The sequence below is a fragment of the Archocentrus centrarchus genome, chromosome 5, assembly GCF_007364275.1.
Source record: "Archocentrus centrarchus isolate MPI-CPG fArcCen1 chromosome 5, fArcCen1, whole genome shotgun sequence".
Taxonomy (NCBI): domain Eukaryota; kingdom Metazoa; phylum Chordata; class Actinopteri; order Cichliformes; family Cichlidae; genus Archocentrus; species Archocentrus centrarchus.
The window spans coordinates 26,835,204-27,037,254 of record NC_044350.1 but is presented as its reverse complement, the minus strand read 5'-3'; the positions used below and the strand labels follow the sequence as shown (position 1 = coordinate 27,037,254).

The 202,051-nt window shown below is 39.3% G+C and overlaps 1 protein-coding gene across 2 annotated transcripts; it reads right to left on the bottom strand.

Annotated features, from left to right (window-relative positions):
- Window positions 1–4,966: 4,966 nt before the first annotated feature.
- On the bottom strand, window positions 4,967–189,537 carry asic1b (acid-sensing (proton-gated) ion channel 1b). 2 transcript variants are annotated; one of them, XM_030730358.1, is made up of 11 exons: window positions 189,118–189,537; window positions 179,049–179,244; window positions 34,989–35,139; window positions 26,885–27,012; window positions 16,832–16,982; window positions 15,893–15,949; window positions 15,180–15,333; window positions 9,245–9,336; window positions 8,859–8,938; window positions 8,146–8,247; window positions 4,967–7,423 (listed from the first exon to the last, which is right to left on the bottom strand). In XM_030730358.1, exons 1-11 carry the CDS (start codon window positions 189,477–189,479, stop codon window positions 7,328–7,330), a joined length of 1,569 nt encoding a protein of 522 aa, XP_030586218.1. In that variant the 5' UTR covers window positions 189,480–189,537; the 3' UTR covers window positions 4,967–7,327. The 2 variants fall into 2 exon arrangements, with proteins under 2 accessions (XP_030586218.1, XP_030586217.1); XM_030730357.1 differs by lacking the exons at window positions 179,049–179,244; window positions 189,118–189,537 and adding an exon at window positions 41,347–42,072.
- Between the last annotated feature and the right edge of the window lie 12,514 nt (window positions 189,538–202,051).

Sequence of the window (202,051 nt, the reverse complement as noted above, 5' to 3'; positions counted from 1 at the left end):
TCTTGAAATGAAAATGAAATGAAGATAATGAAACTATAAATTAACGAAATTAACAGTGGGGTACTGGCACCTTTTATCGTAATCTATTCTGATTTCTTCTTTCAGTCTTTGATTAATTATTGTCAATATGGGCTCAGTGACTATGAAAATTAGTCTTTTTCTTATCTCTGTTTTCAGAACTGTAATTAAAATTCATTGTCCCTCTTAACCAAATGAATAAACTGAATTGTCTGATATCTTTCCAGGCTCACTGGTGACTAAAAACCTGATCTATGGATGCAATGGGCAGCAAACTAAAACAAACAACTCTGTCTGAATTTGTAAAAGTTAAACAAAGGTTAACTCTGTCTTATTTGGTATGCCATCCAGTCCATCTGTCTGCCAGGGACTGCAAAATGGATTAAAATCAAACAAAACAGCATCTGAAGCCCTCATAGAGAGACATTTGGAAGGAATCTAGTGCTATGACTGAGTTGAAGCCATAAAAAGAAATGGAAGATGCTTTCAAAATAATGTCGTAAGTAGTTTTTATTTATCAGTTAATGTCATCAGTCATCATGCAAAGTGCAGTAGACTAAAAAGAAACATATTTAGTGTGGCCATTCTTCTCCTTTAAAAAAAGCATCGGCACAAGTTTTGAAATACTTTGCAGGTAAATTGTTTCTATGATCTTGGAGAATTTGTTGCAGTTCTTTGTTGGTTTAGAGTCATATCAAGCTGATAGTGCTGTGATCAGCGTTCTGTGAGGCGCATGCACCTGCTGCGGGACTCATGGCTCTTCTTGTTGTGGAAGATGGTTCTTTAAGTTTTGGCCCATTGTCCTACTGATGGCATTAAATAACTGACGCAAGAAACTAAACATCTGACCTACCTCACCTTCTAATTCTTTACCTCTCATTGTGCAGAATAATTAATAAAAAAAATTAAAAGTGTTTTGGCACCAACACACATGATTTCTTTGGCATCATAACCAGCCTGGAAGAAAATCAGTGTTTATTATTAAGCTTGAAAGATTCAAGGACAAGCTCGCCACGATGCCCTTCACCACTGGGTCTCATGAGTCCATCTTCAGAGTAGATGACACAAGTGTCATCTACTCTGAAGAAGTGTACTGAGAATGGGCCTTTGGGTGAAGCAGGAAACATCCTGGGTTAGGCAGAGAGGAAAAATATTGCACATCACATTAAAGCTTTAATGTGAGAGGAAAGGGGATATCATTTCAAGATTTTACTTAAAAACATCTGGAGCTGGCCCACAGTGGCTTCCCGTTGCTCCTAATATCCATCCATCCATTTTCTTCCACTTACCCTTTTCAGGGTCGCTGGAGCCTGTCCCAGCTGTCATGGGGCAAGAGGCAGGTCGCCAGCCTGTCGCAGGGCTCTGCTCCTAATATGAGGATCAATAAATATATCCACATAAAGAAAAAATGTTGACAAAAAAATGGTGTAAAGCATTCAAGACTGGGAAATCAAGGTAGGTTTGAAAATGTAATAAAAGGCATTTATTTTAAAGGGCTAAAGATATTAAAAATACACCAATATGTATCGACTTGTGCCTTGTTCAGAGTGTAGAGATACAAAGATAAAAACAGATATCCATATTCTTATAATTACAAGTGGAATCATCGACAGTATGAGTAGGATATGTCTTAAATTAGTCTGGAGGGGGCCTCAACACTTGACCTATAGTCTTAATTATCAGAGTACAAATGACATAAATAAAAAGGGTAAAAAAAAGTCATAGTATGCTGGACGGTAATGCATATGACAGTAATAAGTAGGCCTCAAAAGTCTCTAAGAATAAACAAACATGACTAAAAGCGCTTCAGTATTTGCAGCTTTTATTCTGTTTCCATTTCTTCACCCGGTCATGTGTTTTGTTGAATTTTCACTCTTGCAAGGAGTTCTCTTAAAAATCAGACATCACATTTTCTTTCATCACTGAGGGGATTTATAAATTAATAAGTCAACATTTTCCTTGTTTATTAGGTAAACTATATCGCAACTGCAGAACCCCCACACTGGATGGTTTTTGAACTGAAACATGACATGCTTTGGATGCATTTTTTTAAAAAAAAAAAGCATGTTTCATCAAAAGACAGGGGCAGTATGAGGGTGCTGAACCTCTGAAGTGGTTTCTGTGTTGACAAGTAAACAACCAGTCAGAACCTTTAACGCGCTGGGCGTCAGATGTAGAATCAAACACGTCCTTGTTTCCAAACTTTGATGTTATTGCACTTCTGCCCCAATTAGTATGGAGCTACAACGGTACAAAACATGGCAGCCCATCTGTTTGCATAGTCTGTTTGTGTTTGACTGGAGAGGAGTTGCGTGAGTGCATACCAGGAAGGAGGGGGGGATACAGCGTGATTTTTTTTGGAACAAGGTGAAGCAAAATCCTCATTTATGGGACTCAAAAGTGTCTGATGCACCACATTGTGTTTCAAATAGCCGGGGGGCAGGGGGGGTTACCTTCTGTGTTGGAAAGATAGCAGCTGATTAGGTTTATCCTTCAGAGGAGAGAGCAACTTTGATACTGAACAACAGAATAGGGGGTTAAACCTTTAACAGATGAACAGGCAAATCAGACGGACCCAAGTCTGGAATCTCTGAGTGGCTAGAAACCTGACTGCACGGCAATTATTAATCTTCTTAACGAGCTGAATGTACAGTGAAGCCCAGAGGAGCCGGCCGCGGCCTTATCTATGACAAACGGCTGAGCATCCTAATTGCACTGAGAGATCTGGCAGGATAAATTTATACCAGAAACGTGACTCATCTGACACGCAGGCAGGAGTGAGAGGACGAGACAAGTGGGATTGCCAATTCTGCTTTAAAAATTCATTTACTTCTGTACAGTATAGATCCAGAAATATAAAGCAGTCCACAGCACATGAATCACAGGGTCAAAAGTGGCTATATTTTAGGCCAAGAATGGTTAATATTTTTTTTTTTGTAAAATATAATTCAATGAAATAAAAATAACCATGTCAGGGTCACCTTTTTCACATAATGTTATTCTTTATATTTCTATTTGGCAGAAATATTCAGAACATCTACCTTAACAAAAATAATACAGTATAGTGCAGAAATACTATTCATGCATGATGTTGAGTGAATTTACAGCCTTGGCAGAGGTATGTGGACTGCTTTTGTTGATTGAAATTATAAGTAATTTCGCGAATGCAATAAAACAGTCTAAAGCAGTACACAGTGTGTACGCAGTATGTAACAACAGTAGCACTGTGCCTGGAATCTGCTGGAGCCAGCTCCTATAGCAGCTTTTACCAGTGGGACCACTTTGGACTTTACCTTCCACATCTACTCCAGTTGTTCCTTCAGCCCATCACACTTCATGTTCCTTCTGTCAAATATCATAGCTAGGATTGCCACATGTATCGCAACTGCTGTCTTCTGCTCCTCGTTAACCACTACCATGTCTGGTTGGTTGGCCAGCACCTGCCTGGCTGTCTGGAACTTGAAGTCCCAAAGGACCTTAGCCCTGTTGTTCTCAACCACTTTCAGATGTGTTTCCTACTAGGAATTGGGGACTTCTGGTCCATGTGGCACAGATGTTCCTGTACACTCTGCTTGGCTATGCTTCTCAGTAATATGCTGTCCAGTTTGCATTTACATTCTGCTACTGTGGTCTTGATTGTCTGCCCACAACTTGGGCTCTGTCAGCTGAGGTAGACTCCTACTTTCATGGATCTGTTACTTAGGGCCTGATTGTGTACTGCCCCACTGATATTTTTTTCTCAGTGTCAGCCATGTAGTTTTCCAATATATTTCCTTCTCCTCTTTCTCATCACCTTTTGTCTTCAGCCACCTAATGGTTCAACCTGGGGGTCATCTTCCTGATGTATTTGTGGATGCTCCTTGTTTCATCCTGGGTCTTGGCTCTGATGCTCCCTAATCCTCTCCCTGCCTTGCTTCATCGCTCAGAGCCTCAGGGTGCCAGCCTTGGGTGGAACCCTGCCTTCGGAGGAGATTTTTGTGTCTTGACATTAGTGGCACCGATCTCCTCAGGCGGCCAGCTTATTATTTTGTACGCGGACACAAAGCTGGATCAGTTTAGGACCCAGTGATTTTTTTTTTTTTTTTAGCGTGTGCGTCCATATCAAAAATGACAAAATGCAGCACCCCACATTGTGAAACAGGAGTGCAATCTCCTTGTTGATGCAGATGATAAGATGTGATAACGGGATTAAGCGGAAATTACTTCAGATTTTAAAAGATCTTGTGTGCGAGTACATGTTCTTTGATAGCAGAAGGCAAGATTAAACTGTCAGCTGTGGGTGAAAACATAAGCACAAACAAGTCTCATTAAAATCTAAGAAAAAAACATTAAAGGTTCCCGGCACGAAAGCCTCCTGTGCAGTAAATCACATCCAGCTGGTGATTATATGAGGGAGTTAAGGCCGTTTAAGAAGGACAGACAGTTTGGGATAGATTCCATTACAGGAGCATCTCTTATATACTGTCCGCAGATTGGCTGTATGTCAGCCAACAAGGTGAAAGCAAGGAGGGAGCCATCATCTCAGATATTTTCACTTGGAAGTAAATGAGGGCACAAAGCCTGATGATTTAACCTCATTCAGGGAGGAAAGATGCCAAGATTTCTGACAACACAGGAAACTAAACAATTAAACCACCATATTGGAGGAAACTCTAGCTAATCCAGAATTTTTGGAAAGATTTTCAGTTTGTCTGAACTCCCGCTGGTATTACCACCTCCCACACAGCCCCCACCTGCTTTGCCCTGGAGGCTTATCAGGATGCAGCAAGCATCTTCTGCAGGATTTCTGTCACTGGCAGGCAGCAGTCCTGTATTCTGACCCTCCCTGCAATCTTCTGATTCGCGGGCTGTCGCTCACACAAAGACACAAATGCCAGCAGGAAATGAACAACATATTTTTTTTTTTTATTCTTTGATTAATTTGTCTTGTTGGCAGGTACAACAGAAAACAATAAAATCATCAGGGGGGCAAAATCATGTTTCAGACATTCAAAAGAGGAAAAAAAAAAATCAGATATTGTAGCTGATTCTCAGGAGCTTTAACACTTGTATATTAATGCATGGTTACCAGCTGAGGTTTCTATTCTGAATAATTAAAAAATAAAATGCTCGCTCTCATTTGATGAACAGTGTTGATATGCGGTTTTGCACTAAAAGAAATCATGAAAAAATTATAAAGCAAAAGTAAACTTCTTGTCCTTGAATAACCCCTGAAGTCTGGTAGCAGTGGACTGAGCAGCCAAACGAGCACAGGACATGATTTTTGAGGCAGACCGTGGTTTAGGTGGTACTGGGCTCTAATATTCACAGAGTCATGCATCACCAAGCTGCTTTTCTAATATAACTGTGGCAGTTGGCAGCACCAGATGTACAGTAGAATACTGCTGGCTGACTGACAATCTTGATAAAAGTTGTACTGGCTGTGCAGGATATTTCTCATCCATCCTTTTGTCATACAGCAGCTGAATCTGTAATCACATTTCAAGAGTATGGTGCTCCAAAATACCAATGTTGTGGCTTGAAGCTGCTAAAATGCAGCACAAATGAATGGTTGCCGTAGATAAGGAATATCAGTCTTGCCCCCAAACCCTTTCATAATGCTGATTTAATTCCAAGAAAAACGTTGTATGAAGCAAAACACAAGATAACATGTTGATTGGGGAAATACAGATAGCAAAATGCCTCGGATGGGAGTGCAGAATGCTTAATCAGATTTTCTGAGAGCAGCTCATGATTAAAAAATGAACATTTAAACAGTAACTACAGCTGGAAAACACATAGCTTTGTTTCTGTTTGCTTGTTCAGCCAAAGGGGCAAAAAAAAAAAAAAAAAAGGCTTCAGTAACTAAATTCAGTGAAGAAAACAAACAGTTTTTCAAAATGATATCTGCATTTTATTTATGCTTTGATAACTAAATAGACTAGCCTATTACCTGGAAGATGGAGACAGGATAATCAGGCTCTGCTGAGTGTGTTTTATATGAAAGAAAGAACCAATCGAAAAACAGCTGCAGCAACACGATAATAATATGACGATATATCAAGAAGAATAATACGTTTTCTTTTACATCACCTCTACATACTGGCGGTATTGTGCTTTGATAAGACTTTTGCAACTAGAACACGGATACAGAAAAAAAATGTAGCAGCCCCACATAACTTGAAGGATTTCAGTAATCAACTCCTACAAAAGAAAACTAAAAAAAAAACCAACACAAACAAACTTCTCAACACGCGGCTAAGATAAGAGAAAATGAAGCTGAATGAAGATTTTTTGACTCATCGGCCACATGTAAAAATGAAAAAGAAATAAAGAATGAAAAGGAAAAAAAAACAAAGAGTGAGAAATGAAATTAGGTGCATGTCATCCATTTGTGCAATCAGCAAAACACTCAACATACCTAATGCTGCAACACTCTCCCTCCACACACACACACACATAAACTCACATAGAAATATATGGCATGTATCATTGTTATTTTTCCTGTAAATGAGGCAAACTTGGTAAATATAATGATTAAATTTATATAAGTCTATATATTAAAAAAAAAAATCAATGAAAATTAGAAATGATATGAAAAAAAACATGCACTGGACAAATACAAGCATGCATTTACATGATGAGACCTGAAATCTTCACCAGTACATTAAATGGTAGATGATGCACTTCTACCACCACCTCCACCTCCATTGCAACCCCCCCCCTAAAAAATTGTCCTGCACACGCAGCTACGCTCATTGTGAACAAAGATACATTCTCAAACAAAGTACACAGAGTCCAGCGGTTGTTTTATGAAGTACTGCAACAGTTCTAGATGTTGCTACACGTACAGTGGAGTAAGCAGTATGAATATTAGTCACACTAGCAGGCGAAGTGAAACCATCATGTGTTGCTGTGCTATATAAAGGCATGGGGGCTCTTTTTTTTCTGATCTACTGTCTATGGTGAGATAACTGTACAATTTCCCTTATTTATTCATTTTTTCTTGTCTTTTGAAAGAGAGGTCCATGTTGGCAAGGTTTCTGCATGAGCATCCTTTGTGGCAGTAATCCAGAGGAAAAACACAGAAGAGTGCTGCATGAAATGTCCTCCGGAGAATTACAGATTTTTATTTATTTTTTTAACATTTAGGACTTCCTCTGACAAATTCTTCGTCGTGATTGATTTGTCTGTTTTCATCAGTTTTCATGTAAAAAGTGCCTCTGTTAGATTTAGTATCAGTTCCTCACCCTCCCTGCGTCAGATAGTTCTTGTTGTATGGTGGCTTTGGTTGCATAACGCGCACTTTGATGCTTCACCTGTGGCCTGCTCAGCAAGTGAAGTCTTCAAAGTTACCCTGGCCCGGATGATGAGGTAGCATATTGCCAGGATACGTTGATGGTGTACGCAGGTTCTCACAAGGAGCCTGAGAGAGAAATGTGAAGAGAGAGAGAGTGAGTCAAAAGGCAGGTAAGAGAAATGATAAGCAGAGGATGAAGCACTGAGATCGAGGGAGCATAAATGTGCAAAAGGGAGAAAAAAATGAAAAAAACCTCATAAACACTTCCACAGGAAAACATGACATGAGCAACAAGTTGGACCGAGATGGGCGAGGAAATGGATTCTTAAGGAATACTTTGAAAAATGATGAAAAGAATGGTGGAGAGAAAATGAGAAGCCTACAAAATCAAGATCAGTTGTGGAGAATCTCTCTTTCCCTTTTTCTCTGTCTGAGGTCTGACTTACAATTAAAGTGAACTTGCTTCATTTACACTTGGAAATAAGTGAGCTGTCACACCTTCCAAAGCTTTAATTCCGGCTTGTCCCTGCTGGTGCTGTCCCCCCACAGCTTTGATTAAATTCTAGCCACTTTCTGCTCACCTACTTCTCCCTCTCAATTTTCTCTCCCTCTCATCCCAATCACTTTTTCACTCTCTTTCATGTCTCTCAAGTCTCCCCGGCTTCCTCTATTTCTATCTCTCGTTTGCTGTTCTTCCTACCACCACCACCACCACCACCGTCACCACCACCCCACCACCTCCTTGATCCCGGCTCCAGTTGAGACCAGTGAAGACAAAGCAGAGAATGTGACCCTGTCAAAGCAATGTCGTCTGACAGAGTGAAAGTACTTAGCAGCACACTACTGACATGGTGTTTCACATCATCCAGGCTCAGCACAGCTCCTCGGTCATTGTTTTTGCGGCCTTTGTGTTTCTTCTTCATGCACCGACACAGCTTGTACTTGATCACCTGAAAACAGACAAGGATGCCCATCACTGACCTTTTGAGATAAAAAAAAAGTGTAATTTTTTTTTTGTTGTTGTTGTTTGTTTCTGGAAAAGCATCCAAATATTATTTTTTGGTTCATCATAGTTCAAGCCCACATACTTGACTGGAATACAAATGTGACTGATTTTATGTATGTATGCTTCCACGCTGACCCTGCACATGAGCAGTTGCTGCTTTGCTCTGCCCATCTCTCTCTCACACGCATCTCTAATCAAGGACTTACAGACACTCATAAAAAACACTTAGTACTTCAGTTGGAAGAGAAGGCAGACAGGAAGTGTGGAGCACAGAGTTACTCTAATGAGAGTGGACATAGACATCCTGACTAATCTAAAATATAATACATCCAAAATGTTAATGTATTCAGCGTTGCTACTGCTAAGATGTGAGTGCTGTGCAGAAATAGGCTGCAGGATTTTGAGGGACAGAGCGTTCGTCATGCTCGCTAAAACGTGTCCTTGTGCGCATGGTAACACTGTGTGGAAAATGAAATTCTGCCAGCAAGTCATTCCATTTTACTGGAGTAGCAGAAATTACGATTAAAAACACAATGGACGTTAGTCAGTTTCTACCTCATATAGATAGTCAACGAGTTCAAGAATGGTGAGGATGCTGGCTCCAATGAAGAGACCCATCTGACCCCCAATATCACCTGAAAAGAAAAATAATACATTCTGTGCATTGATATGAAACAGAAGTCAGCTTTCACACATACTTTGTATCTCTGTATCTAAATCCAAAAGGTGAGAAATGTAACAGCAAATTTAGATGTTTGCAAATGTGCAGTTAAAAAGCGACAATAGATTAAAGAGACACTTTTGTGTCTCCTCTGGGACCTGAACACCTATTAAAAAATGCGAGCGCTTGCGCTACTGTCACTTTAGATACAAAGCATCTGTCATGCTGCATACTGCATATTATCTCTTCCTAAGAAAACACTTGACAGCCATTTCCTTACCCAGAAGGCCTGCCAATTCATAGGCTTTCTTTTGTTCAATGGTTTCGTAGTTCAGCGCTTCAAAGTAGATGTCCAAAACCAGAATGTTATCACTGTTAACAGAAAGGCAAGCAGACACTTTATAAGTCACATATTTAAAACCCTCAGTTTACATTTTAAACACGTTTCTATCAGAGCTTCCTCAGGCGGAGAAGGTGATTGGTGAGTCTGCCACTTCCTGCCGATAACAGAGAAGATGCGTCAAGTTGAGCAAATAACCTGCCACCACTTACTAATTTCCCCTAGGTGGGTCTGCCCATTGAGGAATACAAGGGAAATGATGACAGCTGTTTGATTTCATACTGTGTTAAAGTCTAAAACTCAGGAGTTCAGCATAAAGAAAAAGAAAGGGGATTAGTTTAAAGGCTCAGGGCAAGACATACTATTATTTTAATTCTTGAATATCCTCTGTCTGGGCGAAGTTAGACTTCACACCCCACTGGGGTTGAGATCAAAACCACAGCTTGACTTTGTAGTTTTCCTTTTTTTGGTACATGATTCTTTGTTTTCTAGCTCAATAATAGTCAAGGCAAGCGATAACCTGCCAGTCCTAAAGCCAGTTCTGGTGAAGCCAAAGGCTCATTTTAAATGACTAAATGCAAAATGCAGACGACATTTTAAAATTGTGTGAAAACTTATGTTTCAGCTCCTTCACGAATGCACTGACTTTTTATTTTTTTTAAAGGTCCATCAACAGTAAACACAATGAGAAGCAGTCAAACACTTTGAGGTCAGTGAATCCCAGCCTTGTTTCGCTTGCACACACATAATTACAAATCAACAATGGCTCTATTCCATTAAGTGTCCCTGAAAGCCGGCATGCACAATAAAAGAACTCCGGACCTGGCTCACTCAAATTAGAGGCAGCGCTCAAGTCAAAGTATAAATGTCACAAAAATCGTTTTGAATTAAGGTAAAACAAAATTTCATGTTATTAATTATAAATGATGTGTTCTTTTTCACACCATAACATTTGCATCAAGTGACAAACCCAGCAGTGTATCATTAACAATAACAAGAAAACACGTATAATAATATGTTTTGGTAATTTAATAAACTGCAATTATTATTTATAGTTAACAGAATTTAATTCATCTATATTTCCTAGTGAAAACTGCTGCTTATAATGTTGAGCACAGCTTCTACTTCCTTTTTTTTTCCAGCGGTGTCTTTCAGTCCAGCATCTTCTGATTCTGGATGAATTTCAAGAGCATCCATCAGCTTTTGGAAGCTGTGGGAATTCTGTTCTGTCAGCTGTTGCCAACATTTTACAGTACAGTGGATGTAATCTGCTGTTCCCTGTTGGAAACTAGTAAACTACATGGGCCTTTATAAGAAGATGGTCAAGGTGGCTGATGTAACCCATGAGATTTTGATATGTGAATGGGCAAATTGGATATGTCATGCCCATGGCCGTGGGGTTTTTTTAATGCTTGGTTGTGCTTTTAAGTGATCTGATTTATGATTGACATAAAAGCGAGCTGCAGCACTATCAAGTTACTGCGACAAAAAGGCCCGGGTATCATTGAAGCATTGTGACGGTGATGTTACAGCAGCAGAAATCCCACTTAGATACTTCAGCTTTTTACTGTTTTAGCTTTACTAAATAGATGTAACGATTTATTGCAATTTTAACATTAGCATTCAGTTTCAGTTGCGCACCAACCCTTCAATAATTTCTTCCATGTATTTGGATTCCTCTGGTGGTTCATGAGTAATTCTTAATTTTAACACTTGTATAAGTGTAGTGTTTACATGTTAAAGCTCAATCCCACCCAGCATAAACTTATTAAAAAGACATGAAAATAAATTTTCCAGATGTTGGAAAATGAAAGGTGAGGAGTTATCTTTTCAGGTAGTTGAAACGATGTCCAGAAAAGGATGTCACTTTATGCCTAAATTTGGTTGAACAGCGAAAGGACATATCTTTGTCTTCAACTCCTCAGATGACCAACTTGGAACCTTCTTTTTAATGAGGCAGTGTGCTAACCACTGCACCACTGTGCCTCCCCCGTAACATGAAAGAACAATATTGAATTGACTGTCCTGCAATAACTGTACAATGAATATATTAATGTTTTGATTGTCAAGAGTCTGTACAAATAAGCTCATTATGAAACACATTGATATTCAGTCATGTCACTTCATTAAGTAAACCTGTTCAACTGCTCATTAACACTAATCAGACAATCACATGGCAGCAACTAAATGCATTTAGGTACATGGTGAAGACGACCTAGTGATGGCTAAACCAAGCATCAGAATGGGGAAGAAAAATGATTTAAGTGACACTGAATATGGCTGATTGTTCGTGTCAGGCCTGATGGTCTGAATATTTCAGAAACTGTTGATCTAGGAGGATTTTCCCGCACAACCATCTCTAGGGTGTTCAGAGAATAGTTTGAAAAAGAGAAAATATCCAATGAGTGGCAGTTCTCTGGGTGAAAATGCCTTGTTGATGTCAGAAGTCAGAGGAGAATGGTCAGACTGCATCCAGGCAACAGTAACTCTAATAACCACTTGTTACAACCAAAGTATGCAGAGGAGCATCTCTGAATGCACCACATGTCAAACCTTAAAGCAGATGGGCTACGGCAGCAGAAGTCCACACCAGGTGCCACTCCTGTCGACTAAGAACGTGAAACTGAATTTAGAATTTGCACAGGTTCACCAAATTCAGATAATAGTCTAACTAGTCTCAATTTGTGCTGTGACATTTGGATGTTAGAAAAAATGACAGTGAGTTCACTGTACTTAGAAGGCCTCCAGAATCACCAGATATCAATCCATTAGAACCTCTTTGGAATGTGGTGGAACAGCAGATTCGCATCATGGATGTGCAGCCAACAAATCATGCTAGTCTGTGTATCTTGTATGAAGTTGCGGCTGTCTGATCACAATCAAATCAAATGTCAGTCCAAGAGTTATTAAAAAAAATAGGCTAGGTGGAATTTCAGCATCGACTACAGTTCCATATTTGAACCAGATTTATTAATTTTTTTCCCCAACATCTTAAAAAGTCAACTTCTCCCTTTCACTTTGAACCAAATTTAGACATGAACAGCAATGACTAACGGACCAGATTTATTATAAGATTATTTATTATAAAACTTTTTTTATAAAACTTTATATCAGCTACTTTCTCCACTGGTACCTGCTTTTGCTCCTTCTATATTCTCTGGGGTACAAGTGCTGCAGGTTTTTAGTCACTGATCTTGTATCTTGTTATTGTTACTGACATTCCTGCGTACTTTTTCCTGATCTGTAGGCCTTCAGTAGGAGGTGTCATGCTGAAGTTTCAGTGATGCCTCTTGGCTGTCACATGTTCCCACTGATTAGTGGGTTAACCTGAGACACATCTGATCAAAGCTGCTGTCAAACAGCGGATTAAGCTACACGTCTGCCTGCGTTTCTCTGTTTGTGGTTACCAGCGGAAAGATGATAGACAGTCCACTGTCACAGACTTCAGTTTCACACCAGCAAACACAAAGCAGCCTGGATACCAGAACACAGCTAATGTTCATCAGACTGACACCAGTTGGAAATGTGGCCAATCAAAGAAATGAACTGGATGGATTCACTTCCGTCCACAGGGAATTTCTTTCTGAAGGGAGAAGTGAAAGGTTTTTAACAGCAGTCTGGCTGCATATGGTGCAATTATCTTGTCTTCAGCGGCTCTGCCGGGAGTGATAGATAAAAGATCTAACTATTATTGTACCCTCTCCTCATTTCCTTGAACTGCTTTTGATCTTTTCAGTTCATTTGGCCAAGAAACACTCAATACGTGGTCGATTAATCAAGTTAAGTTCCAAATGTGAGCTCCTTGTTCTATTTTCTCACCTCAGAGAAAAAAAGTCCAAGATTTATAAAGTGAAAGGGTTCCGACACTTACTGAGGCGAAGTTAGTTAGAGGGAAAATCAACCCGAAACACATCAGTTCTGTTAGACAGTAGGTAATTTAACTTGTTTAGTGGCAATTTTCTTATCCTAACGGGTAACTGATATAGATGGCATGAGCTTTTATCAAGAGATTTACTTTGCTGCTGTAAGCATGCTTGTTTTCTGAAGTGGTTTAATCTGTTTTAATCCCAAACAATATAGACAGTAAGCCATGTTTGAGACCTGAATTTCTAAATGATGACAGAAAAGAAAATCCACTGCAGAAGTTGAGAAAAACAGAAGCCCCAACAGTTTGCCTTTAGTATATATTTGGTTTCACATGCTTTGGAAAAAAAAAAAAGAAAACTCCTTTTGGCTCATAAATGTTGTCACTAAACTTTTCCATCTTCATCCAATAACAACAAACACCTTGTTTATAATTTACAATCATGTTGTCTGATAAAAACTGAAACAGCACCACAGTGTAATCTTACAGGTCGGTAAGTCAACTGAATATGAAATCAATTTTTCTATTTTGTATATAATGACTCAGTAGCTGCACTTGTAGTAAAATATCAGTCATTTTGGTTGAGTCTGATTTGAGCTGTTGGGGGGAACATTTGTTGCTGATAGCTTTTGTTAAGTTCGGGACAGAAGACAACAATATTTGCAGTGTAAAATTACAGTCAAAGAACACAGCCATTTTATTAGGTACACCTACTCAAATACTCATTATCACATATCTAGTCAGCAAATCACAACTGGCAAATGAAAGCAGCTCAGGGCAGGTGAAGAAGACCTGCTGAAGTTCAAGACGAGGAGAATAGCCAGACTGCATTAAACTGATAGGAACGCAAAACAGAAACTCAAATAATCACTTATTACAACCAAGGCATGCAGAAGAGCATCTCTGAATGCACAACACATCAAACTTTGAAGCAGATGGACTACAGCAGCAGAAGACCACACCAGGTGCAACTCCTGTAAGAACAGGAAACTGAGCCTTCAATTTACACAGCAGTCACCAAAATTGGAAAATAGATTGGAAAAACATTGCCTGGTCTTGATTTCTGGTGCAACATTTGGATGGTAGGGTCAGAATTCAGTGTAAACAACATTAAAGCATAGATCTATCCTGCCTTATAGCAATGGTTGTGGTGTGATTGGGGGAGGGGGGTATATTGTAATCTAATAGAGCACCTGTGGTGGGATGGGAGCACTGCATCATGGATGTGCAGCCAACAAATCTGCAGCAACTGTGTGATGCATATTTGTCAATATGGACCAAAATCTCTGAGGACTGTTTCCAGCATGTTGTTGAATCTATATCATGAAGAATTAAAGCAATTCTGAAGGCAAAAAGGGGTCCAATCCCATACTAGCAAAGTGTACTAATAAAGTGCCCAGTGAGTGTATCTAAAAAACTGTATTAGTGTATTCAAAGTGGAATCAAAGGTTTGGTGACTCCACCCATTGAAAATAAATCAAAAGCCATATTTGATTTAAATTTGCCAACTGTTCCCTTCAAGGTCACCTCATTGCTACATTTTACTGGAAGTCGCTTTCTGAAGTCATTTGCATTTGCAACTTCAAATTTATGCAAGGCAAATATAAACTTCAGTGTCAACCAAAAGACTGTACAGCAGTTTTCAGTCATAGAGTCTAAGTCGACTGTAAGTTAATGTGAAGTTAGCACTTTGCAGAAAATACCTTAATGTATGATGACAATGTAACGCAGCGTGTAATACGATGACACAAAATGATAGTGACACTATAACTTTAGTAAAAGTAAAATATACCAATCTTTAACCTCTAAAGTAGACTTAAAAGACAGATGAATGACACCGACAAGTCTAACTCTCACTTCCTTTATGTGGAGCGTCTTCTCAGTGAGCAGAAAAAGATTGGATACATCAAAAGGCATAAATGTGAAATACTGAATTAAAAGTAAAAATGATCTGTAAATGCAAACCCATAGTTGGATATATAAAGGATAAAAAAAAGAAATGGTACTTACGCTATGTACTGCTCAGTTTTATTGAATTTCTTGGCAAGGTACTTGGCTGATGCTTTGCTGGGTATCTTGACAAAGGACAGCTCTTTACCATAACGTGTCAAGTTGCACGGTGTCTCACAGACACAGTAGTCATTGTCTTTCTCGACAAGAAAGTCTGAAAAATGAAGTAGTCAGACGGAGAGAGAGAGAGAGAGACGGAGAGAGTGAGAAGAAAGCCAGAGATAGAGATTGAAAGAGAGGCGACGAGGGGACAGACAGATTTATCGTCAACCCAGGATGACAAACAAAATATGAGCTGAATGAAAAGCGTCACAGAAAAGTTGTGAAAAGATGCCGTGAGGAGCAACCCCAGAGACCCTTATAAGAAATACAAAAGATATAAGCCACATCAAGACAGAGTCAGAGAGACAGTAACAGCCAGAGGCTGACATGTGAGACATGAGAGATTGCAAGTCAGTAAGAAAACAAGCAACAGACATGAAAGGACTGAAAGGTATCAGTTGATGGAGAGACAGGGGAGTGTGAAAAGGAGAGCCTCAGTGGCAGGCTTGAGGTTTACACTTTGAGAATGGCTACTATCAGGCTGAAGGAACACTATTATCTGTTATCAGCTCGGATCAGCAGCTCTGAACAGTGGGACATATACACTGAACAGTGCACATGCATGCACACACATACACACCATGCAAGCAGCATGCTGGCTTATCTCTTACCCAAGGCAGGATCTGCACACTCCTTGTACTGCTCTGGGGTGCAGTATGGGGCATTTCCTAAGGACAGGCAAAAGAAACACAATGTTCACAGTCTGAGCAAAAAGAAGGAGCAAGGGAAGGAAAAGGGGTTTCAAGGAAGCACAAAAGGCAAGGTGTTCTGGACTTATAATTAATGTTGTCCCAGAATTACTGTCCTTATCACAACTGGATTTTTGCCATAAATTTGATCTCATCTCATAATTGATTTCATTAACTTTTGTTGACTCTCATCACCACTTTCATTCACCCCTGCCTTGATCCTTCTCTCACTGGCAGTTGATCCATTCTTGTCAGTCTGTCAGGATCACACAGGGTAGGAAATGCAATGGCTGTAGACTGCTTTTTGGTCCAGAGATTGGAGAGATGAATAGCAGCAGAAGATGAAGAGGTTCCCTGTAGACTTGCAGTAATCATCTGCACAATCACTATAAGATAGCAACTAATCCTGATTATCACACAGACAGATTGTCAGGCTGTCTATATGCAAACACGGGTCTCTCAGATTGAAGAGAGAGGCATTAACAATAATTGGACAGGTAAGTGAGGGTTAACGGAGGCCAGGAGCAAATGTTTCCTCTGTGCCAAACTCCTTTTCAATTTGCCATCAGAGATGCCACACAGTGATTAAGTGTAGGAGGGAGACAGCAAATGCCAGCTGTAATCACTGTGCAAACAAAGTGAAAACAGTTGAGTTTTCCGATTCACTGGAGTGTGAAAATATCAGATTTTCAGCACTTGCTGGAAAAAATGTTTTGCTCCTCAAAAATAATTTTTGTGACTGCAACTTCAAATGAAAGTATTTCCTGTGAGATTACAATAACAGACTCCAGAGCACTTCACATCTTTATAAATACAAGATATATCTGTATCCAGCAGTGAAGTGCCCCTTCTGGTTCCTACCAGGCATGTGGACCATCCTGCAGTTACAGTTATCCACCAAGTATCGTGTTTCACAGTCGATCCGGCAGGCCGTGATGCTGTAAGTGCTGAAAAAGTCCGAGTCCATCGGTGTGGATTTGCAGTCACCCCATGGTGGTGGCAGGTATGTCAGCTGAAAGAGAGGCACAAACACTTTAATCATGGAGATCGCTATCTACTGAACATCATCCTGTGACACATCAGTAGGACTGACGACATTTTCACCTCATGGTTGTGGCCAAAAATATTCACAATATTAATATCATCTCTTTTTTGGAAAATTTTGAAAACACAGTACATGTGAATGGACGTAGCAAGAGAGCCTACAAAAAGAACAATTACATATTTACAATTTTATCAAACATATATTATTAACACAATATAGATAAACAACAAACAACACATCCCTGGCAGTTGTTTTAGCTGATTTGAAACACTGAAATAACACATAATCCTATTGTCCATGTCCAAGGTTTAAAAAGTTGAACTAAAATAACTTTAAATTTATGAATATAAATGGTGTTTGCTATGCTAAATTCAAGTAATCTGATAATCCAGAATCTGTATTGGATCAGTTTCATTTTTAAACCAAATTTAAGCATGAAAAGATGCTTTCAGTGACTGAACAAAAAAAAAAATAAAAAAATACCATCATCCACCAGTGCTACCCCTCAGCCTCCTGGCAGTAGAATCTATAGGTGGCACAAATCCCCTGGAAGCACAGGTTCTACAACGCATAATTACCACATCTCAGTGGATCTTAATGGGGTACGTATGTGACTTAGTGTCTTGTAAATGGCTAAGTAAGAACAGGAATAAGAAATGCTAAAATCCTAATAAATATGAACCACTGAGAATACTGTGTCATTATCTGTGATTGGCATTATTATGGTGAGAACTAAATCCAAGATGTTTAGTTGATGCACCTATGGTATGAATTTGAACATCCTAGGTGAAATCGTTCTCGAGTTATCGTGTTCACAAGATTTTCAGGAAACTTGACCTCTGACCTAGACCCAATTATGGCAGGTGATTCATGCAAATCTGCTATGAATTGGACGGGTATTTTTACTGTAATATTGTTAACAAACAAACAGGAGACACAGACACTGCAAAAACAATACCCTGTCCTCCCCCCCAATAATCCCTATCTTTGGCCCTCCGGAGTCAACGGACGCGCAGGTGCATCCAAATAACATTGTGAAATTAAATTGACATTCAAGCAGGATGTGGCCTCAGTGACACACTTTTGACAACTTGTGTCAAAAATGTGGACATCAAACTACGTACTGGTTTTTAAATTGTGTTAATAGAACAAGGAAGACTGGAGTTATGATCAATAATTCACGGCAAACCTTCTCCTGTATATTGTCCTCACATGTGATGCGGGAAAAAATGGTAAAATCTGGACTAGCAGAAAGTGCTTGTGAGCAAAAACAAACAACAAAGAAACAAAATCCAGACTTTCCCATTGGTGGAAAAACGCACCACATCAACCAATCAAAAAATGATATGGTAACGTGTGGCATTTGGTTGCTGAGGAACAGGTGAAAATTGTGGAAGTGACGGGGTGAAAGAGAGACAGCGATACTGATAGTGAATTTTGAAATTTGAGAGATTTTTGGAGTGCATAGTTTGTTTGTAGTGTGTTTAGTGGAGTGGTTCTCAAATCCAGGCCCAGTGTCCTGCAGGTTTTAGATGTGTCTCTGCATCAACACACCTGAGTCAAATATAGAAGTCATTAACAGGACTCTGGAGAACTTGACTACATACTGAGAAGGTAATTCAGCCATTTGATTCAGGTGTGTTGATCAGGGACACATCTAAAACCTGCAGGACACTGGGCCACGAGGCCTGGATTTGAGAATCACTGGTTTAGTGTGTTGTGTAGTCATGGACAAGGCAGATGCTGGTCAAAAAGCCACCAAAGGCAGCCACTAATGTAAATGCTGTCTCCAGGTGCACAACAGGAGGAGTGACACACCTGGAAGTGTCAGGTCTGAACTGTGGTGAATAGGAACTGTTTTTTGGAATGACAAAAATAATTTGTGTGGCATCTTAATGCGAAACCTGACCGTTTTGTAAATAGTTGTACAAAAAACACCTGAGGCATTGCCCGCATTTTAATATAAATTGTTGTATATAACTTTGTTCATTGTTAAATTTGCGCATAAGTTTTTGAAAATTAGAACTTATATTTGTATTTTAAGTTATAAAAATAGTTTGTCAAATATGTTTTTGATTTTCACAGTAAAAAAATTTAACTTGTTGCAGTAAGAAGCATATCACTATCATCCATGGATATGTACCATTTGATTGGGATATGATCCAGATACTCTAATATATGACACAACTTTTGACTCTGTCAGTCTAATCACTCTATTCCCTTATTACTGCCCACCTGACAAATCACATATTTTCTCATTACAAGAGATAAAGTTTCTATAAAAAATGAAAATGACCATGGCATGAAAGTTATTTTAGTTCAACTTTTTAAACCTTGGAAAATTATGGGCACTAGGACCAATGTGTTATTTTGGTGATTCAATGTTTGGAGGGTGATATGTTTGTGAGATGGACGAAGTTAAAATCAGTTAAACGTCTCCTGGGGGCGGGGTTTGTTATGCCAGGCACCGCTTGTTTTCAAATATACTATTTTTTCATCTCAGTTTTTCTCAAAATGTGAAACTTATTACTCTGTCTATATGAAAGGTCTTTACACATTTGCAGCATTTGGCAAAGAACACGAATCTGATTCTTACTTCATAGACATGTGAGTTGTGGTTATTGAAGCGTAGGAGCTTCTCTCCTACGCTTCTGCTATTCCTAGTCTCCCTCTGTGCTTTCATTGTGCTGCCCACTCTTTATGCAGGAACTGAATAGTATCAGCTGTTTAGTAGAGCTGAGATGTTGTAAGAATTTCACTCTAAACAGCTTTTCCGTAGGACCAAACATGTGCCCTGTATTCAAATCCACAAATGTTAGTTATGTCACTCCTTGGCAATCTCATACACTAGTAGCTACTCTGTCTTTGACTTCTGTTTATGCTCCGCTTTATCTTGCACACTGCATTCTTGCAATCCTTCACATTTCCCTGAACATCAGCATAGTAGCACTAAACATATGATTCTATAGTAGTATCCTCTTTGAACCACCCTTATCACTTGATGGATGGAAGAGGGAAGAGGAGAAACACCTCATGTCATGTCAGTTAGCCTGCATCTGCTAGCTACAGCTCCCCTTGTCCTGCCTAGCAGAGGAGCTTAAAGTAGTCAAGTGCATGCTTATCACGATCTACTAGGGCTTGAGGAAAGAGCATGTCAAGGAAGTTGACAACCTGGCGTTGACAGAAATGGGCTGCCAACACAACTATACAACAAAAAGAGAGCTTACTCAGGAAATGGGGCATAATTGGAATAGCTTGCAAGGCCTTGTTGCATCAGAGAACAAGAACCGGCAAGAGTAAACTCCAAGGAGAGAAGAACTATAATACTCTCCCTGTCCCAGTGAACAAAGGCACCACTGAACTGCTGGTCTGGTGAAAAAAGAACCGAAGGCATATACAGATGGTACCACAATAACATTTTGCAGATGCTTGCATGCACTGTGGATCAGAAAAGAATAAAATATCACCAAACCAAAACCAATTCTTCCCCCACAGATGTAGCTATTTGGTCAAAGACAGGGAGGAAAATCATTTCAGTGGAGCTGACCACACAATAGGAAAAAGGCTTTGCAGAGGAAGGAGAATGGAAGACCAACAACTGCTCAGCTTTTATAAACTTCAAGGGTGGCAGACTTGCTGTTCCCTGTGGAGGTTGTGGTATTCCCTAACAGTCCCTCGCAGTCTGTGTGGAGCCCAAAGGCTGAAACAGACTCCTGATGTTGGCTCTGGCATAAAAGGGTGGAGAAGATTTAGCAACTAGCAGGATCAGGACTGTGAGTTGGCCCACTGTCTAGAAAATGTGGTATTTAAGACTCAAAACACTCAATGAAAGTTGGGCGCCACCTGAGGAGCTCTTCCTTTTCAGATTTTAAAATGGAAATATATGAAAGTATGTCAAGATGTGAGGTATTTAATGTAATGGGCCTCTAAAAACCCTAAAAACTTTATTTGATTTAAATTAATCTGATACGGGTGCCTGGGTGGCTCAGTGGTGAAGCAGGCGACCACATGCACATGCTGTGGGTTCGAGTCCTGGCCTGTTGCCGATTTGCCCCTGTGTCTTTCCCCCATTCCCTCTCTCTACACTGTCAACAAAAATGCCACTGTGGCCAAAAAATCTAAATAAATTAATCTGATATCTCTTTAAGATCATGCAACTCTGCAGCGATTTGTCAGTGTAGCTTCTTTAGCACATACTTCACACTGTAGAAGTCTCATTATGTCCTGTAGTAGCTGTGCCTCTGCACCGTGTGCTCGATCTACTCCAGAGTGTCAAAATGGCAAATCTTCAACTTCCTTTTCATTTTTGGCAAGTGGATGAAGTCACAGAGAGGCAAATCTGATAAACGGGGTAGATAAGTGTTTGAAAAAATGTTGAACGTGCTTCTGATCTCGCTCCTCACCTGAGTCACTACCTTTGGGTTTGGAAACTGTGATCTTCCATTTAAATTTGATGGTCATAGTTGGAGACCTGTCATGATCCTTCACACAGATTTTGGGTCAGATAAAAGCATAAGTCGATGTTTTGTTATTTCTTCGGCGGTGCTGTTACAGTGTAAACGGTTTGACCTTTTCCCCCCTATGCTTGACTTTTTCTCATTTCTTGTTCCTCTCACCCACCCAGGTTGATATATGTTACTGTCTGATGCTGCAGTTATATAATGACCTCAGAAAACAGACTTTGATAAACAGCTGGAAGCAACAAACTAACTCAAGTCCCAGCTAACATTTTCTCAGAACTTAAATTATATACATTATTGGAGAGTTTTATTAATCTGACCTGTATCTAAGTCTATTTTTACTATGGTAAGGACTTTATCATAAAGTAAAATTTTATAAACATTTGATGTGTAACTAGTATAAAATTATAGAGCAAAGTGAGTGAGGGATGAGTGTTTATAGTGTTATTATATGTTTGTTATGATTTGGCGCTATATAAATAAATGTAATTGAGTTGGTCAGCTTCTTATGCTCTTAAATGGGCCGTATAATTAAACTGAGTAGTGCTGAAATTTTGAAAATGCCTGATGCTGAGCCTTTGTCTTGTTTGCAGACAAAGCCTGTTTGTCATATGTTAAATGGTAACAGACAGACAGCGACTGAAAGCAGGTGTCTCATGCCAAAAGATGTATTTCTCTATGACACTAATGTTTCGGGCATTCTTCAAAAAAATCATCTTGTAGTGAGTTGAGCAACTCATAAAGATGGTAAATGGACTGGACCATATAGTGCTTTTCTACTTAGCTGAGCACTCAAAGCGCTTTATTCAACACTTTTTCCCTGCTCTTCTACATCCAAGTATTTTCCTATCTAACGTTCACACTCTGATGAGTGCATTGGGGTCAGGGTTCAGTATCTCCCCCAAGGACACTTTGCATGCAGACTAGAGCAGCCAGGAACTGAACCACAAACCTTCCGATTAGCAGATGACCCGCTCTACCTCTTGAGCATCCTGGATAGTCAGTCTTATGCGTGCCTATCTATATAGGATCCATTCAGACTTGTGTTGAAAGTAATATGCCAGTCTTGTTAGACTTAGTAAGAGCTTTCTCATTGCTTATATGGAAAAGTGACCAAGGTGTGCATTCCAACATGAAGCTGACGCTTTCAGATGCCTTCAGATTGTTGAAAAGCAGTGAATATCTGAAAGGGGCTATAGGAAGCAAAAGATGAACCACAAATTATCAGCAGAGTGTTGACCAGCATATTCCTAAGACTAATAAATATAAACAAAACATGAATAAAGAAGGTTTAATCACAGCCCCTGCTCTAGGAACAATGGAAATAATTCTATTTAAAAAAAAATAACTGGGATAATAATTAAAATGTTAAATGAAAAGTTACTCAAAACCAAGCCTAAATGAATCCTGTGCACAATTGAGTTAGCTTTATACTGTGTATGTAAGACAAAATAAACTCCTTCCAGAGGAATGCATTTTGCAATTTGCATGTTACATCACAACACTTGCCGTATTCATTTACATTTCATCTGCCTTAACTAACAAAAGAGAAAAATGTGATGTGTTAAATGAAGTAGGAAACTATATTAAAAAAAAAAAGCCAATATGTGCTTCTGTCTCATCAGTTCAATCAGTGCATCACTGAGTGCTCGCATGGCAATAAATTAAAGGCCCCTGTTGTGATTTAGCGACCAGCATTTTACAATCTGTAGTGGAGGGCACGAGGCAGCCACGGGTATCACAAAATGGATTTGGTTACTAATAACCCCAGGGGATGTTCAACATGCAAATACAATAGTCATATGTAGTCACATACAGTGCAGTGCACTCAAGTAAAACAGACAGTGCAAACTAAAATCTCATCACCTAATCAGGAGAATATAATTATAATATATAATTTATAATATAATTCTTCTGATTATTTTAACATCAAGGACACTTCTCAAAGTCAAACTGAAAATAAAAACCATCACAGCATGGTAAAATGTGATAATCGATAATGGGTGCATCTGCATTTATTCACCATGTCATGTGGACTACATCTATTGAAGGAGCTATATAACTTGAAAATAGCTCTTTTATGTGCGTTGGTCTACTATTTAGATTTCCCTGCATTTCCAAAAGCTCTTGCCAGGCTTCCAAAACCACTCTGTGGCAACATTATTTCCCTTTGGTTAAACAACAAAAGCTGCTGCAAGTGTGGACAAAGTAAATCTGGAGTAAGATTTCGGGATATTTTAGTGTGCTGTTGAACAAATCTCAAAGTAGAAAACAAATCGTGAGAGAAAGAAAGAGTAAAAGGTAGAGAGCAGGGATGACTGTGGACAGAAAAGGAGGCAAACAGAGAAATGCTGGGAGAAACATCATTTTATATTTTTTTACTTTGTGTGTAAAGTAGAGGGATATTGCAGATTTTTCTTTTTCCGGATCACGGTGAGTGACAGCTTGGCTGGCTGGAAAGTCCCCAACAGCTTTACACTACAGGACTGCTGAAACAGGGAGATGAATGAATGTGAGCAAACTGCATTAGATTAATGAAGAGTGAGCCTGCCAGACAATGGAATAAATAAATAGAGACAGAACGAGGAGGGAAAGGGGGAAGGGAGAGATTGTAGAATCATATTAAAGAGAGGGGAATTGTATTAGAGGAATTGTAATGACTGTTGGGGAGGAAAAAAGTAATGGAGCTAGTGGGGAAATAGAGAAAAACAAAGAAGGACACTCTCCTGCAGACGCGACGTTAATAGCATGCAAAATCCTGCTGCAGCCTGCCGACACTGGGACACACTCAATGGTAGTGTGGATGTGGAAGGGCTGAGCTCAAATCCACCTCTTTCTCTCTCCATTTATTTTGTATGGTTCTGTAGCATATTAGCGCCCAGACTATGTGATTTGACTGACTGCACCCACAGAATTAGTCACAGTTCAGAGGAATAACCTACATACACTTCATTTCACTCAGCAAGACCGACCGACAAGCTGGGGGAAAGTTATGTTCCTTAATTTGTGTTAAGGCCCCGTGTGGGTAACTATTAGGGCTGCACTGTATTCCAAGGAGCATACACACATGAACAGCCTGTTTGTGGCAGATCTTTCCAGCTAACAAAATAGCCTTTTCAACCTCCATCATATTAATGAAGGAAAAAGCGTTTGTGGGAAACTTTGATGTGAAACACAGCATTCCCAGGAATGTATTTTTAATGTTCTTTTTTGTCAAAGAAGAATAGCATTTTTACTCCAACATGGCATAGTGCTGATAGTGCATTCCTTACCTCGTGGGTCTTGTCATTTCAAATCCCTGTGGTCTGACAAAAGCCTTGAGCAGTACCAATGAAAAATGTTACTCTCCTGGACGGCTCAGTCACTGAGCCACATGTGCAGTGTGACTTGGTGTGTGTTTTAATTTCAGTTCTTCCCAACCAGCTAAATACTAGCAAGTGTTCAGCTCACAGAGGATAAAATTTGTGTAGTCTGACTTACAGTGTGATTTGTTGATTAATATGTGCAGAGGGACAGTTATCAGTGATTTTAGCACTAGCAGCCTTTTAAGATTACCATATGTTAATATTTAAATAAAATATCCCTACTGGAGCTTTAAACTGCAGCGAATGTTTTTGATAAGCTCACAAATTGAACAGCTTGTACTCACGCCTTAAATTTCAAGCGACTGAGATACTGACTGTCAGAGGAAAGTTCAGCAAAGCTATCAGTCTCACGAGTGACGAGGCAGACAAGGGCAGAGGCATCAGGAGTGCCTGAGAGGCTGCAGAAAGATCTTCCAGATGGTTTTGAATCAAGGAGAGTGAGCAGTAAAGTGTGAGTGCTACTGGGACGTGGGCCAGGGCTTGATCAACCCCAGAAGGGTAACCTGAGCAATGCGGGGATGTCTGATGTTGCAAGACATTAAAAAATCTTCAGTGACTAAACACACATTACTGATGATGTGGGCCAGCATGCAAAATCCCATCACACTAGATAAGTTGATTTCATGCTGACTAAGACACTTAAGGCACCTCCTCTTTGAGGGCACCATAAGCCCAAGCAACTGTATAAATACTGATTCCCTCAGTTTTACACATCTAAAGGCGTTTTCAGTGATATGCAACACTTGTGGCCCTCATCAATCTGCTGAAGTGACATGGGTCACTTTTCACGTTTAGTGTTGCTAACAGCTTCATTTGCACATACCCAAGTCAGCGCTGAGACAGGCACACATTACGAGAGTGGTACTTTCAATAACTGCAAAAGATTTGTTGCACTTATGTCAATGAACATTGACTCTAGTGAAGAGTAACTACACTTTGGAACATTTACATCCCTCTGCCACAGCCAGCAGGAGCAGGGTCTCTCTCTCTCTCTCCCTCTTTTCTCTTTGTGCTGCTGAGACCCCTTGCATAAAGGCTCTGAGAAAGATTTGTCATCTGATATATAAGTAGTGAAAACACATTAAAAACATATGTTAATCTTATTAGAAAGCTAAAATGCAGAAAGAGTTATTAAGATAAACTGTTATTATGCACATATTATTGCTCATTAGGGAATTTTTCGGTGAGCTAAGCAACTCAAAAAGACATAGGGAAAAAGCATGGTTATAATATGTCACTGTAATTTTATGCATTTTAAATGTGTGTGTGCTGAAAATGATATTAAAATGTCACTAGGTCCTAGTAATAAGGGAATTGCAACCTTTATGGAATTTGAATTTCTATTTTAATTTAGACATGAAGCTCAAGATCCTGTCGAACGAATAGAAAGGAGTGCATATTTGAAAGGGCATTGTTTTGGGGACTGCTACATCATACGTCAAAAATAAATTAAGTTATGTCACTTAAAGCAGTGTCAGGTAGGACTGAATACTGAAGTTTGAAAATAAAGTATGTCTCAGCTTGTAAAGTTTGAAAAAAGTGACCTCAGTCCTCCGCTACTCATTTCTGCCTCAAGGACACATACCAGTGAATGCACCTGAATCTCATCCTGAGAGCTAAAGCTGCATTGTGGGTAATAAATGCACCAGAGACTGTGTGTTAACCCCCCCCCCCCCCCCCAAACAAAAAAAGCCCCACAGTATTCCTGCATCTGTATGTGCTATAAGAGTGCAATGCTAAATTATAGGAGTACTTTTTGAGGGGCGACTAGCAGTCTTTTCTGTAGGAGTAATTGCTACATTTTGCTGATAGATAAAGAAAATAGACTAAAAATACCAAAATTATCCATAGATTTGAAAGGCGGAATAATGTTTTCATCATTTTGAAAGTGCAACAGATTATATTTTTTTTTTGCAGGCAATGACTTTTTAAAACTGCGAGAAACAGCTATTATCTTCTAGCATCTTGTTTACAAAACATGCTGTGATACCGTATGTTATTGTTGTTTCGGTATTTCATTTGTGTCATCTTTCCAAGGACATACCCGTTGTTCCTGACAGGAGACAAAGGTCTGAAATCCCGGTGCCACTCCGAAGCCCAGCTGGTCTATGAACGGCGGCTCATCTTGGGTGTGGATCTGAACTTTGATCCCTGCTTCAAACGATGTCTCGTCTGTTGACAAGAAGAGGTTAGGACATTTACAACGAGGATGATGAGCTGTATGCACAGATTGGCCCGCATGATCAAACCGGCAGCAATTGCTACGAGTCAGATGGAGGCAAAGCTTTGCAGTACTGGAATTACTCAGCCAGTGGGTAATAAACATACTGAAACTTAAAACTTAAAGAAGGTTAAAAGAAAATGAGAAAAACTGTGGTCTCAACTGAGCGGGAAAGAACTATCCTGGTGGAGTCATTCATTAGTAATCCATACGATTTTCCATGGATGACAAATGCATTGTGGACTTTTAGGAGTTAATAGCTGGAATGAGAAGTGACAGGATAAAGAAGGTGGACTTCCCAAATAGACAGGCTGATAACAATACATGCCCCACAGGAGTCTTATGCACTACAAGGGCATGCGAGAGGGAATGCATAAAATTAATAAATAAATGATGATGAGGATAAAATGAAAATCAATAAGCCTGACAGCTTGCCTTGCTACAGCACTCTGCTGTATAGATTCTAACGGAAGCAGACGGGCCTCTTTGATACTGAGATTAAGGAAACCTCACAATGAGATGGTGACTCAATCCTATACTTGTGCAAACATACTTTTGCAGAACCCTGGACCTGCTTATCATGGCGATGGCAGGTTGGATTCAAGAGGTTGAGCTTCTTTGAGCACTGGCTTGGGGATAAAGTAGGATGTCTGTTTCCTGCCGCCTTTTCTTTCCAGTTGTCACTTGCTATCATCGTCTAAGTGCTAGGCTTTCTCACTATTTTCAATTAAAGTGCTCTGAAATGTGGCTGGAATTCAGCAGGAGAGCTTTTACAAAGAGAGACAGAGTTTAACTGTTGCACACTGCGTTTCTGATATACAAAGCCATTTTCTGCTGCGGCAGCCTAGACGAATGCTTGAAGCTTAAAGCAGAACATATACATATGTCGTGCCCAAGCTCTTGTTTGCATAAGTGCATGCCTTCTCTAAGTAATGGACATCTGTCTTCTGTATACAACTGAAGTAATCATATTTGGGGTAAACCATGTAACAAAATGGAAGACTGACCAAACTATACAAGCATAATAAGTTGCCTCAACATTGTTTCACTGCCTGTGCTTTTTTCCTGAAATAATGCCAGGTATGTAACAATATTTCTCAGCAGAGAAGCCAATAAACAGGAGTGGCTAACAATAAAATTATAGCCCTGTCAGTTTTTAGTATGAAAAAAAAAATATATGTGTTTTCACAGCTGCCACCAGACACATTTTCAAATTAATTTTATCCTGCTGTGGTCCCCTGTGATTACTTTCTTCTTCCTAAAACATGATCTTGTTGCTCCCATTTCCTCCCACTGTCTAAAGAAATGCAGATATGGTGAAGCTTAAACTCCTAATTATCTCCATCGACTGGTTTGATTTGCCTGTTTATCTTCCTGTTTGTTAGCAGAATTACTCAAAACGTTATGGATGGATGCACACGAGGGTTTTAGCAGAAGTGGGGCTAGGGCCGACTTAGGTATCACCAACTTTTGAAGCTGATATGGATCCAGATCTCAATTCAGGAATTTTTTTTTGAAAGAATTATTTATAAATCTGACATTTTACATCATATCTTTACAAATACATATCAAACTGAAAAGGATCTGAGTCCAGAAACAGACAATTTCCAGCCTTGGTCAAGGTTTGCAGTCTCTAACTGCTCTTGTTTACCTAGAGGTGTTAATATGAGTGTCCATATAAATTAAATGGACACTTTCATATAAATATAGTATATGCAGACTGACATCCTGTCCTGGGAGTAACCTTTGTGGATTCTAGCATATGCGTTACCCCCCTGAGACTCTGCGGAGGATAAGTACAGTGGTCCTAAATAAGTACTGGACACTAGCTGAATTTCACTGCATTAAATGTCAAATGTCAAGAAAATTAAAATGAAGATAAAAAAAGAATTTGGACACTTGATAGTGGCTTCAGTAAGATTTCAGTTAGAACGGTTTAGAATTTAGTTTGTCATCGTTGTCTGGACATAAATCTAGTCACCAATTTCTGTAGCAACTGTGGCAATATTTCCCTCCATTTTTCAGTCACAGAAGCTTTCAAGGCTGACAATTTTCTCCGTGACATCCCATAGGTGCTCTATGGGATTTAGGTCAGAGCTCTGAAGGGCTTTTCTCCTCTGATTTTTTTCCTCTAGGTAAAACTGTTAAAATGGGCAGCTGGTCATGCTGAAAGATCCTGTCCCTTTAAAAAACAAGTAAACAAAACAATCAAACAACAAAAACCAAAACATTTTAAAGCAGATTTTTTTAAAGTTTGCATCCAACTTCCCTAGTACACGTTAGGATCTCTGATTACATCAAAACAAGTTCACCTACACCTGTAAAAAAAAAAAATACTCGTACCTCCATTTTATCTTTCTGTGCATGTGTTTAATCCCACCTGTCTCATTATAAAGTCACTCTGCTGCTTTGCTTTTACTCACGAATCCTACAGGCCTGTGAACGGAGTTGTGTCTGGTGATTCTTTTTGATCTCAGAAGCTGCTGTTTCTCTATTACATGGATCGATGTGCTGCTGGTCCTTCTATGTCCTTACACCTTCTCCCCTCCTGGCACATTACCTTTTATTTATTTATTTTTTTCACAATATACCAACTGTGGAGGGAAGATTGAGTTTGTGTTGCTCTGCTGGCGTCTTTTGTGCAGACGACACTTGACCTTTTCCCTGAGCTCACTTTTCTCATCTTTGGAATAGACATGGGCGACTAAGTTCAACAAATCAGAATTAGTCATTTCTACTTTACTTTTTGATGCCACTTTAGGAAGTATGCTCATGGTTTCTGAACTGGTTTATTTATTTTAGTATAAAATATTGGTTTTTGAGTTGTGCTAGGCTAGTTCAAACACCAGTGTAACTGACATTTTATGAAATAACCATCTGGAAGACATGGAGGGTGTTACAGCATCAGTATTTAAACACACTTGATGCTGCTGCACACATTAATGACAGATAGTTTGGATATCTAGGGCACTAGGAAGTTTTTCTCTGGTAACTAGACCTGGGTTTCATTTATCTTATATTTATATATTTATTATATTTTTTTGATTTTCATATATTTGTTAATATTCACCATTTATACCATGAATTTCTGTTTGTATTTAGCAAACAGACAATAAATGAAGCTTAGGCATAAATTCCATAAGGAAGATTTGAATTCACTCCTCTCTCTGCTTTCCTGGGTGGTTGGCTGATAGTTTATTCTTCACATCACTTCCACTTTCCCATGCGTTCAGACTCAAAGCTGACATCATTACTCTGGTCCAATCATCTTTCTGTCCGCCTTCAAGCCAATCAGCCACCGCTCAGCATATTTTAATATCAGTGCTTACCTGTCATTCTCCCTTGTAGACTCATTCGTGCAGCCCACCTCCTCCCCATCTCCTCCTCACCCCAATCACTCAGTGCTCCTTCCAAGCCTCCATCTTTATCTTCACCACCACCTGTTCCTCTAGCGTCTAGTCATCGGGGGATGTCCTGCCCTAATTCCTGTCAGCACTGGAATTTCATTCGGCTTCGATATGCAGAAGTCTAATCACTAATAGCTTAATTTAATTCTGTATATCAGTAAATCATGTTCAATTCCTCCTAATGATCTCTCATTAAAATGTTAAAGAATTGCTGATTCAATCTCTGATTCCTCTTGTCCACAGTCTTGGGAAAGTTGCTTTCATAGATCTCTTTTGCAGGAGACATCTTGACTTGTCGCAGCAGAAAATGCACAGGTTTATTATTACCTCCTCCAATGTTTTTGGTAGTGTTTGCATGTGTGCGTGTCATTCTGTGTGGTCATCCTGTGTGAACATGATAGCTTGAAAAGTTTTGAATGAATTGTGATAAACCTTTGTAGGGGTGTAGAGTGAGGTCATGTTAACAATCCATTAAAATTTGGCTTACATTCACCAAGGTTTTCAAGGTCAACTTAATCATTTATTGGTCGAAATTTGACAAAAAGCCTTATAACTTAGAAACCATGATTCTAACAAGTGTGGTGTGTATTGTCAATATATAGAAAGCAGCGCATAAAGATTTAAAATATGTCACATTTGCTCTCTCAGCTCTTCTTTAAGGTCAATAGATTGATCTGAAGGTCAAAGTGATAATAATGATATATAGAGCTATTTAAAACAATCTTTCTTACTGCCATTGTTTGTATTGACAACACAGAGGCATTTAGTTAGGTTAATTGGTGAGTCTAAATTGCTCATAGGTATGAATGTCTGTCTCTCTGTGCTAGCCCTGTGACAGGCTGGCGGCCTGTCCGGGGTGTACCCTGCCTCTTGCCTCTTGATAGGCTGAAAATGATAAGTGGAAGAAAATGGATGGATGGATACCTATTATCCATTACCTACTCCTACATAATGTTTGTGTAATCAAAGTAAACATCTGTCGTGCTACCCTCACTACAAACGCCTTAAAATATGTTTCAAAAGCACAGAGAAAACAAATTGAATATATACAAAATACAATACTAATGCATTGTGCTGCATTGCACTTAGTTAAGTCTTGCTTTTGTGCATGCTGGCTCCCTATCATGGCTTACTAGGACACTTAATGGAATGCTTGCACTTTCCCTAATTTCACAAGTCAAAATGTCTGGCATGTAAAAGATCTATTGGGCAGCCTAGCACCTGGTTTTTCCTCCATGGATTAATGTGTGTTTGTAAATAAGAGGCCTTTTGTTTGATAAGGTAGATAATCACTTTGTACATGAAGTCCATTTCGTTTCAGAGTTAAATTTGCCCCTTATGCAGCTGTTCTGTTTTATCCTTTCCAGTCCTGCATCACTGAACACTTAAGAAGTGTATTTTTTGTTATGTGGAAATGTTAACGCGCCCAGCAAATCTTCTTCTTTCAGCTGCTCCCTTTAGGGGTCGTCACAGCGGGTCATCTGCTTCCATCTCAGCCTATCCCTAGCATCCTCCTCTGTCACACCAATCCTCTGCCATGTGTTCCTTCACTACATCCATGAACGTTCTCTGTGGTCTTTCTCTTTTCCTGCTGCCTAGCAGCTCTAAATTCAATATCCTTTGTCCAGTATATCCAGTATCCCTCAACCATACCTCTCTAACTTTTGTCTCCAAACCGCTCAGCCTTAGCTGTCCCTCTGATATTCTAATTTTTAATCCTGTCCATGCAGGTCACTCACAATGAAAATCTGAGCATCTTCACCTCCAGCTCTTCCTTCTATCTTTTTGTCAGTGCTACCATCTCCAAACCATATATCATAGCAGGACTCACTACCATCTTGTAAACCTTCCCTTTCACTCTTGCTGCAATCCTTCTGTCACAAATCACTCCTGACACTTGTCTCCACCCACACCACCCTGCCTTCACTCTCTTCTTCACTGCTCTTGTGCACTATCTGTTGCTTTGGATGGCTGACCCCAGGAGCTTCACTGTTACACCTGTCCCCTCTCATTCACACACATGTATTCTGTCTTGCTTTTACAGATAACGATGTCATCTGCAAACATCATAATCCACGAAGACTCCTGCTTGACCTCATCTGTAAACCTGTCCATCACTATTGCAAACAAAAAGCAGCTCAAAGTCAATCCCTCTGAGCTGCCCCCAATTTGAAGCCGTATGTCACTCCTATTGGACAACTCACCACTGTCTTGCTGTCCTTGTCTTGCACCACACTCACATACTTCTTTGCCACCCCTGACTTCCTCAGGCAGTGCTACAGTTCCTCGCTTGGCACCCTATCATATGCTTTCCTAGCCACTCTTCACCCTCTTCACAGCTGCCGTGACTTCCTCCCTAGTAATTGTTTGTACTGATTCACTAACTTCCCTCCATCTGTGCTCCTCTCTCTCTTATTTTCTTACTCATTTCATCTTCTCAGCACACTCTCCTCACTCATTAACACATTTCCATCTCTATCCTTAATCACTCTAACCTGCTGCACAACCTTTCCAGCTCAATCTCACAAGCCAGTGTACTCTTAGTGCCGGTCCCAAGCCCACATAAATGGGGAGGGTTGCGACAGGAAGGGCATCTGGTGTAAAACCTTTGCCAAATCAAACATGCGGATCAAATGCCCAGCAAATATGAAGTGAACTAAGAGCAAATCTGTAAACTATGAACTACACCTACTCACTGCTGTCACATCTTTTGTCCATCAAGTGGAGTGAATCTATTGTCAGTAACCTGCCTCAGCTTATTATCTTCATTTAGTACTTGTGGGAGTATATATTTATATATATATATATATATATATATATATATATATATATATATATAGTTCAATAAGGAGAGATCAATAGGAGGACTCAAACATGATTTGTTGATAAGGAACACAGTTTGGTGATTTGGTGATTATTTGGAGTCTAGACGCTGCTGTGGTGATAAAGACAACGGAGGCTTGGAGGGAGCTCTGAGAGACTTGGGTGGTGGAAATAGGTCTGAAAGGGAGGATGATAGATGAGCAGTGATATTTAAAGTACACTGAGCGGAGACTGATTGGCTCAGAGAAGGTGGGCAGTGATGAAGTGATGAAGTCAGTGTTAAGTTTGACAGCGTGGGAAAGTAGAAGTGATGTAAGAAATAGAAAAGCAGCCAAACACCTGGGAAAGTAGGCAGATGAGTGATTACAGATCTTCCTTATTGAACTTATGCCTAAGATACATTTGGCCTAATATTCTTATTTACACCTGCCAGATATTTCCCTGTGAAAAAGAAAGTTCCTTCATAGTACAGTCTGTAGATTAACTCCAGATGACCCTTTTCAAGCCCAAAATCTGAATGACAGGATGCACATCATATCACCTATCTTCACTTGCACCTGTAAGTGTGAAATAGTGGAAATTTTGAAGAACATAAATCCTTTGCCCTGTGCGTGCTGGGAAGCTTTCCCAAACACCTGCTCCTGTAACTTCATTGCCCGGGGCATTTTATGCCTGTCTCGTTTGCTGTTTTTGTCAGCAACTGTTAACATAAAGGTTTCTGGGGCTTTCACAGCATTGCTTGACTATATTTGGTATTAAATCTAAAAGTGCAAGAAAACAAAGTTTATCACTGATCACTATCTGAAGTTATACTTATATACAATAGGCTTGTCGTTACTGTTGTTGTTACAGATATTTCCTAAAACAAATTTTAAACATGTTCTACAAACTGCTAAATCATATCAATTACTGATCAGTGTCATGTCAGTTTGAATAATGAAAGCATTTGTTTTTTGAAAATGTTGATTTTCATAAGGCCTCTTGGAAAAGTCTTAAGTTATTTCAAAATCTTACATGAAGAGCATCTTATATTAATACAGTTAAATCGGGACAGATGAATGCCTCCTTTGTGTTTCATATTTAATAACCATCCTGAGCATTGTGTTTCTGTGACCATACTGAACTGCTTCTTTACGTTCGTTTTCCAGTGCCTATAAAATATTGATGCAAACACACTGCAGAATATGCGTTCACATTAAAATCTGTTTCAGAGCTCCCTGAAGCAGCACCGAGAAGGCCCGACTCTTCTGATGATGGCTTGATCCAGAATAGGAGCCTTAATTGTTTTTACATATCTGCTCTTGTTTGATGTGTGTGGGCCGAGTGAATGACTGTATGACTACTCATTCAATTCTATCAGAATAATATTTTCTGATCGGTATTTATCTGCCTTTATATTGTGTCCGGGAAACTGTGGGTGGATATATTTCATCACTCATTAGTAATCAAAAGGTGTCAAACATTTCTGTAAGGGACTCTGACTTTTTGGTGTACACATTTTGTTCAGATACACATCTGTTTGCTTTTCGAAATGTGTTTAATATTTCCCAGTTACATAAAAAGGACTCACAGTGAGTGCGATATACCTAGTCAAGTCGCTCCCTTAGGGGTAAGAAGAGAATCTCTGATACATTTTTTCCTGTGGTGTAAGGTGAATCTTCAAAACTAGGGATAAAATGTCCTCAAGGTAAGCTTACCAGTCTCTCCCCATACAGGCAAGTATTCATCCTGCTGGATATCCAACATCAGCTCCAGGCCATTACCCATCCCACCCTTCGTTGTCACCTGCAGTGGTTTTCCATCTTGGCCTGAATTAAATGTGTAGCACTTCCCATAGCGTGTGAATATCTGAAATATACAGAAAAACAGAATTTATTTTTATTATAACTGTCCACAAACCTTTAACCTATCTCTCATTTCTGACCCTGAAATGAAAAACCTGAATTTCCAGCTGTATGAATTTATTCTTGAGAAGTTGAAGTAAAGGTAAGAGCAGACAGGATTGTTTCAAATGCAGCCTAAATGCACCTACTGCAGCCTGTTCTTGTTAGGCTGTCAGCTGCAGACCTCAGCGGTCTTAGTGCTGAGATGCACTACACAATACAGCAAGTGCTCACCTAAATACGACATGACTTATTTCAGAGTGGGATACTCTTGACCTGAAAAAAAATCTTTCGGGCCAATGTATTGAAGTAAATCTTTTATTTTAGATAAAAAAAACATGATGATCTGAAAAAGTTAGCTGACTCAAAGATATGCTGGTCGATGGAAACTTAAACATCTGTCATTTAACCTATAAGCATGCAGCTTATAGGTTAAATGACAGAGCAGTGGTTCTCAGGTCCACTCCTCTCTTGACACCTTCAAAACACCAAGATGGTGAGTATGCTAACTAATGGCTATGTTTATCTTTAATATACAGTCTATAGGTTTTTACTCTTTTAAATAGTTAAAATCAGACAATGTGCAATATTATATTTGAAAAATAACTCACTCTATATTGGAGTTACACCATAATACAGTACTATATATATTTTGACTTGTCAAGGTGTCCAAAATATAAATGGATTTATTTAGCAAATGCTATTTTTTGAGAAGCAGGAATCAGAATATATTATGCATATATTTACCGAGCAACTGAATCAGTGTGCACAACAAAATTATATGCGGCTCCATTCAGAGCAAAGAAAAATCTAAAGTTCTGTTCTCTCGTGAACAGATTCAAAGCATCTTGAACAAAGAAAAAAGACATCCAACTCATCTGGATAACACACAGAGAAAGCCAACACAGAGTTCAATGAAGATGATGCAGCCAAACCAAACTACTTGCCCTCAAACTACATGCGAAGAGTTGATCCACACAGTCGCATCTACTAAAGAGTTACTATAGTGGGCAGCGGGGAACTGTGACCTACTGGCAAAGAAATAATTGCCAGTGAACTAATGGATATGTAATCCAATCATAAACATTAGGAAATGGAAAGCCATGGCTAGGATCCAAAATACAATCATCTCTTACTTTGTTGTCAAGCGACATGATTGTGCGCCTTGTATCAAAGCATGCTGGTGCTCAATTAACTTCCTGTTAACCTTCAACATTTTGACATTCAAATGAGGAAACAGTAAAACCAACTAAGGGAGGCGGTTTGGAGAGAAGAAATAACAGCGAAGCAGAGAAGTAATGAACGAAATAAATCTCTTTTCTTTGCCCTCAACTCTGAGTGCAAATGCAGTTCTCACAGCAAACAGTGAAGATAAGAATTCTTTGTCAGAAAAAGATCGTTTGCACTTTATCCCTTATTTTTATAGCGAGGCTGCCTAAAATTGTTGCAGATTTCTTTATTCTGAATGTATTGCAAGGATCTTGGGAACAAATAAGAAGGCATTCATGATATGGGTGATGTGTGAGTCAGACATTAGTGCTTCATGACAAATTACTCATATGTCACAAACACCAGAGGGAGCAGGGAGCTGAAGAGATTGCAACCATGTCTCAGAGAGGAAAAGTTAGTATAATGTAAATCCTGTTCACTGAAGTGTGTGTGGAAAAGAATGGAGCACAAACCGCAATGGATTACCTCCTATGGGGCCGTTATATAGGAGCTTTTAAAACACAAAGTGATGAAATGTAATAAAAAGCCTTGTGATGGTCGGACACAATATGAGATGTGACCTTTCAAGTGCATAAGTGGAAAAACTGAGTCAAAAGCAGGGCTTGACTTTCTATGAGCAGAGACGCCAAAGCAGGATATCAATACAATCCCGCTGAAATCCATCTTAGTCCCGGAGATTCCGCTCACCAAAATCTGATTATTGTTTATCATCTGGAATTTAAAGGCAGAGAAATCTTACTGAAAATATCAGGCACAAACAATGGGTAAAACCTGCAGAAGAAAGGAAACGTTTGCTTTTATTTTGACACCTTGGAAGCACAGAATTTAACCAACAGACCCGTCTACACCTAAACAAGCTACTGATTTGTTAGCGCAATTTTTTTTTTTTCCCCCAAGTTTTCCCATTGAATCTCGATAAGACTTTTTCTTTTCTCTTCAGGAGACAAGTGTGAACAAAAGAAGAGGCAGTGCTGCTCCCACTGAAAAGCGAAAAGCATTCGGCAGATACACATCGAGAAAAACAGCGATAAGATTGTTGCAATTGCAAGCACATCTATTTCTCACTGTGCATGTGCCCGAGCGCGCGCACACATTTGTACAAGAATATGAATGACTATGCTCATATTAAGCGTGTACAGTATTTTCATGCATGTGTACTGTGCAGCCAGCTCTGCTCACCATCTGCGTGTATGTGTTGGTAATGTGGTGATTGACTGCAGGAGGCCTGTAGTCAGAGTTGCTGTGGTAACCAGGAGATTGTGCTCACTGCTTTGAGTGAAGAGCCGCAGAAGTGGGTGCCGGTGATGACCTTGGGGAGTCAGGATCTTCATTGTGCTCCGAAGCTCTAATGTTTGAGCTTATTTGGAGCTTCTTCGCGTCTGTATATCACACAACATGTCTATCTCGTTTTCAGTGTTAAAATTTCTCAAATGCATCCTCAAATGTTTAGCTCAATCTGCTTATTATTCTGGAAAAGTGTAACCTTTACGCTTGAGGCAGAAACAAGACCTTGTTAATAATATTTAAAAATAAGCTTTAAATTAATGAATTCTAGATGCAGTGCGGGGATAAGGGCTAGTAATGAATGGCTCCACACAGCGATCATTAATGTTTGAAACTTGTTGCTGGTAATCTTTTGTTGCCCAAAGACATTTAGCATTAAGGAAGATAACACATTTGTGATGCCTAAGCAGGTTTTCCCAAGAAGGTAAATCTCACACTGCATTTGGTTTTTGCTCCATTGAACAGTGTGCCCTATATATTGCATTTAAAGTGAGAACTGCTGGATCTTGTTAACTTGTAAACATGGAATATAAATATTTAAATCAAGCCCACCTATGGGAAAAAAACACTGAGAGAGACATCACTCTGTCTTGTTCACACAGGGTGCTGAAATGTCACTGTCTTTCTCTTCGATAAATAATTCACAGAGAGACAGCCCGAGACTGTTGAGATGGCCCTCGGCTATTCTTCACATGACAATGTGAAAAGGATGCACAAGCTGTTCCCTAAAGTTGCCAGGGAACCACTTTCCCCCTCCTCCACTGATATCAAAATCAGAGCTGAGTACACCAAGTGCATTATGTTATGACAGTTACAAACACGTACACACACACACACACACCTGGGAATGATTGTCTTGGCTGAACTTCACCCAGGGCAAGGAATACAAGAATTAGTGACTTCATAATAATGTATGGCAGCTTACTTTTCTAATGCACCCAATTTCTGCTTTATCTGTAAAAGTTATAATACAATTCAATATGACATCACAGATAGTTTCACTTCTAGTGAAAGTTTCACTTCTCAAATCTCTTAAAAACAACCTCATCTCAAGGTTTCTGTTGTGGCTGTTTTTTTTTGTTTTTTTTTTGCTGCATTGATAAACAGACAGTCTTCATCAGCAGATGAAAACCTGAGGAATCTACTTAATGGCCCTTGGGAAATGAGACAACTGTTTCCAAGGTCAAGAATGATCTCAGCTTTGATTCAAGTCAACCTAGAACAGGAGACCCAGGGGTGCTCAAGAGCTAAATGGACCTTGACAGCTTTGGTTCTGTCTTGTTTACAGATGTTAATTTTGCTCAGTGCTTCCGATATGTTCCTGACTAGTTATAAGAACACAGGTGTGGGCTGAAATGGAACAGCACAAAAAGTTTTCTAATTAGGAAGCATCATAGTAACACCTTTTAAATAAACAACCTGGTTGTGTGCCTTTTAGGATAACGATGCTATTGCTGGTGATGTTGTGGTACAGGAATGACTATAAAAGCTGTGTTGATCTAGGTTTTTTTGGTTTACTGTCATTGCTCTCATTAGCATTGTCTCCAGACAGAGCAGGGGTCTGTTTTATCAGAAAAAAAAAGACTTCTAAAAAAAAAACAAACAATAAATTGTGCAGTAGCTGCCCAGCACCAAAAAAGTGCACACAAGTTGTAACTGGCAAACCTTGTTGACCAAAAGTGGAATGAAACATTACTCAGAATGAATGTTAATGTTACTCAGTATTGGCTGGAGATATAAAAAAAAAGGCCACTGTTTGCTAATAACTAACAGCTTGCTAACAAATTCATAGGGTAATAATCTGTGAATATTTTGTTTACTGTTTATATTACTGCCCGAAAATCTTTAATTCATCAGTTAATGTTGACTTAATCTCTCACACACAGCAAATACACCTTTAAATACACAGACTTTCCATTAAGATTTAAGAAAACACTGGGCAGAGTCTTCAGTCAGTGGAGGTGCCCAGGCTACCAGCATGTTCTTAGGTCAACTTCTTAAATAAAAATCAATGTGTGTAACCCACGACTGAGGAGAGACAGGACTGAGAATTAGGCATGTGTGTTGGTGAAGCACGGATAAAGACGAATGGAGAGAAGGATAGATTGTTGAGGCCAGTGGACCATATTTATAAAGCTTCAAGAGAGACCCAGCATCACAGGGGGTTCTTGCACAAAAGTCAATACATCCTGAAATTCTATGTAGACAGACTTGGTCCTCCACACCTCGCTTCTCAAGTGTGACTGATTCTATTGGTCTAACTCATGCTGACAGCTTGTCTTGCCTACCCTGAGGCCAAGGAGATCATCATTGATTATCAATGGAGTTGCACTTGCCCCAAAACACAGACTTTGGTATTATGTTTCTCTCTGAATTAAGTTGCTCTTGCTTAGATGACCCCCCACCCCCCTCACCCACATTAAGGCAACATTAGGCATCCCTAGCAATGACGTTCTGAAGAAATGTGTTTGACTTTGATAACATGTTTTATGTTGCTTTTAATTTGAGATGAAAAAAGAAGAAGCAGTTTTTGATGCATTATTTGTGGATACGGTTTGATGACACAGACCGAGGGCTGCCATCAAGGCAAAGAGTTTCAAATTGTACATTTTCCTAAAACAAAAAATAATCCTTAGTCATCATGCCTGCTGCAAATAACTGAAAAGCCTTCCCAACATCAAACTGTGTTTCTAACGCCACAGAAAAATCTACTTAACTGAAAACAAATTTGGGTAATGAGGTGCGAGAGAGAGAGCAGTACTTGGCTTTTACATTGTTCTCCACATGATGATGGAATGCAATCAATGGGGCTGCAGTTTACCAATGAGGCCAACGCTAACTACACTCTATCACAGTGTCAGTGAGTGTTGTAAAGCGTTGCTAAATTAATCAAAAGTCTTCATTAGAGGCAGATTGGTCTCTTGTGAGTACAGGATTGTATACACATTGATCCAGCAGTGATGGACGACGAAGGAGGGACTCATCCAGACCATGTGGTCTGCATGTGGTCTGAAGGTTGCTGGATTTAGCAATCGCTGCCAATAAAAAAAATTCGACTGTTGCTATTGTTTCTGTGGAATTTACAATGGAAATTTTATAATGTATAAAGTGACAGGAATATGAAAGTGTGTAAACAAGTGAGGCAGGGCAAAGAGCAAAGAAGACTAGCTTATGAAAAGTAAATATCAGACCAGCACTTCAAATCTTGTAAAACCTGTTTAGGCGCGTTAATGTAGATCTATTACAGAAATATATTTACGAATTCAGATACAGTCAGAATAATTGCCTAATAAAAGAGTGGGATGCAGCGTAAGTCCATATAAATATTACAGTGGCATGTATATGGATGGAGCTTAAGACGTGGGGAGAGGGAGAGTTAATTGAACTACTGAGGCGCATCACCAAGCAACAGTGCGGAGGAATGCGCGTTGTGCATCCTGGTAATTGCGTGCGTTCAAGGTGAATTAATTACATAGCCTGATATCCATTCTTGTACCATACATACGATTCTAATAAAGTTTTCATCGTGTGACTCAGTCAAATAATTGAAAAAAAAAAACAAACAAACCCTGCATCCATCTCTAAAAACTACACCAACCTGTTGGGAAGGAGTGCGGTTCACGTATAAATAAATAAATAACTTTGGCAAAACACTCACAGTGCTGAAATTGCGGGGCCCGCAGAGCTCTCCCTGGTACCGACAGTACAACAGCATCTCCTCCAGCTGGTGTCCCAGCCGGTCCAGCAGCTGTCTCATAGACGGCTCGGACTCCCTCGGAGGAGGGAGGAAGTGATTGAAGTCCAAAATCCGAGACAACGGGGACCAGGGCGGCTCGCCCTCTGTGCTCCCACCGGTGTCGCCACGCAGAGGGGTGAGCGCCTCTCTCGCAGCGGGGGAGACCTGCCCGTTCATCCCTAGAAGTCCCAGCCACTTCCCCGCGCTGAATATGTCTGTCTTCTTCATGCGCCGCGGCAGCAGGAGGTTCTGGTTACAAATGGTGATAGCGGGGAAAACGAGTCGCTTGGCGTACACCATGTGCGCCTTGGTGTACACGGGTGACGAGAGCAGGTACCGCACTCTGTTTGAGGACCAGGTGAAGAGCAGAGCCAAAGCAGCCAAGAAAGCCAGCAGCCACGCAACTCTTCGGGGGTAGGAACCGCTGAGGAAGATGTGTCTCAAGCCGTGCAAAGTGGTGTGTTTCAAGAAGAGCTTCCCGGCTTCGGCGAGAGAGCCCGGTCTGGGTTTTGATCCAGATGAGCCGCACTGGCACATTTTGGAGAAAGGCTGGAGCGCGCTTTCAACATCGGTCCCGCTGTGGTCACAGTGAATGCGCCTAAACTCGCCTCTGTGCTCTTCGATGGCTGCTGTTTGTCAGAGACTTTGAAGAAAGAGAGAGAGAGTGAAACGCACGCAGCTCCAGTCGGTCTTCTCTGCCACTGAACAGCAGCTTGTGGCGGTGATGGGGGAGTATTTTGTCAGCCGCACAGCGCTCCCAGAGCTTGTCCGGGGGGAAGTGAAGTTACTCCGAATGATTTAGTGCGCTACTGTGCAGCAACAGGAGTTTAGGGGATTATTTCATCTAAATTACAAGCAGTTAGTCTCTAAGAAAAATCTGTAGAATTTCCCCCGAGACAATGGATTTAGTTAAAATCGCACTTGCATGGTAAAACACATTCGTTCTCTCTGCCTCCCTATTTTAATTCTCACTTTTTTCCAGCCTCTAACCTCACTTGTAACACACACGGTTCTTCGGAATATGCGGTTTGCTGAATGAAATCACTGGCCTCAGAAGCTACAGACCATTTGTCTTCCTTTTCAAACCCGTCACACACACACACACACACACACACACACACACACACACACACACACACACACACACACACACACACACACACACACACACACACACACACACGCCTTAATCCCGCTGCCTCTCAACATGTATTCTCCCACAAAATTGAACACTGAGTATAGAGAGTAAAGCTCCAGAGACTGTATTCTCTTTCATTATTGTCCCACCAGTTGAATTTTAAACAATCCAGATTCATGGTAAACAGTGACTTCTGTTAAAAAAAAAAAAAAAAAAAAATCCTCACTCAGGTGTAAGTAAACAGGCTGACATTCCCGAATGTCATTTCTCTGAAGTGTTTCAGTCAAAGATGATTTTAGAAGGAAAACAAAAAAAGGTCAAGATGCTGCTGGTATATTAATGGAAATCATGTCGCGCGTCTTCAAAGCATCTCTCGAAGTCCCAACAAGCCAAAGTAGCATTTAATGGTTTTTCTGACCCTGCAGTGCCCTGGTTTGACTGTGATGAGGGGAACCCGTTTCAAGCTAGAGAGCGAGGCTTGAATGCACCATTGACAAAGCGTTTTGCGAAAACAATCTCTCTCTCGGGGGTGCTGGTTAAGTGGTGGTTTATGCTTGGTTGATCACCATCACAGAGTGTTCCAACCCCGAGTAAAAGCTGGACACTCTGCAGGTCTGATTCAAACTGTGTTCTTCTTCTTGTAGACAGTGTACATGTGTGTATTGCTTAGGCCAGTGCGTGACTGCAAAGGAAAAAGAGCTGAGAAGAAAACAGTGTGAATGATAGGAGAGAGAAAGCTTAAATGTGGAGTGTCACTCTATATGATCTAAGGAATAAATCAGGGTTGCTTGAAACTTTGGTAATTGCTGTGATCTGGGAACACAATGACCGAAGTCAGGGATGGCAAAAAGCACCAGTGAAGACAATGATATTGGAAAAAAACAGCAGTTATGGGCTATCTATCTATCTATCTATCTATCTATCTATCTATCTATCTATCTATCTATCTATCTATCTATCTATCTATCTATCTATCTATGCACAGCACTGGAAATACAGTATAGCAGGAAGATGGCTGTGTGTAACTCATGTGGGACCATCATTGTTACATTCACTTAGTTTTTGGTTTCACAGACTCCTTACGACAAACTGCAATTGGTTGGTTGATATGCAAGGTGAGCATTGCTCTGCTGTGGTTGGGTGGTTGGCTATTGTGTTGGAAGCTGTTTGACTAAACATGAGGCAGACAAAGGTAGACTGAGCAATAGCTTCAAAAACACAGCTTTCAATTCCTGAAAAGTACAACTGAGCTTGAAAACAATGCGTCACTGTGAGCTTCTCCTCTATATGGAAGTTATACTTTGAAATGTAAACAATTTGGTCCAATTTTCACTGCAATAAGACTTACAGACTTACAGTTTTTGAACAAATAAACTCACATCACAGTGCTTCCACCAAACCTCTGATTATTCCTCAGGTTTTTCTGTACTTTTATGAAAATGTATTAAGAGCCAATGAAATACAGTATTGTGTAATGCCAGTTTAAATTGTATAAAGTATAGTAGTAAAAAATACCAAAATGTCATGGTTTATATTTTTTTTAAATGTACACATTTGCTGTTTCCCATCAACATTTTGACAACTGCACATAAGAGTGTGAGACTATTGGCTGGAAAAAACAAGCATCACATTAATACAGTACTTTGACTACTCTGACTGTTTCCTCCTCCCATGTGCAAAAAACTTAGTCTTCACGCTACAAGGAGAATAAACAGAACAGTGGAGCGGAGTCTCTAAGTACAGATTAATTTCACTGTGTTATTGTCTGGCCATTAATTTTGTTTTGTGTTTTCTGTTGCATATTGCTCAGGTAAATTTAATTAAATTACCACGCAATATACCAGGCAATATTCTGGCACTGAATAACTATGTACAGCATACAGAGTGGGATGAAGAGGGAAATTAAAGGGGCTCATAAGCTCATTTTGGCCCCATTTCTGCCTTGCCACATACTGGGTGCATTACTTCCTTCATAGGTCATAGGGCTAGGGCTAGGAAGAAAGGATGAAACCAGGCAACCACCAACTCTCTCTACATTTTCTGGGTTCATACAGGATCCAGCCTGCTTACTCATAGTTTTTTTACTGTCATTCTCTGCAGCACACCTGACTTCTAATGTCCCCTCAGAGGATAATCAGGCCTTCTGCTGGGGTGATTACTTATGTTTCAATGAGTGAGGGTGTCATAGGGAATGGCTGTTCAACTATGGGTACGTAATGCCTTCTCAGTGAGATTCTACCACCACATGCAGAAGTCAGGAGTTACACTGAGGTAATCAAGATGCGCTCGACTGAATGTAGTTAAGTGTAGAATGCTGCATGCCTGTAAAAAGAAAATAAATAAATAAAAATAAAAGGACAGACGTGTGGGAGATTAAATACATTTTTTCTTGTCTGGTGCAAACAGAAAAGTATCCGGGCTGAGATTAAAAAAATAGAGGATCACTACAGATTATTTATTACTTATATTAATAACATGGTGGGCGGTTCATCAGAACTCACAGGAGAAGGATCCTGACACTTGTGGCATTTAACAACATTTGTTCAACCCTGTTTCCCCCCAGCCAGCTCATCAAGAGAGACATATCGGAGGAGAGGCTCTGAGCAACAAGCTAATCCGTCTGGGTGAAGGGATAATGATGTACTTGTTTGACACAGCAACACAATCCCACAGCAAGTGTAACAACAACAACAGAATAACAAATGCATGCTGCTTCTGAAAATGCTGTTAGAATTTCACTAATGAACCCATTATGAAACCAAACAGGGATATTTATCAGGGAACTTTGGCCACATATTATTGCTATTCATACCAAAGCATCTGTGACATTAACAAATATCCTATTGGACTGTTCAATGTAAAACACACACACACACACACACACACACACACACACACACACACACACACACACACACACACACACACACACACACACACACACACACACACACACACTATGAATTTGTCAATGGACAAAGGGGAGATATTGTTTCACTTCTTTACTGATTCAATCAAGACAGAAAAAGAAGAAATCCCATAAAGAACAGTTTCTTTGATTAATATTGACAAGAAAAGTGCAGACTTTGCTGAAAGACTATTGATTTTTATAGCTGTGAATAACCACACATCAGAATTTTAACTATAAAAATACAGCTTTTTCTTTTTTTTTGAAGTGTTTCAAAAAAAGAGTTCAGGCATCCCAGCAATCTTCCTTTAAAAAGAAACATATGCATGGCATTACAATCATCAGACAGCTCATCCTTTTTTTTGTGAGTGCCTATCTTTGCTGTTGTGAAGTCTTAGAGCTGATAAACATAAAGCTGATGTGGGCTATTCTTAACTGATCGTGAACATTTATGGACGCTCTCTTGAGTTCAGACCTGTCAGCACCATTACACAGAAACAAAAAGGAGTGTAATTACACGACCACTCTCAGTCCACAAACGTCAGTATTCATTGCAAACTGGTGTCATGAGTTTCCATCACAGCCTATTAGGCACCACAGATTATTAGTTGCTTGATCGGAGGGAGCTAATGTGAATAAGAATAATCAGTACATAGCTGTTCTTAGGATGGATTTTTGCTTTGACAGTTCCTCTAAATGAGAAAAAAACCCCCTCAAGTTTCAATCAGTGAGGCCACTGAGGCAGTGAATGCTGAAAAGCTAACCAAAGATGAATGAAAAGGGGACTGACAAGCACAGAAACCTAATAGCTGCTACTTGACGTCACACCTTATCATTCACGTTAGCGGACCAGAGGAGACTGCACCTTCTGACATGCAGTGTGTGCCATGCTCAAGGCTGAAATACATGATGCATTTTATTAGTACAACTAGTGCTCAAATCTGTGGTGCAAATAAAGTTCATTTATATCACAGTACTATTCTGGATATTTTTGACTTTTATTGCATTTATATAAAGCTACACACATAAGCAAGACATTTCAGACTTGTTTATCCACCAAGAGAGTGACAAGGCGGAAATATGTTTTTCAGAGCTGTCTATCGGCAGGAGCAGGATTACACTAAAACTACAAGGCCGATTATCATGAAACCTGGTAGAGAGGTGATGAATGAAAACGCCCTCCACCTTCGAAATTTTTTTGTTCAGCTCTGGATCAAAAAATGGATCCTGGAGGTTCTTTAACATTGCAAAAGGACATTAACCCTGACACTGGAGGTGCCTTTTTTCAAGCCCATGTTCCAAAAATGTTGAGATGCTTTGTAAAATATAAATAAAAACAGAATGCAATGATTTGCAAATCTCATAAACCCATATTTTATTTCAAATGGAACATAGAAAACTAAACTGTATAAAACCTTTAAACTGAGACATTTTACTATTTCATTAAAAATATTAGCTCATTTTGAATTTGATGGAAGCAACATGTCTCATAAAACTTGGGATGGGGCAACAAAAAGCTGGAAAAGTAAGTGGTACTAAAACAAAAGCTCTGGAGGAATATTTTGCAACTAATTAGTTTAATTGGCAACAGGTCATTAATCTTCTTCTTTCAGCTGCTTCCTTTAGGGGTCACCACAGCAGCTCATCTGCCTCCATCTCACTCTATTCCTAGCATCCTCTTCTGTCACACCAACTCTCTGCATGTCCTCCATCAGTGCATCCATGAAACTCCTCTGAGATCTTCCTCTTTTCCTCCTGCTTGCCAGCTCCATCTTCAGCATCCTTTGTCCCATACGTGACCCGATCTGGCAAAAGGTGTCGCAAGTCGCAGGGTCTGATTAGCCAATAACTTTTTGAATCAGAGCGCTGTATTGCGGGTCATTTCCGGGATCACGGGATGTTTTTAGCAACAAAGGAGAGACCGCTTACATATTTTGAGCACTCGTATGCGCTACCAGTGATGTCATTACTAAGACTACGTTGCATATTTAATACGCAAAGTAATTTTATTGATAACACCAATGCAAAGTAATGTGGCGAGCTCAGGTGGAATAAGGAGACAGAGATCTTGGTCTAATTTTGCAGTTCCTGTGCTCCGCACACTGGTCAACTACAGGAATGCAACTTTATTAACATAACGCAAAGATATACCAACAAACAGAAACAGTGGCACGTCAGGTTGGCCCATAGCCACCCTCAGTAGCAGATAAACATGTGCAATTCACATTACAAACTAATACTGACAGTCAGAGACCAACACAACATAACTGGAATAACTGATATAACACTGTAACTCAACACACGAACGTCAGCATGAACAGTCCCACGAGTCTTGGCAAGGTAGCACCCCCGCCTTTGCTGCAACAGTAATTTTAATGATGACATCACGGGTAGCGAGCACGAGCGCTCAAAACATTTTAGCAGTCTCTCCCTTGTTGCTTACGTCCCGTGAACCCGGAAATGACTCGCAACACAGCGGAGTGATTCATATGTTATTGACATGAAACTGAGCCCCAGTGATTTGCGACTCTTTTTGCCAGATCGGGTCACAGCATATCCATACCCCTCCTCTGCACATGTCCAAACCGTCTCAAACCTGCCGCTCTAACTTTGTCTCCAAACCACTCAATCTCAGCTGTCCCGCTGATATACTAATTTCTAATCAACAAGTCACTAATATGAATGGGTATAAAAAAAAACATTTTAGAGATTATGTCATAAGTAAAGACGAGCAGAGATTCACCAAGTTTAGAACAATTTCAGAATTATGTTCAAAATTGTGAAGATTTTGATGATTTCATCATCTGCGGAACATAATATCAAAAGATTCAGAAAGTCTGTAGAAATCTCTGTGCACAGACTGAAAATCAGTTTTGGCTGCCTGTGATCTTCTGGCCCTCGGGTGGCACTGCGTCCACCAGACTAAAGAGGAGCGGGACCATCCAGAGGGAATGTTATCAGCACTCAATTTAAAAGTCTGTATCTCTGGTATGGGGGTCCATTAGTGCCTATGGAATTGATAGGTTACACATCTGAAAAGGCACCATCAATGCTGAAAGGTATATACAGGTTTTAGAGCAAAACATGCTCTAAAACCTAAGCAACATATGCCATTTGCTCCCCATCCAGGGTGCACTTTTTTTTTTTTTTTCCAGGAAGGCCTTGTATTTCTTAGCAAGAGAATGCTAAACTGCATACTGGAGCTATTACATCAGCATGGCTTTATAGTAGAAGAGTCTGGCTGCTTAACTGGCCTGCCTGTTGTCCAGAACTTTCACCAACTGAGTCCCAGTGGTGTTGGAGTTCTCGTCAAAATTGATGGAATTATGAACACAGAAAATATTTTGATCCACCATGCAATCTGGAAAGCATCTGATTGGCACCAGTTTCATTTGGCTCATCATGCAACAGAGAAGACCCAGGCTTGTGGAGCAGCTAGAATCCTATATCAGACAAGAATGGGTCAACATTTATCTCACAAAAGTTCAGCAGTTGGTCTTCTCAGTTCTCAGACATTTAAAGACTGTTGTTAAAAGAACAGGGGATATTACTTACTGGTGAACATGGCCCTGTGCCAAATTCATTGGGACATGTTGCAAAATGGTTTCTTGTTCTGCAGATGCACATGCACATCGGTATTTAGTTAAATCTGTTTGTCGATCTGTAGATCTTGAGCAGATACATTTATCTGTATATCTTTTTGGAGCATAATTCTGTCCATCTGTGTGGGTGATGGGGTATGTCAGAGAGTTCTGGAGATTGGGATGGTATGGGAAATGGGTGGGAGAAACAATCTGCAGCATAATGCAACACAGTCATATGCTGTATAAGTGAACTGTTATGCATCAACCTGTTTATATACATATATACAGTTGCTTTAGAAGAACTATCTGTTGAATGAGTCTGTGCAGTGCAATTCCAGCCCCTGGGATTTTTCATTTATTGTTTCTCTGAAAATGAAATCTGAATGGAGGGACATGAATATTGTATGTCACGTGGACGGTGGGGTAAACAAAGCTTTGGGATCTACTGTGTGTCTGATCACATGCGTCTGTGGCAGAAGGTGTGTTTGTGAGAGCACTGGGCTGTTGAGGCACTCGGCACTTAATCAAACTGTCATCCTGAGTCCAGATCAGGGAGGGGCTGACCAGCTTGGACCCCGACATACGGAGTCAAACTGCTTGCAAAAAGACGAGTAATTTCCCAGCTCCACTCCCAACCTCGCTCCTTTCTGCTATCTCCTAAAGCACTTGGGTGTTTAAACTCTACCTGTATCATTACCTTTCTTATCTCCATTTCCCTCAGTGCTTAACAGCTCAACCTCATGTTTGTTTGCTAGGGCACAGACACACAGATTTCCCTCTGTCCTCTCATTCCCCACCATGTGTCTTTAAATTATAAGTCAACCCTCCTTGAACACACCTTTGTTCTTTCCCCCACCCCCCGCCCTTCCCTCCTCCCCCTCCTTCCTTCCCTCCTCTCCCTCTGTGATCTCCATATTCTCTGTGCTTCTTTTGCTTGCTGCTGTCTCTTCTCTGTCTCCCGCTGGGAATATACAGCACTGAGGCTTCAACAAGGGAGCAGGCAAAAAAATAAAAAAATAAATAGAAAAATAAATAAAAAGACAGAGGAAGAGAGGAGGTGAAGGATAGAGAAAAGAGGCTGGAGGCATGGGGAGCAGCAGCAGTCAGGGTCCTGCAGCTGCGGGGGCTGACAGAGGAGCAGGTGGTGATTTACAGAGACAATTTTGAGGATAATTGTGTACATGATCTGCTGTAAGGAACAAATGTCACAAAGGCCACTGTTCCAATAGCTTCTCAATCTGTTCAGCTATGAGGCTGAATTAAATACTGCATCAGGTAAGTGCTGATTTACGATAAAAACAATGTGGGAAACGAGTGCTGAGAGTCAATGGAAGTAGCTCAAGAGCTCACTGCAAGCTTACAGAGAGCTTCAGGCAGTGACATTGAAACGATGGTGAATATTGTGTGATGGTGTCAACAGCACTTGGAGCATTAAAAAGCATAGAGAACTACATGTGTGTGAGTGCTATGCATTTGTCCTTGGTTATGAAATTATAATAATAAATGAACTGACTGCTCTGAACACAGTAAAGGTAGTGTGACAAAATAATTGAACATGCTTAACTCCTGTAATTGACATAAAGCAGTTGATGTATGGTGATCTACTAGTACAATACAATGCAAAAGTCTTGAGCCACCACACATTTCTTTTCATTTTGCTTCTAAGTAGCCAGATTTGTCATTCTGAAAGTGGTCTTAATCATTTGTTCTCCAGACTTTCTGGAAGTTTTTTCCAAAGTTTTTCTTTGGGCATTGGTGGCTTTTTCACTCATTTTCACACTGGATGGAATGCAGCGTGTCCTTAAAAAAATGAGGAAACTGGACAACTGGAGGATAAAAGAAGAAGTGGTAGGCCTACAAAGGCCTACAGTAGATGAGCAGTATCTGAAAGTCATGTTCTAAAAAAATAGGGAAAAATGCAGCAAAGATCTGACATAGGACCTGAGGGATGCATCCAGCTCTTGATCCGGCCCTCCACCTACTGTTCACCGAAGCCTCATCAGAAATGGTCCCACTGGAAGGGTAGCTGTCAAGAGGCCATTCTTAAGGAAAGAAAACATGGAAAGGACTGAGGTATGCCAAATTAAACAAGAACTGGACTGGAAATCAGTGACAACAGATCTTCAGGCGTGAAGAATTCAAATGCAAAAGTTTTGGTTCAAATTGTCCTCAGTAAGTATGGAGGAGGTCAGGAGAGAGGTACGACAGTGAGTGTCTACAGCTGTCTGTAAAACATGGTTTGGGGCTGCATTTAAGCCAGTGGTGAGGGGGTTCTTGTCAAAATTGATGGAACTAATAAAGTATAGTCAGATTTTGATCCACCATGCAATCTGGAAAGCATCTGATTGGCACCAGTTTCATTTTTTAGCATGACAATGATTCCACAGACACTGCCAATGCAGTGAAAACACACCTGGATAGAAAAAAAACACACAATGGAACTCTATCAGTCATAGATGGGCTTCCCCAGAGCCTGGACATCAACATTATTGAAGCAGTGTGGGATCATCTTGACAGAGAACGCAAGAAAAGGCAGCCAGCATCCAAAGAAGAGCTTTGAATAATTATTCCTGAAACTACTTAAACAAATTACAAGAAAGCTTACCTAAGAGAGTTCAGCCTGTACTGAAGAATGATAATATTGACTTTCTTATGGGTTAAAATATCACAATGTTATGAACATAGTGTCAAGGTGTATATATGTGTATATATGTGTATATATATATATATATATATATATATATATATATATATATATATATATATATATATATATATATATATATATATATATATATATATTCACATTTAAATATGTTTTAATATTTAAATTCTTATTATACAGTCTGGTGTATACCACATTCGTTTTAAAAAGTAATCAATTAGTCACTGCACCCCCCCCCCCCCCCCCCCCCCCAAAAAAAGGGAACTTTCCAAATATAAGTAGCACTCCCCTCCCCTCTTTATTCGGTTTTTTAGCAAGTCCACAAGGGTGGAACTGAGCCTCTTTTTTCATAAGTAGGGCCAGATTTAAAACCACCAGAAAGCACCAAAGTTAGATATGTGTGAGCTCAGAAAACAAAATTAGTTCAGGTCATTAAAAGCCCTGGTAGTCATTTTATATTAATTTATATTGAAAAATGCTGCAATGCTTTGTTTTACTCACAGTGGAAAGCCTTTGAGGTGTTGAGCTGATAAATATTTTGCTGCTTTAAACTAATAAATAAATAAATAAATAAATAAATAAATATTTAAATACTTCATCAAATTTGTTTCCTCCACACAAGCCAGCATTGGAACAGATGTTTAAATACTGTGAATAGCTGGAGTCCGGTTACAATTCACTGGGCAATCACTGCCCTCTGGACAAATTGGCCTTAAAAGCCTCTTTTTTTATGTTGTGAGACAGCACCACCATGTATAGTGGTGATCTGCCATACATCAAAGGCATTAATCTGAGAAATGATCTAAGAGTTTTACTGCATAAGTATTGTGGAGAAGATTTATATTTACAGCAGCACATGAGGCGATAAGAGTATCCCTACCTGTACTGGGAAACACAATGTGACACAGCTAATTTATTTCAGCAGCATCATGACAGCTGGGCTGGGGAGAATTTGGGAAAGGGGAAATGGTTCTGATGAATGACTTTCAGACTAAGGCTGCTAGCTATCCCAGTCCCCACAGGCCTGATGCCTCCTATTTGCTGCTCAGGGAGAAATGAATGAATGGCCCTTTGTGAAATAAATGGTCTCTTTCTGTTTGATATTTACAAATGAATCCTTCTTGGAAAACTTAATCCATCCATTTGTTTTATTAGTTGTAGATATGAATTTCCTGCGCTGCTCAAAATGATGTGCTGTCTGCAATAAACACGCAGAATTAGGGGCTAATTTAAGAAATGTATTATCTGAGTGGCTAAGACTGATTGGGTGGGATCCAAGATTACATGCAGTTATTAAAGAAATTAACCCAAAAGAAGAGATCTTGAGGGAATATTGTTCATCTGCCTTTAGAATTAGGTGAAAAGAATGAAGCCAGTCTTGTAATTTTTAGCCGTATGCGCCTGAGTTATTTCCTGGCAAACAGCAGATGAGCAAAGTGACCGTGTGTAGTTTACTTGCAACAGCTGCTGTTCATACCAATTATCAGCTAACAACCTCCCTTACTTCTTCAAAATATTATCCTGGCTTTTTTTTTTTTTCAGCATAAGTAGGATGAAGAACCAGGGATGTCCTCGGGAGATATCCTGTCACATTCTATTAATCCAATTTCAATCCCTACCCAGTTTAAGAATAGCTTTCAATCACAGGCCTATCGGCTACTATTAACTAGCATATTCTGACACACTGAAAAAACAAACAACACACTTCAATGTCCTGCCTGATGTCCAATATGCGCATTTTTTTTGCAAAAACTTGTTTTGCGCATTAAAACTTTTTAAACTGCTTGCAACTGGAAAGTGCGTGCATGTGCTTGTTTTACACTTTATTATCTGAGAGATGTCAGAGACGCAGCGAAAACAGGACCAACGAAGAAGAGACAATTTTGGTCTAACTGCCTGACAACTCCCAAAGAAAAACAGACACGCATGCCTGCGCACACACGTAGACACACAGAGGAAGATCAGCCAGAAATGATGAAATGGACAGCCCAAAGCTGCACAGTGGGCTGCACCTAAATGGATCTTTCATTTTGATTTCATTTTGGTCTGCAGTATAATGGCCCCTCTGAAGATCCTGAATGTAATATGATGGCGCATGCATGCTGTGTATGTGTGCAAAGAGGGTACCAGACACACTAGCTAAGTGCTGGAGTGATTTATTTGCTCTTTTCCCCTTAATAACTCCTGGTCCATAGCAGAACAATTATGTCCTGATGTAAACCTTTGAATAGAGGGGTGGGGATTTGAATCAACAAGCACGCATCCCCTCCGGCATCAGTAATTCTTTAACTGTATGCTACTTAGACGGACCTTATTGCTGTTAAGATTAGCATCAGTTGTGGTTATTAGGTCTTGGTGCTGAATAATATAATCAACCCCTCCTGCTGCACTGCCCAAATGCTACAGCAATACAGCTGCAGACATTGACTCATCTGATTCAAGGGTGAAACAACAACTGTGCAATCAATAGACCTTCCACTAACATTAGCTCAGGACAGCCTGTGTGCAATTTTGAGCTCATTTACATTGAAGGTAGCACTGGTCTTGTCCAAAGTGTCTCACAGTGACTGAGTAGATATGTGTTTAGATTCTTTAAATAATAAGATCTGCAAAGGATGCTGTTTTTGGGAGGAGGAATGAAACCTGTATAAGCACAGAATAGGGGCTTGAACTCTGAGCCAGTCTCCAGGCTTTAATATTCCACATGCAGGTTTTATGGGGAATATCAAAGCCTGCTCAGTACAACGCTGACATAACATGCATACTCTGACATTGTTATTGCTTACTGTTTCACAGTGGATTACATGGCTAAAGACAGACTTCTTTCCATGCAAAAATGTTAGCTGTCTGAGTCAGAGCAAGTGGGGGCCCAGTTACAAAATTCTAGTAAGATTTGTTTTTCCTGTTCCAGCTGGAAACTGAAGAACAAACTCTATCCACTTGATTCAAACCACCGAAGAGGTTAGATTGGTTGAGGATTTTCATTTTTTAATCCCTATTTCTCACAAAAGTGATAATAATGACCATAACTCGTAAAAATTCATACAGTGAATAGGAATGTAAAAACTATTAATGCACAATTTAAACTCAAATTTGCCCTTCAATCAATATTTTCCATATTTTTCCATAGTGCCTGCTAAAACAAATCAAACAATATTCATCCATCCATCCATTCGCTTATCCTGTTCAGGGTCGCGGGGGGGCTGGAGCCTATCCCAGCTGTCATAGGGCGAGAGGTGGGGTACACCCTGAACAGGTCGCCAGCCTGTTGCAGGGCCAACACAGAGACAAACAACCTTTCACACACACATTCACACGTATGGGCAATTTAGTGTAGCCAATTAACCTAACCCCAGTAAGTGCATGTCTTTGGAATGTGGGAGGAAACCGGAGTACCCGGAGGAAACCCACGCAAGCACGGGGAGAACATGCAAACTCCACACAGAGAGAGGGAGAGGCCTGGGCCAAGGTGGAATCGAACCCAGGCCTTCCAGATGTTATTCTAACTGTGAGGCAGCAGTGCTAACCACTGCTCCACCGTGCTCAAACAATATTATTTGTCAAATAATTATAAAATTATATGATACAGTACTATTATTATAATATATAATTATTTTAAATTGCTCTAGTCTCTTTTTTATAATGCTCAAGTTACTTATTAAACCCTTATGGTTCAGTTTTTTGGAGGAATTTCTGAATTTCTGTTTCAGATCCATGAGGTTCTGAATGGAAGTAGTTGATGTGAATTTCTGCAACAAACCGGACCCCATTCAGTCACAAACTGATTGCAGACTGACTCCGTTTTGTTGCCATTTTATCGCCACCCTGACCCACCAAAGTTGCTTTGAAGATGGCAACTGACTGCGAGTAGTCACAGACCAGGTCCCCATCTTCGAGGCAACCATCTCAAAGGCAGTAGGTTGCAAGTTCATTGCACGTAGTCGCAATAATTTTGGTCATACCCTGATCTCCAATCACTGCTTTCCCCAGTGTGACTGTCACATTAATAGTCAGTCAAGCTGTTTGGGAGTTTATTTTCTCCCTTGTGGCCAAAAATTGATTTTTTTTTCCCCTTTAAGTTCAGCAAGCTGTTCCATATAAGGAAATCACATTGCACAACATCCATGTGACAGAGAAGACATCGGCTGCTAATTGTGTGTTAGAAATGATATTCAATAAGAAATCAAAAGTAATAACTCAAATATACAAATATAAAAAAAGAAAAATCCTTATATTTATTTCTCTTGCATGCACACACACGCACTCACACACACACGCGCACATATATATTGAAAAGCCATGCACACAAATCCATTTGATATCCTGCTGATTCTACACTCTGAAATAAAGGGCCACCCAGTTCCTATAGGAGTCCTGCTGACCACGACAGACGCAGCCATCTATGAAACCCTGAACAAAAGAGACACTGAACCAGTTTGGCCACAGACATGTTCTAGCCTTCAGGCATCCTTCACCACTAGACAGTACACACAGTACACATAAACCTCTCAAAGGTTTATTTTTTTGTACTATTCCCTGTACTTGAATCAAGATGAGAACAGATGACAGTTTGGAACAGATAATTATTCTAAGAAATGCAATGGTACAGCTCTGAAGGTTGGTCTCCACATTCATGCACACATGTGGAGACACACAATAAGAGCAGAAGAAAGACAGTGACAGAGTGAGTGTCAGAGAATGAGAGAAAACACTGCCCTTAAATGAACACTACCTTTCCCCTCACAACTCCTCTGACATTCACTCTGTCATTTGGAGCCGAATGTTTTATTTCAGCTCTGGTATAAATTATAGGGAATAATCCTGTAGGAAGCCATTACGGCCTTCTCATCAGCCTAATTAGCTACTCATAAGTGGGTATTGGCTCTGTATAGGACACTTGTCATATGTCTTATTCATATATAATTGCTCCAACAAGACTGCAGTTTTCCTCATTTTAACATCATTAGGCATCATTTATCTTTGTCAGGGAGTAAAGTGAAAGTTCTCTCCTTTCATTTATTCCACTTTAATGATTAATTAGCTTTATGTTATAAAGTGCTGGCTGATATTGAGGAGAGGTAGAGATGTATCTGTCCAATTTAAAGGACCCAGGCTTTATATTGCATTGGAGCCTTCTTAACAGGGAGTAAATGCGGCTGCACATCTTGTCGCCAACTTCCAAAGAAGACTGATGAGAAATTTAATTAAAATGGGTGCATTTGAAAATACTGATCCATCACTTGGATAGAGAGAGATAGGACCCAATGACAGACTGTCACAGCGTTTTTCCTACTGGACTTTATTCCTTAGTGTACAGAAACAGTGAAGCATCTAGAGAGAGAGAGAGAGAGAGAGAGAGAGAGAGAGAGAGAGAGAGAGAGAGAGAGAGAATGAATGAGGGATGATATCTGCCATGGCTGTTAGTTCTGAACAAATCTCAGCTCATGTTTGATTTGTAACATTTATTTTTTTTAATCCCTGTAATACACAAATACAGTATAATCCCTGAGGAAAATGCTGCTTTCAAAAATTGCAACCAATGTGTTTCCACTGGCAGCAGCTCTGCTTCTACACGAAGCTTAAAACGGATAGTGGTCATTGCAGCCGAGTGACTCTGATGCTGTGCCGTAGTGGGACTCAAAGGGTTTTTAAAAGATGGAATTAAGCATATTTTTCGAGCAATTCCCTGTAAATAAAAGGAAAAAAGGAACAGCATGCCACATCTGAGGGCAAAGAACTACATAAAAAGCCAGTTTAGGCTCAAAATCATTGTATAACACTGCCCCCTTGTGATCACTGTTTGACAAAAAGTACTTGCCAGCAAAAGCGGGATTATACATGCTGGCATGCAACATGAAATAGTGCCTGGAAAGCCTTGAAAACAAAGTAGAGAGAAGATGAGTATCAGAGATAGAGGTTTAACTAATGAGATCATTAGACTGTTTTAAATGAGAAATGAAATGAGATGCCTCTGAGTGGTGCATTAGAAATGAAAAAGTTCTTTAATTTATGTAAATTACTGTTGTGGAGAAAAGAGGGCACCTGAGGTGAAAACAGCTAATAGTGGCCAAAAAGATGAGTGAAAAAAAAAAATCACAGACAGCCATCTGAATTTCAGTGTTTGCATAAATATTTAATAGCCTGGTGCCCTCACCCGATAGAAGGGAGGAAGCATTTCAATGGTACCTGCCTTTTCAAACTCAGGGTGTAATGACCACTTTCAGACTGAGCCTATTCTTGAGATTAATCAAAGTCGTTTTCATAACCTGGAATTTGAAATACATTATTGTGGTCCAATTGGCTCACAAAGGGTCTGGTGGAGCAGGGAGAGAGAAACAACTAAATTAACACTTGGATGCAGTGCAGACACTGATGAGGCAGTGCTTATTGGTCTGCTGTTCAGATACATGTATTTCAGCAGTCCCTACTGCATGTGTTCTGCCTGACGGACCTTAGCTACTAATGAAACAGTCAGTACTAAACATAGCTCACACTCCAAGAACTGCATTTAACTTACTCAGTGGCAAAAAAAAAAAAAAGAAAGAAAAGAAAAAAAAGGCTACAGATTCAAAATAGAACCACAAAAAATAAATTTAAAAATGTGACAGTTTAATTTACTGAACTGCTCAAGTTATGGAGTGACTGTGACAAGTGACACTAGTAAAAGGTTCGGCACATATTCAGTGCTGGCGGCGCTATCTTCAGTAAATCTTTGTGGGTGGAACAAATGTTATAGTCTACTATGCTTGCTTTTTAAACATAATTTGTTACCATCTAATTTATCACAGCATATGCTTGAAGATAATTACATCACACTTACACTGATACAATCTCTTCCCAGTGGCTGCATGAAAGACGTATTGAACCATAACAAGTATTTACAGCTCAGAGCCAGATGGGGAGGCCAACTCTGACATTTTTCCTTTCTCTGAAAAAAATATTTTCCCTACAGTTTGTCTGTCTAGCTGTGTGTCTGTAAGAGATTGAGCTTGGGGTATTCAGACTGATGCTCTTGAGGAGACAAGAGAAGGGCGTAACCTGAGCCACTGGCTGATTCTGTTGACAATGCTGAGCTTGGGAGAAAGTCAAGCTGTATCTAATGGGCTCGAGCTGGAGCAGGAAGCAGGGATTTGGATCACTGCTCTGAGGGGCTCTCACATTCTGCTTTGGGTCAGAAATGCCGCAACCTGAGCCATTTATCTGGCAGGGTAGTAGCCAAGCTTCACTATTGACCCAGCCCATAGTTGGAGCTCATTGCAGCACTGACACATGCAGTCTGTTCACATGCAAAAAATCTTGGAAGAGATGGTGGACAGAAAGACAGAATGAGAGAGAGAGAGAGGGGGGGGGGGGGGGGGGGTGGACAGAAAGCCCCAGAGACTGAGATAGACAGAGAGCAATCAATCATTTCACCTCCTCTCCTCAGTTCTGTCTGCGAGGCCATTAGTGGCTGCTTAGGAGAAATAATAAACAAGCAAAAGCAGAGGTTCAGGGACACTGATGCTGCCAAATGCCACATTACGCAAAAATAAATACACTCTATTGATTTGCTCTTTGGAAGAAAAGAAAAAACAGAAATATATCAATGCTTGTAATTAAGTGAGTTATTTTGCTGTATTGAAATAAACAGCTATCCCTATCTGCCACAAATACATAGCTAATGCGTTAGAGGTTATACCTCTTTCCGGATGTGTGATTTGAGAATGTAGAACTTCTTTTTTCTTTTTTTTGCTCTACCATTTCCCCCAACTCCCACTTAGTGCTTTCATTTGACAAAGGGGATATTGAGGGCATTAATATGCTACGAAGCCTTCATCTTTGATTCCAATATGTAGACCCAAAATGATGCAAATCATGCTAACTTCACTTAAAAGCTTGCTCACACACACACACACACACACACACACACACACACACACACACACACACACACACACACACACACACACACACACACACACACACACACACACTAGTTAAGTGTCTTATGGGAGATGCTTTGCCCAACTGCTAGTTATAAAACATCTTCTTGAACAGTCTCAAAGCAGCAGAGCACATTATACATTTCCAAAGCATCTGCTTTGGAAACTGAGTGACAAAACAATGAGTAAGCATCAGTTTATAATTGCTGCATAGGACAGAAGCTGAAGGAGCAATCAATGATTATATTAGTGGGAGGCTGTAATGCACAAGGGTTGAAGCTAAATTGACAATGGTTATAATTAGTCCTATTAGACCTGACAGAAAAATGATTACTTGTCACTAGTGTTAGCCAAGTCCTTAGCCTTAATGCTGCGACTAAACCTGAAACCTGCAGTAATGCACACAGCAGCATAGCTAAAAACACTGTATAAACAAAGCTTGTGCTTTTTATAAAGTAACTCACACCCCTCAATGCTGCCACTCACAATCTTATACACAACTTTCTGTAAATCAGTCATGTTGCTAAGTATATTTATGCATAAATGTTATTGACCTGAAATAGACGTCACCTCATATGTCTGGCTTGATTTTCTAATTTCATTTAGAATAGAATAGAATAGAATAGAATGCCTTTATTGTCATTATACAGGATGTACAATGATATTATACATTATTAGACATTATACAGGATGTACAACATACACAAGACCAACTGCTAAGCTGCTTTTTTTGGTCTGCATTTCAATCACAACTGAAACAGTGTTTACTGAAGGAGGAGTAAGAAAATGTAAAAACTGCAAAACATCTTTCATTACTCAAAATGGATCCTTTTAAATCATTTTAAAGATTACTAGAAAAGGACAATGGTGCTTTTTATTTGAATATGAGATTCTGTTAATTTCATAATGCTATGATCGATGACATTGATGGAGCAGCCCATTTAATTTAAAGTAAGAACACTCTTGTAGTAAAATCTGACATTGAATAAACCTGCTCATTGACTTGTTCTAATGCTAATAAAATGGCAGACTGCACTGCAGTCACAGTACTTTGTTTTTTAGAAAGCGTATCAGGGGAGGATGACAGCTGGCTCTACTTCACCTGAAGGACGCCTGACATAAAAGCCGTTCTTTTTCCATTTGCTATACTGACTTCCTGACCGGGGCACATCTTCAAGTGTGGGCGGGGTTAAACACTGAATCCTGCATAAATACATGATGAGTAAGATCTCTAATCAGCTGTCAAAACACTTTTTTACTCTCTTTTTTGGTGCAAATATTAAGTTGTGCTGCCTGTTTGCGTCAACATGCTCAGTATATGCCCTCGCAGTGAATTTGTGACAAAAATAGCTTTGTGTGTTTACGAGGGAGGTATTATTTTCCTATTCTTCACCGTGGCAACAATTCTGTCTCGCTGCAGGATCAGTAATTTCCTCTTGATTGCACACACTGCACTTAAGAAACACTAATTTATTATTTGCACCTCCAGTTGAGGATTTGCTGTGGTGTAAAAAAAGAAAAAGAAAAAAAAGCATTATCTTCCTTTTATTTACCCACTTTTACCTCCACGTCTTTACTGTTCAAGACCCCGATTTTTAACTGGAGTGTGAGTTCTGCCTGACAGGTTTCAGCCCTATACAGCTCTCCACATCTAAAAACAGATAACCCCATAATGTCAGAGCTGCTGTCAGGGTTGATGATGTGATACTCATATTGAAAAAAAACAAACAAATGACACCTGTTAAGGCAGCCATTTAATCTTCATTTTCACGTCACTCTGCTTTTCTCTACTTTTCATTGTTCACTGTGACAAATGAATGTGCTTGTTACATTTTATATTATACAGTCATATTTTTGTTGATGAAGTCATATGTCTGAGGGAAGTGCTGCTGCTGATTATTTTTCAGTGTTAAGCAATCTGCAGATTATTATCTTTTCTAATAGTCTATTTCTCTGCCCAACAATTCAAAAACTCACAATTTAATAATTAACATACACTGGTCAATAGGTTCCACTGACTAATTAGTAAAATGAGTACTTTTCAAACATTTTGTGTCCAAGGCAAATCCAAAGGGGAAGCCAAATTTTCAAGGCACACCTGTGGTCACATCTGTGCGACAGAGCGTCTCTGCCATCAGACATATCATCAGTTCTACACGAACAGCGGCCTGTTCCCTCCTTCCCAATGTTTCTAATTCTCCTCACTATCCATCAGGGCCTTTAACGTGTCACGCTATAACAACTGCACGCACAGGCTTGGAATCTATTTGAGGGAAACTTTCTTTTGTAAAACGATAGCTGTTGCCTCTGTATTGGTAAACAAATGCATACAAGGTAAGATATAGTAAATTAGCATCCATTAAGTACTTCCACTGCATTTGTATATTGCAATAAAAATGTATGGTTAGCACAAATTCCCAAGGCACAGCACTGTTAAAGTATTTTCAGTATTAATGATTAAAACAAATGGCACATTAACAAAAGCATCACATTACAATCAGGTTAAATAAAATGGGAAAAACGTGTCACGGACATGCATTTACGCAATAAAGTAATTGCCTGTCATGTAAGTCTAGTACATCCATTAGCAGTCCACACATACCTATCCATAACTGCGCAAAGGTCGAGCAAATCAATAGACCAGTAGCTGGATAACGTCAACACTACTTGGCAATTCAGTATTCGGCTTGTGTGCACACACGAGGGAACACAAAGGGCAGCAGCCACAAAACCAAAAATTCAGGGAATTCATGTCAGGCAAGATGCTGCCCCGACGTTTCCTCTGGGCAAAACAATGATGCCCTAAGTGCCTCTTTAATTCATTAACAACAGCTGCATGCCAAGTATGCCACTCTAAGTAATAGGACTTGTTCATGTCTCCTCTTTTTTTTTTTTTTTTAATTTACAACAGACTTTCATTAAGGCAGACACGCTGACTTGGAAAATCCTTTTTATTTACAGCAATGACTTAGGATTTAAGTAACTGAATTACCTCACTGCAATAAATAGACACGTTCTTCTAATTAAGTTATTTTCTACGACATCCTCCTCAATGAGACCTCTTCTCCTGGCATAACAGTTTACAGTTGCAGGTTTTACTGAATGCTTCTATTTGATCAAAATAAACACTACCAGAAATCTTTGATGAAATCTGCCAGTCTTTTTCGCTCTATATTTCTTGATCCACATTTCAGTTTAACATCCTGTGATACAATATTTCCAATTAACCGACTGTATCAAGTCTGTCAGATGTATATAGATAGAATGACTTGCAAATGTATGAAAAATATGGAGTACAAACTTGCACTGATTATTTCCATTTCAGAACATGCTGGTTCCCAAAAAGATTCAATATTTTGAAACTATTTAAAAAAACATTTCTTGCCTTGGGGTCTTGGTTTAAATTACCTCTCTGAAGCTGTCGGGGTCACATTCTTTACCTCTGAAGTTACAATCCAGCAGCATTTCCTCCATGCGGTGTCGAGTGCGGTTGTAGAACTCATCCATGCTGAAGCGAGAGCCCAGCGGGCGGTCCGGCTCTGGGGCCAGGGGAAATCCCGGTGCCATGCCTTCTTCAAAGCCCAGAAGAGGTCCCATAAATATCAGGTCGCTGTAGCTCATTTGAGACTTTCGTACAAAGTTGTAGTTACATATAGTTACAGCAGGAAAGGTCATATTCTTTGCTTCTCTTTCATCAAGCATTGTAATGTGATCATATTGGAGATAGTATATTACCCTGTCAACTACCTGTAGCAAGAAAGCGGACAGGGCCATGAGGAAGACCACTGCCCACAAACCCTGGCGAATTCCAAACTTCTTGTCCTCAACAAACACGTGATTGGCTCCGTGAAGCGAGCAATTGCCAAAGAAAGTGGCCAGATCATCTACATCGCTAACATCGTCCTCCTCCTCAGTGTGATCATCTACCTGACTACACCCATCCAGGTATTCCTGTGAGTCTCCATCACCATAATGTTTCTTCACCCGTTTATAGTGGTCATCAAAATCATCTCTACCATATCCCCTGCTAGGCTCATCATCAGCAGAAAAGGAGATGGTGCACATAATTCGGAGCGGCATGGTGAAAACAGTGAATCAGTTAATCTGAAGCCAGAAGTCCAGTCCTAAAAATAAAAAAATCCAAAATATTGAAGCAATGAAATAATATGAGAAGAGAAGTACTTGTAATCTGGCTACTGATGTGAAAAATACGGAGTCAAGAGGACATATAGAGTCCCAAACAAAGTCAAACTGTCTTCTGAATCAAAGAGAATGGGCAATCTAGGCACTCTGGTTTCGGAAATCCACACCCGTTCTGAGATGGACTGGGATGCCTTGCTTGGGTTTGTCCTTTTGCCTTGGGGGCAGATCCAACCCTTAGAGCAATTTCCAAAGAGAGAAGAAGAAAGAGAAGAAGAAGAGGATGGAGGAGGAGGAGGAGGAGGAGGAGGCTAAGGAAGGTGAGGCCACGAGAAGTATAGGATACAGAATACTCCCACTGGGCCCAGCTACAGGTCATTGTCCCAGGGAAGAGTTTCACCATTTACAGGAAAAAAAAGGGGAAGTGTTGGTGCAATGGGAGAGAGAAAATGTAAGAGCTAAAAGCACTGAATAGGCTGATAAATTTCTGCTGATTGCACTGTTCGGACTGAGCTCACTCATCCTCTGAAAATAAAATGATCTCAGCACAGTTGTGTAATCAAATGCAAATAATACCTGGGTGTTATTGATACTGTATGACTACAGCTAAGCAAAGAGCCACTCATTAGAACATACAATGCAGAGGTTTCACAGAAAGATCTGCTCTTGTGATGAGTTTTAGACCAAAAAAAGATTAGAAAAAGAGAAAGGAACGATGCCAGTAATGTGTAAATGTCCCTTTAAGGACATTTAGAGAGAGGAGGCAGGGAGTTTATGCCCGATTCCTCCTTAAGAAATTAGCAAACACCAGCGCAAACACCAAGGAGAGAAGTCAAGGAATTTAATCAAGACTTCCATTTGCCCATTGTTATTTCAATCTAATGGCTTATTTTATCAACAGATCTTGCTCAAATTACATACCCCCACATAGCTGCAAGCAGTTCTGTGGAAAGCAGATTAACTGAAAGCAAATATGGAAGTAGCGAAGAGAGAGAAAATAATCTCGAACGGAGGCCCTCGTTATTGAATATGGTGATAAATGCAGGCTCCCAGAGGTGGTGTTGGTTGTGATATGAAAAGGAAGTGTATGAAACTGATCCATCTGTATTGATCCACCTCTATTAGACAACTGAGATTATTTTCAGAAACATGCTGGTGCCAGAAAATGAAATGGTAGATGCATTTAGGAGGATGACAGCACACTTTACAATAAAAACCTGCACCTAATGATGCCACAGGATACATCAAAGGTATAGCTACATTAAACCTGCAAAACCAATGGAAAACACATTACCTCAACTGAGCCGTTGTGAAGTGTTTTACCATAATGTGCCGGTGTTTTTTTTTAAGTGGGGGAAAAGCTAATATTAAATAACAGTGTGAATAAGGAACATTACTTAATGGCCACTGTGCAGGCTAAAAAAAAAAAAACTAAAAAAAAAAAACTGCTGCTGATAAGAGACCAAACAAAAAAAAAAAAAAAAAAGAGTTGCAGTTTTATGCTGGAGGTTGCTTGACATAGCAGAGTCTGATGGGCTGTGGTTCTTGCATATTTATTAGTGATCACAAGATACCCTCCAGCATCCGGCCTGACCTAACAAGAAGGTCACGGAGCTCCCCCAGCTGCAGTCCCTGGGCCTTCAGTGAGGCGCTGCCGCATGAATATTCACAAACACTAACGTCTTGGATTTGGCAGAACGTGGTAAGTTGTGAAACTGCTGTGGAGAAAATTAAACTGTGCAAAAGCAGTGCAGTGACCGCCTGGATGAAATAAGTTGAATGAGCCCATGTCCTGTGTGCCAAAAATATTTTAATTACACTGTCAGTGTGGATATATTGATGTAGACAGAGTTACAATAAATCTGTGCTTGTTTTGGCAGCTATGCTTTCCTCAAAACAGATAAATCTTGATTGTCTGGCTCCATTTTTCATCATTTGTCTCTCCTTTTATTTCCTCTTATTACTTGCCTGCTAGGCTTTGCCGTCTAATTATGTTCATGACGTCCACTAGGGGGCAACATCAGCACATCTTATCCTGTAGGCATTCCTCAGAGTTGAAGATGCAATGACAAAACATCAAGAAACTTGATAGGCCACATTTTGAGAGAGAGAAGATACCAGCTAAGCCCTAAGTTCTTTCTCTTCTCTTTATACGAATGCCGTTCCCTGGATCAGAGAGAATCCTTTGATTTATTTCATTTTGTGGTGTTTTAACTCAGCAGAGTTTCTCCCCAAATTAAACTTGATGGAACTGAGGAAAAAGGGGTGGAAAACTGTAACATTCAGTGAAACAAACATACATTTTCCTAGACATAAAATGCAGCTGTAGGCTTTTAAATCAGCAGGAAATTGCTCACAGCTTTTGAACCAGAAATGTGACAACGTTCCAGTAAAATTACTCTGAATAAACTAAAAAAAACGTATCTAACACCGGGAGCAATGGTGGGCCGATATGTGGGCCCCAATTCAGATCTGATTTCTCCTCATTTCCTCCTTTCTCTTGTGTGTTATATTTCTAAAGAAATACTCCATCTGGAAGGCTTTTGCTTATTTAGATTTTATTTTTCGGGTAAACCATCTGTACATTCCCACAAATGAACCCTTGGGCTCCCAGACAGAAGCGGGAAGACAAAACATAAACATTTCCATACATTTTTGCATCAGGTCAAAAGGTGGCAGTGTTGAGATATGAGTGTTCACTGTCACTGCTACAGTATATACCCCCGGGGTGGGATTTCAACAAGGCCATGCATTTCGCCATTGTCAGAGTGAGAAGAGCGCAGGGCAGATGAGAGGAGAGGTTTTAATGCTCCCTTTCAAGTTCCTCTCACCAGCTCCGCTTACAGCTAGGATCGACCTGCCGTTGCCATGGATACATCCTGGCCGTCAGCAAGAGAGGATGCACAAAGCCCATTACTCAGAACATGCATAGTCACACATGTACACACATGGACACACACGTACAGAGAAACAGACCCACTTAAAAAAAAAACAAAAACAAAACAAAACAAAAAAAAACCTGTTCAAAACAGAAAAACATGAAACAGTGAAACTTTTTTCTCTTTCCTTTACACCACACACACACAGACACACAGACACACACACACACACACACACACACACACACAACACACACACACACACACACACACACACACACACACACACACAAACTGAAGGACTGAATGGATGCCTGATAGGTTCTGATAATTGATGTAAACCTCATTAATCTGACTTGAGTCAGGATTTGAAGAGAGGAGGGGAGAGTCAAGATGACAGAATGAAGATATCACAAAAAAGAGCTGACACACAGAGGCAACAGTATTACTTGCTCAGAGGCAGTGTTCAATCAATATTCAGCATTTATATTCCCGCTTTATTGTCAGATTGGATTTGGCATGCAGAGGAAAAAAACAAAGAGCGAGTAAACAAGAACCAAGCTGGTCCATTCCCATAAGATGCTTTGGTAGAATGAGGCCAAGGCCAAAGGCATTGATGCTCTTCTCCAAAACACAATATTCTGTCTTCACCTTTCAGCTGGGGCTAGTGCTATCTGAAAGAGATAGTGTTATTTGCAGAAGCTCCCTGCTGGGTGGGAGGAAACAATATGGAGAGAACAATGACCTATTTTTTAAGGGAGTTGCTGTTGCCAGACAACACATTTTTCATTTATAAAGTGCAGAGGTGACTAAAAGTAACCTCATGACCTGTCATACTGTATGGCTCATAATGGGAAAATCAGTTCTGTGATAGCTAGATGGAGTTTGACTCATAATAGGAGACAATGCAGTTTAGTCATGCTTATAGACAAATGCTTATTTATTTTTAAAAGTCTCATGAGGCTAACTCATGTCATGCTTTGACTACCTAAGATGGAAACATCCACAGATTGATACAAATGCATTACTGTGCTATATCCACACATAACAGACAACTTAAAGAGCCCACTTTAAATGTTATGGTTTGGTACTTTGTTACCAACAGCCTGTCGCAACAACAAATGTGTTTATAATTCTTTTGTTGAATCTATTAAAGTGCCAAACATAATACAGGGACATAACACAGACAGGTTATCAGGAAGCTATTAGCCAAAAACCAGGCATGTCTCAGCATGGTGTGCAGTGTGTCCTTAAAGATTTTTGAGAGAAAAAAAGTTTGAGAAAACTGGACAAGTGGTAAAATAAGAAGTGGCATGCTTAAAGAACTATTTACTATCTGAAAGTCATGTCCTTGACACAGGACCTGACAGATGCAGCCAGCCCTTGATCTAGCTACTGTTCACCAAAGCCTCATGAGAAATGTCTCAGTGGAAGGTTGCTTGTCAAGAAGCTATTCTTAAGGACGGGAACATGGAGAAAAGGGTGAGGTATAATTACACAAGTACTAGACTGAAACCAGCATCTTATGACATGATGATTCCAAATGAAACTTTTGGTTCAAGTTGTCATCAGTATGCATGCATAAAGTCAGGAGAGAAGCACAACAGTGATAGTGGAGGCTATTTCATGGTTTGGTGCTACATTTCAGCTAGTGGTGTTGGGGATCTTGTCAACATTGAAGTAATTACGAACACAGTAACGTACCCTCAGATTGTGATCCACATGCAACACCATCTGGAAAGCTTCTGATCGGCAACAGTTTTAGTTTTCACCATGACAATGAGCCCAAATGCACTGCCAATGCAGTAAAACATACCTGGATAGAAAAATGCCCAGTGAAGCACTGTGACTCACGGATTGGCTTCCCCAGAGCCCGGCCCTTCACATTACTGAAGCAGTGTGGGATCATCTTGACAGAGGACGGAATAAAAGGCAGCCATCATCCAAGAAGAGCTTTGAATCTCTTTCAAGAAACCTGGAGAACTATTCCTGAAGACGACTAAAACAAATTACAAGAACGCTTGCCTAAGAGATTCAGGCTGTGTTAAAGAATAAAGGCAGTCATACCAAATACTGACTTTCAAATGTTAGAACTGCACAAATTGTTTTTGCTTTACAGACTGCATTTCCATGTATGCTTGCACGCTTCTATAAATCACTGCATCTATTTGGCATTTTCCTAGCAAAATACAAAGAAATGAGGTGTGTCTCAAGAGCTTTGGACAGTACTGTATAACACAGCTCATATTTTGTGAAATGTGTATGTGTGTGTATGACAGCGGGAGTGAGAGCTCACTTGCTATTAAAACCTTCTGTTTTCAGGAGACAGCCAATAAGAAGAATGCTGGCTTAAAGAAAAGTGGAATTAAAGTGGCTTGTTTCAAAAATAATGAATCAGGACATAGTATAGGACATCACTGCAGCCACAGCCCCAATCAGTCTCCTGCTTAGAGGTGCTAATTCTCATACCCACCGCTTCACACTCGGTTGTGAACCGCTCCAGTGTGAGCTGGAGGCCACCAGCTGTTGAAGCCAACAGGACCACATCATCCACAAAAAGCAGAGATGAGATTCTGAGGCCACCGAGGCAGAAGGCCTTCCGCATTTGGCTATGCCTAGGAAATTCTGTCCATAAAAATGATAAATGCTAATTTTAGGTTTGGTGGCTGATGTGATATGGATACCACAAGTGAAATACATCTGTATAAATACACAAGGCACTGAGTGAGAAGATTAAAGTGCTCCTTGTACGCTAAATCATATGAAAGACTGCAGATTCACATTCATGGGTGTTGATTAATAAGCTTTATAAGAGGAAAATGTGGGGAACGGCTGCTTTCCATCTACTTTGTGATGTTTTTTTTTCTTCACTGAACATGCAGAGCCAATCTCCTCTTCACATGATGTCAGTATTTGAAAATTGTTTTAGCATCAGGGAATTTAGTGCACCTGCATACCAGATTTATTTATTTATTTTTTTTTTTTCGGTGCAGCTGATCCACTCCTCTCTATATGAAACTATCAGAATTAGAGGCTGTAGTCAGTGGACATACTGGCTGTTACATAATTACAGGTTATAAATGTAGGCTTTATAAAAAGTGTGTCCTTAGCGGTTGCCACTTCTTTACTCATCCATGTTGATTTAGCAGCCTGACCCTGTGTATTTTTCTAGCCTACAGAAAACCTGTGATATCACCATCCAATCCTCCCACTCTCTTATTCTCTTCTGTGACTCAAAGTTAGAAAACAAGTCTACACAGTAACCTGCGATGTTTGTTCCTCAAACGTTTAGAGCAGGTAGAACACAGAAATATGTCAACAATCTGATGCCTACATTTGTGCATTACTGTGGAGTATAACCTTACCCTGGGTATACAGTAACTATACATACTGAAAAGAGAGTCAATATTAAGATGCATTCACCTAACATGCAAAAGATCCACGGTTTGAGACTGGGTGAAGACACAAATCCCCTTTCTGATGCAACCCACCTAAGCCAAGTCACATATATGGATCCATCCATGAATAAGGGAGCAGCTGAAAGAAGCTTATTGTTTTTTATTAGTATAAATTCACTTGCCAATACATATAGGAAGCTATTTACATGGATAAGTCTATTTAACTCTCTAAAAATGAAAAGAAAAAACCAACTAAACAAAGCAGTGCAGCAGGGGAAAAAAGACTGCAACATGAAAACTGTGGAGATGCACACGCACTGGCTAGAAGTCTTCAATAAACCACGGTGGAGCTCCCACACAGTGCGGCTGAAGTCAGTGTATATCCAGCTGTAACAGCGCACAAGCCAGTCTCACTTTCAACACAGCATCAGTGCCAACTAAAGCTTTCAAAGAGAGGTCCCTTCTGGGGCTGAGTTTTACGTTCTTCTCCCCATTTCTGTTCTGTACTTCACCCACTGTAGCACCTTGGATTAGGCACTGATGATGAAGCTATGGAATCAACTGCAGAGGAAGAAAGAGGTTCTGCTCAGAGGACAATCTGAAGAGGGATTTCATTGTGATGCAGACCAAAGCCAAAGACACTGGCAAATATTTGTTCATATGAGAGTGAGCTCCATGTGGCAGTGACTATCCTGCATCTCAAGTGGTGTTGATATTTATGACATGCTTGAAATTCACACTAGGTAGTGGCGGGTATCTAATAATGATATGCAGCTGTCAGGAGCCAGGCTGCCAAGTACTTAAAATGCAAAAAAAAAGAAAAAGAAAAGAAAAAAAAGACTAGACCGAAATGGACACAGACAAAACTAAATTGTTAAGGTCAAGCAATTAGCACTGCATTGAAGTTCTATGTGGATGCCAGATGGGATTTTAATAGAAGCAGACAGTTGGAATCAATAAAGACATCATATGTTTGCTTTTAAAATCAATAGAATCCATTGAAACAGCAGCCTGTTCACATCAAAGTTGAAGAGCCCCTTCTCTCTGGCTTTGATTGACATATCAAATGTGAACATAGCTGGGTCAGAGGGCAGTAATTGTAGCTCTTTGTGGCTCTCTCTCTCTTTTTTTTTGCTGCATTACAGAGTGGCACAGCTTCCCTCTGAATGTGATTATCACTTAGACTAACCCATTACCTCAGTGGTGAGGTCTCCTCTGTCTCCTGTCTCTTTTCACCCATTTTGAGTCAGCCTTTGCTCGTTCTACCTCTGTTTGATTCATTCTGACTTTATCTCATTGCTCTCCTATTTCTACCTTTCCCTCTCTATGTCCCTGTATTACAAAGATGAGTACCAGAGGGTGAGCGGGCTGCCTTTTAACACAAGAGCCATGAGGCGCACAGCTATCAAGCAGAATGGCTTAAATATGTCACTTGGTGGCATTTCCATGAAGCCAATTCATCGGGGCAGACCCTGAGTCATACAGCTTTGGGATCTCAGGGCTAATATCAGTGATAACTGAGTCTGCTTTCAGGACCTCCATCTGCATCATTTCATACATACCAAAAAATGCTCAGCAAACTCCCTCAATATGCATGTATTTATTCAGTCTCCTCTAAAGCCCTTAAATAGCCAATCAGGCTTATTTTTGAGGTTATCTTGCCTATATATATTATAATACATAAATTTGCTGAGGCTATGTTTTGAAAGTCTGGGGTCTTCTCTGTGGCGCAGACATAATGCGTCTTCGTCTATCTTGTCATTACTGCTGTCTGACACCGATGCAAATAACTCACAGGAATTATGTGACAATCATGACATTTGCTGTCTTGCTCCCTTCTCAGATATGCAGCATTACTCCTTTCAGAATCTTGCAAAATTATGTTTGAAACATTCTGCTAGAAACTCATTATGATTGCTGAACAAATGTCATTAATTTTGCACTGTTCTAAAATAAGACTTTAGCTGCTCAAAACTCAGCATGGATTTCGACTTAAATTTCCTTCAAACCTCACAGCGTGAGCACTCTTGGTTTTGCTCCGATTGAAAGGAGGTGGTAGTGACTGAAACCCTCAGAAACAGCAAGGAGTTAGCTTGGCAATATATATATTTTTTTGTTCTCAAAGTTAGTCTGAAGTTTTCCTTCACAGAGTTTTTGGAAACTAATAAATTATGGAAAACTGAAAATCTAACTTGTTCATGCAGATTTAATAAAATCCTGACAAATGTGATAAAGATTTTTTCATTCTCATTTTTTTTCTTCTTTCTGTGCACATTGCTATAATAGCCATCACCTACACTTAGGTCCGTTTGTTGGACAAAGAGTCAATTTTTATAGTTTTGCTTCTGTACAATACTACAAAAGATTTTAAATCAAACAATCAATATGTGATTGAAGTACAGACTTTCAGCTTTAATTCAAAGGGCTTTACTTAGAGCCAATGAGTCTTAAACTCATGGATACCATGAGATGCCCCTGGGTCTTTACTGCAGCTGCATGTTTGTGAGTCTTTAAACATTCAGTTTTTGTCTATTGGGCTAAGATCAGGTGACTGACTTGGCCATTGAAAAATATCCCAATTCCTTGCCTTGAAAAACTCTTGGGATGCTTTGCAGCATGCTTTGTGTCATATCCATTTGTACTGTGAAGCCCTGTTGGATAATTTTCCTGTATCTGAGCAGAGGATATAGCCCTGTACACTTCATCCTGCTACTTATACGAGCAGACATATCATCAAGAAACACAGTGACCCAGTTCCACTGGGCAGCTACACATAACATTGCCTCCATCATATTTGACAGCTAATGTGCTTCAGATTATGAGCTCTTCATCCTCCATACTTTTCTCTTCTCATCATTCTAGTACAAGGTGATCTTGGTTTCACGCTGTCCAAGTAATTTTTTTCAGAACTGTCCTGATTCTTCTAGACATTTTCTGGCAAAAGCTGATCTGCCTTCTTGTTCTTGAGCATAACCTGTGGTTTGCACCTTGTTTTACATCCATGAAGGCTGTAGACACTAATATGCTGACATCCTCAAGAGTTTTCTTGACTTGGTTAGATTTTGTTTTTCTTAACCATGAAAAAAAAAAAGGATTTCATCATGCACTTCAGTTGTCTTCTGTGGTCTTTCAGGCCTTTTGGTGTTGCTGAGCTGGCCAGTGCATTCATTCTTTTTAACAATGCCCCAGATCGTTGATTTGGGCCACTCATAACATTTTTTGTGTTTCTCTAATAGGCTGAAAAAATTAAATAACCTAAGGAAGGCCTCCCTCACTTGCACTGACATTTTCTTTGGGGTTCATATTTACAGTGAAAAGCTGTATTATATCTGCTCCATTTGTCATGAAATAACAAGGGAACAAGCTTCAAATGGCCAAAATGCTTGTCAGTCCAACTGTCCAATTAATTTTGAGCCCCTGAAAATGGTGTGAAAAAAAATGGCCCTAATCCTAAACAGTTACTGCCAAATTTTTGTAAAACTTCTTGAATTAAAGATGAAAGCCTCCACTTCAATCAGACATTGTTTGATTTAAAATCCCACTGCACAAATTGTGTCTAACGGTCTGTGGACCTCACTGTATGTCACTGTGATTCTACAGTTTTAAACAGTTTGGGATTAGAATCTGTACACATGCTGCATTTTATGGAGCTGTCATGACTTCCTTCATGTGAGGTGGCTTGAAGTGAATTGAAAAACTCGTATCACGTAAGGGAAAGGCTGAAGAAAGACTGCAGTGTTTGCTGGCAAAGAAGGTGAAGAGAGCAAAAGTCATGTGAATCAGATAAACAGTGTGGGGAATCTTCTTTTTTCCAGTTTTTCACTGGACTAGTAGCTAATTGTGCTAGCAGCTATCTGCAGATGAGCTGGAATGTACAATTTTATGCGTTCTGTACCAAAATCAGAGATTAAAGTAATTATTTAAACCTACAGGTTAGATTTAATTGTAAACATTACAATTTATAATAAAAAGTTGTACCATATCTTTTTTTTTTGGCTCTATCACAACTGCCTTTAATATAACATAGTAACACTATTATGTCAGCTGCAAAAATTATCATGATGTGAGTCAGAGTCAGAGCTCAGCAGTTCATCAGCTCACACTGGCACTCAGTTTAATCACTCATGAGCTGGAACACACAATGCGGCTTTAACCGAGGCCAGAGAGCAACGAGGCAGGACACAGACACTGTGCGGCACACCGGCGTTCAACACATCAATGCATCGTTAAAAGCAAGCACATGCATGCTGCAAAAAGCACTTCTTGTTTCCCCTGCTGTCTTCAGCCGCTCGTGCAGACAGATGTTCAAACACACATGTAACTACTCCATCGCTGCCACGGCAAACAACGTTTTCTCTTTTCGGCTGCCATTCCAACCATAGATGAGGGACTGTCAACTGATGCCAGATCAGCTGTTGCAATCACACAACAATATCTCAATGTAAGGACCTGGTGCATCTGTGTTCCCACTTTAGCATTCAGCACCTTAGGAGAGCAGAAGCAAGGTAGGAGAAATTGTTGAGAAAAAAAGAAGGTAAAGGCTGCGTGCGTGCACGTGTGTGTGTGTGTGTGTGTGTGTGTGTGTGTGTGTGTGTGTGTGTGTGTGTTGTGTGTGAGAAGAAGCCTATAGGGAGCAAAACGGTGTGAGGGAGAGGGTGGGAGACTACACGCTTCAGCTTGGATCTATTGTCATGTCAGATAATATGACAAGTGCTCCAAGGAGGAGTTTATAGTAACTAGATTATTGAGGGTACCTCAATTTATTTGCAAGACTTAGAGAGTCAACACTCACAGGAGCCTGACACACTCATCACCATTTAAAACAAGATTGGATTTTGTTCATTTGCTAACTGGATTATATTGTATCTTCTAGTAAAATGGAAAAAAAAACTTGTCAGGACGTGGATGGTTTGGCTAATTGGGGTAGCATAAGCCACAGTTGTTCCTCTCTGGAGTTCCACGAAGAGGCTTTTAAGCAACCTCGGACCTAAGGCTTTTAAATGGATATTTAACTCCCACAGCTATCTATCCATCTACCAGAGTGATCACTAATCAGTATGCTGCATTACAGTATGTACTATCTTTAATACATAATGCCAAGTCCAAAAATTTGCATGTCTTGCTGAAGGCATATCAATTTCCCTAAGCAGGTGGGTGGAAGGTTTGAGTCACATTTCAATCAACAAACCTCTGTGTCCTAATGAAGCTATCCTGCATGACTGTTTGTTCTTCTAAATGTAACTTCTGGGCCTGACTCTGATGGAAACAGCGTCATAAAATCAAAATCGGTTGCAAATTGACCTGGGAATAATTGCTTTACTGCATTTACATTCAGTATGAGAAGGAAAACAGAGATGACAAGGAAATCCAGGGTAACATGAGCAATTAAAAACAATTAGAAAATGTATTTTAAAAGAATCAGGCTCGTTGCCAAAGTTTCTGTTATTAAGGAAGAAATGTTGCCATTATATCCTCACTCTCCAGAATGAAATTATACATTGCTTACAGAGGCCATATCCAACAAAAGTGATCAAATAGGTTCTGGACGATGTGTCCTGAGAATTAATGATATTTAATACTTTACATTTACTCTGCAGCTTCTAATGACTTATATATGGTGAAAAGATTAGAGAGCCATCAACTAGTGAAGATTAGCATCTGGACAAACCCTGACAGGCACTTGCTATATGAGATTTCCTCATCCCAAAAAAGGGCCTGGCAGCTGATTAGAAGGGGGCAAAATCAATACGCCCTTCTCGTTCCCATGCTCAGTTGGAGCACGAAGCACTGAAAGAGGGTCAGTGATTTAGCGCAACTCTTTGCTGAAGGAAATTAATAAACATGAGGGTGCAAGGTTGTGCTGTGGCATAGGTTGTGTATGGCGTTTACATCAGAGAAGTGAGAATGATGGGAAAAGTTAATTCAGGCAGCTGAGACAGCTAACACTGAGAGATGGAAGGTCACTTCTATTTCACTATAGCAGAGTAATGTTTCTCTTCTTCTTTGGTGTTGCCATCTCACTCTCTGCCTTTCCTGGGGATATATTTTAAAAATCATTATTAATTTGGGTTGAAGCAGTTTTCTTTTTGCTGCAAGTATCTGGCCATACTCACTTGCAGTGTGTTGAGGCACATACACAGATAAAAACAAAAAACACATATGTGTGGATTTATATGATATGCAGGCAATAGAATAACCCCACCCTGCCCCACCTTCCACAGTACTTGCAGAGTAATCCAGATGGAAGCTACATCAACAAGAGGCAGTCATTAAACTATGTCCCGAGGAGGAGCAGTGACAGCCTCAAGTAGTTTGGCATTATACCTCCATGCCCAAATTACAAGCCAGATGATGTTTGCACCACAGCGGAGAAATTCTCAGTGAAAAACACAGCTTACGGAAGAAAGCATCTTCTATTATCTGACTGATAAGAACAGCGCTACTTGCATCTTCGTTATTTTTTTTCTTTCTCTTTCCAGTTTATTTTTTTCTGCCCTCACAGTAAGCTCCTTATGCAGCATGTTTTTCTCCCACTGGATAATAGATCTGAGAGCCTAAAATTGGGTCATATGTTTACACTTTATTTCACCAATCTACTGATTCAGAGCTATGTAGATTTGATTCACCCGACCAAACTCTGCATTAACAAAACAGTTTTTCTGTATTTTTTCCTGCACAATATTATTTATGTATGGAAATAAATGATTGTATTCCTCTGAACTTTAAGACACTTAAGGGGAATAAATCCTGCCTTTAAGGGATAGTGCCTCAGTCCTCTTTGATAATGCTGCAGGAAGCTACCTGGGCGGATTGAAATAAATTCAAGAGAAAAAAGGACATACTGTGTGGGGAGTCTCGGTTCATTAGGGCTCTGTGCTGAGAAAGCTGGAAATTATAGAGAAGCTCTCTGCAGCGGGGGCTCAAATATATAGTCACCAAATGAAAACCCAAGCATCTTTTCCATCAAGAGGTGTAAAGCCGGTGGCTAACCACCTACTTTCAAGTGATGACTCCGAGAAGCTACTTTGATGAAGCTGACAGGGAACCAGTAATGAGGTGGTTGACGTTGCTTTCACTGGAGCCCCCACACCTCCCCAAACCTTTTCTCTGTTAATCAAATGATTGCATGTCAGTATGCTGACAATGTGCTACTGTGTATGTGTAAATACTGTTGGGTGGGGGGAGCGTGGTCGCATCAGTCTCCCACAAACGACTGAGTCATTTTCTGGGAAGATCTGAGTGCTGTTATCTATGACAAGATGAAGAAATTGCAACTGCACTATATTTGAGTCAGCTCAGGCATCTGTTGCTGACCTGCTCCAGTTGAATGTCAGGAATTCATTTTTTTTTTTGCATGAATAAATGAATGAATGAATGAATGAATGGATTAGATGTTGAGTAAATTGACTGTGGGTAAATTGTAGTTATCGTTCTGGAGCTCTCTCCTGATCTCAAATTTGGATTCATCTCTCCATTTCTCCCCATTTCACTTCTTTCCATTTCTGATGAGGCTTCAACAAACCGTAGATGGATCAAGTGAAAGGCAGAACATAGGAAATTACAAAATACAGTCTTTAAATAATGATTTCATTTATTAAGGGAAAAAAGCTTTCCAAGCCCAATGTGAAAAAATAATTGACTGATTGTAACACTCCTGGCAGCAAGAAATGCAATCAAGCATTTGCAGTAACTGGCAGTGAGTGTTTCACATTGCTGTGGAGGAATTTTGGCCCACTCGTCTTTACAGAATTGTTCTAATTCAACCACACTGGAGGGTTTTTGAGCATGAAAGGCCTATTTACAGTCATGCCAAAGCATCTCAAGCAGCCTGAACTTTGATTAGGTCACTCCATAATCTTAAATTTGCTTTTTGTTTTATTGAGCTCTTCAGAGGTGGACTTGCTGCTGTGTCTCGAATCATTGTCCTGCTGCATAACCCAAGTGCACTTGAGCTTCAGGCCACGGACTGATGGCTGGACATTCTTCTTCAGGATTATCTGATAGAGAGCAGAATTCATGGGGATCAAGGGTTCTTTTGCAACCTCCTGGACCTTCTGGGTGAGTCATCGATGCACCCTTGGAGTAATTTTTGTAGACTGGCTACTTCTGTTCCAAGTTTTCTCCATAACACAAGTTTTCTCCATAATAGCGCTCGCTGTGGTTTGCTCAAGTCCCAAAGCCTTAGAAATGGCTTTGTATTCTTATCCAGATTGATGTTAGTAACTTTGTTTCTCATCTGTTCTTGAGTTTCTTTAGATTGTACCGTGATGTGTTGCGTTTTGAGATCTTCTACCGGACTTCACTTTGTCAGACAGGTTCTACTTAAGTGATTTCTTGGTTCAACAGATCTGGCAGTAATCAGGCCAGGGTGTTAAGTTGAACTCATCTTTCCAAAAAAAAAAAATGAAGTTAATGACAGATAATTCTTGACTTAACAAGGGGTGGCAATTACTTTTTCAGACAGGGTCAGGTAGGTTTGGATAACTTTACTTCTGAAATAAATGAATTTACCATGAGGTTATCTTCGTAATTAACACACAGATACACACAATAGTAAAATCAGAGAGAGAGAGAGAGAGAGAGAGAGAGAGAGAGATGAGAGAGAGAGAGAGAGAGAGAGAGAGAGAGAGAGAGAGAGGAGAGAGAGAGAGAGAGAGGAGATATGCACATTAAAGATTTTTTTGTTTTGGTGATAAAGCGCCTCTGCAATGGAAGCACCAGCTTCTCTTCCCTTATTGTTGCTTGATTAAAAAAAAAAAAAGGAAACAATTTTCTTCACTACAGATCATGAACTACGAGCAGTGGTGATAGCCAGGATTATTTTTACCTTACTCATTATGATAGCATGGCCTCTTCTTGATTTTGGAACAGCTGAGGTCCAAATGGCTCAGCTGTGCTTAGAAAGGCTGACACTTCCTAACTTCTTCGGAGCACAGTAACTTTAATTAATTGTGTTAATTCCCACTGGCAGCAAATCTGCAATTTTCCAGAGTAATTTAAATATTTGGTTGTTTGGTCCGTAGATGTCATACTTAAATATTACAATTTCCCATTGTGATCATTGTCTGTCCAACTAATATAAAACTAATTAATGTAAAATAGACAAAAAAAGAAAAAAAAAGAGAAAAGAGTATATCCTCACAACTGCAAAGCTGGAATAAGAAACTATTCTGCATTTACTTACACACTCTTGTTGAATGGGCCTGTTTTTTTTTCACTTTATACTTTAAGGTTTCTTAAGCAATCAAACAAACAAACAAACAAAAAGATATAATGTTCCTTGCATCTTTCACTATTTTGGCACCCATGAGAGAATGACTGAATTATAATGAGACACAAAAAATGTGAAGAGGAGCAAAACAGCCCCTTTTTGTTTTTATTTTAGATGCGCAAATTTAAAACCAGAAAGTGCACGCACTGTAACTGAAACGTGCTTGGTAGAAGAACAAAGGGTAATGAAACAGATTGCAGAGTTTTTTATTACAGCTGCTCTCTGCTTATTTTTTTGACTCTACTGTCAGTTTATATAGTATCAGATATGGGTCAGATCCTGGAATAGATACAATCAGTCATCCAAAATAAAGCAAGCAGGAGCAGCCATTCAGAATCAAGCATGAAAGACTACATTATGAGTACAGTTAGTACAAAGATGAATTCGTGCTCTTAGCTTATAGTGCAATTATGATAGTAAATATAGTAGGTCATGTTAAAAAAATAGCCAGTTAGAAATTCCTACCTGCTGAAAAGACAGTTTATTGCTAATGAAAGCAAACTATGTCCCGTGTTTTGAAGAAATGGGCAAGAAGGACATTAGTCTCTTGCTGTTTTATTTCATCCTTGTCAAAATTAACCAGCAGACACCTTAAAGAACAAAGCTTGTTTTTTTCCTGCCTGAAAGTGGTGCCGTGAGAGGAACTGAAAGACTGTGATTAAACAGAAACACAGTAATTGATATTCCTTGCAGGACCCTAGGGCTCTGCCAAAAGAGAGATGGGGGAAGACGGAGAAGAGGCGAAAACGGAAATGTATTACTCAACGTCAGTAATGACCATAAACTATAAATCACAGGGAACTGAGGCTGTTACTGAGAAAATGAATCAGGCACTGCTTTGAGGGGGAAGGTTGGAGTGAACGCATGAGGGATGAATGCAGGGATGAGGGAACGGAAGAAGTGAGGAAATGAAGGGAAACTCGCTGGCTCAAACAACGCTGCTCTGCAGGGTTTCTTCTGGTACTATATCACAACTCATTTACAATTACTCGTGTATGCAGAGGATTTTCTTTTAATAATCAAAGCTTGACACATAAACCTTATTCCTTTTTATAGGCATACTAAAATACAACCCTAAACAGTTTACATGTTTTCAGGTCACTGGAGGACACAGCTAAAGATTTAACAGCAGTCATCCAGATGGACAGTTCACCCCCAGTCAGCTGAAGAGCAGCAAGTCGATCATGATTACCTGGCTTAAAAAAAGATCAATGGTGTTAATGACCAGCGTGACTTTGTCTCAATTCACATGAGAAAACAAGGACACATACATGCAGGGCACCGCTCGTACTCAGCATCCCCAGTGTTCTGTTCACAGCTACAGCAAAGCTCAAAGACAATTATTGTGTGTCTAACTAATGATTATTTTCATTCTTAATTGAATTTCTGAATAGTTTCAAATTAATCAACTGTTGATTGTTTTGTCCAGTAAATGCCAGAAAAGGTCGAACCTGCCCTGTGCAGACAACTTGAACTTGGAAAGTGTAATGGGCATTTTTTTTTTAAGTAGCTGCTAAACTGAGAGTGATTCAAGCGGGTTGAAGTGATTCCACCCACATTTTAATGATAATTAGGTCCACAGCTAAAGATAGTTTCTGCTTTCAGTCTGTCTGTTGATTCTTTGTTTGTCAATTAAAATCACAAATATAAAACGCTACAGAAAATAAAATTGTATATTTTCCGCAGTAATTTCTCTGAGCTAAGTTATTACATTTACCATTAAGGACAAAGAGAAGGAGCAATTTCCCAATTTGTACAAGCTGGAAACTTGTTTTACTTGAAAGAAATATTCAAAGTACTTATGAATTACTGAAATTTTAGTAGTAAACATTGTGTCTGTGTCTGCATGGTACTTGAGCTTCCTCCCACAATCCAAAGATATGCATGCTGGGAAAATCTGTGATTCTAAACCGGCATAGATGTGAGTGTTAATGGTTGTCTGTCTCTCTGTGTCAGCCCTGCAACAGACTGGAGACCTGTCCAGGGTGCACCCTGCCTTTCACCCTATGACAGCTGGGATAAGTTCCAGCCCATCCCAGCTGTCACAGGGTGAAAAGCAGTCATAGGGTGACAGTCCCTTCCCAACCCGCAAACCAGATCATATTTCACATAATAATGTGCATGTGCATTTTAATGGCAACATTTAAATATCAAAGTATTTTTAACTATTATAGCAGTATTAGGCTAATGTTGATTACAACATTATTTAATATTGTTTTAATGCTTTATTTGCCATTAACAGTAATTATTATTCTCTTAGTAATATTAATTAATAGAATTATTTAGTCACTGTTACCCTCTGCACCACATACTGGACAGGCAAGGACAGATACAGGAAATTTTTCATTATCACATGCAATCTTAACTTTCTATATAAAATACTTTTGATATAACTTCTGTAATACTTTTATTATTGCTTCAACTGCTGGAACAAAACAATTTCCCAAATGCTGTGGATTCAAGATCTTTATTGTCATTATGTAAGTATAACAAAATTACAGTTATGCTAACTTCATATAGTGCATACAATTTATATAAGAGATAAATACTGATATGTATAAAAAGTACATAATCTAAGAAGTATATTTTTTTAAATACTGGACTTATATCATTAAAAGGACAACAGGCGTGTGACTTGGATCAGCAGCAGTTTAGATAGAATTAGAAATTAAAATGACTGCACAGTTTTAGAAAATGATAAATATATATAATAAAGCTACTTTTATTATTTATCATTCCCTTATTCACAGGGGATCACTGCAGCAGGTAGTTCCACATGTTTGGCAGCTTTTTACACCAGATGCCCTTCCTGATGCAATCCCAAAGGGATTTGTGTCTCCCAGGGGTCTTTCATTTCTTAGGCAGATGTGTAAACCCCATACAAAATATATATATATAGATATGCAGGCATTTGAAGGACATAAATAAAGATGGGGCATAAGAATATGAGTTATTTACAGACTATGAAATATACACAAAGTAGATCATATAAATACATGTATATATCTGAGGGAATTTAACAGAAGAATATTGCACATTAGGGCTATTCATTACTGACAGACAGAGTTCAACAGCTTTGGGGAATGCGTTATGTTCCACTCCGTGTGTGTGTGGATAGCTCTGACACCTGCTTGATGGGAGGATATTGAACAAACAGTATCTAGGTTGAGTAGAGTCTTAGTGGATTTAATAAATAAATTGTTTATCATTCTTATTACTTATTTTCTGTAGTGTTTTTACACATAAACTGCTGAAAATGTAGGAGGAATCATGTCGGGACCATGTCCTAAGCTGCCCGTTTTTGTATGGAGCACACCGCCTGTGACAGTCTGTTTGAGACATGTTGTTACTACTGGAAACTCTCCATTTGATTTAGGTAAAAGCGCTCCCTGAACTGTCTGCAGGTGGCAAAATACAGGATGCTCAAGCTTGCTGTGAATTCACCAGACTATTACATGTGCTGTTCACACCTTGGCACAAATTGGCAGAATCAGACATCATGCAGACTTTCTACTATAGGGAGTTGGCAGGTTAAAGATTGTTTAATGTCTGTTCCAACTGCGTCAAACATTTTTGGTCTCACATGCACCTCTATTGTATAATGTCTAGAACAGTCCAAGGCTGCAATATATGCTTTAAAACGGCTTAAGTTCCTCCATAGCTTTTCTTCTTTCTCCCTTATATACACACGTAATCACCTGTACAATTAAACTAAAATATAACTCCTAATACACACACACACACACACACACACTGGCACTGCCAAGTGCATGGCACCAACTGAAGAGAGACCAGCTCATAATAATAAGCATGTTACTACAAGTAGCAAATATGTTACTTAGTGATATGACACAGTGATCACTGTCATCTCAGAGCAGCTGCCACGGATGTAAAATGCCAGCAGAACATAAAAACATTTGCTTCCCAATGAAGGCCTTTTTGATGTAGACAGGTGATGTGATGAATAGCAGACATCAGTATTTCATTTTTGCAGCAGTACCACAGGAGAGTTTCCAAATGACTGAAGCAAAGCAGTGATCAACCTAAGCAGACAGTGTGCAACAAATACAGTATGGTGCAGGAACTGTTCATACTTAAGCTGACAGCTTAATTAGTTCATATGGTGCCCTAAAATATATATGAAAGAAAGAGCTTTATTTGTCACATACATTTACATGCAGTGAAATTCATTCTCTGCATTTAACCCATCACACACATGGAGTATGTAGTACACACAGCACAGCATGGAGCAGGGGGCAGCCAAAGGGCGCCCGGGGAGCAACCTGGGGGGTGGGCTTGCTCAGGGACCCACAGTGATGCCAGCCCGAGGATTTGAACCAGGGTCCTCTCAGTGACGAACCCTCTTCTTCTCCCCTAGGCCACCACTCCATGTGAGTGGCTATGCTACCAACCGGAAGTACTACTTTAAGTACAAGTACCACTTATGTTCTCCAGTCGCAACGTTTTCTGAGTATAAAAGCTCAGTTATAGCTACTCTAAAATTGATGCTTTATTAATTTAAGCAACTCAAAAAAAAAAAAGAAGAAGGCCAGACAAACAAAAAGACTTCAACTTTTAACATTAAAGCCGTTTAGTTAACAAAGAGTGTTATAAAGAGTGCTTAACTTTCTTCTTATGATATGTATATAAAGAACTGCATTGTTTTTGTCTCAGACGCTTACTTAGATGGACTTAAATTGACTTTTTCCTCAGTCTCAGATGCTAATAAAAGCGACAAGCTATACAAGTTATATGATATAGTATAATTGTTCCTGAAATTAGACCTCTTCGGTCTCATTTCTTTGCCAGCAGCCAGTTTTACTCCCATTAAATAAATAACAAACAAACAAACAGGCACAAACATTAGATAGATAATCTCCATTAGCTTTTTTTTTTTCATTACGTGAGTGCGCCAGTAGCAATGCAACACTTTCAAAACTTAGCCCACTACATTAAGTCTCAAAGGGGCCTGCTTCTATAAACAATGCTTGCCATTCTTGCTACTGGGTAGAAGGCAAGCTGAAGTAAAACACTGTAGACACGATAGTTAAAAATATGACCATTTTTCACAACACTGACACCATAATTTTATGCGGCCTTGATATATTGGACTTGACAGCAAAACAGAATTGAGCTGCAAGTATATTTTCCCACCAAGCCTTTAACAATTTAATCCAGACTGTAGTTCTTCCTTGAAGCACCCCCCCCCCCCCCCCCCGGGAGGAATTCCTGTTATTCTCCCCCCCCCCCCCCCCCCCCCCCCCCCCCCCCCCCCACACACACACACACACACCACACACACACAACACTTCTCATTGAGCATTTGTTTCAAGTGCCTTTTTTTTCCTCTCCCTTTCTTTCTCTTTCCGCCACACCAGCACCACCAGCCTTCACAGTTGTTTCAATTTCTTCCCCCTTCCCCTGCCTTTTTCTCTGGCGTGCCTCACACTCCTACCTCTAATTTGAACAACACCCCAGGGACGCAGCTCTCAAATGTGATTGAGAACTGGCCATTCACTGCTGTTTTTTTTTTTTTTCCCTGTAGAGATGTGTTTAGATCATTTTTTTCTTCCATCTCTTGCAGTTGTTGTTTTAATAGAATACCCCCTGTGGCTAAACTTCCACATTAGCTGTCCTGTGGAGTACTGCAGCTGAACTACACCTGCACCAATATGTCTCCATTTAGCTGCCTTCAAGTCTTACAGCTAACCCATTGCTCTGTCTCACCTTGCTAACCACAGGTACTGACTCAAATCTATATTTTCTGCACTTGCTTGCAAATTTAAATACAAACATACACACATAAATAAATATACAGAGTTCATAGATAAAGTGGCTGATGCAGTCCATCAACCTCTAAAAAAAGGTAATATATGAACTTTACATTCTAAGCATGACCGAATACCAGCTTTTCACTGAGCACAACCAAACAAATCTATCAATCCTCACTGCACTGCTCCTAGATGGTGACATGTGTGAGATAGTAATCAGAATGTGCAGACACACTTTTTACAAAAACACCTTGTGCTTTAGCTGAGGACAAGATAAGCTTAATCCAAGTTTAAAAAATCATTTTGATTCAAGTAAAGTGCATGAGACAAACTCAGCAAATATTTGACATGCTTGTTAGCCGATATAGAGAGTGGCAACCCTATCTGAATGCTTATTCTAGATTTCTGTCAACATACACAATTAAGTCTTGTCTGGGACTGAAACAATTCAATTAATCAATTAAGTGGGCAAGCAAAAAATGTGCTTTGATAATTAATTTATTGCTTAAATATTTGCTTATGAACATATTATTTGACTTCAACACATATTATGTGGCTTGAAGTTTAAAGTTAAACTTCTCTTTACTTGAACAAAGCAATGTTTTTAAAAATGTCTTTTATCAACATTTTTAAACTATTTTTTGAAAAAAACTTTTAAATGTTTATTAAACACCTGCCAGTTTCTGGCCAAATTTCCCTTTGCCATTCAACTGCCTATGTGAATTTCATAAGAGAAATGCTTTACATAAATATCTATTACATCTTTGTTGATCTGTCGATTATTTTTGGGGAACAGGAAGAACAGACTACTCGTGTGGACTCAAATGTTGACTGCTAGAATAATGTTTACATATATACTCAAGCTTTACTCTTAGTCAGCTTCAGACAATATGACAATACATTATATGGACAAACTTCTGGGCCAGCTGCACATTAAACCTTGGCCATGGAAACGCATGCCATCAACCACCTGGTACACAGTTTTTGTGTTTATGTTAATGCCAGAGGAAGTTTGGAACTCTGCAGCTATTGAGTAAGCAGATTGTTGGAAGCCTATGTGCCTCAGCACTCAGCAACCCCTCTCTGGACCTTTACCTGGCCTGCCACAACGTGGCTGAGTTGTTGCGTATCCTAAACACTTCCCTTTTGCAATAATATGACTTGTATTTGGAATATCTAGGGGGGAAGAAATTTTACAAACTGGCTTGTTGTAACATTGACATTCTACGCTCAAACTTGCTGAGCTCTTTCTTTCACAAAAATGGGCCATTTGTAAAGGCAGACTGCATGGCTAGGTGCTTGATTTTATGCACCTGTGGCAATGATATTAGAATTCAAAGAGGTGTGGCCCAGTACTCCCATGCAGATTATTTCTTTTTTTTTTATTAGAACTTTTTATTTAAGTTTGCACAATTAACATTACCAGGGACAAGTGATTAGACCCACACAAGTCACAGACAAACTGAGAAAAACTCAGAAAAAGAAAAAAAAAAAAAGGAAAATTTGAGATTAATACATACAATAAAGAAAAAACAAAAAACAAAAAACAAAATCAAAACAACAAAGTACAGATTTACTTTTTGCTGAAGCCCGTTTCCCAAACTTTCTGTTACCTATATAGCTTAAGGACAAAGGTATACTTTAACCATGTTCCATCTCTGATTAAAAACATCCATTTTCATTTGTAAAGATGCAGTCATTTTTTTCCATTATATACACCTTTTTCAGTCTCTGTTTCCACTCAATTACAGGTGGTGAATTCACATTCTTCCAGTTCACAGTTACAATTTTCTTGGTAATTAAATAGAATACATCTTTGATCAGCATTGAAACCATCATCTGACATAGCACAAAACAGGTAGAACAGAACATTTGAAGGGATTTCCCTTTTTACAATTTTCTCCATCTCTTCCTTAACATTTTTCCAGTACTCAAAAATGACTGGACAATCCCAAAAAATGTGTGCGTGATCACTGTCTCCAGCATAAAGCTGCTGAGGAACCCTTTACAAATTTTGAATTAGTCAGCTAATTGAAGTGTTCTAAGTTTAATTCTGGGTCTCTTGTGTTGCCATATGAATTGGGAAATTAAAAGGAGACTGGAACTCTTATGGGAAGTGATTGGAATTAAAACAGGAGTCTGGGGAGCACATTCATCCTTACTGTTTCAACTTTTCCGAACAAAGATAGAGGGAGAACTTCCCAGCGAGTTAGATCATTCCTCATTTGTTTAATTAGTTTATTATAGTTTGCATCAAACAGTTTTGTAGTTTCAGTTGTTAGAATAATTCCCAAGTACCTAAATCCATGTTTGGACCAGTGGAATGACACAGTCTCATTGAGTTGATCTGGCCATCTTCCTGATATCATCATGGCATCTGAGTTATTTTGATTTATTTTGTATCCAGAGATATCGCCATACTCTTTAAACACTGCAAAAGGCGAAGTATTGAAGTAAGAGGATGTTTTATAAAGAGCAAGATGTCATCGGCAAAGAGGGAAATTTTATGAATTCTCCCCCCACCGTCTTTAATCCCTTCAATTAGAAAATCTTGCCGTATAGCCTCTGCTAGTGGTTCGATGCTGACAGTGAAGAGGATGGGTGAGAGAGAATCACCTTGTCTCACTATTCGCTCTATGTCAAAAAAATCAGAGCAGTGTCCATTAGCTCTAATTTTTGATTTGGGATTCTTATACAACAACTGAAACCAACTAGTAAATTTTTCTCCAAAGCCCATCTCAGTAAATGTTTGTTTAAGAAATTGCCAGTCTACCCGATTGAATGCTTTCTCAGCATCTAAGCTGAGAAGCACTGATGTATGTGCATCTTTTGCCATAAATGACTGCAGGTTTAATGCTCTCCTTATATTATTTATCCCTTAACGGCCTGAAATGAACCCTGTCTGATCTGGTTTTATTAATTTCTTAATATATTTTTGTATTCTACTTGCTAAAATAGATGTTAATATTTTATAGTCCACACATAAGAGGCTAATGGGACAGTAGCTAGAGCAGATTATTTCAAAGAAGTAACTGGTGCGGTTGCGACAGATGGTGAAAAAGCTCAGTTCATCAAAGCATATAAAAGCTCAAATAAAAACAATAAACTGTGTTTTGCACATTTGAGAATTGTCCCTAAATGCATATGAGCAGTTGTAGTTTCATTGCTGCTGTTATTATGTACTTTTGTGTTTTGTTTCTTTATCAGATTTACCAGTGACCAATCATTGTAGCCAATCACTGTAACCACAGTGCCACTAGATAGAAGAAGAAAAGCGACAGACAAGAGCAACTAGCAGAAAGAAAAAGTTGAGCTGTTGTCATAGCCTTGGTATTGGCAGCGGTAGTGGCGGTGGCAGTCTACTCCAAGAAAAATGTTAATGAGAACAATGGGACTTAGGGGTCATTCACAATTATCAACATTTTCCAAAGTGTACAAAGCATACTCTTTTTCAGACCCCCCCCCACCCCAAAAAAATGTACAAAGAAAATGTTGGTCTTTTTTCATGACATTTAATTTCACCTGGTTCTTTGGTATTTTAATGTAATAGGAAGTATTAAAAAACATATCCTGCTGTTGAAAAATTTGTAAATCTTGGTATCAAATATATTCTTTCCTATCTATTAAAGCATTGTATTGTTGCACTAATAAAAATCCATCCATCCATTCTCTTTCGCTTATCCTTTTCAGGGTCGCGGGAGGGCTGGAGCCTATCCCAGCTGTCATAAGGTGAGAGACAGGGTACACCCTGTAACAAATATATTAGAATTCATAGGGTGCAATAAACTGATTTGATTGTAAATGTGTACTGCACTGCATGTACACAAAATGTACATGCCACCACGCTGTACACAGTGGCAGGAGAATGTTTTTTGTCATCTAAATAGCCAGTCTTGTGCTAAAAAGTGATTTCCAGTATTTGCCAAAAAAAAAAATAAATAAATAAATAATTGCTGATATTTATATTGTTGTAAATGACTTGTGGACCTTTAATCTGTCAAGCATATCTCAAACATGATCTCTTATGAATGATATCAATTCATTTTGAGTCATAAAGAACATTTCTGTCACATGGTAGAAGCTGCCATGTGTTAATAGTTTCTTTTTTTCCAAAAAGCGACTAGCAACAAATTTAGCAGCTTTTTCCAGTGGAGTGGAGATCTTGGCACTGAAAACCTATGTTTTTGCAACTGGTGAACCGGACTGGTGGAAAACTGAATTTGCACTGAAGCCTTCCATTCCTGTTTAATCAACTCACAGAGATAAGGAAACTAATTCATACGTCTGAACTGCGGTAGGAATAAAACATGATCTCTGTTACTGTAACGCAAAGTGGACTTGCCCTAAGAACTGATTACACATTGGATTGCAAATTCAAATGGTTTTTCTTTGATTTCATGTTGTAATTCCATTCATTCTGTTAGTGTGGTACTGGTAACTCATTGAAATGTTACTGAGTATTCCTAACCAGTTTGGCTGTCCCACCAACATTCATGTTTCATGATTTAGCCTCTCTGTCAATAAGCCATATATCAGTATTTTAGTCTATTAATAATTTTTTAATGCATAGCACATTCAATTACACCTTCAATGCCTCCAACTTCTTGCAGGAGCAGCAGCTCCACCAAGGCCAAACTGGATGTGAAGCTCTCTCTCATCTTAATGGCTCAGTCTTTTATGATTTGGAGTCTATTTACAATTCATTTAAGCTAAAAAGGGTAGCTGGTGGAATGTACTCCACACAATAGCTGATTTAGTTAATCTAGAGATAATGGCCATCTTTAGAAAAACAAGCAAAAAAAAAAAAGAAAACCCAAAACAAAACTGTATAATCTAATGGAGATCTAAAAGAACGCAGGACTTTTTTTTAAAACTGCTTTTATATAGTAAACTGTTGTGACAAGCAGCAGCCACTTTGTCCTCTTTGGGTAAAGCATACACTGTCATTATACCGTAATGAAGGTGCTGAAATTTAATTTTCCAATACATAAGACAGACGTGTGACTCACCTTCTCATTATTTTGTACTATAAAACTGAATGTGGCACTCTGAGTCATTCTCAGATGTGACTCAGTCAGTAAGCTGCTTCAACAATGGGCAGCACTTATCCTGTAAGTAAGACACTTTTTCAATCTGAAATACATTTCAGAGTTCCAAATAATGTTTTATTAATTTGGGATTTGCCTATTGTGTTTCTTCTCCACCGTGCATTAACGCTATTATACAGCTAACGAAGTGAACATCTACTTCTAAATAAAGCTCTTGGGCACCTCACTGGAATAAAACACCGTCTCATTTCCACCTTTACATTGCTGTAATGATGGCTGTTACTTTAGCCAGGGACAGATTCTCCAGATTGCTTTAGAAGGGTATGGAAATGAGCCTCCGTGCTACTTTACTCACTCTGTCTTTGATGTGTGATATCACAAACAGGTCTGCTCGTGTTTTATTACAGCTGGCACGTAGATAGAGAACAGAGGGGAGGGGGTGATGAAGAAGTATCTCTGGTGGAGTCTTTTCTGGGTTGCTGAGCACAGTCTAACATATCTGATGAGCATTATGCTTTTATGCTTTCTTTTATGAATTCTCAGGAGGAAGCCTCATAGCATGCTTCATCATGAATGTGCTATGGCAACGCGGCCTAAGGGTGCAAAGATCTAACTTCTCAGAGGAAGATAAGTGACATGCAGCTATGTAGAAAACTAATTGGGCTTAACCACTTTCTTTAAACCAGAATACACTACATGTGTTTGACCAGGGTAATAGCTCCATCTCTTATTCTCATGAACAAAGGATTCCAGCAGGATAGCAGCTTTTTCATCTCATCAGTGATAGGTGTCTGTGGTGAAGCTGAGTGATTCCAAAAAGACAGATTTCCTGTTCGGTGAAGGCCAATTAAACACAAAAGAGTGACGCCCTCCTGCATGGCCAGCGTACCACTTCACTTGTCCTGAAGTGCTTCAAATTACATTTCTTTATTTTCTAAATGCCCAGAGTCACCACTGATTGCTTAGCATGCTACAGATTATTAGATATTTTAGAGAAAGTGAAATAAGTGCTGCTCTGGCAGGTAAATAAGAGAGCCTGGGGAGAAATTATCAGGGTGCACGAAAAAGGGATGCAGGAAGTACATCAGTAAAAGAAAAGAACAACTAGAAATGGGAAGTCAGAAAAAAAAATACATGCTGTCTAAGAAAAGTGCAAAGACCTTTCCTTGCTGATGTTAAAATAAAAGAATGCAACAATTAAAATTTTTTTGTAATTTAAATTGTAATAAAGTGTTACGTTTAACTGGGGAAACACAATTAATTTCTTGTGCATTTGTTAGTCTGCAGACTAAATATACAACCCCAGGAGTATTCCTGAGAGCAGGACGAAGGCTCAAATCCTTTAGCCTGTATAAGCTTCTCTAAGCCCCAAACCTCCTATTTGGGCAGCTGCATTCTGTGCGTGAAAATGGCTTAGAGTGCTGTCAGGCTTGTAGGTTATGCAAACCACAGCACAGAATTATATCTCTAAACACGGTGGGTGGAAATTCATTACCTTGGCTGTTGTGTCTCTTAACAGCAACTTCACAACTCAATTTAAGAGTACAATGCTGAGGAAATGTTGTGATTTAAACCCCATATGGAAACAGGGCAGGACATGTGGACCCACATGGTTACATACTTTGCATAGTAAATTCTCTGGAAAGCCTTAATGTTATATGACTTTACAAAAAAAGAAAGACAAATCTAAAAAAAAAAAAAAAATGTTAACATTAATAATTAGTGAATGTAAGTCATTTAAACAATGAAACTAGCAAAACTGCACAATGCAGCCTGTTTACCTGCGGTGGGATCAGTAGTGCAAGTAATCCAACAAAGACAATACCTGTCTTGTGTGCTTAGTTGTACAGGAACACACATTGTACGCAGTGTTTTTAAGTTTGTTGCCTTAACAATATCATCACTTATGAAAATATCTCTTTAATATTTATGTATTTTGTCTGAAAGAGCCCCATAAAACAATAAGTATGACTAACCAGTGTTAATTAATTGCCTTTGTATTTGTATTTGCCCAGTACAAACGTTTGTTTGTTAAATAATGTGATTATTTTTTAAACAAATGTTTAGACAAGTTCCAATTAAAAAGATCCAATTAAATATGAATCTCAAGACAAACTAAATTTCTGTTTTCTATTAAGAACAATCAAACACACGGCTCAGATTCAAACCTTTGAAGTGCATCCAAATGAGAACTAAACAGAAAAAAGTCATTTATGAAAATAGGGTGTGTTTATTCTTTGACAGTGGATCAGAATATCTTGGAAAAAACAAAAAACAAATATAAAGTGGAATAGATCTGAAATTTAGAAATGGAACTGGAAAGTACTGTAATAACTTTAAATTTTGTTGACTTTAGCAAAATTGTATTCTCCAGCCATTCATCTATCAACTCTCTTCCCCTTATTCCATTCAGGTTTGCAGGGGGAGCTGGATACATACAATAGGGCGAGAAGCAGGGTACGCCCTGGACAGGTTGCCAGCCTGTGGAAGGGCCAACACAGACAGACAACCATTCACACTCACACACACACACACCTATGGGCAATTTAGAATCACCAATTAACCTAACCCCACTAAGTGCATGTCTTTGGACTGCGAGAGGAAGCCGGCAAACCCAGAGTGAACCCACTCAGACATGCAGTGCATTAGCATTTTGGTTGATGTGTATCTTCTGTCTATATGTCACCCCTTTCACAGCATGTGCAGTATCCCAAGTAAAGAGATCTGGTGTGACATGTGATAAAAGGGAACTGGCATATGAAAGGAGGAGGAGCAGTGATGGTGATAGATTCTGTGGGCGGCTTGTGTTGCACTGAGATACAGGGTGAGGAACAAGCAGACTCAGATGAAGGCTGACTTGTGCTCCAGCGTGTGATGCTCTGTCAGAATGTGACGGCAGCAAAAGCACATACGTTTAACACCACATGCTGCGGCGAGTTTTCTTCCTTTTACTGGATCAAAGAAAAGTCTTGTACAAGAGGACAAAAGTTGGAATTACTGTAAGTTAGTGACATCTTTCACTTGCATTTGCAAGCATCAATAACTACACTAAGCACCTGTACTGCAGACTTTTGTAGAACCTTATATGATACCAGCATTTGTCAGACTTCTTCCATTCAGTAACATTTTGGCATTAACAAGAGCAAAACAAGAATATTTTTTTTCATTTAACACCTGACACAGTAGTTTGAATCTTAAAACAGGCTCGACAGAATGGAAAGGTCAAAACGTACTTTCAAGTCCACCGAAAGGGTAGCTACGTGTGTTTGTGTGATTGGGAGAAAGGGTAGAGAAAAATAAATGAGGGAAAGAAAAACAGTGTGATGTCCTGCTGGATTACAAATACTGTGTGTCTCTGTAATTTGCAGAGCTCTGCAGAGAAGATCAATGAAATGAGCAGTTGTAGCATCCAGTCATGCAGCAGTACACCACCTCCAGTTTGGCCGGTGACTGAGTCTCGTCTCCCAGTCAGCTATGATTGAAGGCCGTTGTGGCAGATCTGCTGCTAAAGGTCATTGTACTCATCAACTGTCCACTGCCACCCAGTTTGATGGAGTGCAGTCTAAAGATCAAATGTCTGACTGTTAGGCTTGCTGTTCCAACCTGTACAGCCTCACACTTCTCAGTGGGCTGAAAATAGAACCTGAAAAGTGTTAAAATTGGTTTGAGTTTACAATGGAAGTGTTGATGTATTATGTGAAAGATTGAATTCAATTCTAAAAAAACAATTAGATCACAGCAGAAATACTTTCAGGTAAAGGTCTTTCATGTGGGTAGAAAATTTCTGCACGTTAGATTAAACTCCCCAATAGCTATTGTGCTGCTACCAAGATGACTGGTAAGTAATAGCTACCAGTTAAAGTGTCCACTAGGAGAAGTTTTGGTGGACTGAATGCAACAGTATCTCCTCCATCATTTAATTTTTAATCTAAAAGAAAAAGAGCTTTTCAGGGAGAGAGGAAAAAAAAAGAACAGAGGAGTAGGAGAGGCAAATGCCAGCAGGTCAGTGGTGGACAGCCTCGGGCTGAGAGCCACAGACGCAGAGCTCATTAAAGACAGACTGGCTTTTCTGAACGGGGGAGCAATGTGGAGTGAGAGAAAACCCAGTGGCACTGGTCTTTTCTGTGAGGAAGATGAATAGTAAGGGAAACAGACAAAATAACAACAGAGAAAGGAAGACAAAGGAGAAAGTGGAGTAGAGACACAAAGGCAGAAGGAAACAGCAGGACGGACATAATTTCCTTGTTCTCAAGAAGCTATGGAAGAGAAACTATGTTGTATGTCACTGCAAGACATGAATCAGTGTGAGTCACAGTGTCTTTCTCTGTGCATTCACTGAGTAGTCAACTACAGTCAGCTACACCAGGACATGTGCAGATTCTGCCAACTTTACAGGAAGCTCTTTCTGTCTCTTTTATGATGGGGATAAATAAATATGCATTTTATGGTCTGTACAAAAACAGAAATAATATGAAAGACTTTGAACATTACACGTTTTACAGGGCTACAAAACAAACGCCTAAAAAAAAAAGAAAGAAATAATTCTGTCACAGCAAGCTTGAGTTAGTACAAAAAAAGCAAGCATCTACATAAAAATTACCTCTTTGGCACACTGCCTTTTTTTGCCTCTTTATCTGTTATATGTTCATTTCTTTGGAGTTTTTCTCTCTTTGGTCTTTAGCATACAACATGGAATTTGCAGCCTTTCAGGCATCCAGGTGAGCTTGTCAGGCCTGCAGATATGCTGAAGGTTAAGATGGTGATTTGAGTGGGAAAATGACTCCTTGCCCTTTGGTCCTCTGTCTCTTTATTGATTGCAACACCCTTTGAGTCACAATTGTTTAAATGAGGCTTTTTTGCTCAGTTACACGTGGACAAACCTTTCTAGTCTGCAGACAGCACGCACGCACACACACACACACACACACACACACACACACACACACACACACACACACACACACACACACACACACACACACACACACCATATGCACATCCACCTCCCAGGGGTCTCCTTATTTTTCTTGTCACCAAGTGTTGGAGGACTGGGCCTAAATTTAAAAGATGAAATAACTGAATATCATGGCTTTCCCAGTAGACTGCCATTCTAATTGTGTGTTTTCTCCTCTGTCATTCATTATTGTGTGGTGGAGCTCAACTGTTGATAATGAGAATGGGGAGAAATATTACTTTTATCTCTCACCAGGGGATGTGAGGAAATTTTTTAATAATGACAGTTAGATAATGAGATGAGCATGAGAGACAAAATCACAGTGGAGATGAAGACCATGCCCCGTGATATCCACTCTTTACTGTAGAGAAGTAAAATGTAAAAATTTACCTAGAAAAAAATTTAATAAGCTGACAAGATATGAAATGAATAAAAGGCAGATTGAAATAAGACTATTCTTTTTTCATTAAAATGTTACTGCTGCTTGTGAGTTTGGACAATAATCTTTGATGAAATAATCGCGATTCATTCATTGTCTCTAGTAGTGTCATTTCAGCGGGGCGTAAGCACTACGGATACATCCCTCTGCCCAGTGCACACCACTCCAGTCTACATTACAGCTGCCAGAAGCACCCGTCTTGTCAGCAACATCACTCCTGGGATTAAACTGGCCAAACAATCGTCCTATCATACCATAGGAATGTAAGATAATTCTGTTTTTTTTATTCCACCATTCCTTTAGTATCTCACAAGCTTACTCTTTATATAAATGTATTTATAATTGCAGGTAGAACATCAGCCTCTAGAGAACAGTGAAATTATTTGTTGTCTAGCTACAATTTTCTAAAATGTTAGCCAGCGACTGTGTCAGAGTTGTGTGACTAGCAGTGTGGATAATCTAAACACAATTGTTTTGAAGATGCTGTTGGTTCAAAAAGCTTATTTTTAATCTCTGATAAGAACTGTGCAAAATGCGAACAGGGCTAACTGATTGACTGACTGACACATTTGTTACATTATATGGTTCACAAATAAGGCAAATAATAAAGACTGAAACATGCATTATTTCAAATTTATAAACCTGTCTTTTCACCCAGTTTAGTTTTATTACTCTCAGTCACTGTAAAAGTAAGTGATGTCAAATTGAACAGACTGTGTTGCACTGTAGTGTTCTGCAAACAAGGCCGGAGACTGTGTGATCATGTGTGACCGTCACACACAGCTGTGGCTATTTATATCTCCAGTATTATCAATGATTCATGATGTGCAACTCCAAACGATTGTCAGCCATTATAGAGGTGTTGTCAGAATTTAGTTTACAACACCACATATTGACACATCACACAAAAGAATTTGACATTGCAATTAATAAATGCTGCTTTTTTCATTTTACTATAAAATAACGATCAGCAATACTTACTAGAAGTAAAGCATGGCTATAAAATTTATTTGGAAAACAAATAAATATCTGTGCATTGTGTTTTGCATAAACATTGACATATGGAAGTTAAGTTGTCAAAATATAGACACATTCAGTAAAGCAACACCAACACCTAGCTTCTGCGCAGAACGGTAGTATAGATATCAACCAAACCCAAAACCTCTTATTTTGAAGTTTAAAAGATGTGAGAAAGAAATGAGGACACAGTACTTCTGGACACTGCTGTATTGCAGGCTACAGTAAACAAGGTGTCCTTCAACAAAAACACTAATACATGCTTTTAAAGGGATAGAAATGTGAAATGAAGTACACTTGAGAGGTTGTATCAGCCTCAAAAGGTGATACTAATTGGAAATTTTCCACAGACCATCATAGACGTGTCATGCCCATGAAATCTCATAACATTATACATGTCCTTCAGATAGCTAAGTTATTGCCCACTACAGTATTGAGCAAGTAATAATGTGAGCACATCATTATTGTAATGCATTACTTTAGGTAATTTACTATCCCAGTAAAGGACTGTAAATTAGACATTTTAATGGAATGATTGTACTATTATTTTAATTCAATTCAGTTCAATTCAATTCAATTTATATAGCACCAAATCACAATAGTCACCTTATATTGTAAGGTAAAGACCATACAATTATTACAGAGAAAAACCAACAATCAAAATGACTCCCTATGAGAAAGCACTTGTTAAAACTCCCTTTTAACAGGAAGAAGCCCCCAACAGAACCAGGCTTAGGGAGAGGCAGTCATCTACCACGACTGGTTGAAGGTGAGGAGAGGGAGACAGGACAAAAGACATGCTGTGGATGAGAGCCAGAGATTAATAATAACTAATGATTAAATGCAGAGTGGTGTATAAACAGAATAAAAAGAGGTGAATGAAAAAGATATAATGGAGGAATTATTCCCTTTAATTTATTCCCCGCTGTTTTGTAATCCATTAAGTAAATATAAATGTTTTTAAGAAATGATCAGACAGGACAGGGGGTTTCAGGGAATACTGTTAAGTCTATGCCATATGTCAGAACAAGATCCAGAGTGTGATGAAAGTGGTTCAAAGTTTCTTTATCATCATTGTATACTGTATATACACAACAAAATGTTGGTGAACTCTGGGATAAAGCAGTACAGAGACTTGTATGTGATGTGACAGTGATGGCTCTGGGAAATAAACAGTCTTGTAGCGTATATCTTGTATTGCTTGCCTGAGGGGAGGAGCTGAAACAGGGGGCGGGGCAGGGTCCTTCGGGATGTTTGATATTTTGGTCCGACAGCAAGAACTGAAGAGTTCCTCCAGGGCAGGTAAGGATGAGTTGGTGATCTTTTGGGCCACGTTGATTACTCTTTGTGGAGTTTTTTTGTCAGCTGCTGAGCTGGTTCCCAAACCACACTAGTATGCTATGTGTCAAGACACTCTCTGTGGAGCAGTGGTAAAAGGACACCATTGTCTGCTGTGACAAGTTAACCTTCCTAAGGTTTTTCAAGAACTAGAGATGCTGGTGAGCCTTCTTCACCAGTTTGCGGATGTCCACCACTGCTGTACACACGGTCCAAGATATGTTTCCTCTTGTGGGACATTTTACATGCTGGTGGATGTTTGGCAGTACAGTCTTGAGGTTAGCTTTGTTGAAATCACCAGCTATTACAAACTCTCCATTTGGATAGACACTCTGTTGCTTACTAATAACTGTTAGCAAGTGGCTCAGGGCTCCAGTGGTGTTGGTGTCCCAGAGAATGTAGAGAGCAGTGATAATGGCCACAGATTATTCTCTCAGCGGGTAGAAGGGGCAGCGTCTTGCAGATAAATACTCCAGGTCTAGGGAGCAATGAGTGTCTATGAGTGACGAATTCACACACCACTTAATTGTGTAAACACAGAATCCCCCCTTCCCCTTCTCTTACTGGAGTTCTTTGTTCTGTCGGCTCGTGTGATCTTACATTAGCAGCAAAGAGACTCGGCAGTGGAGGTTTGTTTAGGTTCTGTGCCAACCTAGCACGTATCCCTGCTCAGCATCCCTACTTCTGCTTCCTCTCTTTGCATCGTCGTCACTTCCCCGATGGGGGTGGGGTGGTGGCTGTCCATGTAGATGCAGGTGACTTCCCCTCCTCCTCTGGGATGTTGATCAAAAAAACATCCATTGAACAACAAACCAATGTGTAAGCTGTAGTTAGTCCTAATTGTGGTTTCTGTAATGCATCTTTCTGAGTGCTGAACCTCTGCTTGTTCACGTGCTGCCATATTTTTGTAGTGGGTGAGTGGAATCATTTACATTTTTTGAGAAGCCAAATGAATCTAATAATAGACTAAACGCAGTGTTGAGGGTGTCGTTTTTAGCATTTACATGGATATTAAAATCACCCATTTTAATTATTTTAGCTGAACTTAGCACTAAATCAGATAAAAAGTCAGAGAAATCTGACTAAGGGCCAGGTGGACGATAGAGAACAAATAAAACAGGGGGGGGGGTGTTAGTATTAGCATGCAAATGCTAATTAGCTTTTTATTGCTATTTAGCTTGCTAACATTAAATGCTAAATGCACAGTTAGACAGATCATAGAGCGATAATTCTTTTCGCATAAAAATCTGAAGAGTCGCACTTAGATGTCATGCATTCAACGTGTTCCGGAGCACTGTTTCCTTTCAATAATGGATTTGCAGATATCATGTAAAAAGCTTACACAACAAAAACATTATAATCCAGGTGTTTTATCCATCCATTTAGCTGCTAACAGTACTTCCTACGATAGAATATCTGTCAGCATTGTCAGCATGAACTATGACATTTCTAATGCAAGCCACTAACTACGACAACAGGAGATGTCATCATTTTGCTGGGAAGTGTAGTTTTTTCACCAAGGCCTCTCACAGCTCCTGGGATTTTATGTTTAATATGAATTTGAGCTCCCTTTTTCCTTTTCTTCCACCTCGGGTTCACGCTGGTTGCCATTTTGCTTTCTGTAAAACAGGACCATCACGAGATCGCACATGCACATTGTAAAAAGCATTGGCCATGTCCGGTGCTTATGGGTGTGCTTGGGGTGTGTGTCCGCTTGCTAATTGCACTGATAGCGAAGAGTTCCTATAGTGAATCGGGTTGTATTTGTTTTTCTTTTGTGAAAATAACAAACAGATGAAATGGAAAAAAAGATCAGTTTTGTCAGTCATTAGACTGTACTGAGTATTGAAGTGAAATACTTTAATCAAGACACACAAAGACACAATGCAGTCTCATTGCTGTTAATGATATAGTCATGACCCTACTTTGTGTTTCTATACATACCATACCATACCATACCATCTTTATTTATAAAGCACTTTAAAACAACCACAGCTGACACAAAGTGCTGTACATTAAAACACAAATAAATAACAACATGAATGTTACTGTTTTTCCAACCAAAATTTCCCAATATTATTTTTGTGTCTGCGAATGGGATCAAAATCTTGGGTTAAAATACAACTCTTTCAATTAAAGCGCTGTTTTCTTTGTTGCCATGGTTACACATCCCTGCCTTTTCTGGATAACATACATGCAGCTAGCATAAAGTATACAGTACCAGTCGAAAGTTGGGACACAAGTAGTGTGTCCAAACTTTTAACTGGTACTGTACTTAGTACTGAATACATTGCAATCCAAGTCATGTGCCTACAAAAAAAAAAAAGTGACAATTTATGTCCATGAACTCAAAAACTGTTTTTTTTTTTTTTTTTTCAATTTCACATTTTTCTATGAGACTGGAGTAGATGTCAACACAGTATGTTTTTGTACGTGCAATAAAACTTTGCAATAAGTGTTAAACTGAACTTAATATCAAGAGCGAGTAAAAGAGTGAGAGAAGCTAACAGGGAAATTATCTGCATCTGAGCTTTTCATATCAAGAATGTGACAGTCCACCAGCACTGCAAGCCCTGTTCTTGACAGTTTTACATCTTACTTATTTAATATTATGATAGGTTTTTCATTCATTAATTTTTTTTCCCCCTCAATGATGTAAAATACTAGGTGACACCTTCAGTAATAGAGGACTCTGGTGGATGTTTGTCTGTGAGCAGATTTTGTCAGTGTTACAGCAAGTACAAAATATAGTCAGAAAATGTTACAGGTGTGTAGCCGCCTTTAAAATGAAGTCTGAATTAGAGTTAAGGGTGCCAAGGGTGCCCATAGCTCCTTTAAACTTTATGCCATGCCACTGTGACACGATCCCTTTTAAATTTTAATATATTTGCAACTCCCTATATAAAGCATCTGTATCTGGTGTGCAAATATATTCCAGAATGTGTTGGAGAACTCACATCCTGTATAATACAAATTTCCTCATATCATACCAAGGGTCAGAGTTGTTATCAGCAGAATATCAGCATGATCTGCTTTACAAACATATCCAGTAAACAAGCTGAAGACTGTCAGGAAGTGGCCTGTGATGTGACCACAGCTCTTGGTCCACGCATCATTTTGCATGTTAGGTCTTGGCACCACATGACAAAAGTTTTCGGTATACCCTGATAACAGTGTTGGCTGTCATTTGGGGTAAAGTTAAGCAATGCATTCCACTTGATATTTCTTTAAACCGAATAAATTTAGGTTATCTTTTAATATATTTAACTTTGTCCATTTCACTGCTTACTGTTAGCTAAAGAAAGAAAATAATTATCTTTGGTGTCATCAACATTTTATAATTCTTCATTCTATTTTTCTTTTCACCCTTCAGTAGTTTAATAATGGTAACTTTTACAGCAAATGGTAGTTCATGCAATGTGCTTGGATTTCAATAAATAACGAAACTATTAAACAAAATTAATGCAGTCACTGAGCAGCAACAGCAGTATATATTTATATAACAGAAAAAAATACCTTATAAATGGAGGGAAACCAAAACCCCTTGCAATGAAAACCCTTACTAAAGTAATTAAATTTATCTTAAGGTAAGCTGGTGCAACAAATCAAACAGCATTACTCAGTGGCTTTTAAATTAAAATTACATTTTGCTTTAAATCTTATTCATGCATGGTATCAACACCTGCTTATTCAATTCAGCATGTCACTGCTTCACTTCAATTTTCAATTATCTTAAAAAAACAGAATGACTCATTCATCAGGAGGTGACACTATAAATCATATCCCGGCTCTGAGGAAACTTGTTTTACCTCAAGAAGTTGCGAGGTTTTACTTGATGAATTAAGAAGGCATCTAATCATTAGAGGTCATTGACTGAGCTGTGAATCATTGTGTTGATTCTACATTGATCTTTCAAATGAAAAGAAAACTAACACTTTCAGTATGAATACAAACCTATGTGTTGGACACATATTTTTCTAATATATTCACTTAAGACAGAAGAGTGACTTTGGATTGTCATGTCTAAATTATAAATGCTGCTATTAAATTGATACCAATACCATGAAAATATTGATATGACATTTTTACATGTTTGTAATATTAAAAAGGAAAACTTCTTCCTTTTGACACCATGATCGTGAGTACAAAATCATGAGCACAAAATTTCATGGCAATTATTCCAGTAGTTGATGAGGTTTTCCAAAGTAGTAAAGAAACTAAAACTTAAGGCATGTTGATGGCTCTGCATTAAATCATTAAAGCTGCAGCAATGTGTCCTTTAATTACTTTTTATTTTCTGGGACTTTTTACTTGAAAGCACAGTCAACCTCATGGTAGTACTAGAAGGAAAGATGGTGGATCATCAAGGTTGTTAGAATTCATCAGCTGAGACCCATAAATGCCTGTACCAAACATAACTCCAAGTCATTATTGCTGTGCTATTACAGCCTAGACTAACAAACATTCATATCTGTTAAATTATGCCAGCAACACATCTATGAAAAGCCTTAAAGATATTACTGAAAGGTTTTGCTGAATGGTACTTTCACATTAGAAAACATAATCAGTTAATGTTCAAACATTCAGCTCTTTGACCTAGCTTGACCTTGTGAAATAATCGTGACATCAGAGTTTCTTGTTTTAAAACACTGGAAGAATCAATATAAAAAAATAGGGGAAAGACCCCCTGCTGAGAAGGTTTTTTTTTCCCTCTTGAAGCTGTAGCTGACAGTCTGACTGTGAGCGTGGTAAATCATCTGGCGTCTGTCTCACTTACTGCAACTCCAAGGTGTCTGACAGAGATTGTTTTAGTTCAAAGCTGCAATGCACTACATTGTCAATCATACCTACAATGTGGTACACTCACTACAGTAAGTAATTGTTGAGATCAATTTCTCAAGGTAGTGGGATGCCAACTGCAGTCTGTAGTTACAGCACATAAATGAGGGAGGGAGAGAGTAACACACAAAAACAAATTACATAGCTCAAAGTACAAAAACTAAAGATTTTATAAGAAATTTTATCATGAAACATCGAACAATTTGAGAGTGGCGGTTCCAGGTGGTTTTCCAGAGGCGATTCAGACTCCTGTTACAGGAAGCTGTCTGCCATATGAGCCAGTGTATAAAGAATGTATAACGTGTATAAACAATGCAAGCCATGAAAAAAGATGATCATGACTTCAAGCGTATACAGAGTACATTCCAGAGTATTATATTTATATATATATATATATTTACAGCTTCTATTAGAGAACAGCATGGATGTATTCATGGTAAGGCACAGAAACAGATGATAAAGATAAAAAAAAGATGAAGCTGTTGTAATGACTGAAAAAAGTCAAGAAAGTGTGAAGTTGCACTTTGTTAGTCAGTGCAAAACTCTAAGCACCTAAAGTGATGAAGATCCTCAGTACTGTAAACAATTTGAAAATAACTCAGTGAGTATGGCTGCAGAACAGATTACTCAATTCAGTTCACTTCAATTCTTTATTTATATATAGCGCCAAATCACAACAACATATTTTAAGGTAAAGCCCCTACATTAATAGAGAGAAAACCTCAACAATCAGATGACCCCCTATGAGCAAGCACTTGGCGACAGTGAGAAAAACAGACTGTGAAAGAGAGCCAGAGATTAATAATAACTAATGATTAAATGCAGAGTGGTGTATAAACTGAGTGAAAAGAGGTGAATGAAAAAGAAATACTCAGTGCATCACGAGAACCGCCGAGCAGCTTAGGCCTATTGCAGCGTAACTACGGGAGGATCACCTGATCCAGCCCTTAATGTAAAAAAAGTGAAGTTTTAAGCTTAATCTTAAAAATACAGAGGGTGTCTGTCTCCTAAATCCAAACTGGGAGCTGGTTCCACAGAAGAGGGGTCTCTCTTTCTAGTCCCTCTCAGTACTCTCACTGCATCCTTTTCAATCAACTGGTGGCTTTTCAGGGATAGTCCAGCCTAGAAATAATAAATGATTAACTACTTTTGCTGCATCAATGAGACAGAATGTTTATCATTTTAGCGATATTGTGCAAATGAGGCAGTCCTACATATTTGTTTAATATGCACAGTGAAGTACATATCCTTATCAAAAATGACTCCAAGATTCCTCACAGTGTTACTGGAGGCCAAGGTAATGACATCGAGATTAAGTATTTGGGTAGACACCATGTTTCTGATATTTAGGGCAGAGTACAATAACCTCAGTTTTATCTGAATTTAGAAGCAGGAAATTAGAGGTCATCCAGGTCTTTATTCACTTAAGACATTCCTGCAGTTTAACTAGTTGGTGTGTGTCATCTGGCTTCATGAACAGATAAAGCTGGCTATAATGTATAAAGCATGTATAATGTAAACAGAATTGGTCCCAGCACAGAACCCTGTGGAACTCCATAATTAACCTTAATGTGTGAAGAAGACTCAAACCACTGCAGTACAGTACCTTACAATACCTGTGGTGTGTTCTAGTCCCTGTAGTAAAATATTGTGGTCAACAGTATCGAATACTGCACTGAGGTCTAGCAGAACAAGCACAGAGATGAGTCCACTGTCACTGTTATGACTGCAAACTTATGTGGAAGTCGAAACCAAAACAGATATAACTCTGTCTCTTGTCATCAACAAATGATATTAGTGGCAATTTCCATTTCACATGGAAGCAGCATAAATTCACGCTTGTGCCCTCATCTGTTATAAGTAGCGATGAATTCATGACACAACAGTGAATGCTTATGTCAGTGCCACTCTAAATCTAAACAGGCAGCAGTGTGAAAACACAGTATTTAAGAAAAATAAACTTGCACACACCCAGTGCAACATCCTGATGAGTCACCTTGTGTGTCTTGTAGCTTTTCTTAATTCATGCTTCAACCAGCAACCTTTAACGACAGCACTGTGTCTTAAGATGGAACAGGTCATCTCTTTAAGCCACCTAGTCATCCCCTGCCAGTGCAGCATCTGAACCCAGTGTGATCTGCAACAGAGTATCCATGTTCAGCAGTATTAGAATAGCATCAGTGATATATACGGGGCAAACAGGGGCAGCCTCAGTGACACGGTAAGTGAGGAACACATAAGAACACAGCCGTAACAGCAGGGCTCTCTGACTGATTGGCTGGCTGACAGCACCAACTGCATTAAGTACTGATAGAAAAGTCATACTGACTTCAGCGTGTAGTGACATTTGGACTTCATGGTTGCAATACAGATGTGCTTAATAAATCATTAGCCAAAGGTGAAAGAAACAATAGCATTTTTATCTATGATAAACTGACAAATTACTACCCACCAAACAATGTTGTTATTATTTTTAGTTTTTTTAAATAAAGTATATAAATATATATATATAGAATATATAAAATTTGATGCCAGGCTGGAAGACAAAATGCTAGAGCCTGAATGTAGAATCTGAAAGTCTTTCCTCATCAGGCATCAGTAGACTGCATGTGGTGGATTCAAAAAAATAAAATCAAGATTACAGCTTCTTTCAGTAATTACTTATGGGTAAAATATCTGAGGCAGTTAGCACTGTTGCCTCACAGCAAGAAGGTCCTGTGTTCAAATCCTCCTTGGCTGTGGCCTTTCTCTCCGTGTCTGCGTGGGTTTTCTCCAGGTACTCCCACAGTCCACAGACATGCAGTTAATGGGGTTAGGTTAATTGGTGATTCCAAATTGCCCATAGGTGTGAATATGAGTGTGAATGGTTGTCTGTCTGTCTGTGTTAGCCCTGTGACAAACTGGTGACCTGTCAAGGGTGTACCCTGTCTCTCACCCTATGACAGCTGGGATAGGCTCCAGCCTCCCTGTAACCCTGAAAATGATCAAGTGGAAGAAAATGGATGGATGGAAAATATCTGCATCTTCCTCCCGAGTCTTTACAGAGTGGTAAGCAGGTGAATGCACAAGGCTTGCCTGATATACAGTATACTCTGGATATACTGTGAGGCCTGAAACACCTCACATAACGCTAGAATAACCTCAGCTGGTTCCTTTCAATGAGGAGTAACCGCTCTACTCTGAGCCATGCCTCAAATGACCAAGCTCCTCACCCTAGAGCCCCACCACCTTTCAAAGGAGCTTATGGCCATAAATTAATAGCTTCGCTTTTACGCTCAGCTCTCCCTTCACCACAATGGACTGGTACAGTGGCTACATTACTGCTGACACTTCAGCAATCTGTCAGTCGATCTCCCGCTCCCCTCTCCCCTCACTCGTGGACAATAGCTTGAGATATTTAAACTCCTCCACTTGGGGCAGCAACTTGTTCCTGATCCAGAGTGGGCACTCCATCCTTTTTCAGCTGAGAACTAAACGCCCAAAGAACCATGTCACCTGTAAAAAAGCAGGGAAGTGATCCTACATGGAGAAACTCCACCACTTTGCTGTGCCTAGAAATTTTATCCATAAAAGTTAGGAACAGAATGGGTGACAAAGGGCAGCATTGCACTCCACCAGGGTCCGACTTAATGCCATCAGTACGACCAAGTTTTCATTGTGGCTGAACAGGGACTGCAAGAGACCTCATACTCCTGAAGTACCTACTGTTGGTGAGGAAAGCGCTCAAATGCTTTCTCTGGAAGGATGAAAGAGGAAAGCATTCTGCTCTCCTCTTCACCACCTGGGCTTAGACCTTACCGGGAGGCTGAGGAGTGTGATATCTCTGAAGATGGCGCACACTCTCTGGTCACTGTTCTTAAAAATGGGAACTACTACCCAAGTCTGCTGGTCCAGAGGCACTGTCCCTGACTTCCACATAATCCAGTGTTTTGAGAAACTTGGAGTGAATGAAATTCACCTGAGGGGCCTGGCCACTGGAGTAAGAAACCTTTTAATAACTTTGGTGCCTCAGCCACAGTGATGGGCGAGTCATCCCTACTCTTCCCTGACTCTGCTTTATGGAAGGCGTGTCAGTGGGATTGAGGAATTCCTCAAAGTGTTCCTTCCACTGCATGACTATATCCTCATTTGAAGTCAGAAGCTTTTTTAAAAAAAATTATATATTTAGATATTATGGAATATAATTCTAAACAAAGTGGGTTATATTTTAATTATATCATGAGGAGACAAATGAAAGTGTACACAGTAATAAGATACTAGCTTGTAAATCTAAGTAAACCCATCTGGTATATGATCAGTTAATGCCCAAACAACATTTAGTTTTGGCACATAACTTGATTTAGCTTGATAACACAACACAATAGCTAGACTCAACAGATGAGTTAAAGATGGTATATCATTACAAAAGCTACAGAGGAGCTATTAATGCTGCTCTATAGCTGGCTTTTACAAACAAAAATCATCTATCCCTATCAAAATATTTTAATAAGATCTTTCTGGCTTGGCTTTGAAATGTGTCACTTACACACTCTAAAGACAAATGTGGATAGTTCCACTCAAAGCCACCATACAATTTAGTAACAAACATTACAGGGACCAAGGCTGTTTGTTAGTGTAAAATGTTTTGATGAAATGCTTTATATTAAAAGAAAAAAATTGAAGGTTAATTGAAACACGCCTGCCCCTATTCCAAAACAACTTTGCTGCAGGGGTTTTATGCCAAAGAAAGGGAAACTAATGTAAGCACATAAAAAATATTCTTCGCACATCATCACTTTTTGTTTTCCAGTCACACTTACTGAATGAGCAAATGTGTTAAAAAACAAAAAAATCACTACACAGAGCCATCTTTGCCACCTAAATGCAAAAAAGAAAAAAAGAAAACCCTCCTGGCCTCTAAATGAACAAAGCAAGGACGTATTTTATGACACTAACTCAGCTGCATGTAAAGTGTAGCCAATGCTTATACTGTCCTCTGGGCATTTTTTTTATTTTTATTTTTTCCTGACTTTTTCCCCTGTTCTATGCTGATGAATATCTGGCATGCCAGCTGTGGTGCCATGCAGTCTGAGCAGTTCCATAGTCCAATTTTCCTCATAACTTCAGTCAAAAGATTTGTGAAAGCCTAATTTTATGGAGCTGTGTGTTAGATATTGATAATTAAATGATCTTGAATTTTAAATCTTGGAAGTATTTTACATGATGTTAGTACAAACTGTAGTCTTGATGCTGGTGATCTGATCTTTGCTGCAGAACAGGCTGCATGTTCCTGCCATCTGTGGAGCCACATTTTAAAAAATTATATTATTAAACAGTATATTTCTTGTAGTATAGGACAGGCAGAAGAAGTGCAAGCCTTATAAAAGCTTTAAAACATTCACTTCATTTTTCTGTGCAAACAATTTAAAAAACTGAATTAGATGGATATTGTATCATTCATCTGATTTAATAAAATGAGCTCCTTGCTGAATTTAAATACTTATCATTTCCTAAATAACAAAATTCCATCTCACCAGAGGTAAATAAGACATTATATATATATATATATATATGGTGTGTATTGCGTGGAACTGGGATACAGTAATCATCTGTTAAGTATTTTTACATAAATTATTATGTGTGTATTGATTAAAAAACCCAGGAATGCCCAGTGGGTCCCCCAGACTCATATAAGAAGTGGCTTATCAATTTAGAAATTATATAGTTAAGTAGTACTAAAAAATTTTAGAGTTAAGAATATAAAAAACTTGGGTAATTTATTACACTGAGAATTTCATTTATTATTTTGTCAGTGCTTTGTAATTTACTTCATTAAGATTGGAAGGGGCACGAAAGCTGAAGTGTACAGAGAGAGGGAATATTAATTTACAATTACTGCACAATGCTGAATAAAAGTCTTGTTTTGTATCTGTGTTTATTGACTAAAAGTGAAAGGCACATATGCAATTATGGTATTGGAGGGAAAAAAAGGAAATTGGAGGAACTTTATGTTCATTGTTAAAAATGTGCTCAATTTTTGGTCTCTATGTTGTGGCAACTCTTTTGGATTCATTTTCATTGTAAACTATTTTTATTATTTATTTATTTATGCTCTGTACAGGTTCACCTGTTCATTTATCTGCTTCTTTCCTCCCAGCAAGATTAGAGTAGTGCCAGAGGCTGTGGGTACACCACCATCTGCCACAAACAGGCTGGCAGGACTAAGGGCATTTTTTTTGTGTGTGTATGTGTGGGTCATTGTTGGCATGCGAGGCAACCTCTGCTGCGAGTAATATAAAGGAAGACACTGCATTTCTTCAGTAGCTTGTTTGCAGTGCTGAACTGTATGTGCCTTCCTGCTGGTGTCAGAGATGGAATTTGGGATGATGCAACCTGGAGTGAAATTGTACTGTATAAAGCGTGTGTCAGAGGGTGTTTGTGTATGTGAGTACTTGCAATACTCGTATTTTGGGTACATAAATGTATTTCCACTGTCACATCACGGGCTACTGGGTTTTAAGATAAAGGTCAGTGTTGGGGCCTGTAGGTTTAGGATAAGTGTTCAGAAAATGTTAATGTCCTCTCAAATGATGGAAACATGACTCTGTGTGTGGCTGTTTGTATAGAAAGAGGGAAAGAGAGAGAAAAGGAAGCAGGGAGTGTGATGATACTGCTGTGACTGATGTGAGAAGCAGCGGAGCATCGCTTTCTCTGCACAGGGTAAACAATAATGAGAGAAGAGCTAATGAAGGCTTGTGTTGATGTGTGTGCAGGTCTAATAGTGGCATCAACTACATGTGCCAACGCATGACAGCATGTGCAAAGTGCATTAGAATCTGCACGAGTATCGGGGGGATGGTAGATCCAGAAGAAGCACCAGAATCATCTTTCTTCACCATCTGTCCCTCTGAATTCATCTCTTTACAATCTTCTGATAATGTTATCTGTCATTTCCAAAGCCAAAACTGTATACAGACCACTTTCATTCAAACGTGGAACGGTGAAATTGTCAAATTGTTTTGGGTCATAACATGACACATTTTATTTTCATACTATTTCAATTCTACTCATGGAGTTTAAACATTGTACATGAGGATCTCTAATGAAGGAACAGGGCTATTTAGTACAGGGCTACACTGAGGAAGCAGTGCAGTGCTTGCGGAAGTACGTCACAGGTGGGAGTGGTCAGTCCAAAAATAAAATATTGGCCTTAGGATTCTGAAAATGTTGACAATTCTCCAAGTCTTCTGCACAAAAATGCTCTCACCATATCCCACTGACACTGATGAACACAGCTGCGCTTGTCAATGTCACAACTTCCTCACTGACCAATCAAATTAAAGAAAGACAGCCCAGATATTTATGAATAAACACTGAATAAGATGGGCTTTGTAACCCAGCAACAACACTACACAGTAAATCAATGTGTTCTACTCATACGTGGCAGAAGACTAAAAATTATACTGAAACTTTATTGTACTGGTATAGATGTGAGATCCTCTGTGTTGCAAATGTGAGTTGACACACACATTGAGGAAGCTGAGCTGGAGTAGAACACAGAAATTGCAGCAAAACTCCAGCAGGAATGAGTGGGAGTGGGATTAATAAAATACTCCCGCAAAGAGTTCCACTGTGTTATTAAATAAGAGGGAAAAAGTAAAAAAAAAAATATATAAGCTGCATGTTATTGTCATTGTTAGAGATGTAAACATCCATGGTCTTGCATTTCTACTCTCTTCCCATTTTGCAGTACCCCACAGCCATAACTCTAAATCTGTTGCCACTGATATAGTTACTGTTTAGCTCTCATTACGTTAATGAAAGGAGCGTGATCGAACATTGAGAAGAGCTGTTGAACAAATCCAAATATGAACACAGACACAGGAGGAGGATTAAATGAGTTAAAATGGAGATGCACAAGGGTCACTGTAGCAAAGCCGCTAGCTACTAGCATGCTAACCAGTTTTTTTTTTTTTTTTGGTGACATACACATTTTAACTATGAGCACCTGTCAACCATTTTCTAATCTTGCTGAGACATATTTTTGGAAATGTGCTCTTTTAATGATATGCATATGTTGCCTATGTAAATTAGTCAAACTAAATTAGCTAAACTCCTAATCACCATATGTTCTAATTTTAGTTGACACCCTCCATTTTGGTAAACTATAAACAGACGATTAGTAATACTGATTAAAAAAAAGAAATGCAGTGAAGATTTCACTAAAGAGCTGCTGGTATTTATGAAAACACAGATATTCTGTGGCGTGTCCTTTAGCCTTATCAGTAAATAATATCTATCTTTCAGTATTGCTATTGAAGAAGAACTCAATCACCTGAAAATCTCAACTCAAAACCATGTAAGTTAGTGAGAAATCAGTTTGGATTTGACACAACAAATGGAATTTTTTTGTTGTTGTTGTTGATTCAAAACCAACTGCCTGCAGTAACATTACCATGACAACAAATCTGAGGTCACCAGAAAGCTTGGCAATTCAAGAGGCAGCAAGTGGAGGAACAATACAGCATCTGCTCTATAATTTATTTTAGTATTTGACATGAAGGTTACATCTGAATTAGGATATGATGAAAATATATAGATAAATAGTTCTAATTTGTCCAACCTTCCCTTTTCTGAAAAGCATGACAGCTATGATAGTATAACATCTTGTCTCAGTGAATCAAGCTGCAGGATTTGACAACCACTGCAGCTTACTGGTTGCCCAGCTGTCTAACTGACAAGAGGACAGACTGACTGTCTGTTTAAGTTTCCTGATTTACTTGATGGCTCTATGGTTTTATAATAATTGGCTTTCCAAAATGGCCCTCTCTGGTGGTTGGCTGCACTGCTTGGCTGCATAGCTTTACAGATGAAATCAGAGAAAGAAAAAAAAAAAAGCCCCACTAAGCTGAGCTGATCTGTGACCAAGTGCCAAAGTGTGATTTCTGGTGATAAGAGTCTGTATGTGTCTCTGTAAGATAAAGCTGTGCATGTTTTCCTTGTTGTTAATGCCTTGCTCCCGTATCAATGCTGTTTCACAACATGAAATGAATGGGAAATGTCTTGCTAACAAGATGTCTGTAAACACTCAGAAATGAACAAATTCGGACGCAATCTAGATTAATGGATAGACTGAAGAGTAAGGAAATGTGTATCCTGCTCCAGCTAAATGGCATTCCTGGATCTTGCTAGACTGAATCAGACTTAGAAATAAATTGTGTTGAAGATGCGGTATGAAGATGGGTGCTATTCAACAGCACTATCCTCTCCTCTCCTCCCTTATCACTCAGATAGTCATTGGTACTCCAAACATGTCTCAGCCCCCTCCTCCAAAACTGTTGCCTGCGTTGAGTTTTTCATGGTAAATGTCGTTTTGAAGACCCTTGCCAGTATCTTCTATAAATAACTACCTGATCAACACAGCTGCCACTCATTTATTCGAGGACAGTCGTGTGTGAGGGGAGCCAAATGTCCCTCTGCCACAGCTATTTGGCATTATTCATGATGGCATTTCAATTAAAATAAGTGCAGTGAGTGAAGGTGGATGAGGGAATGAGTGGCATAACATGAATGGAGAGACTAATAAATACAGTCATAAATCCCATTTGATGGCATTGAGTGATATTGAGGCCTACAGAGAGGAGGACTCAAAGATTTTGGAGAGTTTTCACGTGAAGCACACAAAACAAAAAGTGAGCGCTGCTTCTGTAATGTCTTTACTTACGTACACACACGAACAGTCTAAAGATATGATCCCTTCTCTTCTAAGGCTGTTTTTCATTCTACAGAAGCTTCAGAAACAAGTAGGGCAATCAGCTCACATGAAAGCAGCTGACAGCTTTGCTGAGCCTGGACTTTCTCCAACATGAGCTTACAAAGAGCTTCTTACACTTTGTGAAGTGGTTTATTCTACTTGATAAGAAGATTTGTTTTGTGAAACTGCATGTTTGCTTTAGATGTGACATAAACTTTTAACCACATCCATCACTGGAAGCTAAAAACAAAATAATAGAAATAGACATATGAATGTGAACATGAAACAGAAAAAGGCAAGATGAAACCTTGGCTTGTTTTAGGACTGCAAAGATATCTTTGAATGTCTTTTTTTCTTGACAGATGAAAGTTCTCTACATGAATAGAGTGATGAGACATATGGAAATTAGCTTGAATGTAGTTAAATAATCATTTTTATTAATAATCTGTGTTTTCCAGTAAAAAGAAGTAAGATTTGGATAAAATTAATCATAGACTGAATTGTACAAAAACAGAAAATAAGGGCAACAGGATATAAAGTATTTATTCCTGAGCAAATGCTGTCATCATAACATGCTGATGATTGGCAGGTATAATTTTTTACCATGGTCATCTTGTAGCAGAGATGAGATTCTGAGGCCACCAAGGCGGAAGCCTTCTGCCACTTGGCTAGGCCTAGAAATTCTGTCCATAAAAATTATGAACAGAATCGGTGACAAAGGGACACCCACAGGAAATGAGTCCGACTTATTGCTGGCAATATGGACCAAGCTCTCTCTGTGATTGTACAGGGACTGAATGGCCTGCAACAACGGGCCAGACACCCCATACTCCCACAGCACCTCCCACAAGATACCCTGAGGGACACGGTTGAATGCCTTCTCCAAGACCACAAAACACATGTAGACTGGATGGGCAACCTCCCTTGCACACGCGAATATCCTCGAGAGCCTGAAGAGCTTGTCCAGCGTTCCATGACCAGGACGAAAACTGCATTGTTCCTCTTGAATCTGAGGTTCTGCTGGCTTCATCAGGTAGTGGCCTCCAGCGGTTCGCATGTGAAACGGTTGGCATGAGAATTAGCACCTCTAAGTCTGAGGACCATGGCCCTCAGCCGGAAAAGGGTGGAGTGCCCACTCCGGCTCAGGGACGAGTTGCTGCCGCAGGTAGAGGAGTTCAAGTATCTCAGCGTCTTGTTCACAGGAGCACGAACTGAGGCTGCATTGGCAGCGATGTGGACACTGCACTGGTGTGTCGTGGTGAAGAGGGAGCTCAGCGTGAAACTGATGCTGTCGATTTACCGGTCAGTCTACGTCCCTACTCTCACCTATGGTCATGAGGTGAGGGTAGTTACTGAAAGAATGAGATAACAAATACAAGCGGCAGAAATGAGGTTCCCCTGAAGGGTGACTGGCCTCTCCCTTAGAGATAGGTTGAGGAGTGCAGCCATTCGTGAGGGGCTCAAAGTAGAGCCACTGCTCCTCCACATTGAAAGGAGCTAGTTGAGGTGGTTTGGGCATCTGACTAGGATGCCTTCTGGGTGCCTCTTGGGAGAGGTGTTCTGGGCATGTCCTACTGGGAGGAGGCCCCAAGGCAGACCCAGGACACACTGGAGAGATTATATCTCTCGGCTGGCCTGGGAACGCCTTGGGTTCCCCCTGGATGAGCTGGTGGAGGTGGTTGGGGAGAGGGAGATCTTAGCTTCTCCGTTTACGGTGCTGCCCCCCCGACCCATCCCTGGATAAGTGGAAGAAAATTGCGCACTACATCAAAGATGAATTTATACCAATAGTCAGCTTCTGACGTTTCTTTTTCTTTTTCTTTGACATCACAGTCTCTTAATTTCTGTTTCACCAATGCCACAAGATGTTAAAAGATGAAGTGGTACTACTGCTGCTCACACTTGAGTTAAAGCTCTCCCGGTTTTCTCATGCAGGTTTGAAAACTTGTTAATTTGATGACAGATTACAGAATGATGCTCTCATAATCAGATTTAGTCTGGTTTGATGTCTATGACTCCATAACACATAATTAAAAGTGATTCAAAAGGCTTGGTATTGTGTTCACTGACTATGTTCAGGTATAAAGATGGAGATGTATTCTTCAAAGTAAACTGTTCTAGCATTTATTAACACTAAATATTTGACTTACATGTTTACTGCAAATTGTGCCAAATGATGGAAATAAAAATCACCAGTTACACGCTTTCCTACTTTTCTAAATTTGAACAGCCACTTCTTTCTGGTAGTGGAAGTGGATGATAGTGACTCGCAGCAGTCTCTTGGGTTTGCTCAAGGAACTGTGGTGTGCCAAGGCTGTAGTCTAACCAAAGTATTACCTTTCACTGAGGTCAGAGTTTAAGATATACAACAAAACATTTGTCACCACCTTTTCCACTTCAATAATTTATGCAGCCAGTGGCCTGAAACAACCTTGTTGTCAAAGCTTACGAGTAATCACTGACATCATTCTTGTAGACATTTAAGCAAGCAGTATTGGCCTTGTTTACTTAAAAGCTCTCAGCTGCACAGAAGGTGTGCTGATAGGTTGTTGGTGTTCCTGAGGTTGTGACACAGTTTAAGGGGATGTTTGTAAACCTTAAAAGGTCACAATCACAGACAGGAAAAATAAATTCAGTATGTCTGTAACACCAGACAATGCCACTCTCAACAGAGTGTGAAAACAGGTATACACACACACACACACACACACACACACACACACACACACACACACACACACACACACACACACACACACACACACACACACACACACACACTTTTATACTAAAATAAAACTCAAGTCATGTTTTATTGAAGCCAAATCTACATAATGGCAAATAATGGCAAATAATTATTATCAAACAATTCTGTCTCTCTAGACAAAAAAGATGTATTACACACAACTCCACTCTCTGGAGTGGATAAAAAAAAAAAAAAAATATATATATATATATATATATATATATATATATATTTTTTTTTTTTACAGACACAGGTTTTATTGCTAATCAGAGGCAAGAAATGAACAAAAAATAGTGAACTTAGCTAATGCTACAAACTGGAACAGAACAGGGAAACTCACTACTATCAGGGACAACACGACAATGAACTGAGGAAAAAGAAGGGCTTAAATCCAGACACAGGATAACAAGAGGATCGGGAACAGCTGGAGACACAGCGGGGAATAATTAAACCAGACCAGGAAGTAAAACTAAATACAAGGCAGACAAAACTAAATACAAGGCGGAGACACTGGAATAGGAGCCCTAAAATACAGTACTATCCAAGGTAGTCAAATCACCGTATTCGTCACAGATACAGACAATATCCTGAAGAAGGCGCACTGGATCTTTGACGGATACATTTTGGAGATTTCTCAGTAAAAGGACAAGATTAGACCATAATAATATTGCTAAAATGCAAAAAAGCAGACCTACGTTATTTTTTTAATATGTGCATTGAAGGACATATCCTGGTCAAAAATGACTCACAGTGTTACTGGAGGCCAAGGTAATGACATCCAGATTAAGTATCTTGTTAGACACCATGTCTGTAGGGCTGAGTACAGTAATTTCAGTTTTATCTGAATTTAGAAGCACTTGACTTGGACTTCATCAGGAACTCAATAGAGATGTGGAGAACAATACTAGAGGCCAACTTCAAGCCCATCGCACAAGTCAACATCAAATGTGGGATTTACCAAGGAGATGCTCTATCCCCGCTCCTGTTCCGCATAGGCCTGAATCCCCTCAGCCAGATCATTGACAAGACTGGCTACGGATACCGACTATGGAATGGAGCAAACGTCAGCCACCTCCTGTACATGGATGACATCAAGCTGTATGCTAAGAGTGAACAAGATATTGATTCATTGATTCACACCACCAGGATCTACAGTAATGATAGCGGAATGTCATTCGGACTGGAGAAGTGTAGTCGGATGGTAGCTAAGGGTGGAAAAATGGTCAGAACTGAGGGGATTACACTACCAGAAGGCAACATTGCAGACATTGAAGACAGCTACAAGTACCCTGGAATCCCACAGGCAAATGGGAACCATGAAGAGGCCACTACGAAAGCTGCAACCTCCAAGTACCTGCAGAGAGTAAGGCAAGTCCTGAAGAGTCAGCTGAATGGGAAGAACAAGATCTGGGCTTTTAACACCTATGCCCTGCCAGTTGTCAGATACCCTGCTGGGATACTAAGCTGGCCAAAGGAGGAAATAGAAGCCACTGATGTTAAGACAAGAAAGCTCCTTACCATGCATGGTAAGAGAAATTTTGGAGTCATTTTTGACCAGGATATGTCCTTCAATGCACATATTAAACAAATATGTAGGACCGCTTTTTTGCATTTGCACAATATTTCTAAAATTAGAAACATCCTTTCTCAGAGTGATGCTGAAAAGCTAATCCATGTATTTATTAATTCTAGGGTGGACTATTGTAATTCATTATTATCAGGCTGTCCTAAAAGCTCCCTGAAAGCCTTCAGCTGATCCAAAATGCTGCAGCTAGAGTACTGACAGGGACTAGAAAGAGAGAGAATATTTCTCCCATACTGGCTTCTCTTCACTGGCTCCCTGTTAAATCTAGAATAGAATTTAAAATCCTTCTCCTCACATACAAGGTCTTGAATAATCAAGCCCCATCTTATCTCAAAGACCTTATAGTCCCATATCACCCCAACAGAGCACTTTGCTCTCAGACTGCTGGCTTACTTGTGGTTCCTAGGATACTTAAGAGTAGAATGGGAGGCAGAGCCTTCAGCTTCCAGGACCCTCTTCTGTGGAACCAGCTTCCCGCTTGGATTCGGGAGACAGACACCCTCTCTGTTTTTAAGATTAAGATAAGTCCTGTTTTTACCATCTTAGGCAATTGGCAAAGATTAAACCGATCCTTTCAAAACCACATTTTGAAACAGTGATCCATGCCTTCATTACATCTCGGCTTGACTACTGTAATGCTCTTTACCTTGGAATTAGTCAATACTCCCTTAAGCACCTTCAGCTCGTCCAGAATGCTGCTGCGGGGCTTCTAATGGGGGCCAGAAGGAGAGAGCATATCACTCCTATTCTGGCTTCACTACACTGGTTACCAGTGCATTTTAGAGTTCATTTTAAGATCCTCATATTTGTTTTTAAATGTTTACATGGTCTTGCCCCATCTTATCTCTGTGAGCTATTAAACCCATACCTCCCAGCTCGTTGCCTCAGGTCAGCTGATCACCTGCTCCTAGAGGTACCAAGGTCTAAGTTGAAGCTCAGGGGTGACAGAGCTTTTAGTGCCGCTGCTCCTAAACTATGGAACAACTTGCCGTTGCATATTAGGAGCGCTCCTTTATTGTCGACTTTTAAAACTGCTCTTAAGACACATTTTTATTCTCTGGCTTTTAATACATGCTGAGACTCATTTTATTTGTTTTATTTGTTTTATTGTGTTGGTTGATTATTGTCGTTGTTGTCATTGTTATGTGTATTGGCTCATTTGACTTGTATCTGTACAGCACTTTGTTGCAATTGCTGTTGTTTTAAAGTGCTTTATAAATAAAGTAGTAGTAGTAGTAGTAGTAGTAGTAGTAGTAGTAGGCGCAGGCTGTGCAGACATGCCCCTGAGACAATCCAGCACATAACAGCAGGGTGCAAGATGCTAGCAGGCAGGGCATACATGGAACGCCATAACCAAGTGGCAGGCATAGTATACAGGAACATCTGTGCTGAGTATGACCTGGAAGCCCTGAGGTCAAAATGGGACACGCCCCCAAGGGTGGTTGAGAACAACAGAGCTAAGATCCTGTGGGACTTCCAGATAGAGACAGACAAACTTGTGATGGCTAACCAACCATCGTAGTGGTGGCTGAACAAAGGAAGAAGGTCATAGTGATAGACATTGCAATACCAAGTGACAGTAACATTAAGAAGAAGGAACACGAGAAGCTCGATAAATACCAAGGGCTCAGAGAGGAGCTGGAAAGGATGTGGAAGATGAAGGTAACAGTGGTCCTCGTGGTAATCAGAACACTCAGGGCAGTGACCCTCAAGCTGGAAGAATGGCTCCAGCAGAGCACAATACTGGGAACAGCTAAGCTACTGCGCAGGTAGAGGACCCGAGCTTGGAGGGCGAGCTGGGATTTATATATATATGAAGCAATGTATGAAGAAACAAAGAGCCATACAACACTATGGGCAAGGTATCCTACTGTATCTATCTTTTGGTTACTACTTTTACATGCAAATATCTGATTGTCTTCAAATCTTCATATTTTTGATTCATATCCTTTACGTAAGTTCATCTCTTTCTAAAGAAGAGATCAGCATACCTTCCGAAGAGCTTAAAAAGAACATGCCCTGGTGACAGACTGATGGTATTTTGCCAGTTATTTGCCACAAGAAAAGAACCACACTGAAAACAGATGATAAAAATGAAAACACTGTTAAAAAATAAACTTCTTTCATGGTAACTTTTGGTGGCTTGTTGTGCACTGTGTGAATTTTGAAAATTCTTGAAGCAGGGCAAGATGTATGATGAATTTGAAGTTAAGATGGTGCCAACTCTTAGCTTCTGTAGGAATCATAAACAGTGGCAATCTGGAAGGCCAGCATGGCTGGGAGAAGAGCTGAACAGACTGAACTGGTTAAATCTAGTAAACAGCACACTGCAGTGCCTGTGAAATGAAATTTCTTTTGCAGCCAAAACCCTTCTATGTATTAGTATTGTTTTCCACTTCCATGTGGTCTCTGAATTATTCAGAATGGTTTATCACATCTAAATTTCAGAGTTATCGCAAGACAGGTTGGCATATAGAACATCATGTAGCTTTATATTGTTTTTACAAATAAGAAAACCACAAACAACCTATGTTAAAAATTTTTCATAAGTTCCCTTAAGCAAGACTCCATAGCTCTAACAGTATAAACAAATATTATACTATAGCAAATGTCTAAAATGCATCTGAAATTAGGAGCAAACATCTGCTGCAGCTGCTAAAACATTAACCTCCTTTTCCCAAGGAGAGGATTTTTTTTTCTGCTGTGTTCTGTGCCCACTTGGTCTTTTTTCTTTTTTCAACACGCGCAACACCAGTCGTACATTTAATTGTTTGTGAAACTACTGATAATTAACACTGAGCACGGACCTCAGGGTTACCTAACAAGCCAGTTAAAATAGGGTGAAACGTACCTTAGAGGCACAGGCTTCGATTAAAATGCTACATCTGTATTCAACACAATGAGTTCATTCATTGTAATAGAACAATGTAACCTAGAGTGAGAGAAGTGAAAGACAAACAATACAGATATAAACAAATTTATCTGCCAAGAAAAATCTGTGAAGCACAGCCAGAAGGAATGTTGCTCCTAAAAAACTCTTCCTCCCTTGAGTCCCCTCCTCCAAGATAATGAAGCGTCTAGTTGTCTTGAAACAGTGGCATTCTGGGAAATACACCTACACAAGGGGGCTCATAGGTCAATTCACTTACAGAGCCGAACCACCCTGAGAGGATGTAGCAGAGGTGAGAGGGAAACATGGATGCATGTCTTTAAATGACTGCCTGCAGGGACATGGGACCAAAAACAAGCCAAGCTGAGATACACGAGATACACGAGAACAAATTGGTAGGTGGAACAAAGGCAGCATTATATGTGTGCATCTGTGCACATGCACACAGATACATACAAAACCACAGAGCTCACAATATTGCTAGTATCCAGCCATAGATGTGTTGCAAACTTCAAAGCTCATCTCTTTAAACTTTTGAAAACCGGCAGTAGACTATAAGCAGACGGGAATCCATCAAAATTAGCCTATCAAAGCTTCCTTTAAAGCCATGATTCTCAGTTAGTTTGCCAACTTTATGGCTCTCTAATTGTCCTCTCAGCTCTCTTTACAATTCACTTTCTTTTAATTCCACACCTTGCTTCTTTGCTCATCTATTTCTCAACTGTCCTCTGCACTACCTGATCCTCTTCAACCTCTTGTCCCATCTCTCCTCTTCTCCACAGAGAGCAGATCATTCATTACTCTGGCAGGAAACAATCTACTGAGGGTCTCATATAATGAATCTATCAGGGTGTTACTTAAACACACACACACACACGCGCGCGTGAGCTAGAAAAACAGCTGGAATCAGCTCATCAGAATCACATGTCTATTGATTGAAAGAACTCCAGTTCAGTTTATACACCATACTTCTTCCAATTAAAACATCAGAGCGTTTGACTATTATAAAGGCAGACTGCAGACACAGGCTGATAACGGCCCTCATGAAGTCTCTCATAAAAGTTGGGAAAAAGTAATTTCCCCCTTTTACACCCCTCCCCTCTTGCTCAATATTTACAACACCATTAATGTATGACAGCACTTTTTCTCCTGAAATGTCAGTTTGTGCTTGGTTGATACAGAGTTTCACAGTATTCAAAATGACACAAGACATAGTAGGTCCTTAATCAAATGTTACAGAAAAGCAATTCTCTCCAAGGTGACCTGGTTTGCTTTGCATCAAGTCACAGTAATGAGCATTTTGAAGCCATAGCAGAGACAGGTAACAATCATTCTTCTCTGTATCCATCATCAACACAGCATTCAACATAGTCTGACATTCAGCATAGTGGAGAGGAAGAATGAAACCAAGGAGGAGAAGAAAGAATGCATGAGAGTGAAAAAGAAACAAATAACACTGTAAATAATATCCAGAAACACCTAATTATAGTATACAAGAACACAAACATAAAAACTCATTTCACATTCTGCAATTTTCTCTTTTCCATTGATTTGCAGTTGACAGGAAAGGCACCACCACTCTCCTTCTGAAATGAGCCTGAGGTTGTTTACTGAGTAAACTCAGACAGAGTGAATCCTCTGTCATAAAGAATAATAGTCATTAGTTAACAAAGAAATAACCTAATCACATTGGGCTGCATTCAAGCCCATTTTGATAAATATAACACCAGTGCTAAACTGCCGCAGCGATGCCAACGCAATAATCATCAGGAAGCTCTTACCCAGATAGCAGATGAACATGACCTGGAATCTTTGAGATCTATTTGTCTTTCCTCCCGCTCTCTTACTGCTGATACCTTATTGAATAAATGTTAAGTCAACCTAGGCACAGATGACACATTGCAGTCTACAAAACAGGCCCTTAATTGAAGCCTATTTATCACTCAGGATAGCTGCGTTGTGGAGGATGAGAAGAAGACTAGGAAGCCACAAAACTGAAGCAAAAGCAGCAGTGAATGAAACATGAGTGGCTGTTATAATAACAGCTTTCATTGCTATGGTTATAAGTGTGAGGTTTAATAATTATATTTTTTTCCTAATGAGAATAAACGGTAGTATAAATTATGCATTTGTTAAAAATTTGTTAATTTTCTGTTATTTGTTTTTAAAATTAGACACCTCAAATATTACTGACTTCATTTTGACAAAACATTGCAGATGTACTGAAAGACATGACTGATGTATATAAGGGAACATATTTCATTATTGTTAGTTTTTATAACATTATATGTGGGCCTGTGGGTGAGTTATGTGTCTTTATGCAAGCACTTATGTATTCGCCTGAAGTACGCCTTGTGACATGGACCTGGAGTGTAATTAATCAACCTTAGCCAGGTAGCCCATCACTTACTGCTCTCTGTGACATGGCCATAAAAAGCAGCACACCCACATGCACACCCACACACACACACACACACACACACACACTGGCCATTACTTCCCAGTAGGTTTCTAACAGCCCAGGCATGAGTGCCTGCCTGTCCACCCATCATCTGTAGTGCACATCAGTGTTGCAGGACTTAAACCATAGTGAAAAATCTTGCACTTTGTCCCAGGTCTGACCTGTATTAAACTGCACCTGAACTGACACTGTGAAACTAAGCTGTTTCCTTTTAATTATAATAATATATTGGTTGATCTCTCTCAACTTTCATCATGGCATTCTGAAGCATTGGCGTTGAGCTTTAAATGGGATTTGCTGTCAAATATATTCAGCTTATTTTAAAAGTTTATCTCAGTCACAGAAGAAGCTGACAAAAAGCCCAGAGATGGTCCAGCACTGAAGCATATGGCATTGATGGAAATAATACACTGTGGGCCACCGCGCAGTCAGCGTACTGTGGCTAAAGGCAGGAAAGCTGGCCAGCTCTGGGCTGCCTGTAAAAGGTACCATTGGACTTTAAGTGGTGTTTATGGGGATGCTTCAATATGCTAGCAGCATGACAAAACAGTGGAGCAACAGTAAATCAGTAGCAGAGTAGACAAATGCACTGACCTTTACGCACTCTTCCTCAGATGTGATTAATGGTTTTAGATGGAGTAGTAGCTAACGCATTAGCAGTACGTTTGTGAATGGAAGGAGCTTAAGCCATTATCAGCAGAACAAAATTCTAAATTGTCATTTAAACATTTCTGTTTTCATTCGGTGCATCTTAACATCTTTGTGCCACTGCGATACTTCAGCAGGCCTGTGTTAACATCAAACATAGGGCTTTCTTTTTGTATTAGGCACCTGACAGATAAGGAAATGGAAAGCTGTTACTATGCACAGCAACTGTGCACCTGGAGGGTTGGAATATGAATAACAGAAAAACAAAACATTGGGCAGCCCAGTTGTCTTATCTGTACAGTTTATATTCAGTTACACTCTCACTTAGTTTCCCAAAATGCAGTTTAGATTGATAAACTGAGCCAACATGGTTTGCAGTTTTAACTGTAATCTATAAGTATTATATTACACAATTTACAGAATCTACCTGTTAGATTAGATGTTAGATTCAACTCATTGTCGTTGTGTGCCTTGTGCACACAAGGCACACAACGATGTAAGTAAATTTAAAATGTTCATTTCAGAGACGAGCGGTCCTGCCTTAGTTTGATGATAGGTTTATTATTCCCCATTTGTACTTCTATTCTGTTTCTTGATTCTTATCTCCATGTTTGTCTTTTGCGTCTATGACAAGTTTGCATGTGAGTCTGTCATTCGTTACCACCTGTTTTACTTTGGTAGCCTTTTGTCTCTTGTGTTTTGTATCTAATTCGTCTCCCCCTGTCTCATTATTTTTGATTTGTTCCTGATGTGTTTTCCCACCTGTTTTCTCTCCACTCATTATCAGGTATGTATTTATTATCTGCGTCTTCTCATGTCCTTTGTGGCATCCTCCCTCATAGCTGTGTGTTCTCCTTACATGCCTGTACTTTTCCTAGTTCCTGCCCTGAAGAGGTTTTGGTCTTTTTGTTATCCCTGTGAACAATCAGCATTAAAGCTGAGTTACTTCTTGTCTCCTGAGTCCTACATTTGGGTCCTACTCCGCCTGCCACGCAATCGTATCATGACACTATAATCATAGTAACAACCGTTCTCCTAGTGTTCTTACACAAAGGACATCAAGTTAAAGCTAATAACATAAAATGGAAAAAAACTTGCCTGTAAACTTGTTGCAGTCAAATTAGGTTACACTAATAATCCAGGGTATAAGAAGAAGGAACATAAAATGTAATAATCACATCACTTTATCAGTTCTAATTATTTACTACTAACAATGTGGTCACTCCCATACATTTTCCACTTGACTGACAGGTTTAGAAGAAAACAATAAACCGAATGACTATGTCCTAACTCTCTTGTTAGTAATTTTGCACCTGTCCAGGCATAAAAACTCACACATTTATCAATCTTTTTATTCAATGGATTTTGTGTCGAGGTAATTCCCAGCATGAATCCGTCCAACTTCAATCTGTAGTCTTATCAGCCAGAATAACTGTGGGTGTGTGGGGCCTTTAACGTTTAAATTTGCCAGTCTTCTTAGTGAGTCAATAATGACCCTCCTCAGAGGTTTGCTCAAGCAGAGCCACTGGCATCCTGACATATTACTCCACTACTCACAGAGTCTCGGGACAAGATTGGTTGTTCACAATAACCCAGTATTGGACTGTTGACAGGCTTACTGCATGGGAACAGGGAACTGTTTTTATATTGCAGAAGTGCAGTTTCTTGTAGGCTCTTTCCATCTCAGAGAACATATCCAAGCATATTCCACAGGGTGTAAGTAAGTACAATTTAAGACTTTTTGGGACCCTTTTAATAACTATTTAACTGAAGACCGAACTTTTAAAGGAAAAACAAATTAAAAGTGAAAACTAGACATCAATTCAACAGTATGGTAAAATTAAAGTATTTGCTTGGGCTTTGGAACATTGTAAAATTTTATTGTTACTGTGTAGATATTACTGTCCCAAACAATAAACAATATCCCACTGTCCCAAGTTTGAACGCCTTTGCCAGATAGGACAGGCAGCTTCATAAACATTGCAGGGCACCTGTCACCATTAACAGCCCTAAAGGGTTAATACAACTGTACAGCACTAGCTTAATGGTCCATTCATTCACATTGTGGGGAGGGAGTAAAAATAGCTGCATTGTGTTGAAAACTCTCACTGTGACCTTACTTATAAATACTTATACCTATCAAACAGAATTTAACATTATAAAGGGCTGCCATTAACGAATCCTCATTTTTAAAAGACTTTCTAAGGACTAGTTGAAGTGATTCCAGGAGGCTTACACTGGGGTTGAATAATAATAAGAAAAAAAAATGTAGTTACTCAGTATTAGTTACATTTATGTGCTCATATTTTGCTGTTACTGAGAAAAAAAAAAGCTGGAGAAGAACTAGTCATGTCGCATCACATCAAGTCAATACAAATCAATCCAAATCCTGTATGAGAAAACCTTTTTATGTGTGAAGCTCACAAAGAAACTACATTTATTTAGCAAATGCAAAGTCCTCAAGCCAAGCATTTATGTACTGGCTGGCTGTATGAAGGGTGACTAATCCTCTTTTAGTCTTTGGAGAGGGCAAGCTTTAATGATGGGTTTCACAATTTGCTTCTCTTCACAAGCACACAAAGGGCCTGGACTGCTGCATCACCTACAGTGTGAAGCATGGGTCATGACCAGTCCTGAATCTGTTGAAAGCTGACTACTGTCTGCTTAGGAGGTTAATGAGACTAATGATGTGGAATTTGGAAAAATTTGAAATTTGAAAAAGTAGAATCACAAAAATCTGAGTAAAACCGTATTTGCAGCGCTCTGAGGGAAGAGATTACTATAGATTATTGTAGCAGATATAACTGTAAACACTCAGGTTTCTTATAGCTATTGTAGCTGTTTTTTAACACATTTTTGGCAAGTTCAGCATCTGGTGTTCATATATTGAGCGCACACTGAACAGATATGCAGCTATACACACACTCACACAAGTAAGCAAGCTACTCGGAGACAGTGAAAGACACCAACAAGCACAGATAAACAACCATCAGAACACAAACTTGACAGAGGACAAACGAGATACACTACATCGATACTTACACACACACACACACACACACACACACACACACACACACACACACACACACACACACACACACAGAGGGAGAGGAGATGTCCTTCACGTAGGACCTCAGCAGGTGGAACACCCCCCGATGTCTGCCAGCCATTCCCTCTGCAGTATCCTGTCTGATCCCAGCACATCTGATTACCTCTGTCTGTCCCCATGTCCGTTCTTACCTTCTTGGTTGATTTCTTTCAACCCATCTGAATCTTTCCTTCTCTTTCTCTCCCTGTTCTCTTTCTCAGTCTGTAGCTAAATCTGTCTTTGCACCTGTCTGCTTGCTTTCCTTCAAGCCCTCTGTACACAGTCAATGTGTTTTTTGGTTTTTTTTTTTCCCACAGTTTAACTGTATGCAACAACTGCCATGATCCAGTCCCACTTGGGATTAAGCTGATAAATTGAAATTGCATGGCATGTATAGACAGACATAATTGGAAAGATTAGCCAGTGTGGCTCTCATTGCCATGCATGGCTAAAGATTCCATAGGACAACAGATTGTGTTTGTGTGTCACCCATGCTCTCCATCTGTCTGCTTATTCAGTCCTGCTCCTTCTTCACATCATTTCTTGTCATCGCCATTTCTTTCCCAGCACACCTTACTTTACTTTCTGAATTTTTGATCAGACTGTCTGCGCTCCTGGCTAGATGACTGTCATTTTTGTATGCCATATCTGTCTTTCTCACATACTGCTCTTATCTGTTAATAAGGCCATTAGTCGTCCAACATGTTATTTTGTTCAAAAGTCACTTGCCTCCTCATCAGACTTAACACCATAAGTAGTAGGGGCACACACACACACACACACACACACACACACACACACACACACACACACACACACACACACACACACACACAAGTGTGTTTTGCTATCTTTGTGGGGAATTTCCATTGACTTCCATTCATTTCTACAGCCTAAACCTTACCTTTACCCTTTTCCTAACCCTAACCATCACATACCTAACCCTAACCCTAACCTAAACTCAATTCATACCTTAGCCCTAACTCTGACCCCTGACCCAAAAACAGGGTTTCCCCATGTGGGGACAAGGTTCCAGTCCCCACAAGGAGCAATTGGTCCCCACAACGTAGTATATGTCAGGAAAATTGTCCCCACAAGGTATTATAAACATACGCACACACACACACACACGCGCGCGCGCCCTGGGAGTGACATGATATCTGTGTTCTTCTTATACACAAATACACACACACACATTCACATCAAAGGCACTCAAAATACTTTTACAGGTTTTCTAGCTTGATTGGTGTCTGGAAATGTATATGCAGTTCCATAGTCATATTCATTTATTAATGCTGCAAACCCAGATTATTTCTGTCTGACTGATTAGCTGCTTGATCATAGACTGGTGATGCTTTATTCTGAAACAACAGAGCAGGAAAATGTTCCCTGCCTCAAAGGCACAAACTGATAAGAGAGACAGATTCATAATATATCCCTACAGAGGCCCCAAAACAACAGCATTTTTGAAAGTTTTGAGGAAGATTATTTACTGATGGAAAATGATAGTCTTTCCTATGACTGTACAAAATCATCTAGTGATTAATATGAATTGTAAATGCGCTGTTTCTTTGAACAATTATGTGATGACAGGCATAAAGATTGTCGCAGATTTGAGCTAGTCTTAAATAAGAACATGTTCCCAGTGGGCCTGATCAGAGTAATATGTTTCATCTAAGGAAACAGCTAATCAGAGAAGGTTTCATGTTGTTATATATTACTTTAATATTTGTAATTCCTTTAACAACAGATGAGAAAAAAAACAATGTTTTCAATCAACTCTGGTTATTTTGTCGCCAATTGTAGTATTAGTTGTTGCACCTATGAACTCAGTCATGTTACTAATTTTGTTAAAAGATGTTGGCTGAAGTTAGGAAGAAATAAACTGTATAAGGGCCTATTATATCTGCCATTGTTGTATCTGCACCACCTACGAGTGATGCAGGCGGTATGGGTGGTGTGTCTGGGTTATCAGTGCAGAAGCTCAAAGATTCCCAGATTCCCAGAGCGGCAATTCTGCAACAGCATAAAAAGATGAGACTTTCTATAATTGGACGTCAATGAAGGTTTAGTATGAATCAGTGGATGTGTGGCAGACCTCTAAGAGATGCAATGACAAAATATTTCTAACAGTGATTCCAAATTGCAATACTCTAGTTGGCCACCAAGTTGGCCAAAATACTCTTAAAGCAAGAAATGAAAAGACATTTAAAAACAGCTCCTTATTCTCAATAAATGGCAGCAGCACAGTGGACAAAAATGTATTTTGGGGTTCTTTGTTGTTGTTATCTTTCGCTAAAGTCTCACTAATAATATGAAGTTTATATTTTGTGTAAAGCTGAATTAATCCAATGTAACAAAAATCAAACAAAGAGCAACAACTAAAAAGAAATCCAAAGCTGCTACCAAAATCATCACAGGCAAGGCTTTTCATCTTTCCCGAAATTTGCAGCATCTTTATTTTATTCTCTCAAAGGGAATGTAAGGCACAAATGTAATTTACATAATTTTTTTTTAAACTCTATTACTACTATTATATTTATTCATACCTTAATGCTAAATGTAGGAGTAAGATTATGAAGTCGAGGATGAAAATCATTTTAAGCAAAATCTTTACAGTTCATCCCGGTTTCGATCTGTTAAATAACCACATTTAAGAGCTAATTCATACAGAAATCCATGATGTAGTGTGTTATACTGAATATTAATTTTTACACCAACCTCAGGTCATATTACTCAACATTACAGGCAGGTCTGGCTTTCCAGCCAAAATAGCAAGAAACATTCAAAAACACTGGTGTTATGTTGACCTTCCATCGGACCTCCTGGCTTGCTCTTCTCCACCTTAATGCTGCCTTCGTTGTCACGTGTCCCTTTCTTAACTGTGCTGTCTCATTGTCTTTTCTCTCTTATCCTCTTGTCTTTTCTTCCATCTTCCCCTTGTCATTTCCTTCCATCACCATCTCCTTTACTGTCCACCAAATCTCATCTCCTCCTTTCCTCCCATCTCTCTTTCTCTGTCTGCCTCTCTGCTGTCTTTCAACTCAGTTATTTAAGGACAGTGAATGAGAGATGGGGGTCAGCCTGTTGATGCTGGTGTCAGTAAAATCTTATCGGCTGACTGCAGCTTTAGAAAGAGAAATCACTGCAGAACACCTGTAATATTCCCTCTCCAGACAACCACACATAGAGAGTGAAAGATTAGCTTCAAATCTACATATATGTCTCACTTGCACCCTTTTCTGAAGATTTATGCAGCACCGTGTTCATCTTTGTCTATGAGCTTTCATGGATAACAATTGAAATTTAAATATAATGGTAACACTTTATAATACGGCCCACGACGAGGGCTGTAAGTGCCCTGTAAGTAAATTTAAGTACTGCATAATTTCCCTGTATTTTAGTGGTTTCCCCATTTTGTGCATCGTATCTACGCTGTACTTTTCATGGTACAGACTGTGCTATGTAGTGGCTTAACCTAACTTACAGGTATTTTACAGGAAAGCACAGTTTAAGTAAATTTAACTGCTGTATAATTTCCTGGCAATTTAGCAGAAAAACCAAAAATGTTTCCCCATCGAATAACACACCTTTTTGAGGTGTGGGCCATCTTATGCAGTTGCTTAACCTAACTTGGAGGTATTTTACAGGGAAGGAGAGGCAAATTATACTGTAAGTAATTTCAAGTACAGGGTAAGCAAAGTGCATAATGGATTTTCCATTCAACATCTGAAACAGTCCAGGAGACAACAGTACAAACAACCTGTCATCTGGCATTATCTAACATGTGCCACATCCTGTATGTCCCATCACTAAAATGCCAGCAACCTGAATTAGTTGTGGCCTTCTGCTGTTGTAGGTCGTCCACTGCAGAGTTCAATATTGTGGTCATGTTACTATTTTAACACATTCATGTAAGACACCCCCCCCCCCTTATCAAGGTATTCCACTTTCAGTGCTGCTTCTTTTTTTTTTGTTCTTTTGCACAAATCTCTGCCTACTCCCAGCAGTTTCTGTGAGTGTAGTTCATGTGTCTCGGCTCAAAAAAGATTATCGATTGTCTTCTCTCTCTTTTTTTTTTTTCCTAGGCTGTTCCAAAATTTCCCCAGCTTTAGAGATTTTGGTGCCATAGCCAATATTCCAATTTAATATTGATAAATAATTAATGGAGTTACAGCTGTTGTACCACATACGTAAATGTGTGCAACTCTCTCATTTTGGGGATGCTCATATTGATCATCTTGTGCTTGATAACCCTATGAAACAGCAGGTATTTAATAAGAGTCCTTCAAACAGCTGCACACAACAAACACAGCTTCCGATTTTGCTGTTAGTGTTGTCAAGTCCCACATTAACAAATTTTTGATAACTCTTATTAGCACCTGGCCAAAACTCTCTTGACCTCATCAGGTATGTGTGTCCACCTTCAGCAACTTAAGCAAGTGTTTTGTGCATGTAGTAGGACAAACATCACCTCCCTTACAGGCTCTCTGTTGTCTGCAGTCTCCTCCAACCATCATGTGTTTCTTTTTTTGACACTGCCTGAAGTACATGTTTAACAATATTTTAGATGCAAAACCTAAACATTTTACTTGTCTTTGGCACCCTTCCAACTGGTGATTCTCTAGCTGGCTGGCTAATTGGCCTTTGCCAAAAATGAGCCCTGCCTCAAATCTTCTAAAAAACCAAAAATGAGGTTAAAGTGTCATCTCAAATACAGTAACATTTAGAAATGATCAAATAACTTGATTTATAAGTGCAGCCTATAATCACCCTACACAATACTAAAAAGCTGCAAAAGCAAGAAAATCCAAAATGCCACAATTAATTAATTAATTAATTAGTTACTGTATTTAGAGAATTGAAACTATTTGAACATTGATCATGAATGGGTTTGATGTTCTTTTGCCTTCACAGTTGTCTTAATTCTCCATGACACAGATTCAACAAGGTGCTGGAAATATTCCTGAGATGTTGGTCCATATTGACATAATAGCATCATCTAATTTGTGCAGATTTGTCAGCTGTACATCCATGATGTAAATGTGATTTTTCACCATGGCCCAAAATGTGCTCTACTGGCCTGAGTATGGTATCATGTTCAAACTAGTTTGAGATGATACATTGTGTGTTATCCTGTTGGAAGCAGCCATCAGAAGATGGGTACACTGTGATCATAAAGGGATGGATATGGTCAGCAACAATAGTCAGGTAGGCTGGGGCATATGAAGGATGCACAGTTGATACTAAGGGGTGCAAAGTGGGCCAAGAAAATATCCCCCAGACCATTACACCATCACCACCAGCCTGAACCATTGATACAAGACAGGATTGAGCCATGCCATGCTGTTCATGCCAAATTCTGACTGTCCAACCTGAATGCTTTAGCAGAAATTGAGACTCATCAGACCACGCATTGTTTTTCCCAATCTTCTATTGTTCAATTGTGGTGAGCCTGTGCAAATTGTGGCCTCAGTTTTCTGTTCATAGTGAACACAAATGGCCTTATTCAGCCCATCCACTTCAAGATTCAGTGTACTTAGAGTTGCCCTTCTGCATACCTTGGTTGGTTTGAGTTGATGTTGCCTTTCTATCAGCTTGAAGTATTCTCCTCTGATCTCTGGCATCAACAAGGCATTTTCACCCAGAGAGCTGCTGCTCACTGGATATTTTCTCTTTTTCTGACCATTCTCTGTAAACCCTGGAGATGTCTGTATGGGGAAATCCCAGTAAATCAGCAGTTTCTGAAATACTGAAATACAGACCAGCCATCTGGTACCAACAACCATGGTATGTTCGAATCACTTAAATCACCCCAATTCTGATGCTTGGTTTGAACTTGATCATGTCTACATGCTTAAATACATTGAGTTGCTGCCATGTGTTTGACTAATTTGATATTTGGATTAATGAGCAGTTGAACGGGTGTACCTAATGTAATGTAGTATGAGTGTTCTTTGATTAAATCACTGCAGCTGGGAAATAAAAATAAATAGTAATGATTTATTTAATTATGTATTTTCACAACTTATGTTATTTTCTATAAAGACTGTTATCTTGTCATCCAAAAAATTAATTTCTTCAGGCTTGACCATCAGCAAATGAATTAAGTTGTCTCTCTTTTAAATTAATATTAAAAGCACATACAGTATCTGCCATCAGAAAATTGATTGATTCCATTTTGTTTTCACACTACAAGCAAACAATACAAGTTTTTATTAGTCTGCAGTTCAGCTGACAGCTTCTATACTGCCCTAAACTAACACAATTAAGCAAACAAGAGCAAGTGTTTTTTTGTACTATACCACACAAGTTTGTTGCTTAGCTTTAATTAGATATTTGCACTACTGAAGAGGGTTACCTAACAAACTTTCCACTGTATGCACTTCATTGATTTTCAAAGTAGAAATTCTACTTTTGCGTCTCCATTTGCTCAAGAACAAATGCTTGATCAAAGGAGCTCAAAAGCTTCACAAGCTTTAAAAAGAGAGAAAAAGTGGGGTTGAAGAGAAGCAACAAAAGACCTTTAGTTGAGATTTAATGCGAACAATAATAGTTTTAATGAGGTAAACGCATCATGTCTCCTGTCCAAGTTGCCTTTAGCTTTTTAAATCTCAAACCAAGTTTATTATCACTACTGCTACTCTAAAAACATAATCCAACCAGATTATTTCATGAGAAAGTTTCTGTATATATGAAACCTTTATTGTTTAAGTTTTAAAAGGGTTAAGCAAGTAAAATTTAAAGATCACCCAGTCACACAATGTACTGTCAAGATTTCTATAAAAAAAAAACCCAAAACTCTAGGAGTGGTTAACGGTCCCAATGTCACAGTTCCTGGGAGAGCAGAGCTGAACAGGTTCAAATGGTCCCGCTGCTGCTCCAGTCCTGCTCTAATGACAGTGACACATTGTAATGGTGATACTTTCTAGGCATTATCCTTTTATCCTGTCTGTCCCCTAGTAGGACATTCTTCATCAAAATAGCCCCTTGTTCTCTGTGTCTCTTTAAACATTCCCACTCTCTATTTTGATCTCAAGCTTCCCTTTCTCCTCTCTTTTCGACATCTCTCAAGAGACACGCGACAGACTGTAATGGAATTTTTCTGTCGTCAATCTACAGAGAGGTGATGCATGGCTCCAATTTCCCTAGCTGGAGCAAACCTGAGCGGCCGAATCACTGCTGGATCTGGTGATGGTGCAAGAATGGCCTTGAGACCTGAGAGATATAGTAAGAGCGGCACTGTGAGAGAGAAAAGGTAAAAAGGAAAGAAAGAACATGTGGGTACAGAGAGGGAAAAGAAAGCAAAGAAGTGAATAAAAGAAAGGGAGTTTGAAGGACGCCAGAGTAGAAAGGCGTCCTAATATGCTGCATAAATCAAAACAATACCACAAAAAAAAAAAAAAAACATGTGTGAACTGTCTCACTCCCCCACATACGCCACAGCTCACATAAACATAAAGGCAAACACATGCAGAGGAGCACTTTCTCATCAAAGTCTAAGCAAGACACGCTTTCTATTATCAGCACTGCTGAGTCAGTGGCCCATTGAGTTTATACCGTTCACTGTTCCTCACTTTGCTTTCTTCTGGCTTTATACTCACCCCTCTCTCCCACAAAACGCACCTCCACCAGACATGAAAAAGGCCCAGATTTAATGGACCATTAGCTTGCGAGCCAAGACTAAGGCTAAACTGGACACAGAAATAACAGAACAACTGTGTAAAGAATGTGGGAGTAAAAGAGCAAGTGAGAAACGAGAAGGTGAAGTAAATGGATTGGCCACCTATGGGTTACTATTACCTCTACTCTGCTAAGAGAGAGACCCTTTATTAGCCTGTCACTGTGACTTATTGACCAAACTGCTTAGAAGCTTATACTTCTCTGTACTGAGAACAGTTAACATGGTATCAGCTACTGAAAAGTCAAGGCAGTATTCCCAAGAAAATGGTCACACATGACTGTATAAAGGGCATACTGAGACAGAAGCAATGTTTCCAGATTTTTTTTTTTAAGCTTTTTTTACCCTTCTTTTTTCATGTTAGAAAGAGGATCTTTTTTGGTGAAATGTGTTGCAACATCTAGGTCAAGCCATTGGGTCACAGTGACAAGCTGCACAAGAGCAAGTCCCTAACAGAGGAAAACAACTTGCACAACACAACATTTGGAGGCTATCAATGCCATAAAAAAATAATAATTGAGATTTACAAGAGACCTAAATAGGAGCGTTTTCTTGCAGTGTGCTTGAAGAGCGATTTTTCACGAGCAGAAAGTGCCTGAGGAGGGAAAAAGACACACAGAGTGGGGAAGGAAAGCGAAAGAGTCTGTAAGGAGGGAGAGGTAACGAGCCCAAAGAAAACACGGTGGAAATTATTCATGAATTAAACTGACACAAACTTAACTGGGACATTCAGGATTTCAAATAACCAATCCATTATGTATAGGGTTGTTGGAAAGACACCTCCCAGGATGGTGTAGGCAGTTCTACTCACTAAGCACAAATTGAAATTATACTCCCTGCAGTAAAACATAGTGGACCAGTATTTCCCTCCCTTTGATGCTAATATACTAAAAAAAACTACAAAGCAAAGCAATGTCCTCTGTTCTCTGTTGAAAAAGAGGGCACAATTAATTTGGTAGGAAAATGGCCATAATTTTAAGAGCACTAATTTACTATGCTTGAAGATACACAGGGTCTGTCCTCCTATTGCCAAACATTCAAGGGGAAAGAAAAATGGATGAGTTATACAGTTGACTAAGTCCAAGTAGCCGGGTTATCTTAAAAATGAACTAATTTCTATTCAGCCAGTGGAAAGATTATTAAGTGTGTATCTGTGACAAAAGTGCCTCCATTTCCCTTTGAGTCCAACTGTTAAACAACATAAATGACTAAAGATGTTGTTTGTCACTGCCTTACAAAATGAACCAATTGAGGATTTTCTGCTTTGGCAGAAACTGATCTCCCTGATTTCTGTACCTCTAATTTGTTTCTTCTGAAATGATTTGTAATTAATCTTAATTGCTGGGTCGCTCACATTTTCTCTAGTGTTTGAAAGACTATCACATCCCTCTCAACTTCTCATTCTGGGTTTGGCTGACCCACTGCCACTAGCAGAGTCTCTCTCCTCCTCTTATTCTGTTTCGTGTGTGTGTGTGTGTGTGTGTGTGCGTGTGTCTTACTGTAGAGTGGAAACAGGTGTGCTGGAACTGGAGAAGCTCCTCGGCAGCTGCACCTTATTCAGCCATCAAGTCTCTTCAAATAACCAGCCCTGCCAATTTCACTCTGCCAGATTGTGGTTTCTACTACGAGTCAGCATAAGCGTAGCGTTTGAGTCGCTCTTTGCTGCTTAGCATTCTGACTTACCCTCTTCTTTTTCAGTACCTTCTACTCCAGCACCTGTCTCCAACTCCCAGCTGATCAGCCGTCTCTGCTACCAGCCATTAGCCCAGCCTCACCATCAGGCTGGGCTACCTACCTGCCAGCCTATAACTTGGCCTCTTTTCACCAGCCCAGCCACCACTACTGCCAGCTGGCAACCCCTCGCCCTCTTTCCCATCCACCTAAACCTATCAGTTGGCCCTTTTCCAGTCTCCCTTTGTCTGCGTCTAGGTTCACCTATTCTGTAGTTTCATATAACAATGCCAGCTGTGGGGAAGTGGGTCTGTTAGTGTGTAACCCACCTAAGTTGATGCATTATCAGGCCCAAAAGATTTTCTTTGTTTCATGGAGTAGTACCTATGTTTAACCAGCAGACGGGATGTATATGCTACTGACACACTTACCGCCATCTTGAAAAATGCCAGACCCAGGCATTACTGATTGTAAAGAAAAAACATTATCAGAATGGTAGATTTTGAGATTATACGATATACCTGATCCCAGGAGGTACCGAAGATCCAGGATTTGTCGAGTTCTTTTGATTTCTATTCTCCAGTGAGCGTTGTATATGACTCATGTATCAGAGTGCTGTGATTAGCTAAACAAATCTAGCAATGCTATGATGACTTGTGTCTCCATACCATGAGTTTTGATGTAATGGTATTGTTTGGATCATATTGTGGAATAATTACTTAAAACCAATTGGAGAAAGTATGAAGTGTGTATAAGACAGAACTTAATGACAAGAAATGATTATAAACATTTACAAAATGATTATAAACAGGCAATTACACTATCGCGTGATGTGCTAGTGATATGCGTGATATGTGACATAGTAAGCTGCTGCATAGATTATTGCAGTTGTGAATGAGTTTTACCAGATCTGGTATTATTTTCTGTTGAAAAGAGTGACATTGACATTAATGTTCCCCTGCTTGTGCAGGTTGGTTTTTTTTTGGTTACCCGATTCAAGTCGGACTGGTTAAACGTGGAGCTATGACCGTGTCAGCAAGCAGCGGACGTACTGGATACCCTAAAATTTCTCCACAGTGGACCCATTCATATACTGTTTCATCAGAAACAGATAAGCTTGAAACATTGTGCACAAACCATACTACCCAGGTAGTTGTGAAAATATAGATTTTTTGGTGCTCTGAGATATTTTTTTACTATTTTGTGGACATTTTATAATCCAATTTTGGATCTTCTTTTTTTTCTTGAGTATAAGACTGAAAACAAATGTAAAGAGGGATTTGAAGGACAATACATAGCAAATATACCAAAGTGTAAGGACTGAATTACTAAAGCTGAACTGAAAAAAGGGGTACAGACAAAGAAAGAAATTATTAATTCTTGTACTTTATTATATTGTTTGAATAAATGCCGGCCTTATGTTACTACAAGTGGTTGTCTGAATTCATCTCACCTTTACTCCTCCTTTAGGATCTAGTTTAGTGAGTGCTTGTATTACTCCTTGATACATGTTACAGGTGCATAAAAATAAAAATATAAAATATTGTAATGATAGCACACTACAAATTTAAAGTCTACAATTAAGACATGTTGTAATCAACTGCAGTCAGAGGCCACATTATCAGGTGCTCCATCAAGCACTAGGTAGAACCTCATTATACCTACAGAAAAGCCTTCTGAGATGGATATAACAGGGACCTGGAAAAATTGTGCAGATATTCTAGTCCATGCTGACATGACAGCCTTCATTCAGTAAGACAATTTAAGAAGGCATATAAGCAGTCCTCAGTTGGTATGGCCTAATGAGTGCCACAAAAATTCTGTCAATAATTACTGTAACACCAGCAGCTTTAACTAGACGTGGCCTTCTGCTGCAATTGCCCCTCCACTATATGGTTCAACAGTCTGTGCCTTCAGAAAAGCTCTGCAGCTTTATAATGTTCTAATATACATATCTGAGAAACCATCACTTCTAGTACAAATAAACGAGACTGGCTAATTTCCCTTCAACCCCCGATCATCACGGTCTTCCACCTTCAGAACTGTTGCTAACATTTTTTTTTTAAACTATGCATCATCTTCCGCCATCTGACATCCTTCTCATTGATGTCTTTTAGAGCTTTCCTTGGTTTTCCAAAAGCATCTTAAAGCTCAGATCAATGGGAAATCCAATTTACAGGCCCTCTTAAGCTTGCGACGTGTTTCCAAAAAGCAACTCAAGACACTCTAAAAACGATCAAAAGATTAATGAGTGTTGCTTAACCACTCTTAAGAGGGTACATTCACACTAGAGATGGATATTGATAAGTTTATACTGATACCAGCGCATTTACTGACCCTGTTTTTAGGTCAGACTCTTTAATGATTTCTTTATTGATTCCCTTATTGATTTTGGATCTGATTTCTGAGTGGAAAAAATAAAAGTCCTACACAGGTTTTCACCATCATCGCAACCATTTTATCATGCACGAGTCTGAATGTAGTGTAGAAACAGAGTAGAAAAAAAATTCTGTTATAACTCGAGTGCAAAAGCTCTGCCTTGATTTTCAGGACACCAATACATCAGCACTGATAAACAGGATGAACCTATTTTCAAATCCCATTCAAAATCCACACTTTTTATTCTGAAATGAGTTACCCATCCACATGCGCATTTGAGTACCTTTTCAGAAATAATGCCTTTCCATAAAGTACACTGGGCATGTCTCCTCTGCACAGAGGCAGTAATAGCATGATAAAATGGAGAATTTACCTGTACACCTGCTAACAAGGTTATGCCTTTAATGAGTTATCCATGCATAAAGCACATGTTTTTGTTTTGGAAGAGCTTTGCAGCTGGGGTGAAGTGGGGAATGTATAGTGCATGTATAGTGCCTAATTTCTAAAAGTTTGAGTTTCTGCCTGTTTAGACTCAAACGCCATCACAGAGTTTTTGAACTAAAAAAAGGCCATTATTATTATTATTATTATTAATACTATTATTGTTATTATATGCCCCTTCCTCATCTTTCTATGTTGCCTAGACCCAGGTCTTTCCCCTTATTGCTTTGTTCCTCCTTTGAATTCTTTCTTGTCATCTTCTAATTTCCACAGGGATGTCTGTTGTTGTTGTTGTTGTTGTGGTGGTGGTGGTTGCTAAGCAACAGCAGCACTGTTGAATGAAACTAGTCATTACATATTGACGAGGAAAAAGCAGCAGAGCACAAGTCTCTTGACCAGCATGAGCAGAGGTGGTAAAGCTTATAAAGTCACCAGCCATCATCCACACAAGTGTGGCAAAGAAAAAAAAAAAGAAAGCTGAAGGAAGGGTGAAAAGAAAGAACTGTTCTTTCGCCCACTCTGTCAAGCAACAGTATTTTTGTTTCTGTTGCTTGCTTGTACACACAGTGTGTGTGGTCAGCAGATGCAGAAAAGGTCATTAAATTGTAATATACAGTACTTGTGTCAGTAACCTCAAATTTTTGTTTATATCCACTTAGTTTTCGGCGCTACTGCTGCCTGTTTGTGTTAATCTGTCTAAGATTTTGACCAGCCCCTGGCACAAACAGATATTTGTATCTGTCTGGGCCACATGCACTTTGCTGAGTCTCCTTGACCTGTTATGAGCTATTCTTTTGTGTATGTGGACGTTTTGAAGTTCACCCTTTCACGAACTTGAAATGCCGCCCACAACTGAGATTAAATGTAATGCAGGTGTTTTTAGTTTTAACTTATATTGTTGTGCTTTGGTATTTGAGATATTTCCAGTTTTTTTTTGTGTGTATGATTTGAGTGTTTTTTTTTTTCATTAGTCCCTTGTTTTCCTATTCCTTATGTAGGTCAAGCTGCCTCAGTGTTTAGAATATTGTTTGTTTACATTTAGCATTTATGGTTTTAGGCATGATTAGTTTCAGTTTTCTGGTTTCTGCTTATGATTATAGTTATATATTCTTTGTTGGTTTTCCTGCCTCCCCTGTGTACTGTCAAGTCTGTCTTGTATTTTAGTTATTTCCTGTTTTATTTTGCTAGTCCTTTGGCTTCTTATTTGTATTTTCGTATTTCTCGCTCAGTGAATAGCAGCCAATAAATCCAGTATTAACTTTCTTTTCTCTAAGTGCTGCGTTTGATTCATGCTTTGCCTGCCACACAGTTGGGCTGTGACAGTAATATGCGACCAAGAAATGGATCCAGCAGCCTCAGACCTGCATGAGCGGCAGCAGGCAGTTCATGCTTTTTTGAAAGAGACTGTGAGGTGGAAGCCGTGGCTCACCCCAGAGTGTGAATTGCTCTTCCGGGTGACTCACCTGGGCCTGGGAGGTCCCAGTTGGGGGAAGGGTCTTCTCCATCCCAGCAGCCAAAGCCATAGCCTCATATCCATGCCTCGCTTTAGCAGCCACTTGGTTTGACGGTTGTTCCTTCACTTCTGCACACATTTGAGTTCACTGTCACAGCACAGGTTATGTTGTTAGCCCCGCAAAGACTAAACGCTGCAGCATAAATCAAGCCCAAAGAGTATACTTGCAGAACTTAATGTGACAAAATAATTTTGATAATAATAGTTTATCTATTACACAGTTTTTGTGATTGTTTGAAACAAAAATCAAAATTGAAATTGAAATTCAATTAACTGCACAGCCTTACTAAGTCCTCAGAGGAAACGGCTGCATGCCTTGCTGAGCAGCCCCAAGCAGAGCAATCTGTGTATCCTGAGCAACCTGTGCAGCCTGTGCCTGAGGTGCTGCAGCCCCAGTCGTCAGAAGAGACTGCATGCTCTGTGCAGTACCACCCAGAGTATCTTGTGTGTCCCGAGTATCCTGTGTATCTGAGCCTGAGCAGCTGCAGCGTCCTGCTCCACCTGAGTGTCCTGTGTGTGAGCCAGTGGGTCCCGCACCACCAGTGTCAGAGTCTGGAGCCAGTGTCTGTGGGCCCCATGTAGCCTGAGTCCATGCTCGTGGGTCCTGGGCTGTGACCCTCTAGAAGGGTCCCATCACCACCGCCAACGTTGGCCCCCAGCCAAGCCACCAAAGGTGACCAGTCGCCTCTGTTGATACTAGTCTCCAGAAGGTCTTGTGCGCCATCATCATCCTCCAGCCAAGCCGTCCGAGGGTTTCCGTCACAGATGTCGACCTCTACCCATGTTAACCAAGGGTCTACATCGCTTGCGTCGCCAGCCCCCAGAGAGTCTCTATTGCTAACATCAGCCTCCTGCCTGGCTACCGGAGTGTCTCCACTACAGGCCACCCAGCTGGCCTCCAGAGCTGCTCTGTCTTTACTGCTGGCCTCAGCCACTGGGCCTTGTCCTGTGGCCTGGGCATGGCCTGCATTTTTTTTTTACTCTGGTGCTCCTTGTTTTTCATTCTTCTGTTCTGCTTTAGCTTTATTCATTAAGGCTAATTTATGGCTTGATTAAAGCTTAACAGCATAGCATTGGGCTTTCTTTCTGTCTTCACAAGTAAGTTTTTCCTACATTAAAGAAACAAAGACACAATACATCATCAGCTTTCCATCGTTTTTATTTAGCCCAATTTAGCTAAATTTAAAACTTTTAATTTTAAATCAAAATAAACCTAAATTGATTAATATGACAAGAAATATTTGAAATGGCTGTTTATTTATTAATTGGCATGTACGTTCTGTTTCAGAATAAATAATAACAGACAGAAATGTATTAAATTCTTTTCATCCCACATTTAGTTGCTGTATTTGCACACACACACACCCCTACACGCATACTGCATTTGTTTCCTCTTCATAACAACTTTGCTTGAGAAGACAATAAAAGAAATATTAGAATGTATTCTATTTCTACATTTAAGCTATTGGAGACTCGCAAGCTCTTGCAAATTGTAAGTATCCTTCATGCTCTGTCCAGGTGCTGTATATGATTATAGGTGTAGTCTGGCCCAGAAAAGTAACCTCTCATTCACATAGCAATATCAGAATCCTGCATAGTTGAGTGCTGACATGCACACAGACAGACACACAGATACAGTATCTAGACAAACTCCACAAATGCACAAAAAGTACATTTAATTGTTTGCTTTCATCCAATTTTTCAAATGTAACTGAAAAGCATGTGTAAAAATGTCTTCTCTTGGTCATAAGCAAGGTCAGTTTAAAACTCAAGATTTCTTTTGTCCTCGATAGAGAATGAAGGAAGTTTCATAACTCTGCCTGCAGCAAGAGTACACATGCAAGTCTGCAATAAGCCCAGACTAAAAAAAAAAAAAAAATACACAACAGCATACCTGCATGTACAAAAATACCCATACCCAGACAAGCACACATCCTCAGTAGTGGCCATTTGGCCACCAATAGTTCAGCTGGATATATTCCCCAGTTTCAGTGTTAAGCACCTCCTTCTCTTTTGCATCCCTCTTTCAAGTTTTAATAAGATAACTTTCACCATTTTCCCCGCTCACATTATTTATTAATTTTTTCTTTTATATTTAATCTCTGCCGTCGGGACACTAGTTCAGTCTGTCAAGTGAGACTGAGTGAAGGCGAGAAAGAGAGAGAGACACACACAGAAGAGAGGGGCTCAGTGATCCCTGTCCGGTGCAATCTTCTGTGCTTTAATGAAGTCCAATCTGTGAACACACTGTGGTTGCATACCCTAAGGCAATCATCGCCTGTCTGCGACACAGAGGAACACATAATAAGGGAACAGCTCGACTGGTGGATGGATTGAGAGAGCCTGATGCCTTTGAAACATACCATGAAAGAAAGTCGACTTGTTTCATATTTTTTTGTGTGATCAAACAGAGTACGTCTTAAAGGTGAGAACTTGCTCTGAGTTCAACACAAACGAAGGGAGGTAGTTATTCGCAATCTCACGGTTCATCTTCTGTAGACGAACAATTTAAGGTGTGCTACAATATTTTCTGCACACAAACCATATGCAGAGCTTCCACATAACTCACTGGAGACCTGGTGAATTATTATGCAGTGTCCCCTTTGTTCCAAAGGTTTAACCTCCCAGGCTAAAAATCCCTATATACCCCCCATTTCAAAATCAAACTGCCAAACTTAACAGAAATAAACATGTTTACAGCCTGGCACAAGAAATAGTTTTGGGCTCTATAGCCCTCCTTTGTGATGGTTAGACAAGGATTTTATTTATTTTTACTTATTTTTTAAAAATTTATTGTTATTATTTTTCTGTTTAAGTCAGATAACTGGTCAAAGTTTGTATTATAAATGGTGTGGGTAATTTGAGTTACAAGTGGGTGGCACAGCTCATTTAACTGAACATTACAAACATGGCTCTGGTATTTTGGAGCATATTTAATGCAATCATGTGAAAATTAACATTGCTTGCTGTGTCTTAACACCCCATCCAGAAAGTCTGGGGTCCAGTGGTAACTTAGCACACTACCATCTCATCCAAATACCATCACTTCTGGCTACAAAAACAGTAAACAATGGCCACAAGTTTAGACTTGACCACAAACCTAAAGGTTATGTTACAGTTGCTAATAGGTCCATATTATCTATACAGTCTTTACAATATAAGGAAATTAATAATTATATGCTTGAGCTTTAAAAAGTTCCCTGCCTTGACAATGCTAATTATGCAGTACATAGAAATTACACTAATAAGTTACATTTATTATTTTTGCTTTCCTCATTTGTGACATCAAAACATACACTACGTTTTGGCATTATGAATCCAAAAGAGGCTTCAATCATTTCAATGGACTCCATTCTAATGATACTCTGATTTGTATATGTATGTTTTTTGATTAAAATTGATATAATAAATACAGTAACTGGAACACTGTATGGTCAGTACATATTGTACATTACATGTTAAAGTAATAGCAATGGAGTCAGTTCCAAAATGTAATGTAATGCAACCGATGATTTATGAAATTGGAGCAATGAGCTGACATTGATAAAATCAGCTATTGTCAAACCCTACAATACTTAACTAATGAGATTCAGGACCACTGTGTGTGTGTGTGTGTGTGTGTGTGTGTGATGTTTGTCGTCTTTTGTGTGTGTGTGTTTGTGTATTGTTTGTCTGTGGTATGGGTGGTAGGTGGCGGCTTTGAGCACGGTGGTGCCCTGGGGGTGTGGCCACTTCAGCGCGCACATCCTCTGGGGTGTGTGGCCTCGGGTCTTCTGAGCTCCTGGTGGATGACCTGGGTCCCCTGGGTCTTTCCCTGTTTGCCTCTGGATCCTGAGGGGCGTGGTTGCAGCTTCTTTCCCTCATTGTGTACATTCCATGACAGAGGCACACACATTACTACAAACCACAGCAAGATTGTGTGTATGTGTGTATATGTATATGAATGTATATATATGTGAATATGTGTATGTATGTCTGTCTCCTATTATTTTTTCTGTTTTCTCCCTTTTTTTCCTTCCTCTTTCTCTCTCTCTCTATCGCCTTCCTTCCTGTCTGTCAGACCTGGCATAAATAAATAAAATAAAAATACAAACATTAACAAGAGTAGCCTATGGAAAACTTATAGAGCTTTTCTTGTAAAAGCAAATGTGTTTGGTACAACAGTGAATTCGGATCATTGTTCTGATTGTGAAAACAAAAAAAAAAACCACGTTCCTGGAGTTTAACTAATTGATGTGTGTCATCTGGCTTCATGGAAAGATAAAGCTGGGTATCATCTGCATAACAATGAAAATGTATGCAAATATAATAATAATACTGCCTAAGGGAAGCATGTATAGTGTAAATAGAATTGGTCCAAGCAGAGAACCCTGTGGAACTCCACAATTAACCTTAGTGTGTGAAGAAGACTCCCCATTTACATGAACAAATTAGAATCCATTAGACAGATATGATTCAAACCACTGCAGCGCAGTACCTTTAATACCTATGGCATGCTCTAATCTCTGTAATAAAACATTATAGTCAACAGTATTGAAGGCTGCCCTGAGGTCTAGCAGGACAAGCACAAATATAGTATGAGTCCACTATCAGAGGCCATAAGAAGATCATTTGTAACTTCAGTAATGTTTCTATACTGTGGTGACTTCTGAGACCGCAGGGTTCTGTGCTAGGACCAATTCTATTTACATTATACATGCTTCCCTTAGGTAGTTTATTAGAAAGTATTGCATCAATTTTCATTGTTATGCAGATGATACTCAGCTTTACCTATCAATGAAGCCAGATTACACACATCAATTAGTTAAACTGCAGGAATGTCTTAAAGACATTAAGGCCTGGATGACCTCTAATTTCCTGCCTCTAAATTCAGATAAAACTGAAATTCTTGTACTCGGCCCCACAAATCTTAGAAACATGGTGTCAAACCAGATACTCTGGTGGCATTACTTTGACCTCCAGTAACACTGTGAGAAATCTTGGAGTCATTTTTGACCAGGATATGTCCTTCAATGCACATATTAAACAAATATGTAGGACCGCTTTTTTGCATTTGCGCAATATTTCTAAAATTAGAAACATCCTTTCTCAGAGTGATGCTGAAAAGCTAATTCATGCATTTATTACTTCTAGGGTGGACTATTGTAATTCGTTATTATCAGGCTGTCCTAAAAGCTCCCTGAAAAGCCTTCAGCTGATCCAAAATGCTGCAGCTAGAGTACTGACAGGGACTAGAAAGAGAGAGCATATTTCTCCCATATTGGCTTCTCTTCATTGGCTCCCTGTTAAATCTAGAATAGAATTTAAAATCCTTCTCCTCACATACAAGGTCTTGAATAATCAGGCCCCATCTTATCTCAAAGACCTTATAGTCCCATATCGCCCCAACAGAGCACTTCGCTCTCAGACTGCTGGCTTACTTGTGGTTCCTAGGATACTTAAGAGTAGAATGGGAGGCAGAGCCTTCAGCTTTCAGGCGCCTCTTCTGTGGAACCAGCTTTCAGCTTGGATTCGGCAGACAGACACCCTCTCTATTTTTAAGATTAGACTTTAAACTTTCCTTTTTGATCAAGCTTATAGTTAGGGCTGGATCAGGTGACCCTGAACCAACCCTTAGTTATGCTGCTATAGGCCTAGGCTGCTGGGGAGTTCCCATAATGCGCTGTTTCTTTTCATTCACCTTATTTACTTTGTTTATACTCCACTCTGCATTTAATCATTAATTGTTATTAATCTCTGGCTCTCTTCCACAGCATGTCTTTTCTTTCCCCTCAGCCCAACCGGTCGCGGCAGATGACTGCCCCTCCCTGAGCCTGGTTCTGCTGGAGGTTTCTTCCTGTTAAAGGGAGTTTTTCCTTCCCACTGTCGCCAAGTGCTGCTCATAGGGGGTCGTTTTGACTGTTGGGTTTTCGCTGTATTATTGTAGGGTCTTTACCCACAATACAAAGCGCCTTGAGGTGACTGTTTGTTGTGATTTGGCACTATATAAATTGAATTGAACTGAATTGAATTAGTGAGATGCATTTCCTCTCCAGCTTATGAGTTATCTGCTTTAAGCTGCGCATTTGTGTGTTATACCACGGAGTCAGGCACTTCTGATTTGAGGCTTTCCTTTTCAGAGGAGCCACAGTATCCAGAGTTGTACGAAGGGAGGATGTAAAAATATTGATGAGATAATCTACCTCAGGAGCAGAGTTTAGGTAGCTGCTCGTCATTGTGTTGGCACATGGCATTGAAGAGCATAATAATGGAGGAATTATATCCTTAAACTTAGTTACAGCACTTTCAGAAAGACCTCTACTATATTAAAACTTATTCCCCTCCGCTGTGTAATCCATTAAAGTAAATGTATATTTTATTATGAAATGATCAGACAGTAGGGGGCTTTCAGGGAATACTGTTAAGTCTTCAGTTTCTATGCCGTATGTCAGGACAAGATCCAGAGTGTGATTTAAGTGGTGGGTGGGCTCATTTACATTTTGAGAGAAGTGAACTGAGTCTAATAATAGTTTAAATGCAGTGTTGAGGCTGCTATTTTCAGCATCTACATGGATGTTAAAATCACCCACTATAATTATTTTGTCTGAACTGAGCACTAAATCAGATATAAAGTCTGAGAAATCACAGAAACTCAGAGTAAGGATCAGGTGGATGGTTGATAATAACAAATAAAACAGGTTTTTGAGTTTTCCAATTAGGGTGGATAAGGCTAAGAGCCAGGCTTTCAAATGAATTAAAACTCTGTCTGGGTCTTTGGTTAATTAATAAGCTAGAGTGGAAGATTGCTGCTATGCCACCTCTCGACCTGCGCTTCAAGGATTCTGACAGTTAGTGTGACTCGGGGGTGTTGATTCATTGCAACCATACATGGAAATACAGTATACAAGGCAATTGTACAATTCTAAAGAGCTTGAAAGTCAGTGTTTAGTATGACCATCTTTATTCTTCAACACATCCTCTTTTAGGCAAATTTTCTTGTAATTTTTTTAAAGTAGTCTTCAGGAATAGTTATTCGGCTTCTTGAAGGACATTTAAAACTCTTCTTTGGATGTAGGCTGCCGTTTGTTCTTTTTTCCATCCAGATGATCTCACACTGTTTCAATAATGTTGAGGTCTGGGCTCTGGGGAGGACAATACATGGCTGACAGTGTTCCATTGTGTGTTTCTCTATCCAGGTTTGCTCTTACTGCATTTGCAGTGTTTGGGGTCACTGTCATGCTGAAAAATGAAGCCCCTGCCAATCAGACGTTTTCCAGATGGTATTGCAAAACTCTAAACAAACTAATCCCTAAGCAACTATTAAGTAAAAACATTAACTGAAACCCATTTGCTGTAACCATAAATTCAGAATAAAGACAAATATGCAAACTAGGAACTCAATAGATCAAATAATTAAGAAGACCTCAAGAGTCCAAAACTCAAAGCCCTGGTTCAAAAACCCAGGATCATGACATGATCATCATGTCACACCCGTGTTAATTTTGACAGCAAATTTTGATTTAGTTTTAGTCATACTCTTTTGACAAAAATGTAATTTAGTTTTAGTCATAATTTAGTCATCTGAATAGTTTTAGTTTTAGTCGACTAATTAGCATAAGAATATAGTCGACTAAATATACAGTCGATTCAGTCGACTAAAATTAAGGGTGTAACATGTAAATGCTTTTTCTTCAGTTCCGTTATACACACTTGCACGAAATTAAACATTTATTAAAAGTTATGGAATATTATTAATGCTTGAAAGACCAATACACACACAAACATACTGAACAAACAACATCTTTATTTACCTGCCCTTGTATATTGAGCATAACCATAAAATATTGATGAGCAGGCCTGCTCTGCCTGAAAAATTCACAGGCTAGTGTGGCCTTCCCCGGTTTAGATCAGATTTGTGCAACTGGGCGTTTGATTGGATGTTTTCCTAACTTGTCCCGCCCTGTCACAAAATTAAATAAGTTCTGATTGGATGTCGTCCCCGTCAAGCATTTTGTCTCATTTTCATTCATTGATGAAAGTAATCAATTTCGTCATCGTTTTTTTCTTTTCAGGTAGTTTTTATCTAGTTATCACCTCGTTTTCATCATGAAAAAAAGGGACACTTCACACCAAGCCAAGATATGCCAATTTTTTTTTTTTTGCTAATAGCTCTTTGGGAATCACCCTGGTTGTGTAAAAAGGCTATTTCATGCCTGCCAGACTCTGTTATCATTAGCATTTTTTTCATAGATTCATCTAAAGAAATGTGAACAAATTACATGTTTTTGCAAAAGACTGCTAGTAACAAAGTACCCAAAAATTCTATTTAAAATTACCTCTTTCCCAAACTGTAGAAACAACACTGGTTTATTTTTTTTTTCTTTGATGTTTTTAATCTGAAGGCATTGACAATTATGAAAATATACCTTTAGATAATCTCAGTGTTTCAGTATCAACAGTAAATGAACAGTAAATGAACTTTTAATTTAAATAACCAAAATGCATGTGGCTGTGTACCAATATTGACTCTTTCATATGCAAAAGTCAGATAAGTGCACCCTGTAAGATTTTTTTCATGATTTATTTCAAACACCGTTTTGTATTCCAATTTCCCCAAATTATTGTAATTGTGAGAATATCAGCATGCTGACATTAGCATTTAGCCCAATGCTGTGCAAAATTACTTACACAGCACATAGTATGAGTGCACAATCTAGTTGTTTACACAGGGAGATTTACGAATGGAAGCGTGAATATCTTCTGTATCATTTAATTTTTTTTTTTAAACCAGTGTACCAATCAGTGCTTGTGAAAATCTATTTGAACTACTGAAAAAACCGGCCCCTTTATGCCAGAAAAATTTTAATTCCAACATTTTTCTTAAATTATGTGAACTCAACATTTAACCAATATTTTTTTTCCCCTGTTGACAGCTTACACAGATTTCAGCCTATTCAAAGTATGTTTATCCTCCCACTAAACACACAGTCACAAGAAGCGCTGCTGTCAATATTTACCATCTTTTTCAGGGGAATGTCAGTATTTGAAATCCTCTGAAATTCTTTAAATTAAGAATGAAATAAAAAGAGTGTACACAATGGTATAGACATTTCTGCACTTTTGAAAAAATGTCCATGCATGCATACATGCTCAGTATTTATAGAACTGAAAATCTCACATTCTCACCACTACATGTAAGGTAAGAAGATATATGTTTGTGTGTATGTGTATATGTACACTGGCTGGGCTTGAATCTGAATTAATCCAAATATAAGCTTATTCATACTTACTATGTCTAGGTAGGCATCAACAGTGTGATCTCACCATAGTCTTGCAATCTTCTGGGATATATTTGGCTATGTACAAAGACAGAGGAAGACAGATTCCCAAACACACACATACTCACACACACCATCTGGAGAAATGCCCGTGAGCATCTATCCATGCAGCATCACTATCATGAATGGCATATTTTTCAAAGATAATTTTAATGATCTAAAGTATAGTTAGCTGTAATAGTACTATTACATGACAAATTATTTGTCAGGTATTCCTTTAGTACAACATCTAACCTACTGCCTTTGTTTGGTGTCACCCAACGCTCATTATAATAGAACAATAACAACATTGCAGCTTGGAGAAGTGTAAAGAGACAGAAGCAATGGTGGGAGAAGTATTTCTCTAGTATTTGCTGCCTTTGGTACTTTTAAAAGGAAAGAGGGACATGTCCCTTGCACTCACTCAGAGAAAGCAGCTTGCCACTTTCTCTCCAGCAATAAGTCAAGTTCAATTATCAAAAGACAAAAAACATCCATCCATCCTCTTCCGCTTATCCTGTTCAGGGTTGCGGGCGGGCTGGAGCCTGTCCCAGCTGTCTTAGGGCGAGAGGCAGGGTACACCCCATAGAGGTCGCCAGCCTGTCGCAGGGCTAACACAGAGAGACAGACAACCATTCACACTCACATTAACACCTATGGATGATTTAGAATCGCCAATTAACCTAACCCCACCTCCTCCCATAGTCTTTGGACTTTATTTGTGTAACAATCATTTACCTTCATTTAACACTTACAAATATTAAAGATTATACTGAAGATATTATTGGTTAAAAAATGGCCTGAATTCTGTTAAAACATAATGGAGAGTGCAATCATTGTATGACTGTATACATGAGACAGCACAACAGAGGTTTACAGAGGACAGCACACTACTAAAAATAAGTACAATACAGACTGTGTGTTATGTGTTACCGTATGTGTGTTATGTACGAGACACAAGGGGACAAGTACTCTCATCATTCTCTGGTGGAAGATGAGTTGATGAATTTTCTTCTCATTTTTAGACATTTGTGTCAAGATACTCTTTTCCTTCTTTTTCTGTTCAGATCTGAGTGGCAAAATGGAGTAGATTGGAGTAGAACCTTTTCACCACCTATGTGGTGAAAAGGTTCTCAACCTGGCAAGAAAAAGAAATATTTCCCTCATAAAGAACATTTATTCTGGAATGTTTTTAATATTTCCAGATTTAATGACACCACAGTATGACAAACAGAACTTAATCCCTTTGAAGGCGGCTTAAATGAATGATAAATTGAAATACAGATCAGTGTGGAAAATCAGAGCTTGACGCCACTTTTCATATCTGTCTTTTCATATTATACATGATTCAGCTATTCAGTTGTTGCACTTTAATACACTGCAGATTGAACTAATGACTCCACCTGTTGAATAATTTTATATATAAACACACCCTGATTCAACTCATGTCCTTTATGTATCACACTTGTCCATAAATAATATGCTCACCATGCTATTCTAAAATATGATGTACAAGCAGTTTCACACCACAGAAAGAAAGTTGCAAGATGCTAACAGAAATGTTAATGGATGGTGAAAATATAGCCACGATTATTAAAAAAAAATCATCAACATAAGCATTTTCTGTTGTAACACAACTAACCAATCTAACTAAAATCACACACAAAAAAATATCACATGCTGATACAAGCATGTAGTGCATAAATCCATGCATAAAGCCTTGGAAATTTTTAGACGTTTAATATGCTTATCATAAGATTCTCCAAAATCTCTTTGAAAAACTTTATCCATTCTCAGTCAGTGGGAATGTGTGGGAGGAAAGCATTTTCTCATGCTGACCTCTGAGAGTTTGCTGACACAACCCTCAGAGGGTGAATACCAAATGCTCTTGCTGCAGGCAATGCTCTATAGGTTCACGTCCTCCAAAGCCCATTTCCTACCTCCTCTACCCCCTGCATCTTTCCCCTGCCACTCTTGTTCACTGTACCACAAAGACAACAGGGTTTTAGCCCACAGCAGCCAGAGCTTGACCACTGTGCTGCTTTTCTTAATGCATGCTTTGCCAATTTAAGTGGCTAAGTCAATGTGTTTGGCCATACTCCAGGTTCACAGTGTGGCACAACTCAAGTAACCTCTTAAGGCCAATCCCTGTGCCATGTTGTTTCATCTGTGTTGCTTCTCTGTACAGGGTGTGGATCGGACAGTGGCTGAGAACTGAGGGGGGGGGGGGGGGGCGCATCCACAGAATCCCCCCCAGGGGTCATGCTGAAGCTTTATCTTTGCCTAAGGCAGAGCAGTTCAGCTGAGAGGATGTACTTGAGGAGCCAAATAAAATAAATCACTGGATATTGGCTTCAGCTTTACAGACATGGCCAGGGCTTGGTACAAGTGTGCCTGTCTGAAAAGGTCAGTGGTACAAATGCTTTGGCCGGGGGGGGGGGCTAACACAACTTGTCCTCCTACCACTTTGAAGACCTGAGGATCAAAAGGCCATGGTTACATCGCAGTATAGTAGCACCACACGAAGTGACAATCTGTTTGACTTTGTCTGTGTGTGTGTTTACAAAGATGAGTGGGCACGTGTCTGGGAAGCAATGTGGGGGTAGACTAGAAGTGTGAGACAGGCATTACAGCACATTTTTATTCAGAAACCAAAGCCAAGCTATATCACCATCCACTTGCTGTCATTATAATAAAGAGGAACAAAAATAAACAACTTGAATATGCTGTATGTTATGAAAACCCCTCCTCAGAAACACTATAAGGCAAAATGAGTAAAGTTTCAGTTTGAAGGAAGAAATTCCAAATCCGCGGTAAAGCCGGATCAAGTGGCTTTGCCTGAATTCTCTCTGAAATGTGTTCTGTTCTCAGACGGTTAAACTCTCTTCCACAACTTTGGGAATTAGATCGTTTAACTCATCCTCAAGGCCAAACTATCAGTTCTTACATCTGACCAGCAGTCATCAAATGCTAACAGGCAGAACCTTTTTATACTGAGACATTCTGGGGCTCTGGAAAATAAAAATGCAGTAGAAATGCTGTCAGTAGAGAAAAATGTTCTGGTCAAAATTGAGGATTATTATGTGAACCACATAATGTATAACAAATATATTTTAATACTTGTACAAACCCAGTTACACAAACTGAAAGGAGTGCCAGAAACAATAACCAAAGGTGGGAGGGGAGGGAACAGGAGAGGAGAGGAGAGGATGAAAGAGGTGCAAAAGGTGAAAAAGGCACGCATCAGGAGAAGATGACCTAGGACCTTACAAGTATCTCTTCTGCATCTCAATCACGAAGCTGCATGAATATCAAAGCAGAGCTCTTGATGGACAACCAGGATGAAAATGAGAGATGGAGGGAAATCTCTGCAGTAATGATGAGGGAGGAAAGAAGGAAAATAATTGCAGATGCATCGTTTTTGAAGATCAAGAGAGAGGGTGATGAACAACCTTCTGACTGCTTCACCAGACCCATGTAAATATGGAGCTATGGAGCAATCTCTGCAGCCTATCTGAGAACAGACACATGCAAATAAACCTTTGATCTATTGCATGTTCTGTTTAGGATGTTTCTTTAGCAGTAAATATTGGGAAGCATCTTTCACTTATAAATATGATCCGAATATGATAGATGAGCTGCTTTTTAGTGTTTTTTTTTTGTTGTTTTTTTAACTTGAAAAGCCAAACATTTAGACAATTAAAAACACATTAACACCTTGTCCTCACAAAGTCCTGAGAAACCTCAGCTTTATGCTTGTGGGCACCTCTACTGGATTAATTAAGTTTAGTGCCTTGCTCTAAGACATCTCACTGGTAGTCGATCAGTTAATGGACTGTGTTCTCTTGCCATGGGTTTCTAAGCCAGACTGTGGATCTCACCAGTGACCACAAGCTTATTATCTTCACCTCTTGGCTACCCCTGCCTCATTATATCTGTTAGAGAATGAAAATCCCCACTGTAACCAACAGATTTCTCCTTGGGGAGCCATTTCATCCAAGCTCATTTGAAGTTAAATATCAATGACTGCATGTTGGAATGCATATAGAGAGATGAAAATCCACTTACACCAGTAATAACAGCACTAAATTAGTGATGGTATAAGAGAGATGTCATTTCAGTCCACCTTTCTCCAGTCAGCCGTCCTTGTGTGACCCATCATCCCTTTAATAGTAAAACCAGCCTCATCATTCTCTTTTTTTGTAAGAAAAGGATGAATAAAAATGAGACCAGAGGGCCAGTAAATATTCTCATAAATGAGATTTGATTTTGTTCTTCCCTCCTTCATTCTTCCCTGTTAATTAACATTAACTTCTTCTCCCTTTTCTTCCCATTCCTATCTCACAGTCTCAGCGCCGTCTGGCCCGTGTGACACAAAAGGACACCATAAAAAGTCCCTAGTGTTCGCACCAGTGCGCTCGAAGATCATATCAGGCTGCACCATAAAGAAAGGCACCATCACCAGGCTGTCGCTCTCGTAGCACCACAGCCCAATGCAATTATCAGTCAACGGTGATAATAGAACTCATAGGGAGGTGTAATGGCTTTTAGATTTGCACCTCATCATCATCATCATCATCCCAGCCAGAGCTACAGGCAAGCTAACTGCATTACCATTCACTACTATAGCTATATAGAGTACACATATACCCTACTGTGAGAACATTGTCTCTTTCTTTTTCTTTGGCATTTTCCATCTCACTGTAACATTCTTTTTGGATGCCCATTAGAATTGGCATACATATAGAATAACTATAGCTTACTGTGCTACACACACACACACACACACACACACACACACACACACACACACACACACACACACACACACACACACACACACACACACACAAAAAAAAAGATCTTTCTTCTTCTTTCTAATCCATACACAGTGCCTATGCTAATATGATCATCCAGATTGGATGCATATGCACAGTCTTAAGTGTGGTTTGTTGGTAAATGCTGAAAACATGGAAAATAAATTGTACTGTATGCAAAATGTTGTAGTACACAAAGCTGACCTTGGAGCAGAGTAGAGAATTAAAATGTTGATACAATAGGCTTGTATTGTTTGCTCTGCGTTCATTATTTGTTCATTTGCAACACAGTGTATTGACTGTAATGTGGAAAACAGAAGAAAAGCAGTTTTTTTTACCCAACCAAAAATCATAATCCCGCCTTTCTTTCGAGGGATTATGATTTATGTTGGCACTGTCATTCCTTTCAGTTTTACCATTTGAAATTATGTAGACAAATTGCATGTATAGCACAACTAAATTGTGCTTTAATACTTATTCAGTATTCAGTACAAAAAATTAAACAGGCTAGTTATATATCCTTTGTGTCTTTTTCATGGAAAAAGTGCAACAAAATGAATGAAGAAAGCAGTATAAAATACAAGCATTCATTTGTAAATTACTAATAGTCCAATGTCTAGTCTTTTCTTTTTTTGGTTTGTTTTGTTGTTGTAGTACATATATGGCTCCAAAACTGTAATGTTTTGCAACATATCTTCACCACACATGCAGTTGGTTTACTAATGTCATCTTTTCAATCAACCAATTATGACCACCATTAGTAGGGGATGATAATCCAAGAAGCTTTAACATGGGAAGTTTGAGAATGACTATTTCAATCCAAACCAAGAACTATCCCTGAAACTAACCAAGTAGTATTTGGGCTTAACCTAACAATGAAACAAAAATTAAAGTGAAAAAGCAAAAAATGGAGTCAAACCTAATTCTCCTTCATTAAAGGCTAATAGATGATGATTCCACCAACCCACCTGTCTCTTTCTGTAGACTTTCTTTCTTGAACTGAAAGGGGTATTGTAAAAGAGAAAGTGATTTTCCCTCATAGAAATTGGGACAATTTAGTAGACTGATTTTTAGGATACAAGGTTGGCTTTAAGTGAAATGCAGCTAAAGAAGTATGAACTTTAGTGTGAGTAGGACTTCACAGCCAGAAAGTGCGAATAAGTTATGAGAGAGGAAAAAAAAAGGAAAGAGCAGAAAGGCATGAGGGGAAGGACATGGAGCGACACAAAAGAAAATGGATAAAGATTCAAAAGTGGATGACAAGAAGAAATAATAGTGGGAGTAGAAAATGGAGGAAGATGAGGAAGCAAATGGACAGGAGGAAGGAAAGTAATCAAAAGTGAGCAGAGGAGCAAGAAATCGGGAAAAAGAGTATATTCGTCATCCCAAGGAACATGGGATAAGAACAGTAGTAAGAAAAGACGGCATAAAATAAAGAGAGCAGGGCGGGGGTGGGAGGATGGGGGGTGTTGAATAAATTAATATGATAAGCCATAAAAGATGAGGGCAGTGGCTATGGGAAATGTCACAGATTTTGCTATATTACCCACTAGCCACAAGTATAGTAACAATGAGTCTACACAGAAAGCATTTTATTTCGTTTCACACAGGAAGCATGTCTCACATATATCTGATATGTGTGATATGGACATTGATCAATACAGGTGTCTACACCGCCTGCAGTGTTGAGTGTGACTGCTCAATACTGCACCTGAACAAGGATCTTGTTACATTTAGTTGCTCTAAACCTTTTGTGGTCTCCATCATATGTTGGTGAACTAGGACATACTATTGAGAAGTGGGCTACTGGAAAAGGACCCTGAGAAGGACTGAGAACATGGGATTTGATTGGAATTTGGTAGGAATAAGGAATAAGATACAAGTCATCCATACATGCAAAAATAATAAGCTGGCCACAGGTGGAGCTAGATAACACTGATATCAAGGCCCGAAAACCCAAAGTCCAACACCCTGAAGCTCTTCTCAGGAGTTTTTGAGCAGCAAAAAGAGGGTCAAGAGGGTTAGTAAATGTCAGAGTAAATGTGGAAAACCAAGCCCCTCCATGGTATGTACCATCGATAGATACAAGAAGTGTCTGACATCAAGAAATCAAAAGGTGCCCCGGACACCATCCAGCACACAATAGAAGGATATAAGACGCAAGCTGGGACAATGTACAGTGAAAGGCATACAGTAACAAAGTGGCTTCAATAGTATACAGTAACATCTGTTCTGCATATGGTTTAGACGTCCCCAATGTCCTCTGTGTCGAGAAGAAAAAATGTTGCATCTTCATGTAAGGCCTCGCTGATTCACATCATAAAGAGAGCATGCAAGCAGCGCAGCTGTGTTGCTAGTAAATATCCAAACTGCTAAGCTGCAGGTCGTATCTCAGCTGGAGAGGCTGGATTCTAATTACAGGAATGTGGGGTAAATCTGGTCCCGGGTGTCTAATGATGCAAGGCTCTTGGCTCAAGCAGCTAAGGAACAGGCAACCCTGGAGGGATGAGGGATGGGTTAGCTATAGTTTTATGCATGTGTAACTGTTTGAGGGTACAAGGGGCCAAATAAATTAATACTTCAATGCGGGATTGGGTTTCAGGCTTTGTTGTATTACTGATGCAGTAAACAACAGACATGCATTCTTTGTGTTGTGGGGTAAATCTGTTATGTAATCACACGAGTTAGGTGTCATTATTATCAAACAGATTACCTTGATCATGATGTCATATTCTCACAGTCTGTCTAAATACATGCATACAGATACACACACAGACACTTGGATGTGTTAGGCCATTAGCTTGTTTGCACTGACCTATCGGGAAACCTATTTCCTTCTGCCAACTGATGGACAATAACATGTAAAGTACACCAAGAACACCATTATTAGGATGGATGAATGCATTCTTTAGCTCCAAAAACATCATTACCTGCTCAAACACAACTTGATTAACAACAATAGTGTAAGAGGGTTCGATGAAATGTAATACAAGCCACTTTGTCAAAGCTGCAATTTGCCATCTACACACCCACTCATCAGTGGCCAGAGTTCAATACACAGAAAAAAGAAACAAGACAGTGGTTACAATCCAAATATTGTGTTAATTGCCTAACCTCTAAATGTGCCATTCATTTTCAACAACCTTGTTTTCTTGTACCAGATGAGCTGTTTAATTGCCTATTATTACGTCTTTGCAGAGAAGGGGGAACTGTATTCCCCCCAAGCGTATTGGGTGAGGTAATATTGATGTGTGTGTTCGGTGTTGAGAGTGCTGGATCACATTTTTCCCCTAACTGACGCTCAATAATTGTAGGAAACACAAGAATATAAATGACACCCATGTGTACCATGAAGTTTAACACGTGCCTTCTTCGGTCAGTACACGAGTCAGGGCATGATGCAAAGAGGACTTCTGTTTCACCATACCTTTACCAATTTACTGTGAAAGGAATATGAATGATTTCAAAGATTTTTGATCTTTTTCTTCTTTCTAGTTCATGAGACTACAGATTTTCTCAGTCCTCGTGTTTCAAAGGCCCAATTGGTGGATGGCTAAAATATTAAAGGTGTAAAATAATCTGCTTTTAGTGATGAAGTGCTGGAGTGGAAATAAGAAAGCTTAATTTAATTTCATTCTATATATGATCTGCACCCCAGAACCATTTTTCCCTCTGCTGTCTGAGTGATCTATTCATGTTACCACTTAGTTTTCAACGCTGCATCAACATTGATCATTGCTCACAAAGTATTACTGCCTTTTCTGACATTGTACATTCAGGAAAATTTGCCCAGTAGCTCTTAAAAACACAAACAATGATATGAGCAATTTACCAAAAATGTCTTGTACACAACAATAACAACTATATCACTGTCTACAAAATGTTGAATGGTATTGATGAACCTTTATTTGAGAATGTAGCTTCAAATCTTAAGTCGTTTCCACATATAAAGTGAAGCTGGCCACCCTGGTTGTGTAGCACTTCATATGTCAGTCAACTGTACCCTTTCCTTTGGTAGTTGCTTAAATTACCCACCTTAAAATGGAGATTAATTTATCTGGACTCCTGCTAACTTTGAGTCACAGGCAGTCATTTTACCTGTCATCGAGCAGTCGCCACATTTCATGGACTTAAAAAGGTTTCTGGTTGCTACATTGGGTCTCATCTCTTGCCTGTGTCAACTTCCCTTTTATTTACCCTAACAAAGCCTGGCTGTGACTTTTTTTTTTAGTGGATATAACAATGCCACACCTCCTACACTGCTACATGGGAACAAAGCTTTGTCAGTCTACATAATTAAGGCAGAAACATACAAGAAGTATACACAGTGTTTGCAGGTTGGGCGATATGATAAAATTTTCCAATTTGTTGTTGGTTTGTCGGTGTGCAGCTCTGCATAACCCCAGCCATCTTTTGACAACACATCTGTTTTTCAAGCATCCTGTCAAATCTTCTCTCCTTTTGATAGCAGAATTTTTGGATTAGCATTTGTTTCTCTTCCCTATCCTGTCATATACAAATGTGAGATCTTTTCTGAAGAGAAATCGCACACATCTCTACCAAATCATAAATGACCTAAAGTATCCAGATGTTTGTTTATCAAATAAAATGAGAGTGGCTACACAGTTTTTTCCCCCCTATGGCTGTAAGACTGTTGAGGTTTTAGCAGCAGTCAATTCTTTAAACCATCCATCACACAGTATATATGACCATAGTGCAGTGTAACTACTCTTTTGTAAAGTCTCTCTATCTCAAAAAACCAGACCAGGTCATGCACTTGTTTGAGTTAACTCTTTCATGAACAAAGAATCCTAAGGAAGGAAAATCAAGGACCATCTTATGTCTAACTATTCAGTGTGAGGATTTTGTGTGAATCTCTGTAATGTGTTTTAACAATTCTCAGGTGCTGTAAATTCAGAGTTATCATTCCTTTGCTAGTGCTCTGCAAGGTCAAAGCTCGATTTAATGTGGAGATGTTTCATACACTAAGTGTTAAATAAAGTGCTTAGAGTGTCTGGGGTTAGTGACTGAATACCTGGGAGAGGATATTGATTTTAGCAACATTTGACATTTCTTCACTCTACTGCCTAGAGCCAAAGAGGTGTTTATCTACTTAAAATTCTAACATGTATTTATTTTATACCTAAATAAATAATAATGTTTCTGGCTTGAAAACCTGTGTATTCCTACAATACAACATTTATTGGAACTCTCAGTGCACTCAAAATGTGTTTGATAGAGTAAAATATTTCAGCAGTGTGCAGGGAAAAGAAAAGAACAAGCTTTCATAACTGAATTGTGCACATTGCTTTTTAAAAAAAACAAAACACTATCATAGATACAGTGTAAGCTAAAAATAGAAAATCAAATTTCAATTTGAACCCTTACTTGGAGCAAAAATATATGCTTTAAAATGGTCTGAGGGTGATGACATCCTGCCATCACTGATGACATTCTTAATATAAATGATAAAACCTTTTCATCATCCTATTCATCAGCTTGTCTCTTTTTCCTGTTTCCATCTTTCTCTGTACAGCCTTACTAGTATTTTACTGATGGCCACTGGATTCAGTGTCTTCATTTAGTGTCAATATGGAAGCAGGAATTGTTTCCCATTTATTTCCTCTGCCTAAATTTTCTCACCTGCCTAAAGTCAGTCCTCCACTTACAGGCTCAATTCTCTTACTTTATCATATGACTGTTCAAAAAAGGACAATTTCGGGCTTCCTATTAAACATAAAATCCCAGGAGCTGTGAGAGGCCTTGTCATGCTGACAATGTGATGACAGTTATTTGAATGTAGGAAGTGCTTTTAGCAGCTGATAAAACATCTGGATTATAATGCTTTTGTTGTGCATGCATTTTACATGATTTTTGCAAACCCATTAGTGGAAGGAAATGGCACTTTGGGATATGTTGAATGCATGATAAGTAAGTGTAACATTTCTGGTCTTTATGCAAAAAGAATTATTGCTCTATCTAATCAGGCCTGAATTAGAGTTCTGCATTGGTCCTACGTACATAACCGAAAATCCCCTCTGAACCCCACGCTGTAAGATACGACATAATCTGATGTGCATCTCTCGAGAAATGTAAGTACACATCCACTAGGATTGTGCTTACCACGTAGGATTCAGAGGAGATTTCCACTTATGTACGAAGGCCCCGCAAAGACCTGAGGCAGAAGTCTAATTCAGGCCTAACTGTCCACTCAATTAACAAGCAGGCACAGCGTTTAACATTAGTGTTACCCACCCTCCACGAAATGCACCGGACTGAAATTTTTGTATCTGGCTAGAATCCTGAGATATGAAAGGGTCTGCAAAAGCTGTGGAGAACGTTATGCTGTCTGTAACATCATTCACCATGACTGGTTTGGTGGTGGGTCAGCAATGGTCTGGGAGGGCATATCCACTGAGGGACATGCAGACCTCTACAGGTTAGGTAACGGTACCCTGACTGCCATTAGGTATCAGGATGAAATCCTCAGACCCTACGTTGGTGCAGTAAGTCCTGGGTTCTACCTGGTGCATGACAATGCCCAGCCTCATGTGGTGAGAGTATGCAGACAGTTCATGGAGGATGAAGGAATTTATACCATTGACTGGCCCCCATGGTTGCCTGACCTAAATCCAATAGAACACTTCTGGGACTTTCTGTTTTGGTACATTTGATGCCGTCAGTTTGCACCTTAGACTGTCCAGGAGCTCAGTGGTCCAGATCTGGGAGGAGATCCCCCAGGCCACCATCTGTTTTCTCATTAAGAGCATACTGCCAGGAAATGAAACCTTTTGGTAACATTTATACTAGCTATTGCTAATAAATTGATAGTTATTGATACTTTAGGTTTTGTTTTTTTATGTTCATAATAATAATGACATTAATGCACGACATTAAGTCAGTGTTTACTTTTGCTTTTACTTGTTATTTACTTTTAATTTCTATTGGTTACTTTAAGGCACCAGAACTACCTGGTGATGTTTAGCAATAGATTGTGGTTTTGGTTACAAGACTTTAAAAAAAATCTAATAAAAATAAATAAATAAGTCTTAGGACTGTCAAAGTTGAATGATTAAATAATACCATGTGAGACTCTCTGAGACTCTTGTGAGTTTGACTAAACAACAGTATATAATGCCCTAGGAGTGAGAACAGATGAGCTGACTAGTAATGAAGCTTTTTTTTCCTTATAGCAAGACTACAATACCATTAACCATTAACAAACAAAAATACAGTATATAAAAAAATGTTACTTGTGTTAATGTGATTAAAATGTTATTGTCATTGTCTCTTATCAGCTATAAGAAGATATGTAATTCATAAATATTCATTTTTATTAGACACACCAATGATGATGATATACACAAATTATAATTACTGACTAGTGAACAATATTAATTAATTATTCATCACGAGTTAAAAAAAAACAGTTTAGTGAAGCTGAATTATCAATTTACAATCTTTATATTATCTATGATTATTATAAATTGTCCGGGCAGCATGAGGGCGCTGTGGTTAGCACTGAATCACCAAGAAGGTGAGTGCAGTTAGTGGCGTTAGGCTAATTGGTGATTCTAAATTGCTCATAAGTGTCTGTCCCTCTGTGTTCGCACTGCAGCAGACTGGCAACCTGTACAGTGTGTACCCCGCCTCTTGCCCTATGGCAGCTGGGATAGGCAGGATGTTGACAAAGAAGACCTAAGACCCACTGTCAGTTGCCTTTTTTCCTAATGTTCCTCTCGGCCTCATTACTTAATGAACCTAAAAAGTTCATTAAGATTAATTGCAAAACCCGATGCCTTTTGGTAGGCCACATTTTAATACATAACACTAACGGCCAAGCGGAGCCACTTGGACCAAAAGACAGGCCGTAATTGTAAGGCCAGTCCAGACTGTGACAGTGCATAGTAATAGCTGTTTACTGCTGCTCTCCTCACTCCTGCAAAATGTGTGAGGTCTTGTCTCTTCCTGAAAGTCTGAGGCACATTTCAAGTTAGAGTGCACAGACTAGTGGCACTCCTACTGAGAGCTTTTGGAATATGCATTCATCTCATCATGCATATGAGGCCACACACATTGTATATTCACATGCTCACTAAGATGTACTCAAGCGTGCTCTTTCAGGGTGAGTGAGATGGCATAAATATGGCATCAATGTGTTTGAGTTTTGTACTTTCAGCAGATATATTTACTGGTTAGTTTTGTTATGTTTATATTCTCAGGCCTTATTAGTTTTAGTTTAGTTATCTTGGTTCTAGTTATGGTTCTAGTTTATTTGTATTCAGTTCCTTGTTTCAATTATCCTGTTAAATTTCCACCTCTGTATTAGATGTTTTCATTGTTTTGGCAGTCTTTCATCTCTTGTGCTTTGTATTTAGTTTGTCATGGTCCTGGGACAAGTGCTTTCTAGTGTTCCCTTGATGCTTTGTTTCCTTGAGTTAATATTCCTAGAATTTCACGGACACTTTTTGGACTTTGTAAACACTGGTGACAGCATGAAAAGCTTCCCTTATTATACTTCCATCTCAACATCTTTCATTTGGGTCTAACAAAATCTAGAACCCACACAGAAATTCTAGGTGTAAACCTACAGCTCTGGGTGAATAATGTATTTTAAAAAAAATTTTTTTAAATCACACTGCTTGTAAGATAATTTCTGGACCGATGACATTACCATGAACTACACAAACTCCCACACTCACATGCAGGTGGGAAGACCATCACTTGCCCTCCTCTTCAACTAGGCAACCCTTGCTTTCAGCTTCCAGTCGGCTGAACATAATCTGCAGGATGAAGTCATGCACAACGGTGTTAAGTGGAGGCTTTTTATTTCTTCAGCACATGAAGTGAAGCTCTGCTGCCCGACTAAACCAGGCTTTGAACCAGAAAAGAGGTTCTACTTATGGTGTATTAAGGAAAGGATACTGTTACACACAGGCATGACAATCATAGTACAATCAAAATGATAAAGGAAAAAAGCTGATCCTTCAAGCCTCAGTACCAACCAAACATGTCTGAGCCTGTTTGACAACTATTTTTCTAGATGTGACTCTGAGTTTTGAACTGAAAAATAAAGGCTTTTGTGTGATTTAATAAAGGTTTAAGTATTATTAGTAATGTCAGTTGATAGGGTGATAACTATCAAAGGACATCATCCTTCCACTAATCCAATTCAGGTTCCTGAGGGGCCCTGGAGCCCATTGAAGCTGCCACAGGGTACATGGCAGAACACCCCTGAACAAGGAAATATTTTGTTAACACTATCCCCACTAATAAAAAAATATTCTGTCGTGGTCCCCGAGTCTAGGACCCAGAGTTTTAAGTTTTGTATGTTTTTCAGCATTTCCTGGTTGTTTCCTTATTTATATTCCTATGTTTTGGGTTCTTATTTAGTTCTGTTCATGGTTTCACTTTGTACTGTATTCCTGCCTCCCTTATGTTTCTGTGCCTGCATCTATGTTTGGTTTCTTATCCTTTTTGTGTGTAGTAAGTTGTAATGTCTCAGTGTTTAGTCCTTTGTTCTTGATACCTTGTTTAAGTTTCACTCTGTATTTAGTATTTATATTCTCAGGCCTTCTTAGTTTAGTTATCTGGGTTCTGGTCTTGGTTATAGGTTGTTGTGTTCTGCCCTTTGTTTAGGTATCATGTTTCCTCTGTGTTTCTGTGTCTTGTCAGGTTTTTTGTCTTTTAATGATTCTGTGTTTAGCTACTTCCTGTTTTATTTTGTTAGTCTTTTATCTTGTGTGCACTGTTTAGTTTTGCTTCCCTTGTTATATTTTCCCCAGTGAGTTCAGCTGTATCACCTTGGTGTCCCAGCCTTTGTTCTTCCTCTTTCCATGTTGCCCTGCCTAATCCTTCTGTTCTCCCCTATGCCAAATTAACCCTTGCTTCCTGTTCAGGTGTGTCTACCTGTTTCATGGGGTTTAAATACCTGGGTCTCACCACCTTTTGGTTTGAGAACTGAAGAAGCCTTTTGGATGAGAGGTGAAACGTCTTCAAGAAACAAAAAAGAAGTCCAGTCACCAAGCTCCAGAGACTATTATGACCTGGATGACTGAGAACGTACACAGACATATCTTGCTTTTTTATTGCGGTAATTGTTGTTTTCTGTGGTTTGTGTTGTGCTTACTTCCCCCACATCACTATGTCTATAGTTTCCAGCGAGTATCCCACCTGGTATCTCTCCTCTTGTTAGCCCCTGAGTGTTTATATCATCTCTGTCCCCCACTGTTGTTTGTCGCGTCATCCCTCATGGGGTGCCCCGTAAGCTATGTTTTTCCCTGGGGTCTTAGTTTTCAGTTTGTTTTGCTCCTGCCCTGCACTGTGGAAGTTTTTGGCTCTGTGCCTGTCTTACCTGCCTCCCGAGTCCTGTATTTGGGTCCACACTCTGCCTGCCACACGGCCATACGTGATGTATTCTAACAATTGTTTTTTTGGTTTCCCCCACATCATACAATCGTATTAAAAATCTAACTTAATGCTCTTTCTTCTGATGTGTACATATGCGTATATATACTCACAGCACAAAAGTATTCTGGGACGAATGATTAGTGATTCATGTGTCACTATAAGTTCAAAACAATACTCCGGCAGGGAAAGTATATGTAAAAAAGTGTAAATAAAAAGGATCTCCCCTTTTCTTTTACTGAGGACTAAAAGTTGTTTTTTTTAAATTTTATTTTAAACAAGTACTTGTTTTTACAGAGTAATTTTATTCTCTTTTTAGCAGATACACACTGACATTTTGAATCAAAATCATGTACGCTATCTGTTGTGCTTGACCAAGGGTTACTGTGCACCTGGAGCATAACAAATTCTAACAGAGACTTTTTAGGCCTGGCTTTTTAAAGATGGTACGCATAAAACAAAAAAAAAGATGACATATTGTAGAACTACAGTTTTCATGGATCTGCTTCTTACATGATTACTATTATTATACTAAATGCAGTCTATGGAACCCAGCTCCCTTTCACCATTTTGAAAGTAACAGTGTTTTTATATTAAAAATCAACCACAGGATTGTAATATTTAAAAGTAAAGTAATCAAGCAATACCCCAATAACTCTATGGTATATAACCTATAATTATAAGTTTAAAAAATATTTAATTTAACTGGATCATAGCAATCCATATTGGTTTTTTACATTAAAGAATCAATGTGCTTTAATTCATGGGGTTTAACAAAAATTCTAGATTAATAATTTGGGAATTATAGCAATTTTTATACAAGCATACTACGGTGTATTTCTAACTAACTTCAGGTTTCTCAAAAATGAGTCACCAATTACCAGAGTTTGTTCCTCAGCAGATGTGTTGCCCAGTGGGGAAAGACAATTCCGGGATATGAAGGGGTTGGTGGTGTCCCAGGGACACTACGCTTCCTCCTCACTGCCGGCCCGATTTCCCAGCTGCTCGGGACAGTCTGCTGGGGGAGAGCTAAAAGTGGTAAACTACCTTCATCTGCTCCAACTACAGGGCAGCTGTAAGCTTTACAAGGGTTTAAATCTTTATATGGTACTTTCTATATGTTGGCAATACACACCACACTTATAAGAATCATAGTTGCTAAGTTATACGGCCTTTTGGCAATTTTGACCAATAAATTATTAAGTTGACCTTGAAGACCCTGTTGAATACAAGCCAAATTTGAATGGATTGTGAACATGACCCCACTCTACACCCCTACAAAGTTCTACCAGAATTTATTCACAACTTTTTTACAGGAAAATTATACGCACTCACACAAATGCCACCAAAAACATAACCTCCTTGACAGAGGTAACAAATGAAGTAGACATAATATCTGAAGTTGATTCAAAGTATTGGATTTGTATTTTATAGCTTTGTTACTTTATTCTTAAAGATAAGGCCCAAAGAGATCAGTGCACATGAGGGAATCACATCATTAGGGTGAAAAAACAAAGCAAACCAATCAGAGAGATAGCAAAAAATTATGGGTCCAACTCTGAAAAACAATATTCTGTATACAAATAAATCAATCCAAAATCAAGTTTGTCCTTAGATCTCACTATTCCAAAAGTGCTAACACCCCCCGACAAGAACAACAACATGCACTATTTGTCTCATAGTCTAATCAACATCAAGTGCCAGAAAAGAAGGTGGCCTTTTCAAATTGAAAGTTCTGACCTTTCATTATAGAGACATTATTTATCCAATCGCTTAAATTTAAACTTAAATATCACACGAGAGAAAAAAAAAAAAAAAAAAGCACTTTTTCAGGACACTGGGGGTAGTGTTCACAACTTTTTGGTGTTTTTGTCTGTAGAACCCCAGATGATTCATGGCACCTGTTTTTGTTTTCCTTTACGGTAAACAACCATTACCTACTGGGAATTGGTTAAGTTTGTGAGTATTCATGGAACTAAAAATCTGTTTGTAGTGAAGTCAATCAAGTAATCCAATATCAAAGTAAGAAAGCAAACAACATTGGAGTTTTTGGTGGGTTGGCACCCATTAAACTGTTTTAAACTTTTTGAGGTGAGCCCACTGTTTTTTGGTTTTTTGTTGGGTATATAGCTAGAAAATTAGAACAAGACCAAGAGAACCAGCCCATATGGTTGCATTAGAAGAGTGAGACATTTCTCGTATCCCATCTGTTTTTAGGCAATGTATTTGGCTGTCATATCTCCAATACAGCATTCCTCACTCCTTCCATAAACAATAATCTCAGTACTTATCAGCCCAGGTGGTTGCTTCTTTGGAGCATGAACATAAACTCAGTGACAGAATAAGGGTACAGCAGCAGTATTTTAACAGGGTCCACTCTGCTGTCACCTCATGTCTACTGATTTGTAACCTAGTGCTGGCACATTCATTGTAACTGTCAGTTTGGCTTGAGAACAGAATTACTTTCCTATATTAAGAGGGAAATGCTGTAGTGGCCACAGTTACAGCATTACGCAAGCACATTCTCTAACCTATATGGCATAAGCAGCTGTTAAAATATTCTAAAATAACATAGAGAGTGGTAAGGCACAACATTAGGTGGCAGTTAGTGCTAGCAGCCACTTCCAGTATGACAATGTGCCCCACCACATAGGAAGACCTACTATAAACCCAAAGCATTGGACAGGCCTTCAAAGCCCCTAGACCTGCAATTTACATGGCTAAAAAGGATCTGCCGCTAGAAACCTCCAGAGGTCCCACTGTTTTGGGACAATACACCATATCAGGCAGATGGTAATAATGTTGTGACTGACTGATTTTTTTTTTTTATATATATATATATATTTTACACACACACACACACACACACACACACACACACACACACACACACACACACACACACACACACACACACACACACAAAGCACAGAGGAATTCTACACAAATTCTGTATATGCACCATCATCAGGGAAACGGGAGAAGCAGACCCGCTCTAGTTTAGCAAATTACAAACTAGCCACTTTTTTCGATAAGTGCACAGCCTAAAGAGATAAAAAAAAGTATGAACTTTTCTTTTGGGAGGTTTAAAAAACAGAGTTGCAGGTCAGCAGAAGCTGTATAACAGAGGCTCTCAAAGCTGGATATTTAATTTGGAACTTTTACTGAGTGTGACCTGTTCATATGCACACATACACACTGAACCACACACTCACGTACACATATATTTAATACTGAATAGAGCCATAAATTAGATGGACCGCATGAATATGCTGGCTGCACCTTTCTGCGGTCGGCACACTGTGAACTGGGCTGGTGTGAAGTGTACACTCAGCAATCTGTAAGTGATTTCTGATGCTTTTAAATTCTCTCAGCAACCCTTACTGTTGGTTGAAAAAAAATCCATCACAGGGGAATAGTGAGATAAAGAGTGTGAGCTTAGGAAACTTGACTTAAAAAGAGATAATGACTGACAGTTACCTTCAGATGAAAGATGAAAAACGTTAGAAAAGAAACATGCAGGATGCAGCACCAAGGTTAGAGGGGTTCAGATGTATGCGTGCTGATGTCAATTACACAACGTTGGTGATTAAAAAAAAAAAATGAAACAAAAAACATACTCAAACAGCATACAGATGAGGATGTGAAAAAAAAAAAAGTAGTGCTCTTTGTCTCATCTTAATCTTCAGGTTTAGGATTCTGCAAGCAACAGCTGAATACTGAAATACTACTGAATGACATACAGGTTTGCTGATGCATCTCTGATCCAGCAGCAATAAACCCCTGTCCACTGAAACACTGCGTCAGTGGCTTCAAGTCGTTTGACATCATTCAATTTAATTAAATTCAATTTTATTTATACTCGCACAGTGCAAAATCAGAGTAACAGTCACCTCAAGGTGTTTTATACTGTAAGGTAAAGCCCATACAATAATTACAGAGACAACCCAACAATCAAAATGACTCCCTTTGCAACAGTGGTAAGGAAGAACTCCCTTTCAACAGGAAAAAAACCTCCGGCAGAACCAGGCTCAGGGATGGGAATTCATCTGCTTTGACCAGTTGAGGGTGAAGGGAGGGAGACTTCAAATTTGTTTTTTGTTTGGTTTTTTCATTTGAATACTAGACCCTAGATTTTTTTTTCTTTTACTTTTACTGCATTTTGTATTAAGTTAAAGATAATTTCTGACATTGCTTTCGATGAATATATAGATTTCTCTATGTTTGTGCAGGAGAGAACCAAAAAGTCTTGACAAAAAATGGGCAGCAGTGTGAAAATGTTTATGTTTGAATGCTTTAAAGTTGAGAGCTTGCTCTTTATCTACAAACAAAAATGTTCATGATACCTAGTTGTAGTACCTTTTTGGTCTCTTTGGTCTCTTTCTCTGGTCTCCTCTCCAAATGGACCATGATTGACATGTTTAGCTGTCTGAGTGGTATCCAGAAAAAATGCTGTGGGCTTTATAGATAATTGGGAAACTTTCTGGGGAAAATCTCGTCTTGTTAGGAGAGACGACATCCACCCCACTTTGGATGGAGCAGCTCTCATTTCTAGAAATCTAGCTGAATATATTAAACCCTCCCCAAAACAAAAGGGCTGTTGTCCTATTTCTAGATCATTTCTGAATCTCTGTTTACCTGTCTTTTCCCTCTGTCACTGGCAAATGAATAAGATGCCCTATTTTTAAAAGGTTGCAACTCTGAAGTTTTATATCCAAATACTGGAAAATCACACAATAAACAAGGGTTGAGCTGTTGCCTTCAGGCCAAGGTGGTTGAACAGATAATAATGACACACAGAGGTTGTCTGATTTGAGTGACAAGTCTCTATTTCCATCAGAAAATCATATTTTATTCATTCATTCACAACTTTGATTTACTGACTGACTCACTGACTAACTGGGGCATCTTTGACATGTGAGTTCAGGTGCTGCAAACACATCAAAATGAGCACTTCATAACACTTTTGAGTGAGAAAATCACAGGTGTATTCAACAAAGACAAAGAAGTAGGTATCAGTATAATGATGCTTTTTTCGTGGTGTATAATGAAGTTTTTTGTCATGGAGTAAATGCATGACTGCTCCAGAATATTCTCCACCATTGACTTTCGGGGCCTGTTCCATTTACCCCCAGCAAACCAAAGGGAAGAATTAAATAAAAAATAAAATAAAATAACATTCTATTTATATAGCGCCAAATCACAACAAACAGTCACCTGAAGGCGCTTTATATTGTAAGGTAAAGACCCTACAATAATTACAGAGAAAACACAACAGTCAAAATGACCCCATATGAGCAAGCATTTGGTGACAGCGGGAAGGAAAAATTCCTTTTAACAGGAAGAAACCTCCGGCAGAACCAGGCTCAGGGAGGGGCAGTCATCTGCTGCAACCAGTTGGGGCTGAAAATAAAAAGTATTTATTAAAAAGGCACATTTTAACAAAGGGAAGGTGTTTTGACTGATGCTCATTTTGTCACACCCCTTCAGAATGTATATCTGCGCTGCTCCATGTGTAATTCCGTCCCCATAAACAGGGATCAGAGCGGAGCAGAGGAGGGAACTGTTAACTGAGAATAACGTTACTCAAGTTACTCAAGACAACTCATTTACAATTAAGACAACTCAACCAATATTATTCACAATGCTACTGGAAGTGCAAAAAAGTTTCCCAACAAGTGTTAAACTGCCCAAAACAATAAAGGATAAATTGCCCTCTTTCTGATTTTTTTTTTTTTAAAGAGCAAAATCAACAAATGGGAAAATGTACAGCCTGTCAAAAAAAAAAAGTTTTAGTGAGCGTAACTCTAATATTTTATTAATCTCTTATTTAGCACTAATTAGCAGTTATCTCTGTCTGTCTGATGCACCCATATACAGCTGTGAAAAAGAAAGCTTTCAAAGTAGTCTATGGAGTGAAAAACCAAGTAGTCCCCATGATTTACTAGCTTGTAGCAACAATAAGTTTACCAATGGGCACTTTCATATGTCTTTTATATTCACTGTGATTTACTGACTGCCATCTCACCTTTTTCACTATCAACAGTTTCCTAACCCTACTTTCTTGTATATTATTAATCTGAGGTACTCCTAGCTATATTGCCATCTTAAGATATCTTTACCCAAGGTGCTACTGCAATAAGTTAAAGGCAATTAACGTTCTACTCAAGAGAAAAGAGGCTACATCATTAATTCAGCCATTTTTCTGTAATCATGTTCTGGTTCTGTGTTGTTTTATCAGAAGTAGTCCTTGAAGCTCATCATTACTGGCTATTGATTAGCAGTGTGTAAACTCTCAACTCTACAGCAATCTGGGTCTAACTGCAAACTACTTTAGGATCTAATTGCAAGATAACCTCAAAGTCAATAAATGAGTAAAAATCGAGCTAAGGCAGCATAGCCCCGGGCTGCATGCATGTACCCACCTACATGTTTAAACACAATGAATTACTAATTAAACACATTTTAAAAGGTTAAGAATGAATGAATTTTTTTTTTCTGAACACAACCAATATTTCCTTTCTTTAAAAGCCCACTGACTAAAAACACTGAAATCAAAAGGAAGTTGATGGGTTAGATTTACCCAAGAGACAAGAAAAAGGGAAAAAATAATCAAGACATTGCCTGATAAGATAAAAACTCTGGGTCCCAGTGGGACCCTGGTGGTGTTCAAGATGCTTTTTCCACTTCATCCCCAGAAACTGAAGCACAAGATGACAGCTGTACCCTGTCCTGTTTGAAATAAAGAAACATCTTTTTGACCTGTCTGTGTCTCGCCCATCTCAAGTGGCATATTTAATAATACAGCAAAGACAAAAGGTACATCATCCAATTACAGGAAATGGCACATATTCTGTCTCAGTCATCAATCAGCTACTGTAATTATCAGAATCAATTTTAAATGCCAAAACCATTAATCATGTTTTCCAGTAATTTTCCTGTAATGAATTCAAAGGCAATGACGATAAATACAATTTGCCAAATGTAATGTACCAATGCAGACTGTAAGAGGTTTCCCATAAAACATTAATGAATTACAAAAATTATGCTAATGGGGGAAAAGACAAGGAAAAAAAAAGTCAGCCACACTAATATGACTCTGGATGGCAATTAGCTGACTAATGCAGCAGTGTGCCACCTGTCAGTGGTAGGTGAATAATCACTCAGACTATCAGCACAATCTAAACAAAACATTCACTGTTTGTGCATTGAAGTAGTGCAAAAGCTTTGCACACAAGCAGGAAATCTCAGCACAGAGAGTTAAGAACACCCTGCTTCAGATTCAGCTAGTGCACTCGTTTGCTGGTCTGCTTTAGTGTATATGCTTCTCACAGGCAGCCCAGCACCACAAACCCAGAGACAAACAGAGACTCCTCCACTGGCACACATTTATTACTTTTTTCAGTTTCCTGGCCCCTCTTGTCTCTCACTCCAAAGCCGTGCCAGCCATCAGATGCTTCTGATCTGAACCAGTCTGTTTATAATTGATTCTTTAATGAATAAGTTTTTTCTATCTCTTTCTTCCATTTTTTCACTCTTTGCTCCATGTGTATCTCAGCCCACCCGATTCATTATTAAAAATAATTTTTGTAAGGGTAGGTTCTGTGACAGGTCACATGGAATAAATGGATTCTCAGATCTCTCCATGCTCTGGGGTTGGTTTAATCTATGTTTCCCTCCTCTTTTCACCTTTTGTCCACCAAGCACCCCCCACAGCAGGAGTCTAAACTGTAAAAAAAAAAAAAGTCTTTGTGTAATTAAAATGACAAAAAAAGAGGTCAAATGAAAGGAGCATGTGTCCATGTGTGTATGTGTGCTGGGGGCAAGGGACATGGTTAGCCTTCTCAAAAGCCCTTTGAAAGGAAATCTATTTCTTCCATCCCCTGCTGGAAAGGCCAAAATAACGTAAGCAGGAGTGAAAGTTATGTTAGGTGGAACTGGCTATTCTGGGTCTTTGCCAACTATGAATTCTCAGCTTTATATAATATTACTCAGAAGGCAGTTCATAGTGGCAAATCACCAGTAAGAAATCTTTTTGTCAGAATTGTGACAACATGATGTACATTCAAGTTTAAAATTCAAAGGATTGGGCAAGGTGATGAAAGGATGCTTTAAAAAAAAAAGACAAAAATCACAATGCTGAGGGATGTTGGGTTCAGAATCAAATATTTTGAATTGACATATTACAAAATCTAACTCGACTTGTCAGGTGATGACAATAAATCACTGTAAATCTAAAGGTCATCACTGTAGAGCCAGTGGCTTTTTGCATTCAAAGAGATTTTTACATTAGGCATTCATTCATTACTCAGCAAAACCTAATTGATCCATGTCTTTGAGTTGTAAGGTAATAGCAAATTGATTGATTTAGCCTCAGGAGGAAAAATGTGGGAATTGTCCAGCCAAAAAGAACAGCAGAATCATCGGCTTTGAGCTGATGGATAAGACTGGAATAACAATGAATAAAAAAATGGTGGATCAAAGCTGAGGTGTGTCAAAAACAGTTTAAGAGGAATGGCAGATTAAAGCATGTTTGAAATTCTGCTATTATAAATGTGAGTTACCTCAAAAGACTCAACAGTATTCAAATTTAAAAGATTATCTATTAATTAAGCTACCCCCAACTCCAAACCTACACAGGACCAACAGTATATTTTGTCTCCATTGCTGAGGAATGAAATGCACTCCTGGTAACACAAACAATGGAACTTCAGGCTAAGAAGGAACGTCCTTATTGCTTGTGTGGAATACTTAATATAGATTAGGAGGAGGAACGAACGCAGACCCCAATAATTCTTGTCAAGAGCAATATGTAAAGAGCAATATTAGTTAAAAAAAAAAAAAAGACTTAAAAATCCACACCTATCCTTTAGAATGCTGTTTGTGTAAATCCAATCCATGGGCAGGCGTCTCTAAGGCTTCCTGTATTGATTATATCTCATTAGCGACACTTCTCTGTTCCACCAAGGGTGGACTCTGAGGGTCAATGGACAGCTGAAATGGAGCCAACAGCTCAATAGAATGGTCATGGCAATTATGCAAGAGTCTGGATTACCCAAAAGGGGAGTGGGTTCTCAGCTAGAAGATTTGTAATATATGATGTGTGATATGTCAATAATTTAAGCTGAAATGACTGAAATGTTCCATAACTAAGAATTTAACACACATATCACCTCACAAATATTTCACGCTGCTTAGATTCATTTGCTTATCTGAAACAACACTTAAATGTGACACGATGCTGCCACAGTTGCATGAAGGAGCTTTTCAGAAAGATTTCCTCTTGAGAGATAAGTGCCAGGCACTTTTGAAGTCTTGTAATTATGTTTTTTTTAAGTCTGACATGTTTTCTCAATATTAAATGTCAAAAAAAAAAAAAAAAATGCACTTTCACTCAACAAGTAATCCTCAGAGCTGAGCTCATCAGATCATCCTCAGATCTTCTACACTTGCAGTCAACACCACATATAACAGGACAAACTGTGCTGTTAATAGTGTTGAATGATAATCTTTTTTTTTTTAATTTGTTTAATTTAACACATTCTGAACAAATGACTGACTGAAATGCACTGAATAATAATTATTTTATTTTACATGCACACACACTCAAAATGCGAGTGTTTGAGCTTGTTTAATAAAAGCATTTTTGATGTGTGGGTGGGTTGATGGATATTTAAGGGGTGTTGGTTGCCTCCACGGTGTAGTGTTTAATATATTTTCCTTATGTGAAAGAACGCAGATAAAATATTAAGGTTGTGTCATAAAAATGTGCGCCCAATCAAATATGTAGATCAATCTGCTGTGGCAACCCCTTGGGAAATAAGGGCGCTGTACTCCATCCTATTGAGTGGGCAGTGGCTGTTGTTGGTTTGGTACCACCTTTAGTCTTCAACAGTTTAACCCTCTTAAGCAAGCGCTCTTGTAATTTCTTTAAGGAGTTTCAGGAATAGTTCTCCAGGCTTCTTGAAGGACATTTCAAAGCTCTTCTTTGAGTGTTGGCTACATTTTATTTTATTCACTGTCAAGATGATCCCACACAGCTTTAATAATATTTAGGTCTGGGCTCTGGGGAGACCAATCCATGACTCATAGTGTTTCACTGTTTTTTCTATCCAGGTATGCTTTTACTGTACTAGTAGTGTGTTTGGGATTATTGTCATGCTGAAAAATGAAGCTGTTGCCAATCAGATGCTTTCCAGATGGTACAGCATGGTGGACCAAAATCTGAAAGTACTTTTCTGCATTCAAAACACCATCAAATTTGACTACTAACTGAAATACAGCCCCACACCATGACAGTCTTGTGTTTTACAAGACTGTAGACACTGTTGACAAAATGTTCACATTTGGATTAATCACTTCAAACAACATGTCCAGTTGCTGTGTAATTTGGCTTACCCAGCCTTTTCTCCCCATTTCCCTCCTATGGCTTCTTGACAGCCACCCTTCCACTGAGACCATTTCTGATGAGGCTTCAGCAAACAGTAGATGGCTCAACGGCAGGACCAGGTGAATTTCCCAGGTCAGGCCTTTGTTGGCTCTTTTTACTATTTTTTTATGACATGACTTTCAGATACTCTTTATCTGCTGGATACAGCTCTTTTTTTTTTTTTTTTTTTTTTATGCCTGCCACTTCTGCTTTTGTCCTCTACTCGTCCAGTTTCCTCAAATCTTTTAAAATATGCAAAAATGCTATTTTATGTCTGTCAGACTGTCAGCTTTGGCATTGTTCATAGAATCAACTGACAAGTTGCCTAAAGATTCAATTTAAAATTGGTTTTTTGCTAAGTTATCTGTTATGTGTAGATACAATGCTGGTTCATTCCTTAAATTAAGTGCCTTTTAGGTGCTTGAATGATTCATAAGTCTGTGTTAAGTGACTTAAAAAAATCTTCTGAAAATGGTCAAGTACAAGGACTGGACTGAAAATGAGTGAAAAAACAGCCAATGTCTAAAGAAAAACTTTGAAATAACTTCAGACTAGCTGGAGAACTGTTAATCAAGACCAATTTAAAAATGAAAGTCTGGCACCTTGGAAGCAAAATATAAAGCAAAGATGGTGGACTAGATACTTTTGCACAGTACTGTATGTTAACAGGGTACAGGTTAATGCAGAAAGAACGCTTATGCTTTGCGATAAACAAATAATTTATAATTCTGATCAAAATTTAGTTCTATACAGCCAAAGACCTTACAAAAGACACCACTATGAATGACTGTATTTAAAATATTTTTTCTGTTCTTCTATCCATTTAAATAAAAGCTGAGCTCTTGCGACATAAAACATAGGAGTGGAAAGGAAAAACCTATTGAAGTGCCATATTTCATTGCGTTTGGGAAAACAAATGGGCAGCTGTAAAAGGCAGACACAATGGAGCTCTGCAGTCTCCAAAAGGTTAAAATGAGCACAAACCTGTGTCTACTGATAGTGCTTCTATTGCTGCTCCTACTGTGGCAGCTGTTGTTTTGTGTCTTTGTGCCTCTCTGCAGCGCTTGACCATTATGTTCAGTTTCATCCTGAGGACTTTGTTGTTATCTGGGCCTCACTTTCTGTTTATCTGGCCTTTTCCTGCTGTTTCTTTCTTCTTCCTATTTTTTTTCTCATGTACTGTCTGTCTCTCTCTTACACTGTCTGTCAACCCCCTGAGCTTCAGTTTTGAGTTTTTGAGTGCAAAGTTATGAGTCTGTTAAAGTTCTCCCTGGTGATTGAAGTTGGATGTGGGTGTCTTTAAGTGTTCAAAATGGAATAACTTAGAGGTTGTGACATTGCCGATCAACATATTATCTGCAGGGAATTCCACTGGGATGCAGCAAAACAGACTATATACTCAGTAGGTTTCCTCTTAAAATGGTGTACATTTATAATGGCTCTATGTGTCAGTTTATGTGTCTTCTTAAATTTTCTGTAAGTAAAATTCAGAACATTAGTATAGCAACAATCACCTGTTTGCTATGTTAAGACAGAATGGAGTAATGCAGTACTTAACAGAGAATGAAGTAATCTGAGCTTCTCTGTTGGTGTATGTGAATTCCTTCCTTTGAAACTCTTGACTCTCTGCTTTATTAAAATGATACAGGAATCAAAGTGTAAATAAAGGTAAGGTGCAGTCCTGAGTCCGTACCAGTTGGCTTATTGTAGTGTATTATAGCCATTCAGTATATTATGAATGGTTTTGGCTGTAAGTGAAATGCAAAGGCAGTGAGGTGGTGTAGATGCCGTCTCTCTAGGGAGACATTCCATAGTTCAGAATTCCATTTATCGCACCATCAATTACAAACAAACCCATAAACTATCAAATTCTGGTCTTGGTATTTTGTTCACTTTTTATGGTTCCTTATTATCTCATGCAGCTATGGTTTGGAGGCCGTAGGCCATCAATTGATATTCATTTTCATGTGAAAGTTTTATTTCCTGGTGTTCTTTAATATCATCCGAGCTCAACCATCTGCATTCCTAGTTAGCAGATGTTTTTCTGAAGGACAAAGTTGCAGCAGGGGAAACACGGTAAGAGATAATGAGTCACTAATTTTTAATATATCCAGCAGCAATGTTTAAAAATTGGTTATATGACAGTGGATCTCACAGGATATTTGACTTTTGACAAGGACACAATTCTTCTGACAGGATAATGGTGGACTTAACACCTGAACCTCAACTGAATAACAACATTAAATCCAATTATGATACAATACAAACTCTTACATGTCCATGTTTGTGGACCTCTGAGAAAATTTGACTATATTACACTCTGGGTTCTCACAATTGCACTGGAAAAGAGCTGCATTACATGCTTACCATTGTTTAATCTCCCATCTTTATCAGAGGACTGATAATGTGATAAACCTGGACTCCCTGGTGCCATATGTAGCAGTGATCTTTTGTTTCTGGCTATCTTCAACACCCAGGGAGTGCCTAGTGAGCCACGCTGCCGGTGCTAGCGAGAAAACAACAAGAAGCTGCCGACAGCGTTAATCACAGTTTTACTGTTTCCATGCCCTGGGGTTTGGAGGCAGAGGCTGGTGAGAGTGGTTACCTTACCCCCCCCCCCCCCCCCCTTTTTTCTATCACACTGAAGGTTTTTTCCACACCATTAGTGCTCTCTGCTGAGCTGTTCTATCCAGGTCTACGACTGTACAAATACAGCAGAGCGCTGTGAAGTACCATCTGCTATAAGCGCAACTAACTACAGTAAATGTGAAAACATCAGCACATTAGACCAACCAAACCATGTGAGCCATGCAGCCCACCTCTGAACTACATGGTTTTATACGACATGGGGAGGGTGGGGTGGGGGTGGGGGTGGGGATCACTGAAGGACACAGAATGTAAGAGTGGGACTGAGGGCTGAATTTACTAAGCTTGTTCACAGCTTCTTTCCACCACATTGTGAGGATGTATTAGATCATATTCATGACAGGATTCTCAAGAGATATCAATTTATTAATACACTGTGATTCTCGCTTGCCACCTGCATGAGCATCTGTTGAATTGCTGTTCTTTTAAGACTAGCTCCCACTCCCACAGCAGGCTGCCACTGTTTGTAATGTGCAACATTTTATTGTCACACTTGTATGTGTCTTATTGGATTTTTTTTTTTTTTGTATGTGTGTGTGTGGGGGTGGGGTGGGGTGGGTGGGTTTGGTTCTTTGCAACTGTCAACCCAACACATTTCTTCTTGTTAAAGCTTCCTTGTTGTCTACCTACAATCCTCTGGTACTCTTATTCTCTAATTCTTATTCTTTACAGGTTGAGGTCTTGATTTTGATATTTTTATGGTATGATTTTAAATCAGCTTCTTTCATTTACAGGAATCACTCCCAGAGTTACTCAAATAGCAATCTGGCAACCCACCGCTAGTCTCATGACTTGGCCTCTGAAGGCAACAACCAATTTGTCTAGCCTTCTAGTATAGCAGGTATCTGAGACTTGTTCAGTCTGCAGGTCATTGTTTATAAATGGAAATACATTTAAATAGATGAAAGAAAAAAAAGCTTAACTGTTGTCAGAAAATAGTCGACGATTTAAAAATGATGCTCCAGTTCCTCTGTTGCCTATACACAACTGCTTACCTGTGTTTAATTAGCTGCTCAAATGCACTGTCAGTAAACCTTGAACTACAAGGTCAGAAAAATGAACAGAATGTGTCTACACATTCATATCTGTGTATCTTATCTTTAATTTTCATAGTCAGTAAAATGTGTATTACATTACCACAGAATTCAGTGTATTGCCTGTGGATTAAGTGTAGAGTCAGCATCAGTTATCATATAATCAGTAAAAAAAAAAAGAGTACATTAACTGCTGTCAACTGCGGTTACACAATCAATACAATGTAAACACCGAAGCGGCTTGTATAGCAGCTTTATGTGATGAGTCATTGGGATACTTTATGGCAAATATTAAGGTCACACAGGTTTCAGGTAATAACTGGATATCTGAAAACATTCAGCAGATAAGATACAAACAGAAAATATTTCACAGTGACAATCTGTTCTAACGTCATACTTGCATAGAATGTGTTGTGGCACTGGCCCTGGGCTCAGCAAAGATCAGGTTTTGAGCCTTTATGAGAGTGTTGCTCAACTTTTTATATTCTCTAAACTTACAAAATAACGCTATTGTGCAGGGCCCTGCAGCAGTATGTGTAATATCACCACACTTTGCAGCTCCTGGTCAGTGTACAGTGTCGGTTACAGTGTGGTTTTCTGTCTGATCCTGAGGGGAGGCGGTGAAAGATCTGGAATGATGGAGCTCCGCCAACTGTACTGTAAAAAAGCTGTCTTGATAATTCTCTTTTATATCTTCCCGAGTCATTTCCCAACAGCAAACTTCAGTGACCAGTGCTCAACACAGGTTCTATTGTATCTTGAATCTTGTATTGCTAGTATGAACGGATGACCCATACAGTATATTGGCAGGTCTCGGCTGACTCTTTAGAAGATGTTTAACTCACCACTTTGAAGTCTTCAGCAGCACATTCCTCCCCTTTGTATGAGCAGGAAAGCAGCATGTCCTTAATGTCGTGGCCTGTCCGGTCATAAAATTCACGCATGTTGAAAGGCCAAGGCTTAGACTTGCCAAAGTCCACTCTCTCCTTTAGGATCTGCAGGACATTTTCCTCCAACAGGTGTGGGTCCCGAATTTCATGCCTGGACAGCAAGATTCTTGACTTAGTTAAAGCTGATCAAAAATATGCATATTTGCACAACTAAGCAAATTTATTTCAGAATTTCATATTTAATGTTGTTTTTCTTTAGTTAGATAGACAGCAAACAACAAAGACAACAGCTTATTCACCCTCAAACTTAACCAAAGGATACATAAAGTACCAATCTGGGTGAGTGTGTCCAAACTTTTGACTGGCTCTGTATATGACAACATGTCAGATCAGCAACTAGCAAGCTCTCTCAATATTATCATGACATTTTGTGAAACTGACAGCTTAGCTGTGGCATACCAGCCGTTACGGGTGGCATGGAGAAGGAGAAAGCAACTCATTATTCACTGAAGAGGAAGATTTTGTTTCACACAATTACTTTAATCAGTCGGTTAAACAATTAGGGTTAAATGTGGTGGCAGAGCGATCATGTAGAAAAACATAACATTCAGAATGCTGCATTCTGGTTGATGATCCTTCAGGCATAATATTTAACATAAAAATATGTTTTTTTTAAAAAACAAAACCTTCATATAACATCTGCTGCAAATTTTTTCACAGTCAAAAATGGAGGTTCACTCTTTCATTTCTCCCCACAGACACATAAAAAGTGTGACAAAGAAGGAATAATTTGCGTGCATCAATGCACACAAAAATGAAACAGAACAAAACACTGGGGAAACCATTTATGAAATGCCATGGCTTGGCAGCTACCATCAACCTCTAGTGCCTGCTCACAGTCATTCACTGATGCAAAGTAACCTCAATTAAACAGTATGGCCCTGTTCGGTGAAGAGGCGGCCCATTGATGACCCCTGTTGAGCGAAGGGCCATCAGTGGTACAAGCATCCAAATTATAGAGTGCTAAAATTAAGCACTACTGACAGACACTTGTGAGATTATTTTTGTAGGACACTGAAAGTGAAGAGCACAACTTCTCTTGCTTCCAGATTAAATTACTGCAAATTGGTAAGGTAAGGTTTTTACTTCAAGTCCTGAATTCATATGTAATATAAGATGGCAGCAGTAATATTATAATAGTGATTGTTATAATTGGCCAACTCAATTTGCACTGGAAAACATGAATAAGCCTATCCCCAAGCTGAAGAAGTGAAGGCCAGAGACGGAGAAAGACAAATGCGTACCCTTCTCTTCCGCTGACCTGACAGTAAATCTGTGAATGACTTTGTGGACACTGACAGCAGAGTTATTTCATAAGCATGGGCACTATTTCAAACCATAATTGGTGGTAAAACTTAATAGATTTTTTTTTTTTAAAGTTCCACAAGGTCAAGTTTTGTCTATGATAATGAACAAGATTTTGTCCCTTGATGATGGGAATAATGTAAGCCGATCCATGAATAAAAAATGAAATGTTAGATTATTTCTTTGGGAGCACTGCCTTAATATTCAACTGGAGATGTGTTTTTGATTCTTGTCCAAACCAAATTACAAGAAATGTAATATGTTTCGCTGTTGCTACAGTGCTGTTTGCCTGGTACAGACTAAATGAAAAAAAAAAAAAAATGTTCACAACGTGAGGTGGATGTGCTGTAATTTAAAATAAGGGTTGCTTCTCTTTCCCATGCTCATAACACCGAACAGAGACGGTCATGTTTCATGCTGAATGGAGTTCACAGTACTTTGACTGATAAAATTGGCACTATTATTCTGCCAAGTTCAAATAAATGCCACCCAATACTGTCTTAAAATTCAACATTAACAAATCACCTAGGATTAACTCTAGTGGACTGTAACATCTTTTTTTTTTATTGTTGCAGTTTAAGCTTTCAATGGGAGTACCAGCTGCTGGTTGCAGTTTTTGGTATTTATTTTTTATAAATAAGAGTTTGTTCCAGAATTTGCTTAAAAAAACAGGATCTGCTATGTCACAACAGTCTCAAAACAAGACAGTCAACCACTACGTTTGATTAATATCAATGATAAATCAAAGAAAGTCTATTTACTTGCTACTTATTCCCTAGTATATTTTTCTTTTCATTAATTTACTACAGGGCAAATCAGGGATGTGTACAGTTAAATGATTATCACCGATACTGGGTTTATATTACTGTAGAATGAAGCCAATGTGGAAGGAAAAATGTAGAGAAATAAGTTGCAACATAGTAGTTTATCTAGCTCGTGAGTCTTCACAATTTACAGGTTATTGGAGTGTGTAAAGTACTGAAAGAAAGTGATACATTTTCTTCTGTGTTTGTTTTGGAGAAAGGGTGCTTCCTGAATTTAAACTATCCGTGTTTCACACACTCTTTGAAAGGGATACATATGGGCTAAATCATCAAGGAACTCCAAGGATGATTTAGCTGGTGTTTTCTTGCTGTAGGTTGGCTGTCTTGCACAAACTAAGATAAATGTTAGAGACAAATGTGACCCTGACTTTGACCTTGATTACAATTAGAGACCCATTAGGTGATCATTGCGAATGTTTCACCAAAAAATGACCAATATTTTACGAGGAATAGCGATTCTTGTGACCTGTGGAAGGATAGGTGCATTGCCATGGCACAAGCTTGTTGGTCATTCAGCTGGATGAGCTAAAAATGATAATCACAAGTGTGTAATTATCATCTATCATTTAGAGTTCAAGTTACTCTAGCATAAGGATTAAAGTTTTATTTATCCAGTTTTCTCTGCATTATATGTAGTAGGTTTCAGGAACGACATCCAAGGAGGATTTTTTTTTCTTCTCAAAAAAATTAAAGTAACACTTTGAAAACCCATCAGATCTTAATGAAAAAAAAAAAAAAAAACTCTCAATGGGAAAAAAAATCATGCTGGATATCTACAATATACCCATATAGACTGGGTAATGTGATAGGAACAAAAGGCCACATCGTTTGACGGAAATGAAAATGATCAACCTACAGAGTAATGAATTCAAAGACACAGCGAACATTAAAGTGAAAAAAAAATCATGTGACAGATTAGTCCACTTTGCTGAAATTTTATTGCAGCAATTCAAAATTGTAAACCTGCTCTCATATATGAAAAGCACACGGTGCCAAATCTGTTATTTTATGGCAAATGACAATCGGCTCCACAGTGCCAGGCAGTGAACACAGGGCCCACTAGAGGATGTCAGGTCCTCGGGCCACCCTCATGAAGTCTGTTTCTGAATATTTGGTCAGAGACATTCACGTCAGTGGCCTGCTGGAGGTCATTTTGTAGCTCTGGCAGTGCTCATCCTGTTCCTCCTTGCACAAAGGAGCAGATACCAGTCCTGCTGAGGTATTAAAGACCTTCTACAGCCCTGTCTATTTCTCCTGGAATATCCTTCATGATATTGAGACTGTGGTGCGAGACACAGCAAACCTTCTGGCAATAGCAGTATATATACTGCTCAATAAAATTAAAGGAACCCTGTTTAAACAGAGTATAGCATCAAGTCAATTAACCTTCTGGGACATTGATCCTGTCATTTAAGTCATAGAGGGTGTTGTTAATAATTTTCAGTTACTTTGGTGTTAATGAAATTAACAACAGGTGGTTTTACAGGTGGAGGCCACTGACATTTTTCCCCTCCATATTTCCTGACTGCTTTTTCACTAGTTTTGCATTTGGCTAGGGTCAGTGTCAATACTGGTAGAATGAGGAGATACCTGGTTGCACAGGTAGTTCAACTTCTCCAGGATGCCACATCAGTATGTGCCATGGCTAGAAGGTTTGTTTTGTCTCCCAGCACAGACTCAAGAGCTTGGAGGAGATTCCAGGAGACGGGCAGTTACTCTACATCAGGGGTGTCCAAACTTATTTGATGGATGGCCAGATTTGATAATGTGACAGTGCCTGAGGACCAACAGTCCCTAAAGACATTATTATAAACAATAAAAGATGCATATAAATATTCTATTTAATAATTAAAACATACAGAAACTCTGTAAAATAGAACTGTGTGTTTCTGGTAACACAGCAACAGGTAAGCCACTGACACTAATGCAAAGGGTGAAACTGAGATCTGGATCTCAGCACACAGGGCAGGTCTGGTTCCAGAGCAGTGGTAGACATGCATGAAAATGTCACATAGGCGGGAGTCATTTAGTCTTGATCTCAAGTGGTTCTTGTTTAAGATCAGAACAGAGAAACTCTGCACACATAAATATGTGGAGCCAAACAAGCCATTTTCTTTGCACATGTTCACATCTCTGGAAACTTGACCTTATTCAGCTGCTGGTATTGTGCCAAAAAAATTATGTGTGTTTTTGTAATGTCTTTTCTTATATCGGTAAATAGACTGTAGTCAACAGGATTTATGAGGGGCTTATATATAAAATAATGATCTGTTTTGCAAGTATCTATAACCAACCCAGTCCTTTTTGGCCACTTTAACTATCTTTATAGAGCTGTGATGGTTTATTTATTGCAACGTCTGCTGCCCTCTTGGCCAGATCTATCTGAAAAATTAGAGTTTTTACCCTGATAAAGAATATATAAAAGACACTTTGCCAAAAAGTGATTGTACCTTCTACCTTGTGACAAGAGTGTTCTTTCATACTCAAAATAAATTGATATCATTCATGAGACACGTTTGATTCAAAATTATAGGCCAAAAACGTCATTCACACCAGTTTAAATACAGCCTATCATTCTGGCAAATGCTGAAAATCACTTTTTGGCACAACACTGGTAAAAAAAAAGACACGAGAAAGATGCTGGTGTTGGCTGTGACATTCACTGTCACACTTAAGCTCAGTATGCTCCAGCTGCAGGAGAGGTTGCTTTGCCGATGTTTTTATTTGACGCACAGCCATTATGTGTCAAATCGGCAGCCTACACCGGCAGAGCCCCCTGTGTCACCTATGACCCCCACCCAAGTCAAATCACACAACATGGGCTGTGATTGGTCAAATCATTCTTCCTTTTGTGGTTTTGAAGCAGTTGGCATCTGTGACATGACACTGCCTTCATGAGTTAAAAAAGCGGGACTGCATGCTGAGTTGCATTCATTGTTTGTGCCGTCGGGCCAAAATATAATTTTTTTTTTTTTTTTTTTTTAGACTAAACGCGTGGTCCATATAAAATCCAAGCTCGGGCCATTTTTTGGTCTGCAGGCCGGACTGATGGCCTGGGGAGGCATATCCATGGATGGAGGCACAGCTCTCTACAGGCACCCTGACTGCCATTAGGTAAAATCCTTGGACGTACTGTCAGACCCTACACTGGTGCAGTACTGTAGGTCCCGGGTTCCTTCTGGTGCACGACAATGCCCGGCCTCATGTGGCAAGAGTATGCAGGCAGTTCCTGGAGGATGAAGGAATTGATACCATTGACTGGCCCTGACCTCACCTGACCTAAATCCAATAGAATACCTTTGGGACATTCTTTTGGTCCATTCATTGCCACCAGGTTGAACCTTAGACTGTCCAGCAGCTCAATGATGCCCTGGTCCAGATTTGAGTGGAGATCCCCCAGGACACCATCCATTGTCTCATTAGGAGCATAAACATTGTCAGGGATGCATACAAGCATGTGGGGGCCATACAAACTATTGAGTACCATTTTGAGTTGCTGCAATTAAATTTTGGCAAAATGAACTAGCCTGCTGGATAATTTTTTCACCTTAATTTTTGGAGTATCTTTGAGTTCAGCCCTCTGTAGGGTAATAATTTTCATTTCCATCAAATGATGTGCCTTCTTGTCCCACTCCTTATCAGTATAGATATCCAGCATGATCCCCCACCCCCATTGATATCTGATGCATTTTCAAAGCGTTCCTTTAATTTTTTTTGAGCAGTGTATAAATGGTGGTGTAGTAATAAATCTGTCAGTGAGCCCATTTACAATTGATCATGTCCGTAATGTTTTGAAAAAGCTAATCCTGGGATTAGCTGAAAAACAAAAACAAAACAAGAAAAAAAACACTTACGATCATACCTCAAAACTATTCCAGTATTCTTGCCCACATGGGAACTACATCACAACACTGTCACACTTTATTCTAATAAGAAGATACAGCCTGTTGTGGTATATTCTGAACTTAATTGAATTGTATCCTGAGCCACTGTTTTATAGGAAACACAAAGCTGCCAGGAGAGCACTTAAGATGCCACGCTCACATCCTCAAGTCAGGAGGCTTTAGTTGAAGCGCATACAATCACAATAATATGGGTAGATTTTTAATATTGCCCTGCCACTGCTCCCTAAAGCAATCACTGCAAACTCTCTACATATGGGAGGGGGAGACTAAATTGGATTATGGGCCACAAGCACTTTAATTTTCTTGTGGGGACTAAAACGAATGAAGGACCATCTGCAACACTTTGCCACCTCATGAGAAGAGAGAGCAAATACAAGCAGCCACTGATTTTCAGAGTGGACTTTCACAGTGAGACTGTGGTAACAAGACAGTGTTCTCTCTCTCTCTCTCTAACACAGACAAAAAACAAACAAACAACAAAACAAAAAACAAAACAAAGGCACTACATTTGCATCGGTGTTAATACCTCAGGCCGTGTGACACAACAGTGAACACATCTTGCTATAATCTCAGGTAATTATCCAATTAGCGCTAATTGAACGCATACACTAACAAGGATTGGATTGTCTGTGCAGTGCCCTTGAAAATGAATATCTACAGTGTTTCCTGGTGGGTGACTTTTGGTAATCATATCTTCATGATGGTGCACCTGTGATTCAGTTATTCTTCTAATTTGGACAAGGTCACAGGAATGCAAGCTAGGGACGCCACGAGGCACAGAAAACCCAAACAAATCTTTATTGTACCGATGAACAATACGCAAACAAACCAAAGTCGCAAAATATGGTAAAAACATGCAAAACATTTCTGTGTCTCCACGGTTGTAATCTTCTCTCTGGTAAACAGTCACAGTACACTATAAATGCAAATGAACCACATTTGAAAAATCAGCTTTTTCCGGTTGATGACCTGGCCTCCCAGTACCCTCATCTGTGCAGTTTTTCTTTTTTTTTTCTTTTTTTTACACCACTTAAATCCGTAATATGGCCACAATCTTGCTGAGACAGATTACGCAGTCAAAGTTATCGAGCATTACATTTCACACATAGCTTACGGGAATTAAGAGCATGTTTGCAAGCTAAGGAAACATGTTTCAGCCCGAGACCTGTGTAAGCAGAAGACGTGCTTCTCTGATTTTCATGAGCTGATCTAACACTTCTTGGCAGCACACACCACATAATCAACACCTCTCCCAAAATGACCTTTCTTTTGCTAATTATCATTTAATTGCCTTTGCAACATAATAAAAATAAAACTGAGCAATTTACTCTTAATGTTCTGCACTGCCAAGTGTAACTTCAACCTGAGAAAATACAATGCGAAAGTGATTGATTTTTTTTTTTTTTGTCTAGAAATTGCTAGAATGGAGTAGGTTAAGGTGAAATTTCTAGCAGCTCAGCTATGAATGTCAGTGTCTAAGAAAGCCTGGCATCACTGCAAGGGTGGATATTGCCTGCATCTTCCTCCTGAGACAGTGATGGACACTGACCCACAGCCACATGGCATTTTGTTTGTATTCTGTCATTTTCTGTCCAAACCCACCACCTGTCTGGTGTTATCACAATGCTTACCACTGAAAAAAAAATTTCTGCTCAGTCAATGCATAGTTTAAAATCTGTAGATTCAAAGATGTTCCTAATGTATCTGTTCTTCTTCCATATCCCTTAGTAATTCACCCCCCTTTGAAACCAGTGAATAAAAAAAAACTGTCCTTGTCATTTAAAAAGAAAAAAGAAATGATAATAAAAAATAATAATATAAACTCCAAAATGTAAAATGGATGCCCTCCCTATCCTAACCCCCACTCAAGGCAGAACTAACTGAGAAGGCAAGAAAAAGGGAAGAGGGAGATGACAGTGTTCATCAGTGGCACAACTCTGTAGCTTAACAAACAGCACTAATTACACGGGGATAAAGACTTGTTCATCACACGGCTTACGAGACACAAGTTAATTGCCTCTGCTTGTAGTCCCCTCCCTCCATCAAAAGTCAACTCATCCCAAAGTCACTTGGAGCAAGTTTGGCTGCTTTAATGTTCTGCTTTCTATATCTTTTTTGTTTGTTTTTTTGTTTTGTTTGTTTGTTTGTTTGTTTTGGGGGGGGGGGGTGTAACCTGCACCAACAAATCAACAAGGTGGAAGCCTACATTTATATTTTAATGCTTTGCTCTTTGCTGACAGACAACCCAGAAGCAAACTGAAATCTATACCATACAAATCATGCAAACTGCATCCGCAAGACAGAGAATATATTGCTATCCTGTAAAGTTATAACCCATAATATGGATATTTATATATAGGGGTCACAGAAAAATGATACTCAGTATGAAAATAGGAAATTGGATTTATGTCATTCCAGCATGTACAGCATGCACAGTCGCACTCTGTGCCTGGGGCTGCAAAGCTTTGTAGATCAATAGGCTAAAAATAAACTGAAAAAATGAGTTTAAGATGATATTTAGATGTGTTTGTATATTTCAGATCTTTTATCTTTGTATAAGTGCAGGAAGCAATCTTTATGTGTGTGTGTGTGCATGCATGTGTATGTGTGTGAATTTGCAAAGAGGAGGATTATTGTAATATTGTGATCAGTTTAATCTGGACGGCAGAGAGAAGAAAAAGTGAAGGAATTCAAAGTAAAAAAAAGTTTCAACATGAAACAGTGTGCTTGTCATGGCTGCCGCAAGACTAAATGATCAAAGCATGGCAGAAAGCAACAAGTGTAAAGGGAGGGACTGGCAGTTGTGAATCATGCACGTCTCTCAACACTTTGTCAGCAGGGGTTTAAAAATCTTCTCCTCTGCTTATCCAATATTTATATTTGCATCACATGAACTGTAAGATGATGAGGCAAGGAATTGCACCAGCAATATTTTCTCCATCATCATCTTTTATTAAACACTTAGAAACAGCTCATCTATTATCCGTTACTTGGGGGATTCATAGCATCTATACTGAGATGTGTTCACTCTCCCCTCTTTTTGGTCAAACAGGTTATCAGCACATTTTAACAGGTGGATTTAGGGCTAGATTTCATGTTGTTTCACTGGGTTGCACAGCTGTGGCAGCATGTGTGCAGTATGGCTTTCAGTGGACAGCAGATACGTAATGTCACTAGATTTTTAAGTGACCAAGCCTAATGCTTAGCTTTTTACCACACTCCACCCCCGACCCCCACCCCTTTTTACTTACAGTACATACATCATGCTAGAGACAATCATCAGTTGTCAGAGCTCTGAAAGGTTTTGCATGCTTTGTTAATGCCGTCTGGATATCCTCCAGTGGCCTAACAGCTGCAGTCTGTGAGACAGGTGGTAAAACTCTGCTCTGCTCTTCCATGTGAGATAAGATTTGAGTTAAAACAATGCAGAGTATACCTAAGCTTCAAAGTTAAATGGCACCTCATACACTGCTGCTGGGCTTCAAAGCATAAAACCTGCTTCCAAATAGAGACTGCCTAAAGAAGACATATAGAGATTTAGTCAACGGGTCCAGGGATTTTCTTTATTTCTTGAGCTCCCAGTTATTTTCAGTTTCATGATAACTGTACCAGAATGTGACTAGATTAAAAAAAAAAAAAAAAAACTAGAAACAACAACTTAGAAACATTTAGCTGAAACACTATCTTTTAAACTGTTACATCACATTAATGCAGGGGCCACAATCAAATACTGAATCAGCATATACTAAATCCACACAGATGTGTTCCATTGGAGCCAGGCTGCTCAGTACTGGTTTGTCACAAACTAGGCTACGTAACAGAAAAACAGTTGGGCTGTAGGTGAGGTGGGGATTTAGTGCTGATATCAAAGCACCAATAAGCAAGCCTACACATAGACAGGTACTGTAAATGGCAATCAGACGCACACACCTGTGGTTGAGCAAGGCAAGGAACTCCCCAGCATGGTACAGGTCGTTGCGTGTCACCTGGCTGAAGCGGAAGGAGTTAAGGTTGCAGAAGGTTACTGAGGGGAATATTATGAGTGACGCCGCCACTTCATCCAACTTGGTGACATGGGGGTACTCGAAGTAGAACTGTACCCGATCCACGCACACCATCACCAGCACACCCATCGAGGCCAGGAAAAACAAAATCCACAGCGTGCGCTTGACATACATCCGCTTGTAAGTGAACATGTGCGAGATGCCATGCAGCGTGGATCTGGCGGCGAAAACTTCAATGGGAGCCGGCCGCCTGTAGTCCACGTCCTCCGAGTCCGCTTTAAGATCCATTATGTCCCCGAAATGAGTTTAGATGAATGATGGGTGCGGGGTTGCAAAAAGAGGAAAGTGGCTTTATAGATAAGTAGATGTTTTATTAATGAGGAGGAGGTTAGTGGCTGCAAGTTCACGCCCTTCTACGCATGTACTTCTCATGCAGTCTGTGTGAGATGTTGCGTCACTGACAGCCGGCAAAATTGCTCCACGTTTAGAGCATTTTACCTCAAATATCCTCGAAATACAAATTTCCTAAATGAAAACACCTGGGGAAAAGTGAATATGGGAGAAACATGCGTTGTTTCCTGCCTCGTTTAGGGTCACAGTTCCATAATAATGGTAATAACAATAAAAAGCGCGCATGGATAGATGCCAGCACTGTCCTCTCCTGCACACTTCTGTAAGATTATCGAGTTGATATTTGGCTTCTAAGCTTCACACAAACAACAGAAACACTGTGCAGCTCTGCGGGAACAGATCACGGTTGGAAAGGAAGAAAACAAACCACTACGAAGAAGACAAGGAATTAGAAAATCAAAGCGTTTCAGAGAACAGACCAGCTACATGGCTTTCACAGCTCTTCTCGTGCAATCCCAACACGTGTAGAATAACAAATAGTCGCTGATTTCTCGCCTGTTAACGTTTTAAGAGCGGTCGTCGTGGTGTCCTGGGTTTTCCACAGGATAAACAGCTGCATCACAGAGGAGCTGGCTCTGTCTGATAGCTGCCTCGGTGCGCCTCTGCTTGGTCGCTTGCATCCATTCCCTCCTCCGAACTGCGTCCACAACAGTGCAATGATAATGACTCCGGTTTTTATTTGAAAAGATATATCCGTGAGTAAGAAGGTTCTGGGAAAATACTCAGCGTTGTAAATTCAGGAAAAAAATCCCCTTAGAGCCGGTAACGGTTTGCCAAGATCAATTAAATTCGCCCCAAAACAGGAGAGAGCAAGGATAGGATGGCATGTGTTTTACACCGGGTGACGGAGCCCGGTGTCGGCAGCACTCCAGCAGTGCCTAACCCATACTTTACCCAAAGCGAGCTACTGTACGGAACATACAATGTTATCTGTAATGCAAGTAAATTTAGCCTTTGAGGTAAAATTTAAAAATTACTTCAAAGTAAAATAAAAAATAAAAAAAGGCAAAATTATTAGTTTAGCTAAAATAAGTGATTTTAGGTAAAATTACTTGAGCTAAACTGCCAAGTAAACAGTTGAGGAAAACAATGCTGTTTTTTTGCAAATTTTTGTTATCATGTATGCCAAAAAAGACTTTAAAAGACAAATGAACAAAACAGAAGCCTTGTGCGAATTAAACTAGCCTAGTTTATTTATTACTTTACTTTTTGTTACTATAACACAGAACAGTGACACAATGAACCAGTCACATGGCAGTAACTCTGTATATTTAGGCACATGGTCAAGCCAACCTCCTGGAGTTCAAACTGACCATCAGGATGCTGAGCAACGGTTATTTAGTGACTTTGAATGGTTATTTGTTAGTTGCACAAGCTCAACCAGGCTGGACAATACAGGATTGGAAGAACAGTTCAGGCTGGTGATGCTGTGGGATATTTTCTTGGCACACTTTGGATCTCTTAGTACCCGCTGAACATCCTTTAAACACTAAAGTGTACTTGAGTATCGTTGTAGATCAGGTCCTTTCCCTTTACGACCACAGTATACCCATCTTATGATGCCTGCTTCCACCAGGATAATGTGCCATGTCACAAAGCTCAAATCATCTCAAACTTTCTTGAACATGACTGTGTACACTGCACTCAAGTGGCCTCCAGTCACCAGATCTTAATCCAGCAGAGCACCTGTGGGATGTGATGGAATGCGAGACTTCATGGATGTGCAGCCGATGTACAGCAACTGCGTGACGCTTCGTATCATGTCAATATGGACCAAACGTCCAGTATCTTGTTGAATTTATGTCAAGAAGAATTGTTCTGAGGTTCTCAGAGCAAAATGGGGTCCAGCACATCACTAGCAAGGTGTACCTAATAAAATAGCTGGTGAGAGTATATAGCTTCCAGTTTTGAAGAGTGAAGGCAATGTGAAAGTGCCCTAAACCTGCATTCTTTCTTATGGCCAGCAGTGGGTGACTCCTCAGGCTGTAAAAAGATATTCAGCTGTACAGAAGGCACTGGGAAAAACCTCAGCTCCCCTAATCTGTGACCTCAGTAAACACTTTCCTGGTGAGATTAAGGGCTTAATCACTGGCTGAAAGTCATATTAAATAGAAGATGACTGGGGACATTTTGTAAATATATGACACCCATAAAAAGGAGGATATTACAGGGCATGCTTTACCATGTGACCATGCGATTAACAACTTACTTGCTAACCTATAAGTGATGTTGAGATGCATATGCCAAACTTCATGATGGGTACTTCTGTCTTTTAAATACAGTGTCTTCATAATATTTGAATATTGAATATTTATAATATGCTGGACCACTATTTTAACAACCAGAGTTCCTAATATAATCTTAAGTCATCACTAAATGCAAAGCTTGACAACATTTAAAGACAAAACTTAAGAAATACACCACACTCACTGGAAATGTAACTGAAACCTAAAATTATCTTCAATTCTTAACTTAAACTAAAATTCACAAGCATATTTTCATTTTCCATTACTGCACATATGTAATGTTTTTTTTAACTTATGAAGACTTCTGAGGAGGCGCCACTTGTGTGGAACTTCTCAGTTTTTCATACATGTGTTTTTTTAAATGCAGATGACAGAGTTACCAAAGATGCTTCTGCTTTTAAACATCACATAGTAGATTAAATATCCATGTATCATAAAGCATTTACCAATGTCCTTTAGTCAGGCAATTCTTTTGCATTCAATGCTTAATGGTAAGAAAATGACAGAAATTTGACTTCAAAAAATATATTCAACTTAAAGATCTGTTAGAGTTTAGCACACTTGTATTTTTTTTTCTATTAATTTGTATTCCATGCTGGTAGTGAAGAGCTCTGAAACATGGCTTTTGAGTGTATTCACTTTGAAATTTCCAGGTTGTAAGCATTTTTTTTTCTGATGTATCTAGCAGCTCATCAACACAGTGTCAGCTCTGTCTGGCTGCAAATTCAAAACAGTAAACATTGAGTCAGTGTTGTGGCATGCATATTCTCCAAGGAGCAGAAACCAAAATAAAAAGAGGGTATTTTACTCATCAAACAGAGTTGTGGTTATGCCCTTCTTTATCTGACCCGACAGATACCAACCAGAGGGAGTAGAGGTTGCTAAAAGTAAGCAAGCAAACACTCAAGTACATACAGGCACAAAATGAAACTTTGCACATGTATATAGTAAATGCAAAAAACCGAGCTACACATGTACAGATGCATGAATGCACGCTTATACGTGCATGCTCACACACATAAAGTCATACACAAGCTCATAGAAATCCCTTAACTAATATATTTTCTCCATTGACCAATTCTCTGTAGTTGACTGGGTGGAACATCCAAATTCATCAGATTGAGCGAGTGAGCCAAACACAGCCAATAAAGCAGATGTGTCGCAAGAGTGCCAGTGCCAAATCTGTCATAGAAACTGTATTGCTAAGAGGAAAAGGAGCTCACCCATGAAATTGTTCGTAATGCGGCCATGATTGCCGTTTGCCATAGTATTGACTGTGGCAACATGACAGTCATCTATAAACCCTACATCTTATATTGATCATCATTGCTGGAAAGATGATCTATGCTCTGTTCCAAGGAGGTGATGCGAATTCTGGGTAGACACGGTGCAACAGTGACATACATGAATTTGATATTACAGCAAACATAATATTCCTGGGGTGTATTTTTATAGCAGGTGATGGGATGTATACTTGCCTAAATTTAGTTTTTCTCATGGCTGTCTATTAGAGTCGCAATAATGCTGGAGTAGCTCACTGAGAGGATACTCCTATCCGTTTACGTTGTTCTGAAGGAAATGACAGCAAAATGCTCTACAGCCCTGGATAAACAGCCTTTTCTGATAAAGTCGTTTTTCAGTGGAACTTTTTTATTTCAGCACTGCTTAGACTTTCCAGTTATCAATAGCTGCTTATGAATATATTTTCATCCAGTGGCACTGTGAAAGTGGACATATATTTTATAAAAGAAATTTGGAAGGAAGCTTGGAAAAATGAAAATAAATGTTAGCTTTACTGACAGATGTATTCTTCTGCCAATAAATAAAAATGCAACTCCTGCTCATGTATAATCACTACAACAGTTATCTTTATGCCTTGGTGTCTTGGTAGTGTACAGTACATTTTATCATCCTTATTAAGTATTGTGCATTGTGGATGTCTGAGATTTTTATGGCTTCTAAAGTGCATTGTTTGTATGTTTAAAAGCACAATACACAAGGTTTAAAACATGAAGAGATCCCTGCCACACATTCAAATACAAAATTGAATTTGCCTCCACACACAGACCGATTGTATGGCTTTAAAATACAGACTTCGAATAAATCTGTGTCATTGATGTTTCAGTCATCCTATTATTAGCACACTATTAATAGTATTGCATACTGGTGATTTTTTTTTATTTTTTTTTGTATATTACTTGGGATAGACATGAAATACATTTGTCAATGAAAGTCTTTAAAAACTAAAAATAGAAATAAATGTAATTGCACTGGAACATAATAGTAAAAAAAATGATTCAAAACATGAGCTTTGGAGAAAGTGTGAATTGTTTCTTTTTCATTAGGAGATAAGCACTAAGAGGCTGGTAATAGAAGGGAGAAAAATACCTTAATGACAGTAAGCTTTATGTTTGCTACCAGTCTCATAAATGTCTCGTAAAATATTCCTTTTTGGTTATTCAATTTTTTTTTTTTTAATTTGAGGACTTGCTGATGTAAAAGTTGACATCAGTAACCTGATTAGTCAGTACCCTGATTAAAAAAAATGTTGGCTCTGCAAAAATTTGAGCTAACTTTAACTTATGACAGGAAGCCATACATGAGTGAATGTTTTGTTGGCCACCACAAGGAAAACCTCTTTAACTTTTGCAATAGAGTTGCAAGGTGGAACCAACTACAGGCAGTTGGTTATGCGATTAAAGTTCTGACATTTTTTTCCTTTATAAAATGTCAGCACTGGAGCACTTCCACAGTTTGGATCAGCATGAAACTGTCTTGTATAACCATCAGTCCTAAGATCAGCAACTAAGCTTAAAATTAATCTTTGATTAACAAACAAACAAAAAACCCCAAAACAAACAAGCAAAATTAAGGTACAAGCTTGCACAGAAATGTTCTGGCCCAGAGATAAGTGGACCCATGGCATTTACTGGGAAACATCAAATCACTGAACTTTAAAATCTGTTACATGAGCACAGAAAGATTATAGAGAGCTGTTGGCCATAACACAAAGCTATAGTCATCTAATGTTTTAATCAACGGGAAAAACAACTTTAACCAACTTTCTTTCACAACTCTCTAATCATCTCTCCACATAAAAACGATCAGATCAAACACTTTTTCAACCGTTTCCAAAACTAAAAAAGTGTAGATTAATGAGTGTCTGCTCAAATGATCTATCACACAAACATTAGTACACATTGTTAGGTGTGCTAATAAAATCCATCCATCCATCCATCCCCACTTATCTAATTCAGGGTCGCAGTGAGGCTGGAGCCTATCTCAGCTGTCATGGGGTAAGAGGGTCACCAGTCCGTCTCAGGGCTAACACACAGAGACAGACAGCCATTCACGCTCACAGTAACAAGTCAAAAATACAGCATCAATAAGTATAAATTAACCTTAGCCATTCTTTCCTGTCATTTTTTTTTGTTTTACATATCTCCACCTTCTTGTCACCGTATCGTTCCCTCTCAGTTTCTCAATGTGTCAACAGTTTAATAGGCTACAGCTGACAAAATGTACTAGAAGTAGTTGTCATTTAAGCTAATATTTCATTTCAGCCTGGTATCATGGAAAATTCATGCATAATGCCCTAATTTCCTGAAGTCATTTTGTGTTATCACAGTCTGTTTTTCTCTTTTCACGTGTCATTTTACCCTATGTATTCCAAATAAGGACCACCAAGCCCTGTCATTTATCCTCTAATTAACAATTTTATTTGTCAAAATCACAGGCAAAATATGCGTGAAGCAGCATGCTGTCTTTCTGGATTTCCATGATAATACATAGATCATGGGCTAGTAATGCAGAGACTGCTTTTCCCTAAGAATTTATTTGAATTATAGATCAATTGTTTAAAAAATGACTTCAAGTTCAGAGCTGTCAATCTGCTTAATGGTAATCACACAGTATATGCAGTGCTGAGCATGGCAATCATAAAAACAGTAGCTGAGTGAAGAGCTAATAGCTAATATAAATAGCGCATGTGTGAAAAACCATAATGGCAGCACACTGTAGGGCATAACTTTCTTTTTGTTACATTTAACTGAGAGGTAATGTAAGTGGTTTGAGTCCCACTTACATATTTCTACAACTATACTGTATGCAGACTACTGTAGAGCACTTCTGTATCAAAGTAATTTGCACATGGGATACAGGAGGCTTGTTTCCATAACACTTTGTGTGGTTGAGTCTCTTTTAATATTTCATTTGGATTACACTAGTGGTGAGAGTAGCTTACACACAAGGGAAGATTATCCAGTCTCTTCTCTCTCTTGTGTCCTCCTTTCCTTTCAGCTCACTCCATGCACATTGGCTTTTACTTTGGCCAAGGCTACGTGTTGTGCCAACCAACTCAGAGGATGCTGGCAGGGAATATGAATACACTCTTGAGTCCCATTGACAAGTCTCTTTAGTTATCACTGGGCAAACAGGACACAGAGAGAGCGAGAGGCTCTTGACCCTGATGATTTGAGTCCGTTTCCCATCCACACCAAACTGGCTTCCCAGCAACTGTTGTCTTGTCATGGCGCTGGTCCAGAGAATGATATCATCAGACGGTGACAGACAAGGACTTAACAGGCAGATGGTCGTTAGATCTAATAATGAATGTCTGCAGGTTTCAGCCCAGGCAAACTGGGCTGGTGGGCAATGATCGTGATCAGTCAAGGACACTTTTATTGACAGCAGGAGAATCCATCACTAAACAGCTTCAAAATCCCCAGTTGTGCCGAGTGACGCAGTTCACAAAGATACCTTCTCCTTCAAGATATGCTGTACTTGGGCATCTCCAGCTTACATGGCCTACATGGCCTGGAACTGGTTATTATTACTTCAGCTATGAGTTTAAAGAGCAAATCACATTTGAGACATGCTCAGCAGAAGCTTTACTCTCTATGAATATATTTAAGCAAAATTACAGCAAATTACAACTCACTGCTTGTGTGTATTTATACGTGAAAGCAATAGTGAAAGCAACAGAATTATGTTAAAGCAATTCTCATATAGATATAAAATGGTCATTCTGATTCTGAAGTTTCACATGTACATGCAGTCTCAAGTTTGAGATACACATGCGCTCTATAGAGTGACATTCCTTTAGAGGCATTGCTTAATGGCTTAGCCTTCTCAAGCCACACTGATAGCAGTGTCTTGTTGGTTCAGATGAAAGACATATTGGAAGGCAATTTGTGGATGAGTAGGTAGTGTTGTTGCACCACTTTCTATTTCTGCTCCTTTTAGTCTAGTTGATTGTGTCTGAACATGAGTTATTCATCTGTGTCACCAGTCCAATACAGTATCAACTATCTCTGCTGCAAGATTGATTCTCTGTGACTGGAAGAAAAGTTTTAGAATTATTCTCCACAAACTCTGTGGATTCACAGCCTCGGGCTCGAGTCACCATGAGTGTCACGAGACACCTGGAACGATGGTAATGCAAGACCTTTAGACTTATTTGGCACTTGCTGTTTTGACAGTAAGTCAACACAGTAAGGAACCAGGCAAAACCAGTGAAATGTTCCAGTTAATGAGCTGTTACAAGTATTTTAGCTCCCCGGCACATCTTCTTTCAGCACTGGCATCTAGAACCACATGGCTACATTTACATTTTATATATTTTCAAAGGTAAGCAAATGATTCTTCTTTATATTTTTCACGAGCAAAACAAGCTGCTAAGAATTACTGCTAATTGCGTACTTGGTGATGACTTGTGTGCTCATTACTGTTACACAGTTTTGAGTGATTGGCTATTGTCCACAGCTGAAGCCTCATTATGGGACAGCATAGGAACTCCCCCTTGTTCCGTTGCATGCTGACTTCTGCTCTCATGAGAAGTGCAAAAGAACATTTAAATTAGCCTTAAGGAGGAATTAAGCCTAATGACTTCTTTTCATTAACAGCTAATTAAATATTCACATCCAGGCCTCATTCCAGTGCCCCACACACCTCTCTGGCTCCGTCTTCTATTTCACTGGTGGTCTGCTGTGCAGTATTCTGCTGCACTGGAGGTGAAGGGAAAAAAAAAAAATATATATATATATATATATATATATATAGTACCACTGCATGTATGAGATATGGACTTAACAAAATGGGCACTTAGCTATAATATAACATGGGAAGAATTAGTTTTATTGAAGCAATAATTGAAAATTAAATTGCCAGCAGTTGCTTTTTATTGCTGACCACAAAGCATGCTTCTAGGGTTATTTAGAGTATTGTTAATAAGTTCACACTGATGATTAAAAATGTAAATGCCGAATTTTCAGTTTTTAAAATTCAAATAATATAGCTGAACCTGCTGTTTTTGTTAAACTTATGGCTGAGGGACACACAGTGTATATTGTTTATATAGATACAGTACCACTCAAAAGTTTGGACACACTCACCCATAAGTGTGTCCAAACTTTTGACTGGTACTGCATTTGAGTTCTTTTTATGATTCACCAAGCAGGGCCTCAATCAATAACTTTCACTCATAATGTTATCTCTGTAGGGCAAAATGAAATACTGAAGCAAGAGCTGAGAAAAGCCTTATACTGCTCTTATGAATGGATCAGTGTCTGTTTTCAATAAGTTCAAATAAAAATGTGTGAGTCTGGCAGTCAAGGAAAGCAGGAGAGGAAATCCAATTGGGATTGTACATTCAAGAATATTATGTGCTATATCAGTGAATGTGCACTATTTACTATAGACTGGGGTATAGAGCATTACATAAAATGCCTCTCTGTCATGGCCTGTTAACAGGAAACTTTATATCATATTACATGTCTGATATTTTTTTTTTCTCTTCAGATTTTGTGCATTCTATAACTGGAACACTGTGCTATCATTAACGCACTCACCATCCAAACTTCATTTCCTCTGACTCTTCAAAATTGCTGAGGTCCAAGTTAATTTTCTCCTCTCCAACCTCCACTCATAATGCAGACAGTAGTCATGCATGAAAGCAATATTGCACAGACCATTGAAGCCTCAAGATTGCATTCTGTCTCTCTGTACTTCTAATTGTCAGTGGTAAACGTGATTGACAGAATATATAACTGAATTAGAAAGAATTAGAGGTTTGCTTAGTGTCAGAACTGTGTTGTTTAACTGGCATCATCCTCAGACATCAAACACATCAAATAGCCCAATTTCAGCACATTTACCTCTTGATGTAACATATCTGAATTGTGCTACCATTGATGGTTTATTATCTTTTGGAACAAAAACACTGGTAATGGTAGAAAAGAATTTGAAAATTTATGTTGTGACATATTAGTCTGGAAATGAATAAGTTACTCTTACCACAGCACACTTATTCAGACTAACTGATGCTCTTTAAAATGTACTAATTGACATATTTTTCCTTGCCTTTCCCTCAGGGAATAATTATGTCGTCAGCCAGTGACAGGTATAAACATGCGGTGCGATTAGAAACATGCATCACAAAAGAGCTTTGTAAGCCCCACTCACTGTTTGTTGTTTTAATTAGATTTCTCTGTTTAAAAAAATGACATCACCATAAATTTATACTTACTGCATCAATTTTTAAATATTTTTATCCAGTAGTTTTTCATGCTACAGCTAACTGCATTTGGTCATTCCTTTGTGGGATACACTCTAATTGTGTTGTCTTCAATTCGGAATAATAATGAGCCTTTTTTCTTCAGTTAATGTGTTGATATCATCTCTCTGAAGGCTGTTTAATGACTCTACCTTTGGAACACACAGCGTTAAGCAATATGGTAGGTCAGTTTTTAATCTCGTTTCCCCTCTATCACTCTGTGAAGGAAACTTGGGGCAGCAGCCTCCTTTTCCACTCCAGTAGACCCTATCACTGCTTCAACCCAGGGCTGGGACCTGGCACCATAGAGGCAGCTGAGGCCAAAACAGAGGGAAGTGGGAACAGGAAGCTAAAGGTTAAAGTAGCAGCAGCCACTGCAGGACAGAGATAGATGAACAATACTCCAAAGGATCAATCAAGTACTCGTAACCACAGCAGATCATCTTTCTTAAGCAGCATTACTGCTGCACCATCTCATCTCTGCCCCCATAAACCGCATTACTCCACAGTGTATAAGGCACATTTTTTTGCCAGATCTATAGAAATGAGCAGACTGAGAAGAATGAGGACGGAAACATGAGAAGAAAAATGAGCTCCTGCGGAAGCTAGAGTGAGAGAGAGAGGGTGGGGTGGTGGCAAGTGGATGGAGTAGTGGGAGGCTGTATTGATTGTTTTCACTTTGGTGTAATTGCAATTAAAGGTTGCAAACAGACCCAGTGGATCAGTTTCACTGCTGTCACCCAGCAGGACACATGGAAGCACTGATGCATCCCTCCACATTTCCCTGGCCAGCAGGGAAAAGTGCTAATACGCTGTCAGCTGCTGTACACTGTGTAGATTAGTGCCATGCTTTGCAGTAATCTAGTGCTGCAAGTTCTTAAACCTTATAAACAAGTAACACGACTACAACGACGAGATGAAAGGAGAGCCAACATTAACTCGTTTAGTTGGTCTGGTCTGAGATGAGGTGAAATGCAGATTCTAAAAAAAAATCTGCTAAACTTTGTCAAGTAAGACTTCAAGAACTGCATTTAAATGGTAGCAGCAAGTTAACGTATAGCAAGTTAACATATTTAGCCCACTCTTCTTCATAGTGTTGCTTTAGTTCAGACCATTCCAACACCTTGATTCTTTTCTTTTTCAGCCTTTCTGTTGTAGATTTGGTGCTGTGCTTGGGATCGTTGTCCTGTTGCATAATCCAATTTAGTCCAAGTTTTAGCCGTTGGACAGATAGCCTCACATTGACTCAAGAATACTTTAGTATACAGAGAAGTTCATGGTCAGCTCCATGACTGCAAGGTACCCGAAGCTTGTGGCTGCAAAACCAGTCCAAATTATAACCCCTGCACCACCTTGTTTGATGGTTGATATGAGGTGTTTGTGCTGATATGCTGTGTTTGTGTTTTGCCAGACATGGCACTGTGAATTATAGTCATCTCAACTTTGGTCTCATCTGTCCAAAGGCCTTTATTTCAGAGATCTTCTGGTTTGTATGGATGCAACTTTGCGAACCTAAGCTGTGCCTCCATATTCTTTTTAGAGAGAAAAAACTCAACAATTAGAGCTTGTTTGCGAGGGTTGCCAGGAGAAAGCGTCTTCTAATTGTGCAGTCATGAACTCATGCTAATTGAGGCCTGTAGACTGTGAGATGTTGCTCTGGGATTTTTCTTCATCTACTTTTAGAACTTATTGATGATCAGTTACTATGGTGCATTTGATCAGCAGCACCTGGCCACTGCTTAACCTCTTTATTCCTATGAAAGCAGTAAAGGGTGTATTTAGGTTTTCACCGGACTGCATAGAGCCTTTGAAAAATGTAATTTTTTCAAATTACTGTATTAATATGTGTATACTATATTAAATGATAAACTTAATATTTTAAATCAGCTCTCCGTGCTTACATCAACTTCATTTGTAGCTGCAGAGCTAAAAAAAAAAAAAAAGACAAAAAACAAACAAAAGAACAGTCCAGCAAATAAACACAGAAACCTTTGCTGCTGATTCTGTTACCTCAAACTGAAAAAAGAAAAATAATAATAATACAGCTTTAAAGGCACAGGAAAAGGACGGACATGAAGAAACTGAAGGATGGGCTAGAAATCAAATATTTGAGCTACAGGTGGTCATAAGTGTGCTTAAAGGCACATTTCTTACACTTATTTGAATTTATTTTAAATCATGTCTGAAATGTCTGTATGACACACGATATTGCCTCAGCTTCCTCGCAGCAGGTCTTAATTTTCCATTGGTGGATAATAACAGAATATTCTGGAATGAGTGACTGTGTATGGTCCACAGTAGTAGTTTTCCTATTTAAATGATGTTTAAATCTGTCAGCTCCAGTCTGGCAAGAGTTTTTCAAATAGTGTCACATTGGCATAATCAACATTTACTCTGTGTGATAACCCTCCCCAACTTTCTATCACAGACCCAATCAGTGCATCACATTCATTTTTTTTTCCAAACCTCAATTTCCTGCTTGTGTATGTGAGACATCTTTATGGGAACCAAATCGACTGTTCATTAATGAGGGAAGCTGTATCAAGAACAAACATCTTTAATTAACACATCCCCAGTACTTCCTGTCTTTGATCTCCCCATTTGATTTATGCCTCTGCAAGAAAAGGTTGGAGTAGTGGAGGAGTACACGA

What these genes read in the sequence shown, in the direction of transcription:
- asic1b (XM_030730357.1), bottom strand. Translation starts at nt 41,961, where the DNA reads ATGTGCCAGTGCGGCTCATCTGGATCAAAACCCAGACCGGGCTCTCTC. An exon ending in GGCCCCGCAATTTCAGCACT is followed by an intron (nt 35,140 to 41,346) that starts GTGAGTGTTTTG and finishes TGTATATTTCAG; the next exon opens with ATATTCACACGCTATGGGAA. An exon ending in TCTCCTGTCAGGAACAACGG is followed by an intron (nt 16,983 to 26,884) that starts GTATGTCCTTGG and finishes CCTCTCTTTCAG; the next exon opens with CTGACATACCTGCCACCACC.